Source organism: Xyrauchen texanus, chromosome 29 (assembly GCF_025860055.1).
Source record: "Xyrauchen texanus isolate HMW12.3.18 chromosome 29, RBS_HiC_50CHRs, whole genome shotgun sequence".
Taxonomy (NCBI): domain Eukaryota; kingdom Metazoa; phylum Chordata; class Actinopteri; order Cypriniformes; family Catostomidae; genus Xyrauchen; species Xyrauchen texanus.
Window position 1 is genome coordinate 1,934,677 of NC_068304.1, and position 258,619 is coordinate 2,193,295.

Genomic DNA, 258,619 nt, shown 5'->3' on the forward strand with positions numbered 1-258,619 from the left:
CACAAAATTGTTTAGGCATGGGCTGAGATGTCGAGTCAAGGACATAAGAGTCCAGAGTAGCAAAGCATCTAACCCATAAAGTACGATAAATGTGTGCGAAGAGAACCCTATCGCAACACAAACTTGTCATAAAAACTGATGAATGTGAGCGGAGAGGACCAGCCTGCCGCATCACAAACTTGTCCAGACATGAGCTTGAGATGTCGACTAAAGGGCATAAGAGCCCGGAGTGGCAAAACATCCAAACTATCAAAATCTAATGAATGTGTGCGGAGAGGACAACCTGCCACATCACAAACTTGCTGCAGAGGGAGACCTCTAGCCAAGGTTTTAGAGGAGGAGAGCCCTCTGGTAGAGTGCGCCCTAAAACCTACTGGCGAAGCTTGACCGCCACCTCGTGAGGCCCGAGCAATAATGAGGATGCCTCTTTGAGGGCACCCCGCCCGCCAAGCCGTGGCAAACCGCAGTGGCCACATAGAACCTGGCAGTGGCGAGGCAAGTGCCCGCTGACAGTTCTTTCTACAGAAAATCCAGAACTGAAGCAAACTGGCAGTTAGCTGGTTCTGTAATATGAACTTTAGTAGAAGGAAACGCATGCAGGTGCAGGGGGGGGACTGGGCGACTCGGGGAGGAGTAGAGGAGACATTGCGCTATCAACAGAGGCGAAGAGGTCCTCTTCTGCCCTGTAAAATCTACCCAGATCAGTTCCAAGTGGAGGGAGCCCTAGCACTTGAAATGGTCTCGATAACCTCAAGAGAAAACCCTGTGAACCTCATTTGGTACCCTTAGGGGCCAGACATGAAATGTTTCTACATCCGGGCCAAGGATGAGAAGGTCCTCCCTGTTCGGAATCGCCCAAGGCGAGCCGTCGAGGAGAGGTATTAACTCCGAGAAACATATCCTGTTCGGCCAGCGTAGCCATTAATAGGAGGCAAGACCCTTGCTGGTGAACATTGCCAAGACTCCCGGGAGCAGAGAAACTGGGGAAAGAAACGCATACAGACGCATTCTGGGTCATGTATGTGTCTTAACTTCCAGACCCAAGGGGGCTGGGTGATTTCAGGGAGAAGTAGAGGAGACATTGCGCTATTCATAGAGGCGAAGAGGTCCTCTTCTGCCCTAAGATCTCACTCAAACTTGTTCCAAGTGGAAAAAGCCCAGCATTTAAAAAGGTCTCGACAACCTCAGGAGAAAGCCCTGTGTCCCACAGTTGGTACCCTTAGGGGCCAAACATGAAAGATACCACAATTTGGGGCAGGGATGAAATATTGCCCTGTGCCTGAGATAGAAGATCCTTCCTGTTCGGAATTGCCCAAGGCGAGCCGTCGAGGGAAGAAATTATCTCTGAGAACCAAGCCCTGTTCGGCCAGCGCGGTGCTATCAGTAAGAGGCAAAAACCCTTGCTGGCGAACTCTGGGCAACTACTACCTTAGGGTGGAGTTCTTACCTCCCCCGTTGGTATTTTCTGTCTAGACAGTAAATCTGCTCCCACATACGGGCATCCAGGGATATAACTGATCTGAGTGACAGGAGCTTGCCCTGGGCCCTAAGGAGAATCCGACGCATCAGAAATACAGCTGACAAGAACGTGGGTCTCCTTGATGATTTATCTAAGGGTCTTCCACTGTATTGTCCACCCGCACCAAGACATGGCAGCCTCAGGAGGAGGTATTTCAGGGCCAGAAATACAGCCGTCAACCCGAGACAGTGACTGTGACAACCGAACTGACGACATTCCTCTCCCCTTAAGCTGGACGACCACTTAAGGCCACTACCCCGCCCGTCAGGGAGGCGTCTGTCGTTAGCAGCCTGCGACAACAAGACGCACGTAGAGTGGGACCCAAGGCAGAAAACCGGGGTCTGAACCACATAGAAAGGGAACGAAGCCTGAGGCGCGTAACCCTTATTAGCCTAGGGGTTTTGGCCCTTGGAAGAAATCCCCTGGCTTTGGGCCACAACAAAAACAGTCTCATGGGCAGAAGGTCCAGAGGGATCACCGTGGACACGGTAGCCCTGAGACCTGGAAATCGTTGATACTGATAACAGTGCAAACTTGACCTAGCCTGACTTTGCTCAGGGTGATCTGAATGGACTCAATCCTAGCGGGAGACAGTTGTGCCCGCATTGTGATTGAACTCCATATGATGCCCCGATAGACGGTGTTCTGAGTGGGAGAGAGGACGCTTTTCTTGGCATTGAGCCTCAACCCCAGAGAAACAGATGAGCTAAGACGATGTCCCTGTGCTGAACTGACAGTTCCTGGAACTGCGCTAGGATCAGCCAGTCGTCTACATAATTCAGAATGCAGATGCCCCGGAGTCGCAAGGAGCCAGCGCTACATCATGCATTGTGAATGTGCGGGTAAAAAGGGCTAGGCCGAGTGAAAGAACCTGACACTGGAAGACTTCGCCCCCGGAAGCAAACCTCAGGATCTTTCCATGTTGTGGCAGAACTTCTAAATGAACTATAGAAGTGCGTCATAAGATCGATGGTGACAAGCCAAACGAGTTGTAGGGCTTGAGACACGACCGTCTTGACAGGCATCATCTTGGACTTGAACACCCAAGGGCAGTTCAAGCTTTAAGATCTAAGCCAGATGCCACCCCTCACCCTCCATGGGAAACGGGAAGAATTTAGTGTAATAACCTAACTCTCTCTCTGGAAGGGGAACACATACCATGGCCCCTTTAACCAGGAGATTGAGTTTTTTTTTTTTTTACATAAAGAGTGACAACACGCCGTTGAAACATGGAAAAGCAGCGAGTTAATTAAATTCTGACGCCCTTATAAGACCCACAGAAAATAATATATCTGGCAGAAGTTTCCACGCTGCCAGGATCTCTCAGATGGGTATTAGATTTTAACACTTCCTGTTGAGGGGTTGTCGAGTGTTTTGCGTCCTGAATAAAATGCAGGAACAGCGAAAACACCCAATTTTGACGGAAGCCTCTGCAACCCGAAACACCAAGAGGTGGCGGGAATGGAGGGGCTTTGAGGGGGTACCGGGAGGGGTGAAGTGAAGCACGCGCTCCGTCCCGAGGGGAGCTACCTCCTAATCTAGGCACAAGAACGTCAGGGTTTTCTCTTACTAGAAATTATAGTCCTGAGGTCTTGCTTCGTGGCTGGCGAGGGCGTGAGACTGTCCCCAATCCCTGGGAGGAGGAGCACGACTCGCCACGCTTTGCTTTTGAGCCTCCCTTCAGACAGAACCGAGGCGGGTCTGAGGCTTGCTTGTCAAGCGCAGAACCCACACTCAGGTCATCCAGGAGGTCAGCCTGGTATGCCTGTAAAACAGCATAGTGTGCAGAGCAGCACCAGCCTGACCTGCTGCTTGATAAGCCCTTCCCACTAAAGTGGAGGTTGTCCTACAAGGCTTTGAGGGGAGAGAGGGCTTCTTAAGTGACGATGCCGAGCCCGGCGAGAGATAGCCCGCAAGCATCACTGAATACCCCCGTGCCTCAGCACCCATGATAGTTGAATATAATGACGTCGATGGTATGTGAACACAGGAAGAAAATATATTTTTTTTAGGGGTTCCTCCTTGAGCGAAAAAGCTCTTCATGGAGGTTATCAAAGAAGGGAAGGGACTCATGAGGCGTTCCCTTTCTTAGACTGGAAGATAAAATCTATCCCCTAATTTGGAGGGTTTGGGGGTCTCTTTTTCGCGTGGCCAGTCCAATCTGGCAACCACACGAGTAACAACATTGAGCAATTCCTCCGGAAAGATCGGAGGCGGGAAGAGAATCGCGATCCTCCTCATGATCCGAAGAAGCGTCAGAACGCGCTTCGAGATCATGTGACGGACCAGCTAGGTTTGGAGAGAGAGCTAGAGAAAGGGATCAACCCGTCTCTTGCTCCTCAGCCAAATCCATGCAAGAGCCCCACGAACGATCTTTTTTTAAGTCCAAGCCTATACAATCTAGAGGGGTCCAACAGAATCTATAGAAAATCTTGAATCGCATAAGGTGCACCCTTGCATCTCTAGATAAAGATGTGTCATTTTCAGAATCCTAGCCCACACTCCCTCCTCCAATATCAAGTTAAAATCTTTCTGCCATAATCTCTTGATAGAAGTTAAAGCTCCGTCCCCTAGACACTGAATTAGCAGGGAGTAATATGCTGATGCCTCGTGACCTTTTCCAAAAGTATTAATCACTACTCCCAGAGTGTCTGCCACTTTAGTGGGGTTTATGCTACTCCCAAATATATTACAAAACAGATGGCACAGCTGTAAATACCTAAAAAACTCAGATCTGGGAAACCCAAAATGTTGAACCAAATTTTCAAATGATCTCAACACTCCTCTCTCATATAGGTCACCGAGTGTAGTAACCCCCCTCACTATCCACTCTGACCAGCAGAAAGGGGACTTATTAATACATCATTTTGGGTTCAACCATATGCTCGAGGCAATGAAAGAAAATGAAAGAGTGAAAGAGTAAAACACATTGGGAAGAAGCAGACAAAAATTATTAGAAAATAAAAATATCACCCACATCTCCCAAACCACTGTCTCATTACAATTTTCAGATTTTTTTTCCCTTGTTGAAAAAACGAGTGCAATAACAGGCACAAGCCGTATTTCATGTTCTTTGTCGACATATAATCGTGAAATCAACACTCCCATTGATTTATTTTTGTGAATTCATTTCAAGATCGTAGTTTCATTAGGAGACGAATGGTGTGCGGTTGATACATGCAGTCTGCAATTAGTTTTGTAGGATACACTTGGCTTTAGGATATGCACATGATTCTAACTTTTGTCTCTGGCGTGTACTGCACTGCCGCATTCTAAGAATCAATTAATCGGAGAATAGATTTTTTCTCCCACCCCTACTTCAATCGTGCCACTTGGATCGGTGTCCCTAAATATTTTTTCCCTGTTGCACACAGTAATTTTCATTCGCACTGTAGAGTCCTGTGTACTCAAGTGTGGAGTGATAGATGATTTTGGTCTAGTTTTGTTGGACCAGATACCTGATGATCTGCAAGGCTGTACTCACTATGTTGCAGTGGTGGTTCAAGAACTGGTAAGATGTGTCTACTATTTTGTCTGTATTATTTGCCATCTGATTCCACAATGTAGGATCTTGGTCCTTTGCAAACATCTTTAACTGTTCCCACTTGGTTGCACCCTTGAGGTATTTGCAGTCTAATCACCTTTCCACAGGGGACAAAGAGGCTTACTGGATCTTTCATAGCAGCATTTCTGAATGCACCATTTCTGGGTAAGTTGATTTGCAATTTTAGTGTGAACATTTCCAGAAAGGGTCAGCTACTTTGTATTGATTGGTAGTGCTGTTTGTGTTTGTCTTAACATGGGCCTTTCTGCTGATGATCAAAAGATACCATCACAAGGCATATTTCAGGAGTTAAGCAAGTTAAAGAATATGTCGGCTCCATCCCTTTTTGATTTGTCAATAAATGATTTTGCACTGCGGACTGATCATTCCACTAGCCAATATTGTGGATATCCTGGGATGCTGTTCACAGAATCTTAGGCTTTTGCAAAGTTCTTGTATTGTTTATTGGAAAACTGAGTTCAATTGATTGAAATCACTTTATTTGGGTTTCCATGCACTGAGAAGTATCTTTTTAGCTTTTTGATCACAGTGGTTAATGTCAGGTTGCAAATAAGCTCTATATCAAACCAGCCTGTGTAGGAGTAAACTAAAAACAGAAAATGTTGACCATTTGTGAATTGTGTTTGTATGTATTGTTGACTGTCATGTTGTGTCATGTGACTATGTTACCATGTAACTTGTATGACCTAAGATGACAACCAATGTTTGGTATGGCAATCAAGCACTGAGGAAGGTCACCTGTGATCAAAACGTTTGCTTACTGAAGTCACATGATACACTCACTGAGCACTTTATTAGGAACACTATACAGATACTGGTATTCCTTTTGCTACTAAACAGTCTCAATTCTTCGTGGCATGGATTTCACAAGATGTTGGAAACATTCCTTTGAGATTCTGGTCTATGTTGACATAATTGCATCACACATTTGTCAGCTGCACATTCATCCTGTGAATCTACCATTCTACCACATCCCAAAGGTGTTCTATTGGATTCAGATCCGGTAACTGGGAAGGCCACTGAAGAATAGTGAACTCATTGTCATGTTAAAAAAAAATCAGCTTCAGACAACTGTTGCTTTGTGACATGGTGAATTATCATGCTAGAAGTAGCAATAAGAAGATGGGTAAATTGTGGCCATGAAGGGATGCACATGGCCAGCAACAATACTCAAATAAGCTGTGACATTCAAGCGATGATTGATTGATATTAACAGGCCCAAAGAGTGCCAATAAAACATAAAAATTACACCACCGCCACCAGCCTGGACTATTAACATAAGGCAGGTTAGGTCCATGGATTCATGCTTTTGGAACCAAATTCCAACTGTACAATCTGTGTTCCTCAAAAGAAATTGCATTTCATCAGACCAGGCTACGTTTTTCCAGTCTTCAACTGTCCAGGACTGTGTTTCCCAAAAGCATCGTAAGCCTAATTAGATTGTAGAAACCATTGACACCAATGGTCTTTAAAAGTTAACTTAAGCTTGCGATGCTTTTCATTCTTTTTGTTTTCTTCTTTTTTTTTTAATAAATATTGAGAAGAGCATGCCATGGATTAAAGTGTGTCAATCCTCATTCCCAAATGAGCATGTACAACATCAGTGAGGACAGCTAAATTTCCTCCAAGGTAAAGCTAAGAACTTAATGTCTAGGTTACGTATGTAACCTCCGTTCCCTGATGGAGGGAACGAGACGGTGTGTCAGAGAAGCAACACTAGGGATCTCTCTTGAGCACCAAATATGCCTCTAATCTATGAAAAAAGGCCAATGAGAAGTTGGCAGACAGTATTTGCATACCCCGCCCCTGGACATACGGGTATAAAGGCGAGGAAATACTATGAGTTCATTCAGGATTTTTCTGAGGAGCCGGAAATGGTCCGGCCACTACAGTGGCTCTGCTCAGCAACGTGGCTGGGAGGACACAACGTCTCGTTCCCTCCATCAGGGAACGGAGGTTACATACATAACCTAGACGTTCCCCAACTGTCGCTCTCTCAATGTTGTGTCGGAGAACTCACTAGGGGTCCAATTTAAATCACGCCATGCGCTGAGCCATGGCCGAGTCTGGCTGGGCCTCTTTTCTCTCTATGTTTCTCCGCATAGAGCAATAAATGGCCGGAGCACGGCCTGGGTGTGATAGGCCAATGAAATGGCATCCACACATCCCAGTGGGAAAGCCTTTCTGCTGTCCACCAAAGCAGACAAAGAGCTGCTCAGAGCATCTACAGCTCCGCGTGCGGTCCAAATAGGTGCGAAAAGCACATACCGGACACAGCAACGATGGGGCTAGGTCTGCCTCCTCCCAGGGCAGCACTTGCAGGTTCACTACCTGATCTCTAAAGGGTGTGGTAGGAACCTTGGGTACGTAGCCCGGTCGCGGTCTTAGGATCACATGTCTGCCGGACCGAACTCCAGGCAAGTTCTCTACAGAGAAAGCTTGCAGGTCCCCGACCCTCTTGATGGAGGCGAGCGAGCAGCAGGGCCGTATTTAGGGAGAGGGCCCTGAGTCCGGCTGATTCTAGCGGCTCAAAGGGGGGTCTCTGAAGACTGGTGAGGACCACCGAGAGATCCCAGGAGGGGAACAGGCTTGGCCGGGAGGGATTTAACCTCCAGGCGCCTCTTAGGAACCTGATGACTAAGTCGTGCTTACCCAGAGATTTGTCGTCTACAGGGTCGTGGTGAGCTGCAATAGTGGCAACATACACCTTCAAGGTGGAAGGGGATAGCCTCCCTTCCAACTTCTCCTGTAGGAATAAGAGCACTGACCTAACTGCGCACCTCTGTGGGTCTTCAGCCCGGGAAGAACACCAATTTGCGAACAGGCGCCACTTTAGGGCGTAAAGTTGCCTGGTAGAAGGGGCCCTGGCTTGGTTGATCATGTCTACGATGGTAGGTTTTAGACCAGCTAGATATTCCGCGTCCTGTCCAGGGGCCAGACGTGGAGGGGACAGAGATATGCCGAAGGGGAGAACTTTGTACTGATACGCCTGGCCGTGGAACGCGAACCCTAGAAAGGGTCAGTGTCGAGGCAGAATTGAGATGTGGAAGTATGCGTCCTTCAGGTCTACCGCTGCGAACCAATCTAGATGCCGGACGCAAGTTAAGATGTGTTTTTGCGTGAGCATTTTGAACGGGAGTTTGAGCAAAGCCCAGTTGAAAACTTGCAAGTCCAAGATCGGTCGTAAGCCGCCAACTTTCTTGGGTACAATGAAGTAAGGGCTGTAGAAACCCTTCTTCATTTCGGTTGGAGGGACAGGCTCTATTGCGTGTTTGAATAAAAGAGTAGCGTTTTCCGCATGCAGGGATTTGGCATGTTCGCCATGTTCTGCAGTAAAGCGGACACCCACGAAGGGGGGCGGGGGTCTGGCAAACTGAATTGTGTAACCGAGTCGGATGGTCCGGCCAGCCAGCGTGACAGGTTGGGAAGTGAAAGCCACGCATCCAGTCTCCGTGCTAGGGGCACCAAAGGGACGAGTATTTTTGAGTTACCCGGCGGGGCTTCGCAGCGGGGCGGAGCAGGTAGGATGGCGTCCGGAGGCAAGGGTGCGTCCTGAGGCTCTAGTGCTGAGAAAAGACTCAAAGCACTTTTCTTGCTCCGCACACCAGGCAGGGGGCGGGTTAGCGACTGAGGAGGAGGTCCGGTGTAGGCGTCCTCTGAACTCGTTGGAACCGGCCGGCTGGGGAACAGTCGTGGGGCTGAAGGCGGGGGGTCCGCATCCAGCATGCCGGGACTGTTGAGATCTCGTGGCAGAGTGCCGTGAGAATGGCATTTGCTGGCCAGGTGACCCAGAGACGAAGGAAATAGCTCTAGTATTGAGAATTTGGGTACCACAGCCCCGTCTGGGGGCGGCAAATGAAATTAATTCAACAAAAGATTCTCCTCCCACCCTCCACCGGGGGACAGAGTGGTCTTACCATCTCTGGAGCTAACATCTCGGGCTCTGGGTGGAACGTCTCAGGAGCACCTGGGAGCCTTCCGGGTCCTCGAGGGGGCGCTCGATGCGTGGAAAAGAGCAGGGGGACACCCTCGGCGAGCAGACGGGGTATGGCCCATGGTGGCAGACTTAAGGCGGGGCAGGATGTGAGAGATGGCCTCCGTCTGTTCCTTCACCGCGGAGAACTGCTGGGCGAAGTCATCGACGTGTCGCCGAAGAGGCCGAACTGGGAGACTGGGGCGTCGAGATAGCGAGTCTTGTCGGTCTCACGCATCTCGAACCATGTTCAGCCACAGATGACATTCCTGGACCACGAGCTTGGCCATCGCCTGCCGAGTGACTGTGATGTGACCTTTGTGGCTCTAAGGGCGAGGTCGGTCACTGAGCGCAGTTCCTGCAGCACATCGGGATCAGGGCTACCCACGTGCAGCTCTTTGAGCGCCTTGGCCTGGTGGACTTGCAGGAGGGCCATGGCATGCAGGGCGGAAGCGGCATGTCCGGCAGCACTGTAGGCCTTCGCGGTCAGCAAGGATGTTGTCCTACAGGCCTTGAAAGGGAGCACAGGGTGACCCCGCTAGGTGGTAGGGTTTCCGGGACACAGGTGGAGCGCAACAGCCCTATCCACCGGGGGAATCGCGTCTATCCATGGGCCGCTTCGCCATCGAGGGTAGCGAGAGCAGATGAGCGAGTGGCTTTGTGAGAGAGGGGTGCTCTCCACGATGATGTCAGCTCATCATGCACCACTGGGAAAAACAGGACGGGGGGGGGGCGTGGCTGTGAGCGGCGCCCAGACCCCAGGAACCAGTTATCCAACCGCGATGGCTGTGGGGAGGATGGAGGGTTCCAGTCCAAGCCCACGCTGGCGGCGGCCCAGGAAAGCATGTCGGTCATCTGAGCGTCAGCCTCAGTCTGGGCGTGCTGGCCCGAAGGCGGCAGCCCAAGGGAGTCATCCGCGTCAGATACCGCGCTCTCCGATGCATGTTGCCTCGAGCACGGACGGGAGTCAACGAGCATGCTGGGGGGCGGGTGGTCCGAGGGGGCGTACCCGGAGGAGATGCACCCGTTGCCATCCCCAGATCGCCTCCAGCGATCAATGTGGGGGGGGGCGGCTGGAGTGGCTTGCTTTCTATTGAAAGCGAGCCGCGACCGCAACGTTACCATGGTCATGCCCTCGCAGTGAGAGCATGAACCATCCACAAACGCAGCCTCGGTGTGATCGCAGCCCAGACACACGAGACAATGCCTGTGGCTATCTGAAGCAGAGAGCACTCTACCACATCCAGGAACTACACGGGGAAAGGCATCTTTAAAAAGACGCATCCTGAAAAGGACGTTCAATGCCACTGTGTATTGCTCTTTTAGTGAAATGTACACTTTTAGAGAAATCACTCTTTTAAATAACTCTTTAGAGTTTTTTTCTGCACTGCCGATGCGCCCAGGGGCAAATTGCACTGCCGTGCAAAGAAGGAGAAATTGCATGCTGTTGGATTGACGGTGCATTACAGCGGCTGAGCGTCAGAGGAATACAGGAACAGGTGTGACTCGTAGCAAACAGCATGCACAACCATCGGCTCTGAAGAAAATTTCTGAATGAACTCATAGTATTTTCTCGCCTTTATACCTGTATGTCCGGGGGCGGGGTATGCAAATACTGTCTGCCAACTTCTCATTGGCCTTTTTTCATAGATCAGAGGCATATTCAGCGCTCAAGAGAGACCCCTAGTGTCGCTTCTCCGACACAACGTTGAGAGAGCGACAGACGGGGAACATTAGTTAATATAAGTATTGATTCAGATCTTAGTTAAGGTGATAGTAAATGAAGAGTTCACAGCATCAAAATTAGTGTGTTTTGAGAATTATAAGCAGTTCATTTCACTTACAACAGTGCTATGAGGTTTGTTATCAAGTGAAGCTTTTCTCTTTTTTTAAGCAATGGTGATGATCGTTTGCATCAGTTCTGATTATCAGTCTGCAGAGTGTTCAATCAAATTACTGTGTAATTCAACAATTTATTTGACAAAAACATCAGATAAGTATGCTTTAAAATGTCACTCTTCATTCCAGCCAACATAAGAATATTGTACATTCCATTTATGAGAATATTTTGCCAAAAACCATGCCATTCATGGTAATCTCCCATTCATTCCTATGGGAGTTCTGCAGAGCTTGTCAGAGCGAGTGCCCATAACCAAGAGGGGTGGAGCTTAGCGAAGGGTCAATTGCACAGAGTGGTTATCTTACCGTAGTCTTTCTTTCCGTAGTCCATTTACCTCCCTCATCAACAAGTAATTTCCATTTGCAGAAATGCTGCACACTGGATGTTTTGGCTCCATTCTAAGTAAACTCTAGAGAATGTTGTACGTAAAAATCCCAGGAGGTCAGCAGATACAGAAATACTCAAACCAGCCAGTAACGATGGTTCGAGAGAGAGAGAGAATTACAGGCAGCTGCTCTGTGTGTTTATGTTTGTGTGGTTTTTGTTCAGTTTATTATTAAAACTATTATTTATATTGTCAAGCCGGTTCTCGCCTCATCCTTTCCCTTAACCGTTTACAATATCACATGAGAAATCTGCTGCGGTCAAATCACATGTAACTTGTTAATAAACAAGGAAATATACATAAGTACTGTATATCCTATGTAAGCCTACCATAAGTGTAAGGGTAGTTAGAAGACATGGGAGCTTCCCGGGTGGTATGAATAAAGCTGAGGAAAAGACTGTGATGTGTCCTGTGTGTGTTTGGAACACTCACTCGTGTGAATTCCAGGTGAAGAATTTCCACAACAATTTGGCAACAAGGATAGGATGCCAACTCAGGTTCGCCCTGACAACAGGTAAACCTGTATAACAACAGGTAAAGCTGTGCAGCCAGGGACTGGTCCCTGAGTCCGAGTCACACCCCAACGTAGTCGAAGGGGTTTGTGGAGGCGGACACCTGTAACGTGTATATCCTAGGGTTCCTGATACGGCATCCAGAGGACAAAATAATTCTGACAAGGGTGATGACACAGTCCAGCAATAGGGAAAACTCACGTGACCTGACGAGCTACCAATGATGGTCCAGGACACATTGGTCGAGTGACTGTCTGGGATAAGGTAAAAGTTTGGAACCGCAAAACTCGAGCTGCAGTCCGGGACAATATATATTGAAATAATAATTATATATAACATGTTGTGTGAGGTATATGATTACTGGTTGTTTAAACTGAAGTTAAAATTCCTGGCAAGGATGGGTAAAAACAATATGAAAAGTAAAAGAAATGAGTATGGAGGATGTGCTAAAATTATATTTGATAAGCGTGGAGATTAGACATGTACACAATTACAATTATCGGAAGAAAATGGGTTTCCAGAAAATGGTTCTTTTAGCCTGAACCAAATAGAAAAGCTTAAGAAACATTTACAGGATGGTCATCTGACTCGACAACAGACTGGCTGAAGGATAAAGCTGTGCACAGTCGGGGTTAGAGTCCCTGAGAAACCTGAACCTTTCCTACAAAAGAGGCAGCCAAAAGACTCAGACAAAGGTGACCTTCCTGTTAAGAAGATTCCACTGTGATTCTCAATAGATGATCATTTTATGATTGTTATTTTGTTGAGGAAAGACCAGGGTCGGAATAGACGGTCTGGGAATGCAACAGAAATTCAGCTGTGATTCTCAATTAGGGGAATTTAAATCTTTATTTGAGGAAAGACCAATGCTGGAATAAAAGGAATTCTAAATAATTTATAAAAGTATTTTAAACAACGGGTTAATAGGGCAGGTTTGGAACCACAAAATAATGCCTAACTGCAGTAAAAAGAAAAAATGGGTTCCAATTCTAGCAAAAATAATGGCAGCAATTGAGGTCTAGACATCTGTCCAAATATGAATGCTCCAAATTGTAAATACATGTTAACTAATTATGGCCCAAGCAGCTGCACTCAGTTAGAGATCTGGGTAGCTGAATATGGTTTTCCAAAGGTTAGAAGCTTTAGCACAAGACAAATTAAATGATTAAAAGAGAAACTGATAGAAAAAGAAACTAGTCAAATCAGGAAAAACAGCATCAATGTCTAAGAAAGAACAGAAAAAACATGAGTATGAAGTAGAGGTCGACTAGATTGTTTTTTTCAGGCCGATGCCGATGCCGATGCCGATCTTTTGAAATCCGGGTCGGCCGATGGCCGATTAATGCTGCCGATTTATTTTGGTCGATATTTGGCCGATATGTGCTTGTTTTTAACCTCTTATTTGAACCTTTTATTTGAAAGATAAAATGTAACACAAATAATTACTTAAGATAGACAACATTTCTCAACAAATACATTTATTGAACACTTGACCAATCTGCACTTGTACACTTAAAATTAAAAATGTATAATGTAAAAACATATTGTATAAATAATGTATAACAAATATATTAAATAAACAAAGCAGGTGTTACTGAACTGCTCCGAGACACGAAGGTTGAGATCCAAATGCAGCTTTAATTAAGGGGCAATCCAGACACGTAATCCAATATTCAGAGCATCCAAGAGAAGCACAGGCATAACTAGGGATGGGAATCGTTAAGGTTTTAATGGTATTACTATCTTACCGATACTGCTTATCGATCCGGTACTTTAACGGTATTCTTAACGGTTCTTTTTGTTATATATATATATATATATATATATATTGCACAAATATAAACGTTATATAGGCACAGTGATTTAATTTCAGGAAGGTCTACTAACAATACTGTTCAGGTGTGGTCTAAAAAGAAATCTAATAAAGTAATCAATTGTAAAATAACACTGCATAGTTTATCATAGATAGATTAATGCTTATTAATGCAGAAGTTATTCATTCAAGAGATGTAAGTGATTTTCTCTTTGTAACATAACAAAGTAACATATCAAAAGTTTTTAATTAAATCTAAAGAAGTTATACAAATTTAACCCTTACTGTTTTCTCCAAGGAACTTAGCTCCTTCCTTAGGCACTGGATGAGGTGTGCTCACTCTGCTGGAGGGGCAGCGTGCGTCAAACACGTGTTCCACAACAACACTAGGCTGCCCACAGATGCGCCTGCCTAATAATCGGCTTGATATGCGTGGATATTGGCCGATGCCGATTATGTAAAAAATGCAAACAAATCGGCCGGCCGATTAATCGGTCGACCTCTAGTATGAAGAGCCACAGCTGTACCCCTCCACCAACAGACACCACACAGCATACCTGACATTCGTGAACAGTTAAAAACCACGGTGTGAACTGTGACACTGGCCACCTGCAAGACATAGAAAATCATGCTATGCACACTGAGAAACGGTTGAACAAGAAAATACAGAAGAAAGAGTAAGTATGGCATTTATGTCATCTCAAAGCCCATGCACATAAAAAACAGGTGTATGCATGTGATACGAGCGCACAGAACAGTATCCGCAAGCGGAAAATCATCCTCGTGAGATAACATTTCTCCTCTACGTGCACAAATGTGGTCCCGTGAGCACAGGGCTGTGACGAGCGCTCGCTCGACCCTCTCAACTCTACACTCTCACAATCGCTCAATAACATTGAAAAATGTATAACAAAATAAATAAGAAATATTAAAGATTACACACAATTTTTAGTGGACTCAAACCTGGGGAACGCTTCCCTGCCCTTATTAGTAATAACATCTGAAAATAATGCATGTTAAATTTATCCTTAGATCAGGTAGAAGTGGATCATTCAATATAACACGTTACTAATTTTTCTAGTGTGAGCTGTAAAACATTCTGGTAAATGTAATTATTTAATTTCATGTGCTCTGTTGTTTTACTCCAATATTGGTTATTAAATCTGCAAAAATTCTGGACACTCTGCTGGAGGGGCAGCGTGCGTCAAACACGTGTTCCACAACAACACTAGGCTGCCCACAGATGCGCCTGCCTAATAATCGGCTTGATATGCGTGGATATTAATATACTGTATACAGTATATGTGCTATTCTTGGTCAGACATTTCTGGTAATATGCTGAACTCTGTCCCCCTCACTTCTGAAATGATTGCTACCCCCTGCTGAAAAATTGCACGTCTAGATGCTCGTTGACCCATCGTGAAACACCTTACTCTCACACCACTACAAAACCCTACAAATATTTCAGAGTTCCACTCCTGTATTTATACCAGAGACTATTTAGCCCAAGATGGAGCACTTGTATTAAAATGATTGGGAGAGATTGGTACACCCAATATGGTTGATGTAGAAAAGTAAGCCCCACCTTACAGGTAAAAGAGCCATTCACCTTTTAGATACAGACATCGTCAGTCAACTCGAGAACGTGCATTAGCTGGAGCAACCTGAAAAATAAAATTTTAGTGATCTGAGCTAAGTAAGCACAATTTATGAAACCATTGTTGTCAGATTTAACTGCTGATTTGAAATATGTTTTTTGATTGAAATCTTGAATGATCGTTTTGAAGATTTCTGTCTTTCACTATTCAAGTAGATAGGAGCTGTTTTTTTATTCCGCTTGTATCCATTGAAAATTACTGCCCGTGACATGATGCCATGCGAGAACCAGACATGTGAGCATGAGCTCTGCGCACTTTGCTAGTTTTGTTTAAAATGTTTTTATTAGGGAATCCAACAATTTGACAATCATTGTTACATCGCTTTTTATGATTCCTCATTATAAACATAAAAGCATAAAGGCAACATAGAATAAATAAATTAGTAAATACAAATAAATAAATAAAAAGAAAAGAAAAGGAAATAGAAAAAGAAAAAGAAAAAGAAAAAGAACAGTTCCCATTACCACCCACCCCACCCTAGGGACATAAGACATACCACACTAATGGGGCAATCAGTACTACACACTCAGCCTACCTAAGCACGGCAACTTAAACTGAGCTATCAAGGTAGCGGAGAAGGGAAGACCAAATCTTATCAAACTGATCCAGTTTGTTTGATAAAGAAAAACGAATTTTTTCCAGATGTAATAACCTAACCATTTCGTCCAACCACATTTTAACAGTAGGGACTTTGGCGTTCTTCCAAAACTTAAGTATTAGTATCTTTGCAATAAGAAGTCCATAAAACAACAACTGTTGTTGAGATTTTTGAAAAGTAATGCTATCTGAGAATCCGAATATCACCACAAGTGGATCAGGCTCTAATTCAACATGTAATATTTCTGATAGAATTTGAAAAATATTAGTCCAGAATGGAGTTAACTTAGAGCAAAGAGCATAACTATGCAAGAGTGTGGCTTCCTCTGTCTGACATTTATCACATATTGGGGAAACATCTAAAAGCTTCGTTTTAGAGTAATGAAGTCGATGAAAAATCTTAAATTGGATAAGGCAATGCCGAGAGTTAACAGAGCATTTATGGATATTCTCTAACACATTAACCCATAACTCATGACATATCTCCTCCCCCATTTCCTGCTCCCACTGTAATCTTATACCCTGTGTAGAAGGTGGAGTTGTGGATAGTAAAGAGTTATACAATAGAGAAATCAAGTGACTAACCCCACATCCAAGCCCTAAAAGTTCATCAAACTTAGCAGAAGAAGCCTCATCCAGACAAGGAAAATGCTTTCTTACATAGTCCCTGAGCTGCAAATATCGGACATTTTTTTTTATGCAAACCGTATTTTGCCTGCAGCTGACTAAAGGAGACAAAAGAACCATCAAAGAATAGGTCCCCAATATTCCGAATACCCACGACTCTCCACTTTGTGAAAGCAGAATCCATTGTAGAAGGAATAAATGATGGATTCCCTCCAATTGGTAAGTGAAAAGATAAGGACTTTATTACAAATTTTGATTGAATCTGCTTCCAAATGCGAATAGTACTATGGATTATACAATTATGATTGTAAGCCAATTTCTCTATCTTTGTAGGAGACAAGATCACTGCCCCAATATCATATGGGCAACATGCTTCTCTTTCCATTTGGATCCAAGTGGGGTGTGCAAAGTTGGGGTCTAGCCACATTATAATAGTATGAATAGCACTGGCATAGTAATAAAGAGAGAAATTTGGGAGTGCCAATCCGCCTTCAGCTTTAGGCTTACAAAGATGAGCTTTACTTATCCGATGGGCTTTATACTCCCATAAAAAAAAATAATGATTGAATCTAATTGCTTGAAAAAAATCTTAGGTAAAAATATTGGAATGTTCTGAAAAATATAGAGAATTTGAGGAAGAAAAATCATTTTAATAATATTAACACTACCTACCAAGAAAATAGGAAGTGATCTCCAAAACTGAATATTATTTTTCAATTTAGACACTAGAGGGGGAAAGTTAGCCTTAAATAATGACTGGAAATCTTTTGTAACCTCAATTCCTAAATACATACATTTTTGCTGTGTTATTTTAAAGGGGAAGCAGTAACAGAAAGATCTCGAACCTTTATAGGCATTAATTCGCTCTTAGACCAGTTTATCCGGTATCCTGAAAATGTACCTAAATGAGAGATAATTTCCAAGATTCTTGCTATAGTTGTCACGGTTTTTAAATCCTATGTCTATTCCTTGTCTCGTGCTTGGTTTATTACTTGTGTGTGTGTGTGCGTGGATGTGTGGGTGTGACGACTCGTTACCGTGATCAGCGCTCAGCCGCAATCACTCCTCTTCACCAGCTGTTACTCATTTCAATTCCCTTTAAATACTCACCACTTTCTCATCTCCTTGTCAGATCGTTTGTTTGTGATGTCCGGTTGTGTTGATCCCTCTGAGTTCCAGTCCAGTTCCCTCGTTGTCCCTGTTTCGTGTTCAGTTGGCTGTTACCTGGATTCGTCGTGTTTGTTCAGCACTCCTCATCACTCTTCTCACCCCATTCATCTGACCATTGGAGCCCCTGCGTTACTAAACCTTCACCCCGGACTTTTCCCCAATCTTCACATTTTGACTGTCAATAAACTTATTGTCACTTGCAACTTGCTTCCTAGCTTCATTCGTGACAGAACGATCTGACCACAAGATGGAAGCAGCGAGTAACAGTTCAGACAGTCTAGAAGAATTTGTGAACAACAGCAGACTTCGTATGGAGAACCAAGAGAAGAATCTCAATGACAAAGCCCGCACTGTTCAGGCATTAGTGGCGCAGGTGTCCGGACTCACCCAGCAAATCCAACTTCTGCGAGCTCCCACTGCGCTGCCTGCACCGCTGATTCCTCAACCACCATCAGCGGTCCCCTCCCAGTCGGAGCCCCGCCTACTGGTTCCAGAATTATATTCAGGTGAACCCAGTTTTTGTCGAGCTTTTCTAACACGATGCTCAATGCATTTTTCTCTACAGCCCAGAACATTCTGTGATGAAAGAACCAAGGTCGCCTTTGTCCTGACGCTACTTTCTGAGAGAGCGGCACTATGGGGAACAGCGGTGTGGGAGAACCAGGAAGAATGCTGCGCCTCGTTCCAAGCGCTCTCCGTGGAGATGAAGCGGGTTTTTGACCGTGCTGTTTCCGGTAGAGAAGCAGCCAGAGTGCTGGCTGACTTGCGTCAGGGAGAGAGATCCGTATCGGACTTTTCTATCGAGTTCCGGACCCTAGCGGCGGAGAGTCAATGGAACGAGGAGGCGCAGTGGGACATGTTCCTGCATGGGCTGGCTGACCGCGTCCAAAAGGAGATATACGCCATGGATCTCCCTACCAAGCTCAACGACTTGATCGCCTTGGCGTTAAGAGTGGACGCGAGGCTGTCCAGAGTGGAACGGCGAGTACAGACCAACCGTCCTTTAGACGTTGGCCAACGTTCTGGAGGCGGGGACGCGTTCAGCCCCATCTGTGATCCCGAGCCCATGCAGGTGGGTCGAGCCCAGCTTTCCCCGGGAGGAGAAGGAAAGGCGGAGATCCCAGGGCCTTTGCATGTACTGTGGAGGAGCTGGACATTTCGCCTACAACTGTCCTTTAAAAGGACCTGCCCGATAGTAAGTATGAGGCTACTGTCGGGTGGGATCTCCGCCGAGAAGACCTCATCCACATCTACTCTCCTTCCGGTAAGACTCCAATGGTCAACCAACCGTCACGACTGTCGGGCACTTCTGGATTCTGGGGCCGAAGGTAATTTCATGGACTACACTTTTGCACTCAACCACCAAGTTCCCCTCAGGTCTCTCACTCATCGGATTGCTGTACATGCCCTCAATGGCCAGGAACTTCCCACCATTTGCCTAGCCACTGAAGACATCACCCTCGTCACGTCAGGCAATCACACCGAGACCATCTCCTTCTACATACTGGACACTCCTCTTGCCCCCATCGTCCTTGGTCATCCCTGGCTCACCCGTCACAACCCTAAAGTGGACTGGCAGTCTAAGTCCGTGTCGGCGTGGAGCACTCAATGTCATAAGTCTTGTCTTGTGTCTGCCTGTCCGTCTGTTTCTGTCCCTGTGTTTCAGGAGGAGACTGTGGATTTATCTAACGTGCCCGTGAGTACCTGGACCTGAAGGAGGTGTTCAGTAAGTCTCGGGCGGCTTCTCTCCCTCCACATCATCCCTATGACTGTGCCATAGAGTTATTGCCAGGTACGTCTCCATCTAAGGGCAAGTTATATTCACTCTCGGTTCCAGAGAGGGAGGCTATGGAGAAATATATTTCTGATGCTCTAGCTACAGGATTCATCCGCCCTTCCTCTTCTCCAGCGGGGGCAGGATTCTTTTTTGTAGGGAAGAAAGATGGATCACTGCGACCTTGTGTTGATTACTGGGAGCTGAACAACATCACGGTAAAGAATACTTATCCTCTACCGTTGATGTCTTCGGCTTTCGAGAGGTTGCAGGGAGCATCTATCTTCACGAAATTGGATTTACGTAATGCATATCATTTGGTCCGCATCAGGGAGGGGGATGAATGGAAGACGGCTTTTAACACCCCCAGGGGGCACTTTGAATACTTGGTCATGCCGTTCGGCCTGTCCAACTCCCCAGCGGTCTTCCAGGCACTAGTTAATGACGTGCTGCAAGACATGGTCGATCAGTTCATATATGTTTACCTGGATGACATATTGACTTTTTCTTCTTCTCTCCAGGAACACGTGCCGCACGTCCGACTAGTGCTTCAGAGGTTGCTAGAGAATGGGCTTTTTGTGAAGGCAGAGAAATTTGTTTTTCATGCACAGTCTGTTCCTTTCTTAGGGTACATCGTGTCGGTTGAGGGAATGTGCATGGATCCTGAGAAGATCAAAGCTGTGGTAAATTGGCCAAGCCCAGAGTCCCGTAAGGCCCTACTGAGATTTCTGGGGTTCGCCAATTTCTACCGGCGTTTCATTCGCAATTTCAGTCAACTAGCCGTGCCTCTGACTGCCTTGACCTCTCCCAGAACAACGTTCAGGTGGTCAGACGCAGCTGAGGCTGCGTTTGCCAAACTGAAAGGCTGCTTCGTTTCAGCCCCCATCCTGATAACCCCTGATCCGTCACGTCAGTTCGTGGTGGAGGTCGATGCGTCAGAGGTGGGGGTAGGCGCAGTGCTATCCCAGCGTTCTCCTTCAGATGACAAGATAAATCCTTGCGCATTTTTTTTCTCATCACTTGTCCTCGGCCGAACGTAATTATGACATTGGTAACAGAGAGTTGTTGGCAGTCAAGTTAGCTTTAGAGGAATGGCGCCACTGGTTGGAGGGTTCGGGGGTACCTTTTATCGTCTGGACCGATCACAAGAACTTGGAATACATTCACACAGCTAAAAGATTAAACTCCAGGCAGGCTCGGTGGGCTCTTTTTTTCGGTTGTTTTGATTTTACTCTCTCGTACCGCCCGGGTTCCAAGAACATCAAACCCGATTCTTTATCAGGTATTTTTGATTGCTCCGAACGCCCGTCCACTCCCGAGTGCATTTTACCAGAGACGCTATTCATCTCTACACTCACATGGGAGATCGAATCGAAGGTCAAGACGGCCTTAGAAGGGGTAACACCCCCGGCTCGGTGCCCACCGAACCGTTTGTTTGTGCCGGAGGGGCTACGGTCCAGCGTTATTCAGTGGGGACATTATTCTAATGTGGTGTAAGGCAGGTGCCAGTGAGTCTGGGCTTCTCCTCAAGAAAACAAAAGGCTCTCATGAGAATTAACACCTGAACCCTTTCTCGCATATGTAATAGCAACATCCGAGATGCAGCAGACTGTGTAGCTAACACCTCCCTTCTAAAGACTCTTCATCTCACTCCTCCTCCTCACTTGAAGCTCACTAAAAACCTATGCAATATTAGTTATATTTACTGTTTTTACACACATGTTTGGTATCATTTAAAGTGTCTCAGTGTGCCTGGTAAGCTGGTCTCATTCTCCCAGCCATAATGAAATGTTAAAAGAAGTTATAAAATATGTGAAATGTGGTGTGCCCCTTAAAGGTGTGCCCTTCCCCAGATCCCCCATACAAACTACCCCCTGTATGTAAAGCTACAGGAAGCAAGAACCCATTCAATTACAAAATCTGATCCCACAGTTGTGAACCCCTCAACAGGGGACCAAAATCTAATTATAATGACAGACACCACCATTTGGTAGGTTTATTGAATTATCTGGGTTTATAAGGAGAAGGGACGAAAGGTTCTGGGAGTCGGTAGGTAGACTTCCCACACAGTCGCTGTGTGTAGTTCTTGTTGCCAGGTAAATGTGTCTATGAATTCCTCAATTTCTGAATTGCTGTTATTATACTTGATTGATGATTTCACTCTATGAATTGGATTTTGAATTATTGTTCTATTTACCTGGTCAATAAATTGTAAACATTTGATTTATTCTGACTCTGAAATTGCTTTTCCCAAACAGATTGAACGATTCGTATGTTACCACAAGTCTGCGTCAGATTAGTGACGACTAATAATTGGCATCGATTCAAGTGTACTTGGTTTGCAAAGACAAAAAGGGAATTTCCGTTTAGAAGAGCAAACGCTGCTTGACCAATCTAAATTCGGGTGTCTAACCTCTGTTTTAATTTGATATTTTTCCAGATAAGTGTACGTGGGAAACCACGGATGGCCAAGCCAAAGCTATTATAAGAGAAGTTATGTTGGTCGACTTACATCTGTAATAGTGGCCGTGACCTCTACTGAAGAGAACGTTAAGTTACATTCAAGTGTATGCAATTCCATGGGGCTATACTGAAGTATCTTTGATTGTGTTAACTTGAATGTGACCGATCTCAGGTATATAGCAATTACCTCTGTGTGATGATCCAATACTGGCCGCTTGTGATCGTGAGACCCGCGGTGTAGAGAAAACACGCGAGGACCTCAAAGCGACATAGTTTCTTAATCTAAACGGGTAAAATATAATTAAAGGAGTTAAAAGAATAATCAAACATTCGCTCACTTTTAATGATGCTCAGATATCATTAAAAACCTTTTTCATTTATGGAGTCAGATGAATAAACGAGGTAATACATAAGAGAAAATGTATTTCATTTAATCTTGTTGTGTTGCGTAACAAGAAAGACAGTAACGCGCAGAGACCTTCACCCGTATTATTGGAGACCGTCATTGGACCGATAAACGGGCTTACAGTGGCTTGTCATCCAGGAGTTAATCGAACTAAGTTTTTAGTCAAGCAACGATTCTGGTGGCCTCTGATGGCTCGTGATGTTCACAGTTTTGTTTTGGCTTGCTCAGTCTGTGCCACTGATAAGAGTTCCAATCGACCCCCAGACGGGTTACTTCAACCGCTGCCGGTGCCGTTGAGACCCTGGTCCCATATCGCTCTAGATTTTATTACCGCCCTCCCACCCTCCCAGGGGCACATGGTAGTTTTAACCGTGGTGGACCGGTTCTCAAAGGTGGCCCACTTCATTCCCTTGCCCAAATTACCCTCAGCCAAGGAGACAGCGGTGATTGTCATTGACCACATCTTTCGGCTACATGGCCTCCCGACAGATGTTGTCTCTAACAGAGGACCCCAATTTGTGTCCAAATTTTGGCGAGAATTTTGTAAATTACTGGGAGCGACTGTCAGTCTGTCCTCAGGGTTTCATCCCCAGAGCAATGGTCAATCTGAGCGAGCCAACCAGGACTTGGAGAGAACGTTACGATGTTTGGTATCCAAGAATCCTTCCTCGTGGAGTCAGCAACTGTCTTTGGATGAGTACGCCCACAACACGTTACCAGAATCATCCACGGGCCTATCTCCGTTTGAGTGTAGTGTAGGTTACCTTCCACCTATTTTTCCTAGTCTGGAATCCGAGGTCGCGTTCCCCTCCGCTCACGCCTTCATCCAGAGGTGTCACCGCACTTGGACTAGGGCCCGTGAGACTCTACTCCAAGTGGGGTCGCGCACCAAGGCCAAAGCTGATCGCCACCAGTCTAGGCCTCCCGTATACGTTGTTGGTCAAAAAGTGTGGCTTTCTACTAAGAACATTCCTCTCCGCTCCGTATCTAATAAACTTGCACCCAAATTCAATGGCCCGTTCACTGTCACCAAGATTGTTAGTCCGGTGGCAGTCCGCCTCAACCTTCCTCCAGCGTACAGGAGAATTCACCCCGTCTTTCATGTATCCAAAATAACACCCGTCTTTTATTCCTGCATTAATCCGCCGGTTCCGGTCCCCCCCCCCGCGGCCGCGACTCGTAGATGGGGAACCTACTTATTCGGTCAATGGTATTCTGGACTCAAGACGGAGGGGACGCGGATTTCAGTACCTGGTGGACTGGGAAGGTTACGGTCCGGAGGAGAGAAGTTGGGTACCGGCCAGAGACATTCTGGATCACTCCCTTATCGATAACTACAATCGGCAGGTAAGGGAGCCTGGGAACGCCAGGAGGCGTTCCTGGGGGGGGTACTGTAACGGTTTTTAAACCCTATGTCTCTTCCTTGTCTCGTGCTTGGTTTATTACTTGTGTGTGTGTGTGCGTGGATGTGTGGGCGTGACGACTCGTTACCGTGATTAGCGCTCAGCCACAATCACTCCTCTTCACCAGCTGTTACTCATTTCAATTCCCTTTAAATACTCACCACTTTCTCATCTCCTTGTCAGATCGTTTGTTTGTGATGTCCGGTTGTGTTGATCCCTCTGAGTTCCAGTCCAGTTCCCTCGTTGTCCCTGTTTCGTGTTCAGTTGGCTGTTACCTGGATTCGTCGTGTTTGTTCAGCACGCCTCATCACTCTTCTCACCCCATTCATCTGACCATTGGAGCCCCTGCGTTACTAAACCTTCACCCCGGACTTTTCCCCAATCTTCACATTTTGACTGTCAATAAACTTATTGTCACTTGCAACTTGCTTCCTAGCTTCATTCGTGACAATAGTAAAATTAGGCTTAGTAATATATAACAGGATGTCGTCAGCATACAATGAGACTTTACTTAGTGTATTCTCTGTGCTATATCCATGTATTTTGGGGTCGGAACGAATAGTGTATGCTAAGGGCTCGACTGACAAAGCAAAGAGTAAGGGAGATAAAGCGCAACCTTGTCTGGAACCTCTGTATTTGAAACAATGAAGAGAGCATCTTATTAGTCAGAATTCTTGCAGAGGGCCTACGGTAGAGAATCGCTATCCACTTTTCGAAACTATCACCAATATCAAACTTTCTTAAAACTTTAAACAGATAAGACCAATCCAATTGGTCAAAAGCTTTCTCTGCGTCAAGAGACACTATAACCAGGTCCTTTGCATGTGTGTTGTGGGAGTAAATTATATTAAAAAGACGTCTAAGATTTGAAAAGGACTGCCTATTTGGTATAAATCCTGTCTGATCGGGGTGAACAAGTTTATCAATTACAGACCGAAGCCTGTTGGACAAAGCTTTAGCCAGAATTTTTTGGTCACATGTTAAAAGTGAAATTGGCCTATAGCCTTCTGGATCTTTCCCCTTTTTAAGTAATACTGTTATGGTAGCCTCGTTTAACGTAGGAGGTAGCATGCTAATAGTATTTGCATGAGTATACATTTTAAATAAATAAGGTGAAAAGAGATCACTGAATTGTTTGTAAAATTCACAAGAGTACCCATCAGGGCCAGGGGCCTTTCCGCACTTGATTGACCTAATCGAGTCTTGTATTTCAGAAACTGAAAGTTCTGCATTGAGGAAGTCACGATCTTTCTGATCTAGAGTGGGGAGATCACAACTAAGAAATTTTCAGCAGCCAGGTCATTTATTGAGGCCCTGGAGGAGTATAATTCCTCATAGAACTGTTTGAATCTGCTATTAATGTCCGTGTGAGATGTTAATATTTTCTGACTTAACTTTACTTATAGTATGATCACTTTCCATTTTCCTAATTTGTCTAGCCAGTAATTTATGAGGTTTTTCACCAAATTCAAAAAAGGTTTCTTGCGTAAATAAAAATCCCCTAGCCAAGCGATCTGAAAGAATCTGATTGTATCTAAATCTTAATAAGAGGATCTTCTTATAAATCTCCATGGATGGATGTATTGCATATAATTTATCCAATCTATTAATTTGTTGTTCCAGATCTGCCAATTCAGCCCTTTTCCTTTTCTTTCTAGCAGCCTGAAAGGAAATAATACAGCCCCTGATATAAGATTTCATGGTCTCCCACAGTATTGAGGGGGACGTTTCAGGAAGATCATTCATCTCAAAGAAAAAAGAAATTTGTTCGCTTAAAAATTTACAAAATTTTGGTTCCTTTAAAAGCTGTGGGTCCAGTTTCCATATCTTATCACAATGAGGCAAGTTAGCTAGATTTAAAGAGAATGAAAGAGGAGCATGATCTGAAATCACTATGTCCTTATACGCAACCTTACTGGCCAATGGCACCAATTTAGCATCAGCCAGGAAATAATCAATTCTGGTATATACATTATGAACATTGGAATGGAAAGAGTACGCTCTGTCTCAAGGGTTAAAAATTCTCCAAATATCAAACAAATTTGAATTATTACAATATTCCTCCATGAAAATGCTGGAATAAGAAGGTGGTGCTCTACGGGATGATGATCTGTCCAAATAAGGATCTAAAACTAAATTTAGGTCACCTGCAATGAGTAAATTAGTTTGCGAGATGTCAGGGATCTGAGCGAAAACATGTTTAAAAAATGAAGTCGAGTCTGTATTAGGACCACAAATATTAACCAGTGTTATGGGTAATGTATATAAATCTCCAATAACAATTAGATATCTCCCCTCCTTATGTGCGATGGTTGTCTTATGGATGAATGGTGTGCCCTTTCTGAAGAGTATGGCCACCCCTCTTGATCTAACTGCACACGTAGCATGATAATTTTGACCAATCCATCTACATCTTAGTTTGATGTATTCACTTTTATTAAGGTGCGTTTCTTGAAGAAAAATTATGTCACTAGATAGCATCTTTAGGTGTGTCAAAACTTTGCCCCTTTTAACAGGATGATTTAATCCTTTAACATTCCAAGTGACCATAGTAAATTGTCTCCCCTTATCCCGCTGAGTTACGTTGTCCTGCTTGGTGTCGGCTCATACAATATGAATATAAACCCTATCAATGTGACATATATGGTCATATACTGAATATAGATTTCCCAGAACAACCCTCCCTTTAACATGCTCTTGCCTATACCAAGAGAAACCTTCAAAGTAAGGCGTGATCCCACTAAGGAAGTTACGAGAAAAAACAAAATAAAACAGCAATAACAAGATACCAAAAAATGAACATGTACCATACTAACTTCCCTCACTAAACCCTTCTAACAATAGAAGTTTAGGGCAGCCCAGCAAAAGGCATATATTTTGAAGTAAAAAGTATGCATATATAAAATAATAAAGATTTGAGAAACTAGACTTATTGACAAATTAAAAATATGAAAAGAGATAAATAAAAATCTGGAAGGACGATCCATCCTACCCTATTTATTTCAAAATAAACCAAAAGCCAACTTCAATAAAGATGTACATATACTTCAATTAAAGGCAATCCGTAAGTGTAAACACTTAAACGCTCTACAGCTATTCGTTACCCAGCACGACAATGCCATTATCAGCAGCCTCCGTCTTCAGCATCCTCACGGCCCGAACCAAAGTGAAGCTTGGCAAATTCTTCGGCTTTCTTCGCATCTGTGAACACTGTTTCTGTGCCATTAAAAGTCACTCTCAATTTCGCTGGAAATACTGTCCCATACCACACTCCTGGCTTGTCTCGAAGTATTGCTCTAGTTCTGTTAAACGCAGCTCTGCGCTTTGCCACCTCGAGCGTAAAATCAGGGAAAACACGGATCCTCTGACCGTTAAAAGTAAGATCCTTTCATTCAACAGCTTTCCTAAGGATCGTTGTCACTTCCCGAAAGTAATGCAGCCGCACTATAAGCGACCGTGGCGGCTCGGTGCCCTCCGGTCGCTTATGTAAAGCCCTGTGGGCATGGTCCACTAGCGGGCAATCCTCAAGTGACAACGCGTCTTTCAAGAGTTCTGAAACAAAAGTGTTCATATCTCTGCCCTTCTCAGACCCTTCTTTCAGCCCGGCTATTCACACATTTTGTCTTCTGGAACACCCCTCTAGATCCATGCACTTGTCTGCAAGAAGATTCACCTCAGTACACAGGCGTTTCACCTCCGATTGAAGTTTGGTTATGGCATCTGAAGAATGATTTGCTGAGCGTTCTAAGTCGGCCAGAGTAGAACCTTGTTGCGCGGACGTAGTCTGCAAGGCCAGAATGGCGACTTGAGTTTCAGATTTGAGAGCAGATATTTCCCCTCTGATAGTTGTGGCCATCTCTTCAATGCGCGTGTCAATCGTCTGACAAATCTCAACTTTGGTAGCTCGCAGATCTGAACGTAACAAGTTAATGGCTTCCAGGACTGTAGCATCTGCCGACCGTTGAGTAGGTTCGCCCGGCGGAACATCGTCATCAGGAGAGGTCGGTGCGATAGGGCCTGCCTCATTCTGCTTTTTGCTTTTTGAGGCTTGTGACTTCGAGCTCGCTTTAATCTTGTAGCCGATGAGTATCAACGAACCTTCAGCAAATCCAGCTTGTAAGAAAAATTCTTTTTATGTAGAAGTTATTGTTAAAAAGTCAATTTTATAATAATTTTGCGGGAGCTGCAAGGGAGTGTGACCTATCGACCCATAGCTCACTAGCGCCCTCCTCCACTTTGCTAGTTTTTGTTATAATCCGGTGAGATTCGATACACCCAGTTACATACTTGCTCTTTGAGGTAAACATGGCAAAGAAGTCAAAATCATCAGACTCTGCAGACATTAAAAGACACTTACGTGTTCAAGCTGAGGCCTCTGGCGGCACCGCGAGCCAGGGACTTCATTTGGAAAGCATAGCGGAAGAAGAAATTCAGTGTCAACTGTCCAACATTTGGTGAGGCTGATGAAGGTTGTTGCTGACTTAAAGGATCTCGCTGTAATACGTCGATCGATTACAGCGATGGAAACAAAATTCTCTGAGTTGGTCACAAGAGTAGCAGATGTTAAGAAACTGATCAATTATCTGGAGTCATCGGAAAGGGAATTATCTGCTAATCCGCCCACATCCAAAACAGAACTGGAACACATTTTGGAAAAACTGGAATATCTCGAAAATATCTCGAGTCCCGGTTAGCAGATCTGCTGAGGGAGACAGGCCTCGATCAATTGCAGATATCTGCCGACTTTTGAACCCATCTGGTAGGGATTATAATTTTTTTTTCATCAGTTCAGAAGATTTATTCTAGAATAGATTTTTTTATATATCTAAATCCCTAATTTCATCTGTTGTGGATTGCTCAATTGGAAACATCTTAGTCTCAGATCTTGGAGTTTCTTGGAGGACAACGTTGTCATGGAGTCTTCACCCTTCACGAAGTCATGAAGTCCCTTGCCAGCATCAGGCCCTCATGGAGTTACACAAGCAGAGAACCGTCAGGTATTCTGGAACCTGATGGACCAAGAAGGGGCTGCAGCTGTGACCCTGGAGCCCACATCGCCAGTGTCCCTCATCAAAATGAGGCCAGGCTGATCCTGAGTTCTTCCTCAACCTCTTTGATCCACTGATTTTGGGAACAAATTGGCCTGATTTTTAGAATGTATTCTTTTTTAGAATTTATTTGTTTATTTTTTTAGGATGCAAATTTAATAAAGTTATATCTTTTTAGTCTGTTTTGCAATTCAGTGTGCGATTAGCAACTTTTGATTTGAGAATTTATTAAGGAAAATATGTGTGGATGGGTCCAGTAAAATGTTATCTCGTTGTGTGACGTGCAATGCTATGGCTGGAGAGGCCTTCTATGTCTTGCATGCCAGGGCCGTCTACATCTGCTGCACATGAAGATGATGCACTAGAGGGAATTCCCATCCTCAGGGGGTTCCCTGGGGGGGGGGGTTCCCTGCAGAGCAGTCACGTGACGAGTCCCTCAAACATGCGTTTGACCAAGTAAGTGTCATCGATGGTCAACAGCTCCAGTCTGGCGTCACACTCACGTACCCATATTTTTTATTATTAAAGATTGGTTGTATCGAGTGATGCAGGACACTCAAACAAAATAAAATACAACCCAGTAATTAGTACCGAAGAGCCATCGGGAAACCCTCTTCCAGGCAGCTCACTTTAATCCAATGGCTGGCCATTTAGGTCAAGAGAAAACGCTGAACCGAATAATGGCTCAGGTTATTTGCTGTGCATTCACTGGGATGTATGCAAGTAGTGTGCGGCATGCCATGAATGTCAGTTGGTGAATCCACTGGCCACCCCACAAGTGCCATTGTGCCTTCTGCCGCTGATCGAGGTCCCCTTCGAGAGAATTGCCATGGACCTCATCAGGCCATTAGAAGGGACAGCACGCAGACATCGCTTTGTATTAGTTCTGGTGGACTATGCAACATGGCTGGTGTTTTTACGGACATTTTCAACCTGTCCCTCTCCTTGTCTGTAATCCCCACATTCTTCAAAATGTCAACCATTGTACTTGTACAAAAGCAATAAAAAAATCACTTGTTAAATGACTGGTGTCCTGTTGCTCTGACCCCCATCATCAGCAAATACTTTGAGTGGCTAATCAGAGATCACATCTGCTCTGTGCTGCCCACCTCACTGGACCCATTGCAGTTTGCCTACCGCAAAAACTGCTCCACTGATGATGCCATTGCATCTACAATACACACTGATCTCTCCCACCTGGAAAAATGGAACACATGCAAGAATGCTGTTTGTAGACAGCTCAGCATTCAACACCATAGTGCCCTCCAAGCTTGATGTGAAACTCCGGCTCTGGGCTTAAACAGCTCGCTGTGCAGCTGGATCCTGGACTTCCTGTCAGGCAGACGTCAAGTGGTTAGGATGGGCAGCAACATCTCCTCATCACTGACCCTCAACACTGGAGGCCCACATGGCTGTGATCTCAGCCCACTCCTGTATTCCTTATACACACATGACTGTGTGGCAACACATAGCTCCATTGCCATCATTAAGTTTGCTGATGATACGACAGTGGTAGGTCTGATCACTGACAATGATGAAACAGCCTACAGAGAGGAGGTGCGCTTCCCTCCCTCCAGGACATCTGTAACAGGCGGTGTGTGAAAAAAGCTCGAAAGAACATCAGAGACCAGCAACCCGAGCCATGGGCTGCTCTCACTGCTACCATCAGGCAGGCGGTATCGCAGCATCAGGACTCGCACCAGCCGACTACATGACAGCTTCTTCCCCCAAGAAATCAGAATTTTGAACACTTGATCTTTCACGATTAATATACATTTGCACTGCACTTTATTAATCTTATTATCTCACACTGGACTGTCATAATTATATTCTCCACAATACAACTACAGTATATATATATATATATATATATATATATATATATATATATATATATATATATATATATATATATACTTTTTATTTTTTATTTTTATTGTATGTGCATTCTATATTGTGTGTATTGTGTTTTGTAAATATGTGTACATTTGATATGTAAATTGTGTTGTGTAAATATCTTGTTTATTGTAAATTGGTATATGTCTCATCACTGTCATGACTGCTATGTTGCTCGGAACTGCACACAAAACTTTCACCCACTGTTACACTTGTGTATAAAATAAAGTGATTTGATTTGATTTAATTTGATTTGAGCTGTCCAGAGATCGCTGCGACAGGCAGGGCTGTGGGAACCCATTTTTACATGCTCCAAATTTCTCTCTCGCCTTTATGTTGCAGACAGATGCATCTGAAAGAGGGCTGGGGTCGTCCTGGTGTTGCTACTATTGATAAAGGGTATACCGGAAGATTCAATACCCAACAAATGCTCAACAGAGCAGACAGGAACTAGCCTGCAACCCTGCATGAAAAAGATCTATTAGACCGCTTTCACATATATTCTGTGAGTGAGACCTGAAATACTGCATTTTGTTTCAGCACCAGAGCATGTGAGCAGAGCATGAGCAGAGAATGAGCGAACCATTGAGCGGAGCAGTGATAAATCCACCTGAGCGAAGAATGCTTTTTCTTTTCACTCCACTTACTGAGACTGCGCAGCGCAGCTCGCTCAACTCAGAATGTGCTTTTTGATATGCTGGTTTGGGAACCTGCAAAATAAGCAATAGGACTGAGGGAGTTCAAACATTGTTTTAGTGAATTTGTGAACCTTATAGCCTAAATAAATGCAAAGAACATATCAAAGTTAAGAACGAGGAAATTGAAAGGGAGTGTGGAGAGACTGTTTGAGTTAGCAAAGATTCCTTAATCTTAAGCATCACACTGCCAGAAAGCACAAGGATGTACCATGTGAACATGCTGCACATGGTGCTGCAGCAAAAGGTGAGCCAGGAGGCTACACTACCAGTTTTTTGTTTTGCAATCATGTCAGTGCCACTGCCAGCTAGATGCTGCACTGGTTCTGCAGGGTTGCAGTCTTTAGAATACCCTCAATTGAATATGTAAGCTTAATAATATTGTATATTGGCAAAGCATGTTTCTTTGAATCCCGGCGAACACATACAAAAATTCCCTGCATCAAAACCAATAAACATGAAGGGTCTTGCAGTTCAGTGTGTCCTAATTTGCAGGCGCAGAATTCTGCTTTCATGCCTTCATTACAATTAAGCATTTGATTGGTAAAGATTTTCGCTCTCGCATAAAGAATTTCGTAGCGGAATTATCTCACCAATCAACCACCTGTTGCTTTTGATTTCTGCTTCAGGATAAAGTGGCACATAACTGCTTGTCAGTTCTCCAAAGCCATATCCACACCTTGACGATAAGTGTAACCATTCTAGATTAGTGGTTGCGGATAACATCTTCCAACATTGCTTGCTGCATTCATGCACAGAGGAAAAAAGCTATTAATAAAAAAAAATATATATATATATATATAGTTATTAAACCAAGTCAGTGTAATTTGTGAATGAAATAATTTGTATTTGTTTTTGGGATCATTACACATGATTTCATCTAATATACAGGACAAAATCTAATTTTATGCTGGAAGAATATTTTTTATTTGTTAAATCCATGGTTAAATCCTGCTGTAAATATACAGAGTGCATGCACAACACATGATCTTTTGACACTAAAGTCCATATTCACTTTATAATGCTTTAAAAATATCAAAGAAAAACAAAGGGGGCACATGGTATCTACTAATATAATAAATATTATAGAATTAACCACAGTTTTTTTAGATTGCATAACATTTTTACTTATAAAATTGTAGGGAATATTAATCAAGCTGCAATACTTAAAAAGAGGGGATAGCATATTACACCCTTTAAAACTGATCACAAAATTAGGATGAGAAATTGCTCATTTTAATTTACAGACCTAAAGTCTGATAGCACTAAATCAGTGACCTATTAATGTATCAAATCTACAGTAGCCTAATAATCATTCCATCGAGACATCTGAAGAACAATTATGAATTTCGCTTTTACATGTATTTCCTGGTACCAGTCCATGTTTTCATTATTGCTACAACATATCTGAGAGGTGAGCAGGTTGATAATCCATTTGCAGATGTTTATTGAAAGTAATCCAAGCAGACAGATTGATATGTAAGAAAATTATAAAAATCCGTACCATAATCACATAATCATGATATGCAAACAAGTCCAAACGTGTTGCAAGACACAGAGTTAGAATCCAGGCATTGGTCTAATAAAACATGAAGGCAGTCAAACAGGCAAACAAATCCAAAACACAAATCCAATAACATGGGTCGAAAGAAACAGACAAGGAAATCCAAAAAAAACAAACAAGACCAATCGTAAGATGAACGCTCGTTAATCCAGTGAAATAACTGGTAATACTTCGCAACATGATGTTACAAACACATGCCCTTTATACAGAAAAGACAGGAAGTAAGGCAAGTTCAATATTCTGGTGATGGCACCCTCTGGTGGTTGGATGAGTGATCCATAGACTGAGATGTGACAGAATCCCCCCTCTAGGAAAACCTCTAGGTGTTCCTCTTCTACGTAGACAATCAGAATGGTCATGGTGGTAGTCCCTGATCAGAGAGGGATTGAGAATATCTCTGGCTGCGACACAAGATAAATCATCTGATTGCATCATCTCCTTGAGCCTAGAATCTCATTGACCAGGTAGGCAGGGGATCCATCGATCTCTAGGGAGTGTGGGGAGTACTTGACTCAGCAGTCTCAGTCCCAGATGTAGTTCGGGACAGTTTTATAGGGAGATATGAAATGAGGGAGAGAAGTGTAACCATTAGAGATTGGAAAATCATTGATGAAGTCAACTGAGATATGTGACCATGGCCTCTGTGAAATTGGAAGAGCTTCAAGGAGTCCTGCAGGAAGCTGCCTGGGGCTTTTAGACTGAGCACAGACATGGCAAATATTTACATAGCTAGTTATGTCCTCTTGCAAAGTTGGCCACCAAAAAGAGTTTCTCACTAAAGCATTTGTTCTTTAAATTCCTGAATGTCCTGAACTTAATGATGTGTGTACCCAATGGAACATACTGTTTACCAGGTGGGCAATTAAGTGATGAAGGCTCATGTTTCTGGGCATGCTGAATACCAAAATACTGGGCCTATGATAATCGATGATGAAAGGATAAGTTCTCGCTTTGGGATACATAGTGAATTATCACATTCTAGAGAGTGTCAGACTTAGAATTATTTCTACCTGGACTGTAAGTGACGGTGAACTTGAATCTTGTGAAGAATAAGGCCCAATGTGCTTGTCTAGGGTTTAATCGCTTGGCCTCTCTGATGTACTCAAGGTTTTTATGGTCTGTGATTACTTGGAAAGGATGAAGTGCTCCCTCAAGCCAATGTCTTCTCTCCTCCAATGCTGCCTTCATGGATAGAGATTGCTTGTTGCCTACATGGTAATTTCTCTCGGCCGAAGTAAGTTTTCTTGAAAAGTAGGCACAAGGATGCAATTTAGCAGGTGACCCATAATGTTGGGAGAGTACAGCTCCAATTCCACAGTCTGAGGAATCAACTTCAACAATAAATTGAGTGTTAAGATCTGGGTGTTTAAGAATGGGTGCTGAAGTAAAGCTCACCTTGAGTTTCACAACTGCCTGTAGTATCAGCTTTGACTATGGCAATTTTTTGGGCTTGCCACTTAATAAGGAAGTGAGTGGGGCTGCAATGGTATGAAAGCCTATAAAGAAGTGCTGATAAAAGCTGGCAAAGCCCAAGAAATGCTGTAGTTCCTTGATGGAAGTAGGCACTGGCCAATCCTTGACTTCCTGGACCTTAGTTTTATCCATCTCCACACCCTGCTCACTAATTATATACCCTAGGAAAGAGGTGGTGTTTTGGTGACATTCAAAATGTTCTGCTTTGAAGTACAGCTTGTGCTTCAGTAGATGTAGAAAATTCCTTATGTGTTCAACATGTTCTTTCTCAGACTTGGAGTAGATCAAGATATCATCATTGTAGACTATGACATACTGATTGAACATCTCTTTGAAAACCTCATTAATAAAGGACTGGAAGACAGAGGGGGGCATTAGCTAATCTGTAGGGCATAACCAGATACTCATAGTGTACCTTAGTGGTGAGAAATGCAGTCTTCCACTCATCTCATTCTTTAATCCTGTCTAAATTGTATGCACTGTGTAGGTCTAATTTTGTGAAAATCTTGGCTTCCCGTAATTGCTCTAGAGCAGATGGTACCAATGGAAGTGGGTAATGATATTTCACAGTCACAGCATTAAGACCTCTATAGTCAATGCATGGGTCTTAAACCTCCATCTTTCTTTTCAACGAAAAAGAACCCTGCTGCTGGAGATATGTATGGTCTAATAAAGTCCAAAGATAGTGCTTCTACAATCTATTCTTCCATAGCCTTGGTTTCTGGAATTGAATACCGGAAAAAGTATTAGGCGGCAGATCGATCAAACATTCCCTAGATCTGTGAGGTGGCAATTGGGAAGCATTGATTTAGCTAAATACATCAGAAAGGTCTGAATGACTCAGGAATCATTACTTCAGACAAATTTGGTGGACTTTAAATTCTAGTTGCTCTACATGGATGTGGAGCGGAGGGGGGCGGGACCGGTCGGAATATTGCGCGCCCGGTCCCCAATCGGCCTGATGAGGCGCGCGAGGGATAAAGGCAGCCGGTGACGATGGTTCGAGAGAGAGAGAATTACGGGCATGTCCGTCATGTGTGTGTTTGTTTATGCTTTTGGTTTATGTTTTCATTAAATATCATTTATATTGACAAGCTGGTTCTCGCCTCCTCCTTGCCCATCCTTTAACTGTTTTACAATGGAAATTTAGGGGTAGATGAAAGGCATTGTCCATGACAGTAATTATACAAATGTGTAAACTCGCCTTCTTTTCATGAAATTTTAGGGTCATGTAGAACCAACCATGGGTAACCCAGAATTACTGGATTGCGTGGAGAGACGATATCATGCACAATGAGTGATCATCTGTATGGAAAAGACTCACTCTGATCTACATTGGCATAGTTTGCTCAGTAATGTGGCCATCACTAATGGGTTCATTGTCAACAGCAATGACTTGTAGCAGAGGAGAACAAGGAACAGTGGTAATTTGCAATTCATTGACAACATCACGGTGTATAAGGTTAGCAGTGGCTCCAGAATCAACTAGCACTGTAACATAAAATCTTGATTATAACAGATCAGATCCTTGTTGCTCCATAGAATTTGGCTTCTTGGGACATGTAATGCAGCGATATCCCCTTTTACCACAGTAGAAACATATACCTTCTCAAAGTCGACAACTTCTTTCTACACTTGAAAGTTTGGCGTGGCCAATTTGCACAGGTTCACCTTTGTCAATGTGAACAGTGAAATGTGAATTTACCGCATCATGATCAAGAGATGATGATTTTTAATGTGGGCTGTTGCAGAGAAGACTGTCATTAAAAATGACCAGAGTAATGAACTTAGACAAATCAAGTAAATCATCCTTGCAGGCTAATTCAGATTGTCCCTTGGGATTTAAACCCTTACAAAAAACAGGCTTTAAAGCAACGTCATTCCAGCCACTCTTGCAGAAACAACAACACTACAGCATGTCCCATCAACAACTTCCAAGACATCTTGCACAAACAACACTATATTAAACATAGGCAACACACAGTCACATTATCACATACCTAGACATTCCATTTGCACAACACATAAAAAAACACATAAATAGATAAATAAAGGACACAAAACTACCACCCCACCGAAGTGTTGCGCTGACAATGAACATAACACCACAGTGTTGCACAGCCATTTTACAGACAGATTATGTAAATGTATGACAACACATATGGTCAGAGGGCACATTTGAGCAGCAGGCAGTAAATATGTGTGTCTTAAGATACCTTGTGAGGGCATAGGCGGAGTGTGTGTAAGGCTAGGGGAGGCAACTGGCCACAGGTATGATGTGTAGGCTATCAATGATTACACATTTTTTTTATTACTATTGAGAATGGAAAAGATGACTTTAGATCAATGGCTGCAGCCGAAATCATCTTATATCTTGAGTGGCTACGGCTGAACGATGATACAGCATGTGCAAGGACAATGTCTTCCTTTCTGAAATAATTACAATTATAATTATATTTTTAAAGCATAGAGCTACAGTGTTGGGGAAGCTACTTTAAATTATGAGTAGCTTGTGCTTGTCAAACTACAGTTTCAAAGTAGTTAAGCTACAGTCAAGCTACCCTCTTTAAAAGTACTTAGCTACACTACTTTGAAGTTACTATCAAAAAGTAGCTACCCAGATAGCAAGGAGATGTCGATTCAACATCTTTTAGTTGTAAAAGGTCGGGATCAGTCATCGATCAATTTTCAATTTTCAATGTTGAAACAACATTCACAAATTTTCGGTACGTTATGTCGAAAATAGAAAATATATTCAACGTCCATACCTATTTGAATGTTGGACATAACGTTTATTCTATGTTGAAACTTGGTTGAGTTTTGTGCATGCACAATCTACAAGGGGCCAGTTGTCTGTGGATGCATTGATAGAAAAAGGTAAGAATACATTTATTTTTATTAATAATTTAACACAATGTTTTGTCAATCTATCATTGAATATCACTTTAGATTTTAATTGATTTATCTTTCAATGAAAAACATTCCCGCTTGGTAATTTTTTTATTAAATGCAATGTTTTCACACTGCCCAATCTTCCGTTGGGCAGCCGGTAACTGAGGTAAATTTAGATAATTCGCCATGTTGGACTAATTTCAGTTGTTGAAGATTGTCAACTTCAACATGATCAATTTCACTAATATTTTCTAAACTTTCTTTCAATAACATATCTGTCTTCCACTCGTGAATGTCCTTCTCGCACGCGCAAGCCTTCAGGGTGCAATGCGCGTCATTCTGAGTCATTAATCAAGGTGAATAGATGTTACTGTCGTTACTTTCTCTAAGAATGTGGTTACATTTTAGGGAAAGACCTTGTGGCATTTTCTGCACTAATGTTCACCACAGAAGTCCAAATGAGTATGGCAAAGGTTATCTTTATAATATTACGATTGTATGTCTCACAACAAAAATATAACATACAGTTAAATACATTGACATCTGGTGTACCTATAAATTGTGCTAGGAAGCAGTTGGTGTCTTTTGTGTCTTACCTAAAGGATTAAATATGATGAATTTATGATGATGATGTGTTAAAGGACTGTTTACATTACTGCTTAATAATGTCACTTGTACGTACATATTTCTCTATTTCATTGATTAATTTGCTTCATAACTGAGAAGGTAATAGTTTTTAGACAATAATATTTGTTGCATTGTTACTTTTCAGCTGCATTTTGTTTTTTTGAGGGATTGCCTTTGCAGTAAATCCACCCAAAGAGGCTCAAATACAGAAGACAGTGGTATTATTGAGTATTGTATTGTAGTGCCAAATATCACAAGATAATGTTTGATATATTGTAGGGTGGAGTTAAAATAGAATAACCTGTTCTTTTATATATATATAATTCTAGAATTTACATTCGTAAGACTTGATTTTATTATGGCACACTTTTGAATGGTGTTTCACTGTGATTGATGTCTTTTCTTTTACCTTTAGGGAGGAACTCCTCAGCAGAGCCACATCACAGCACATCACTGAATTTTAAAGGCTTTCACATCATTGATTACAATTTTCCACCTTTGCAAGCTTTAGTGTCTTACCAGAGGGGGGATTGCAAATGCGTGAAGCATATATGGTGCAGACCAAAAAACTAATTTCAATGGAAATACATATTGCCTGTACACTTACTGATGCACATGAATTATTCCAGAAAAAAAAAATTCTTATAAAATATTTTGTAAGCCTGCTGATCATAAACACCAAAAAGTGCAAGAACATAAATATACCTCATAAATTAATTTATGAAAAAAACAAAAATACATTTATTGCTGTTTTCTAACTAATAAATATTACATTTTCAAGTTTTTGCACCATGTAGCCTATTTTTCATGAAAACAGCATGTACAAGGTTGGAACATTTGCCATGAGGTCAGTGGACTTCTCACAATGCTGCCATGTTACTTTAAACTAAGACAGTGAATTGATGCTAGAGTTTTAATACAAAATCACACAATCTCAGTATTTGCAGGGATTCTATTTTCAAAAATATCACTGAAATTTTTCCAACTTACTCACTGCTCCACGCTTCAGCCTCTAAAATGCTGTATCACCCAGGATACAATTTTTATAGGGTTTTAAAGGCATCATAAGTTGTAGAATAAGGAGGGCGGGGCCAGGCTGGAACAACACACGCCGTTCCCCAATCAGCCTGATTGGGGCGTGCGAGGGATAAAGGCAGCCAGTGACGACGGTTAGAGAGAGAGAGAGAATGACATGCAGCTGCTCTGTGTGTTTATGTTTTTCGTTCAGTTTGTTATTAAAACTATTATTTATATTGTCAAGCCGGTTCTCGCCTCCTCCTTTCCATTGAACTGCTTTACGTACATTGGTGCCGAAACCCGGGAAGGAGGAGGCGAGAACCGGCTTGACAATAAAATCAAATCAAATCACTTTATTGTCACACTACCATGTACACAAGTGCAACAGTAGGTGAAATTCTTGTGTGCAGTTCCGAGCAACATAGCAGTCATGACAGTGACGAGACATATACCAATTACAATAAACAACATACTTACGCAACACAATTTACATATCAAATGTACACATACTTACACAACACAATAATTATATACAATGTTCAGTAGACAATACACACAATATAGAATACACAATAAGTAAGAGTATGTGAAATATATATAGTAGTTGTATTGAGGAGAATATGTTGACAGTCCAGTGTGAGATTATAGATGAATAAAGTGCAGTGCTAATTATTGATCCTGATAGATCAAGTGTTCAACAGTCTGATTGCTTGGGGGAAGAAGCTGTCATGTAGTCGTCTGGTGCGGGTCCTGATGCTGCGATACCACCTGCCTGATGGTAGCAGTGAGAACAGACCATGACTCGGGTGGCTGGAGTCTCTGATGATCCTCCGAGCTTTTTTCACACACCGTATATATGTCCTGGAGGGAGGGAAGCTCACCTCCGATGATGTTTCTGGCAGTTCGCACCACCCTTTGCAGGGCTTTGCAGTTGTGGGCTGTGCTATTGCCGTACCAGGCGGTGATGCATCCAGTCAGGATGCTCTCTACAGTACTAGTGTAGAACCGTGTGAGGATGTGTTGGTTCATTCCAAACTTCCTCAGCCGTCTCAGGAAGAAGAGGTGCTGGTGAGCCTTCTTCACAACGGCCTCAGTGTGGACGGACCATGTATAAATAATTATATAATTTTTATAGGGTTGGGAATACTCCTGTTACCAGATAAGATTTGATACTGAAGTGGGTCATATGGAAATATTTGAATTGCATTGTTTTTTTTTTTATTGCAGGTCTGCTGTTTTTCTGTGAGCCCCAGTTGAAGACAGAGAACTTACAGATGTTGGCCTCAACATTTGTCAAAATGGACAGAAGTCTATTCCAGTCCTACCTACACCAAACAAGAATTTTTGCTTTTATATGGATGGCTGTCTGCTATACAGGGGTGGACTGGCCATCGAGAGTAACTGGACTTTTCCTGAAGGGCCTGCCGCGAAACAGGGCCGAATGGGCCGCGATAAACTGTAAACGCGTTATTGCGAACGGGCCCACAAAATGGCGCCGCGATATGCCAAAGAGGGCAGCGATATGTAGAAAAGGACAGTGATTGTAAATTGTTTATAAATATAAATAATTATTAGGGCTGTCAATCGATTAAAAATTCATCGCATATACAAATATTTGCTGAGAAAGCCCCTCATATAACAATAATTCAATATATAATGATTATACATATTTATATCAATATATAATTATACATAGTTATCTTTAAATATTAAAAAAATTATATATATATATATATATAAAAATATTCAGATAATTCAAATGCATTACATTCTTGTAGCAGAAGAGTTAATCATTTATAAGACAATACAAAAAGTGGCTTTAGAAATCAATGTATTTTTTACTACCATATTATTGAACATAAGTCAATCATTGGCATGTTTACAGCAATCCATTTCACAAGTGAATTTGCCAATCAGTTGGAGATTTATTATGAGGGCTTGTTTAAGGACCCGTCAATGTACACCTGCGTCAGACATTTTATTTTTTTTTATTTTTTTTTTAAACAAGCCAGGGGTATACATAGTACACAATACTACAGATATATTTATTAATTACATAGTGCAATGGTTTTCAATGCTTTGGACTTGTTTGGAATATTTCAAGTCTTTACAAAAATGTGCAAATAGGGGCTTTATAGACATAAATTTACACTTATGTATAAAAAAAACTTTCCAAGAAAAATAAACCGATTAATCAGAAAATATTAACTTAAGTTATCAAAACTGTGAAAACCAAATAAAACGTCTTTATAAAGCAAAGAAAAACTAGTTAAAATAGAGGTACGTACAAACAAACAAAATTTTCTCCAAAATACTACAGCGTGGACACATTCCCAAAAAAGGTGAGGGGCAGATTCATCTACAGCATTACAGAAGGAGCAAAGTGGATCTATTTCAGGGAGCATGTTTCTTAAATAAAAATTGACAGGGTAAAAACGGTGTAACAGTTTAAAGGACACCTCCTTAACCTTGTTGGCAATTAAATATTTGTGAGGTAAAGACCATACGACCTTCATCAGACATGTTGTAGGATTAATGACTATGTCTTTGAAGTCCATCCTGGACTCAGCTCTGTAGGTTCTTAAAATGTAAGTGGATGATGGTCTGAATTTTGAAGCTCCAAAAATTACAAACAGTCAGCAAAAACATCATCCATAAGACAATTCTGACAAATATTCTGTTATGTTGTGTATTAAAAACAAAGTGTCTATAAGATTCTTTGTTTCATAAAATAAAATGGTGTGCTTTTATCAGTTTCACATTTACCCACCGTTGTACCTCTTGTAAAATTAAACTGTGGTTGGTCACTTTACATAACCATCAGACAGAGGCCGAGTTCAGAATGGCATACTACGTTTACTATTTCTGCCATAGACATATATGGTAGAAGTAGTAAGAGTAGTATGGGTACTACTCCAAACCATTCCAAACTTAGCTAAACTCTACGCTGCCAGTAGATGGTGTTAATGCACTATTTTAGTGTGTGATCTGCCATTACAAAAGAAGACGCTGCCTGATTCTGGATTGCCTTTGTACAAAGGTGCCTCAGTTTGTTCTTGGGAGCCAGAAGATGGCCCAAAGAATGTGCTAGCACTGAGATGAATTAACTGAAATAAAATCATCAGACACATTACTTGATTTTGTAAAGAAGACTCCCTGACTTCACCCCTAGATTTTTTTCAAAACTTCAAAAACATTTCAAGTCATTGCTTCATGATGAATTAATGTCAGTGTAGCACCGCTTATTATATACCTTATTCACACTAGTGCGATCTTTGGAATGACAGCAAGGCTTTGATGAGATGTACTGCAGATCAAAGGCTTTTTGGATCGTTCAGTGGACAAAACATTGATAAAATAGACAAAGAACTCCAGACAACATAAATTGTGGAAAATCAGATATGATCAAGGAGCTTTATACAGATTTATACCGTTTGTGTCATTGAAGAGATGGTGAGTCTATCCCTCACAGCCTTGTTGTCATTCCCATCAAAAATCAAAGATGGTGCTAGCCTGAATAAGGTTTTTTATGGCGTAGTGTTCAAGCTGTTCCATTTCAATTTCATTTTACTGTGGTAAGCAAGACAGAGAGTATTACTTTTTATCCAAGTTTGTAGTTTCATAGATTAAATAAACTAAATCAGGAATATAGGGTTGGGTTACCCTCCACCTATGTGTGAGGGTATTCCATGCATGCTATACTAGGTTGTGGTTAGACACATTGTCATTTTCAGTAGATTTGAAGTAGGCTAGGTTTTTTTTTTTTGTTGGCTTTTCCCCAATGAAATCACTGGGTCTTACCTGGCCACCCCAGGCTTTCTGGCTATTCCCCTGAGGTCAAGTATCCTGTCAAGACATGATATGTACAATCCGATGTAAGCATTCCAGCCATTCAACATATGTGGAAAAGATTTAGTAACCTGTTCTTTGGTGTGATGCAAACAATGAGGGACATGAATAGTGGGAAACCAGATAGAAACATTTTGTCTGGTAGGAAGGACCTGTAGACTGGCTATTACTGTGAATATGACAATGTCCTCATTGAGTGCAGTGTTTTTAAGAAATGAGAAACATGCCAGTTTTCCCTGAAGTTTAAGTCCATTCTGGTGTTGCTGTTGATGGTCTTGGTGTAAATCCGTGAGTTCTCCTGGGACCCTTGGCTGTCATCAGGTGACTGTGTCCATCACAGATGACTAGAACTAACCCTCACATTTTTGTGAGGGCAACAATGTCCTCAGAGACTCTCTCTCGCAGTCTTTGGTGAGCATGTTCTTAATAACACTCTCCTCTCTTGAGGCTTGCTGGACATCATCTGCAAAGACCAGTACGGGTTGGGGGATATCACATGGTGGGGGGCACTTTGGCACATCCACTTTAACCAGTGGTTGGTAGCGATTATAAGATTAACCGCACTCCGTGGGCAGCCTGTTTTAATGCCAATATGAAGAGGTGTTGGGTGAGTAAGCTGCTATCCACAGAGTACACACACACACACACACACACACACACACACACACACACACACACACACACACACACACACACAAAGAGCAATTATATGAAAGCTCCATTTCTGTGATATCCATGTGTGGTTTGCGTAGTGTGATCTGATCTGGATGCATAATGGATGCATAAAGACTTTTCTCTTTGATTAAATGTAATTAGTTTCAACAGGTATGAGAGTTATGTATCTACGTTTTTGTGTATGTAGCCCAGCTAGGGTTAATTATATTCTCCTAAATGCATGTTTCTTAGTATGTAAAGCTAAATATGTTTCTGAAATTCACGGGTGAAACTGTCATAAATGCTATGTGGTCATATAATTGTGTAGCATTTCACGTGTACAAATATTAGAGAGATTATAGTACATGTTTATGTGAGGCGTACTTGCTCAAAACGTGGTTTTGACCAGCATGTATGTTATTTTAATTTTGAGTGGTCATTGGTTGACTTGCTCCCACCCATGGGTAGGCACGGAGAGTTCTGATTGGGAAAAAGGAGGAGAGAGATGGAAGAGACAGATCGGAAAGTGATGTCGGATTTTAGTTTTTCTCTCAAGATTTAGAATGAAATAGATACATAACCACTACTTAAGTGGCCAAAGGTTCTATAATGAATGTAGAAAGAGTTAAGGAACGTTTGTTCCATGCGTTTAATTTGTTATACTCTGACTAAGAGTTTACAAAGACTTGCATAAGTTGCTGCTGCTAGACGTGCTGTAATCTCCCTGTCGTTTACGGAGAGTGAGAGACTTTTACTTTCGGCTGGACCAGAGAACTAATTGCGCAGAAAGGAAGACTACAGGATGGAGGAACCAGATAGCCTTCTAAATCTGCTCGTGATTTAGAATTCATCATCTTTCGGCTGACAGCTGGTGAGACTACAGACGCGCACTGAATTCCTAACATGATTGGTGGATAGCGTGTGTTGACACGAGATAACACAGGTACACTTGTTTTATTTTGCTCGTTCAAGTGAAGAGGCCACTTGTGGGTTTTAATGGCCACACCGCTCCCAAGCAACGACTCAAGCTGCAACAGGTTTGCTGTATTGAAACTAAGAGTGTGTGTGGGCCCACATTATTTATCAGTTGTCTAGTTTATTCATGTGATGTACATTGAGTGCATTTTACATTTTGATTTCTGTTGTTATAGTAACATATCTTAAATAGCATTTCATTACTGTGTTTAATCTGTACAAATTGAGTACTGATATTTCAGTATCAGGTGTTTTGGAATTTCTAATATGAGAAGATAAAACTGTGATTTTGGGTGAAAGAAAATACACAAAGGACATTTGGAGATTTTATTTACTCTTTACAGTATTTCATTTCTTTAATCTTATTTTCTGTTAAATAAAATTACTTGTTAATTGATAAGAATTCAGTTTTTTGGTGATTTACATACATTTTATTCAGAAAGACTATCGTATAACATTTTCAGTTAAGTAAAAATGATCAGAGAGGAAAGGGGAAGGAAGTAAATTATTTTAGTCAAGAGACACATTATTAGAACCCGGCGCTCCGCCCATTAAAGGATAGGTTAGGGGCGCTACACATTTATGGGGGCTCGTCCGGGATTTCTTCATTCCTGTCACCAGCTGACCTAGAAAACAAGAACTGAATTAAATCTTAAGCTTAGTTGAGTGAATTAACGATCCAAGTCTGCTTGCTGAATTGTCCAAATGGTGTAAGGAAATGGACATTGAGGAGAATCATGGCATACTGTTAATAGGAGTGCCTGCTAAAAGTCGGACCAAGTTCTAATATTAGTTTGGTGCTCTGTGAACGCCGAGAAGTCATGAATCCAATTCGAATTCCATCAGAATTACTGCCTGCTCAGGAAGAAGAAATTTGGAAGGTAGTAGTGGCTTCAGTTGAGGTGCCCGTTTCAGAATTCTCACAGAAACTGTCCAAGTTCTTAAGTGAAGAGGGAAAATCTATGTCTGACTTGCAAGCTCTATTAACTCAGTCTAGCTCTAACGCTAGTTCTCCTGAATCTACCATATGTGCTGTGGATGAACTATTTGAGAAAACTTCAAAATCAACGACTGATGCTAGTGCTTTTCGCCGATTACGTACCTTTTCGGGTACTGTTCCCACACCCACAGGAGAGGAAAGTTTGGAAAACTGGATGGAACAAGCTAGGGTGATGACTGTAGAGTGCGAATGTTCTGAAAAGTAAAAAAGAATAATAATGGAGTGTTTAAAAGGCCCAGCGTTGAGTATCTGCCAGCTGGTCTGCACATCCTCTGAGCACTCTGCCAGGAATATTGTCTGGTCCAGCAGCCTTCCGTGGGTTGACTCTACGTACACTCACCTAAAGGATTATTAGGAACACCTGTTCAATTTCTCATTAATGCAATTATCTAATCAACCAATCACATGGCAGTTGCTTCAATGCATTTAGGGGTGTGGTCCTGGTCAAGACAATCTCCTGAACTCCAAGCTGAATGTCAGAATGGGAAAGAAAGGTGATTTAAGCAATTTTGAGCGTGGCATGGTTGTTGGTGCCAGACGGGCCGGTCTGAGTATTTCACAATCTGCTCAGTTACTGGGATTTTCACGCACAACCATTTCTAGGGTTTACAAAGAATGGTGTGAAAAGGGAAAACCATCCAGTATGCGGCAGTCCTGTGGATGAAAATGCCTTGTTGATGCTAGAGGTCAGAGGAGAATGGGCCGACTGATTCAAGCTGATAGAAGAGCAAATTTGCCTGAAATAACCACTCGTTACAACCGAGGTATGCAGCAAAGCATTTGTGAAGCCACAACACGCACAACCTTGAGGCGGATGGGCTACAACAGCAGAAGACCCCACCGGGTACCACTCATCTCCACTACAAATAGGAAAAAGAGGCTACAATTTGCAAGAGCTCACCAAAATTGGACAGTTGAAGATTGGAAAAATGTTGCCTGGTCTGATGAGTCTCGATTTCTGTTGAGACATTCAGATGGTAGAGTCAGAATTTGGCATAAACAGAATGAGAACATGGATCCATCATGCCTTGTTACCACTGTGCAGGCTTGTGGTGGTGGTGTAATGGTGTGGGGGATGTTTTCTTGGCACACTTTAGGCCCCTTAGTGCCAATTGGGCATCGTTTATATGCCACGGCCTACCTGAGCATTGTTTCTGACCATGTCCATCCCTTTATGGCCACCATGTACCCATCCTCTGATGGCTACTTCCAGCAGGATAATGCACCATGTCACAAAGCTCGAATCATTTCAAATTGGTTTCTTGAACATGACAATGAGTTCACTGTACTAAAATGGCCCCCACAGTCACCAGATCTCAGCCCAATAGAGCATCTTTGGGTTGTGGTGGAACGGGAGCTTCGTGCCCTGGATGTGCATCCCACAAATCTCCATCAACTGCAAGATGCTATCCTATCAATATGGGCCAACATTTCTAAAGAATGCTTTCAGCACCTTGTTGAATCAATGCCACGTAGAATTAAGGCAGTTCTGAAGGCGAAAGGGGGTCAAACACAGTATTAGTATGGTGTTCCTAATAATCCTTTAGGTGAGTGTAGAGTTTTCCTCACATCAGCCGTGGTAAGACAGAGCACCTGGTCGTTGGGAGGAGGGGTGGTCTTCCTCGCCACCACGTCGTTCTGCACTTCAAACCGAGCGTATGTAGATAGTTTTGAACTGTTAGTGTGCAATGACACCTCCCGAGACATAACCATACCCTTAAGGATGGTGATAGCTAAAGTATTCTCCACTGACACTGTCACAGTAGCGCATGGAGTTCAGACTGCTTCCAAAAGGTTAGATCCAAAAATCTTTAAGTTTGGTGATTCGCCTGTTCCAGCCAATTGGAAAGCAAAGTTGAGAGAGAAGCTGTCTGAGAGAGGAAGCGTGTTTTCAGTGACTGAATGGGATGTGGGGAAAGCTAAAGACATAAAACATACCACAAGACTAAAGGATTGCAGACCTTTTCATAAATTATCTAGAAGAGTAGATATCGATGATGTGAGGCGACATTTGAAAGATCTGCTGGTGGCAGGTATCATAATTGAATCTAGAAGTCCATACGCTTCACCAATAGTCATTCCTAGGAAAAAGAATGGAACTATCTGAATGTGTATTGACTATCGGACTCTAAACGCCAGAACCATCCCAGATCAATATACCACCCCTAGGATAGAGGACTCCAGTCTGTCTGGGGAGTAAGTGGTTTTCTGTCTTGGATTTACGAAGTGGATATTATCAGATTTAAATGTCTGATGAGGACAAAGAAAAGACTGCGTTCATCTGCCCTCTGGGTTTCTACTAATTTGAACGTCTGCCACAGGGTGTGACTGGGGCTCCAGCCACCTTTCAACGATTTATGGAAAAGGCTATTGGAGACATGCATCTTCTCCAAGATATTGTGTATTTGGATGACATTATTGCCTTTGGACAGACGTTAGAAGAACATGAAGAGAGGCTGTTGAAAGTGCTGGATAGACTACAAGAGTATGGTCTAAATGTCCATTGACAAGTGCCAATTCTGTCAGACGAAAGTAAATTATGTGGGGCACATTGTATCTGCAGCAGGAGTATCACCAGATCCTGAAAAGGTGAAGGCTTTAATTAACTGGGAAATGCCTACTGATTTAAAATCTTTGAGATCTTTTCTTGGATTTTGCGGGTTTTACCGTAGATTTGTTAAGAACTACTCAGCGATTATAAGACTATTGACTGAGTTAACTAAAGGGTATCCTCCTGCAAAGGGTCAACGCAAAACTGTACCGAAGGGGAAATATTTCCAGGAATCTGAGCCATTTGGTGAAAGATGGGTTGAGGCATGCACAGATGCTTTCCATCATATCATCCATTGCCTTACACATGCTCCAGTGCTTGCTTATGCTGATCCAGCTAAGCCATGCATATTACATGTGGATGCTAGCTTAAGTGGACTGGGTGCTGTGCTGAACCAGGAATACCCAGAAGGGTTAAGGCCAGTTGCCAAAAAATGTTAAGACTGATAACAACCCCTTGACTTACGTGTTAACAAGTGCAAAACTGAATGCTACGGGTCATAGGTAGTTGGCTGCCCTAGCCACTTACGATTTTGATCTCCAGTACAAACCTGGTCGTCACAACATTTATGCTGACACGTTGTCAAGATATCCTATGTCCACAGTGGTGCCAGCTGAATGGATTGACATCCCTAGGTCAGGTGTGAAGGCTATCTGTAAGCTTGCAGATACTAACTCTTCTGAAGGATCTAGTGGTAGATTAGTAGATCAGGAAAGTATCCCCTCTGCATATGTTAGGTTAGGTTACTTTATTGGTACCCGTAGGTAAACTAGTTTTACAGTCTGAGAGTCAGGACATCCTTACAACTTTGTTGACCACAACATAGCATGCAACATACAAAACATTAAAACATAAAAACAGAGAGAAAAAAAGGAGGAACAGAAAACAGTACATGACCAGACTGTTTATGCGTTTTGTGCAAATAATTTTACCGTTTGTTTTAACAGAGTGATTGCCGCTGGTACAAAACTGTTTTTAAATCTTGTGGTTCTGTAACCAGGAACTTTTATCCTCCGTCCAGAGGGGAGATACTGGAATTCCCTATTCAGAGGATGTAGGCTATCTTTTTTGATAGCCATAGCTAGCCGCTGTAACTGTTTAGCATACAGGGATGCGGGGTGCAGCTGGGGCTCCCCAGTCAGCTTACTTGACCATTTTACAATTTGGTTTAGGCGATTCTTGTGCTTGACTGAGACACAACCAAACCATGCCACTAGGGAGAAAGATATGATGGTTTCAATAAAAGCATGATAAAATAATTTCATCATAGTCTTGTCTATATTAAAATGGTACAATTTTCTCAAACAGTATAGACGTTGTTGTCCTTTTTTACAGGCAGCCTCACAATTCTCCTGAAAATTTAATTTAGAGTCAATAATTGTCCCTAGGTATCTATAGGATTGTACTTGATCCACTAGTTGACCATTTATAGTTATAGCCTCATATCCTGGAGTTTTTCCAAAATCAATGTACATATCCTTCGTTTTGGATATGTTCAATTGAAGGTGCGACTCCTCACACCATTGGACAAAGTCTTCAATTATTGGACCATGGCCTCTATCATTTTTATGGAGCAGACTTACTATGACGGAGTCGTCCGCATATTTAATAATGGTCCTATTTACATATTTGCTCTGACACATGTTTGTATATAAAATGAACAGAAGGGGTGAAAGTACACACCCTTGTGGTGAACCTGTTGAAGAGCAAAGCTGACCAGACAGAGCTCCATTCACCTTTACTCTCTGTGTCCTGTTTGTTAAAAAAATCCAAAATCCAAAATCCAACCAACAAGATTAGGACAAAAATCTAATTGCTCAATAAGACGGTTGGCTAAAATATATGGTTGAACTGTATTAAAAGCAGATGAAAAATCGATAAAAAGAATTTGTGCATGGGACCCACTTCCCTCAAGATGTTTGAGGAGCAAATGAAGCAGAGTGAGAGTGGCATCTTCTACACCCCTGCGTGGCCTGTAGGCAAATTGCATGGGATCCAATGCATGTTCAGTTATCCTTAAAATATGTGACCTAATCAATTTTTCAAAATTTTTCATTAAAATTGAAGTGAGAGCGACAGGTATAAATTCATTTAGAGTTTTAGAACTACTGCATTTTGGAACTGGGACCACTACCGCATCCTTCCAAATTTTTGGTACATGTTGCGTCTGCAGGGATTTATTAAAAATATATTGGAATATGTGACTCAGCTCTCTTTTATGAATCTTTGTCCTACTAAAGACATTTTCAACATCTTTATATGTGATGTTGTAATGTTGATTATCCTTGAGTTTGTGCTGGAGTCCTTGGACCTCCTGGCTGAAATCATACTTATCAAAACGTGTATACAAAGAGTTGAAAGCATTGGCAAGCTCTGCATCAGATCCAAGACCCTCTGGAAAGACATGGCTACTATTACTGTGCTTCTGGGTACCTGCTATCTTTTTCATACAGGACCAGGCAGAGCTAAGGTTATTTTCAGCCAGACTTTTTTCAAGTTTAGACTTATATCTTTGTTTTGCATTATATATCTCACCTTTAAGTTCTTTGGTGGCTACATGTAGATCAGAGGCAGTTCCCTGCTTATGAGCATGTCTTTTTTTCTGTATACTATCTTTTATAGACCTATTCACCCATGGTTTATTATTAGGGTATATCTTTACTTGTTTGCAGGGTATAATCATATCTCTACAAAAGGCCACATATGAACAAACAGCATCAGTCATTTCATCCAAGTCCTTGCAGGATTCTTTAAAAATATCCCAGTCTGTGCAATCATAACACTCCTGGAGGCACATAACTGATTCCTCAGTCCATTCTTGTACTGCCTTGGTTTGCACTTTTTCCCTTCTCAGGACAGTATGATAAGTGGGGAGGAGATGTATACAATTATGGTCTGCGGAGCCCAATGTGGGGAGTGGCATCAATTTATAATCGTCCTTTATTGTACCATAACAGAGATCCAGTGTCTTTCCCCGCCTGGTAGGACAGGTGACATACTGGTAAAAATCTCTCAAAGTCTTTTTCAGGGTGAAGGTTAAAGTCGCCTAGGATAAAGTTTGGCGCATCTGGGGAGAGTGACTGTAGTTTCTGCACTAAGTCAGAAATCACAGTGCAAGCGGTGATGGCATTTGCTCTCAGGTGTATGTACACAACTGTTAAGAAAATTTGTGGAAACTCCCGTGGTAAATAAAATGGTCATAATGACACAGACAGGAGTTCGATATCGGGCAGGCATATTTTTTCCCTAACAGTCACAGAGGTACAATACCGTCTATTAAAGTACACACATACCCCGCCACCCAATGTCTTCCCCGTTGCACTGGCCTCCCGGTCCATCTGAACAGGTGTATGTTTCTCCCATACAATTAAAATTGTAACATAAGGCACAGTTGTCCAAATTAGACTTGAGATTAGCCCAAGAGCAGGACTCCATTATTGGACCTGTGAGACAAGAAGTCAAAAAAGGGAATGTTCTCAGGGCTACAAAAAACTCAACTCTTTCTGAATTTCTGTTGAGACAACAGGGAGACAAGTTAGTCATTCGCCACAATCTCTTGTACAGAGTTACTAAGAGAACCTGTGGAAAGGAGATTCAACATTTAGTTCTCCCTCAAAAATACAGATCTCAAGTATTATTTTCTCTTCATGATGAGTCTGGCCATCTTGGAATTGAGAAGACTACAGAACTATGTTGAAACCGGTTCTACTGGCCACGTATTGGTACAGAAGTGGAGCAGTATGTTAAAAAAGTGTGGACGATGCATTGCAAGGAAAACATTACCCCAAAGATCTGCTTACCTGAGTCATATCACAAGTAGTGGACCAATGGACCTGGTTTGCATAGACTTCCTTTCCATTGAACCAGACACTAAGGGTATTTGCAATGTTCTGGTGATCACAGATCATTTCACTCACTACGCTCAAGCGAATACAGCCAAAGACAAGAAATAGTTGACTGTAGCCAAAATCCTAGTTGAGAAATGTTTTATGCATGTTTTATGTCTGCCTGCCCGCATTCATTCCGACCAAGGTCGGGATTTTGAAAGCAAGCTCATCAAAGAGTTGCTGGGAATCTTGTGGATTCGTAAGTACAAAACATCCCCTTACCATACCCAGGGAGACCCACAGCCTGAGCGGTTTAACCGCACTCTTCTTTCCATGCTGGGAACACCAGAGCCAACCAAGAAAAACAAATGGAGTCAAAGTATCAGTCAATTGGTACACGTGTATAACTGTACTAAAAATGAAACGACTGGTTACTCGCCCTATTTTCTACTATTTGGAAGAGAGGCTCGGCTGGAACTCCTTCCCTTACATCGTCCAGGAGAAATTGCCAAACTTGCCGGTTTATAGACTAAAACCAGAAACTGGGACTGGAAGAATAAGAACATTACACAGGGATCATTTGCTGACAATAGGAGAAAGTGTGAGAGTAAACTTACCTGATCCAAGAAGTGAAGTTCTGCTAAAATGCAAAACAAGGTCCAAAGCTGTTTAAAAAGCACAAAAACAGCAGATGGAGGACAAAGACCAAAGAGGAAAAATTTGTGAATCTGAAGATATAGAGTCTGACAGTGAGAAAAGTAGTATTGATGAATATTATCCAGTTCAGCAAAAGACATCCTTTGACAGACTGCTCATTCCTTCATTGCCATCAGAGAGAGTCAGAGTACCTGAAAGAGCTACTCAAAGCCCTACTCATTTAGAAGTGATAGAAGACTTACAGAGCATGAAGTGGGGAGTACTTCATCCACTCCTAATTGTAGCAAAGGTCTAGAATGGGAAGGGGGAGATGATCAGTCCAGAAGTACCCCAAAAGTAGTGGAAAGTGAGAGAAAAGAACGTCGTACTAGGAGAGAAACAAAGTCTGTAAAGAAACTAAGCTACGATGAACTGGGGAAATCCACAGATATGCCTTTAAAACTAGTGTATAAGGGTATGGTGGTAAATGTTCAGAAGTCTACCAGACAGGAAAAGCTGTAACAACTTTATGGTGTCATCCTTTAGCCAAATGTGATTCATGTGCAAGTTGGAGTGCTGATTACAAACCCAAAGCCCTAATTCAAATATAGAGCAGGAAAAACTCATGGGGACATGACAATATTAGGAGGGGGAGAGTGTAGCCCAGCTAGGGTAATTATATTCTCCTAAATGCATGTTTCTTAGTATGTAAAGGTAAATATGTTTCTGACATTCATGGGTGAAACTGTCATAAATGCTATGTGGTCATATAATTGTTTAGCATTTCACTTGTACAAATATTAAAGAGATTATGGTACATGTTTATGTGAGGTGTACTTGCTCAAAACGTGGTTTTGACCAGCATGTATGTTATATTAATTTTGAGTGGTCATTGGTTGACTTGCTCCCACCCATGGGTAAGCACGGAGAGTTCTGATTGGGAAAAAGGAGGAGAGAGATGGAAGAGACCGATCGGAAAGTGATGTCAGATTTTAGTTTTTCTATTAAGATTTAGAATGAAATAGATACATAACCACTGCTTAAGTGGCCAAAGGTTCTATAACGAATGTAGAAAGAGTTAAGGAACGTTTGTTCCATGCATTTAATTTGTGATACTCTGACTAAGAGTTTACACAGACTTGCATAAGTTGCTGCCGCTAGTCGTGCTGTAATCTCCCTGTCGTTTACGGAGAGTGAGAGAATTTTATGTTCGGCTGGACCAGAGAACAAATTGCGCAGAAAGGAAGACTATAGGATGGAGGAACCAGATAGCATTCTAAATCCCCTCGTGGTTTAGAATTCCTCTGGCATCGTGGGATTCATCGTCTTTCGGCTGACAGCTGGTGAGACGGCAGACGCGCACTGAATTCCTTACGTGATTGGTGGATAGCGTGTGTTGACACGAGATAACAGAGGTACACTTGTTTTATTTTGCTCATTCGAGTGAAGAGGCCATTTGTGGGTTTTAACGGCCACACCGCTCCCAAGCATCGACTCAAGCTTGCAACAGGTTTGCTGTATTGAAACTAAGAGTGTGTGGGCCCACATTATTTATTCATTGTCTAGTTTATTCATGTGATGTAAATTGAGTGCATTTTACATTTTGATTTCTGTTGTTATAGTAACATATCTTAAAATAGCATTTCATTACTGTGTTTAAATCTGTACAAATTGAGTACTGATATTTCAGTATCAGGTGTTTTGGAATTTCCAAAGATAAAACTGATTTTGGGTTAAAGAAAATACACAAAGGACATTTGGAGATTTTATTTAATTCTTCCACTATTTACAATATTTAATCTTATTTTCTGTTAAATAAAAGTTCTTGTTAATTGATAAGAATTCAGTTTTTTGGTGATTTACATTAATTTTATTCAAGAAAGACTATCATATAACATTTTCAGTTAAGTAAAAATGATCAGAGACGAAAGGGGAAGGAAGTAAATTATTTTAGTCGAGACACGTAATTAGAACCCGGTGCTCCGCCCATTAAAGGATAGGGTAGGGGCGCTACATGTATAATAAAATACAGGGTATAAAATGCAATATGTCATTGACAAATGTGTTTGGAATCTTTACTTATAGATAATCTATTTATTTTTTCTCACAAAAATAGCTTCTAAAAATTCAGTGGTTGGAAAAAGTTGGGATTCAATGTCAACATAATATGAAAGTCGAATGGACTTTCCTGTCATCAATGGCTGCAGCAGTGCACGTGTTAAACTTTACCTGTGCTGAACTTTAGTTTGTACATCTAATATCTTGGAATGTTTGGTATTCTCACTTCGTGGTCATCCATTTTTGTTAATGAATATGATATAATGTATGAATGTTCTTGAAGGTAGGTTCATAATTAGACATAGCATTCAGCTCAGAAGAGACACACAGTTACAAAGTAAAAGAGAAATGGTTTTTATGGAACTTTAAAAATGAAGACAAGTGTTTTGCAGCAGTACAGAAAATGTTTTATTTTATATACTGATGGCCTTTTAAACAGAAAGGTTTACATGAGATTGGCAGGAAAAATAAATCCCCTTCATTCTGATGTATTTATTGTTCTGTAACTGTTGTTTGCTGGCTATGGGCACTTCAGAAGAACTTGGCACCTCAGTCAATATCAGTTGATATCCACCCGATCAGATCCGGGTGAGTTGGTGCCATAGACTCGAGGGCAGAATACTCTCAACCTTCTCCATGATGAAGTTCAGGGGTGCAAACAGTGTGCTCAAGAACTGCAGTGAAGACAAAACAAAGTGAGATTGTGTTGAGATTTCTTCAAATAACAGTTTAGTGAATGTGGAGGCCAGAATGCTTGGCAAATAAATGATGCAAAAATCCTTTGAATTAATGACAACAGAAGCTTGTTCATGCTTTCTCGTGCTTGACGCATGCACATTTGCATGTTTACGCAAGAACTTCTGATTGTTTTGCGCACACGTCAGTATTTGCATGAACATGCAAATGCATGCTAATCGCAAGAATGCATGAACAAGCATCTGTCATGATTGCTCATAGGATTGCTGGGTGGAAGTGTATAGTTTTAGTCGATAAGGAGTGAATTTTTGGTCTGTTTCACAGCAAAAGCTATCACCTCACTTCAGAAGACATTGATTAAACCACTTCATTTGTTTGGATTACCTTTATGATGCATTCATATCCTTTTTGGAGCTTGAAAGTTTTGTGATCCCACTGACTCATATTGTATGGACAAAAGCACCTCAGAAAATACTTTTAAAAAAAAATGGGGTAACTGGGGTAAATTATGTAAGCATTTTAACTTTTGGGGTTAACTACTCCTATAACATCACATTTGAGGATGCCTTGATTTGGCCATCAAGTATTTTGGATAATTTCCTATTTTTTTTTTTTTAGATTGGTGGCCTGTACATGGGTCATTCTTCAATATTTCAGTCCCCCATCATTTTTAAAGTGGTGGTTCACTAAATTAAATGTCAAAAACACACATTTTTACAAGATGTTATGTCCATTAAAATTAATTAAAAGAATGATTGCATTAAAATAATCTTTAAAATAAAATAATGTCTTCTTTCTATCTTACACAAATCATTTTGTCATGTCTCAGAGGCACTTTTATAACTAGTTAATATAACCTGCATGCTGTCCATAAATTGTCATTAATGTAAAGATTTATTTGTGTTCCTTTGCAAAGAAAAATATCTTACCACAAAAAAAGTATGCATATATAAAATCAAACTATAAAGTTTCTTCCCTCAGTCTGAACTCAACTCCATCCCACAAACCATTTTCAGCCCATAAAAACTGTGAACCTGTGACTGGGTTGTCTTATTCACAACATTTATAAATACAGTAAACAAAAATATGGAATAGTCAATATATTATAAATAACAAATTCTATATATTTATTTGAATGAAATACAAGGTGTTAAAAATGTGTGGATGCAATACAGTGGTGAGAGAGTTGGGATACCTCTTAAATTGATTACAATTTATTTGCATTTCAGGATTATACAGTATAAATAGTCTAAGAATCTGTGGAGAGAAGAATACAAAAAAAAAGATAGGATGATGGCCTGTACCCATCCATCATTCATGGCATAGAAGAAACAAGTCAAGTATATGCATCAAGGCAAGAGCAGAGAAATTGGTTTGGTCAAACACAAAAACAAATTTGATTCTCGCTCGCTATATTGTTATACTATAAACAGTTGAAAACAAAGTACGTTCAAATCAGAAAAAAAATTCTAAAAAAAGGACTTTGATGCCTGAGGAGGGAAATTATGATTTGCTCATGATTTGATACATTGAGCACAGCAGCAGTTTATAAAAAAAGCACTCTTCCTTGCAGAATGTTCATTTTAAGATTGCTTGTAAAAATAGAATTATAATTATATATACAGTAGGTACGGAAAATATTCAGACCCCCTTAAATTTTTCACTCTTTTTTTATATTGCAGCCATTTGCTAAAATCATTTAAGTTCATTTTTTTTCCTCATTATTGTACACACAGCACCCCATATTGACAGAAAAACACAGAATTGTTGACATTTTTGCATATTTATTAAAAAAGAAAAACTGAAATATCACATGGTCCTAAGTATTCAGACCCTTTGCTGTGACACTCATATATTTAACTCAGGTGCTGTCCATTTCTTCTGATCATCCTTGAGATTTTCTACACCTTCAATTAAGTCCAGCTGTGTTTGATTATACTGATTGGACTTGATTAGGAAAGCCACACACCTGTCTATATAAGACCTTACAGCTCACAGTGCATGTCAGAGCAAATGAGAATCATGAGGTCAAAGGAACTGCCTGAAGAGCTCAGAGACAGAATTGTGGCAAGGCACAGATCTGGCCAAGGTTACAAAAAAATTCTGCTGCCCTTAAGGTTCATAAGAGCACAGTGGCCTCCATAATCCTTAAATGGAAGACGTTTGGGACGACCAGAACCCTTACTAGTGCTGGCCGTCCGGCCAAACTGAGCTATCGGGGGAGAAGAGCCTTGGTGAGAGAGGTAAAGAAGAACCCAAAGATCACTGTGGCTGAGCTCCAGAGATGCAGTCGGGAGATGGGAGAAAGTTGTAGTAAGTCAACCATCACTGCAGCCATCCACCAGTCGGGGCTTTATGGCAGAGTGGCCCGACGGAAGCCTCTCCTCAGTGCAAGACACATGAAAGCCCGCATGGAGTTTGCTAAAAACACCTGAAGGACTCCAAGATGGTGATAAATAAGATTCTCTGGTCTGATGAGACCAAGATAGAACTTTTGGCCTTAATTCTAAGCGGTATGTGTGGAGAAAACCAGGCACTGCTCATCACCTGTCCAATACAGTCTCAACAGTGAAGCATGGTGGTGGCAGCATCATGCTGTGGGGGTGTTTTTCAGCTGCAGGGACAGGACGACTACGTTGCAATCGAGGGAAAGATGAATGCTGACCAAGTACAGGGATATCCTGGATGAAAACCTTCTCCAGAGTGCTCTGGACCTCAGACTGGGCGAAGGTTCACCTTCCAACAAGACAATGACCCTAAGCACACCCCTAAAATAACGAAGGAGTGGCTTCACAACAACTCCGTGACTGTTCTTGAATGGCCCAGCCAGAGCCCTGACTTAAACCCAATTGAGCATCTCTGGAGAGACCTGAAAATGGCTGTCCACCAACGTTTACCATCCAACCTGACAGAACTGGAGAGGATCTGCAAGGAGGAATGGCAGAGGATACCCAAATCCAGATGTGAAAAACTTGTTGCATCTTTCCCAAAAAGACTCATGGCTGTATTAGATCAAAAGGGTGCTTCTACTAAATACTGAACAAAGGGTCTGAATACTTAGGACCATGTGATATTTCAGTTTTTCTTTTTTAATAAATGTGCAAAAATGTCAACAATTCTGTGTTTTTCTGTCAATATGGGGTGCTGTGTGTACAATAATGAGGGAAAAAAATGAACTTAAATGATTTTAGCAAATGGCTGCAATATAACAAAGAGTGAAAAATTTAAGGGGGTCTGAATACTTTCCGTACCCACTGTATATATATTTATATATATTTTACATATTACCGGCAATATATTTTATCTGTGATCAGATTTTCAAAAGCTATGATCACCAAAAATGATACAGCAATCAGCAGAAGGACCAGCCTTTAGGGAAGACATTCGACTAAGTCACTGGCAGTGTGAACGAGTTTTAAGACCTCTATATATGTAAATTACATTTCTTATGATTGGTTGACCTGCTCAGGATCGGTCAATTTGTTGAATACTAATTAAGTGTTGATATGTGAATGAAAATGGTCATTTGTTAATGAGCTCAAGAATCTGAACCTAACTATTATTTCAAAAGAACAAAAAAGGAATAAAAAAAAGGTCTTTGTGTTCAAAAGTCTTAGTTTTTATGATACAAGCCCTTTAATTGTGTGGTGTTTGTCTGTACTATACTTGTGATGAATGAAACTCACAGCTTTAGCAAAAACCCCCATGAGCTCCGGGAACTGATGTGTGAGGAGTGCCAACATCGCAGTAAAGGAGCAGAGACCAGCAGTGAAGAGGATGAAGAATGGCAGCTCTTTCTTAGGATACACTGACACCTCGTGGAACACTGCTTACACACACACACACCACAGTGAGGGTTAACTACTTCTGCTAAGAGGGTGAGAACAGAGATGCTAAACCATAAAACAGTCAAACAGAACTCAATCTTTAAATGGCTTTTTTCTGGGAACAGGAGTCTGTTTTCAAAAACAGATTTAATATACATGTGGGCTTTTTGAAACCAGGAGAAAATCCAATTTGTTTTGATATTACCCCTCCAATCAGAGGTTTTCACTGTGTTGCCATGATGAATGAGTTGTAGTGGTCATGTGCTGATTCATTGGCCTTCCTGATTGGTTTGGCTTTCCACAAAAGATTGAATGTACCTACCATATTCATGTGCTGTACCAAGTGTCTATTACAAATGTATATTAAAAATAAGCATAATAAACTGACCAATGGTCAACAGTCATTTTTATTCATGATAAAGCACAGCTATGAACTCTTCACCGACCTTCTATTTGTATCACTGCGGAGCACCCCACAGCAGACATTTATTCTTGTTGCATAGCAACATTCTCTTTTCTGTTTACTGTCAGGCGGTGTGTACCAATCGACCGACAGTGTCCTGCGAAGCAGACCTCACACGGTATAGAGCGCAAGAGTCTGGTTCCAGAAGTACAAATTCCATTAATTGATCCCATAGTCTAATTGATTTTCAACGATAACTTATCAACATTTCAAGACAGACCTACGGTGAGCTACAATGTTTTTCACTGATGCTATATGCATCATATAGCACTGTTGAAGCCATCTGTCTGTGTTATTTTATGAAAAGTCTACTTTCGGAACAACAATCTGAAAGGGAGCGTATCAGTTGAAAGGGAACTCCAAATGCATTGAAATTTGGGTACATCAATATATCAGTTCACAGGGATTGGAGATTGCGAACAAACGGTACTTTGTTTTTTTTTTGTTTTTTTACAGGTAAACAGGGTAAATAAATGCTAAAACAAAATTAACAAAATGTGTTTGGGACTTGGGTGTTTTATTAAAGGGATAGTTTATACAAAAGTGATCTCATCATTTACTCATGCTGATCAGACCCTTGTAGCAAGAATCCTTGTAGAAACAGATCAATATATAAGAGCTTTTTTACTCTAAATCTCCACTTCCACTTCCACATCTGAAAGTGAATGTTAAAAGTAGAGATTTAGAGTAAAAAAAGTACTTCAATATTGTTCTGTTCCACCTATTATATTGCTTCTGAAGATCTGGAAGTCATATGGATTACTTTTATGATGACGTTGTAAATGAACTTATTTTGTCAAGTGAACTTCAACCTATCCCGTGCTTACTGCGTAGGGACCCTGCGAAACACAGCTAGGGACTTCTAGCAAAGGAAGACACTTTATGATCTTTGGAAAAATAAAATTTTTATGAACATTTGTGTCCTTAATATGACTGTGAATATGAGAACTTTCAGCCATAACTACATTCAAACTAAAGCACAGCCAATCATATCTTATTGCAGTAGCAGTTTGTTCCCTTCAGTATGGTGTATCTGTACTGTTTAACTAAAGCAGTGTCTACAGGTGACTAAAGAGGAAAATCTCTTACTTGGTAGAAGTTCTCTGTCGGCAGTCTCTGTACAGACGGGATATGGATAAAACAGGTGTCCTTTCTCCAGAGGATATGGAATCATTCTAAAGGCTGCAAGACCAAACCATGAATGTCCAAGGTGGGGAGCAACGAAATACATGTAATGGGATGCCATATTTAAAATACAAATTATTAGTATCTGTATTCCACTATAGTTACAATTTAAATCATTGGTAATTAGAATAGTTACAACGAAAAAGTATTTGGATTACTGAAGAGATTCCTTTGCATTTTATTGTCATGTTTTTTATTTACAATTTAGTCCTTTCAGATGGAAAATATTTATACTTCTAAATGATGAGATCCAAAGTGCATTTGAACAGCGGTGAAACACTTTCATACAAGCAGACAGAGAAGTAACACGTCATATGAATGTAAGTTTGGAGCAGAACAAATGGAAATAAACCTTGTGTAAATTGTCAGCTTTATGCTAAGCTACAATGCTATTTCTAGTCATTTTACTTGCACGTTATCAGACATGATCATATTTTTTATCAAGAAAATTCATATTAGATCGTAATTTCTTTCTTTCTAGAAGACCTTTGATATTAGTGCAAAAATCATATTCTTGATAACAATTTTTTATCGTTTTCCTGTAAAAATATCTTAAAATCCTTAAAACAAGATTGATTAAATTTATCTTGTTTTAGGAACAACACTGCGTAAGATATTTAGGTTTTTCAGAGCATGTATTTTTAATGTGTGTATTTTGTCTGACTGTACTGGTATTTTGTACTGAGTTTTTATAGTCAAAACAAGTGAAAAAATCTAGCAGTGCTGAAGTAGTAATCCAAAGTCTTTAGAATACGTTACTGACCTTGAGTAATCTAATGGAATACGTTACAAATTACAGAATGTATTCTGTAATCTGTAGTGGAATACATTACAAAAGTAACCCTCCCAACCCTGTGAATGTCAATTAACTATACAGGAAGTAGATGAATTACTGCTCATTCAGTATTTATTAGCCTGTTTCTACTGAAATACAGTGTAGATGATTGTCAGAGTGCATATTTTGTTTCACTTATCTGTTTGTTTGAGCACCTGGGAGCACATACATTTCACAAGAGTCCCCAGTGTATCTTGGCCTTGTTTATAGTTAAAGTACTGTGTTATGCACTAAATCTGAATTTTTTTCTGGTTATTATTGAGATTTTGGTTGCACCAAACTGCATCTGAAATGTTATTCATTTTGGACTAATGCTGCCTCTAAGTGTGTGCCTGTCACAGTCAGGAAAGGATTTTTTTTTTTATGTTCCATAAATCGATTTTAAAACACATTTTTATTTATTTATTTTTTTCACCATACATTCGGCGGAGTGTTACTCACTTCCCTCCCAAGTGCAGTGGAGCAAGTTGAGCGCGCCCTCCACCCTCTTCCAGTGCTGCAGGTGGAAGAATGCATATGCTATGGCTTCACTGTCTCCTCGCTTGAGAATGTGCTCTGGAGGCAATATCAAACTCTTCATCTCTAAGAGGTACTGCAAAAAAACACAATCAACACTTGAGGGAGCTGAGGGATATGTCAGATATCAACATATGATGGCATCTGGTTTTCGAGGGCATTCATGGCTCACTTTGGGTACGTGTGGGTTAAACTCCACTGCTCTGTGTATGGCTTCTACTGCATTCATTTCTGCTGTGCTCAAACCTCGCCGAGACGCCGCCTCTGGTGAAAACCTGCAGACGGAAGAAACTTATATCAGAATGTGTGCGATAGGATTGCATTTCTAAGTATGTACTAGAATAATTATAGCAATAAATTACATAATAAAATATTTAAGAAATTCAAGACTACAAATATCAGTATATAAACTGATTTCTTTCACATTCCGGACAAATGGAAAAGGAGGAAATGTTCCAAAGTTTAAAAGTTTTCTTTCTAGCTTTAATATTCTTTTCTTTATGCAATATTCAACCTTGTAAGAAAAGCCAAACAAATAGGGCTGGGTGGTAAAACGATATCGATATATATCACGATAAAGAAAATCTACGATAAGCTTTGAGGAATTTTCGATATTTACTGTAGATTTACAGTCTACAATATCAGGAAGATAAGACCTTTCCTCTCTGTACATGCCACACAACTGCTCGTTCAGTCACTTGTCATAACTAGACTGGACTACTGTAACGCTCTCATTGCAGGCCTTCCTGCATGTGGTATTAGACCTCTGCAAATGATCCAGAATGCAGCAGCAGGTCTGGTCTTTAATGAACCAAAGAGAGCACGTTACACCACTCTTTGTCTCTCTCCAATGGCTGCCGGTTCATGCACGTACTAAATTCAAGGCCCTGATGCTGGCATACAAGACAGTCACTGGGTCTGCTCCAGCATACCTAAAAACATTTATGCAGAGCTACGTTCCCACCAGAAGCCTGCAGTCGGCTAAGGAACGTTGCCTTGTCCTACCAAAACAAAGAGGCACCAAAACACTTTCCCGGACTTTCAGTTTCATCATACCACGTTGGTGGAATGACCTTCCCAACTCAATCCGTGAAGCTCACTCTCTCTCTTCAAAAAACAGCTAAAAACACATATTTTCCAAGAGCACTTAACCAATCACTAAAACAAAAGCCGCTGCCAATCCTACAATCCACCTTGCGAGCATGACACTTGGCTTTCATGGGAATGAATTGAAAACGCTCTCAGCTTCACTCACAACGCCCCAGTGGTAACGTAGGGTCAGACTGGATGAACTTGCTAATGCTAGCTGCCTTGCTAATGATTAGGCTACGTCGGACTTGATTCCATCCGCACCGCAAGACTTCATGGCAACGGTTGCACCCTCTCATCGTCTCTAGTGAAGAGCGCGACAGAACAACAGTGATGTGGAAAACAGCTCTGATCTTTCTACGCTGTAATCTAGAATATTGTTGTCAAACAACAAACATGCATAATGTCTGCCCTGTCCCGCTACGCATGCGTTGCCTCTTTTCCCTGCATGTGTGTAGACATGAATCACCACATGAGTTAATGTGGTTTCAAAGTACCTTTTAGACCATAATGTTTTTTCCTTCTAAATATATCTTTATTAATCAGCATGTTACGAGCCTTTAATAATAAACAAAATCGAATAAACAAATCGATCTCTGTTCTAATTTTGTGAAAATTAATTAGATGTCTGGAATGGATAAGGAAAGACTAAAATTACTAGTTGGAAGACTAGTTTCTCACTTGAAAATATAATTATTTTTTTACATTAAAAAAAAAAAAAAAATTCTAAATTTTCTCTCGGGACATCCCTGAACCCACATTCAGCATCATTCCACAGTTACAAAGGCTTCTATGCCCCATACTTGGGTATCTGAATCTAAAGAAATATAAAAAATATTTCACTTTAATGTAAAAATATTCCAACAAATACTGGACTGCTGTCACTATGCTTCAGAAAAAACAGATGATCTTTTAACATTCATTTTCAATTGATAAACTATAAAATATTTTAATATTTTGGTAAAAGATCCCACAGACCCCACAGCTTTGGCCATCTCTGGACCCCCTGTGCAGTTTTGTTGAGACTATTTTGACTGTTTAGAATAAATTATTTCTTCTTTTCTTCCATCAACTTTGAAATAAAAAAAGAAAGTGCAATGTGTAAATGTATATCGTGATAAATATCGATATCGAACAATATGAAAAAGATTATCGTGATAACAATTTTGGTTATATCGCCCAGCCCTACAAACAAATATACATTCACATGGTTAAAGTTACTCTATGAATTGCATCCTAATGCAGTCTGTTACACTTGTTTGTATTCACACCGTACTCCTGTTCTTATATTGCAAATTATACATGGATTTGTAATCCGTGACATGGAACTGGAAAGTACTGTTAGACATTCCTTTAATCAGACAGGAGAAAAAGATTTCAGTGAGACACCAACTAAAATCAAGTTGTATCGAGTTGACTTGTGGGTTGCTGGATTAGGCAAAATGGAGTGGTCACAACCTGAAATCACATGTCTTCAGAAGACTTGGAATATGATTCATGAGTTTCATGGACTAATTTTACAGGGTTTTTAAAATAAAAATTTTTACTTTTAAAGAGCTTTTTTAAGACCTGAACAAATGAAATGAATACCATATCCCCATACCAAAATAAACACACACAACCTCAAAATAAATCCTGTATCACAGACACTTACTTAAACAGGCAGGGGCACACATTCAACATGGCCTTAACAACGTTTATCAGTAAAACAGTGTAGATATAAACAATAATAAAATACTCAAGATACATTTTCCACATGCTGTATACAGTACATCACATTAAAATTGGTTATGTACTATTATATAAATAAATACAAATTAGAGTTTGACTGATATTGGATTGAGTTTATTCAATCATGTGTTGAAAGGCAATTTATCTGTTTTTAAATTGCAGCCTACATTAAATGTTCTTAGTCTTTCCTTCCTGTGATGGGAAGACAAATATTTGATTCATAGTGCGGAAATTTTAGCTTTAAAGGCTGAACTACACTGGGGACTCTTATTTTGAAATGTATGCGCTAGGGATGGGCTATACCACTTAGTCTCTTTTCTATCAGATACCAATAATTTCAAGTCCAATATCTTCGATACCAATACAGATACTTATTTTACATTGATTTTATTTATTTTGTTTGCAATTACTTGGGATAAATTGCGTAATATTAAATATTATATTTAGTCAAATTCATTTTTTTTTTTTACATTTTTGAGCCTAAACAGAAAATTATTAGACTTCTGTTTGGTTTACCCTTACAAAAATGTTTTCACTACAGTAACTAGTTACACCATGGAATTAAGTTAAACCATAGTAACCACACAATTAGCCACGTTTTTGTTATTATTGTTATATTATTGTAGTCAAACCATGTTTTCAGCCCAAAAAACAAAAACATGTTTACTACAATATTACTTTAGTAAAACCATGGTTAACTATTTTCTTTATTTATTAGAAACAATTCCATACAAACTGATTATAAGAAATGTCAACTTTAGATATGTTGTTATTTTAGTGTGAATTTACTACTGAAACTGTTTCTCTGATTTTCTATCATTACATCTATAAAATACATTTATGAATGTTAAGATGAGAGGAAGAAGAAATAGTTCTCATCCTGCACAAGTATTTGCTAATATAGCCTAATCCATTTTATTTCACTTTGAAGCTTATGATTATTGTTCATATTCATGGTAAACAAATAAGAATATCCCTAATATCAATATTTTTGAAACAACATCAGTATTGGAAGTATCGATAATTTAGGACTGATCTACCCATCCCTAGTATGTGCTTCACTGCTTCCAGCTGCTCATTCAAACAGGTGGCCTAATGATTGTGAACACTCAAAAACCCTGCGTGCAACGGTGCCGCGTTTTCACTCTGAAGGACGTAGCACATGCATTTAATGAAATCTTATTAAATGCAAAGTTTGATAATCACATTAAGTCATATCAGAATTCCTGTCTTTCCACCACCAAATTTAAAACCTGTATAAATGATAATTAAGACTTTTGTTGTATCATTTAACATATTTAAGACTATTTATGACCTTACATTTTAGAAAACTGAATATAGACATTTTAAGACTTTAAGGATCCACAGGATGCCTGTTTTATAAAATGTTTGGGTACTTTATTGAGGGTTAAAGTGAGTCAGTATGTACTGCCATTGCATATAAGTCAGCCAGTTAGACATTCAATCAATTTCCTTTTGTGTTCCGCAAAAATATAAAAATAAAACATACAGGTTTGGATTGACATGAGGGTAAGTAAATTATGACTATTTTCACACTAGCAAACAACTTGATTTTGGTCAAGGGTGTAAAACTTACAGACTGTTTTGCAAAGATCTCTCGTGCCACACTAGCTGATTTTTCCAGTGATTTTCAGGTGTGAGCTTCATTAACATGAAGGGAGATGAAGCATGGCGAGAGGTCAGTTATGACTTGACCGTCAGGACTGCCGGATAAGTTAATGGTTCCAGCAACAGAAAAGCACATTGAAACTGTTGAAAACAATTGTTCTGTCACTGAGGCAGTGACCACTGAGCTTCTTATTTAACTGAAGAATTGACGTGACGTCAAGCTGATCTGAACGTTTTCGTCGCATACAGCTGCTTATCACAAACGCTGATTGTAATCCATAGTCATTTTGTCACCAAGTGCTTTTCCTGACATATTCCTGCACTAAAATGACATCAGAAAGCAGATCCATAACATTTTGACCACTGTTTTTATTTAATCTAATCTCTTTATTCACTAAAAGCTGCATATGGACATACACATTCTACGGCAAGCCTTGAGGGGATAAAAGCATAATCATGCACTTTCACAGGGTATGTTACTCCATGAATCTCACACCTGCATCATTTAGAGCATTTGTTTCAGAATCTGGTACGTTTTCTCCCTTGGTTCGGTTTGTAGCGGCATAAATAAACACGACAATCGTACTCGGATCCGCACCAAAACAATCGGTCCGAGACCACCAATTGCAAATGAACTCTGCAGCTCTTTCTTGTGGTGAGAATGCAATCTGACCCAACAGACCAAAGAATCAAACAATATCCCTATAAAAACCATGGACATACATGATGGATCTGCGCAGAAGAAATCTTTCGGTCAGCTCATCACTGTAATTAATCATCAAAGTGAATATAGCGTTTTGGCAACTATATTAGATATGGATATTTTAGCACGATCGCTTATCTCTCATGGATAGAGGCAGAACAAACTTCAAAAAGAAGGATGGCTTTAGTCGGAGGTACAACACACTTCTCGATTCAGAATGATGGAGGGGTGACAGACATACCGACTCACCTCGACTCTCTCCCTCAGTGTCCCTGTCATGTGCAGCTCGTCGAAATAAAAACAGGGGTACCACATGAACATCAACAATTGTAATAGAGTGATTTAGGATGCAATTTATGGTGTAACTTTACCATGTGAATGTTTTTGATTGTGTATTTATCCCTCGAGGCTTGCCATAGAACGAGAAGTCCATATGCAGTGCAAGGATTTGTTCAACAAAAACACACAGATTTCTGATTTTAACAGTCATTTTAGTGTAGGAGAACCCCAGAAAAACACTTGGTGACAATATCACATTGATCACAATCAGCGTTTGTGATAATGTGCAGCTGGGAGTGTGATTTTTGAAGAAAACGTTCAGATCAGCATGACGTCTTGTCAGTTCTTCAGTAAAAAAATTGCCATTTTTTGAGACCACAATAGCCCGGACGAGCAACAGAATGAGTTTTTGACAAGTTTGATCAGTTCTCAGAGGGATTAACGACCTCCCGCTGGCAGATGCTAATCCACACTCTGTCTCACACCTAATGGCCAGCAATGATGTAACTAAATGTTACACCTTAAAATCGTTGGAAAAATCAGCTCATGTGACACCCGCTTAAGGCAAGAGGTGTAGCACTCCATTCATTCATGTATTATTATTATTATTATTAAAATACCTCTTAAATCACAACAATGTCACAAATCTGGACAAATACAACATTATTCAGTAACTCACTTATCAGACACTGCTCTGGCTTTGAGAAGTGCTGCGGTGTAGCAGATGGTTGCAGACTTTGGCAAACTGATGTCTGAGGAAGAGAACAAATACGGTTACCAAACAACATCAACATCAAAACTAAATAATGTCCCTGTTAAGGTAATCATATCTTGACATACAAACATACTCCACTGCTCAATTAGTCAATATTATCAGCTGATATAGCAACTTAAAATACATTTTTCAATTGACATTTAATCAAACAATATGCACAAGATTACAAATAAATACGTCATGCATAAGAGATAAAAAATACAAAGAATACAAAAAGTGTCGACAAAGGTAAAAATTATTTACGATGATCAAAAAGTTATTAGCTACTGGATATTGACAGCTCAATTAATATCAGGTTAACAGGGTTGGGAGGGTTACTTTTGAAATGTATTCCTCTACAGATTACAGAATACATGATGTAAAATTTAATTTGTAACATATTCTGTTAGATTACTCAAGGTCAGTAACGTATTCTAAATACTTTGGATTACTTCTTCAGCACTGGTTTTCACTTTTCACTCGTTTTGACTATAAAAACTCAGTACCAGTACAGTAAGACAAAATACACGTTAAAAATACATTCTCTGAAAAACCTAAATATCTTATGCAGTGTTTTTTCTAAAACAAGATCAATAAAATTGATCCATTTTTAAGGATTTTTTGATATTTTTACATGACAATACAAAAATAATTATCAAGAATAAAATGTTTGCCCTAATATCAAATGTCTTACTAGAAAAAGAAATTATGGTCCAACATTAATTTTCTTGATAAAAAATATGACCGTGTCTGGTAACATGTGCATGTAAAATGGCTAGAAAAAGCATTTTAGCTTAGCATAAAGCTGACAATTTACACAAGGTTTATTTCTATTTCCTCTGCTCCAAACGTACTTCTCTGTCTGCTCGTATGAATGTAACACATCATAAGAAAGTGTTTCACTGCTGTTCAAATGCACTTTGGATCGCATCATTTATATGTATAAATGTTTTCCATCTGAAAGGACTAAATATTAAATTAAACAAATGACAATAAAATGCAAAAAGGAATCTCTTCAGTAATCAAAATACTTTGAATGTAACTGTACTCTAATTACCAATGATTTAATTTGTAACTGTAGTGGAATACGGTTACTTATATTTTGTATTTTAAATACGTAATCCCATTACATGTATTCTGTTACTCCCCAACCCTGCAGGTTAACTAGCCTAATTCTCAGAGGTTCAAATTGGGATCGTCCACAATCCAAACACTTGCTGTCAAGGTGTTAATAAAGTACCGGTTTAATAATACCCATACTAATTGTGCTTCTTTTCATATCAGACGCCAAGAATGAATTATGTTTTGAAACATTACCTAGTTGTTAAATGTTCTTAAATTTGAGATGAACAGCTCAGATTATCAGTTATGTATATAATCAGATTTAGCAAAGATTATTATGTTTCATCAATGCTTCATCTCTAAAGGCAAAAAAATTTGAAAGGTAAAAATATTTATTTTTACTGTTGGAACAGTAGGACAGAAAGCGATCTGTCCCTTTACAAGTGCTCATGCATGTTAAAAAGCATGGAGAGAGATGCATGGACAGACAGACAGATTTACAGACAGAAACTTTTGATTTCTTGTGTTCCTATGGGTCTATTATTAATTTTCACCAATAACCAATATGTTAAGACGAAAGAATGTGGAAAATTCCTGCACGGTTACCATGGAATGTGCAGGGATACTTAAAGTGTTGGGTAAGACGTGCAGTCCCACTCCAAAATTCATGAAGTAAGTTTTTCCTGTAATTTTTTCAGTCAAACACATTGGTAATAGATTGAGGACAGTTCTACAAGAGTGAGCTTGGTGTATTTCTTTTGCATTCCCGCCACTGTGCCTAGGCGGATCCAGTAATTTGAGCTTGCTCATATCAGCAAGCTTGCTCATATCAGCATGCTCAATAATGTATGCACTCGCTTGTCTCCGAGAGCTCGGTTGGAAGACTGTGTTCAGCACTGGCCCTATCGGGCATGTGACAGTTCTAGCAACTGGTCCAAATCTCTTGCACACTAGCCCTGGGCCAATAGGCAGTCCTTATTGTTGAACCCTGTTATGTCTGAAAGTCTGAACTTATTTTTTTGTACAAAACTATACAGACTTTCAACACATTTCCCACCATTTGTTTTCCGTACCATTATTTAAATTAATATTTTCCACACTGGCCTATTATGGCACAATATATTTAGATATTGGAAAGACCAAAATCTCCAAAATGGTTGGTCAACGTTACAATAAAAGAACATTTCAAATAACCAGTAAAATGTTATTGGTCCAAGGTGCTTGTGGCACAGTCTTTACTCGAGGGGCCCGGCAGCAACACGTGCTCCAATTTCCAGCGTTGCATCTAACTCGCACCAGACCCTCACCGCTCCTTTCCTGGACCCACAAAGACACCAGCAGGTAAAGACCGGTCTTCCGAGGAGTGGTGCGCTAGAGGGTTACAGGCAGAGATGATGAGGCTTTATGTTTTTCGTTGATGTTGTCTGCCTTTGGGCATTCCCATTTCTTCCATTCATTTTAATTTATTAAAATATTTAATTTATTACAATTTTCCATCAAGAAAACACTAAAATAACATAATTCTTAAAAATTACTATTTATTTCCTCATTTTGGCTCCCACGTGGGTGGATTTCCAAAACGTAGGAAGGCAGAAGACAGAGATTCTTTTAATTACTAATATATATACATATACATATATAAAAAACACATATAACAACAACCTCCTCTATCATAAGTGAAGCGTAACAGTCAACTAGTGTTACAACAGTAATTCACTGTTTGTGGATGCCATACAAATGAATGGGGAGAGCAGTAAACCGACAACTACCTGTCGCAAAATTGTCCATGTCTTCTCTAATAAAACATAAATTTTATCATAGTTAACTCCACACAAAGTAAATTTCAAAAGGATTGTTTAGTGTAAAACATATTGAAGACTAGCGGAGAAGTGGTCAATTCATTAAATGATGAGCTGTTTGCTCACAAAGACCCTGTTTACACCTTGTATTAAGATGCATCTCGGGTGATCCAATCACATGTGGTCAGGCGAAACATCTCTTTGCTTTTAAAGCCACTACTAACTGGCAGTTTAAACTCTTATCACAGCGGTTGATTGACAGGTGAGGGGAGGCACTTCACTGCTGCCGGGACGCATACAGGACGGATTAGCGTTTACACCTCAAGTTACACCTCACATGCGTTTTTGACCACATTTGTTTGTTTTTTGTGATCGGTCACGAAACGTTTTAGACCCCGTTTAGACCTGTATTTAGCACTGACCACATGTGATCCAATCACCAAAAATGTATCTTTATATACCATGTGTAAATGGGGTCAAAGGCAGTTTATTAAACACACTGAAGCATCTCCTCCATAGATATCGCTTATTTGAATGACTATGGGATCGCCACATTATGCAGTTTTTATGCTAGCTAGTAGACTCCCCGTATAAGATGGATTCTGGAGAAGACTCATATTTATGAAGAAAGCTCTACCTGATTGGTTACGGTTACTATTAGGGGTAGGGCTATAGTTTCTCTGACCAATCAAGTATCGCTTTCCTCTTGAGAAATTAATGACTCTTCCTCTGCCCTGCTACCTTTTATGTGCCTGTGTGTGTGTTGTGAGAGCGTTTATGGTTATGTGGATGCATGGCTGTGTGATGGTCAGATACATTTAGAAATTGTCTTGAGGTACTGATAGAAAAAGTCAGATATGTCTGAAGTAAGCATAAACACAGGGATACCAAAATATCAGATCAGTGCATTAGGCCTTGAAGTGCAAATGCAACCTGATAGACCTGCCTCTGTGTATTTCATTAATATTAACAACAATAACAAGAAAACCACCCATTGCTCTTGGCTGGATAACTTTAGTAGCTCTCAAATAAAATATGAATGTATTATAATCATACAGTCATGACCTGTAATCCTTGAGAATGTAAGAATGTTTACATTCTTGATACTGCTGATAAATTTTTATTTGTCAAATAACAAATAAGTCAGTATTAGTTTTTAAAAGTTAAAGTAAGGAGTGCAACAGGCTTTTCTCCTTATACAAGCTTCCCCCTGTGAGATATTATCAGGAATCAAGGAAAACGTTCCCACTGTTATACCCAATTTGATATTTCTTCAAAACCCAACGAAAACAATTCTCCAAAATGAGTGTTTCAATGAAATCATAGATTGGATGGTCAGAAATTTTCATTCTACTCAATTCCAACAAAACAGAGGTATTAATTATTGGACCAAAAACCTTGAAAAAGCCACTAAAATATCATTTGAATCTCAAAGGACGTACCGTTATGTCATCTTCTACAGTTAAGAACTTAGATGTTATATTTGATACCAATCTGTCCTTGGAAAATCTAATTTCCAAGGTTTGTAGAACAGCATTCTTCCACATCAGAAATATTACTACGTTACGACACATGCTCTCTGTTTCTGATGCTGAAAAACTAATTTGTGTGTTCAAGACCTCAAGACTAGATTATTGTAAATGCATTTCTGGGATGATGTCCAGCAAGATCAATAAATAAACTTCAATTGGTTAAAAATGCGGTATCCAGAGTGCTGACTAGAACCAAGAAATACGATCATATTAGCACCGTTTATCGTCGTTACATTGGCTACCTGTTAAATTTCATATACATTTTTAAATTCTGTAAACTACATACATAGTTTTGAATGGTCTAGCTCCACAGTACTTAAGTGACTTTCTACCACACTATATTCCATCACGTTCATTACGATCACAAAATTCTGGCCTGTTAATAGCCCCTAGAATATTAAAATCCACAAAGAAGATAGATGCTTTTCATATTTGACTTCTCAACTATGGAATAGTCTCCCTAACGGTGTTAAGACACACTCACTCAGTTTAAGTCTAGACTAAAGACACATCTGTTTAGTCAGACATACACCTAATTTATCCATCAACTCACAATTAGGCTGCTTTAGTTAGGTCTGCCGGAACCAGAAACATTTATCATGATTTAGAACTCTGCAATAAATTTAATGGCATCTACGCTATTATTATTATATTTAAGATATTGGCTGCGTGCAGACATTGAGAGCACACTCTTAGAAATCGCCTCACTCTTTTCCAACTATCTTAGCAGCATCAATTACCAATGTATAAAAAATTGCAGGGTAAAAAAACCCATTTCAGGAATTTCAGAGTGGGACTGCATGCCTTACGCAACTGTTTAAGTATCCCCGCACATTCCACAGCTCACGGAGCATGAAATTCACCCCAAATTTTTTTAACATGTTGTTGAAAATTAGTAGTCCACACATTGGAACACATGAAATCAACAGTTAATTTCTATAAGACTGTAAATCCATCTCTGTCCCCATCTTCTCCATGCAGCGTTGACACTGTTTAATGTGCTTGCACACTCGTAAAGGGACAGTAACGTTCCCACAGTAAAATAAAATAAAAAGTGCAGTTTCTCGTTTGATAGTAGTAATAATTTCACGTTTACAGTTGAAGCGCTGAATGAAACCTAAAAAAATCTTTTTTCCCCAGCGATTATTCATGTGGCTGGAAATCTGAGCTGCTCAGGATCCAAAATGCAAGTAGGCCTATACATTTAAGTAATGTTTTTCAAAATGTAAATATTTATTTTACATGCTAATGGCGTTTCATATGAATGGAATCAAAATCAGTACGGTTATTATTTTCAGAGCTGTTCAGCTGCAAGGTGAAGATGACTATTTAAAATAGTCTACTACATATATTTCTCATAACACCTGTTACATTTCTCGTTTCTGGACAGTACAGATTTTTCTTGCCAGCCAACCTCAGGCACATTCTCACAGGGTGTAAAACAAGCCTCACCCAAGGACGCTACACTTGGCGTCACAACCAAGTCTTTAAAAACCTTGCGTCCGCCCTGGAGGACAAGCGAGCTGCCACCAACTCCCTATCACCCCCAGCAGCATCACACCCCTTACGGACGACCTTTGTCCGCGAAGGGGCTAAACCACCGAAGAGCGGCTCTACACCATTAGAGCGAGACCAGCTGCGCTTGGCCCGCGACTGGAAAATGCTAGCTGACATTGGCCGGCAACTTGTGTTTCCTCCGGAGATCGCAACCACCACCCTAAGACCTGACATGGTGCTCTGGTCCCGTTCGCTCAAGAAGGTCTTCATCATTGAGCTCACAGTACACTGGGAGGACTCAGTAGATGAGGCTTATGAGTGAAAACATCAGTGCTATGCCAATCTAGCTGCCGAAGCACGGCATCATGGCTGGAACACAGAAGTCCGACCAGTGGAGGTGGGCTGCAGAGGTTTTGTGGCAACATCTACAACCAGACTGCTTAGAGACCTGGGAATTAAGGGCCAGAGCCAGCGTTCGGCAATCAGAGCTGTGTCGGAGGCGGCAGAAGGCAGCAGTCAGTGGCTCTGGATGAAGAGGAGACCCCCCAGCTGGGCCCCGAAGTGAGAGGGCCAGGAGGTATGCGGTCAACAATGCTTGACTCAGGGAGGACGCCCCTGCCATGCATAGTCCCATGGGATGTTGGCTATTAACAACAAGGCAACTCCTATAACTATTTGGGAAATAACTATTTTCTATGTGATAGAAAACTCATACTTTGCTCCACAGAACTCTTAGTTTAAAAACATGTGTAAATGGCAGGACTGCTGAGGTTAATATAATTAATTTGTACATCTATATCTGATATGAGTTATATAAGGCCAAAATCATATCTTCAGCCCTTCGGGTTTGAACCCATAATACAACTCCAGACAAAAATAGTTTTTCTAGCCCTTTGGGTTGATGAAAGAACTGTTCGCATAAACTTCACATGCATTTATCTGATCCTCACTTTCTATTGTGGCTCTCTGTTCTGTTAAGATTTGTTTCCATGCGGTCACGTGTTGCTCCACAATATTTTTTTCATTTTAGTTCTCCATGTACCCTTGCGGCCCTACTTTATGCACCATTTATTTGTGTAAATTATACCTGTTTGGAGTGTTTTAGAAAGTTACTCCTTTAGAGCAGCACTTGGGAAAACCTTAATTTTTCAAATCCCTTTATAGCAAAAAATGAAGGTACAGGCAGTACCATTTCATAACTGGACCCAAATATCCAAGCGGTCTAGTTCTATTGTAGAACACTAAATCAGCAACACAACAATGGTGTGTCAGACATTACTGAAGTGCACGAGAGACAGACAGAGGCATGCAGAATGGATCTGTGCTCAGAGACTCAAGCACCTACCGTCATATTTGGCGAGCACTGCCTGCACATCAGCATAGTTCTGTAGCTCCAGAAGAGACTCCAGCAGATTCTCATGAATGTTGAACATGCTGAGCAGTGGAAACTCCTTCATTAACTGCAGGAAACACAACAACATCTCACAATTACCAAGTACACGAAACGGAATACAAATAAATACATTTATAAGGGAATTCTGAGGGCAAACTTGAGTCTACACTGAAAATGCCTAGAGAAATAACAATCTTTAATAATTAATATGAAGAATTGTATTTGACAGGTATTGTTTTGCTACTTTTTCATACCTTTATGAAGTGTGTATTTTATGAAAGTGTGTATTGAGGTTCAAATGTCACTCACGTCTCTCATCATCTTAACAGCTTCTCGTGTTCTGCCAAGTTTTCTAGAACACATGGCAAGTCTTCTTTTAATGTAAACTAATACATTTGTGTCCCTTCCTACAGAAAACACACACACACACACACACACGTTGATGGGTTTTATACAGTTTAACTTTCATTATTTTTGGTTTATTTTAACACTTTATTTACACCATAACTGGCATATGCCACAGAAATTCCACTTTATATGGAAAGTTAATCTGAGAATTAGGATTGGGAGAAGGTCTAAAAAAAATCATTCCTTTTCAAAAAGGTAACTTCGACACGCTATGGGAGCACCTCCCAGGGGAGGTTACCTCAAAGCCCTCTAGCATCACATCAATTTGATTGGCTGAACATTGGCCCTCTACCTATGCTGACATCATCGTGGACATATAAGGCAGAGTCCAGAGCCAAACCGTCAGAATTTTCCTATTTCAGGGAAGCGTAAATATCTCTTGTGCTCTGGAACCCTAAACCAAAGCTTCACTGTTCGTTTTGTTCTGGTCAGTGAGAATTAGTTCTGTTTTTCTCCCTTATTGCTCCAGCAAAGAAGAACAGTTTCGAAAGCACCTCCATGTTTCCAGTGTGTTTCCTCGCCTGTGTATCGTTACAAACTCCTGGATAGTAAGGAAGAGTTGACATTTTTCTCAGAAGAAGAGCGGGACACTGATGAATGTTTATATGTCCATAGATCTGCTGAAGGATTGGACAGTAGTCTTTTGTAACCCGGAGCACCAGATCAGTTTTGCAATGATGCTTTTGGAGAGACACAGGGACTGGACCATTCTCATTCAAGTCCTTTATCAAATCTGCCTAATGGGCATGTCATTTAACTTTTGTAAGACACTTTCAGTGTTAGAAATGTCATATGTGAGGAGGCGTGAACCATCACGAATATTGAGGTAATTCACACCCGAGGAGACAAACGACCCCTTGCCTGGGCCCATCAATGAGGAATGTGACAAAGAAAATGAATATGAGGAGACTTAATGATCAAAATCAAGTTTTAAGTTAAAAGAAGTAATCTGACTATACATTTTCTTTACATAAAGACTTTACTTAATTTTAGACCTACAATACCATTTAAAAGTTTTAGAAGAAGTCTCTTCTGCTCACCAAGAATGCATTTAAATACAGTAAAAACATTGTGTTAACTCTTTTTACAATTTAAAAGAACAGTTGTCTATTTTAATATATTGTAAAATGCATTTTGTGATCAAAGCTGAATTTTCAGCATCATTAATGCAGTCTTCAGTGTCACATTCAGAAATCATTATAAGATGGTGATTTTCTAATATGGGCATATTTAAAGTGCATTTTACTAATTTACACCTGAACAGATATTTGCAAGCACAAGTATTGATGATAATGAGGCAGCATAAACACTAGATAAAATATATTCTAAACATTCATATAATTTTATATCATATTACATATCGTATTTATATTATACAATTTAAATACCTGCTTTAGCCGAAACAGCATTTAAATGTAACTAAAACTTGCCTATTAAGACATATTTCAAATTTCAATACTCTGAATCCTGGCTGGCAAGTCTGGAAACAGTCCCACTAGTAAAATATGTACATGTTTATATAAAATAGCATGTCAACTAACGAAAACTAAATGACTCACTCGTCTGAAATTGTATCCTCGGCTGGATCAAGTCTCTCTTCAAAACATTCATCAAACATTCATCAGTCCCGCTCTTCTTCTGAGGAAAATGTCAACTCTTCCTTACTATCCAGGAGTTTCCTCACCTGTGTATCGTTACAAACGCGCAGTAAAGTGAATTAATTGTTTACATCAAACCTCACTGTTGGGGGAATTTACCATTTGATTTGATCGTCTCAGCACATTAGCGTATGAATCTGCTGGTGGGTGTGATCACATGAGCTGAGTCAGTAAAAAATATACATCGCTTTGTTACATACAGATTACATTGCAGGAGAATATTTGTTGTAAATTTGAATTGTTTTATTTAAAAGTAGAAATGTAAGCGTTCTTTAAACATACGTTTCATGCTTGTGTGATAAGTATTTGCGGAGTTTCAGTTCATTTTTGTGACGTGTTTCAGATATATGCTCGCAAACCCAGAGACTGCTTACAGCTCACCCTTTTTATTTTCTTTATTTTACAAAAGCACAAGGTTTTGTTGTTATTGTGAGTGTAGACAAATAAAAGTAGACGCTTTATAGCAGCGTTTCTCAACGGGGGCGGTACCGCCCCCTAGGGGGCGTTTGGACAGTGTTGGGGGGTGGTGTGAGCGAGGCAGCAGAGAGGGGGCTCAGGCACAAATGGGGGCGTTACTCAGAGGTACTCAACAGGCGGCCTGCGCAAAAATCTTTTCAGCTCTTCTCCTTAGCCTATGTCTTCGTCTTGCTCGGATTACTGCTGCCACTTCACCAGGAGGATATGCCAGGAGAGCCGCTTCCTAAGTTACACATGCTTTTAATAGGCGGAGAATTTTCAGCGTAAAATAGAGGCGCTTTCACCGGCTTTTTCTGTACATAACGCGGAATACATAATTAGGCGCAGTTTACGCTTCCCCTCCCATCTATTTATGTGACACTCCCACTTTCCCCTTGTCCATCCCATGAATGCATATGCATGACACGAAAAGCGCATTTTGCCATTTTCAATTTGCGACAGGCAATCTGCGCTTTCATCTCGGTGCGTCACGTTCGTACATACCTCGCCATGGTTTTATGCGCACTTTGCGAAACAAATACGCCTGAAGTGGGCGCAAAAGCGTTAGTACATCTGGCCCTGAGAATTTTAATTGTAATGTGATGATCGGGTGCGGATATCTAATCGGAGAAAATCATTGGTGATGGTGAGTTTGTTTTTAACAGCTGATTCGGGTGACGTTAGAGCTTCGGGTGACGCATCTCTACTCTGCAATGTGTAATTGTCCGATGGGAATAATAAAGTCATAATAATATAAATATTGATTTTATTTTATTTGTCTTTCTGCAGTTATTCACCTAGTATATTAATATTAACTTAAGTTCTCTCCCTCGTGTCCCGCAAAATCAGGTCTGCTGACCTGCAACAGAGCAATAGCCAGGTGGTCACCCTACGTTACTCACTGTTATTCATCACAACGTTTAAGCCTCTGACAACTCATACAATGTTCATTTGAATGTAAAATAAAATTATGTCTGTGCAAATTAATGAATTCATATTTAAATGTTGCTAATAACCCACTCGGCTAGTTACCGGCAAATGATCTCCATAGCAACGCCTAAAAACAAATGCCGCAGCTGTCAGAGTGGTAGAAATGACCGTTTGTAGGCTATTCAAATTTGAAGCCTAGTATATCGCCTAATTGAGTGCTTGCGAACGACCTCTGCTTTTTCATTGGCCATTTAGGTTAGTTACGTTATTGTTCACGTGATTGTTCATCTTAAAAAAAATTTGTGTGAGCCTGAATTTGTTTGAATTTCTAAATACATTTGAAATACCTTTCAAACAATCCATGTGTTTTTGCATTTTTTTCACAATATTACTCAACTTGAGGCTTTTACATGTAGTTTAAATACAATAAGAAACTTCTGTTTCAGTTTTTTTTTTTACCAAAAACTCAGGCTTCAGGTATCAGTGTTGCAATTGTTTGGCTGTAATTGTTTGGCTGTGTATTTTTTTTTTTTTTTTTTTTTTTTTTGGGGGCGTTAAGAGGATCATGAAGAGGTCAGGGGGGCGTTTGTTCAAAAAAGGTTGAGAACCACTGCTTTATAGTCTCTAATGATGTCTTACACTTAGCTGTATACCCAAAAATGACGGAAATTGTTCCCGCTGTAATGACGAAAATATCAAGCAGGACACGCCAGCGACCCCAGAGGGTTAACAAACATTTGTTATTTTGAAATCAGTGATGATAGAGTAAAGAAATGCAGTGCAGTAAGTCAGATTTTAATTTATTAACTGCTCTGGGCTGTGTTTACCAAGAGCATCTTTAGTGTAAGTACCATAGGCACCAATGGTTTTAAGAGCTACTTGGGCTAACAATGCTTTTGGTTAACACAGCCCTGAGTGATTATTCCATTAATTCAGTTGAACGATTTATCAGACTGAATCAACATGCAAGTTTGTGAGTAAGATTGAATTATGGAGATGCTATACAGGCAATGCTATGGAGTAATGTTTTTAATTCAAGAAATTTAGTGTAATGAGTGAAAATGACAACAAATGTTTTTTGAGTTTTTTTTTTTTTTTAGAAAAATATATTTCTTTGTATTATTTGGTGGTACATGTTTGTTTTTTAGTGTTGTTACATTCAGTTTAGACTGCAAGCACACAAAAACGTTTGATTAGCAAAATTATTTGAATAACTTTTTGTCCAGACTGTCTCCCGAAGAAGCACGTCAATTTCCTTGCAAATCGGACATACGGCCTAGGACGAGTTTGAAAAAGTACGTTTTTAAGAAAATAAAAAAATAACGGAAAATCTAGTTGGTTGGAAATTTAAACCATGGTATGCTTTCGAGCTCAGGAATCAGGGAAAAAACAGAGTTTGAGATAAAGACTCCAAATTTGCAAAAGTAGCACTTCAGACTGCACTCTACCTGTGTGCAAAATGTCATAACTTTTCAGAGAACGGTTCTATGGGCTGCCATAGAAACCATATACAGAAGAATAATAAAAAGAACACAAACAAACACAATAGGTGCCTAGGTAACTTCGGTGCTTGGCCCCTAATAAGAAGAAAATCCCACAAAAACAATAAGGTTCCAGCACTTCATGCTTGGACTACTAATAATAAGAAAAACAGAACAAATATGGTTCTAGCACTTCGTGCTTGGACCTCTAATATTAAGAAATATAGCTGCAAGTAGCGATTAACGGGGTTCAAGCCTTCAAGTCGATCAGACAAACCTTTCATATTTAGACACATTTTTTTATTTTCTACTATTATAATGCCACCAAGAGGTGAAGATGCACAATTTGTTTTGGGTGTCCTTAGAATGACTCCATTAATTTGCGTACCAAATGGGCCACACCCATTATGAACATTTTGGCATACCATTTGACAATAAATTACAATTTTAAAATTCCTTTGATAACTTTTCATTTTTTTAGACACCAGAGAATCTTTCTGCACTGGTTTGATTCCTATAGGGCCTAGGACTAGTTCGAAAAAGTAATATTTTAAAATAATCTCAAATATTTATTGAACATTTTGTTTCAAATCAATATGGAAAGGTTGCCATAAGGCAAAGTTGTTCAGAATGAGGAGGTTTACAATATGGTATGAATAACTTGTTACTTTTTTAAACACAGCGGTATATACAATGATTTAAATGCATTTCAATGTGATCGCGTCTCCTGGTGGCCAATTGTTTTCCATTTTTACACCGACCTCTTGGGCAAAGAGACAAATATGCCTACCAAGTTTAGTTCAGATCGGCCTTATTTAACCCTATATAAAAGCTGCTGAAAGCAGATTAGTCGATAGCGGCCATGTTTTTAAAGTTATGCAACTGTCCTCATAGAGCTTCATGTCACCTTGAACAAAGACAATGCATGCAAAATTTCAAGTCGATCGGACCAACGGTTCCATAGTTGGAGCCATTTTTATTTTTGTAATTATTATAGCGCCACCAAGATAATATTTTTTGCGTGTCCTCAGCATGAGCCCAAACATACATGTACCATATTTGGTGGTAACATCTCAATTGAGCTTTTATTCTTTAAAGGGTTCATGACATGGGTTTTTTTATTGTATTATTATGTTCCCTTAGGTGCAATTATAGTATTAATATATTTTTTTTTAAGAAAAACTTTTAAAATCTAATGATTTATGACCTTTTCCCACCCTGTTTCTCATCCTCTGATTCAAACAGTCTGTTTTGGGGCGTTTTCCATTTAAGACTTCAGTGTTAATGCCCACTGTTATGATTGGCTAACGTCAGTGCCTATGTATCAATTATTGACGCCTCCAGCCAGAACAATATGCAAGTAAACTAAGTAAAAACACTGTGATTATTCATAATGAATGAAATTGCGCTTTAAAAAGTAGTTTAAAGTTTAAAATAGATTACTTACAGTTTGCGTCGTCGTTGTTCCCAGAATAGTCGGCACGGACTTATCTTTGAGCAACAGTTTTCTGGCAAAGCCAGCATCATATTGAGATTTGTTCTCAAAACAGTCATCCTTAAAATGTACAGAACAAACGCTTAAGTTAACACTGCCGTGACTGGGACGTCCGCAAAAAATAAACTGCATCCATTTTTCCCTGACGTCTGGATCTTTCGGCAGCTTATTCAGAGGTTTTGTTTGACCACAGCCAGGAACAGCACATCTGTGTGGCATCGTAATTTTCCTGTGCACAAGTAGTCTCTGTCAGAGCTCGCTGTCCATCGACTGAACACTTGTGAGGCGACGGCGATACTGAAATGAGCGTAGTTGTCTTGCGCTTAAAGCGTAGTTATCTTGTGCTGGAGGCGGTCATATGCAAACGCTGGTACGTCACTTCTAACCGTCACGTCACTTCTAACCATGAATCCAGAACGAGCTGTATTTTGAGCTTGATTAAATAAATGATTCGTTTAGAATGGGGAGGACGTCTTAAAATATTAAACTTGCAGGACGTTTTAATGATACAAAGACCTCTTATATACCAAAAGATCAAGGCAAATTTGGTTTCTCATGTCATGACCCCTTTAATATCTGCCGTTTTTCAGCGCGTATGAGGTTTTCTCCCGCATTATCCTCTAATCGTGATTCAACTACGTCCATTTTTCCACATGCATTCTATTTTTATTGCGATTAAAGTTCATGCATTTTACAGCGTGCATGCATTTTACCATGCACACCCCTTTTCTCTTCAGTCTTAAACTTCTTTATTGCATCGATCTCAAAGCACCGCTTATCAAGAACAACCATGACAACAAACAATTGCGGTAAGTCATGACATCCGCTCATTGCTTCCTGCATTACATGCCACATGTTTACTATAGCTTCTTCCATCAACAGTGAGGTATTGACATGTGATAAATGTTAGGAAGACGAAGAAGGTTAATGTATTAGAGACCCGCATCTGAATGCTAGTGGAGGTCAGTGAGAAAGAGATGCTGGTAAATACGGTTTCGGATGTGGTTAGCACAGCGAACATTTCCGGCTCTAGAACCCCTGCAGCATGGCGTTTGTGTGACATATCAGCAGCATACTCGCTCAGCAATGCGACACCACTCTCCCGTTCCTGTTAGGGTTTCTGATCGATTATCTCCACTCAGTGATGCACCCACTGAGAACCATGTTGAAGGAGCCTTGGTCATAGGTGATTCTGTTTTTAACCCTCTGGGGTCGACGGACACGCCAGCCAGGATATTTTCGTCATTACAGCAGAAACAACTTAAAATACTCCGTCATTTTTGGGTATACAGATAGGTGTAAGACATCATTAGAGACTATAAAGGGTCTACATTTATTTGTGTACACTCACATTAACAACAAAATCTTGTGCTTCTGTAAAATAAAGAAAATAAAAAGGGTGAGCTTTCAGCTGTCTCTGTTCACGAGCATATTTCTGAAACACGTCAAAACAATTAACTGAAACTCTGTGAATACTTATCACACAAACATTAAACGTATGTCTAAAGAAAGCTTAACATGTCTACTTTTTAATAAAACAATTCAAATTTACAACAAATATTCTCCTGCAATGTAATCTGTATGAAACAAAGCAATGTACAGTTTCTCCTGGCTCAGCTAATTGTCCTTATTTTCCCTAATTATAGCGCTATTCATACGGTAATGTGCTGAGACGATCAAGGGCAATGGAACACACCCCAACAGTGTTCAGAGGTTTGTTGTAAACACATTTCATTCATTTTTCTGCACATTTGCAACGATACACAGGCGAGAAAGCTCCAGGATAGTATGGAAGAATTAACATTTTCCTCAGAAGAAGAGCGGGACTACGATGAATGTTTGTATTATCCAGCCGAGGATACAATTTCGGACAAGTAATTCATTTAGTTTTCATTAGCTGACATGCTATTTTATATAAACATGTACATATTTAACTAGTGGGACTGTTTCCAGACTTGCCAGACAGGATTCAGAGTATTGACATTTGAAATATGTCCTAATAAGCAAGTTTTAGTTACATTTAAATGCTGTTTCGGCTAAAGAAGGTATTTAAATGGTATGCTGTATAATATAAATATGATATGTAATATGATAAAAAAATTATAGGAATGTTTAGATTATATTTTATCTAGTGTTTATAATGCCTCATTATCATCAACAAAGCTTGTGCTTGCAAATGTGTTAGGGTTAAATTAGTAAAATGCACTTTAAATATGCCCATATTAGAAAATAAGCATATTATAATGATTTCATGTGACACTGAAGACTACAGTAATGATGCTGAAAATTCAGCTTTGATCACAAATTGCATTTTACAATATTTTTAAATAGAAAAGTGTTCTTTTAAATTGTAAAAAGAGTTCAGAAAATCAATGTTGTTTCTGTATTTTGGATCAAATAAATGGTTGAGCAGAAGAGACTTCTTTTAACGGTAGTGTAGGTCTAAAATTAAGTAAAGTCTTTATGTAAAGAAAATATAATCAGATTACTTTTAACTTAAAACTTGATTTGGATCATTAAGTCTCCTCACATTTATTCTCTATCCCTCATTGATAGGCCCAGGGGAGGGGTCTTTGTCTCATGTGTGAATTACAATACATATTCATGATCATTCACGCCTCCTCGCATATTACCTTTCAACACTAAAAGTGTCTTACAAAAGTTCAATTACTATATTGTTTTGTATGAATGAGTGATCAGGATGGTTTTCACATCATTATGTAGCAAAAACTCTAGGCTACAAGATCCAGTTCTCAAAAGTCTTGTGGACAAATGTTTAGTATGTGTTATATGACCTTATTTCAGGGACTTAAAATTTTTGTTTTTTAAAAAAAAAACCATGCATAAACGTTATTTTCTCAAAAATAAAAACCTGTACATACATGTTCCTCACATATTATTGTAGCCCAGATTGTGCTGAATACAGTGTAATCAGACTTTAGCCATTAGTATGTTTTTAAGCAACTGAAAAAAGCACATGTAGATTTTCTAAAATTGTTACTCATGTCAGCACTAATGATGCTTCACCAGATGGAGATCACTAGAGATAATGTTAAAGATGTGTATGAACTTTCAAAAACTATGTCAGACACTGTAATATGCTCTGGCCCCCTCCCTGCTCGTCGTGGTGACAAAGTTTATAGTATATTAATGTCACTGATTGGCCGGATGTCTGAGTGGTGTCTGGAAAATAGCATTGGATTTATAGACAATTGGAAGAGTTTGGGTAGACTACCTCCTTTTTCCTCTCTACTAATTTGGCTCATAGACTAAATGGGGCCCAGGTAAGGAAGCAGACAAACTGGCAAAAGTATATAGATAACCCGGGCCTTATTCTGATTTGCACTGAATAGACTCTCACTCTCTGTGCTGGTGCTTGGGCAGATAAATACCTGTGCGCAATCCGTCCAAGCAAAGGAAAGCGGTCTTTGTTTATGCGACCGTAGTCAAGGGGACTGTCGCTTCTGGCGTAGTTCAGCTAGATACGCCTCAAGTTGTGGTGTAGCTGCGCTAGTTGTGGCACTGCTGTGGATCGGGGCGCTTTCCTGTAGAATCTCTTGTTGTACTCTGTGTATATATATATCTCTTGAAAGTTCTACTGAACAAACACTGCAGATCGCAAATGAAACTTTGATGTTCGCAACAGAAACTTGGAAGAATTTCCACACCGCTGACATGATCGGCCTTTGTTTGGTAGCACCGTGATAAGGGCTAGATCGATCCAGAATGAAATCAGAGCACTGAGGGGCGGGGCGAGGAGGTATATATTTTCGGCTCATATTTTCAGCCTTTTTTCTCTTTCGGCTGAAAACCGAATGTGCCATTTTCGGCCGAAGATTTTCGGCGGCCGAAATTTCGGTGCATCCCTAATCCTCCCAATTATGTTCATTTCTACAGAGAAATAGTATATATGAACAAGTTCAGTCCGGATTTGTCACACCACAGTACAGAGACTGCACTTATTAGAGTTACTAATGACTTTTCTCATCTGATTGCGGCTGCATTTCTCTTCTAGTGCTTTTAGATCTTAGTGATGCCTTCGACATGATAGATCCCGATATTCTCTTGAATAGGCTGGAGAATAATTTTGGCATTAGTGGAGTTGCATTAGCATGGTTTAGGTCCTATTTAGCCGACCGTTACCACTTTGTCTATGTAACTGAAGAATTGTCAAATCAAACAATATATGGAGTAAAATATGGCCTCTGCTTTTTTCCTTATATATGCTTCCCTTGGGAGATATTATCAGGAAACATGGAATAAGTTTCCACTGTTATGTCGACAATATCCAACTTAATATTTCTTCGAAACCCTACAAAACTTCACATGTCTCAATGAAATCAAAGACTGTATCAATGAAATCAAAGATTGGATAGCCAGAAATGTCATTCTACTAAATTCCACCAAAACAGAGGCACTAGTTATTGATCCAAAAACCTCTCAAAATAAGCTGCTAAAATATAATTTGACTCTCGATGGATGTACTGTTACATCGTCATCAACAGTGAAGAACTTCTGTTATATTTGATACAAATATGTCATTACAAAATCTAATTTCCAATGTTTGTAGAACAGCATTCTTCCACCTAAGAAATATTGCTAAGTTACGACACATGCTCTCTGTTGCTGATGCTGAAAAAACGAATCAATGCGTTCATGACCTCAAGACTAGATTATTGTAATGCATTACTGGAAGGATTTACAGCAAGTTCAATAAATAAACAAATTGGTTCAAAATGCAGCAGCCAGAGTGCTGACAAAGAAATATGATCATATTAGCCCCATTTTATTGTCATTACATTACCTGTTAAATTTCGTATTAATTAAAAAATTCTGTTAACTACATACAAAGCTTTGAATGGTCTAGCTCCATAGTACTTAAGTGGCCTTCTGACACACTATATTCAGTCACGTTCATTACGTTCACAAAACTCTGGGCTGTTAATATTTCCAAGAACATAAAAATGCAATTGTCTCTCTAACACTGTTTAGGACACAGACACAATAAGTATAAGTCTAGACTAAAGACTCCTCCATTTAATTTATTCTTCACCACACAATTAGGCTGCTTTAGTTAGGTCTTCCTGAACCTCAATTAAGCTAAATTCCTGCTTGGTATCAGACTCCACTGCTACGTGTCTCTTAAATGCAGCCGGACATCACTTCAGTCTATTATGATGGACTTCAGCAGATGAATTGATGCCAACTCCAAACATAAGACATGGGATACTTCAAATGCCATTCCTTGAACTTAGGATAGACATCACCAACATGATCAGCCAGTTGAACTGTGAAGCACCTCACTGATCTCGGCCAGCATCACCTTGGCAACAAAATTGCCAACAAAAGCCTTTATCAGCCAACAAACAAAGGACAATCATCTATGCAAACTTCTGCAGTCAATACAGGATGAACTTCAAAAGACATAAGTCATTAAGCTTACATTTCTAACAAAATCTTTGTTTAAACACTGGCCAATAACACTTATTAGTTACACTTATCAGCCCTTTGGTTTTGAACCCCTAATAACCCGGACAAAAACAATAAGGTTTCCCCTTCAGACTGGAACCCTTAATAATCCTAACAAATTAAATTAAAAAGGTTTCAGCACTTCAGGATTGAACCCCCTAAAGAAGAAAATCAGTACAATTACAATAGGGTAGAGGTCGACCGATATTGGTTTTTTCAGGCCGATGCCGATCTTTTGAAATCCGGGTCGGCCGATGGCCGATTAATGCTGCCGATTTATTTTGGCCGATATTTGGCCGATATGTGCTTGTTTTTAACCTCTTATTTGAACCTTTTATTTGAAAGATAAAATGTAACACAAATAATTACATAAGATAGACAACATTTCTCAACAAATACATTTATTGAACACTTGACCAATCTGCACTTGTACACTTAAAATTCAAAATGTATAATGTAAAAACATATTGTATAAATAATGTATAACAAATATATTAAATAAACAAAGCAGGTGTTACGAACTGCTCCGAGACACGAAGGTTGAGATCCAAATGCAGCTTTAATTAAGGGGCAATCCAGAAACGTAATCCAATATTCAGAGCATCCAAGAGAAGCACAGGCATAACTAGGGATGGGTATCGTTAAGGTTTTAATGGTATTACTATCTTACCGATACTGCTTATCGATCCGGTACTTTAACGGTATTCTTAACGGTTCTTTTTGTTATATATATATATATATATATATATATATATATATATATATATAAAATTTTATTTCAGGAAAGTCTACTAACATTACTGTTCAGGTGTGGTCTAAAAAGAAATCTAATAAAGTAATCAATTGTAAAATAACACTGCATAGTTTATCATAGATAGATCAATGCTTATTAATGCAGAAGTTATTCATTCAAGAGCTGTAAGTGATTTTCTCTTTGCCTTTTGTTGTTTGATTCGCAGTAATGGCTCAATCGTCACATGTTTAATAGACAGCTTCCCCTTTAAGAACGAGTTCAGATCTAATAGGCTCCTGATGCAGCATATTTGCTCCCCAACTATTTCCATAACTACGTCCATTTAAGACATAAACTGTGTTTAAGTGAATCTCCAAGTGTATAGTTGATCATTTAGACACGCACATGAAACCCAAAGTACTCTATACTTTGCTTGTCTCTTTGCGGTGTGTTTCGGAGCGCGCGCCGCCTTGGGAACGGTATCTCTTGCGCTCTTTATTATTAAACGCGTCCCGCAATTTAGCAACAGTAGCATTTTACAACAATCACCGATCGTGCCGATTTCTGACGTTAAGTTTGAGTTTTAGGGAGAAATGTCAGTGCACCGCTGAGAAGGGAAGGAAGTTGTGCTAGACAGAATGCGGCTTATGTATAAATATTCTTTTTATAATCTTTGGAAGGCGAAATCTAAAATAAAATCAGACTAATAATCACAGATCTAAACCAGGCTATGTTTGAATGTTTAGTTCTGTCACTCATTAAGCAGGGCTCGTTTTGTGCTCGCTGTGGCACCGCGTGAGCGAGTTCTCTCTCTCTCTCTCTCTCTGACTGCGAATAGCTAAAATTGCACCACAGACAAATGGTTTCATACATAGAAATGGCTGGCGAGATAAAATAACTTTCTCTTTATAGCAATAAAGAATGTATTTTCTTAATTTGTACAGTACCGACAGCAGAACCGATAACGTCCGAGCTTACCAAAGCCAGTCCTTCAATAGCCTATACTGCGTTGGTATATTTGTATTACTTATTTATCTGCATTGAGTGACAACCCTCTCAAATATAAGACACACAAACAGAACAAATAAAAGTCTCAGATTCACTGTCTGTAATTGCAAAATTCTTGCCGATTATGTAAAAAATGCAAAAAATCGATTAATCGGTCGACCTCTACAATAGGGTTCCAGCAACTTCGCTGCTTGGCCCCCTAAAAGAACACCATCAAACACAATAGGTGCCTGCACACTAAAGGTGCTTGGACCCCTAAATATTTTAATGTATGTAATCAGTGACCGTGTGTAAGCAGCATATGTATCTAACATAATTCTGTATTTTCGGTAACAGAACTATTATTTAAAATTTCCATTTGGTGTCACCATTGCCCTGTTCTGGGCTGATTTTTAGTCCCACTTTACACAATTATGGGAGGAAAGACACGCTTCCCATCTCTTCAGTCAGAAAATCCTGACGGTGTGGTGCTGGGCTCCATCTTATATGCCCATGATGACGTCAGCATAGGCGGAGTGCCAAGTGTCACCAGCCAATCAAATTGGCATGATGGTATAAGGTTTTTAGGTTGCCACCCCTGGGAGGTGCTCCCATAGCTTCAGATTCTGAAACAACATCTTGTTTACTCCTTTCATGGGAGCCAAAGTTAGGAGTAAGGCTGCATGATTTGAACAAAAACAAATATTAAATGATTGCGAAAATATTGCGATTTGAACAGCGATTATGATCGACAAAACATTTTAATTGTTTTTTGAAACCCAGTCGACTTCAATATTAGGGAAGCTCAAAAAAAGATTTTACTGCCACCAATCTCAAATTTTGTCCTAAATATAGTCCTAAAGAACTAGGCTTAATGTCAAAATTAAGATGAACTGATAACTCATTGGTGTAATTAAACTTAGTGAAAGTTTTGGTTTGTTTGTTAAATTTAATAATTTTTATTTATTAATATATTTCATGTTCCAACCAACATTTGGGCAATTTTACCGCATATACATTACCTTAACTCTATACTATGTTTTTATTTTCATTTAAATATTACACTTTCTCAGCATCATTATTAATGTGTAAATTATTGTCTGACCTCTTCTGAAGCAGTGAATAAATGCATGAGGAGAGCAATATCACATGACAACTGTTCCTTTTCTCAGCACTTTTCAGGCTGCCCCAATCAGAGTCGTTTGTGATTACTGCATAAAGATGTTTTCAAACTAATTTCTGAAGGAAACACTGGCAGATTCCCATTTGTATGATGAACAATCCTGGAAATTAATAGATTCGAACTTTGAGAACAAATCTCTCCCGTGTAAGTAAAAAAAACGTCCTGAGTTTTGCATGCAGATTAGTTAATGAAGGATTCTGCTTTTGTATGTGCCCTCCTGAGGAAGACATCTTTGAATTTGAATAACTGTGGAAGGTAAGGGGTGCATGGTGGTGCAAGATGTTTAGATGCTTGTATAACTCTGCAGAGAACAGAATATTAGTGGTGGTCAGTAAGACTGTAAGGTATATAGCCTATATACATATTCACAATATATCGCAATTGAACATGCTACATTATTTTAATGCATCCTTTTATACAGTTTATAAAGATGCAGAGAGCAGAAAATACTCTGAACATTTCTGTGTGTTTTCCTATTAGATTGCCCTCCGGCTTATTGCCGATTTCTCATATTATGTGATTATCAAATATGTACTCTTGTAAAAGTTTTTCTATTGTGACATTCCACGTTATTTTTATGACACCTGTGTCTGGTAGAGACCGAGATGCTGCTACCAAAGATGATAATAAAAACCACTTCACGCAGGACGCGCCTGTTAAGTGTAAATAAAGTGCTTGGCGCACTAGAAAGCCACGCTCTCACTACGCGGCATTTGGTCAGATTTTGCTGTCGAAGACAGATTTCCAAGGTCTCTCAGATTTCAAATCAATTCTCACTATGTCAGGATGCTTGTGAAGTATGAGCAGTTCAGATATTTTTACGCCACGGTTGATATTAGTTCTAGATGATCTTGTTGTATGAGCGCTGCAAATGACAAGGGCAAACTGCTCCAGCCAATCACATCTTATCATGCATCTTCATGTACAAGAAAGGAAAGCCACAATTTGATCATAATTCTGTTTTATTGTAATAAACTAAAGTATACATTTTTTACAAATAAATACAGTATATGGTCTGCAATTTATGTTTTCTTTCCAAAACAGACACAGACAGCCCACCTGTGTTTTTCCAAACATTGTTGCTGCCATATTTTATTAGGGCCCAAGCCTTGAAAAGGCAAGCCCCTATTGTTTTCGTTAGGACTATTAGGGCCCAAGCCTTGAAAAGGCAAGGCCCTATTGTTTTCGTTAGAATTATTATTAGGGCCCAAGCCTTGAAAAGGCAAGGCCCTATTGTTTTCGTTAGGATTATTAGGGCCCAAGCCTTGAAAAGGCAAGGCCCTATTGTTTTCGTTAGAATTATTATTTTTCTTACGACTTTAGGGGCACTTTTTGGGCTCTTAACGTGCTCAAAAACTCTTGAAACTTTGCACACGGGTCAGAACCCGCGGCCATTAGGGCCGGGCTGAAGCTGGTACCCGGGCGTGGCAGGGAGGCTCAACAGCGCCCCCTTGAACAGGGTCCGAAAACTTGGTCTATAAATCAAACACGCTTGCATGTAATAATATGAAACTTGGTACACATATAGATCTCATCGTTTCATATATCCTTCATACTTTACTTTTTACCCCAGCCCAACAGGAAATCGTCTATTTAGGGTTTTTTGGAAAACGCATGCAATGGAATGTGAAATACTCCTGCTAGAGAATTCCACCAATCGCCACGAAACTCGGTCAGCATGAAGTCAAGACATTGAGGATGAAAAATAGTTAGCGGATTTTTGATATCTCGAACGGTTTGGCCGTGGCGAGGAAACGAAATGATGGCGCGAAAAGAGAAACAGGAAGTCTGTTATAACTTCTGCATACATTAATTGATCTCGATGAAACTTCAGCAGTGTGTTCGCTGTAAGAGGCCGATCGCATGGATGTGACTATTGTGAGTCAAAGTTATAGCGCCACCAACTGGCAGAATGAAGTGTGTCACTTTCAAAATGCTTTGAAATCACCCTCTTATTTTTACCCGATTTACTTAAAACTTTAGGTGTATAATGTAAACACACGGCAGATGTAGACATGTGAAAGGATTATTGATATCTTCGATACCGTTGCCGCGGCAACGCTTCAAATTCGAATATTCTTTTTTGATGCTTTTGAGACTCTTAGCATACTTGAAATTGCATGAAACTCGACAGACACATCACATTTATTAGCCAGTAGACATTAGGGCTGAAACGATTAGTCGACATTGTCGACAACGTCGACAAAAAAAAAATGTCGACAAATATCTTTGTTGTCGAGTAGTCGTTTGATCTCACATGACCTAATGTAAGGGCCTGCAATATCGTGATTTGACCGCTACGCCGCTGTAGCGCTAGAGTGTAATGCAGCCCTTAAAATACTATTGCGGTAGAAGAAAACAGCGCGAAATATGCATAGACAGTAAATAGGCCGATCGCATGGATGTGACTATTGTGAGTCAAAGTTATAGCGCCACCAACTGGCAGAATGAAGTGTGTCACTTTCAAAATGCTTTGAAATCACCCTCTTATTTTTACCCGATTTACTTAAAACTTTAGGTGTATAATGTAAACACACGGCAGATGTAGACATGTGAAAGGATTATTGATATCTTCGATACCGTTGCCGCGGCAACGCTTCAAACTCGAATATTCTTTTTTGATGCTTTTGAGACTCTTAGCATACTTGAAATTGCATGAAACTCGACAGACACATCACATTTGTTAGCCAGTAGACATTAGGGCTGAAACGATTAGTCGACATTGTCGACAACGTCGACAAAAAAAAAATGTCGACAAATATCTTTGTTGTCGAGTAGTCGTTTGATCTCACATGACCTAATGTAAGGGCCTGCAATATCGTGATTTGACCTGCACGCCGCTGTAGCGCTAGAGTGTAATGCAGCCCTTAAAATACTATTACGGTAGAAGAAAACAGCTGAAATATGCATAGACAGTAAATATGACGGAGTGCAAAAGAATCCGAAGTTAGCAAGGTTTGGGAAAGTTTCACAAAACTTACACCCAAAAATGCGGTTGTGTGCAATATATGCAAGGCAGAACTTGCCTTTCATGGGAGCACAACCTGCATGTTGGAGCATTTAAAGAGGAAACACCCGGCACAAGAGAAGCTGGTGAGAGGTGAGTGTTCTCCAGCTGGAGCTAACTAACGTTAACTAACTTAATTGTACATCTCTTTATTAGAGAATGCAATACTACTAGTAATAATATCAACAATAATAATATAATTACAATAATGTGATGATTTATTTAGCATAGAATAAAGCTTGATCGAGCTTAGGAGTCAGGGCTGTTTTTATTATTGTAACACTATTAACTGTCACTGGTAGGTATTATAGTCTTATCACTTGCCTGTATTTTGTTCTATATTCATGAAGACTTAGAAAAGGAGATGTTAGGCTTAGGAAGAATATCATGTCAGTTACTTTTTCATACTGTTAATTAAATGGTGAATGAAAATGTCTGTCAGCTCAAATGTCATGTAAAAAATAAAACTATTCTATAATCTATACTTATAATAATTGTTTGCAGATTCATATTTTACCATTCTTTGTGAATTGTGTCCTGAACTAAATGTCCCTTTTTCCCGTTTTAGTTCTAAGAAAAGCAGTGGGCCTATTGATGACTTTTTTCTGAGGAGGAATTCTTGTACTCCTCAGCAAGCCACTGCTCTTACAGAGTCAATTCTAAACATGATTGTTAAAGACATGAGACCTCTTTCCCTGGTGGATGGAGAAGGCTTTCGTGAAATGGTTTCTACATTCAATCCTGGATATATCATTCCATCAAGAACCTACTTTACAAGATTAATGGAGCAAAAATATGAAAAAACCTGTCAAAAAATTAAATATACACTTAAAGCAAAATTGCAAATTCATGTTTCAGGAACAATCTATGATAACACTTTACAATAAGGTTCAATAGTTAATGTTGGTTAATGAACATGAACTAATAATGAACTGTACTTCTACATCATTTAGGCATTTAATGTTAACTTCAACATTTACTAATACATTTATTAACATAAATACACTGAACATGAAAAAAATTAACCGCTGTATTTTCATTTACGTTAACAAAAATGAATAAATACAAATGTACTGTTCATATTAGTTAGTTATACATTAATGTTTACAGATGAAACCGTTACCTTAGTGTGAAGTGCTTCTAGATTTCAAACTAAACACCCAGTAAAGATGATGATGACTAAACAACAGTTAATGATGATGCGTTAAAATTAAAAAGTAAAATGTTCAACTAAAATAATCTGATTTTTTTTTTTAAAGGTTAAGGAAACTATTCAGGAAGGATGAAGCTTCATTGCACTGACCACTGACATCTGGACTAGCCTCGCAACAGAAGCATACCTAGGTGTCACATGCCACTTTATAACTGAAGACTGGAAAATGACAAGTCTCACTCTTGCAACCATGCCCCTTGTTGAACGACATACTGGTGTCAACATAGCCACATGGCTTGAAAAGGTTGTCACAAAATTCAACATTTCCGTAGACAACATTAAAGCAGTTGTTCATGACAATTGATCTCCGTCCGCTGTACTGGACACACACTTCAGCTTATTGTGAACAATTCCCTTAAAGAGACCAGCATCGGCAAAGCTTTGGGAGCTGCAAGATCCTTGGTTGAACATTTTAGGAGAAGTGAACTGGCCAATACTAAGCTGAAAGAAAAGCAGCAACAGATGAACACACCAGAGCATAAGCTGATACAAGATGTCACAACCCGGTGGAATAGCACCTACTTTATGGTGGAGCGACTGCTGGAGCAGCGCTGGCCCGTTACTGCCATGCTTTCGGATCCTGAAGTGACACCAAGGGGCAAACATTACTTTGATTTGAAGCCTGATCAGTGGTCATTGCTTGAGGAGCTGACCCAGGGCCTACAGCCTTTTCAATGTGCCACTGAATTTCTTAGTGGCCAAGAGTACACAACATTGTCATGCCTTCCTCAGCTTGCAAAAGGCCTACAGAGGTCTGTGCAACAATCCCTGATCTTTGAAACTACTCCTGGAAAAGTTTTTTAGCCAAAGCTTCTAAAGAGTTATCAGAGAGGTGGGGGGATATCAGCACTTTCTCCAAGGAGAAAGATAACACCATTCTTCTGTCAGCAGCCCTAGAGCCAAGATTTAGAAAACTCAAGTTTATGCCTGCTGAACAAAGGATAGAGGTTAAAAGCACTGTTGAAGTCCTTGCTATTAAAGCAGGAAAAGAGTTCTGGAAATCTACAGAAGAAGGGGAGCTTCAGTGTCACGGTGTCACTGTTCCTAGGAGAGATGAAGAGTCAGTGCTAGAAAACCTCCTCCAGTCTGACACCGACAGCCTCAGTGAAGAGGAGGAGTCGCATGAGGAACAAAAAATTCAGATGGTGAGAAAGGAAGTACAAATGTACTTCTCAGAATCGCAAATAGCCAAACAAGAAGATCCTTTAGGTTGGTGGAAGGAAAATGAGGGACGTTACCCTAAACTATCAAAGCTGGCAAGATCTTTTCTTTGCATTCCTGCCACATCCACTCCCTCAGAACGGATCTTCTCTGCTGCAGGAAACATTTGCTCACAAAAAAGAGCAAGTTTGTCACGTGAGCATGTTGATATGCTGACCTTTCTTCATTTTAATTCAGCACTTATTTGAAAATCCAAAAGGGCAGTGCAGAAAGGACATTGTTACTTACTGAATACTTGTTTTAGAAATGAAGCTCTTAATACTGCTGCCAAGAGATGTTTACATTCAAACATTTTTTTTTGTCTGTAATGCAGCTGGTTCATTTATGTTTCTTTGTTTTTCTATTGAAAGAGAACAGAATATTTTAAAAAATGCTTAGAAAGCATTTGTGTGTGGTTTGAGTTGGACAGAAATCTGAAAAATGTAAGAGAATGACCTGTTTAGATGGCTCAAAGTTCATTAAAACAAACATTTCAAAAGCTGAAGTGATTTTCTTTTTTAATATTATAGTTAGAATATGTATAACTCAGTTTTTTTAAGTAATTGAAAAAGCTGAATAATCGTTCCGAACTTACTGATTAGTCGGCGGAATAATCGGTGATTAGTCGATTAATCGCTCTAATAATCGTTAGATTAATCGATTATCAAAATAATCGTTTGTTGCAGCCCTAGTAGACATGTGCAAAGTTTCAGAAACGGGCGTGGTGCAGGGGCTCAGTAGCGCCACCTTTTGACAAAAGTGGGGGGGTTGCTATATACTTTGACCCACAGTCACAAAACTCAGTAATTATATTGTTCTCATCGAGCCGGACAACTTTCTAATTTACAGTCATTAGCTCAGACCAACAGAAAGTCAGCTATTTTGGTTTGAATGTGGATGTTTTGGAGAATTTTCTCTCCCTCTCTCACTGACCCTACGTCTCTCTCTGTGTCTGTGGGGAGGGTGCTGATTTGGCTGATGAGTGAGAATGCTTTTATTTTTGTTTTTCAAGGTTTTGGGGCCCTTAACGTGCTCGAAAACTCTTGAAACTTTGCACACGGGTCGGAACCCGCGGCCATCAGGGTCGGACCGAAGATGGTACCCGGGTGTGGCAGGGGGGCTCGACAGCGCCCCCTGGAACGGGATTCGAACACTTGTCCATATATCAAACATGCTTGCATGTAATAATATGAAACTCGGTACACTTGTAGATCTCATCGGGCCGAACAACTTTCGTGCTCAAAGTTTTACGCCAGCCCAACAGGAAGTCTGCTATTATGGGTTGTTTGGAAACACATGCTCTGGAATTATATATATATATATATATTCCTCCTAGAGAATTAATCCAATCGCCACCAAACTCGGTCAGCATGAAGTCAAGACATTGAGGATGCTACATTGCGGACGGATTTTTGATATCTCGAACGGTTGGGCCGTGGCGAGGAAATTAATTTAGGACTAAAAAAGGACACATAAAGTGTGTTATAACTTAGTTAGTTCTATCTACAGTTACAAAACTTGGCGTGTATATTGTTCTCGTCGAGCCGAACAACTTTCTAATTTACAGTCATTAGCTCCGACCAACAGAAAGTCGTATATTTTGGTTTGAATGTGGATTTCTTGGAATTTTGCTCTCTCTGTCTCTCTCTGACAGACAGAGTTTCCCCTGCCATTCTTTGTGTGTGTGTGTGTGTGTGTGTGTGTGTGTGTGTGTGGAGGGAGGGGGGGGAGGGAGACGGACAACTTTCCAATTTACAGTCATTAGCTCAGACCAACAGAAAGTCAGATATTTTGGTTTGAATGTGGAACACATTGCAAATGAATCTCTGAAGCTCCAAAAAGCACATATCGGGAGCATAAAAGCAAGGAAGTGTGTTATAACTTCTGCATACATTAACTGATCTCGATGAAACTTCAGCAGTGTGTTCGCTGGAACAGGCCGATCACATGGATGTGACTATTGTGAGTCAAAGTTATAGCGCCACCAACTGGCAGAAGGAAGTGTGTCACTTTCAAAATGCTTTGAAATCACCCTCTTATGTCTCATGTGAGCAAACAGACCAACGGAAAGTCAGATATTTTGGTTTGAATGTGGAACACATCGCAAATGAACTTCGAAGCTCCAAAAAGCACATAAAGGGTGCATAAAAGCAAGGAAGTGTGTTATAACTTCTGCGTACATTAACTGATATCGATGAAACTTCAGCAGTGCGTAAATTATAATTACATTAATAAACCTGTACAGAGACCTCCGGATAAATACTGGCCTTCTGGATTAACACGTTTAAGTGCTGCAAAAAATATTGACCTATGACATTAAAAATTATTCTACATTTGAATTACCTCATAGATGTGACTATTGTGGTTCACGGTCATAGGCCCTGTCCCAAATGGCACACTTCATATGAATTTTCAGTCTTGTGTACTTATTTCATGTCTCCATTAACTCCATGAGACCGTAGGGTGTGTCATTTGTGGTTGATAAGTGCCCTCGATGTGCACTTTTGCAGAGCCCACACTGATGCAAGCTCTACAGCACACATCTTCTCGACGGTCAAAGCGAGGTTACATTATTGCCCATCGTGCACAGCGACCCTAAATGCACAGGGTGGCGGTGCCACCAGCAACCCTAAAGGCACGGGGGTGGCGGTGCCACCGGCTTGGGCCCGCCATCGCTGCTTGCAGCTATATTTTTATTTGTAATCATTAATTTCTGGTAAAATCTCATATTTACTCTCATTTCTCATGTGATTTGTGTGAGAAAATGCTTTTCCCTCTGTTGGCCAGAGATGCATCTTGGCCAAAGAACTTGTAGTTTGTGCACATTGTCTGCATTATGTTGTGAGGTTTGAGCACTGCCAAGACAAGACGACGATAGATGACAAGAAGCCTTGTTGCGTAATGTGAGCAGTACAGCGTTTCGGATAGACTGACAGTCAAGTAGTGAGAGCGCGGCTTAAGCAAATGGAACCGAACTCGGAGCACTTCTGTTACTCTAAGCATGAGATGAATTTGTAGCAAAGAACCACTCTGAAAACACTGTAATAATATAGTTAATATATATATTATATAATATATATAGTATATTATATATTAATAGACTGGACAGAGCAGTGCAAATAAACTTTGAAACAAGCAGACTATTAATAATCGCATGAGGTCATATATCGGTTTCGATATATGATGTTACATTTGTATAAAAAAAAAAAACATTGTATCTACGAGATGATCTCACTAAAGCAACTATATTAGTGCGTATGTGTCTATGTGCATATACTCACTGTGTTGAGCTTCATACTGTGCTCCGTGGTGTTGAAGTTGTTGACTTCGTCGGTAGCCGCTCTCTCCAACTTTCAGTGCCTGTTTGAAGAGTTTTTCTGCCTCCACTATAGTTGTGGCTTCTTCTTCAGCTAGAAGAATATATGCAGTCGCACAACTACAACACACACAAATACATTAATTTAAAAATATTCCTGACCTAGGGGGCCAGGGTAGCTCAGCAAGTAAAGATGCTGACTACCACACCTGGAGTCACAAGTTCGAATCCAGGGTGTGCAACCAATTGGCCCGGTTGCTAGGGTGGGTAGAGTCACATGGGATAACCTCCTCGTGGTCACTATAATGTGGTTCTCACTCTCGGTGGGGCGCGTGGTGAGTTGGGCTGAGTGACATTTTGGGCAAAATTAAATAAAAAAAAAAAAAACAAGCCACGTGATAAGATGTGCGGACCGACAGTCTCAGACGCGGTGACAACTGAGATTCATCCTCTGCCACCCGGATTGAGGCAAGTCACTATGCCACCACCACGACTTGGAGCGCATTGGGAATTGGGCAAGACAAAATAAAAAAAAAAAATAATTAAAAAATTCCTGACCCAAGCATCTGGTCATTATTAAAATATGGTTTAAAACATGACCTTTTACTTTTCCTAAAAGGCATCATTCTATAATCAAATTCTCTATAAAATAATATGAAATGGTTTGACTAATTATAAAAAAGTTTTTTTAGTAAATATATTTGAATTTGTCAAATGCTTGAAAAAAACCTTATCCCCATCATCTGGCACACTACTTCTATGACATTTACAGTTTACTAGATGTTTATATTTGACTAATTTTGCTTTCTCAGGTCAAGCATTAGTGCAAGGCCTAACAAGTGAGAAAAACAAAACAAAAAAAATGCAAAAAGCAAAACAAAGTAATTAATAACGTAATTATACAATTTGAATTAATAAATATATAATTATAAATAAAATGTTTTCCCCTTGATTCCATGTCATTGGTGTTATCAAGGTTAAAAACGTTGATAAAAGATTTACAAAAAGTTGTCAAAACTCTTACAGTGAAAGTTCAGAGGAAGAGAAGGCTGCTCTAATGTGCATATAGCAGGGTTTCTGCAGGTTTTATGAAGCTAAATTTAAGAATTTTTAAAAGACCTTTTTAAGACCAACTAAAGAAAATTTAAGGAATCAATGTGTGTGTGTGGGGGGTATATTTGTATATTTAACATAACACATCCTCACATATATATAGTAAATAGTAACTAAAATAGTAACTGAATTTACACACGATCCTGTTCAGAAGTTGGTTTCTAATATGGTGTTGCCTTCTCGATGATCAATGACTGTGTGTGTAATAACGGTTCATGAATCCCTGCTTTGTCCTGAGCCGTGAAGATTTTTCTTAAGAAAAAAACCCAACTACAGTAAAATTATTTGGTTTCTCAGCATCTTCTGCACAATTGAGTTCTTCCCAACAGGGGCTATATATGAGGTCCAGATTTTGACAATTGAGGGACTTATATACAACTATTACAAAATGTGCAAACAATTATTGATGCTCAAGGCAACATAAAAAGTACTAAGGGGTGCAAACTTTTGAACAGTCTGATTTGTGTAAATAAGAGTACCTTTTGTGTTTTGTAGCTTTTGAAGAGCAGTACTACATAAAAAAATATAATCTCTTATAGGCCATTTGTATCCATTCTGAAAGGGGTGTGGAAACTTATAAAAACAAAAGGGTTATGCAAACCTCTGCACTTAAATTTATAGGCTATATAGTTTGTGGAAATTCATATTTTATTTTAGATTTAGTTTTTTCACGATTAACCACATTTTAGCTTTTTTAAATGTACAAATTCCATGTAGCCAATCCTATCCATATGTCATATTTTATGTGTAATTATGAAATGACTTCACAAAAATTCACAACATTGTAACCAAAAACTCTAAACACAACCCCCACATCTGAACATACAAGTACATGTACTATGTAAAAAGTGCAGTGTAGTTGTCTAAATGTGACATTGTCTGATTTACCTCCATGCTCATAGGAAATGAACATTACAGAAAAATACTTGCTTACATATTCACATGCTGCAAGAAGAAATAGATTGGGTTCTTTCAGCTCGTTGCTGAAAACAAATTTTTTTATAGGTGCATTTCTACTTGTGATGAATGACAGTATGACAAAGAGTGTGCACCAAGCGTATGACGTTATTGCCATGGCATCCAGATACATTTCAGCAGATGTGCAGAAAGACTAGAATGAAAGTCCTTCACAATTGAAAAAGTTATTAATTTACATAATAACTGTAATAGTTTTACTTAAGTAATTGGTGTTACATTGTTTAATATTCATGTGAAAGATTTTTCTAGAAAAAACATTTTATTGTACGATTTAAGTCTGATCAGTAGTGTCTGTTTTGTGATGCTATTGATTCCATCATACAACATCAATCTTTTAAAAGAATGTCACTAGTGTTTTCGTCTGGTGTTACTTGCTTTATTCGTGAAACTAAATTAAGTCGAGTTATCCTTTAATAATAAAAATTATTTCAATATGTTAAAACATGTTTCAGACTTTGAGCAACAAATGAACTGAACTGAAAATTTCAATATTTTGCAAGTCAACATTTTCTGAGAATGACCCATCAATCTATATGTCTGTGTGTGAATTTTAATTTTAGCTCATGTGTCTGCTGAAGTTCACAGTCTCCATCAGTCATGTGCAAGTGTCACTCACTCTTCCAGATCTAGAGCTTCATGGGCGGCTGTGATTCGAGCCTGTGGATTACGCTCTCTCCAGGCCTTCTGCATTACTGAAACATAGCAATAATACACGTTTAATGTTATGTTAATGATCACATCTTGTGTACTGAGTGCATATGGTAAGTGTACAGTCTGTGTGTGATGTCTTGTAATCTCTTACTGGCATCTGCGGGCCTCAGATGATCAGAATCACATGTGAAGAATGTCTGATGATCTTGTGCTGACAGATTCATGTCATAGTATGTGAGCGGCTCTCGACCTGTGACCCATGTGTACCTGAACGAACACATTCACATCAGTGATTTTTTTCATCACTTCATCTACACAACAGCGTTAGCACTGTTCACTGCCATACAACACAAAACAAAAACACACACAAACACACACTTTTTATTGGTCTATCAATACAACAACTGAAAGACTTCAACTTGAGCACGATAAACGAGAAGAACCGTTTGACACTCACCGATTATATTCAGCTCCTCTGAACAGATTGAGTGGATTTCTCCAAACCTTACACTCTACACAGACACAAGAGAAAGAAAGACACATCAAACGATGTCAAAACAATTATGTGCTACAAAATGTTAGATAATTAAGATAAACAGTTATGATAAACACTTAACTCTACAAATCACAAAGACAATCACTACTAATAACTGATTAATTAACAGATAATCATTGCTAGCTAATGGGGCTTTTCCAATGCACAATACAACTTGACTCAACTCGACTCTGCACACTTTTGGGGGTTTTCCACTGTGGATAGTACCTGATACTTTTTTTAGTACCACCTCGGTCGAGGTTCCAAGCGAGCCAAGCTGATGCTAAATTTGATATAAAAATCCGGCAGATCACTGACTGGTCAGGGAGAATAGTCACTACCAGCGTCACTGGATTTCCGACACGTGACATCAACCCGGTAGTTTTAAAGTTATCAACACTGATAACAGTATCATTTGTTCACGCGACTTTCGAATAGTGAAAAAAGAAATGGCTGTGCACAAAACCATTCCGTGGTTGATAAACGAGGTGCAGACGGTCCACTCATTAGCGATGAGCAAAACGAAAAAAGTCTCTCAGGAAGTGTATCAGCTGTTGGCTGCACACGGCACTTAAGTAACTACAGAACCATCAAGGAAAAGTGGAAGTAGTTCGAACAAATGGAGGCTATCTAAACCAGTGACCAATTTGAGGGAGAGTGCCCTAGACTGGCGCTGATCCACGATGGAGGATGTTATGTTTTATTATGTTAACTCTATACTCTGCTTAGAAGGTTCACTTTATTTAGTTGACCAGCTACTGGAAGCTTGCTTCTAAAACAACCAGGCCAATTTAATTGTTACACTTGTGTAAAATCACCATGCCATCACTATGCACTATGCAGCACAATGAGCAAGCAGCTAACAGCTAGTGGTCGTGTTATCATTTTGGTCGGTTTGTGTCGGGTTTAAGATGATGTCACAGCAGTAGAGGCGGCACAAATGACGATCGGCCTATAATCCCACCCACCTTGAGGTGGCACTAAACTGCAGTGGAAATGCAAGCTCAGAAAAGTAAAGATAGTAGAGTTGAGGCAAGTTCAACCGTAACATGCAGTGGAAAAGTGCCATAAGAGTTCTTCAAAAGCCTAGTGCAAACTATATGACTCAAGCTAATCTACTTTGATATTTTGAGTCGGTGACTGGTCTATGACTAAAAGTCTAAGACCACACCATCAACGGTTGTCTAGTGTGCACTGTGCGCACTCCTGCCACTCGCTCGACAAGTCGTAGACGCTACTGCACATCTCAAACTTGCCTGAAATCTGTCTGAGTCGTCAGATGTGCGCACTGTCCCGACAAGCGAGAAACCGGCAATGAGTTTCAGCCAATGAAATATCGAGAGAGCACAAACGGAGAGCATGGTATTGGAAGCAGGAGACAAAAAGTGAGGAAAAAATAAATAAATCAGCCACATGTCCCACTGTCTTTATTATTTTCAGCCATTTTTCTTTTTTATCTTTCTGAGCAATTAAACACAAAAAATGGGCACAGGCAATTCCTTTGTTTTTGTTGACATGTTATCGTGAATTAACTGTTGGTGTTTAATGAATTTTGTTAGCGTAATTTTAAAATGTGTTTTGGGCAATACATTTGAAATGGGACAACACTAAAAACGTTTAGAGATTTGTCCACCAAAACACATTTAGAGGTGGTCAAAACTGCTAGTGACCATATTGAGCTTGTAGGATCGCTGCTTAATAACATGAAACTTTAAACTTTGCCAGTTAACAGGCATGTAAACCGCCAGTTTCATGCAGACACAATCTTGTATTGATTCTCTTAGCCAGCGATCCGATGTTTGCTGATACCTCAAAGTCTGCCACGATACTATTTCGATTCGATTCAGGGGCCTGCGATCAATATTATGATATTATGTGCCAGTTTTACGCAATCAATTGCATTTCTTATCTCATAAATGGAACCAAAATTAAATGTTATATTTTATTGAGCTCTCTGAAATGTGCAAATCCAGTATCCACATTGGGACATCCACAGAAAATATAATACAGAAAAATAAAATGTGAAAAATAAAGTCACACACATGTGATGATCAGTCGCTTGATGACAACTCATTGCCTTGTGGAATGAGGGAAACACAACAGTGACAATTTGTCGTCTCTACAACAGACAAGCAAGTCTTTCAATCCAACATTTTTAAATACCCACGACAGCAGACTATGTGCCACATGTGTTTTTTCTTGGCTACAACTTCAACAGTAGAACTGAAAAATTCTGTTAGAGTTTACTGTGATAAATGTTAGTACGGTTGTTTTCTTTTTCCCTCATTAGCGCTGTTCAGAATATCTCAGCTGTTTAGCCATTTGACATGGTTGAATTGCTCCATAGCACTTTAAAATAGAAAATTCTCATGTAGAATTCAAATGCACCACGATATCGAGGGAAGCCCGATTTAATCACGCATGTGATCAGCTGTGCTAGAGCAGAGCACAACTCCAGACTTTAATCACCCCAGGCACATCCGTGTCCCACATGAGAAGCATTTTCAGTGCTTATAAATTAGATGAATATCATCAGGTTGGTGCTACGGTGCAACAGAAATGAATAAAGACGTTGCTGGCATGAGAATGTCAAAATAAAGATGCATCTTAAAACATAGACTTGAATCGATGACATTACATGATTGGTGATTTGATCAATACATTCATCCAGATCGATGGATCATCACACCCCTACCAGTTATGTGTAGATTTAATGGGAAATAACTGTCCGATCGGATAATTAAAAAAACTGAAAACATGAACATGCACAAGAACTTAAAATTCTTCAGTGTGTCCAATATCAACATGCAGGGACACAGATGTGGGAAGCACGCACATTAGAAGCTCAGTAAATCCATGCATTCCACTAAAATAACTCTTCGATTAATTAGAATCAATTTTAGTATAATTAAGAGAAACTGTGCACCAGATTTACCATTTTTTTCTTCCTTTGTTGCACCTTATTATCTTAACAAAACAGATGAAAATGTCAACTGGCGATTTATCTCACTTGTACACTTGTGATCAGATCACCCAAAATGCATCTTAATACCAGGTGTACACAGGACCTCATTCGGGGATGAATGGTCATGTTGTTTATACATCCAGGCTGTGATCCATCGTGTAGTGTGCTTTTCTAAGAAAGCTTTATTTCTTTATAGTTAATATAACGTGTAAGTAGAGAGCAGCATTCTGACCTGAAACACTCTGTCTGTTGGAGTCGGTGTCTCCATTACTGGTATTGGAGTTGTTTGGAGAGCTGTTATCAACTCCACCTAAGAGAGGACGGAGGTGACTGACAGACACCTGCTCGATGAACGACGTCCCATACTTCCTGAAATACCACCACTCAAAGATCTAGAACAACAAAAACAACACCACCTAAAGATTTACAACAACATAAAAAAAACATGTCTCAAAGATATACAAAAACCCCAAAACAACACTCAAAAGATCTACATCTAATACACACCAAAACTCTACAGAAAACAACACCACTTAAAGATATATAACAAAAAAACATTAAACATGTACAACAAAAAAGCAAAACCACTCAATGATGTATGACAACAACAACAGCAAAGATCTCCAATAAACAAAAACACTACATCTCAAATATCAACAAAAACACAAATATCTGTGTGATATAAGCTTATACAAGGTACATCTAGAGCTATGTTATGTAAGCGATAATCTACAGTACACTAAATAAATGAGCATATTACTCCTGCAACCCTTCGATTTAAATATAAATAAAAAAATGAACAGTCATTAGTCATTAAACTATTTCTTCAGTAAATTCTAACTTCATGAATACAACTTGGTAAAACACAAAAGACATGTTAATGAAGAATCAATGCTGTTATTCAATTCTAAGTAAACAATGTAAATATGTTAATAGTAGGACATTAGAAAAAATTATCTGACATTCTACTGAGTAACGCAACTGTTAAGAAAAACCTGCAGGCTCATACAAATATGTTATGTTAAATCCATTGATTACCCTTAATTCTAAAGTTATTTTATTCATTTAACTCACCAGTATGAGTCCTGAAATGAGGGATGAGGTGCCCGTCAATGCCACATAAAATTTGGGGGTCAAAGTGTTGAGGAACATGCTCACTGCAAACATAACACACAAAAATAATTAGATTAAAAATGAATCATGTCAAAAACTCAGGACAGACCCATTCTAACAGATCTTCATATAAGAGACACATAAAACATTAGAATATACACACTAAAGGCAACAGCACATTGGCCAAATAGCATGAAATGATCCATTAGAAATTAGATAGAAAACTATTAGACAATCAGCACACTAAGGGATTAGTATAAATGGAAGGAAGCACATGGATGCAGTGAAATATTGATTATTCCCTTCTAACACTTAAATGGTATACTGATACACCAACTATTAAAATCATTCATTCTCATGGTTTATCTGAATGCATTGAGTGTATCAGAGTTCATCCAACAGCATATAGAACACCGTGGTGTGATATTCAGATCTCCACAGCTCTAAGGCCAGAGAACAATACAGCCCCAAAAATAAACATGAAAATCATACTAATGATGAGTGAGTTTTGGTAAATGGCTACAACATTTTTACCTATTGATCTCTCGGTATTTGTGACTTAACTATTTCTGGACACAATAACAGCCATAAATTAAACTGATCTGCATGATGCATGGAGATTGTAATCAATAAAGAAATCCCAAAAGAAGCTGCTGACTTTAACAGGGTTTCCACATTTTTGGACCAATTAATTTCCATGATATTTACATGACTTTTCTGTGTTTATTTGTATTTTTTCAGTGGTTCAGATTACTGGATAAGGATTTTTACAAATGTATTTCACTTTAACACTTATGGTTGTCTCTGCACAGGTAGTTGAAAGTGTTAACAGAGAAAGTTACACACATATGACATTTTACGGCAGGACTACCTGTTCGTTTGACATTAAATACAGACACACCTGTGATTATTGATGATTCAGTTGTGATCACGTTTATAGTTTAATTTCACATAATTAGCAGTTGATCAGTCTAAATCGTCCCACTGTTCATCGTGGTGTGTGTAAGTGTCTGTAGCTGGTCAAGAATGGAACTTCTGTGTGTGTGTGTGTGTGTGTGTGTGTGGAGTGGATCTCTTGAGCTGGCTGAATGGACACAGCTGCTTTCAGGCGCTCACAGTGAGTTTCACTATGTTAATCAGACCTCCTGAACACAATCAACACACTATCAGACATCATCACTCTTAACATCGTTTAGATTTATGTTGTCATTTTACAGGTCAATTGGATCTATCTGCTACTCTTTCTAGTATAAATTCAAACATATCTCATAAGCATGAGTGTACAAAAAAGGTAAACTATCACAACTCATTCTAACATTACTCAGAGCGAACCATCTATAAAACAGAGGAAAGATAGTCTTTTCCTATTTGTGTCTTGAAAGTCTGCGTATCATAAGTGTTAGCTGTTTTTGAGGGCTTGTGATGTTGTAGTGAGTATGTAATGGGGCAGTGGAGATATTTTTGTAGTTTGTTATCTGCTTTAATATACAATATTTCATGGGCAGGAAACTGCTCAGTTTGGGTGGCCCTTCAGTTGATCAGCCGCGGTTGCAGCACTCTTTATTTCGGTTCGTTTATTCTGTTTTTTAGACTCAGAGACTCTAGTATGAGTTGGGGCAGGACTGTCTCTTTGTTCGATCAACAGCAGACAAGAGCCGTATTAGTACAGCTATTTGAAGCAATATTTATTTTTGCCATTTCATTCAATGGCACAGAAATTACACACTTCCAATCCACTTCAATTCCAGCCTTAAATTCAACAGAACGACTGATAAACTTCCCAATCTAACCACTCAAACGTGTTTCTTGACCAACATAAACAACAGGAAAGTCCAAGAAATGAATATCCTAACTCTAGCCATTAACCTAATTATAACTAAAATAAGCATTAATTTCCTCTGAAAACATGTCAATGATGATTGATATGAATGTTGTTGAAGACCTTAGCCCTAAACCCAACTCTTAAATCTGATTGGCCAGCAGAATGTTTATCATGGATTAATAATAATGTTGATGCAAAACCAAGTTCTATTTGTGTAAATTATGTTAAGCCATCAGATGTGTGTTAGCCTCAAAAGATGCAAATGTATATCAATTCCACAAATGTTAAGCAGATCAATAAAATACATTTCAGCCCTTTATTTATTTGTAAAGTATTACGTCGAATAATAATAATAATAATAATAATAATAATAATAATAGACTCTTATTGAACTCTAATCTCTGTCTTGACCAGTACTTTTCTGATGCAACTGAAACTTTGTAATGCAGCACTTTCCGTGTTACGGTCTCCTTAAGATTAATCGTTTTGTTGAAAATTTCACATCATTTCCTAAGTCGCTTTGGATAAAAGCATCTGCTAAATGAGTAAATGTAAATGATGAATAATACACAAACAAAATAAAACATGCATTCAAAGGAATTTCACATTTGCAATAAGTTCCAATACAAGTCTGAGATGCATTTAGCTTCTTTAAGTCAAAATGATTGACATATTATAGTTACAACCACAACATTTTAAAATGTTTAATAAAGTAGATTGAAAATGCAGCACAATATACTACAGACGTTATGAGACATTTCTAACACAGCCACACAGATACACACACACACACACACACGTCGTTGCTCTCTGTATTTATGCGTTTAGCCGATGGGTTGAGGTCTATACCATATTTCAGCATCACTGAGACAATATTTAACATAATATTTAAACCAATTTGGACAAATAAGATGAATGTTGCACACAAAATAGAAATATAAAACATAACTAAAATGTAAAGAAAAACCCACAAACGTAAGAAATGCCTCTGTGCACTGCTTGTTTGTTTTATGAGAGTGAATGGTATCTGCCAAAGTCTGGCCTTCAAATCTACAAGAACACATTGAGAAACACTGAGATAAAACAGAAATAAAGGATGGAATAAAAGAGGAGATTTTGCTGAAACATGCAACGCACAATGTACGTAGGATAAATAGGCAGACGTGCGGCTGCGACGGAGGATGGGCTACTTACATGAGGATTCGGTGCCAAACATGGCTGATGCAGGAGCTGTGATGGAGAGAGAGAAAGAGGAGAGGGGGGAGGGGGAGGCAGCTACACAGCGGGGGTCATCAACGCACAATGCAACCAACCCGCTGGTCGACGTGTCATGCCTGATGCTGCGCTGCTGTAGTCACTCGCAGTCCTGCTGCATTAGAGCTGCGGCCGTCAACATCCACTGACGTCTGTGTGATCCAGAGCGCTGCGCACACACACACACGAGAGCAGAGTGTGATTGTTCAAATAAAGACAAAAGCAAAAAACACCCGATGACGTTACACACGACTGACAGACTGACCAATCACAACACCTCATAAAACACACACGCACATCATGTGGAGCTCATGTGAGCAGACCATCAAAAACAGCAAGAGAGAAATAATAATCATAGAAATTAACATGAATGGTATTTCATCTGACGTTCAGCTGATGAAGCTGCTGTCCTACTAAAAACACTGATTTAAAAAAATAGTCCATACCAAGGCAAATAAAAATCACAATCATATTATTAGCAGTAGTCCAATGCAAATGCTGATAACTACAAAGCTGACTGCACAATGGCTGACATAATGTACTCGAAATATTTACATAACGCAATGAAATGACAGCAGAGGAGATGAGCTTATCTCAAACTGCTTAAAAACTCAACTAATATTTTACGCAGTATTCACTATACAAAAGTGAAACTGGAAAATACTTATCTATTGACAAGACCATCTGTAGATTTATTGTGACTATCTCAAAGTGGCCAAATACCAACTGATTAATTTGCCTATCCAATATAATGGGCCCTTTTCACAGACTGTGATGACTAGTATCAATGTTAAATAGAAGCATACATATAGCAAACTTTTCATTTATGAAAATGTAAAAATATACAGGGCTCTAAAACCACACTGTGCTACATCTTATGCAATTTTTGTTAGAACACTTATTCTAAGTGCAATTTTCGTACCAGGACAAAGAGTGTTTGCACTGAGTATGCGCGCAAACTGTGGGTGTATTGAATGTTAATGAAGTGCGCACAGTGCAATTTGCTATTTTCTGTTTTCAGCGCAAAGACGAAATTCAGTACCTGCATTTGCAGTTTGGAGATTCCACCATCAGGTGGCAATAAAGTTAATGTCCAAACTCTTAAAGTATATTTGAAAATCAAAGTATGTCCCTGACAATCACTTAACCGTTTTATGAAACTAAAATGGTTGAAAATATGAAAATTGATGAGAGGAGTTAAAATATACAATTGCATTCATCATCTAATTTCTATTAGTAATTTTCCAGCTGTTGCCATAGAGGGAAGTCAAAAGAAGCCTGTGAAATAAATTGGAGGGTAAAAATTTGGATTTGGTTGAATTGTTTTGACCACTTTGTTGTTTTGATTGCTTTCGTTTCATTTCAAGTGTAATTTGAATTTTGAAATATTTTGGTTTAAAATATTTGTTTCAATAAATGAACAAAAGTTTTCAAAAACTAAATCGAAGTGCATTGCTGATAAAATCACTGTTAATACTGGTTATGATGTGTGTGTCAGTAGATGAAAATTATCAACAATACTTGCACCCCATCTACACGTTGGAAAGAACGGATTGAGGCTGTCTACACTAGACGCGTCAACATTCTAAACTGTTTGTGTTGTAGCTCCAGAGTGTGCAGTACAAACTGGAACGGGAAACTCGTTTATTGTCAGCACGACAGACGTACCGAAATGGAAGCTTCCAGTGTAGACAGCTTCATTGATTATAATGGGTTCTACAGCTTCTGATGCGACAAGCCGCTTGCGTCCAGTGTAGACAGGGTTACACTCTCTTTAATTTAACCGAGCATACATTGACGAGAACCAATTTTTTTTTCATGTGTATAAAAGGAGCATGACACTGTCATAGAAATATGCCTGACATTCATCAATGTCAGAGTTGCACAAATGAATGTAAGTCCAAATGTATTTTCTTCTAATTCATTGCCTACAGTCCATTTACACTAGCAACTCTTATGAATGTGTAATCTTTGTTTATATCACCGGTGCTTGACAGGGAATGGACTATATAATAACCGGAGAAGAACCTCAGAATGAATTTGCACTTCACCCAGCACATCAGCGCTTTGTGCAAGAAATTTTGCCAAATCCACTAGCGCCTAGACTCAGCGCCTTGCTTGCACAAAAATACCAAAACTTCATGACCATTGATTTCACTTTTTAGTGATATAGGTGCTATATTGCACATTTTTATTTAACTTAAAACGTTAAAGTCCCCGTATACATAGGTTAGGCATATGAGGTATCATTTGAAAGCTTAGAAACTGACATTTTCAGAAAATACCATCACTTATGCATTTATGTTCCACAAAATAAGGCCAGAAAATATTTGCGGTCACAAATTAGTGCCCCCTTTAATTTTTATTTAAAGTCTTTCACATGGCACTTAAAGGGACAAGTCATATATCAAATGAAAGCTTTCATTCTCAGGAACGTGACTGTATAGTTTATTTTGTTGCCCTTATACCACAGTTTGAAAGATTTTCAGAAGAATCACAAAATGAAACATTATTTTTGTAAGTCATCAGGTCAAGACATTTATATTTGTATAGCGCTTTTCACAACACACATGGTTTCAAAAGTAGCTTTACAGAAAATTACGCTGTAACAGAAAATTAAAATAATTGCATCATCATTATGTAGTTTAATTAAATATGATTGTAAATTGTGTATAAAAATAAATAATTCAATAATAATTGTATTTATTATGGGAGAAATATTTAAACTTGGTATTGGAGGAGGGAGTGTGGGCTAGGATTCTAAAAAACATAAAGTCTACATCTAGAGATGCAAGTCTATTGGACCCCCTCTAGATTGTGTACACTTGGTCTTAAAGACACTCCCACATGCTGGCGATGCCAATCAGAAGATGAGACACAACCCATGTTTTTTTGGTGGTGTGTTAAGATCCAAGAATTTTGCTTGAGTGTTCAGAGTTTTATGTGTGATGTATTGGGCACTCAAATTATATTTTGCCCCAAAACTGTATTTTAGGAGATGGGGTGGTCATCAATATAGGGGATAAACATGTACAAAATTGGGTCCTAACCAGTGTTTTGATCATCAGTGAATTGTTTTAAGGGGATGGAAGTCGGCTGGAGCACCTAATTTAAATTAGATTTGGAGGGTGGCGGATTTCGAGGAAGTGTCATGCAGAAGGCTGGGGAATTGGGATTTGTTTGACAGGAAATGGGGCAGTTTAGTTTTAAATGTGTGTGAAATAGAGATATATATATATATATATATATATATATTTCACACATACACATTACAGTAAGACAGAATATAAAAAAGGTAAGAGTATATAAATAGACATACAAAAAATTGAATATATAACATAGAATGGTGTACCTACATGTGCAAGTGGTAATATTTGTGCAAGGTAGGGATATGTACAGTAACTGAATTAAATATGATTGAATTTACATAAGTACATGACAATTACAGGGCTCCAGACAAAAAAAAATTGACTAAGGAGCCATTGACCCTAAAATGAAACATTAAAGAGCCAAATGGCTATTTTTAGTTGCCAAATCACAGAATTGCTCGATTTAGATTGCTGTGTAGAAACAAGATAGAAAACCAAAGAAAAGGGAGGCTGATATCAGATTAATAGGAGGTTTAATAAACAGTACATTTTGTTGAGAAGATAAGTTTGCACTCCCTTTTGTCTCATAAATGTTCACACTCCTTTCATCTATAGAGATAATATATTTGTATTTAATACTGCTCTTCACAATCTACATTACAGATAATAACATATAGTATGCATATAGTATATTCTTGAGCATCAATGAATGTTTGCACATTGTGTAATAGTTGTGAACAAGTCCCTCAGTTGTCCCAAGTGTCAAAAGCTTGATCTTATATATATATATATACATATATACATATATATATATATATATATATATATATATATCTATCACACACACAGAGACAGACAGACAGACAGACAGACAGACAGACACACACACACACACACACACACACACACACACACACAGAGTATATCAATTGTTTTACTATATTGCCTTAGTCTTTTACTGTTACTAGATGGCCCAGACACAGAGACTACAAGAGTGCAAACTGAATTAAATCTCAGATGCAGTTGATTGTACTATTCCAATCCCCATCAAGAAAAAAAAAAAAAAAAATGGTACACAATACAGGACTTTTAATAAATATAAATAAGCCCGAAATATGCATTGTACTCTTATTTTGAAATCTCTGCACTCCCAGTTGTGAGTTCGCTGAGAAAGTGAATCTGATTCAAACTGCAAACCTAAGCTCCTGAGTTTAAACCCTCAGTTCTTTTCTGGTGATTCATTAAAAAGATCCGGTACAAATTAATAATTTGTTCACAACTGACTCATGCTAGGTTTGTTGCGTGCAGTGCACAAGCTCGTCAGAAACAGAACGGGTGAAAAGTGGTGCGAGACACACTGGTGTGCGCTCTAAAGATGTATTCAATAACTCAAAAGATGATATCTGACAAAACCGCATATTAAATGTACACAACCCAACTGTCACCAATGGCAACTAGATTTTAAATTAAAAAGTCGCAATAAATAAATTTTGGTCGCATTTGCAACCATTTTACGGCTGAATAGAACTGGGTCAGCAGCTCCAGCGGCAGGTTGAACTTCCTCAGCTGGTGAAGCCTTCTTCACAATGGAGTCTATGTGGATGTCCCACTTCAGATCCTGAGAGGTGGTAGAGCCCAGAAACCTGAATGACTCCACTGCTGCCACAGTGCTGTTCAGGATGGTGAGGGGGCAGTGCAGGGGGATTTTTCCTACAGTCCACTATTATGTCCATTGTTTTGAGCGTATTCAACTCATGGTTGTTGTGACTGCACCAGACAGCCAGTTGTTCAACCTCACACCTGTTTGCAGACTCGTCACCATCGTGGATGAGGCCAATGACCATGGAGTCATCTTCAAACTTCAAAGGCTTGAAAGAGGGGTCCTTTGCAGTACATTCATTTGTGTACTGGGAGAAGAGCAGTGGAGAGAAAACGCATCCCTGAGGAGCACCAGTGCTAATAGTGAGGGCCCTTGATGTGATTTTACAGCTGCCTATCTGTCAGAAAGCTGTTGATCCACCGACAGATTGTGGCTGGCACGGAGAGCTGGGTCAGTTTGGTTGAGAGAAGATCAGGCATGATGGTATTGAAGGCTGAACTGAAGTCCACAAATAGAATCCTTGCACAAGTCCCAGGTCTGTCGAGATGTTGCAGGATATAATGCAGTCCCGTGTTGACAGCATCATCCACAGACATGTTTGCGCATTAGGAAAACTGAAGATAGTCTAGCAAGGGTTCAATGATGTCCTTCAGGTAGGCCAAAACCAGTCTCTCAAATGGCTTCATGACCACAGACATGAGAGCGATAGATCTGTGGTCATTAAGTCCTGTGATTTTGGTTTTTTTTTAGGAACCAGAATTATGGTGGAACGTTTGAAGCAGCCGGGAACTTCACACTGTTCCAGTGATCTATTGAAGATCTGTGTGAAGATGGGGGCCTGAAGATTTTCTAGTCTTGTGTTTCCGGAGGACCCGGCACACATCCTCCTCATAGACCATAAGTGCAGGTTGAGAAGCAGGAGGGGGGATCCAACTGGTGTTGGTGTGAAGTGAAGATCAGCGCGAGGGAGGGGTGTGAGACTGGGCTTGTCAAACCTGCAGTAAAACACATTCAGTTCATCTGCCATTTGTTGATTCTGTAGCTTACTCCTCAGGAGGAGACGGTCCTGGTGCTTCCTGGACACTCTGGGACATCCTGAAGCCTTCTTCACAGCAGTTTAACCTCTCTCCTTGAACTTATTGATGATCCGGTAAATGGTTCTTTCAGGTGCAATATTCTTTGCAGAAATTTCCTTGCATACAAGGCCATTTTGATGCAAAGCGATAATGGCTGCATGACTTTTTTTAGAGGTAACATTGCGAAAAAGAACGCAATGATTGGAAGCACTTCTTCCCTCCTTTTATTGCAATCAGTCTGCTCTTATAAGCCAATCAGAATGATAGAGTGATTTCACCTGACTAGCACTCGTTCAAAGTTTCCCAGGTTCTGCTGATATGATTAGTGAAATGATGTTAGCTGGTCATTTTGTGCCTGGGCCAAAAAACAGAGAAATTTGGGTTTTTGTGATAGTTTTTTTGAAAAAGCTTTTTGCAATTATTTAAAATGCATCTGATCACTCTGCACAATAATCTAGAAACAATGTGAATCAAAACCACAACAACTAAAGCAGAAAACTTTGTGAAACACAAAATGTATGTCACTGCCAATACTTTTGGCCACGGCTCTACGTCGGGAGAAGATGACCCAGACAGTGATCAGAGTCCTAAAGCTGCACGTGGGACCGAGTATTATGCATCCTTTACAGTGGTGTGGCAGTGGTCCAGTATATTTCTTACTCTGGTGGGGCATACAATGGGTTTTTTGCATTTTGGCAGTTCACGGGTCAGGATATCTTTATTAAAATCTACCAGAATAATGATAAGACAGTCCAGGTGTTGTTGCAGAGCTGCGTTCACGCATGCTTGTGGCGGGATGCACACACTCACCAGAATAACGAGGAAAACTCCAGGGACAAGTATAAAGGCTTACAGCTGATGACGAACACTTCTAAATTAGGATAGCACATCTTCAATGCGGTTACATCTTCAATGAGGTTACATTTGTACCTTCGCTCGTTTTCCCCGATGATTCCGCAACGCAATCTACCCTGAACAGCCGGAAGCCCAGAAGATGTAGCGCGTTGACCGGTATGGCTTCATTCAGCCAAGTTTCTGTGAAACACAGAGCAGCGGAGTTAGAAAAGTCCTCATTTGTTTGAGTGAGCAGAAGCAGTTTGTCCGTTTTGTTGGCGAGGGAGCGGACACTCGTTAGATGAGTCTTAAAGCCGCGTTGAAGAAACTTCAAAGCGCGCTGGCACGTTTCCTAGCTTAAGTCTCTTGGAGCACTTGTAGATCACAGTTGCGCCTCCAAATAAGATGTCTAGTAAAACCTCCAAATAATCAAACACCGGCAAAAAAAAATCTGGTATGCTCTGCCGAATATTCAGCAGGTGAAACTGATCGGGAAAGAGTGACAAAAAACATGACAAACAAACAAAAATAACAAAAACGCTAGAGAGCTCCACACCGAAGCAGCCATTCACTGTGCCATCTTGTATCTCCAACTCCATCATTAAAGACGTACATCTTTTATACATCGATTATTGCTGCTGTAAGCCTCAAATAGCTAAAAACTTTATATCTACTTTTACCTTAGGCAGTTGTCTAAAAAGTGAGCCATTTTTTTACTTGTCTCTGAGCTTGCTTGGCTGAATAATCCAATGTTATATCTTAGATGTCAAGAACAAAATATGCCATCCAACAGGAAAAGCATGCTTAACAAATCATCATAAAAATGTTTTTGACTATTGATGATAAAATGTTATATGTCCTCGCAAAGATGGGGATCTCTAGCAGCTTTATAATGACACCTAAATTGAGCTTCTGGTCCACTAAGAGGCTGAGATATTCAATGAAACGATAAGGGTGGTGCATAAACTTAAAATTAGACTGAATGTCTATGGACAAGTAAATCTGTGAGGGCTAAAATGCATTAGAGCGCCACCTATATTTCAGATCTGTATATTGTGATGGAATGTGATAGAGAAAAAAAAATTCTAGTACTTGCTGCCATGGAGTGGAACAAAATAAGTTTTTTCAAAGTGAGATATTTCATTTCTGAAACTTTAGTCCAAATTGTGAATGGTGAGCTTTTAAATTTGAGTAAAATATTGCATGCACCTACAGTACAAACACTTCAGTGTGACGACGACTGACAACACATCATCATCATCATTATAGCTTCCTGTCACTCATCCCACATTTTATCTTTAAAACATCAATCATGCACCTATCACATGTGCACGCACACCCTCTGGAGTCACTACATATTCATCATTTCACACATCTCTATTGTCTGCCCTTACTGTAGTGGTACCATGGCAAGTTGTTAGTGACGTTAGTTTGATCAGAAGAATGCTATAATTTCTCCTCTGTATACTTTAAGATCATATTGAGTGATCTAAAAGACTGACTGTAAATAATCTCTTAATGGAAGGTTTACTCTCATTTTGCTGAAATATGGTTTCATGTCATGATTCAAATAATACATAATACAACAGCTCAAATAACTTTAATGTTTTAAATGTCAAGAGACTACTTATTTTTTGAACCTTGTAATCATGTCCAACTAAAATAATATGTTATTCTGTACCTTTAAAGACACGTGTCGTGTTTTGTGTTTGAGGAACTGAGGATAGGTTGATCAGTTACGATACATTTAACGAAGTTAACTAACTCTTTGTAATAACACAAAGAAAGAATAAATATGAACACAGTAATGCTGATAAAACTCTTCATTCATCAAAGATATTCATGTTAATGAGTTTATCATCACAGTTAGCATTGCTAACACACATAAACAAACAAAGTTCATGAAGTTCAAACGCGTGCATATAATCGGATGGAATATGAGACAGTGTTGATTTTTTTTAATTTTTTATAAAGATTTCTATTAACACGTTCATGATGTTTGAGTCTCACCTGCGGACTGATGATCGCGCGATCAACGTGGCACAAAGAAAAACAGCAGCAGAAGAAAGAAAGACAGCAGACATGACACACAATAACACCCCGCCTATTCAGAAATAAAATACGCCCCATCAACACTAGGTCACGCCCCACTCACGAAAGACTCCTCCCCAGCAGTGACGAATACGTCTCAGCACGCAGAAAAACGGTTTCTATATAACATTCTGTTAAATTTACATGTTAAAGAAAAAAGCATTACTTTTGTTTTGCATTGAGAAAGTAAGCAGATTTCTGATGTATTCAAGATTTTTGTTCGTTTGTTTGTTTTGACGAATTAGCTAATGGGGTTCTGACATTTTGGAAATCTTCTGGTGCTTCAAGAAAAACCGCAGGTATCGCTATTTTAAGGGATTCGTTATCTGGTCAAATATTAGGTAAAAAAAAAAAAACAAAACAAAAGAAAACCAGACATATTATGTTAAATTCATCCTCATAAATGCCACCAACAATAACAGACCCAATTGGCTAATATTTTAAGACATTGAGGATAATATCAATTAATTACATTCTAAATTTCCCTCTGCTAAATTAATTTGCGGCAGTGATTTGCGCACGGTTTTTAATGAAAAATGGGATCGATGGCCCTCTTAATTTGACAATGGTGTAAGTAAACTAAGCAATGTATGTTTAAGATTGGAAATCACATTTGGAGATATAAAAACCCACAATTATATATGTATACATGGACTAATGGGAACAAATCTTTGCAATCCCTTATTGATTTCTGGCTTAATTGGGAAGATATGAAACACAAAATGATTATTGAACCATCAGTTTCAACTGACCATAAAGACACAGTGATTAAGATTAAACATTCAAGTAGTCAATCGAGTAGGTTCAACAGAGGTTACTGGAAATGTAATTGCAGTTTATTGAATTATGAATTTACAAAAAAGTAAGAGCTTAAATAATAAATATTGGCAACAGGCATCTATTATGCAGACTTACAGGAATTACAAGGAAGTTGGCTATGCATTATGGAAAACTAATTAAAAAAAAAGAGAATGAAAACGAGATAATTAGGGAAATAATTTCCATCACATGCAAAAGTTTTCAAAATATTTCTAACGAATATTTCAATGATTTACTAAAGTTAACAATTTTATAAAACCAAAAACAAAAAATATTATGAAGAGAAAGCTAGAGGCACCTTTGTTGGGACAAGACAAAAAATGGTTGAAGCAGGTGAAAAAAAAAAAAAACTTTTTTCAACTTAAAAAAAAGAAATAGGGAAATAGCCTCTGTAAACAAATTAATAAAAAACATTGTCCCTAATAGAAATCCTAAAGATGTATCCAACTTTATAGCTTGATATTATCATCAGTACCGCCGCTCCCTACACACATATTATGCAGCCTGCGTAAAGCACCAACTTGGGGGCACCATATTACCCTAGTAGGGCACCAGAAAACCTACCGGTTGCCCTTCCTTGCACGTTTACGTTATTCAAGGACCCGAAAGCAGTTGCAGAATAGACGATCGCTTCACCCCCATCATTTTGAACAGCGGCGGCCCTGATTATCATTGTAAATTGTAGCTAAGTTAACTCCAAATACAGACAACTACTTATGAGTTGGTTTAAGGTCATTGTTTTTAGTTTTATTTTTATTTTTTATAGAAAGCTGTTAAAACACTATGATAGATGTAATAGTTTAGTAACTGTTACAGATTTGACATGGGCTGTGGGATAAGTCAAGGGTGCCTAATATCACCTTTTCTTTTTTTATTAGTTACATAAGTAATGGCAAATCATATTAAGCAAGCAATTTTTCAGGGAATCTCAGTGTTTGGCAAAGAAATTAAGCTAAGTCAATTAGAGTCATGTGACGCTGTGCGAAGCTTGGTCGCTTAGAGGCGAGCTCTACCTAAACTTTGCTACAATTATCCTTTTAAGCAATATTAACCAGTGAGAACTGTAATCATTTTAAAGTTTTCTAAATGTGCTGGGAGGGCGGGATATCAAAAAATTCTAAATTGTCAGCCTGTGGGGACATTAAAAAGCACTTATGTTCTCATCCATCAGACGCCTTGCAGGATTAAGATGGCGGAGGTCCAGTCGATGGTGGCAGCAAGCTTTGTGAAGTAGGTCGGGAGATCTCGAACATTTATGCAGGGCTGACAAAAAAACTCAACGATTTTGAGGGCCTCGCAGAAATACGTTGAGCGATCACATCTATGGAGGCTAAACTTTCCACCCTGATCACAAGAAGGGACGATGTTGAAAAATGGGTTGAGTTTCTGGAGTCGGCCAAAAGAGAGCTACAGGCTAACCCACCTGCTACCAAGGCTGATGTGGAATGCATGTGGGAAAAACTAGAGGATATGGAAAATTGGAGCAGGCGTAATAATGTTTGTTATGTTGGAATCCCATAGGGGAAGGAAGGTCAAGATATGGTGAAGTTTTTGGATGGGCTCATTCCAAATTTTATCAACACAGCTGACTGCTAGCTCAAAATAGAACGCACCTACAGAGTTTATGGGCAGCATCCCATGGCGGGTGACAGACCCCAATCTATCCTGGCAAGATACTTGCGGCCGGCTGACAGAGACTACTATGAGCGGCGAGAAATAAAGGCAAGTTGTGCTGTGAGGAACACGACATTTTCCAGACTTTCCACACAAGTGAAGCACAATGGATTCAAAGTGCAAACAAATTGTTTCACCAACAGATGGTGGGCTTTGCACTGCTTTTTCCTACTAAGCTGAGAATTGACACCAAGGGTGGTTGCAAGACTTTAACATGCCCACGACAAGCTATGGCCTTCATTAAATTAATGTTGTGAGTGGACAATTTTGCCTGCACACTGCAAACAATACAGACTACACATCGTGCATTTTACTGATGCAGTCTGAGAGGGTATGTTACTTTCCTTTAGAAGAAGACTTTCCTTCTACTCTTTTTTTTTTTTTTTTTCTCCCTTAATTGACTTATTGTTGAGTTCATTTGTACATTTTGTGAGTTTGACGTCTATATAATTTTGCCTTGGGTACACAATTTGACAAATGTCAATATGTCACACTTTAATATAGGTAAAATGTTTCTCTCCATATGGAATGTTAATGGGCTAGGGCTCCCTAAAAAAGAAGGAAAGTTGTATCTTTGCTTAAGCGTAAAAAATATTATATAGAGTTCATTCAAGAAATACACATTTCTTCACAGGAAGCTGAAAAACTTGGAAGGGTATGGGGTGGGCATTTGTTTTGCTGGTTCGAGAGCAGGGAAATCATCATATTGATAAGTAAGCATTTACAATTCAATTTTCTCAAACAGATCAAAGATAATTTAGGAAGAGTCATTATTGTTTTGGCTGAAATACAAGGGCAAAATCTTATTTTGGCTAATATTTATGCACAATATGCTGATGATCAGAACTTTTTTATAGTTCTTGAGAGAAATCTACAAGCAACTGGGATCCTTCATGATATGGTTTTGGGTGGAGACTTCAATCTTTTAATGGATTCAGTCCTTGATCATAGTGATGCAAAGCTGTTAAGACCCCTTAGAGCAGGGGTGTCAACCATTCATCTCTGGCCCGTGGGATAATTTGCGGAGAAAATAAACAAGTCATATTTGAAAACCTTCATGTTGATTTAGCCTGTAACTTGGGTAAGATGTATTCATACTATTATTTTATTAGCAACAGCAGAACGGATAAACATTTACATTTGTGGTGTTGTATGTAGCTATTTTATAGTTTGCATGATCAGAGGAATTTCCTTTAATTACACTGGACAATCAGCGCTTGCAGAGTTACGCATATCAGCAAATGGCACACATGTCTGAGGGTGATACAAGTTCCATAACCACACATTCCCACAGGGAAGTTTCTCTCATAATGACAACATGGTCAGGTCCAAGGATAAATATTAGATGTCCATCCCACCGAACTATTATTCATTTTAAGCAGCTTTCTGTCACATTTTGTCACCTTTCACTTCATATTTCTCTTTTCCTTGTAAACATTGTCAAGAATGGAGAGGCTCAGGACCCAAATTCAGAGTGAAAAAATAACAGGTATATTTTATACAACAAAAATGGTAAAAAACAAACCACAAACTCCCACAAGATGGAAAAACTAACATAAACTACACGTAGTGGAAAAGGTATCCAGGTTCGGGCAGAGAGTAACAGGTAATAAAAGGACCACCGGGACCACCACCACCAACACCACCACCACCACCACGACGACGACGACGACGACGACACCGAACGAACGAACGAACGAATGAACGAAAAACATATATGCATGCAAGATTGGAAACAAGACTAACTGACCCTAAACTGCAAACATGAGGAGACTAAAATAGGGAGAGAAATCAAACGGTTTAACAGGGGACATGTGAGGCAAATTAACTAATAATGAGCAAACAAGGAGGCGGGGTATGATGTAAGACAGAGAGACACGCGGTTATACAGAAACAAAACAAAGCCACGTGCTCTGACATGACCAAACAAGCAAATGGCATGAGCACACATCGCCATCATACCTGTCAACATTTTGGTACCAAAATCCTAGAGACCACTGAGCGGGGGGTAGGGGGGCTGTTGATGCTGGATGACAAGGGCAGGCTAAATATATACAAATTGTACCGATGTTATGATTTAATGTGCTGAGTTATTTTTCCCCACCGTGTCCGATATTAAAATCAGTGTGTGGCAGCGGGGGCGTGGTCAAGCGCCCGTCCGGGAGAGAAAAGCGGTAAGGGCGCTTACACCTGAGCTAAATTATGTCTAACACCTGTGTCTAATTTCAGTAAGCATGGGGAGAGCGGCATAAAAGAGCAGCAGCGACAGAGCCTGAAGGAGAGAGAGAATGACAAGGGAACCCAGTGTTCCCATGAAAGACAGCATTGTGTAGCCTACCCAATAAAAAGAATAAAAACCCTGTTACCTGAAGAAGTTTTCCAGTGTTTTCCCTCCCTCAGAGTGAGAGCGTTCCACACTGGTACCGAAACCCGGGACGAAATATATATATATTTTTTTTTTGTGTTGTTGTTGTTTTTTCCGCTCTGTTCGTTCCCGAGACGATGGAAGGTGATCGCCCCGTAGAGTCCTCCCAGTTGGCAGGGGTCCTCCAGTCCCTCGCTGCATTACATCAGAGCCACCAACAATCCCTGCTTGAGCTCCAGCAGGACCAGGATCGCCGATTCTTTGAGATTATGCGGGCTCAAGCAGAGGACCGACATGCGATCCGGAGTCTTCTGAGCCAGGAGGCCGCCCCGGCTGCAGCCACGACCCCGGACCCCAGTGCCTTATTGCCCCCGCCCGCGTTACAAAAGATGGGGGAGGCAGACGATCCGGAAGCGTTCCTGGATCTCTTCGAGCAGACAGCCGAGATCTGGGGCTGGCCGCACGATCAATGGGCAGCTCGCCTCATTCCTCTTCTGTCCGGGGAAGCCCAGCTCGCGGCGCAACAACTGCCGGCGGCGAACCTCCTGGCCTATGCGGATCTGAATGAAAACTACAATAGCAAAGCATCAGTCCACCACCAGTCAACGCCAGTCCAGAAACTGACCAAACCAAAGGTGGCAAAAACGGCACCTCTGACCAGAATGAGATCAGCACGAGACAAGAAAGTGTGGAGCAGAGAGCCATCCTGCAATGGGTTGGTCGGAGCCCGGAGGAGAATCGCCAGCTCTTCCGAAGCATGAGGGTAGAGACTTCCGACCGCCCGTTTGCCTTCGCTCAACGGCTCCGGGACGCCTGCTGAAGGTGGCTGCTAGTGGGGGACCGCGACGTCGAGGGAATCATCGACCAGGTGGTGCTGGAGCAGTTCGGCCAATGCTTGCCTAGGAGAACGGCGGAGTGGGTCCAGTGCCACCGCCCGGCGTCGCTGGAGGCAGCCGTCCGGCTTGCGGAGGACCACATGGCGGCGATCCCGAGGGCGGAGGAGCTCTCTCTCTCCCTCTCTTCCCCCTTCCCCTCTATGTTCCCCTGTTCCCTCCCCTTCCTTTCTGCCTCCCCGTTCTGTTTTCTCTCCAGGTCCCATTCCTGCCCCACGTAGTCGGGGAGGCCCCCCGAGACCAGCTTCCCGGCCGTGGGAAGCAACACACTCCCCTTCCCCAACCTTCAGCCGCTCTCCCCCTCAGGTGGGGGCGCCCGCCGCCGCAGGTACAGACGTAGCGCCTGGGCCGGCCTGCTGGAGATGCGGAGACCCGGGCCACTTCCGGGATCAGTGTCCGCTGATGGAGGTGGGGACGGTGGTGCGGGTCCCCGATATCCAGCAGACTGCCCCCGATCGGGCTGGAGCGTACCGGTTTCCGGTAAGGATCAAGGGGGGTACTTACCAAACATTGCTGGATACAGGGTGTAATCAGACCACCATCCACCAACGCTTGGTTCAACCCGGGGCTTTGGGCACAGCTAAGCTGGTGAGGATGAGGTGTGTGCATGGGGATGTTCACAAGTATCCTATGGTGACCTTGCTGATAAAATTCCGGGGGGAAAAACATAGCTTGGAGGCTGCGGTTAGTTCCGCCTCACTCATCCGCTGATTTTGGGGACTGATTGGCCGGGCTTTAAGAAAATATTAAGGGGAATTTGTGCGGATGGGTCCTGCACTAAAATAGGGAGGTGTGCGATGTGCGATGCGTTGGCAGGGGAGGCAGAGCCGGGGCCGTCCTCGACGGCTTCCAGTCAGAATGACGAGGGAAGGGGCGAGGTTATCGCCCCTCCTCTCAGGGAATTCCCGGAGGGGGACTTCCCTTTGGAGCAGTCGCGGGACGAAACCCTCAAGCACGCCTTTGACCAAGTGAGAGTAATTGATGGTCAAAAACTCCGGCCGGGCATCGCCATTTCATACCCTTATTTTTCCATTATAAATGACCGGTTATATAGAGTGATGCAGGACACTCAAACAAAAGAGAATGTGTCACAATTGTTAATTCCACGGAACCGCCGGGAAATGGTTTTCCAGGCAGCTCATTATAATCCCATGGCAGGTCACCTAGGGGAAAGGAAAACACTGCTCCGTCTAATAGCCCGTTTCTATTGGCCGGGCATTGGCGGCGACGTCCGCAGGTGGTGTGCGGCGTGCCACGAATGTCAGCTGGTAAATCCGCCGGCCACCCCAAAAGCGCCATTGCGCCCCCTTCCACTAATCGAGGTCCCCTTTGAGAGAATTGGAATGGACCTCATCGGGCCATTAGAACGGACAGCACGCGGACATCGCTTTGTATTAGTCCTGGTGGATTATGCAACGCGATATCCGGAAGCAGTGCCCCTGAGCAACATCTCAGCACGTAGTGTTGCAGGGGCACTCTTCAAAATAATCTCCCGGGTGGGGATTCCGAAAGAAATCCTCACCGATCAGGGCACGACGTTTATGTCACGTACACTTCGCGAGCTTTACGGACTGTTGGGCATTAAATCGATTCGCACTAGCGTTTACCATCCGCAGATGGATGGCCTAGTGGAACGATTTAATAAAACACTCAAAAATATGATTCGTAAGTTCGTGCACGAAGACGCTAGGCTCGACCCCCTGTTATTTGCAGTACGCGAGGTCCCGCAAGCCTCTACAGGATTTTCCCCATTTGAGCTGCTGTATGGGCGGCGCCCGCGCGGGGTGCTTGACGTCATCCGCGAAGCATGGGAGGAAGGACCTTCGACTAGTAAAAATGAAATTCAATACGTTCTTGATCTTCGAGCAAAACTCCACACACTGGGGCAATTAACACAGGAGAATCTGCTCCAAGCGCAAGAGCGCCAACGCAGGCTGTATGACAGGGGTACTCAGCTAAGGGAGTTTGCACCGGGAGATAAGGTACTTGTATTGCTCCCAACATCGATCTCTAAATTACTCGCCAAGTGGCAAGGACCCTTTGAGGTCACACGACGAGTAGGTGAACTCGATTATGAGGTTAAACGTACCGATAGAGGGGGCGCACGTCAAATTTACCACCTTAACCTCCTGAAATTGTGGAGGGAGGAGGTGGCCTCTGTGACATTGGCCACGGTAGTTCCGGAGAGGGCGGAGCTCGGGCCGGAGGTAAACAAAACCCCCAATCTTAACATCCCGGTTACTTGTGGTGATCACCTCTCACCGCGCCAACTCGCGGAGGTTTCAGAATTACAAAAAGAATTTGCAAATGTGTTTTCAGAATTACAAAAAGAATTTGCAAAGGTGCCGTACAGATCTCATACAGCACCACATCGATACCGAGCCGGGGGTGGTGGTTCGTAGCTGCCCCTATCGCTTACCGGAACATAAAAAAATAGTTCGGGAAGAATTGGATGCAATGCTTGAATTGGGAGTAATAGAAGAGTCCCACAGTGATTGGTCCAGCCCGGTGGTTCTTGTTCCCAAGAGCGATGGGTCTGTTCGATTCTGTGTGGATTACAGAAAAGTCAACGTGGTGTCTAAATTTGACGCGTACCCAATGCCCCGTGTTGATGAACTGCTCGATCGGTTAGGTACTGCTCGTTTTTATTCGACCTTGGATTTAACGAAGGGTTATTGGCAGATCCCCTTGACACCAATGTCCCGTGAGAAAAACACCTTCACCACGCTGTTTGGATTACACCAATTTGTGACGCTTCCTTTCGGTTTGTTTGGGGCACCAGCCACTTTTCAGCGTCTCATGGATAGGATCCTCAGACCTCACACCGCGTATGCCGCTGCCTATTTAGATGATATCATCATTTATAGTGAAGGGTGAGGGTCAAAATCCCTTGGCTCTTCAGATATATCAATACATATATATATCCTTTTATATCAATATCTATCTATATTCTGTTGCTTAACTTCTTTAATGAAGTGATGAATTAACTATATGCATGATCACATAATCAATTCTATTTTCTTATGCATAACTGAATTATACTTTGAATCATATGTGTGTTGGAATGTTAACTAGTGTCTTTTAAGGAACATTCCAGAGTCTCTCTCTCTGTCCTGCCGTAGTCTGAAGGTCCTTTGGGGATAAGTTTAGCTGTGATGAGAGGGGGCAGGGAGAATGTTAAACATATGTTCTGTGTTTGATCGTTACTTTTCTATGATTAAGTATATGGTTTAAAGTCCTATGCAATACTACCTGAATAGTAGAAGTGTGATTTTCTCTTATTATTTCTTTAGGGAAGAAAGGTATGTTATTTCTACCCCTCTCCTCTGCCTGAGGAGTGAAAATTTTATCTCTCTTGTTTTGGCTTAAATGACCTGATAATGTGTGCTCTGGCTCTCCTGTGCCCAGAGAAAAACTGTTATTCGTCAGTGTTTTGTGTGTGCGTTTGACCTTCTACCTAGGTTTTGCACCCAGGGAGGCACACCAGGCCGACTCGAAGACGCCCGCGATCATCTGCGAGGTCACTTCAGATGTAAATCTCGGGCTCTGACGACAAGTGCGCTGATTAATGTTGATAGGCTGCATAGCTCTCTATATGTTGTGACTTTATGTTCTTTTAGCCAATCAGGAGTAAAATAATGGAATGTACGTCCTTGCAAATGGTATAATTGATGTAAGATTTTGTGTAAGGTATGAGTTAGCTTTCGATCTCCTCGTGAGACTTTGCCTCTGGCTGTACCAATTTCACTGCAAACTATTCTTCAGTAAATTTTGGATTCTTTGATTGAACTTCTGACTCCTGGTGGTTTTCTTTCTCCATATCTGATCGGGTCATAACTGTTATACCCCTAACAGTTTGGTGGAGGATGCGGGCAATCACTCCGTGGTGGCATCTCTGGCAAATCAGCAAACAAGGTAGGAAGTTTTTTTTTAACTGTTAGGGCTGTCTGACTGGAAGAGATTTTGAAGGGGAGCGGGAGAGCTTCACTCCGACGAGGCGTGTGAAGAGTAATTTAATTATACTATTGAGAGTATAAGAAGTCGCTGAGAGTGCTGTTTAAGTGGCAACAGCAAACAGCGCAAGTGAAGTCGCTGAGAGTGCTGTTTAAGTGGCAACAGCAAACAGCGCAAGTGAAACGTGCTCTGTGAGGGGGCCCAGGTGGGCATGGGTGAAGCACCACCCCGGCAGAGTGCGTCCCTGGACGAGAGGTCCAGTGGCACCGTAAACCTGCTCAGTCTCTTCCAACTCAGATAGGGGTACCCCGAGCTTAGTGAATCAGGCAGTTAGGGATTCAGATATTAGTTATAAAATAAAATAAACTACAATAGGGATTGTTTTACCAGGGATGCATCAGGAGCGGTCCCAAGTAAGTAAATAAATTGTGACCCTAATTGGTATGGATCAGTATTTGTGACCAGGATGTTTGTGAAGAATACTTTGTGGTGAAATTGGTAGAAATCCAGTATTGTTGCTGCTATAGTTAATTTATCCACGTCAAATATTTGCTGCTAAAATCTTTTCGGTAGTGATTTTCAACTGTGACCAAGAAAAATGTCTGATAAAGGGAATTTTCTGAGTAGTTCTGACCAAAACGAGCAGGGCACACGCTGTAAACAGCTCTGCTCTGACGAGCTCAAATCGAAGAAATGTGCATGAAATCAAAAAGTTAACCCTTAGCGGACTGGACAAAGTTTATTCTTGGGCTGTTCTTTTCATGTCATGAATGAAGCCTGATGTAAGATTAACTCAAATGAGAGGGAGCAGCTGTTGAATGGACATGTGTCAGATCATAACTCCTTTTATATCAAAGTGATGAGTAAGAATATTTAGATTATAAAAGGAGTGATCACTTTAAAGCGATTGAATTGTATTTGGGAAATCACATTATCTGGACAAACAATAAAGCTTTGAGTGTATTGCGTTAAACTGAAGTGAAATAAGTTATTGAATTTTAAACCAAGGGTGTATTTAAGATAAGTGTTGTTATATTTAGGCTGCAGAACAAAAAAGACGCTGATAGGGCCAAATATTTATCCGTGTTTGCCTATTCATGGATTTGTAAACTGGGTGGTATACCGTTAAACCATGAAAAGGCAATTCCAAATATGATGGACGGATGGTCTAGTTTGATTGCCCAGCGTGATAGAGTGGCAAAAATTATTGGGCAGGAAGTCGGCTGTGATTTGTGTAGTTTGAGTAAGGGTTTTGAGGCTGTTTGTGAAAAAGCAGAAAGTGCTGTGAAAGATGAGACAGTTCTCCGTCCTCCCTTGGCCCCCACCTTCCCTTCTCAGACTGCTCAGGCAGCGGCTGCTTTCAGCGCTGTTGATCATACTGATAATCAGAACGATGGGCCATATGCTGAGGCACGCAGATTGTTGAATGTGGCTGTTTCGCGCCCCCCACCTTATGACATTTCAGAGATTCCTGCCGTGCAAGCAAAGCAGATTAAGCAAAAACCGGGGGCCAGAAATCTTAACTTGTCCCCCAGAGAAATGTCTAAACCCATTGAGACGGCATTCGCCGCCCCAATCCAACATCAGGATGGGGGAGGATTGAATGCTGAGATGGGTGCTGGCTGTGAGGATGGTCAATGGGTCAGACTCACAGCTGCTGAAAAAAACAGTTTGCTTGCAGGGTTGGAACCGTTTAAGTTGTATAACCCAAACAAAATTCTATGGGACAGGCTAGAGGCCGTTGCTAGGCAACAGAATCTGGGGATGGCAGATATACAGTCTTTGGTTGAGGGTTTGGTTCCCCCCAGCAAATTAAGGGCGGTTCAGATTGCTCCTTTCCACCCCAGAGTCCCCACAGATTGGCCTGAGTTTTGTGAAGCTTACTCAGATTACAAGATACGCGTGAAAGATATTTTGGGTCGGGGGTCTTTTCCCTGGACCAGTGTAACACAGATTAAACAGAGGGCTGGCGAAAACCCCTTAGAATACATTGAGCGCTTTCGCATAGCCTATGAAACGTACTGTGCTGCAAACTATTCTTCAGTAAATTTTGGATTCTTTGATTGAACTTCTGACTCCTGGTGGTTTTCTTTCTCCATATCTGATCGGGTCATAACTGTTATACCCCTAACAATAGCAATGACTGGCAGCGGCACATGCAACATCTGAGGGCCGTCCTGAGATCGCTGCGGCGGGCGGGGCTCACAGCAAATCCTAAGAAGTGCGCGATTGGGCGTGTGGAGGTACGGTATCTGGGGTTCCACTTGAGTCATGGCCAGGTGCGTCCCCAAATTGACAAAACCGCGGCGATTGCGACTTGCCCTAGACCTAAGACCAAAAAGGGGGTGAGGCAGTTCCTGGGGCTGCGCCCGTCCGGGAGAGAAAAGCGGTAAGGGCGCTTACACCTGAGCTAAATTATGTCTAACACCTGTGTCTAATTTCAGTAAGCATGGGGAGAGCGGCATAAAAGAGCAGCAGCGACAGAGCCTGAAGGAGAGAGAGAATGACAAGGGAACCCAGTGTTCCCATGAAAGACAGCATTGTGTAGCCTACCCAATAAAAAGAATAAAAACCCTGTTACCTGAAGAAGTTTTCCAGTGTTTTCCCTCCCTCAGAGCGAGAGCGTTCCACACAGTGTGACACACTTTGCAAAAGATGTGAGCATTGTTGATATGGCTTCGAGATATGAAATTAAATTCTTCCTTCCTGCTGTTGTTAAATTTACATGTATATTGTGTTTTTTTTCGCCACAGCACCACCTGAGTCTTCTCCTCCCATCTACCAGTGATGCTTGATTCTTAAATACTGATTCTTTAAATACTTACAGTCATTAGCTCGCCTGGATTTTCTGAAAATTGCAGGCTCAGAACTTTTAAATACTGCTCTTAGGGGATTCGTGTGACTGGCACCAAATTTGTGCAACAAATCTCCTTAGATACTTATATACTTTCAAGCGTTCTAATGGTTTACCATTTAATAATAGTTCAATACCATCAGAATTTAATTTATCAGAGTATATGCTATAACATATAACACAAGTTATTGGTTGACATTTTAAATCTCCAATCTATAGTCCATTTTTCCACCTTTTTAATGGCTGACTGCATACTTGAGGTGACTTGGGTCATATTTTGACCTCTCTTCCATATAGCACCATCATCAGTATATAATGCACACAAAGCCCGAGCTCCAGGACATGTCACAGCCATGCCAGAGTCAGCCTGATCCAGGCCATGTCACAGCCATGCCAGAGTCTGCCTGATCCAGGCCATGTCACAGCCACGCCAGAGTCAGCCTTATCCAAGCCATGTCACAGTCACGCCAGAGTCAGCCTGATCCAAGCCATGTCACAGCCACGCCAGAGTCAGCCTGATCCAGGCCATGTCACAGCCACGCCAGAGTCAGCCTGATCCAAGCCATGTCACAGCCATGCCAGAGTCAGCCTGATCCAGGCCATGTCACAGCCACGCCAGAGTCAGCCTGATCCAAGCCATGTCACAGCCACGCCAGAGTCAGCCTGATCCAGGCCATGTCACAGCCACGCCAGAGTCAGCTTGATCTCAACTTTCCTCTCTCCTCAAGTACGGAACCTGGGTGCCCAGTTTGATAGCCAGCTGAAATTTGACAAACATATTAGGTTCCAGTTTATTTCAGCTACATCTAATCTATAAAGTTAAACCCTTTTTGTCAGAGAAAACGTTGGAAATAGCAGTTCATGCTTTCATCACTTCACGTCAGGACTACTGTAATTCTATCTATTGTGGAATTTCGAAATCTCTTATTGCTCGACTTCATTTAGTTCAAAATGCAGCAGCAAAATTTATAAAGGAGGTTGGAAGTATGATAATGTTACCCCCATTTTAATATCACTTCACTGGCTGCTGGTTCGAGCTAGAAATGATTTTAAAATGTTATTGTTTGTTTACACAACCAATAATGTTTGTTATTGTAAAGTCATTACACAACCGAGCTCCCAGTTACTTATCAGACTTACTACATCCTTACAATCCACCTAGAAGTCTGAGATCCGGTGATCAATATCTCCTCGATGTCCCACACAAGGCTAAAGCATAGAGGAGGGAGAGCCTTTTCGGTTGTGGGTCCTATTTTATGGAATAGTCCATAAATCCAATAAAAGTATTCCCAAACCCATATATTTCCAAAATCTTAAAAAGATAATCCTAATCTACCATATCAAATGCCTTTTCGGCATCAAGTGAGATGGCAGCGACCGGAGTCTGATCATTCGCCAATATATATATATATAAATATATATATATATATATATATATATATATATATATATATATATATATATATATATATATATATATATATATATTCAGTCATATATTAGGGATTTAATACAGCCATACTTTCCAACTAGGTCTTTAAGATTTGAAGACAAAATGTTATTGCATATTCCTCGGTCACGTTGTATACGTAAGGGAGCATTTGCAGTTGCTGCCCCTAGGCTATGGAATCAGCTACCACTTGACATTAGACAAGCATCATCACTGTCTATTTTTAAACGTAGGCTTAAAACAGATTTTTATTCTCTAGCGTTTTGCAGTATTAAATGAGATTGTCTTTTTTATGACGTGTTTTGTTTTATTAATGTATTGTATATTCATCTGTACTTGCCGTGTTTGTTTTATTTTAATGTATTGTATATTCAACTGTACAGCACTTCGGTCAGCTTTGCTGTGTTTGAGTGTGCTTTAGAAATACATTTTACTTACTTACATTCCAGAAAATTTAATTCTAAAGATCCACTTCCCTCAACAATTTTTCTACTTGTATTTTCAGCTGATATTTCATTTGTTTATGGAAATGCAGATTGTTTATTCAGTGTTGAGGAATGTGAAAGAACACCCTTGATTATTTGTACTGTGATAGCTTATTTTGCTTTTGTATGCCAATACTTTTGAGATCAGTCAATAAATGCTTCTGGTATTGACTTAAATGCTGCCACCGTCTTTATGTTGTTGCAGGACATATATTTTTAAAAATGTGTCCTGTTTAGCAATTTTACACCACACAACACTGGATTAATGTAAGTAATGAATAAGTGGAATAATTAGTTACGGAGCCATGTCATTTTTGCTTATGAATGCTAAATTCTTACATAGCTTTCCACCTGTAACTTATGTAGCTAGACCCATTGAATGGGTCACCTTAATCATTATCAGAAAAATTGCCCCCCCTGAGAATTTTTTCTAGAGCCGCCACTGGTTTTGAGGAATATATAGAGTTGCAGTCTTTATTATCTTCTTTCACGTTATCTCTATTCATTTCACAATAAATTGTCTCTTCACAGCGACTTCACTTGATGTCACCAACGAACAGTCCTTGAAATGGTCTACAAGTGATAATTAGCAAACATGAAACAGGCCTACATGAATAAGATACCGTAGAATAATCACTAAAATCATACAACGTTTTGTTTATTTAGGGTTTATCATAAAATAATATGATAAATACGCAATTATGTAATGATAGATAAATAAATAAATACATTCATTACATGTTTTGTTTTCCAAGGCGTTTTCATGGAAGATATCTTTCCATCTCTGTTTCCATCTTTTGGGATTTGTGAATGGCGTCGTGACGTCAGTGCGTCCTGACCTCTCGCGAGCGCAGGAAACTGGAGCAACTCTCGCTTCATATTCTGTTTTAACCGTTTTTTTCTGTTTTAATGTGTGTTTGTTTGTTTGTTTCTTACTCAGACTGCCTGACGAAGGACTCGTTTTGCGGAAAGTGTCGTTTAATGCATGATTAGCGCCGTTGAAGTCCGTGATTTGTACTTTTATCCCGGTATTTTCCCCAGTGGATCTGATGGTGACGCGTCAGAATAACTCGCATTATTAAACGCTCTTTCACTCAGCGTTTATTATTTTTTACACTTTATTAAACATTCGTTTTAGTTTCCGATTTGTAACGCTTTAGTATTTTTTTTATTCCTGCGTTTGTATTAGGTTTATTTTGATTACTCCCCACTTTAGCTGCTAATGCTAACTAGCGCAGGCCGCTTCTGGAGATTATTTATATATTGACATTTTAATATTTATATTCTGTATGTGTATATTTGAGTATATGCTGTATATGGGAGTCTTATTGAAGTGCTTTATTGATCATTGATGTATTCTCCATCAGTGAGGTTCGTGTCTACAGTAATGAGTGATGTTTCTCTCTCATTATAAAGGCCTCTTTTATAGATTTGTGACTCAATCTTCGTCAAACCGCTTCAAAAGTGATTAATTTTAACTCGCCGTGAAGTTTGATGGCTTGACGGTTTACGACGTAGTTGATCTATTAATTGTGCTGGCTGTGATTAGACTGGATTCAAACGAGAAGAAGAGGAGAAACACCCTGCTGAGAGAGTCAAGGTAAATAAACTGCTCTACCATAAATTGCTGTCTGTTACTGTACTGTGGATGGGGGGTATGAGGACAAAAGCTAATAATAATAGTGCTAGTGTTGTGTTGCACAAGTACAATTACCAATAATATTGCCTATTTCGTCCTATTGAAATGCCTACTTCACAGATAAGAATTGGTTTTGTTTTGGGATGCAGATGTAAATTTATTGATATTAACAATAAACAAATTAACATATTAACATTAACAAAATGTATGTCGGGTAAGTTTCTTGTGGTTATGGTGTACAGTAGTGTTGTCAAAAATACCGGTACTCCGGTACCAAGTCGATACTCAAACAAAAAAGTATTTATAATACCAGAATTTCTGGAGGTACCGAGTACCCCATGCAGAGTCGGGAACTTTTGAATGCTCACAGTAAGCAAAAGATGACGACAAGCAAAGCTGCTGCGGAGTCTCAACTGAATCTTGTCGAAAAGAAAAGTGGAAAAAGCCAGGTTTGGAAATTCATAGGTTAGGGTAACATCATAGATCAGCAAAAACCTATTTGTAAACGCTGCTTTCGAAAGGAGGAAACGCATCAAACTTAATAAAGCACGTGAAAGACAAGACACACAGATTTATTCAAGCAACTAAAGCAGGTGAGTTTAAAAGCATATTATCATTTGCATTAGGGCTGAAACGTTTAGTTGACATTATCGACATCGTCGAAAATACAAAATTGACGATGTTGACGAAAATGTTCGTTGTTGATTAGTTGTTTGATCTCCGTTCACGCCTGATGGAGGAAGAATTACACAGATCAGTCCAGATGCACTCTAAACTTTCACAGTTTATTTTACGTAGATCCCAAAGTATTAGGGAATTATACAAAAAAGTACATTCAGAAGCATGTACCGTTGTGGAATAAGCGGAGGCGGAGTTCTTTAAAGGAAACATCTCGGCGTTACATCTTAAATGCAGTAAAATTGAATGCGTTATAACTTTATTAAAGTTCAAATAATACAGAAGCAGATCATGTTAATAACTATAAACTCAGAAACTGGCATTTCTCTGTGTGGTCGGTGCCTCTTCTATAAGTTGCGCAAATGTCCCAATCTAAGGGGGAGAGATTGAAACTGCACTTGGCTGAGAGAGACCGCTTCGGGGACGCACATCGATCGCGGCAGCTTAATGCAGCTAGATTAAAACTTATTTAATCATAATATCTATATATATCTATCTATATATATGTCCTTATGCATTTCTTATTATTTAGAAAAATGGCAAAATGCAGCTTTATTAAAAAGAGAGCACTTTGCACATTAGTTTGGAAATTGTTTTTTATTCAATGTATGCTTGTTTATTTAGGTTTTGTTTTTTAGTACTTGGTAAAAATTTTAATTAAAAGTTGAAGCAAATCTTATATAAGTGTTCAAAAATACTTTAAGCATACATTGTTACGTTTTGTTATAATTAAAAAATAATATATTTAAATTAAAGTGTTGCTCAATGGCATATTTTTGTTCATAGTTCTGCTGCTAATGTTTTGTTAACTTTGTTATTAAAAGAGTGTTGTTTAGTAACCTGTTTTTGTGTTTTGCTTTGGTACCGAAAATGGTATCGAGTACCGTGAAATTTCACTGGTATTGGTACCGACTACTGACATTTTGGTACCGTGACAACACTACTGTGCAGTACACCATTAAGAACAATGGTATGGTAACTTGATGTTAAATATGTATTTAAATTAATAGTTGTCATTAATCAGGGTTCGTGCTGGAAATCTTTGAAAATGCTTGATTTTTAATGTAGTGTTTTCAAGGTTTGAAAAGTGGTTGGATTTTGGATAAAGTGCATGAAATTGTAGTTGCATTGCTTTCATAATAATTTGCAATTTTACTGAATAGTTAACTATTTAGATAAAATAAGCCTAATTGCTTTTGCATAAAACGAAAACAACTCCACACAACACCACACAAGTCTGCGCGTGAGGCTGTAGTGTGATCTGCCAGTTTTTTTTTTTTATGTGCGCCCTCTGATGGAACAGAGTGCGAGATGACAACATGCTGGTTGCCGCTTCAATGAGTGTTGGCTTGAGAAAGAAAAATACAAATTATGGTTAAAACGAGGACCAAATCCTCGAGTAGCCTCCTGTAAAGTCTGCAAAAAGGATGTGCAGCTTTTCACCATGGGAGAGTCTGCACATTCAAGCCATGTGAAAGGTAAGATGTAGGGAATTTTCGATTAGGCCAATTAAGTTTATGTAAGCTAGCTGGCAAATTTGCATGCTTAATGATAGTCGATTTTGTTTTCGGGAGGTGAAAGGATGTAAAAAAGATTGTTCAGTGCGTGCGCTCACTGACTGAATTCTCTCATCATAAACAACAAAGTGCAGATACGATGTAAACAAGAGATTCATTTTTGCAGTTTCGACAGTTAGATTCAGTGATTATAACGGGAGTTTATGCGAGAGTGCATAGTGAGTTTGCGAAAGTCTTACGTTTCAGTGATGGGGACATTCGTTGCTCGATTTCTGTATATCAGTGCTTCCATTGACCATATGGCCTCTTTTTCAGACCTTAAATAAGCGTCCGGCTGGGGTTTCTAAATTTGTGAAAATATCTGGGATTCGGCTTTATTGCTTTATATATATTATGATGTGCTTCTGGTCTAATACTCCATTGTGTGTGTGCGCATATTTGCATTGCTTTAAACCCTCTTCGTAAGTCCCGCCTCGCACACCAATTAGTCGATTTTAAGAGGCTTTTAGCAACTATTGGCCAAATTCCTGCCTGTCAATCTCTCCGCAAACGCGCAAACCATTGTTGTGTTCAGCATCAAACAGTTGCTTGACAGTAGCAAATTAAAGCTGATTGGAAACAATGCCCAAATGAAAGTTAACGAAAATGTACAGAAGATTTGCAACAAAAATTCCCCATACTTTCGTCCTGGTCGCGATCCGTGGGAAGCAGAATGTATGACATGTAAAGCTGAACGTATGTGTCAGTTGCTAATAAAGGTGCAAGTGATTTAGAAGCACACATTAGCTCTGTGAAGCATAAAGGGTCAGCAATAGGTGAAAGTTCATCAGGTAAATTAACGGACTACTTTTTGCGACATTGCTACTCACCACATTGCTTCATTTTCAATGGCCATTCAAAATAATATTGAATGAAGGCACACTCATTGCATCAAATATTTTATTTAAGTACTTGGACATTCAAAAGAATGTTGGACATTTTTATTTATATATTTATATCTGAAGTGGTTATTCTGAATAAGTTTTATCTTAATTTTTTACTCAACTCTGCAAAACCGTAATGTTATGCTAATAGTGTCTTTTTCACTGTATTAAAGTTTGCATTTATAGTAACACTGTTTTGAATATGGTCACCCTACCGTTCTTTCAATTTCATCACAGTCTCAAATAACATTCAAACCCAGTTCATGTATTTCTCACTGGCAAAAATAATTGTGTGCCCTCAGTCTTTTGCGGTTAAAAAAATGCATCTATTCACGCGTCGTGTGTCACACAAGTATCTTTTTGTTTTTGCCAGCCAGGCACACTGCTAGGTGACATAGCTTAGAACAAGTAAAATAATTGACTGTTTAACCAGACTCGCACATCATCTACGAATTTAGTTTAGTTTTTTTCCGCAGTTTAAAACGTAATTTGTATTTAAGGTTAGATGCATAAGGAGTTTTGATTCTGATGGTGGAAGTTCATAAGCTTTGATGACAGGTGTCAAACATTTAGTGCCACCAAATAATTTTCCACATTCACACACAGTAATTTCTATTAACATTTGCTACACGCTAGAGACCTGTTTTCACATTGTTGCATTATATTTATTTTTTAATAGCACAATAACATCTCATTTAATGCGATGAAGTACGTATATGTATGTAAACATATAATTTTCCACACGGTGCTGTAAAAGCTTGAAAATGCTTCTTGAAAATGCTTGAAAAGGGCTTGAATTTGACTTTGGAAAAGGTGTAAGAATCAGGGGATTAATGTTCCTTTTATTAGAATACTACAAAAATTGTTAATACTTTATTATTACTCTAATTCATAACACGCAATAAACTGTTTAGCATTGTAGCTAATATGAGTGTAATGTTCAAACACATTATCTTGCATTACCACATAGCTTACATAAGAATGAATGGTTATGTTTTATTTGTGTACTATTATGTGATTTTCTATGTATAGTGAAATTGTTTTCCTACTTAGAAATATAATTAAAATTAGAGATGCACCGATTGCAATTTCTTGGCCGATTTCCGATTTTTTTGCTCGTGTGACCTGCCGATACCGATTTTTCCAATTTTCTTTCTAAGAACTATTATTGACCACATATACAAACAAAATCTACCTTTCTTCAATGCTAAATTTTCATAATAAAATAAATGATTAAACATTACAATTTCCCCCAAACTGCACTAAGTTACAGGATCTTCTCTCACTTAAACAACTCTCAAAATAAAGTGCTCTGTGACTGGAAAGAGGTAGAAATAACAATTAACTGCAAATGAGTTGCTTTATATAACATATGTCATTTTCCACTATTTTTATAAATGGATCTTTTTCTCTTTATTACTTATCTAACAAAACAATTCCAAAGATCTGTAAAACTGAAGTGTCCAATACGCTCCACTTATGTTAGATGTACAAATATCAGTTGTAAAACTGAGCACTGCTTCGGGAACGGCTTATAACCATATCTGTCAACACTCCCGTTTTTCCCGGGAGTCTCCCGTTTTGTTATTTCTCCCAAAAAAACTTCTGTAATTTGTATGGCCCAAACCACGTTATATGAATAATCACATCAATATAATATTCCAAGGTGGTCCAGTTGCCAGATCTTGAATGAAACGCATCCTACTCACACAATCGACACATCATACAAATTACAACTCATTTATGACCACAATCTGGCAACCTACAACCCAGTTGCGCTGTTGATATCTGCGCAGGCAGTAGACGCGGGATGTTAAATCAAGCATCACTGGTAGAGGGGAGGAGAAGACTCAGCTGGTGCTCTGGAGAAAAAAACTAAATATACATGTACATTTAACAACAGCTGGATGGAAGAATTGAATTTCATATCCCGAAGCCATATCGACAATGCCCACGCCTTTTGCAATGTGTGTCGCACTGATTTTACGGACACTGTGGGAAAAATTATGTTAAATCACAACGGCACAATTTGTATGTATTTAGCCTGCCTCTGCCATCCAGCACCCCCCTTCCCCTCTCCCGGATTTGTGTACCCAAATGTTGACAGATAACAGGCTGCGTGTGTTACATGACACGAGATTAAACAACTCGGGCAACGCGACGTCGGAAAGTACCTCCTACTCTGTATCGAGGAAATGTATCAGATTTCTGAAGCCTCTGTCCTCAATTATGGAGAACAGCTGGTCATCCAGGGCCATGAATTCCATAATTTTCCTCGTAATTGCTTTGGTATTTTCGTTGCTCATTCCAAGGAATGATAGGAAAGGCTGCTGGTTCTGAGCTCTGGCTAGCTTTAGCCGCTTTCACTTTTTAGCTTCTTTTTTAAAATGGCCATTTTCAGCTGGGTGATGGTGTTTTAAATGTCTAATTAGGTTTGTTGATCCGAAAGTTATTGTGGTGGTTCCCCCATGGTTTACTTCGGCCTTACAATTATTACACATTTCGAACTTTGTTTTTTTCACTCACAGTGAAGATCTTCCACACCAATGACATGTTTACGTGCGGCTGTGACGTTATTGCCTGCGCCGCTGGCAACAAAACGGACCAGCTTGGAATCGGAAAGACGTGAGGCTGACCGGCCGGTTACTGGTCCGGGCTTAGAATGCGGAAAATCGGCTAATTCCGGTCCCTGGCTGGTCGATCGGTGCATCTCTAATTAAAATATATTTAAATTATTTGATATCACGAGGAAAAGGCACCACAAACTGCAGTAAATGTCACAAAAAGAGAATCAAAAACTAGCAGGGGTGCAATAACATGCAGTTTTTTCACAAAGCTTGATTGCATAAGTTAAATTTAAGTGTATGTGTATATATGTATATATATATATATATATATATATATATATATATATATATATATATATATATATATATATATATATATATATATATATATATCAGTATATATATTTACGTTTTGCAGGGAAAGAAATTTACAGTGCAAATTATGGGTTGATCCAGGGAAGCTTGTGCTTCAGATGCTGGAAATGTCCCACCCCTTTCTGAAATGAAAATATTATTGGTTAGCAAATATCCATTTGTGTCTGAAAGGAGCAGTCTGATTGGTGGATCAGCTTAGTTGGACTGTCTGTCTTGCCAGTGCCATCAGTTGTGCTCCCGCAGCTCTGTGCGCATTTAGAGTGAATATCTGTTTGGGGAATATCTTTAAAAAAATATATATGTGTGTATATATATATATATATATACACTCACCTAAAGGATTATTAGGAACACCATACTAATACTGTGTTTGACCCTTTTTCGCCTTCAGAACTGCCTTAATTCTACGTGGCAAGAAATGTTGGCCCATATTGATAGGATAGCATCTTGCAGTTGATGGAGATTTGTGGGATGCACATCCAGGGCACGAAGCTCCCGTTCCACCACATCCCAAAGATGCTCTATTGGGTTGAGATCTGGTGACTGTGGGGGCCATTTTAGTACAGTGAACTCATTGTCATGTTCAAGATACCAATTTGAAATGATTCGAGCTTTGTGACATGGTGCATTATCCTGCTGGAAGTAGCCATCAGAGTATGGGTACATGGTGGCCATAAAGGGATGGACATGGTCAGAAACAATGCTCAGGTAGGCCGTGGCATTAAAACGATGCCCAATTGGCACTAAGGGGCCTAAAGTGTTCCAAGAAAACATCCCCCACACCATTACACCACCACCACCAGCCTGCACAGTGGTAACAAGGCATGATGGATCCATGTTCTCATTCTGTTTACTCTGACTCTACCATCTGAATGTCTCAACAGAAATCGAGACTCATCAGACCAGGCAACATTTTTCCAGTCTTCAACTGTCCAATTTTGGTGAGCTCTTGCAAATTGTAGCCTCTTTTTCCTATTTGTAGTGGAGATGAGTGGTACCCGGTGGGGTCTTCTGCTGTTGTAGCCCATCCGCCTCAAGGTTGTGAGTGTTGTGGCTTCACAAATGCTTTGCTGCATACCTCGGTTGTAACGAGTGGTTATTTCAGGCAAAGTTGCTCTTCTATCAGCTTGAATCAGTCGGCCCATTCTCCTCTGACCTCTAACATCAACATGGCATTTTCGCCCACAGGACTGCCGCATACTGGATGTTTTTCCCTTTTCACACCATTCTTTGTAAACACTAGAAATGTTTGTGCGTGAAAATCCCAGTAACTGAGCAGATTGTGAAATACTCAGCCCGTCTGGCACCAACAACCATGCCACACTCAAAATTGCTTAAATCACCTTTCTTTCCCATTCTGCCATTCAGTTTGGTGTTCAGGAGATTGTCTTGACCAGGACCACACCCCTAAATGCATTGAAGCAACTGCCATGTGATTGGTTGATTAGATAATTGCATTAATGAGAAATTGAACAGGTATTCCTAATAATCCTTTAGGTGAGTGTGTATAAAGATATATATATATATATATATATATATATATATATATATATATATATATATCACGTGGCTTGTTGATTGTATTACCGGAGACCTAGTGTGTGTGGAGGCTCACGCGGCATCCACACATAACTCGCCAAGCACCCCATCAAGAGTGATAGCCACAATATAGCTACCACGAGGAGGTTAACCCAACGTGACTCTACCCAACCTAGTAACCGGGCCAATTAGTTGCTTAGGAAAACTGACTGGAGTCACTCCGCATGCCCTGGATTCAAACTTGCAACTCCATGTGTGGTAGACAGTGTCCAAACTTTAAAGAAGGTTATTCTACATTCTACTTGCCAATACGTACTATAGTTCTTCCATTTTGGCATTTGTAATGTCATAAACACAGCAGGTAAGACCGTGGATGGCTCATTACTACGGAAATTAGTCAAATGTAATTTAAAAATAAACTTATGATACAAAGGGTCTTTTCCAAAACTTAGTGAGCTGCCTCCGGAGGCAGCACTTTAAGACATCATAGGCATGCTCCTGACGTGAAGGATGTTCCAAAAGGTAGGGATAATGCTGCACTACTTAACTTTGTGCTCTCTAGTGACATCTGTGGTTGAAATTTTAAATTGCAAGCAATTTGGTATACAATTTAATATTTAAATCTGAAATATTGCTTGCTTTGTTGAAGATAAAGAACACTCGTATTCACATATTTTGAATGAATGAATTTTGTAGTGCTTTTCTGATACTACATTCAAAGCACTTTACAAAAAGAACAGGGTACATATATACATACATACTGTGTAGTGTTGTCACGGTACCAAAATTTCAGTAGTCTGTACCAATACCATTGAAATATTCGATACCATTTTCGGTACCAAAGTAAAAACAGGTTACTAAACAACACTCTTTTATTAACAAAGTTAAGAAAAAATTAGCAGCAGAACTAAGGATAGAAATATGCTATTGAGCAACACTTTAATTTAAATAGGCTATATTGTTTTTGAATTATAACAAAACTGTACAATGTATGCTTAAAGTATTTTTTAACACTTATATAAGATTTGCTTCAACTTTTGCAACTTTTAATTTTAAGTTTTTACCAAGTACTAAAAAAAAACAAAATAAACAAGCATACAATAGAAAAAATAAAAACAATTTCCAAACTAATGTGCAAAGTGCTCTCGTATTAATAAAGCTGCATATTGCCATTTTTCTTCATGATAAGAAATGCACAGTGACATACACTCACCTAAAGGATTATTAGGAACACCTGTTCAATTTCTCATTAATGCAATTATCTAATCAACCAATCACATGGCAGTTGCTTCAATGCATTTAGGGGTGTGGTCCTGGTCAAGACAATCTCCTGAACTCCAAACTGAATGTCAGAATGGGAAAGAAAGGTGATTTAAGCAATTTTGAGCGTGGCATAGTTGTTGGTGCCAGACGGGCCGGTCTGAGTATTTCACAATCTGCTCAGTTACTGGGATTGTCACGCACAACCATTTCTAGGGTTTACAAAGAATGGTGTGAAAAGGGAAAAATATCCAGTATGCGGCAGTCCTGTGGGCGAAAATGCCTTGTTGATGCTAGAGGTCAGAGGAGAATGGGCCGACTGATTCAAGCTGATAGAAGAGCAACTTTGCCTGAAATAACCACTCGTTACAACCGAGGTATGCAGCAAACCATTTGTGAAGCCACAACATGCACAACCTTGAGGCGAATGGGCTACAACAGCAGAAGACCCCACCGGGTACCACTCATCTCCACTTCAAATAGGAAAAAGAGGCTACAATTTGCAAGAGCTCACCAAAATTGGACAGTTGAAGACTGGAAAAATGTTGCCTGGTCTGATGAGTCTCGATTTCTGTTGAGACATTCAGATGGTAGAGTCAGAATTTGGCGTAAACAGAATGAGAACATGGATCCATCATGCCTTGTTACCACTGTGCAGGCTGGTGGTGGTGGTGTAATGGTGTGGGGGATGTTTTCTTGGCACACTTTAAGCCCTTAGTACCAATTGGGCATCGTTTAAATGCCACGGCCTACCTGAGCATTGTTTCTGACCATGTCCATCCCTTTATGGCCACCATGTACCCATCCTCTGATGGCTACTTCCAGCAGGATAATGCACCATGTCACAAAGCTTGAATCATTTCAAATTGGTTTCTTGAACATGACAATGAGTTCACTGTACTAAAATGGCCCCCACAGTCACCAGATCTCAACCCAATAGAGCATCTTTGGGATGTGGTGGAACGGGAGCTTCGTGCCCTGGATGTGCATCCCACAAATCTCCATCAACTGCAAAATGCTATCCTATCAATATGGTCCAACATTTCTAAAGAATGCTTTCAGCACCTTGTTGAATCAATGCCACGTAGAAATAAGGCAGTTCTGAAGGCGAAAGGGGGTCAAACACAGTATTAGTATGGTGTTCCTAATAATCCTTTAGGTGAGTGTATATTATGATTAAATAAGTCACGAGCCATTGCGTTCTAATCTACCTGCATTAAGCGTCCGCACTCGAGGGATGAGCGTCCCCGAGGCAGAGTCTCTCTCAGCGGGGTGCAGTTTCAGTCTCTCCCCCTTAGATCAGGACATTCGCGCAGCTCATTGAAGAGGCACTTGCCACACAGAGAAATGCCAGTTTCTGAGTTTAAAGTTATTAACATGACCTGCTTCTATATTATTTGAACTTTTTAATAAAGCTATAACACATTAAATATAACTGCATTTGTAACGCCGGGATGTTTCCTTTAAAGAGCTCCGGCTCCGCTTATTCAAAACGAGACCGCTTCTGAATGTACTTTTTTTTTTTTTTATTTATTTTTTTTTTTTAATTTATTTAATTTTTTTTTTATAAATAATTCCCTTTTTTGGGATCTACAAAAGAAGCTGTGAAAGTTTAGAGTGCATCTGGACTGTGATCTTTGTAATTATTCCTCTCCTCTGTCAGGCGTGAACTGCAGTGCTGCTCTCGCGCGTCATTAGTTTAATATGATTTCATTTTATGTTAAATGAGATCAAACGACTATTCGACAATATTGTTTCAGTACCGACTTGGTACCTGTATTTTTAACAACATTAATACAGTGTAGTAACAAGTAAAAATTTAAACGTTTAAAAAAAATTTATAAAACCCACACCAAAAAAAAAAAAAAAACTTTGTAGACAATCACTGGCAACTAGTGGGAAAACCAAATAAAATGTTTCCCCCTTTTTTTATGTACTCTCTGTTTCTTTATTAGTTAGGGATGAGAGAGAGGACAAGAACAGCAAGGGTCAAACGCAGAGGGAGGTATACAAATATGATGACTTATAGGAAAATTAAAAGGATACCAAATCCTGTGAAATTGTTCAGTTCTGCCAAGCATTTGTAAATAAAAATATTTAAATTTGAATAAACTGCAACAGAGTGAAATTAACTGGGTGAGGAAGGATTTTTCCAGTTCATTAGTATAAGCCTTTTAGCAATTATTAGGTAAAATCTGGAGCATTTGACTGTAAAGCTGATATGGACACCTTTGCGGGATTTAGACCAAATAGCGCAACTAAGGGGGCACAGATCAACATCTAAAACAAAAATGTCAGAAATTGATTTGAAGTTTGATGTCCAGAACGAGGTCAATGCTGGACAAAGACAAAAAGATAGATAAAGAGTGGCCGGAGCTTGTCGACAGATTCGGGCTAATTTTAAACAGTTTAGCTTTTGTGCAGTACATTCTGTGTAACAACTTAACAAGTATTAGTGAGTGACGAGCACAAATAGAGGAGGTATTTACACGACAAAAAACCTGTGAACATTCCTCATCTGTAAAAGAGTGGTTGAGATCTGTTTCCCAACTCTGTTTTATTTTAGACAGGGGTGAAGAGTCTGACAATGCAGTAAATGAAAAAAATTGTTTGTAAATATTGGAGACAGTACATTTAGAGACATTTGTTCCCAAAATGGATCTATCTCTTGTTTAAGAGGTGCATGAGGGAAATGGGAAAATCTATTTCTTATGAATTCATGGGTCTGAAGATACCGAAAGAAGTGAGTTTTCGGAAGATTACATTTTTCTGATAGATATGAAAAATTTGCAAATGTATTCTCATGGAAAAGATCGTTAATATTTACAATCCCCCTTCTAAACCATAATGCAAAAGCTCCAACTGAAATGGAAGATAAAAAGAAGGCTTTTTTGTATATAGGAGACAGACCTGACATTGTCTGAAATCCTAAGTGTTTTCTAAATTGTTGCCAAATTTATAGGCTATGTAGTACTAAAGGGTTGGAAGAACAATGGGAAAATTTTATAGGTAACGAAGAACATAACAAAGCATGTGAAGAAGTTCGGGTACAAGAATCACATTCCATTTCAACCAATGCCGGAACCCATTGACATGTGACTGACTCCAAAATAAAATGCTGTGAATATTTGCTGCCCAATAATAAATAAGGAAATCCACCTAATCTTTTGGGTTGCACAAGAGATACTTTCTGGATTCTTACTGGGCCCCCGTTCCAAATAAATTCAGAAATCGCTCGATCAAATGATTTAAAGATTGCTTTTGGTATAAATACCGGAATATTTTGAAATAGAAAAAACCTCAAGAAAAGTCTTTTCAGAGATAAACTCCACAAAACGGCCATCCGATAAGAGTAACACATTCATTTTCCAAACACGAGAAATCGTACAACCACCAGGGAGGGCCAGTTCAATAATTACTGGGGCATGATCAGAGATGGCTATACTATCATATGAGGAAGATTTTACTAATGGAATAAGTTTGTTGTCAATTATAAAATAATCGATACGTGAGTAAGTATGGTGAACTGGAGAAAAGAAAGAAAATATTTTAGAAGTGGTGTTCAAATGGCGCCATATGTCAGTTATTCCATACCACTCCAAAAAGGAATTAATTGTTTTGGAGGACTGAGACAAAAGAGCTGGTTTGGGAGATGACGTGTCTAGAGCAGTATTCAAGCTTCCATGATCAACTGGTAAAAAATCAGGTCTGGGAATTTTGAATTTTTTTTTTATAAAGAAGTCTGGATTATCCCAGTTCATATCCGTCAAACCTTGCTCGTTGCAGTCTTAATGACAGAACTAGCAAAGTCCATCGCTGCCTGCAGAGTCTGGAATTTATGACGCTGTCCTTGGAAATCGATGCAGAGTCTGGCGGGATGCAACATTCCATAGGTGATGCCAGCGTTGCTAAGTGCAGTTTTCACGTCTTTGAACTCCAAGTCTCGCCACCTCAGCAGACATGTCCGGGAAAATATGAACAACCAAAGAACTCCATTGAACTCCAAAGAGCCCCTCTCATGACTTAGTGTCAGTATGAATTCTCTTGTTTGGTAATGGTGGAGCCGGACCACCGTGTGTCTAGGATATACATTTTGTTGAGATTTTTGACCAACACGATGGGACCGATCGATTTCCAGAGGTCTCTTAAAGACATTGTCTCCAAATAGTTCAGTAAAGAATGAGGCAGTAAAAGCAACCAGACTTTGGCCCCCTATCCCTCTGTTATTCCAATAATCCTTAAGTTTTGCCTCCGCGAACGGTTCTCACAAGTCGTCCAGCTTAAGCTTGATTCAAGTGTTTTCTGCTTTCAGTGTGTTACACATCTTCTCCACCTCTGTCAAACGGCCATCTGAATCTGTAATTGCGGTTTCAATGTCCCCGATCTTTTGGGCTTGAGATGACACGGTCGTTTGTAGTGTGGACACGGCAGAACAAAGTTCACACAAAAATTCAGACCGTAGTGATGATGGATGAAATTAAGTCCTTTAATGAAGCTGGCATAATCTCTTCCTCTGCTTGTACTAGAGCTGTACATTAGCTGTCTGCTCACTCCCCTTGTCAGTCAGCATTTCTACAATGTTTCGCCCTTGTTTTCCTGATTTTGGCATTCTTCTATGTGAATGTGTAATAAAGTCAATTGGTCAATTACCAAAAATAAATAATACTGCTGAAAAAACAAATAAATGTTCACGGAGCGACTTCTAGTCACCACAAGGCATACCGGAAGTCCCCCCGTTACTGGATCTTCTGTCTGTTACTGATCTGATCTTCTGTCTTTACGTAATTCACACAAACATTTATCTATTTTAACATGTAATTGAAAAATGGTCCAAACAGATGAACAATTAAAATCAGTAATGGAACTGATTACTGATAACTGTAATTCTAGAATCAGTGTAAATAATTTTCACCCATATAAAGCTGTTATGTTAATGACATCCAAATGGTGTTATACCACATCTTTGTACACTATCAACACAATAAAACCAACACAAATCAGTTAACATAATAAATAACTATTGTAATGCCTATTTTTGTAAAATCAGTTAATGAAATAAATGCATTCTTAAATGAAAACAACTACTTTGTATATAACACTTGGTTTTAAATCAACCTCACCGTAATACTCAATTTCACAATTTGCCATATTTCAGTCGGATATGTTGTTGACGAATATTATTATAAACTTTACTCCAGAAACTCAAGATCTTTTCAAAGGAAATATTACATACATTTAGAAAAAAAACCTACACAAAAATAACACGTCTTGCAGAAAATAATGAATTGAATAATGATGCAGTCAGCTTGAAATGGTTTTTCAAAATCTGGAGCTAAATAAAATGGTGGACATGCAAAAAAGGCCTTAATCTGAGCAAAGACTCCAATCCATACTGAAAACATTTTCTCAACAACCTTGTCAAAGGATCTATAACTGCAAAGTTTGGCACGAACAGTCCCAACCACCTGCATTAACTCTGAGTCCTTGGTCTAGGGTAGATCAAATATGTCTCACACCTTGGGATGGCTAGGTATTGCCTTTTCTCCTGGCCTACTGGCACCTACCAGTACCCCTTCAATAAACCTAACTTTGAAACAACCTGGGCGTTACCAATTCGATCAATGCAATCATCCAGGTGAGGTATGGGAAATGCATCTGTCTTTGTGACTTGATTGGTTTTTCTATAATGCAGAACATGTGAGTTCCATCTGAATCCAGGACAAGTAACACAAGAGAGCTCCAGTCACTTTGACCCTTCTCAATGGCTCAAATTCTCTCCATACAAGCAAGTTCCTTTTTCACCAAACGTTTGTGCTTGGACAACCGGTAAGGATGCTGCTTTATAGGAACCATGTCCCCTGTTTCCACATTGTGTAATGTATGTAATGTAATGATGAAGAGAGATTAATTATCTTTTTTGCCTTTGGCAAAGTGCCAACACATTCAATCAAGATGCGAGAAAAGGGTTCCTCACACACTGGGGAGGAATTCAAAAAGGGCAACTGGTTTAAACCGGGTAACAACTCAAACGGAAAGACTGGAAATAATTTATTCAGTGCTTCCACCGTAAGGAATTCACAAGAGGCTGCACTGATACAAAGACCTGATCTCCCTCTAGGTCATTCATTACCTAACAGTAGGCTAAACTCACAATGACATTACCTATGACTAGATGGGATTTCAAGTAGACCTTATTTATGGGCGCTGACCCATATTCAATACTCAATCAAAACTGAGGCTTTTTCAGCCATATGCGGACTCTCCTTGCAACAGTGACTGAGCCGCTCCAGTGTCCCTGAGAACAGTTATGGGGACTCCTGAATCAAAACTCTTATAAACAGAAGACCATGCCCCCATTTCCTATTCTACATGGGGATATACTGGACTCTGCATACCCTTCGATACAAGGGCAACAGCATGATTTCCAGTCATCTTGGAGTTTCTGTCAAAGCAACAGGTCTGTAAGATCAAACCTGTTTGGTTTATTTAACGTAAACACACGTTTAAAAGCAGATGTGATTCTTAAAGTCTGTCCCAGCTAAGACTTCTTACAAGAGCACACTTTTCAAGCAAAGGCAATAATAATTTAGAAAACTTAAATTGTTTATCATAAAATAAAACATTTCATATTGTAGAAAATAATAGGTAAAGCCTATTTTGCTCACTTCATCCTTTTTTTTTTTACTCTTAAATTTGTTACAGCTTTTCAATGGTTTAACTACAAGGCAGACAGTCTGCATTGACCTGTGTTCTTAGTGCCCTCTACAGCTCAACAAATTCCAATATCTTAATTAAATAGTAATTTCTGCTTTTGTGTCATTAAAAAAAAATAAAATCATACATAGCCCTCTTAGATAATAAAAAAATATTGTTTTCCAGCCATGTAAGAACACCGCCATTTAAAGCAAGCTTTATATTAATTTAAAAAACAGTTCCAAATCAAAACTCAGTGCAATTTAAATTAATGTTACAGTTACACATTACATTTATTTACAACTTGTCAGCCTTTTATCTGTTTTGGCTGCATTGGAGGTGTGTCCTTTTAGTCTTTGTTAAGGACCCAGTAAAATCTAATTTCAGGTTTTGCTGCATATACTCCATATCTATTATCTGCTAGTGTACTTTTAACATCGACAAATTCGTTTTCAGAAGATCTAAGCATCTCAGCATTAAAACATGCAGGAAAAAAATTATAAAAAAAAATCTGGCAAAACTAGATCCTGAGAAATTTCAAATATCCATTATTTTTAGAATGAAAACGCACAATCCCCCAACATCTGATCAGTGCACATGGCTGTGTTCTCACCTGCGCTGATGATGCCTGCAAAGGTCACTTCGCTGGGATTTTATTGTTGACAGCACTCTATAATTACATTTTATACATATCTATTAGGCTAATAATGTAAGTAATGTATAGGCCAGGGGTCGGCAACCTATGGCACTCAGAGGGGTAATCAATGGCATGCCAGCAACTGCTAGAATGGATTAGACTATTTTAATAATATAAATTCCTCACCTGCATTTCTATCTACATCTTGATGTAATCCTTCCTCAAGCTCGCAGCATGTTTTCATGAGCTGAATAGGATGCTAAACAAAAAGTTAAAATATGAAAAGACTGCAGGATACCAACAGACTTGTGCAAGCCATTCGTGCATCACGAGCAGGCGGCGCTTCAGTTTCGGTTAATCGCGTGCGTAAACACACCGCTTCTCTTCCGTCGGACTTCACAGATGGCATCCTACCTTTTCCATTAATCCATGAGATTTCACATACAGGTACACCATCCTTAAACCATGAACACACACTCAAAATTACATTAAACGATTAAAAGAGAAAACAAACCTATAGTTGAGGTACAAAAATCAAAATCTTTTCAAAATACACATTAAACTTGAAAATAGATGTTTAGGATTTTGCAGGTGCGATTCACAGAAAAGGTCTAAATAGGCTTGTGATGTACAAATGGCTTTTATGCTCAATGCAAGTCTTGTCACACTTTTATAGTTTCTGGTCTCCCATTCAGCTGATGAAAACACGCTGTGCAATCACGAGGAAGGATTATATCATGATGTAAATTATAATGCAGGTGCGGAAAATAATCTCAGCATTAATATCGAGTTGGTTGCCCTTTGCAGCTATAAAAGCTTCCACTCTTCTGGGAAGGCTTTCTACAAGATTTTGGAGTGTGTCTGTTGGAATTTTTGCCCATTTTTCCAGAAGAGCATTTGTGAGGTGAGACACGGATGAGAGGGCCTGGCTCACAATCTCAATTCTAGTTCATCCCAAAGGAGTTCAATAGGGTTGAGGTCAGGGCTCTGTGCAGGCCAGTCAAGTTCTTCCACACCAAACTCATCCAACCATGCCTTTATGGCTTTGTGCACTGGGGCACAGTCATGCTGGAACAGAAAGGGCCTTCCCCAGACTGTTTCCACAAAGTTGGAAGCATAGAATCTTCCAAAATGTCTTGGTAAGCTGAGGCATTAACATTTCAATTCGGTGGAACTAGGGCCTAGGCCAACCCCAGAAAAACAACCCCATAACATTATCCCTCCTCCACCATTCTTTACAGTTGGCACAATGCAGTCAGGCAAGAAACATTCTCCTGGCATTCGCTAAACCCAGACTCATCCAAATAGAGACTTCCAGATAGAGAAATGTGATTCATCACATTTCCACTGCTCCAGAGTCCAGTTGAACTGTGTGTGTACAGAACAAGATTAAGCACTATAAGGTGAACTTGCAACCAAATTTAGTTGCAGTTGTTAATGACGTGATTAATGCCGTGTGACACTTACCCGTCTTATGGTGTAAATCACACAAACGGAGGTATGCGTCTTCATCCAGTCATACATACTGTATATTCCAGTCTCTCTCTCCACTTTAGGTTCTCTTATCAGTCATGTGGTCCTGGGAAACCCGTACATTGCAGTACAGAGAGAGCGTTAAGTGACGCACCTGAATAAAACACGGCAATTCTGTCGACGGCATCTAACTATATATTGCCGGATAATAATTTTCTGGTGGATTATCTTTTTGTTAAAAAATGGCAAGTAAAAAAAGGGTTAAGCATTCGTGTTTCTTGTTCACAGGTGCAAGAAGATGCTGCAGCGTTGCTATGATTGTCCCTTGTCAATCATTTAGGGGAAATGTAGGATTCTCTCCCGCATTTAAATGCAGCTGTTTCTCCCGAAACGTTGTAGTGTGTATGTGGCCTTTTTTTACAAAAGTTTATGATGTTGTTACTTTGGTCTTCCTCAACCAATCGCTTTACTCCTGATCATAGTTTCGAGTATTGAGGACATCTCAAGTGTCCCCGTAATTTAAATAGTTAAAAAAACATACTAATTGATGTTTTTGAAAATGTAAGAATGGCAAATGTTTTCTGTTCAATAGTTTTGAAGGTTTTAGTTCAAAAGGATTGTATGGCTTTATTAGACTTTGAATATAATGCACGGGTCATATGGACTACCTTAGTGGTGCATTTATGCTAGGAGCTTGACCGTAACGGCCATTAAAAAAAGGGGGAAAGTAAAAGAACCTGACTCACGTTGTTTCTTGTGTGTATTGTCCAAAATGTTTTAATGTATAAAAGTGAATGAGATTGAGAATAGGGCAGTCTTTCGCTTTCCCCTTACAATTCCTCTGTGTAAATGTAGCACACCCCACACTTTAAGAACCACTGTCTTAACTAACCTAAGACAAAATTGACTGTGTCAAGAAAATAAATCTTCATTTGATAAAAATAATGCAATGGTACTGTATGTTGAAAAGTAATAATTCTCTATTTAATTAAATTTTATAAGGTAATTTGATTAGACACTCTTTTGATAATAAATGTAATTAAACTTCAAAACACAGAATTCATAGTTAAAAAAAAAAAAACTGAATTTGAGAAATAATAAAATGGAATTTGGAGAAAAAATGTATAGGGCTCTATCTGTCACATATCAAGAAGCCAATTCTAAAACTGGACACTTGTTGACTGCTTTCCCTTCACTATTCGCTCCAAACGTTGATATACCGCATATTAATTTCTAAGGGGTATTGACTCAGGATACGTTCTTGCATTCTGTCTCTATTACTTTTTAAATAGTTGCTCTATTTACATTTTTGACCTAGTGATGAGAGTTGCATAAAGAGGCTGCATAAAGAAACAGTCAGATTTATAAAAAAAGCTTCCTTGATGCCCTGTTCCACTCTGTTGTGCTTTGTCTAGCAAGAATGTGTTCTGTGTTAAAGGCTTTTTATTTTTTATTTGAATGTGTTACGATTGTAACAGTGTGGTGTTTGTGGTTGTAGATGATGTGCGAGGTGATGCCCACCATCAGCGAGGCGGAGGTCAGCAGTAACGGAGTGCTGGGCTCCGGCTCTCCTGTGCAGACAGACTCTGAGGGACACTTTGAGTCTCTAATGGTCTCCATGCTGGAGGAAAGAGACAGACTGCTTGACACACTGAGAGAGACACAGGAGAATCTGTGTTTGACGCAGAGTAAACTACACGAGGTCAGCCATGAGAGAGACTCACTGCAGAGACAGCTCAACAGCGCACTACCACAGGTAACAGCACGACAGCGTACACAAAACGCTTCAACTTCTGAGCTTATTCACGACCAGTCATTTATTTTTTTGTGTAGGACTCTACGTTTAGGAGCGGGTTTGGTTATTAGCAATAATTAATAATTATCATAGATAATTATCAATTATTAAAATCAATGTAACCTTGATTAGAATTAACTCTAGCTTATTGATCCTTCGAATTCAACAATCTTAACAAATAATTATCAAAATCAATAGAATATTAATATAGCCGGGGCACCATCCTGTAATCAGGGACTAATAACCAGACAGTATAGCAGTCTCAATATTGGATTGTTCTCTTAGGAAAATCGATGTCTGGAGAACATCAATATTCAAAAGGAAACAATGAGGGCTTGAATCCAAACACTGGCATCCCCTGCCAGCCTTTGACACATGTGTATGCAAAACAAACCAAAACACTTCTCTTTGAAATATAACAAAGTTTATTGATGCAGTAATATCAATTAATAATGAATACAATGCACTCAATAAACTTCTGACTTACAACTACAAACTAAACAGTGACTTGATTAGATATGGTAGCCAAAGTAAGCCTATAACACATCAGAGGAAGGTAAGGGTGTGTGTGAGGAGTGACGTGCAAACGAGAGTATGGCCGCGAATGTGGGCGGAGACGAGCCAGTTAATGGCGTCTGCCCATTTACCACGTGTCTCCACTTCTACAATAACTTGGGGACAAAGCTTAGCTATATCATCAAGTTATCTACTAGCCAAATGTTTGTGAGGGATCGTGTGTGTGTGCGATTTATTGCAACAGAGAGAGAATAAAGTGGCGTCGCCGAAGCCAGTTTCGAGATTGTGGGAGAGAAGACAACTGTTAGTTTATCACTCAGAGACGCAGTGAATGGCTAGTAATGGTCTTTGGTCCTTTAATGGATAAACACAGTGTGCCGGTCTCATCCGCTATAGCGTAAATACACAACAGGCCAACGTGGTTGGATTACAACACAGCAAAATCTAATTTGTGATAACCGTATGTTGCATTAATAACTTGAGAATTATTTGCAACAATAAGCAGACTCGGTGGTCCGTAAACCGTATAAGCAATAACCTTGATACACAAAAATAACACGCCTAAATATTCTATTTCTGCCCAGATGTTAACCTCTTACTTGGATCGCAGGAGGACACATGTAGAATGTGTGTTTTCATCTGTCCTTTAACTCGGTTCCTCGAGGCTGATGACGAGAGGCCGTTTCCTCGCTCTGTCGGCGGGCGGTATGGCTGCTGATTCTCGGCGGGCTGGCGGCTTCGACTTGAATGAAGAGGGAAGAGAATTCTTCTTTCTTCACTTCTGCAGGCAAACGGATGAATATGCAGATTTCTCGGCAGTCTCCTTCGGATCAGTTAGAGTCTTCGGTGGAACACAGAGTAATCTCAACTCGTCCAGCGAGATAGATATTTTATGGCCACAGTTTCAAGTCGTACGTTACTTCCTTGTGCAACAAGGCCACACCTGAGAGCAGCGATGAGTTGCGTCTATGCACAAAGTTACTAGAGTCACAGTAGAGTACTCGAGTCAACTCCAAAGTTGCTGGAAGCAATGCCAGAAGGATCTCCAAGGTATTTCTACTCCCGATGACATCGTGGTTAAGGGGCATTCTGTTGACGCCTCATCCAATAAGAGTTGCGAATTTGTTGCAAAAGTGAGCAAGGCTTCTTGGGCTTTGTAGTCCGTTTTGTACTCCCTTTGTTTGATTTTGGCATGGTTTTTATCAGTAAGATTTATGACTGTGTTTGTGGGCCTCAGTCAGGCTTTATGACTGTGTTAGGCCTGCCTTTGTCTTGTATCTGAATACATGAGTTCCAACATCTGTAATAGCTCAATAATAACACATTTGCACCAGCGCTAATAAATTCTGACATATGAGAATGATAGTAATTTATACCCATACACAATTTACATGGTCATATCATTATAGTATGCACTCTAGATGTTATCTGTTGCATTTAGTTGTGTCTGCTATATTCATACACTCACCGAGCACTTTATTAGGTAGTAGTAGTAGTAGTTCTTTATTGTCACATAGTAAACCAGTGAAATTGGCCAGTTATCAAGACCTGTTATCATGGTACCGAATAGGTAGATATCTTCAACGTCCTCCACGGAAAGAGCTGCCAGACACACGACCCGCCACCTCTCCCACGCGTCCATCGTGTAGCCAGCTGCGAACGTTCCGTCAGGGCAGTCAGGTTCCCCCGAACCCAAGCTTCTCATCGAGAAGATGGTGTCAATTGCGTTGAGAGACCAGTTGATCAAATCCATAGTTTGAAGAGCAGTGCTGAGAGAGTCCCTCAAAGTACAAGACAGTAGACTAGATGTGACAAGAGGAGCAAAGCAGGGAAGGTAAGGGGAGGGAGAGGGTGAGAAAATGCGACCGCCTTCGTTGAGAGCCAAGAGAAGATACACATGTACACCTCATTCATGTGATTATCTAATCAGCCAATCATGTGGCAGCAGTGCAGTGCATACAATCATGCAGATATGGGTCAGGAGCTTCAGTTAATGTTCACAACAACCATTAGAATGGTGAAAAATGTGATCTCTGTGATTTCGACCGTGGCATGATTTTTGGTGTCAAACGGGCTGGTTGGAGTATTTCTGTAAATGATTTCTCATCTCCTGGGATTTTTATGCACAACAGTCTCTAGAATGCAAAGAGAATGGTGCGAAAAACCAAAAATAACCAGTGAGTGGCAGTGGACGAAAATGGCTTGTTTATGACAGCGGTTAGAGGAGAATGGCCAGACTGTTTTAAACTGACAGGAATGTGGCAGTACCCCACATAACTACACATTACAACAGTGCTATGCAGAAAATAATTTTTGAACATATAATGCATCGAACATTGAGGCGAATGGGCTACAGCAGCAGAAGACCCCTCCGGGTACCACTACTGTTGTCTTGGAACCGGAAACTGAGGCTGGAATGTTCGATATTTGGTGCATTCCGAGATGTTATTCTGCTCACTACAATTGTACAGAGGGGTTATTTGAGTTACCATATCCTTTCAGTCAGCTCGAGCTAATCTGGCCATTCTCTGTTGAACTCTCATCAACGAGCTGTTTTCGTCCATTGAACTGGTGCTCACTTTTAGTTTTTTGTTTTCCGCAACATTCTCTTTAAACTCTAGAGACTGTTGAATCTCCTGACCCGTATCTGCGTGATTTTATACTTTACACTGCTGCCACATGATTGGCTGATAAGATAATCACATGAATAAGTAGATGCACAGGTGTACCCTAATAAGTGGCCTGTGAATGTGTATCAAGGTGTTGAGCATACCCAGAATAGGTGCAGAATCGTGTTGTCTGCATGGTTTCCATTTTTCCGGCGCTATCACTTACCATAGATGTGATTCTTCTGGTTTAATCCGGTGTTGTCGACGTCTGTTCCCCCTATGTTTGCCTGGTTAGTGTTCCCCATAGCGCCGTTAAATGGAGGCACCTGATTTTCATCATGTAAGACAGGTTTATTTTAATTCATCCCAGTGAGGACGCATGTAGAATGTGTGTTCATCCGTCCTTTAACTCCGACTCGGTTCCTCGAGGCTCAGCTGTTGACGGGAGGCCGTCCCAGTCATAGCGCCACTACATTCATCAGTATTTTGGAAGGAAGCTCTGTGGCAGAAGGACGCTAAGAGGATGACTGCACCGGCTTGGTCTTCTTGCACTCGAAGACGGAGCAGCTTTTTGCTCTTAAGTTTATTCCGTGCACTGTCAAGTGCTTCATCAGATTTGTCGTGTTGCCGGTCTTGGCAGCAATTAAATATTGCATCTGTTGGCATCGAGCCTGGTGAAATGTAGCCACACTTTTGATCTTTTCCATCTATGGGTGTTGGGACACATACACACGTGTGAGCCGCATCTCTGGGCGTAACTGGAATAAATTTGTGTTTTTCCTTGATGCTTAAACACAGCCAATCACCGGCACTTTTAGATTTGGACACATCACTGACGTTGATGAGATTTACCCCCTTAGGTATCGAAATTTGGTACCACGCGAGTGGCTCTTTAGTTAATACTGTATATATAAAAGGAATACAGTAACTACAGCTGGAGCGCTGTGGGAAGCAGGTAGAATTTCACTGAAGCGCCACATTGATCAACGATGAGCATCGGAAGCAAAGAACCTGTTCACTGAGAGCGTCTTCGACAGTGATGTGGAGAACACTTCACCGGAAAACGTGGGAGCGTAAAGCATCTTTGTGCAGGCGCTGAGCACAGGCTACGAGTCCTGTTTCATCTTGCTGAGAAGTTCCGTCTGCTGTAAGTGTATATTGACGGTGAAGGTATATTGATATTCCAAGGTAAAGACGAAGTTCTTAGTCATAATTTCTTCAGAATTTTCTGCCTTCAAGACTGAGCACCCGCTTATATAGGCCAACTGCTCACCTAAAGGGGTGGTGCTCAGACACAATTGCCAATCAGAAGATTGGAGTGATTAAATAAGGGTTTCAACAAGGTTGACTAGAAGGATTCCCATAGTGCTTTCGGCAGTGTCTGAATCGACAATGAACAGACAGAGTGCATTTTATAAAAAGCCAATTTTGCATTTTTATTTTATACCCCCATGAATTAAGGACAAAGCTGTGAGTTTTTCTCCTTTGTAAATATGTTCAGTTCTATTGAACTTTAATAAAAAGTTAATTCAGTAATTAAGAGCATGAGAAAAGCAATATCCATGATAGGGTCCTACTATCTGAATGTTTGATCATAGCCCTTAGTGACACCACTAGAGTGCATCATGTGTTTGGGAAATAATACTGAACAAAACTGAACAAAACATTGATTATGTTGAAGGAATTTGCTGCCATCACAAAGGAAGTGAGCATGTGCAGAGAGCAGCTGCTAGAGAGAGAGGAGGAGATCGCTGAGCTGAAAGCTGAGAGGAACAACACACGCGTGAGTTCACAGAGAGACGTGTCTTTCTGTTCGTTATTCACAATGTATTGATATGTGTTTACTCAATGTTTTTCTGTTGTTGAATCTTTTGAATCCTATTTTTGGTTCTTTTGAGAATGCACTTGATTTGATGTCTTGTTGAAAATCAGATAGTATATTTGGCCGTTTCTGTGTGACACACAGTTGTTGTTGGAGCATTTGGAGTGTCTGGTGTCTCGTCATGAGCGATCTTTGAGAATGACAGTGGTGAAGAGGCAGGCTCAGTCTCCCGCAGGTGTCTCCAGTGAGGTGGAAGTTCTTAAAGCTCTCAAATCTCTTTTCGAGCATCATAAAGCCCTGGATGAGAAGGTACCAGCTCCAGGAAACACTTATTTGTGTCATTTATCACATGTACAGTGCTATGAAAAAGTGTTTGCATCTGTCTGATTGAATAAATCAATCAGTCAATCAATCAAATTGTTTCTGTAGCACTTTTAAAAACAACACCTGTTGACCAAAGTGCTTAACACAAGACAATATAAACAACCCCAAATACAGCATAATATAAGTGCAGACCAGACCATAGGCAAGGGAGAAAATTTGAGTTTTCAGATTAGATTTAAAAGTACCAATTGTGGTACAGGTTCTAATATGAAAAGGCAAGCTATTCCACAGATGGTCCCCTTTAGATTTTAAACAGGACTTCTCAAAACTAGGCTCTTTGATGGCCTTAATGTCCTAGATGTTTGATATTGTTGTAAAAGATCATAATGTAATGTGGTACCAACCCATGCAGTCCTTTAAAAACAAATAATAAAATCTTAAACTGAACTCTACATTTTACTGGTAGCCAGTTGAGGGAGGCCATCACTGGAGAAATACTAGCATGCTTCCTGGTTTCAGTCAGGAGCATATCAGCTGCGTTTTGGACTAATTGAAGACATGACACTAACTTTCCAAGGATTTTTTTTTTTGCATAAAACGCTTTAGCGCATCAAAATAAAGCGTTTTGTGTGTGTCTACAGAATATTTTAGCACATGAACTCTGGTTTGGAAACACATTTTGTCAAGAAAATTGGCATTAACACAAAAATGTAGTGTCATGACAGAATTTACCTCAATCGTTAGCCTGTGTTATTCATGACGACGGCATCCTTGAAAGCCAATTTGTTGTACGCGATTATGGATTGATCATGCACATGGACATGTGCACGGAGAAAAAATGTATGGCCACTGTTTGATTCATTGCGGTACACATCCGTTTATTTATTAAAGTTACTTTTCCACCCCATTCAAAATAATAGTCATGCAATTAGCCCACAATTCAAAAACATAATTTCTATGCACAGATGTTTTAAATTAAAAATAAATACACAATACTAGGAGAAAAGCTTTAGTGTGCTTTTTTGGAACACTAACATAAAATTATTCTTTATTCATTTGAAAAAATTCCGGCAATATTCCCTGTATGAAATTAAATAAATTACCAAAGGAAATTTTTTTATTTTTAGACCTATATATTTACACAAACTTAAATTAGCCTTCACCTGTTCTGTAGATGAAAAAAGTAAGCTGAATGACTTTCTCAGAATGTTCTAGACTTTATTTCAAGATGTGTTAGGGTGATGGCTGGGTCGTGATGCACACCCGGACCCTTATCAGGGTAATCAAGCCTCTGAGAGGGATAAGGGCCAATCGGAGATGGTAGTGTGATGGAGAGAGAGATTTACGGGCAGCTGCCTGACATGTGTGTGTGTGTTTGTTTCTTTTGGTTCAGTTCTTCTTTAAACTATTATTTATATTGTCAAGCCGGTTCTCGTGTCCTCCTTTCCAATAATCCCTTTACGCTGGTGCCGAAACCCGGTAAGGAGGAGGGATGCACCGTAGTGGAGTTCTGTTTCATTCCTACTGACCGCCAGAGGCAGTATTAATCACTACTGGATTATCGCAGTGCCAGCCAGATTGGTCGAGTGAATATACCAACAAAGTCACATAGTGACGTATGCTGAGCCCTGGGGGTTATAAACCACAGCCGCTCAGCACTCTGCCTCTTTCGCTTTCTCGCCTGATTGAGGTAGGTTGTTTTAACTAAGTGATATATTGCGCTGTCAAGTGCAGCTTACAAGAGCAGCGAGATATCATCCTCACAAGCTGTGTCAGCGTGCATCTACGTCACTTCAACGGATTTTAAGTGTTTTTAGCCGCATTTTGGTGAGTTTCATTCCTTTTCGTCGGTAACACTCTGTGCTATCTGGTGGCTGGTGTGGAGGGGTCGAGTGGGGAGTCAGTTCAGTCATCTGGACAGGCCCAGCCCTCTCCTGACGATACTCTGGCTGTGCTTCGAATGACTCTTGCTCATCTAGGACTTGGGAGTCACCTGTCCAATCTGCCCAAACCAATGTCTTTTTCAGGCAGGCCACAGCTGCGACTTCTTTTGCCATGCCACCATGTAAAGATTTTGTGTCCGATTTTTCAAATGCTCTCACTGGTTCTGGTCTGCCTAAACGGCGCTCAAAGATTGCTCGGATGTTAGCATCTATTGCTGAAGCAGATTCCATCGGGGTGAGTCGTGCTCCAGAAATAGAGCAGCCTGTTGCAGCTTTGGTGGTATCTCCTGACGAGGCTCTACGAGGGAATGTGCGATGTCCCAGTGCGCAATGTGGTCGCACAGATTCATTACTGAAAAAGGCATATGAGTCTGTTGTTTACATAACTCGTGCAGAAAACACAATCTGTCAGTTACTACTTGCTGCTACCAGTACGCTAGAACCAGCAAATTTTGATCCCTCAATTTCACAGTTTCTGCAAACGGCTCTTTTGGCAACGGGCCACGTAACCCGCGAGCTGGGTAGTCTTGCAGCCATGCTTCTGGCAACCCGCCGTCAAGTGTGGCTTGCTCAAGCATGGCTACCTGAGGAGTGCAAGAAAACCTTGAGAGATCTTCCATTCGTTCCCGGGCATCTTTTTGGTCCTAATGTTCCGGAACTGTTGGAAAAGAGGGTAAAGCTGTCTGAGGCCACTTGTCAACTGACGCAGGTACGGCGCAACCCTACCTTTAGGATGCCAGCAGTTCAGACCCGACATCGCTATGCCACACCGGAGCCATATTTCCGCCAGCACGCTACACCTCAGTCACAGCCCTGACCAGGAGGACACAGCAGACCCTTGGGTTTTGATGACTCTGAGCAGGGGATATACTCTACAGTATTTTCAAGAATAGTTCCTACGGTTGTCAAAAATGCAGTTTGTTCAATGGCCCTCTCTCTGGAAATTCGTTCACTGTTACAGAAGGGAGCCATAGAAAAAGTTAATCCCCTAGTTCAGGAAGAGGGGTTCTATTCAGCATATTTTCTTGTTCCGTAGCAGCAGACGATTGGTTTGTAAGTGTCGACCTGAAAGATGCATGCTTTCACATCCCAATTGCTGTTCATCACAGAAAGTTTCTGCATTTCAGTTTCCTGAATCAAGCCTACCAGTTCAAGATTCTACCTTTCGGTCTTTCCCTTGCTCCTCGTGTCTTCACAAGGTGTGTGAGTGCAGCTCTGTCTCCTCTCTGGATGAGAGGTATGGGCATTATGCCTTATCTAGACGACTGGCTTCTTTGTGCCCCCACAAAACAGCAGACTGTGCAAGAATCCAGACTGCTTTTGAGACATGTGCAGAAGTTGGGGTTTTCTGTGAACAAGAAAAAGAGCTGTCTGAATCCAACACAGACCACTACGTTCATAGGAATAACCCTGAATTCCCGCCTAATGTCTGCCTCCCTGTCTCAAGAACGTGTGAGGAACATTCTACAACTCTTGGCTCGCTTTTGCCCGGGTGTCTCTTTACAGTACCAGGTAGTCCTATGACTAATAGGGATGTTAACTGCTGCTACAGTGGTGATTCCCCTAGGTTTACTCCACCTCAGATCACTTCAGTTGTGGAACAACAGTTTGCAACTAGATCCCACCAAACATCGCCATCGACTGATTGTAATTTCTCACCGTTGCTTATGGGCGTTGAGGTGGTGGAGGCAGGTGGAGTTGTTGAAGACAGGAGTGCCACTGGGTGTTGTTCCCTCTCGACGGGAGTTGGTCACGACCAATGCTTCCCTCACAGGGTGGGGGACAACATGGAACCAGAGGGGTATTTGCGGGCGCTGGACACCAATCCAGACCACAGAACATATCAACCTTCTGGAACTACGTGCAGTGTTCATGGCTTTAAAGGATTTCATGCCAGTCCTGGCAGGCCACCATGTTCTCGTTCGGTCCGACAATACCTCAACAGTGTTCCATCTAAACCGCTACAGCTTACGCACGAGATCCTGACATGGTGCCAACCGCGACTCGCTTCACTGAGGGCAGCTCATATTTCAGGAGCATGCAACCAGACAGCGGATGCTCTTTCCAGGGATCGGGTACATCCAGGAGAATGGAGACTTCATCCAGATGTTGTGCAGGAGATCTGGCTTCGATTTGGAAGAGCAGAGGTGGATCTTTTTGCTTCAGAGATGACCACTCACTGTCGTCTATGGTTCGCAATGACAGAAGTGTCCAGCCCCTTGGGCCAGGATGCACTGTCTCACGAATGGCCGAACTGCCTACTATATGCGTTCCCACCTATCCCTCTGTTATGGGAGGCGTTACACAGGATCTCCCTGTGCAAGCACAGAGTACTATTCTTGGCACCACGATGGCCAGCCAGACCATGGTTTCCTTTGTTGCTAAGAGTTCTGTCAGGCAATCCATGGAAGCTTCCCCCCAGGAAGGACCTCCTCTCCCAACTGGAGGCCAGCGTCTGGCACCCAGATCCAGCTCGCCTGCAGCTTTGGGTCTGGCCATTGGGTTAAATCCTTCTCTAGATGATTGTAATCCTGCAGTTATTCACACAATCTCCAATGCTAGGGCTTTTTCCACACGACAGATCTATGCTGGCCGTTGGAGGCTTTTTTCTGCATGGTGTGAGAAGCAAGGGCTCGATCCTGCAACATGTGACATTCCGAGCATCTTAAGTTTTCTAAAACATTTATTGGAGGAGGGCAAAGTGGCTTCCATGTTGAAAGTGTATGTCACTGCTATTTCTGCATATCATGTTCCAATTGGTGGATCTTCTCTTGGATCTCACAGTCTTGTCTGCAGTTTTCTGAAGGGTGCACGCCGTCTTAAGCCTGCTCGGAATCCTCACTTTCCCGTGTGGGATTTGCCACTCGTGCTTGCATTCCTTTGCTCATCCCAGTTTGAGCCCTTGCAAAGCATTGACGTGAAATGTTTAACCTTGAAGACTGCCTTTTTGTTGGCTATTGCTTCTGCGAAATGAGTCAGTGAGTTGCACGCACTGTCTGTTAGCGAATTGTGCTTATGCGTTGGTTGCCGGATGACTCGGGGTGGTCCTACTGACCCAATCCTTCTTTTCGTCCAAAAGTCCTTCTTCCTCAGTTCATTAACCAGCACATTGAACTGGCCTCTTTTCAGACTTCTTCAGGGTCTGATTCAAGTGCTCAACGTTTGTGTTCTGTTCGTGCCTTGAAGTGTTATGTGGACACTACTGCTCAATTTAGACAGTCAGACCAGTTATTTGTCTGCTATGGTGGTGTGAAGAAAGGTGCTCCAGTGTCGAAGCAGAGGTTATCAAACTGGATAGTGGAAACTAACTTGCCATTCCACTAGGGCCATCTCATCTTCATGGGCTGTTTTTAGAGGAGTTTCGTTGGCGGACATCTGCACTGCCGCTACCTGGGCTTTCCCATGCACGTTTGCCAGGTTTTATTAGGTCAACGTTGCTGCTCATCATGCCGTGAGTTCTGCAGTTCTTCAGGAGCGGCCTTAATTTTTCAACAGGTCAATTTTTCAGACTGGTGCTTTTCAACAGAACGTTAGTTACACATGTAACTGTGGTTCTGTGAATTCCGGATGACCGCCAGAGTTCTTGGTCACTCGGAATGCGTGAGAAAGGCGTACCGAGGCACAGTGCTGAGCGGCTGTGGTTTATAACCCCCAGGGCTCAGCATACGTCACTATGTGACTTTGTTGGTATATTCTCTCGACCTATCTGGCTGGCGCTGCGATAATCCAGTAGTGTTTAATACTGCCTCTGGCGGTCATCCGGAATTCACAGAAGCACAGTTACATGTGTAACTAACTTTCTCGCCGCTACCATCCACCCCAAAGGAGCAGCCATGGCCATCCACCGGAGGACAGAGGAGCCTGGCCTCCTGGAAGTGGAGGAACAGCCGCCGACCACGAGGGGAGGAGGGGCTCCCAACCAACCGCTTGGAGTGGTTACCACTGTCAGGGGCGGGGAGACCCCTATCATCCACCAAAACGCGGCGGGGCATTCCGTCCGCCAGGGGCAGAGGACTGCCTCTGATCCGCCTGGGGAGGCGTGGCTGTCGTCCATTAGAGTGTGGAGGAGTGGCCGAGGACACTTTTAAACCCAACAGTCTAGAACCCAACAGTCAATAGATGTAGAAATAAAGTCCTGCCTTGCAGGTAATAAAGCCAATCACCTTTTAGAGACAGACATTGCCTGTCAATAAACACTCTAACGTGCATGCGCATTTTGTGTTTTTAGCGTGATACGAGGTCAACAACATTCGGTTGAGTGAAACACAATTGATTCGTACTGATACTGATTGATACTGCATAAAAACAAATCAATAAACGTGTTTAGGCAGAGGGATTATAAGACTAGTCTTCTACTGGACAGGACAAGATACACTGGGTGAAATACTCGCTCAATTCACTGACGTATGCAGCCGAACTGCTCCGTGTTAGAGCTCCCTGTAACCAGGAAAATGGGATGAGAAAAGCTGAATCTGGATCAGTAAATTCAAGCAAAGCTCTACATCGATTGTGTATGCAGAGAAAATGTCTTAGTTTCTAAAAATATTTATATTTGTTTCTAAAAATATTGATTTTTTATTTTTTTTATAATAAACAAGTAGTTTGATTCAGGAGACCATTTTTATGACATTTTGGTAGCATTAAAAAAGTTGTATCAACATGCACCTTTGAAGTTGTGACGTCTGGACACACAGTAGATCAACTAAAAACAAGTGTGCACTGAGATGACATGAATGAAAATTTTTCATTTATCAGACTTATTCCTTGAACATGTTAGACTGGTATTCCCCACTGAATTTTATCCTGACATTTGAAAAACATCTCAATTTGACTCGCATTGTCGATGGGTACAGCACATGATGACATATGATGCAGGTTCAAGTGGTGGACTTTGCTGTTTAATGTAAGACATTTGGTTATTCTTCATTATTCATATTGGCTGCCATATTGATGGAAAACAAATCATGCATATTCATGTTATTGATTCTTTATTCTAAATATGACGTGAAGACCTACTTTCTAAATATCTGTTTGTTTACCATGTTGTTTTAACATGAGTGGTGTACAGCCGTGGCCAAATGTTTTGGCAGTGACATAAATGTTGTGTTTCACAAAGTTATCTGCTTCAGTTGTTGTGGTGTTGATTCACATTGTTTCTAGATTATTGTGCAGAGTGATCAGATGCATTTTAAATAATTGCAAAAAAGCTTCATTGGCCAAAAAATTGGACTTTTCTCACAAAAACCCATATTTCACTGTTTTTGGCCCAGGCACAAAATGACCAGCTAACATAATTTCACTATCAGCAGGACCTGGGAAAGTGCGAACTAGTACTGGTCAGGTGACATCACTCTGATTGGATTATAAGAGCAGACTGATTGCTTTAAAAGGAGAGAAGTAGTGTGTTCAATCATTGTGTTGTTGTTGTTAGCAATGATTACCTCTAAAGAAAGACGCACAGCCATCATCGCTTTGCATCAAAATGGCCTCACATGCAAGGAAATTGCTGCAAAGAATATTGCACCTGAAAGAACCATTTACCGGATCATCAAGAAGTTCAAGGAGAGAGGTTCAACTGCAGTGAAGAAAGCTTCAGGATGCCCCAGAGTGTCCAACAAGCACCAGGACCGTTTCCTCCTGAGGAGTCCGCTATGGAATTGTGTCACCACCAGTGCAAAGCTTGCTCAATATTGGCAGCGGATTGGTTTGAGTGCATCTGCATGCACAGTGAGGTGAAGACTTTTGGACAATGGCCTGGTGTCAAGAAGGGCAGCAAAGAAGCCACTTCTCAAGAACAGACCGAAATTCTACAGTGAATACAAGGATTGGACAGCAGAAGACTGGTGCTAAGTTATTTTCTCTGATGAAGCCCCTTCCGACTAGTAAATCTGGAAAATCGATATTCCAGAGAAGAAAAGGTGAATGTTACCGAGTCCTGTGTCGTGCCAACAGTGAAGCATCCTGAGAGGATACATTGCTTAAATGAATAAAGAATGGTACCAAAACGTCCTGCAAGAGCAACTTCTCCCAACGATCCAGGAGCAATTTGGTGATGATCTGTGTATTTTCCAGCATGATGGAGCACCATGTCACAAGGCAAGAGTGATAATGAAGTGGCTCGGTGATCATTACATTGAAATTTTGGATCTGTGGCCAGGCCGATCCCCGGATCTTAATCCCATAGAGTACCTGTTATCAATCCTCAAAAGGCGAGTGGACCAGCAGAAGCCCAAAAATTGTGATCAACTCTGAGCACTAATAAGTCAAGAATAGATCGCATTGGTCAGGATTTGGCGCAGAAGCTGATATCCAGTATGTCAGAGCGAATTGCAGAGGTTATGAAGAACAAGGGTCAACACTGTAAATATTGACTCTTTGCATATATTTAATGCTTTTGCCAATAAAAGCCTTTCAAACTTATGAAATGCTTATCATTGTTTTCCAGTATACCATTGAAACATGTTAAAAATTATCTACAAATACTGAAGCAGCAAACTTTGTAAAACACAAAATGTATGTCACTGCCAATACTTTTGGCCACGGCTGTACAGTAGCTTCCATGACCTGTAATATATCTTGTATGCAATGCATGGATTATTTGTATGGAATGCATAGCAGAAAAGAAAGTGGCTGTGAGAAAAAAGTAACATTAGTACTTTACTTTCCATAAAAAAAATATTTTTAATTATACTTTTAAGAAGTAACGCAATATTCTAACAAATTACTTTTAAAAATAACGTTACCCAACACTGGTCCTAAGTGTTTGGTTATATGTTTAGTTGAATCTAAAACACTACAACTTCAGATTTAGATTCATTAACCTGGAAAAGTTGTCAGCCATCTATCTTTTAATATAATTGAAACAGTCTAACAGAGTGTACAGCAGAAATTGAATTGGGCTTCAAAGACAAATAAAGCTGATTGTCATCAGAATAACAATGATATGCAATATTGTGTTTTTGACAAATTGAGCCCAATTGGAGCGTAAATAAATAAAATAAAACGGGACCCAGCATGGGCTTATTAATTCTGCTCTGTATCAGAAAATTTTCCAGAAGAATTTTAAGTCACCTGTCTGTCAACAGAAGCACTGCTGGGTCATGCACAATGATCAGACAAACATTAAGCAAGTCTACCTACAGAATGGTTGAAATCTTGCCAGGCCAAAAAAGGGGCTAACCACAATAAACTCTAATTTGGTTTTACCATTGTGTTTTGTGTACATTTTACCACCAGAGTCTTATCGACAGTATATACAACCACAATTGAGAATAAAATCTGACCACACACAATGTTAAATACAGTATGTGCACAAGATACAATTTAGACAGGTCACGAATACTATATGCACAGCACTATACATGTATGACATGAGATGTCCTGTGGTTTGTCTCAGGTGAGAGAGCGGTTGCGTGTAGCTCTGGAGAGATGCAGTGCTCTGGAAGAACAGCTCACAGTCACACATAAAGAGGTGAGCACACACACAGGTCATACATAGCAGTTTTAACTCTGGATTATGCTGCAGTACTTTTCCTGTAATGCTGGTAGAGAAAACATTGTTTTGAAATATCTAAAGTGATCATTGTATTAATGGACAGAGTGAAGGCCCCTTCACACTTCCTAAGAATTCGAAGAACAAATGGGTGTGACATCATTTAGAACTAAATGTAACCAAAACGAAGGTGTTTTTGAGTTTATTTCGGTGGTTCGTAACAACCAGGGCAAACATTTAGGAAAACTTACCAGCTGCTAAACACCTTACTACCATTGTCTACATAATTGGTGGGTGTGACCTGAAACCTACTTTGAGGCCGACAGCTAATTCCCGTTCTGTCAACTTGAGCATACCAGCGTGTACACTGCATTTATTAGAGTGTTGGTGCAAATTTTCCTACATCTATACTTTAGTTCATGTAGAGACTTTCCAAGTCATGTGATTTATAATTTTTTTTAAAGTCTAGAAATGGAATCAAATCTACTCAAATTCTCTTAAGTTCCCATTCACACTATTGTTTAATATTCTGCTCCACTCATGTACCATTTGCAGCCAGAAGCCATTTACACATCTGCCCAAAGTTAGAAACGCCAACCATTCTGTTGTCTGTATTCTGCCCATTGACACTGTTATATGTATTCATCTTTGCAGTAGTATCAGTTTTTACCATAAATTACAATAACAGAGTTTAATCAGTGTATTTTAAGGTTGCGTATAGCTTATGAGCTTATTAGCTCCCTGAATGCTGAATGTAAACATGACACATTATTGCTTTATCATCATCGAATGGTTAAAACAGATTCTTTTACTGATCTGGTGTAAAGTCATTGAAATTAATGTCATATTAGTTGATATTTTACATGAAGTCTTGAGTGTCCTCATATTTAAACCTCTAAACTCCTCTCACAGCGGTGTGGTCAGTGGTTGTTCACAAACAATGTCGTTGCTCAGCTGTTTCAAACTTCTTTTTACTCTTGAACCAACAATGAAGAAGAACATCTCCGTAAGTGTGCAGGGGCCTAAACCTTTGGCACAGGATGTGATGTAATGGCTGTGTTGTTGTTGGTCATTTGTGTGTTGTAGCTGGCATTTTTTAAGGATCAGAGCATTCAGAAGAAAATGAAAATTGATTTGTCAACAGAAGTGAACCACAGTGCAGACTGCACTAACGGCAAGGTACGACACATCACAAACATTCACTAAATTCTAGCTGCAGAAGTATTCTGTATGTTTGTACAGTAATCCTCCAAGCAAAACTATTAATTTTTAACCCTTACTGCTGTCTAATGGAATGGTTTTGCTATTGACTATCACAGGCACTCATTTATACACTGTTTTGACAGTGTATTAAAAAATGAAAGCATTAGGGCTGCACAATAAATCAACATAAATTTGAAATTGCGATATGACCTGGCCAGTGATTTACAGATGTGTATTTTACAAACGGATGAAATAGGGTAAATGATCCGGCTATTTCAAGTGGTATTGCAACTCATGCAGGAGATATGTTATCAGTAGGGGCAGTCGTGCCTCATTCTATGAACAAAGAATGATTTCTAGTGGTACAGTCACTAAAAGTCACTAAAGTCTAAATAATTGTAAATATAATTACTAATGACAATAACTTGTTAATAACCCATCACTCGAATCTCCCAATTTCGCAATTGCCCGACCTATATTGGAGTGGTGTCAAGTTAAATGGCCACTTGTTTGTAAATCATCTAGAGCAACAATAAAATTATAATTATTTGATTATTACAATAAAATAACTTTAATTATAACTTATCTGATAATTATTACATTTAAAGAGAACCAGTAAACAGAATTTATTTTTGCCGTTTTTACATTGCTGTTTTAAATAAATGTTCAATACAATATAGTTTACTGGTTTTATATATATATATAGATAGATAGATAGATAGATAGATATAAAAAACACATTTTGGATAGCTTTGGTTTATTTAGGGGCCAATCAGCAAAGCTGCTGGAACCCTTTTGTAATTGTACTAATTTTCTTCTTTTTCTGCCCTAAAAGTGTCTGGGCATCAGAGACCGTAAATCGTGGAGACACCAAATTGGCAGGATGGTCCCAAATCCCCCTCACTACTTATGTGCACAAACGCACACCCTTCTGACCCTATGTGACACTATAATAAACACGTTTATGTTTTGGCTCTGATCTCTATAATCGGGCAAGAATCGAATTTCTTTTTTCCTTTGATTCCTGAGTCAAGCCCTACAAAATGTATGTCTACAATTTAATTTCAATCGGTAAATTCTTTTCGCCATTTTGAATATTTTGAAAAACCTACTTTTTTTTTTTAACTCCTCCTAGACCGTTAGTCCAGTTGGCATACAATTTGGTATACATCATCTACAGACCCTCCTGACAAAATCTTATTAAAAGAATTTCGATACATGAAATCGTTCCGAAGATATTAATGATAGAATTCCTTTGGTTTAATGTGAGTTGAGTAATTAATATCTACTCATCGCAAACTCCAAATGTAACCAAACTCAGCACTACAATTAAAAAACTGTCAAAACTTTGCAGCCATTTGAGTAACAGTTCAAATTAAATGTGCATCTTCTTTGGTTCCAATGCTAATGCGACAAATTAACAAAAATGGCTGCCACTAGCCAATAAAATTTCAGCACCTTATAACTCGTTATTGGGAATGGACAAGGGTTATGGAAATTACTATACACAAGCAAGAAGAAGCCGCATATAAAATTTTGTGACAATCGGCCACACGGTGGTGGTATAATTAGCCAATTCATGTTTTTGCTCATAAATCTTGAACCGTATAGGCTACAATACAAATAGCTTCTTTGAATCCACCAGTGCCCCACATTGATATGGTCACGAGGATTTTCATTCACGCAAGAAAACTTTCTCAAATATTTTTTTTAACTAGTGCTAGACCGTTTTTACATGTAAGCACATACACTTGAAGGTCTTCATGCTGTTGTCCGCCAAAATAAAATAGTTTAGAACTCCTTGGATTGACTGGACAACATATCAATGCTCTGAGCAAATTATGATTTTATTAATAAATGTTTAACTACTGCATGATAATCTAATCAATATAATAAAAATTACAATAATATGATCCAGTTTTCTGGGTACCAAAAAGTAAAGATGAATCATGTGCTGAGACCCTATAACAAAGTGGACAGGTAATGTATGTGACTGTGTGAATACAAAGAAGACTTGTGTTGTTTTTTTTCTCTGTTTCACTGTTTTATTTGTTTGTTTGTTGGTTGGTTGCTTAAGTTGAAATAGGTCATTTTGGTTCTGGTTCTTTTTTAGAGGACTTGAGTGTGAACACTTAGAGTAGCCTAAATCTTTTTATTGCTTGTAGAATATGTGCCAAACATTACCACATTTTGGACAAAAGAAGTAATTCACTGTTCAAATCTCAATATTATTTCTAAATAATTGCAATATGACTTTTTTTCCCAAATAGTTCTATTAAACATTATATAGCACATGTTAACCTGTATTTTAGTTTTAAAAATGTCTCTAGCTTATACTTTTGTTTTGGTTTTCAATTTCAGTTCTATTTTAGTATAATTACAGTTTTATTTTAACACTACACAAATTTTGTATTTTGTTAACTGCATTTGTTAAAATTAATTTACAATAACACAGCTCTTAATTTAGGCTAATATTAATTTCTTCACATATTTGCATATTTTATGCAAATGGTATCTGTTAACATTATTGAATGCATTATTAACTAACATGAACTACAGTGAACAATTGTACATTTATAAATTAACATTGACCAGGATTAAACAATTCAATAAATATAATGTTATTTGTTATTCATGATATATATAATGCATTTAATAATGTTAGCATAAAGGGCCTAATTGTTAAACATTATCAGTATTAACTGCATGTAATGACACTTGATCAGAAACTACTCATGCTCAAAATAATGCCAAAAAAGTTACAATTTCAAGTTTCTTTTGTCATATTCACAACAACACGGCATACTGCAGCATTTGCTGACATTAATTAAATGTTCTATAAATGTTCCATTCCTGATGCATTCTGCATTTATCAGCAGTATGAACTGGAATCACACGGGTTTTGTCTCAGACAGCCTTTACTGAATATATTTCATTCCATGAACTTATGGCAAATATTAGGCAGTTTTGTTTGAGGTCAACTGAATGAGACTCTAATTTAATTTGTATTTTTGTAATGTTTTTCTGATGGCATCACCATTATTTATCGTCAGCGTTTTGTCGCATGCTGGTTTATTTTGGTGTGGCCCAGAGCCCCTCCCCCAGATTTACTTGCCTCTAAACATCACGTATAGAGGTGAACTATGGTTTGTGGTTTTTACATTGGCAATCAGAAGATGCTCACCCTTTTTTAATTTTTTTTAATTTTTTTTTTAGGAAAACCTAAATATAAGAAATCAGGCTTGAGAGATTATTTAAATGCGAGATCATCCTACAATTATTTAAAATACAAAAAGTAATTCTCTCCATGATTTCTATTTAGTTTTGTTCATATTGTAGAGCACATTTACAGTTTCCATTTTTTTAAAACTAGGGTTTTTATTTTAGTTAATTTTTACTTCTAGTTTTCATCTTGGTGATGGTTTTCAATTATAATAATAACCTTTATGTGAACATGAGACTAGCATGAAAAGTAGTCCCTTCTAAATCTACTTTTTTGTATTCGTAAATATATGTGTGTGTGTTTCCAGCAGCGGTTGTCAGATGTTTCTCTGGCTGTAGATGAGGAGTTTGTAAAGGACAGTGATCTGCAGGAGCTGGTGGACAGACAGAGTAAAGAGCTGTTGTTGATGAAGGAGCGTGTGGCATCTCTCACTGGACACATCTCTGAGCTGGAGATTGATCTGGACACAGCACGCAAAGACCTCATCAAATCAGAGGACGCCAACACACGCTTGCAGAGAGACATACGAGAGGTACACTATGACTTGCCCATAATGCAGCAGCGCTGTGGATTTCTGTGTCGACGTAGGGGTGGGGGAAAAAATAGTTTCAGCGACGCATCGTTAATCATAGTTAAACGATTCTCAAAAGAATCAGAATTGATTCTGAGTTCAGTTTATATCACGGTAGAGCAGTGGTGTGCTTTACGGAAACCATGGGGGAAAACACAGAAGAAAATAATGGCGAGGCAGCGGTTTCGAGTTGTTGGTTTTCATTTAAACTTTTTTTTATTTTTTGTGCTTTTAAGAGATTGTTTTTGTAAGCTCATACTGAATGTAAAAGGCCAGTTTATGTAATGTGACTCATTCTGATTTTTTAAAACATAGAGAGTAAAAAATGTATTTTGAAGAAACTGAAAAAATAAAGATATTGAGGGACAAGATGCATCGAGAATCGTTTTATAATCAAATTGTTACCCTTTGAATCGTCATCGAATCATGAGGCCAGTGAAGATTCACACCTCTAGTACACAGTAAATTATAGTACACAACCAGTCAAAGGTTTGGACACACCTGATTGTTCTTTATTAATTCTATTTGTATGCCTGATATCAACATGCATTTACACAGATGTGAAGCATCCATGTCTGATGCACAGTTTAGGGGATAGTTCACCCCAAAATGAAAATTCTTTTATCGTTTAAAGCAAATTTATACTTCTGCGTCGAACCTGCCATAGCTTGTCATCCACTTCTTCAAAAATGTAATGGTTTTGAGTTGACACAGACCACAACAACGGTGATTAGTCTGCTTTGTAGCCAGAGACCGTCCCTAATGATGAAAAAAAAGGTATCGGAGGTAGCGTCGTCAGGAGAATTGTTTTAACCATGAACATCTGCTCTGTTAAAGAGATAGTTCACCCAAAGATGAAAATACATCATTTACTCATTATCATGCTGTTCCAGATGTGTACGACTTTCTTCCTTCTACATAACACAAATGAAGATTTTTGAAAGAATATCTCAGCTTTGTAGGTCCATAAGATGCATGTGGATGGTGACCATAAAGGCATCATAAAAGTAATCCATTCGACTCCAGTGGTTTAATCAATGTCTTCTGAAGCAATCAAGTTGGATTTGGGTGAGAACAGACTAAAATATAACTCCTTTTTCACTATAAATCTTGACCGAAGTCTTTGTGGCGATCGTGATTTCAATCTCCATTATGTTTCCTATAGTGTCATCTAGTGTTATGCGCATGCATCAATGCACTAGGAAGTGTAATCAAGTTTAAAATCATGATGGTGCTCAGAGACTTCATTGGCAAGATGTACATTGAAAATGAATTATATTTTGGTTTGTTCTCACTCAGTTTCAGAATAGATTTCAGGATGACAACCAGAGCCAAACCAGTTTGTTCCCAAGTTCATGATTTACCCTGAAGCGCGTACTCATAACAGAGTGACATTTGTTGCAAAAAGCCAATTGTTTGAAACTAGGAGAGATTAAACGGCTCTTTTCTCTTGTGAAGGATGCATCAGTACGGATTAGCGTTTACACCTTATATGTGATGAGGTCACATGCATTTTTGATTACTATTTTAACATATTTTTTTGTTTTTTACTAACTTTATGAAAACAAAAGGTTTTGAGAACATGAAGAACAAATTCAAGTCAAGTGTGTCTAGGTGTTTGACTGGTAGTTTGTGTGAGTGCACATACTGTATAACATGATGATCACAACTTGTTATTTTCAGTCTATTGCTCAGAAGGAGGACATGGAGGAGCGCATCACCACACTGGAGAAGCGTTATCTGGCCGCTCAGAGAGAAGCCACATCTGTGCACGACCTGAACGACAAACTGGAGAATGAGATTGCCAACAAAGACTCCCTGTTCTGTCAGGTCTGCATAAGTGTTTGTTGCATTTACATCATGCTATAGGTATGTCACATTATTAGATTCATACCTGCAGTTACATTTATGCATTTATTAAGTAAGTTTAGGCAAAGTAATTTACAAATTAAGAAAAATACAAAACCAAAAACAAATGTAGACTTATGAAATGTAATGAAAATTGTAATCATTTTTGTAATCTTTTACATTGCACTTTTTTGGTAGGAACATGGCTACAAGGGGATCTTACAGAGGTTTTCCCTGCATTTGAAATGTGCCTAAGCAAATTTCATGATATTCTTCTTGTGTTTGGCAATTGAGATGCTAAATATGCTTCTCATCTGTAATACACATTCTTGCGGTACTTTGAAGCCTGGTTTACACCCAGTTTTAGCGTGAGCAATCACAGAACCCTTGGCAAGTGATCTCCTCTGCTCTATCCTGCTATATCTCTGGAGCTGGTGAATCAACTGGGCTTCCATCGATATTCAGCCTCCAGAGATAGGATAGTGCCGAGCACTTGCGCATGTGAACCATGATATTGCAGCACAGACCACAAACCTAATGTCAGTGTTTTACAATTGGTGGGTCGCAGGTCTGTTCAGACTGTGTCGTGGTTAGCAGGGAAAGAACAATGGCAAGGTTTTCCCTTTCAAAACTTTTTGGTGGTTGCCTAATTGAAACTTTGGGCTGGCGAGGCAATTTTAATTATAATCTCGCATTCTGCGCTTTATACACACTAAAATGTTCTCATCTGCAGTGCAATATTTTCACAACTTGCATGTATCAATTATGATACAGATGATACAACTTTTGAGACATATCTCTCTATCACCATTACATTACATTCATGCCACCACAAACAAAAAAAACAAAACACACAGCTTTGAAAATTCTGACATACACTTTCATAAGATGTATTTAAAGAGTGAACTAATATTTCTGTGTATTTTCATGTATGCATTCTGCTATATTATTATAAAGATCTCATTATTTTACATTACAAGCTATGATGATGTCATCTTAACATAAGTTCCTGAGACCCAGTGAATAAAGTTTTACAGTTTCCCTTTTTTACATGTCAGTATAGTATTTGGTGCATAAAATACATATAAGAATTGTTTATTGAAAAATAATATTTTATTTATATTGTATTTGATGTGCTGAAACAAACTGTGATGCGTTTCATTCCATATTTATAGACCAAGGAGAGGAAGTTGTCATGGCCAAACTCTCAAAAATGTGGTATCTCTGAAAAGCCCAGGGATTCCTCTAATAATACCCCAAGATTTACCAGTGTAGAAAAACTGAAGTAACAAATGTCCTGCACAAAAATTAATTGCTGGCTTCAGGAGGATAATGACCTTTAAAGCTGAAAATATCAAATATGATACATATAAATTATTTATTTTTATAGTTTGCCTAATCAGGGACTGATTACCAATGGGGCCAGTGCCCAGGGGCCCTTGACTACCATTGTGTGCCTTGTGCTTTAAGGCTGCACAATCTAGTTTGGTGATAAATCTGATTACATCAAGTCTGTTAATACCCAACAATGTGTAGCAGTCACTGCACATAAATTCTATACAATTTAAGCTACAGTTTAAAATTAGCATTAGTCAGTATTGGATCTGCCCATATTGGATATTTTGGATGCTTGTTAAAGATAATTTCGTTTTTACTGTATTTTATTAAAATTTGTTTGTTCCTTAGGAGCCCATGCCTGATATACCCATAGCAATGCCTGAATTCACTTGTAGCATTTTGCTAAAAATCTTGATTTTATGTACCGTATTATTTTCTTTCAAACAGACATATTATCAGTTTATAATATATGCCATCATATAATTTATTTACTATTATTTTATATTTTAGATCTGTCCAATGGGAGCTGTGGCTGTTGAATAAAACATAATGATGTTGATTAATGACAGGTGTATGTGGTGTTTGTTTGTTCAGATGGAGGAGAAGGGCAGACAGCTTCAGGAGCGGTTGGAGCTTGCTGAGCAGAAGCTGCAGCAGACTATGAGGAAGGCCGAGACTCTACCTGAGGTGGAGGCGGAGCTTGCACAGAGAGTTGTGGCCCTCACCAAGGTACATCAGTTGATCTTGATGTATAATGAGAACCTCAGAAACGTTGGTCTCTTGAGAGACAGACAGTAGTGCTACTGGGGCAATGGTCTCATTTTCACAGCAGTAGATTTAAGGCTGGATTACACGATTTTCACGATTAGCCCCGATATTCAGGCAGGCTAGTCTGCTTCAGTCTGCAGATTTTGGACTAGTCGATTTTGGCAGATTTCACACAAATCTTTGTGTGCCTAACTTGCATCAAGACAACACAGATGTCGTTTTTCATCCAATCAGTGTGTAGTTCATTCCCATTCATTTACGTTGCTTTGCAAAAGCCTATACTGCAAAAGTTTGTGTTGCTAAATCATTTCATAGTATATTTTCAATGGCAAAAAGAGGCTTTTCAAATCTCTCCTCTCACTGTCGCTTGCGTCTTCTGGTTCCCAGTGTGAATGCTGTAACCTGATAATATGGGCGCCAAAATAAACACAGCGCACAACATTCTTGAAAAGCCAATGGTCTGCGCTGTGATGGCTCCTATTTTCGTTTGCCTGTTATCTCTTTCTTTTCTCACTGCACACAGACCACAAACTGCACGCATTTTAAATGAGGGATGGTTAAATATGAGCTCAGGTTCAGCATGTGCTGTTGTCGATAACCACAAAAATAAAAAATATCAACCAGATATTTGTATAGAAGACAAACAAATTTGAGAAAAATGTGCAGCCTTTATGGATACATACCGATATCGCTGCACTTTTAAAGCGGTTTTTTTTGTCTAGACTGAAAATTGTCTTATATCTGGACTATCTGCAAGGGCTTATTAGTATACATACAAATGGATTGACGTACTGGTAATGAGAACGCTATGAGAAGTTAAATTTCACATTTACACTGCAAATGTCTTGTCTGTAAAGCTGGAATGCTTCGACATGACCGGTGACCTCAGACAGACAAATGAAGGCTGTAGTTTGAGTAAAAAGTTGATATATGACTGAACTAAAGATCCTGTCTCTTTTGTGTGTGTAGAGTGAGTCTTGTGTGTGCAGTGTTTCTCAGGACAGTAACACACAGGTGAATGTTGCTCATGATGTCATTTCTCCTGATGTTCATCTCATTCAGATTTCATTCATACTGCAACCTGATAATGTGTTGTTTTATTTGAACTATCATCAAGGTTTAATCATATTACTTTGTGTTTAAAAGTGAAGTGTGTCATTTCTGTACTACTTGCAACACCAAACAGATTAGCAAAATAATGACTTCTGCCTTTTGAAAGAGCCACAGAATCACAGTGTGTTTGCACTCTTCAGGAAGTCGAACTACAATGACTTACAGTTGAATCTGAACATTAAACTAGGATATGGGAAAGTATTTTTACATCCGAACATTACACACTTCAGCTTTAATGTCATCAGTTTGACATGAATGTGGGAACGGCACACAGACACTTCGTCTACATGAGCAGCAGATATCTGGATTGACATCATTTTCACAAATTCATGGATCTATGCACTCTACTTTGATTTATATTCTGCCGTCCGTTTGTGAGTTTTTCTCGTTTCCTTGTCATGTTGTGGCCTGTCAGTTTTGTTCGTTATGCAGCATGATTTAATATTTGTTTATTCTGTTATTTATTCAGTTAAGCTGTTTTGTTTTATTTGTTTTTAGATCTTGTTTTATGATTGTTGTTTAGTTTTGTTGTTTTCTGTCTCACTTGCAGGCAGAGGAACGTCATGGTAATGTCGAGGAGCGTCTGAGACAGATGGAAGCTCAGTTGGAGGAGAAGAATCAGGAGCTGCTTAGGGTATGACATTTCAGATCAGTGGGTTTTATCATATAAGTGTATGCACAAAAGTTTTCAGATTTTTCAAACTGCACTTATGCCGTCGCAACCTACAGTGCATCCGGAAAGTATTCACAGCGCATTTTCTGTACAAAAATCCAGATTTTGTTATGTTACAGCCTTATTCCAAAATTGATTAAATTCATTATTTTCCTCAAAATTCTACAAACAATACCCCATAATGACAACGTGAAAGAAGTTTGTTTGAAATCTTTGCAAATTTATTAAAAATAAAAAAAAAATGTAAACATTTTCATGTGCATAAGTATTCACAGCCTTTGCCATGACACTCAAAATTGAGCTCAGGTGCATCCTGTTTCCACTGATCATCCTTGAGATGTTTCTACAACTTGATCCACCTGCGATACATTTAGTTGATTGGAAATGATTTGGAAAGGCACACACCTGTCTATATAAGGTTCCACAGTTAACAGTGCATGTCAGAGCACAAACCAAGCCATGAAGTCCATGGAATTGTCTGTAGACCTCCGAGACAGGATTGTATCGAGGCACAGATCTGGGGAAGGGTACAGAAACATTTCTGGAGCATTGAAGGTCCCAATGATCACAGTGGCCTCCATCCGTAAATAGAAGAAGTTTGGAACCACCAGGACTCTTCCTAGAGCTGGCCGCTCGGCCAAAATGAGCGATCGGGGGAGAAGGGCCTTAGTCAGGGAGGTGACCAAGAACCCGATGGTCACTCTGACAGAGCTCCAGCGTTTCTCTGTGGAGAGAGGAGAACGTTCCAGAAGAACAGCCATCTCTGCAGCACTCCACCAATCAGACCTGTATGGTAGAGTGGCCAGATGGAACCAATCCTCAATAAAAGGCACATGACAGCCTGCCTGGAGTTTGCCAAAGGGCACCTGAAGGACTCTCAGACACTATATAACCCGAAAACGCTTACTGTCAGTTACCATTGTCTCTGATTGTATTCACGGAGACTATATATATATATATATATATATATATATATATATATATATATATATATATATATTTTTTCAGGGCTGGACTGGTAATGTGGCATACTGGGCATTTTCCCGGTGGGCCGACGCACTTTGGGGCCAATCAGGGGCGGACTGGCCATCGGGAGAACAGAGCGGGCTGGTGGGTTGGCCGCAAAATGGGCCGAATGGGCCGCGATAAATCTGCAGAAAAGGACCGCGAACACCCCCAGCAATGTACAGAGACATCCTTGATGAAAACCTGCTCCAGAGCACTCTGGACCTCAGACTGGGGCGAAGGTTCATCTTCCAACAGGACAACGACCTTAAGCACACAGCCAAGATACAATGGAGTGGCTACGGGACAACTCTGTAAATGTCCTTGATTGGCCCAGCCAGAGCCCAGACTTGAACCCGATTGAACATCTCTGGAGAGATCTGAAAATGCTGAGAAATCTGAGAAACTGCCCAAAAATAGGTGTTCCAAGCTTGTAGCATCATACACATAAATACTTGAGGCTGTAATTTGTGCCAAAGGTGCTTCAACAAAATATTGAGCAAAGGCTGTGAATACTAATGTACATGTTATTTATTTTTTTCAAACAAACTTCTTTCATGTTGTCATTATGGGGTTTTGTTAGTAGAATTGTGAGGAAAATAATGAATTTAATCCATTTTGGAATAAGTCTGTAACATAACAAAATGTGGAAAAAGTGAAGCACTATGAATATTTTCTGGATGCACTGTATGTGAAGTTCAATTTATAAATTGACAGTACTGTGTCATCAGACCTAGTCAGACAGCAAACAAGAGGTGTTTCCACAAATCAAAAGACCATCTGTGGCCTTTTGCTGTTATGACAGACTAATTCGGAGCACATCACAGATCCATTTTTGTTTAAGTGAACATCATTTATTTGATCTCCACATTTTCTAAAGGATGGCCACTGAGAATCAAAACGGACATGAGCAGAGAATTACTCACTAAAATACGTTTTTTATAGATTATACTGTAATGACTTCTCAATAGAGCACAACAGTTCCTGTTCACTTTTTTTGCCGTCTCTGTTCTGGAAATGTTTTATAAAATCCTTCTTAAAAGAGTTGTAAGCCATGAACTGTTGAATCACAACATTACAAGCTTTAATTTGAAGCAAATAATATTTACAAATCTGTTCTAAACATCTTGGTAACACTTTATAATATCTTTTAATTAATAAATCATTAACAAACATTATGCAATGCTTAACAGATCACTAGTTTATGTGTATTCAAATAGTTAGACATATTACATATGCGCTTGTTAATTTTAATGAATTAGTTTAACATTGCATAATTCTTAACAGATCATTATTTAACGAATTATTCAAATACTTGCAAATGTTCAGCTTTGGCTTTGCACCTTTTTTTTCTTAAAAGTTTTATAATGATAAACAGATCATTTGTTAAGGTTTAATTGAATGCTGACCAATGTCATTTAAACTTTTTCATTAATGATTTAAATATTAGCTTGTGCTTTTAAAATTTCAATTGTTTTCAGAAATGATTGTTATTTTTCACCTCTTCCCACACTTCATGTTTACAAATTTTTCATGAATGTTCAGCTAATTAGAAACATGGATCTGTAAAAGCCCCACATTTGTTTTTTTTTGTTGTTGTGGTACGTATGCATGCTTTTACTATTTACACATATTTACAACTCATGTATGAATTATTTCCAATCTAAAGTGGAAACTATTAATTTACTGTTAATGTTTATAAAGGTTTACAAATAATTATTTAGTAACTTAATGAGCATTGGAGCTACTTTGAGCTGAGTTTGTGTAAGGGGTGGTTTGTAAATTTAGTTGAATGCTTGATGCAGCCAATAATAACACACAACAATACTTTGTGTTTATTGCTTTAATAAATATTGTATAATAATAGTATACTGTATCTGTATAAATATTTATTAATTGTATTATTACTTAAATATTTTTCAAGAGAGAGAAACAAATGCATGTTCATTTATCAAAGCAATTCTAAACAAAGAACCATGTTAGCTTAGTAATCAAATAAAAATATATATGTCTCTTCCTTGTGTAAATTACAAAGCCATTTACTCTTGTGGAAGTTACCAAAATATACGTTTCAACACTCGCCAACCCTTCCCCCGGTCGACCGTGAAATGTTGATGGACCACCGGTCGTACAATGAGGGAGAGTACAGCCACAGGTTTCTTCCCACTGCTCACGACACTTGTCAGTGAGCTAGCCTCCTCTAGATGTTTCCTCTTCCTCCTGCACTGTGGCGACAGATCATTTACTCTTGATCCTTAAAGCAATGCTTTCAAAATCAGGTGTGGTTTTTCAGATTGATTACTACAAGCGATTACTCCCAAATCGAGAGATTTGGTCACAAAAAAATGCAACTCTGAACTCCCGGTGAAGAATTACACTACCCTCAGTCCTGAAGTGAGGTGCTTCATGGATCCACCAATCAGACTTCACAGAATCTCTGCAATGGAAAAAAACACACTCCCAAGTGCAAAATTCAACCGCTGAAGTTTCTGTCAATAGCTGTTCATTCAATAAAACTATTAGTTTAATGCCGATTTATTGCAAGACCTGCGGAACCTGCTCAAAAATGGAAGATCCAGAAAACGTTTGTTTCTTGGTCAGAATCTGTATTGGTAAATATTTTTCAGGCCAAAACATTGAAAGATTAATATTTTGTATTTCCATTTTTATATATTTTTTGTATTATATAGAGGCAATAAACAGTTTTGCCTCAATAGAACTTATTCTGTCTATTAAGCGCCATCTTTGATTTCAGATGGGAATAGCAAAGAGGCTATGAGGGATACGCTTATAGTCTCTTCAATGGGCTGTACTGCAGTTTAAAGGCTTTTTGGATTGTTCTGTGGACAAAACATTGATAAAATATCTGTCCAAGAACATTCAGTAGACAAAGAACTCCAGACAGCATGAGTTGTGGAAAATCAGATATGATCAAGGAGCTTTATACAGATTTATACCATTTGTGTCATTGAAGAGATGGTGAGTCTATCCCTCACAGACTTGTTGTCATTCCCATTAAAAAAAATCAAACATGGCGTTAGCCTGAATAAGGTCTATTTAAGCTGTTCTTGTTATTATGTGTTGTTGATGTTTTTAGCAAGAATACAACAACATTTTACAAACCACCCCTTACACAAACTTTTTTATAATAGGTCAATGTCCAATACCTATAAAGGTACTTAATAATTTGATTGAATACTGCAAAAATATTAACAAATAATTGATACAAAATATGTGTAAATAGTAAAAGCATGTATACATTAACAAACAAACAGCAAATATGAGGGCCTTTACAGAACTTGGTTACTAATTTGTCTGTCTTTATCTTGAAAAAAGCGAGGCACTTACAATGGAAGTCAATGGGGCCAATTTTTGAAGGGTTTAAAGGCAGAAATGTGAAGCTTATACTTTTATAAAAGCACTTACATTAATTCTTCTGTTAAAACTCATTTATTATTTGAGCTGTAAAGTTAAATTGTCATTTTTGTCATCAGTGTTCGCTGTCCTTTTCTGCAGATTGTGGCGCTGTTTTGTGGTCCGTTCTGCATAACGTTTTGGCTCCTTTTTAGTTTAACGCGGCCCATTCGGCCCCTTTTGCGGCCAACCCACCAGCCCGCTCTGTTCTCCCGATGGCCAGTCCGCCCCTGATTGGCCCCAAAGTGCGTGGCCCACTGGGAAAATGCCCAGTATGCCAGATTACCAGTCCAGCCCTGAGTTCAGCCATATATGTATGAATATATATATATGTATATCTGGTCTCCGTGAATACAATCAGAGACAATGGTAACTGACATTAAGTGTTTTCAGGTTATATATTAAATAACGACATAACTCTGGTCTCTGTGAATGCAATCTGAGACTATGGAAACTTTAGCTGCATTATCCGTAGAATCAGCTAACAAGCACATTCGGAAAGGCGATTTGCATTCAGAAAATATAAAGTGCGATACATACATCTTCAGGATATAATGCTGGAACACGAACAGTTGGTAATGATCCATGCTTTAGAATAAACTTTTTTGAAAATCCTGCTTTATATTGACACTCACAAAGCAGTCCGGTGTAAAATGATTTCCATAAACATACACAATTTTTTTTATGTTTTGGGGCACATTTTTCCTCTGCGTCTTCAGCGGCTCTGATGCTGGGAGTACATGAAGACTCTTATGTTCACTTTTGGTGATCAACTCCACCTTACTCTTAAGCACCATGGTCCTGGAGGAACGTTGTTTCTTTTCGCTGTGTACTGTACTAACTGTATATGGATGAACGACAATAAAAACCACTTGAATTGGAGTTTTCCTTACTAAAACTTGCTCTTAGCAGTTTTGTGAATGGCTTTTACGCAAAAACTCTTTGGTAGGAACTCTTTGGAGAACTCCTAGTGGTAAAATAAAAATCTTTCTAAGTACAGGCCTAGATCATTAGTAAACATTAGCAAACACATCTCATATTTCTGACTATTTGAATCTACATTAAGTAATAATTTGTTTAGCATTATATAATTTTTATTAATGGTATAAAATTTCTAATAATTATAAAGTGTTTTAGTAATTTTAGTGACACGATTAAATTCTTTTTTTTAAATGAGTTCACAGAGTCTTTAAAAAGTTAATATAAGATTGACTGTTAGTTTCATCAAAAGCATGACCCATTGATTAACATCCTTTTAACAAATTCAGATTTTTATGCCATTTTTATTCCAGATATGGGGTTTTCAATGAAAAGTGTACTTTTAAAACAATAGGTGTCACTCTTCTAAAAAGTGGTGGTAAGATATAAAGTAGCAAAACTCGTGAATATTAGTTAGGTTATACAAAAATCATATCTAATAGTCTTTTTCTGTTTTGATCCTAGATGACCAAATCAAGCACTAAAATAAATATTTCAAATAATTTATTTGATAACCTTTATCATCCACCGTTGGCCCTTAGGTTTTGTTAGTCAGTGGATTGTCTCAGTATCTTTGAACAGTATGTATTGACAAAACCGATTTTTACAGTCTAAGATGGCGGTTCATGGCTAAATTAAACAGACTAAAATGGCAAAGGTCTAGTTGTTTATATAACATATAGCTAAGGCCTGACAACGTGAGACTTGTCAGTGGACAAATACGTAGAAGTTACAAAACATGACTGTTTGGTCTATTGGTAATTTTGTCTACTCTAGTTCTGGGTTCTAATTCACCCTAACAGAACTTTTTTATTTTAATTAATGTACCAGATTGTACGTCAGTGGATATATACCATGAGCGGGGACACATTTGTTTGCATTTTGCTTTGCAGCTTGCATTCCTTTCCAGAGAAATCGCAGAGCTAGTAGAGCATGTGTCTGTGTGGATGAGAGAACGTTTCCAATGTCACAAAACACCACTGATAAATAGCCTCAATGGGAACTCATCATAACATTCAAGATAACACATTCCAGTGCCGAATCATTGCCCGTTACAACACACATGTACACTGCATCTATGTGCACTTTTGTTGTCGGGATGGACTTAAAAGACACTCAATCATTTGTCTTACAGGTCAATCAAAATCATTTAGGTTTAAACATTGCCCACCAACATTTACTCTGTTAACTCAAATAATACATGATTTTTATAACACATAGATAACTAATATTGACATTGTATTCATGCCCCCAGTTTGTTACTTGGCCACTGCAGTCACTGGCATCAGTAAAAGTGTCCACACACTGACCCTGTGCACATATGGTCTATATTTATCATCAATATTTATTTATACAAATATGTGCAAGAGAAATTGTGTATTCACATTACATTGTTCAATATACATAAAGTGGGCATTTATACATTAGACCCTGATCACATTTGATGACATCAACTATTGCATTCACTCAAATTTGTGTATGGCAATATGAGATCTATTGCTATATAATTTGCCTTTTTTTTTTTTTAGGCCCGTCAGCGAGAGAAGATGAATGAAGAGCACAACAAACGTCTATCAGAAACCGTAGACAAACTGCTATCTGAGTCCAACGAGAGACTGCAACTGCACCTGAAAGAGCGCATGACTGCTCTGGAGGATAAGGTACAGCATTAACACATCACGCGTTGCCGAGATGCTCATATTTTTGCTTGTGTTTGTGCAGAAGGATAAGATATCATTATCCCTAGGGGTGGGAGGAAAATTGATTCACTGATTTCTTTCTCAAACATCACTGTATCGATCTGCAGACATTAGAAATCAGAATGTTAAATTCATTGTTTTTATTGAAAATTCATGTGCAGGGCCAAACATTATAAAGAATAATGCCATGCTGTGTGTGTGACACTACAAAAACAGCATAAAGGGGTGCATCTGCTGCTGCAATTATACCACAAAGGAGTTGGTAACAGTATACAAACAACCATGTACAGCAGCCTTCAAAGTAATAGCCATAACAGACAAAGTTTTTTCTTAATTGGATGCACATGGTATATATTCCCTATTTTATAATGAATGAATTAATAGTTAGGTTTTGAGGTTTTTGTTTCTTTACACATAAAATACTCCTCTCAGTCAGTTCACTCTCCTCACAGTGAATTATAACTATTCTAAACTCATTTAGAAAAAGCAACACTAATATTGGATCTGTATCGTCCAATACCAAGAGTTCAGGTATCGGAATTGAATATGGAGAGAAAAAATTGTATTGGTGCTTCCCTACTCTGAAATGGCATAATAGAACTTTTTTCTTTTTATTAGAGGAGCCATCGTATCATTCAAACAGCCATTGTAGCAAAGTACACTGGCAGCCAAAAATTTGGAATAATGTACAGATTTTGCTCATATGGAAAGTAATGGGTACTTTTATTCACCAAAGTGGCATTCAACTGATCACAATGTAAAATTTACTATTAAAATTTGAAAAGAATGTTCAGAACATCCAAAAATCCTCCACGTGCAGCAATGACAGCTTTGTAGATCTTTGCCATTCGAGCTCTCAGTTTGTCCAGATACTCAGGTGACATTTCACCCCACACTTCCTGTAGCATTTGCCATAGATGTGGCTGTCTTGTCGGGCACTTCTCACACACCTTACAGTCTAGCTGATCCCACAAAAGCTCAATGGGGTTCAGATCCATAACACTCTTTTCCAATTATCTGCTGTCCAATGTCTGTGTTTCTTTGCCCACTCTAACGCTTCCTTTATATTTTTCTGTTTCAAAAGTGTCTTTTTCTTTGCAATTCTTCCCATAAGGCCTGTACCCCTGAGTCTTCTCTTTATTGTTGTACATGAAACTGGTGTTGAGCGGGTTGAATTCAATGAAGCCGTCTACTAAGGACATGTGAGGTGTCTATTTCTCAAACTAGAGACTCTGATGTACTTATCCTGTTGTTTAGTTGTACATCTGGCCTTCCACATCTCTTTCTGTCCTTGTTAGGACCAGTTGTCCTTTGTCTTAGTAGACTGTAGTGTAAAACTTGAAATTAAATCTTCAGATTTTTGTCAATTTCAAGCATTGTATAGCCTTCATTCCTCAAAACCATGATTGACTGAGTTTCTACACTTTCTTATTTGCAATTTTTTTTTTTTACCTAATGTTGACCTGTGTTTGATATAATTGCAAGTGATTTTCTAGTATCAAATGATCAATGATCACGATTACTCAAGGATAAGGTGTTGGAGTGATGGCTGCTGTCTAGATTTGATAAAAAATGACTTTTTTAAAAATAGTGATCAATTGAATGCCACTTTGGTGAATTAAAGTACCAATTTCCTTCCGAAACCGCAAAATCTGTACATTATACCAAACTTTTGGCCACAAGTGTAGATTCAGAATAAAACAAAAATCTAGTTAAAATAATTAAGACTTGTTTTCCCACAGTTGCTCACTAAATCAGAGGTGCCTAAACTTTTTCCCCATGAAGGGCCAAAAAAAAATCAAACTTGATTTGGGGCCTTGGGCAGAAAGTAAACTTTCATTATATTAAACTGTATTATATTAAAATATAAAAGTTGCCCTGGTTCCCGTCCTTTATGATTTCATAATGTTAATTGTGTATTTAACGTTATTTGTGTATAATTTTGCAATTTTTTTTATTAATATTTTACATAATATAACAGCAATTTCAAAAACAAATTAAGATGAAATCAATTATCTTGCTCCAACAGAGCTCCCCATCCCCACTGCACCATTACATATTATCATACAGGCTTATCTGTAACATTATCACAAGGTCAGATAAAAGAAAATAAGGAGGGAAATAAATAAAATAGGAAATAAATAAAATAAAAATCACACAGGAAAAATTCTATTTGGATCCATTTGCTGTATGTAAGTCAGCACTGGCTGCCAAATAATGAAAAAAGTTTGACTACAGCCTTCAGTGGAGTATCGAATCTTCTCTAGTGCAAGATGATGCATAAGATCCCTGATCCAATGACTAAAAGTAGGTGGAGATCTGTCCTTCCACTTAACTCTTTCCCCTCCAGCTTTTTAAAAAAAAGTTGCCAGCCACCGCCAGGGTTTTTGACGATTTTCGCTAAATTTTAATGGCCCGCAGAATATTTTCTTCCATGAATATATGAAGATGCTATATATCAAAATAAAGATCTGAGCCTCTGCTTTTAGGCAAAAAAAAACGATTTTATTTTATCTTCATTTGTTCTTTTTTTATTGCCACTTGAACAGAGGAAGGTTTTGTCAAAAACAACATTTCGGACAAAAAGCTGAGAAAAAGGCATTTTTATCAAACAAGTGCTTTAGTATTAGTATGGTGTTCCACTTCACGTTTGAGACGATCGCAGTCTGTTTCTTTGATCAAAGAGTTGCGTACTCTTTCAAAACATGCGCGCAGGTCTTCCTTACCGTATACCACCTAAAACACGGATACCCGGAAAATTCCGTGTTTGGCGGGGAAGCGTTTTTTCATAAAACACGGAAAATTCCGTGTTTGGCGGGGAAAGAGTTAAGCAATATAAGACGTCTAGCTAAAAAAGTTGAAAAAGCAATCATATTTTTAGCATTATTATCTAAACAGAGGTATGTAGTTAAACCGAATATTACAAGAATGGGGGAAGGATTAATAGATAAATGCAGAACTCCTGAAAAAAAAATTTATATTAATTGCCAATAATTAACAAGCTTAGGACATGACCAAAACATGTGTGTATGATTAGCTATCTCAACTCTACACCTATCACACAAGGAGTCTATATTAGGTGAAAATTTTGCTAATTTAGCTTTTGTCCAGTGTAGGCGGTGGACTATTTTGAATTGAATAATTGTATGTCGTGAACAGATTGAGGTTGAATGAATCTTATTTATAATATCTTGCCATGCTTCTTCTGAAAGTTGCATATCAAGTTCACTTTCCCATTGTTGCTTTGATTTTGTCAAAGAAGTTAAATTCTGTGAGGAAATCAAAGAGTATATCTGACCTATGTTAGTCTTGGAGAGTGGGCTGATTTTCAAAATGATATCAAGTAAAGATTCAGTAGGTAGAACTGGAAAGTCAGTAGTGTTAGATGTCATAAAACTACGAATCTGTAAATATCTGAAGAAATGTGTATTTGGAATATTATATTTTGCCCTTATTTGTTGAAACAAGATAAAGCTATTATCAATATATAGATCTTTCAATGTGACAAGTCCTTTCTCTGCCCAACAATTAAAAGCAATGTCTGTAATAGAGGGAGTAAACATATGATTTCTCATAATAGGGGCATGCATTGAGAGATCAGTAAGCAAAAAAGCTCGTCTAAACTGGTTCAATATTTTAAAAGATGCTCTAACAATTGGGTTTAAAGAATGTCTAGATAATGACTCCGCAAGAGGTATCTTTGTACATATTAGAGCAGGTAATGATGTGTGTCTACAAGAAGCCTTTTCTAACAACAGCCATGCCAGGTTATTTGATGAACAGGTGAGAAAAAATAATAACTTCTTGACCCAGGATTGCGAAAACGCCAGACATCAGATACCCCATATGTGTCAAGGAATAATTTAATGGTATCAGCTGATTTGGATGGAATGGTAGCTTTGATAGAACTACGATCTAACAATGAAGACATTACGCAATTCATATCTCCTCCTAGTATCAAATGGTGTGTGTCCAGTTTCGGTAATCTAGAAAAAATGTTTGTGAAAAAAAGACTATCATCATAATTTGGTGCATATACATTAGCTAGGACAACTGGCAAGTTGTAAAGTTTACCAACTACTATGACAAAGCGACCTGTAGAGTCAGCTACAACCTTTGAAACCTCAAATGGGATGTTTTTTCCAATAAGAATTGCTGTGCCTCTAGATTTAGAATTAAAATTAGAGTGATATAACTGACCAACCCACTCACACTTCAATCTAAAATGGTCTTTTTTACATAAAAGAGTTTCCTGAAGAAAGGCTATCTCCACTTTAAGTTGTTTTAAATGCTGAAGTACTTTTCTACGCTTGACAGGGTGATTTAAGGACTTAACATTCCAGCTAACAAAATTTATATTGCAGCCTGCTGATCTACTGGCTATATTAACCATTTTTTATTTAAAAAACAAAAACAGAATCCTGCCGTGACAGTATAGGATCTGAGCAAGTGTAACAGTAGTCCCTCCACTAAATTAACAGAAAAAATACAAATTGAATAGAGTGCAAAATAGGAATCTGGTGCAGTAAAAACCCAGCCCCGTTCACCCAAAAGAACAGAGTGAACCCCAAACCCATTGAAAAGACATCCACACATTTAAGTGCTTATTAGGGTGAAAACACAGTGTAGCAGGCGCTCCTAGTCAAAATACAAATAAAGAGCGTGTAACCTATTATCCATATTAGTCTTAAAGGCAACGTGGTCCTTTTTCAAATATAAAATAAATAATAATAAAAAAAAAATACAAATACATATTAATAAATGTTAACATGTCCAAGAAATAAAAGTCTTAGTGCAAAATGTAGTGCCTTGCCATACATCTTTAAATATTAAACAACATATTCACAGCAAAGTCATCTACTCACCAACTGGAGATAGAGAGAGAGAGAGAGAGGGAGACGTTAAGTGTGTAAATATGTATGCTGTATCTGTCCTCGACAAGTTTACTGTCTACTATACAACATTATCCAACATGATGTTTCTCTTCACATACGCCATGGCCTCGACTGGGTCGCAGAACTCCTTCTGATTGCCATTGAGTGATTCGAAGCTTCGCTGGGTGAAAGATGCCGTAGCGTACTCCATCACGGCCTCGAAGCAACTTTTTAATATCATTAAATGCAGATCTTGCACGAGCCACGCTGGGAGGGTAGTCTGGGAATATGAAAATTGTGGATCCTTTGAAATGCAGGGGTCCAGCCTCTCTGGCCTTGTGTAGAATTTCGACACAATCCTGGAAATAATGCAATTTGGCCACAATTACCCGAGGTTTATCACCAGTCTGCCTCGATTGGAGACCGCGATGTGATCTGTCCACAAGCACTTCCCTGTTCATTTCAAGAACGTCTTTTAGCAGCTTTGAGACTGAGGCTGGAGAGCACGAACCCGGCCCCTCTGCCACGTTCAGTATACGAATGTTTGACCTCCTCATCCTCCCCTCCATATCGATGCATTTCTCCTGTAGACCCGCAACTGCTGTTTCAAGTTTACTTACAGTTGTTTGTAATGAGGTCACATCATCTGAACATGCAGATAACCCATGTTCTATATCTGTTACCGTCTTTTTCATAGATTCTAAATCTGAGCGCAACAGCGTGATGTTACCGACAACCTCCATCTTCACGGCGTGTAATTCTGACCTCATATTGTTGAATTCGTCTACAAGAACAGTCTTCAATTCAGCCCTGAGCAGCGTAGGGATATCATTTCTCAACAGCGACAGAATTTCTGCCTTCATATCCGCCATTTCTGTTTGTTTCTCCGGCGATTTCTGGTCACTGCTCGAGGTGCCAGGCCTACTCGCAATACTTTTCCCCATGTATGTGTACTGTCGCAGACTTTTTGCCATTTATGTGCCGCAGTAATTAAAAAAAAAAGTTGTTCAAAAACAAGAGGCGCTACTACAGAATGTATTCGTGCCAATTTAAAACAATAAAACGCCCAAAAATATAATTAATTTAACACAATTTAGCGGAGCTCACCAAAAACACAACTTACTCCATGCCTGCTCACCAGCGCCCCCTAATTTTGCAGTTTTTAATAAAAAATAAATAGTTCTATAAGTTGAATAAAGCTTAGGCAAATTTTTCAGTTTGTGAAATTGCACTTTTTTTCATTTTTAAGTTTTTCAATTTTGATTTTAACTGGTTTGGACTGCCACCTCACAGACAAGTTCGATGTGATACATGTGCTTTGTCATGCTTGTCTGGTACCTCCTTAAGCTTATTTTATAACATCTTACAGTAAGCGACCAATCAATGTTCTGCATCATGAGCTGTGTATATGCAAAGGGGAAAAAATATTCTCACAATCACAGGATATTATGTATCAAAGTTAATTCTCATGCAGTCGTGGAAAAACACAGACTGACGCCGACAAAGTTCAAGGTGGCTCTAATAACACTGGGTTAATATTCCTACTTTTTGTAGAAAGAAAGCTTTCTGCAGAATTTTTTACTTTATCTTACCAAAGATCTGTTCTCCTGCACTGTTGCTGCCAAACACAATGAAAGTCATTTTGGAATCGTATCGTGACTCCTGAATTGAAAATCATCAGTAAACCCCCATTTTTACTAACAGTGTTTGATATGATTCTGACTCATGTGTCTGATGCAGAACGCTCTGATTCGTGATCTGGAACACACTAAAAAACTGATAGAGGAAGCTCATCACGAGAAGGTGAGTGACAGACGGCAGGTCGCTCACGTCATCTGAAAATGTGATTAATGTGTGCCGTAACAAGTGTTTTTGTGTGATTATGACATCATCAGGAGCAGCTACTCATTGAGATCGAGACCATAAGGTCAGGCAGCGAGAGGGGGCGCAGTAGGAGCAACTCCATGCTGCATCATGGGTAACTCACGCAGCACTTGTCTGTGCTGTTGTTGTCTGTGCAATATAAATTGGTTTTATATGCTTTACACATCAGTGCTGCTGTTATTTGTGATCGGCTGCTGTTTCTATCATGCAGGCGTTCTCACGTGAGTGGCACACCAGATTTCAGGTACCCGGTGTCTGTGTCGACAGTTATGGACAGCCACCACAGTGGTGCGCTGGTGCTCAGACGACCACAGAAAGGTCGAGTGTCTGCGCTCAGAGATGAGCCCTCCAAGGTGAACAATCCTGTCTCATTACCTGATCATATGAAGATGGAGCACATGTGATGAATGAAATGCATTTATCTGAAGTGCTTGATGTCAGTAAGTCACAGCAGTATTGGGGAAGCCTTGAAACTGTAGCTTCCCTATCTGCAAGGTACTCATTGCAGTTAAGCCATAGTACAGCTACAGATGACACCTTGAACTGCCAATATTCCATTCACTGACTGTTTGATGCATATTGCAAGCAAGACTGGAAAACTTTCTCACTCTAGTAAATTTTAATCCAATTGAATGTTTTTACAACTTCCGATAATTAAGTGCACACCATATTTTTATCATTGTTAGGTTATGTATTTAACCCAGGTTTTCTGAAAGCAGGAGTGAGGTATCCCACAATGGAAAATGCTTCAGGCGTGACCGATAATGGAAGCAATTAAAGTCGCAGTGACCGCATCTGACTTGCGTTTTATTCAGAAGCAATTACCTTTGAACACAACTTCGTTGTGAACCCTATTCTTTTAAAATTAAAAAATTCAAGCCAGCGGGCCTATAAACAAGGTAGTTCGAGGTAGTGCACCAGGATTTTGGAGGAAAGTTACAGGCTGTTGAAGGGGCAGGGTTAAAGCAAAAAAATTATAATTTGGACTATTGGTTTAACTGCCAAGTGGTCTCGCATACGTCAGCAGAGAAGAATCAGTCTTATCAGCAGAAGAGCAAGCTATTACATTTTGATTAAAGATTACAAGGTCAATAAACCAATGGAATGAAATCTGATAAACTTTAAATGAATAGTTCCATCAAAAATTAACATTTTTCTTTTTTTCTCACCAAAATTACCTGCCATAAGCTTCCAGGTGGACTGTGATGCTCCTCACTGAATGATAATTATATCAACTTGGTCAAAAGAGGGACAACAGTCTCCTTAAAAAAATAAATTAACTATATAGAAAACCACTAAGAAAAGCCTTCATCGGCCAAAAACAAAGGACAATGCATCTACATGTATTTCCTCAGTTTATTCAGAATAACTTCAAGGACTTTAACACTAAAACTTTTAGTTCATACAAAATCATTGTTTAATCATTGACCCACAACATTTATTTTACTAATTTTAACCACTAATAGTTCTAAACATAAATAATTAATATTGGCATTATATTCATTCATTTTCTGTTATAGCATATGTGCATGTATATGTTGTGAAAAGCGCTATACAAAAAAATTTGACTTAAGTCATCATTTACTTAATCTCATACCATTCCAGATGTGTATGACTTTCTTTTTTCTGCAAAACACAAATTAAGAGTTTTAGAAGAATATCTCAGCTCTGTAGTTCAATAAAATGCAAGTGAATGGTGACCAACATTTTGAAGCTCCAAAAAGCACATCAAAGTAATCCAGTGTTTTGATCCATGTCTTAAGCGATTCAATCGGTTTTGGGTGAGAACAGACCAAAATGTAACACTTTTATTTCCACTGTACATCTTGCCATTACAGTCTCTAGCCACCATCATGACTTCAAGCTATGATTTCACTATTACACTTCCAAGTGCTTGACGCGTACACAGACAAGTCCATTGATAGGCCATTAAACACAAACTCATTAACCTAGCGTTTGTCTTAACTCTTTCCCCGCCAGCGTTTTTAAAAAAAAGTTGCCAGCCACCGCCAGGGTTTTTGACGATTTTTGCTAAACTTTAATGGCCCTTAGAATATTTTCTTCCATGAATATATGAAGATGCTATATATCACAATAAAGATCTGAGCCTCTGCTTTTAGGCAAAAAAAAAACGATTTTATTTTATGTTCATTTGTTCTTTTTTTATTGCGACTTGAACAGAGGTCGGTTTTGTCAAAAAACAACATTTCAGACAAAAAGCTGATAAAAAGGCATGTTTATGTCTGATATTTTGAGCTTCTCAATACTCCACTTCTTCATGTTTGAGACGATCGCAGTCTGTTTCTTTGATCAAAGAGTTGCATACTCTTTCAAAACGTGCGGAGGGGTCTTCCTTACCGTATAACACCTAAAACACGGAAACCCGGAAAATTCCGTGTTTGGCGGGGAAGCGTTTTTTCATAAAACACGGAAAATTACGTGTTTGGCGGGGAAAGAATTAAGGAGCACTCCTGGAAACCCTGGAGCGAAACGCATACAAGATTGATAAACTGACAAAGCATGTAGTTCACTCACATCACAGTAGACGGTGCAAACAATCAAGCAGTATTTAACAAAAGATGCTTTATACTAATGCTCTTTACAGGTTAAAATGTGTTTAGAACCACGAACCGGCCCCACAGCGGAATCGGTGCTTTTAAACTAGATATAACCTTTAAGAACCCTTCATGAATTTACATGCAAGTGGTTGTTGGCCCATTGTTCTGAGTCAAGCCCCACATGACGTGCTCTAAGATTAACAGACTACCTTAACAGCAGAGAATGCTCTGCCCTTATCCAAAAGGTTTTTCATAAACAGAGCATGTCCGCCACAGAACATAAGACGAAAATATGTCTCCGCGCACACCACTCTTCAAACACCCCACTTCGAATCATATAGTGCGAGCGTTGCGGCGGCTCATGTGCTCTAAATCATTTCAGTCACATCTCTGGAAATCAAGTTCCCCTCTGGCTAAACGGCATGAATGTAATGCCAATATTAGTTATCCATGTATAATACAAATTAATAAACTGAGTAGATGTTGGTGGCCAATGTTTAAATGAAAGGATTTTGTATGAACTGTAGGAGTAATGACAATGTCTTTGAAGTCCATCCTGAATTGAATACAAATATTTCTGGATCTTGATTAGAATAGGAAAGTGAATTATCAGTAAAGGAAGGCATGTGGATGTGATATTGTTTGTGCAGGTTCAAACTTTGGATGAGCAGGACTGGGATCGACTGCAGCAGGCGAATGTTCTTGCTAATGTTGCTCATGCATTTGAGAGTGATCTGGACATGTCTGACATGGAGGACGACAGGGAGACAGTCTTCAGCTCGATGGACCTGCTGTCTCCCGCAGGACAGACTGATGCTCAGACTCTCGCGCTGATGCTACAGGAACAACTTGATGCCATTAACAATGAGATACGGTACTACGCTTCATATACTGCTTTCAATGACTGTTTGTTTTGAGTAGCATTGTTCAGGAGGATTGTGAAGGAGAGCAGAGCCCCAGAGCTGTGTATGTGCGTGCACATCTTGTTTTTGAGGGTTTGTGTGTGTTGTGGTGTTTGATAGGTAGCATTTTTTGTAATTTTTTTTTTTTTTAAAGAACCTCACTTTTAAAAGAATGAAGTTATAGATCTATATAATGCACTTTGTTTTTGTTAATGACATGTTTAATAGTCTACTCGCCACATTAATTAAAAAAGTTATTGAATATAACAATTTTAAAAAAGTGTATCCGTTGATGCTAAAAAGATCCTACTTTATGGCCCCTGGGCTTTCCAAAGTTGAGTACCCCTGCTTTATTGACCATTTCAAGGGCTATTCGTTGGCTTAACCCTCTGGGGTCTGAGGGTGTTTTGGGCCCTGTAGAAGTTTTGACATGCCTTGACATTTGTGCTTTTTCAGTTGCTTAAAAACATATTAATGGCTAATGTCTGATAACACTGTATTCAGCACAAACTGGGCTACAATAATATGTGATCAACATGTAGGTACATGTTTGTATTTTTGAGAAAATAACGTTTATGCATGGTTTTTGAAATAGTAATTGAAATAAGGCCATATAACACACATTAAACATTTGTCCACAAGACTTTTGAGAACTTGATCTTGTAGCCTAGGGTTTTAGCTACAAAATGATGTGAAAACCATCCTGATCACTCATTCATACAAAACAATATAGTAATTTTTGTGTGAATATCACGAATATTGATGTGATTCACGCCCGAGGAGACAAAGACCCCTCCCCTGGGTCTATCAATGAGGAATGTGACAGAAAGAGAATGAATATGAGGAGACTTAATGATTAAAATCAAGTTTTAAGTTAAAAGAAGTAATCTGACTATACATTTTCTTTACATAAAGACTTTAGACCTACACTATCGTTTTAGTTTTAGAAGTCTCTTCTGTTCACCAAGACTGCATTTATTTGATCCAAAATACAGTATAAAATAGTGATATTATGAACTATTTACAATTTAAAAGAACAGTTTTCTATTTGAATATATTGTAAAATGTAATTTGTGATCAAAGCTGAATTTTCTTTCATTACTGCAGTCTTCAGTGTCACATGATCCTCCAGAAATCATTATAATATGCTGATTTTCTAATATGGGCATATTTACATCACATTTGACACATTTACACCCAAACACATATTTGCAAGCACAAGTTTCGTCGATGATGAGGCAGCATAAACACTAGTTAAAATATAATCTAAACATTCATATTATACTTATATCATATTTATATCATACAGCATACAATTGAAATACCTGCTTTAGCTGAAACAACATTTAATGCAACTAAAACTTACCTATTAGGACATATTTCAATACTCTGAATCCTGGTTGGCAAGTCTGGAAACAGTCCCACTAGTAAAATATGTACATGTTTATATAAAATAGCATGTCAACTAATGTAAGTAAAAACTAAATGACTTTCTCATCCGAAATAGTTTCCTCAGCTGGATCAAGTCTCTCTTTAAAATATAAATGTTCATCGGAGTCTCGCTCTTCTTCTGAGGAAAATGTTAAATCTTCGTCACTATCCAGGAGTTTCCTCACCTGTGTATCATGCCATCTTCCAAATGCGCAGAAAAGTGAACGAACTAGATGTTTTTAAGTCACAGTCGGGGGCGTTTACCATTTACATTGATCGCCTCGGCACATTACCGTATGAATAGCGCTATAATTAGGGATAATAGGGACAATTAGCTGAGCCAGGAGAAACTGTACATTGCTTTGTTTCATACAGATTACATTGCAGGAGAATATTTGTTTTAAACTTGAATTGTTTTATTTAAAAAGAAACATTTTAAGCTTCCTTTAGACATATGTTTCATGTATTCATGGAGTTTCAGTTCATTTTTGTGACATGTTTCAGAAATATGCTCGTACACAGAGACAACTGAAAGCCTTTTTATTTTCTGTATTTTACATTTACATTTACATTTATGCATTTGGCAGACGCTTTTATCCAAAGCGACTTACAGTGCAATTATTACAGGGACAATCCCCCCGGAGCAACCTGGAGTTAAGTGCCTTGCTCAAGGACACACTGGTGGTGGCCGTGAGGTTAGAACCTGTGACCTTCTGATTAACAGGCCTGTGCTTTAGCCACTACGCCACCACCACTCCATTCTATTTTACAAATGATGATTTGTATGTATTTTGAATCTGTTTCATCATGATGAAAATTTTTTAAATCTGTATCATCATGATGATACAGATTTAAGACTGTAACCTGCAAACTTAATCTGTGTAAAACAACCCACACAAAAGCGTAGCTCCAATCCTGCTGCCCTCCATCGATGGTGTTTTTTTTTTTTCCATTGTATTGTGCGTGCAAACAACATCAGGAGAAAAATGGGCAACACTAGATTACTTCACCACACGGCTTCCCATTGTAGGTGCGAATACAAAATAGAAAAGTCTTTTCATTTATGTAGTTCCTCTCAAAATGATCCTTCCAGAAAGTCCCTCTTGCAAAATACTGGAATTATGTATGTTCAGTATGATGAGGAGCAGAAGAGCACAGCACTGAGAGCTGTGTGTGTGCGTGTGTGTGCGTGTGTGTGCGTGTGTGTGCGTGTGTGTGCGTGCGTGCGTGTGCGTGCGTGTGCGTGCGTGTGTGTGCGTGTGTGTGCGTGTGCGAGCGTGTGCGTGCGTGCGTGTGTGTGCGTGTGTGTGCGTGTGTGTGTGTGTGAGTTTTTTAGTGCTTTGATGATGATGATGATGTGTGTGTGTGTGTTTAGAATGATTCAGGAGGAGAAGGAGAGCACAGCGCTCAGAGCTGAAGAGATTGAGTCTCATGTGAGCAGCGGAGATGATCTGGTTGGACGTTTTTGCTCAATGGCGTCTCTCCCGCCGTCATATCTCGGTTCCTCTCATGTAGACTCCTCTCCTCCCGGATCAGGTCACTCAACACCTCGGCGGCCTTCCCGAAGCCCCAGCCGAGAGATCAACCGCATGGGCGTCATGACCCTGGTGAGCTTGCTGCCCTTCAGCACATCAAACCAAACAATCCCTTGTGTCATTCATCAGTGTTGTGTAGTAATACACTCGTCCGTGTGTGTCCACTTTTATCAGTGTTGTGTAGTTACACACACACGTGTGGTGTGTGTGTGTGTGTGTGTGTGTCCAGCTGTGTGTGATCCAGAGTGTAGCATACAGCAGTCCTCTGCTGACCTGTACTCCTGTGTTTGTGCATGTATCGCCCACAACATCCCTCAACAAACTCTGTCTTCCACAAACTCACCACTTAACTTACTGTGTCCTCAACAAACGTTACTTCACTAAAATGTTTACATATCAACATTAATTTAACATAGACTATGACTGTTTCCTGTCCTAAGTAGTGTTAATTATTTTTTTTATATCTGAGCTTTAGAGGAACTTTACTAAAGCACTTCCTGCTCTGTTCCCCTGATGGACAAATAGGGAAATGAGCAATTAGACTTAAAGACAACCCTGTTACTCCAAATGACTATTTACTCTGAACATGTTGGTGAACAAATAACATCCAGGTTGGAGTGATACCAACATATCAACATTGTAATTTCAGTAGTTGATACCAGTACCAGTGAAATTTCAAGATTCTCCATACCAGTTTACATACCATATCCTTTCATCGTCATTTGGGTTTTCACCCTTCAACAGCGATTGGATTATTTTCTTCTTCCTGTGTGTGCTCCGATGAACGGAGTATCCTTTTGAACACTTCCCTGTCTATTTTATTGCATTCTATAACATGAAAGTGCATTTTACTTAATTTCTTAATAAAGATACTGTTTTGCAAATGTTTCCACAAGCACATGAAAACAAGCAATGTACTGTATCTCTCTGTCTGACAGGCACGAGCGCTGTTTCATAAGTGATGCTTGTTAAAGCTGATTACGTTTACTGTGAGTGCATGAAACTCAAGACTCTTTACTCTCAGTTTGCATTTGTTCTGAAAGCCAAAGCCATTGGATAATGAGTAATACCCAAAACAATTTAAATATTAATATAATATAAAAGTATATGATTCATTTATTATGTTTTCATGGGTGGAGTTTGTTCAAAGCTCTGGCTGCTTGCGGTGACCAAAATAACGTTAAGTAGCATTAAAAGGATAGGCCCCCCCTCCTTCTGCAGAACACACCTATTTTGAAGATTTTTTAAAGAATATTTCTGCTCTGTTGGTCCATACAATGCAAGTGAATAGTGACCAGAACTCAGAATGTCTAAAAAGAACATAAAGGCAGCATCGACTCCAGTGGTTAAATCAATGTCTTCAGAAGCGATATGATAGGTGTGGGTGAGAAAAAGATAAATATTTAAGTTCCTTTTTACTGTAAATATACAATTTTCAAAGTGATATAATTTTCAAAAATATACAAAGTGACTTTCACTTTCACATTCAGCCACCTACTGGTTGGGGCTGTTCAAATGTGTTGATTTATAGTAAAAAATTACTTTTATATTGATCTGTTTTTCACCCTCAATTATCATTGCTTCTGAATACATGGATTAAACCACTGGAGTTGTATGGATTACTTTTATGCTCCGTTCTGGTCACCATTCATTATGAAGACCAACAGAGCTGAGAAATGCTTCAAAAAAATCTTGGTTTGACTTCTGTAGCAAAGACATTCTTATCTGATGACATGAGGGTGAATAAATGGTGAGAGAATTTTCATTTTTGGGTGAACTACAGTACCCTTTAAGTTACCCGTGAACACCGCTGTTTCCTATTTAACCCACAGTAGTGGCATTTTTGGCACTATTGTTTATATTCGCACTGCATTTATTGGTATACTCTAAATGTAAAAAAAAACAAAAAAAAAACAAAGCAGAAATGTACTGTGTAAATAGTTGATGTCTAAACTCAAACATTTTCAGCCATGCCTTTTTTAGTCTGCCATCACCTTTAACATTTACATTTATGCATTTGGCAGATGCTTTTATCCAAAGTGACTTACAGTACACTTATTAAAGGGACAATCCCCCGGAGCAACCTGGAATTAAGTGACTTGCTCAAGGACACAATGGTGGTGGCCGTGGGGCTCGAACCAGCGACCTTCTGATTAACAGATATGTGCTTTAGCCCACTACACCACCACCACCATTTTGTTGATGCAGCCTTATGCTAAAATGCTATCTATCTACACTGCATACCCCATAATGACAAAGCAAAAAACTTTGTTAACTTTCAAAGTTATCAAAAAAAGTTTTTGATAACTTTGAAAATGTATAAAAAAGAAAAAACTAAAATATCACATTTACAGAAGTATTTAAACCCTTTGCTATGACACTTGACATTTAGCCCAGGGAATACTTTCTGATTGCACTGTATGTGACAGTTGATAAGCCAATGACGGTCCTTGTCCAAACTCTTTTGTTACATGCTGCCAATAAACAATGCGTGTAATGGCAAGTTTAAAACTGGCTGGTCAACTCAATGAAAAGACAATCAGGAAGCACTGGTGATTGATCTCTATTTGGCACTAACCAGTACTGTTGACATTTTTATTTATTTTAATATGGTTGGAACTGAAGTACTGGTGCTTTTGACAACTTTGGTCCAGAGTAAACAGTCTTGTGTGTGTGTGTGTGTGTGTGTGTGTGTGTGTGTGTGTGTGTGTTTTGTGATTTACGAGGACAATTATGTAAGTTACAAATTAGTAATTACAAGGGTATTATGCTATAAATGTGATTTATGAGGACATTTCTAGTGTCCCCATAATTCAAATCGCTTAAAAATCATACTAAACAATGTTTTATTGAAAAAGTAAAAATGCAGAAGGTTTTCTGTGAGAGTTAGGTTTAGGGGTTGTTAGGTTTAGAGGATAGAATCTATAGTTTGTACAGTATAAAAGTCATTATGTCTATGGAAAGTCCTCATAATGATAGGTAGACCAACGTGTGTGTGTGTGTGTGTGTGTGTGTGTGTGTGTGTGTTCAGGGTAAACACATGTCATCTGTGTTCACATGTCTTTGCTCAGCATTAAGCTGTCTGTCATGTGAAGTGTGTTTGATGTGTGTGTTTGATGTGTTTGGTGTGTGTGTGTGTGTGTGTGATAGATAACTCTCTTCGACACATGACACGAGCTTTACTGCTTTTCTGATGCTGTTCTGAGGGTTACTAAATCTATTTGCCTGTGTTCTGTGCTTTTATTTTGAAATGCTACTAACTTGCTTTCTCTTCTCTTTCTCCACTGCTTGTGCTTCTAACAGCCTAGTGACTTACGGAAGCATCGTAGGAAGGTAATTTAGAGAAATCATAACATGTGTAACCCTTCTGTACCATCACTGACAGCACCAAGTGCATTAGAGTTGTCATGATACCAACATTTTTGTAGTTCAACACCAGTAAAATGTCAAATTTTTTATAAAAAAGTCTATACCACAGCAAAAATGGATTATGTTTTTGAACAAAATTGTCTATTTAAAATATAAAAATCAATGTAATTAATTAATGAAAACAAGTGCATGGTCCTTTTTAGTGTTTTTCATTTATGTAAACATTGCTTAAATTTTTTTTCACAAGTAGTGCCCTATGAAACATTTTAGATTTTCACGAATCTTGTTTTCCATTTAATTTTTCTGAAGTTTAATTTAACTCCATCATCAAAATTATATCTTTTAAACTTCAGTAAAATTTTAATAGAACAATTATTTTCAACATACCATTGTATATGTTTTTAGCACATAAAGTGCTTCTTTAAAAATCTTCATAGCATAATCTAAATTTTAGAGTTATTTTTGCTTAAAGGAATGTTCTGGGTTCAATAAAGTTAAGCATTTCAATCGAAAGCATTTGTGACATAAGGTTGATTACCATAAAAATTAATTTCAACTCGTTCCTCCTTGTCTTTAAACAAAGCACACATTTAGATTCCAGTGAGGCACTTACAATGGAAGTCAATGGAGCCAATTTTTAACAAATTTCAATACTATAGCCACAAGACATAAAGGATATGCATGTAAACATTATTTTAGTGTGATAAAATCACTTACAAACCATTTCTGTGTAAAGTTGTAGCCAGTTTTACAACTTTGTTACCATGACAATGTAATGTCAAAAACCCTTAACTACTTTACAGCTCAAATAATACATAATAAATAATAAAAAGTTTTAACTGAAGAATTAATGCCAGTGCTTTTATAAAATTATAAAATTCTGCCTTTTTAAACCCTCCAAAAATTGGCCCCCCATTCACTTCCATTTTAAGTCCCTCACTTTAACCTAAATTTATGCTTTTTTAAAGAAAATGAGGAACGAGTCGAAAATAACTTTTGGGTTAATCAACATAATGCCACAAATGCTATCGATTGAGCTTAACTTGTACTGAGCCCAGAACATTCCTTTTTAAGTCTTTTTATCAAAAAGTGTACTTTTCTCATGGTCACGAGCAATGTGTGCCCTCTCGATCTCCCACACACAGTGGGGGTACAGACAGACATTGGGACTCGAGTGCAAATTTAAGGTCTTGTGTCTTGCTTGATTATGTAGAAAATAACTTGACTTGGACCAATGACTCGAGACTCGACTTTGACTTGAAGTGGATGACTGCAGTGACATTAATTTTTTTCATGTTAAATGCTTTTATGATTGGTAATAAAAAGCTATTTAAAAATATTATTGTGAAAACAATAAATTGATACAGAATATTTAACCATCCAGTAGTTGTGTTAATGACGCTGTCATTTACCATTTTTTTTATTTAAAAAAACCAGTGGATTTGAACCATTTGAACAATGGATTTGAAATGCTGTCCATCATTTTGATGTACAAAAGGATTAACAATGATAGAGCAATTAAACATAGTTATTCTTTTTTTTCCATTTTACCCATCTTTACCTGGCCTTACTCTCTCTGTCACTCCTGTGCATGATAATAAAGCACAAAAAAAAGTGTCACGAATGATCAGACTCCGGTCGCTGCCATATCACTTGATGCCAAAAATGCATTTGATGTGGTAGAATGGGATTATCTTTTTAAGATTTTGGAAATGTCAATACCGTGAAGTGTGTGTTGTGTTCCCTGACAGTGATGTATGTTTTGTTTAGTGTGCACAAGATGATAAAGCCATGATTAGATGTGAGACGTCTCCCCCCTCTACCCCCTCCTCAATGAGACTTCATAAAGGAGCGCTGCACACCGCCAGTCACGAGGACATACGAGACATCAGGGGGTCAGTGATCACACACACGCACGCACGCACGCACGCACGCGCACACCTCATGCAGAGGCTTTGAGGTATGTGTGTCTGTGATGCATGTATGTATGTATCTGTGATTTGGGAATATGTAAGCAGCAGTAACAGCAGTCAGGACTCACGTGTGTGTGTGTGTGTTTGTGTGTGTATAGAGCTGGTGTTCAGGATGGCATGGGCAGTAACCCCAGCAGCAGTAACAGCAGTCAGGATTCACTCAATAAAGGTGTGAAGAAGAAAAGCATCAAGTCCTCAATTGGCCGACTGTTTGCTAAGAAAGAGAAGAGCAGAGCCAGTCCAGTGGGGAAAGAATCTGCCAGCACAGGTGCCAATAAACATTTCTACACACATGATCCAGAAATTACTACATTTCAATAATACAGCTATATCTATGAACAAACCTGCCAAGAACATGTCCAAAATCTAAATAAAAATAAGACATTGTTTTGCATAAAGTTTTTTTTTTTTTTTTATTGTGAAATTTTCATCCCATTAAAGCACATTTACCCCATCTCTATTGATCAACCTAAACTCACGTTTGAATGTAAGAGAGAGCTTTTTAAGGCAGACTTGGTTATTAACTTTTGATGATTATTATTATTATGTAATACTGGTAATTCGTCAATAAATATCCTCAGTACGTGACAAAAGAAACAACATTTTTCAAATGCACAAAATCCAGTGGAGTTGTATTTGATGCTCTTTCACAGCTTTGCAAAAGTAATTGTTGGCAAAAGTAAAGTAAAACCAGTTTGTAAGTTTAGAAGCTGAAGTGTTTGTGTTGGTTTGATCGGTAAAAGGTGGTACACCCGATGGAGGAAGTGCTCAGGACTCCATGACACTTGCTAAACTGGGTGGCCCTGCTGACAAGAACAGAAAACTGCAGAAAAAGTGAGTTAACATTTCAATAACATGGTCTTTCACTCTACTCTCTTCACTTACCTGACGAAAACAACAAACTCCACACGAAGACACTCAGACAGCAGCATATTGTACAGTAGAGTACTTTATAAATGTGACGAACTGATTCCGCTTCAACTGTAGCGTTGTAGATTCCGTAGTTTCATTAATCTATGAAGAGGATATGTATTTAATAGTTACTTTATTCAAAAATGTAAAAAATAGACAAACGGCTCCAGATACCCTCAAACATCGACTAGATTGTAGTACCACCTGTTTACTCCAGATGGCAGTAATTTAAATTTAAGATGTGTGCCAAAGCTCAGTTTATACAGTGAAGAAAACAACCAGACAGCACAAAACAGACATTCATTACGTTCTTGCATTCAAAACATTTGATGGAGCGCAAATTCGAACTAAGGGATCTCAAGATGTGTTCGAAGTATTAGACTATATTTAACTTGACACTGTGACCTAAAAATTTTGTTTATGGCGCAACGCACCCGAGATGCTATATATATATATTTTTATTTTTATTTTTATATTTAAAGATAATATAATTATTTGATCATCATATATTGTAGTATTGCTATATGAGGGGCTTTCTCAGCTAATATTTGTTTATGTGATTAATTGCGATTAATTAATCGGGACATCATGTAATTAATTCGATTAAAAATGTTAATCAATTGACAGCCCTAATTAAAATATAATGAATTATCCATTCTCGCCATCATTTCCACATTCATTTCCACCCATTTCTGGCTCACATTAATATGTCAATGTGAAAATGTATATTGTTAAATGTTTAGCTGTAGATGCAGTGCAGTTTGTGTTTGACCGAGTCAGTCCTCTTTTCCACTGTGTGAACTATTTGTACCATGAAACATATACCAAGGAAAACTCTAACTGTACCAACAAAACTGGCACAGTTGAGATCTGTCTGATTGTACGTGTCACCATCACATCAGTCTTCCATTCATTGATTCTGGTTATTTTCTGCTCTCTTCTCACTACACTCCTCATGTCATTTGTAGCCCAAAATCAGGGTAAGTGGCCGCAGTGTGTCTGTATTTTGGTTGGACTAATGTTGGCATGAAAAAACTTCCTGCATGTCTCATGAATGTTTTTCATACACTGATCAGCCACAACATTAAAATCACCTGCCAAATATCGTGTAGGTGCCCCTCGTGCTGCCAAAACAGCTATGACCCATTGAGGCATGGAATCCACATGACCTCTGAAGGTGTTCTGTTGTATCTGGCACCAAGACGTTAGCAGCAGATCCTTTAAGTCCTTTGAATTGTGAGGTGAGGCCTCCATGGATTGGACTTGTTGGTCCAACACATCCCATTGATGCTCAATTGGATTGAGAACTGGGGAATTTGAAGGCCAAGTCAACACCTTGAATACTTTGCCATGTTTCTCAAACCATTCCTGAACAATTTTTGCAGAGTGGCAGGGCACATTATCCTGTTGAAAGAGGCCACTGCCATCAGGCAATTCTGGTACCATGAAGGGGTGTATGTGGTCTGAAACAAACTTTAGGTAGGTGGTACATGTCAAAATAACATCCACATGAATGACAGGACCCAAAGTTTCACAGCAGAACATTGCCTAGAACATCACACTGCAACCGCCGTCCTGCCTTCTTCCCATTGTGCATCCTGCTGGCATCTCTTCCCCAGGTAAACGATACACACGCACCTGGCCTAAAAGATATCATGATTCATCAGACCAGGCCACCTTCTTCTATTGCTCCATGACCAGTTCTGACTCAAGTACCCGTTGTAGGCACTTTCGGCAGTGGACATGGGTCAGCATGGACACATTGACAGTTCTGCAGCTACACAGCAAGCTGCGATGCACTGTGTGTCCTTACACCTTTCTATCTTGGCCAGCATTACGTTTTTCAGCAACTTGTGCTACAATAGCTCTTCTGTGGGATCAGACCAGACAGGCTTGCCTTCGCAACGAGCCTTGCACACCCGGTTCACCGGTTGGCCTTCCTTGCACCACAATTTGTAGGTACTAACCACTACATACTGGGAACAGCCCACAAGACCTGCAGTTTTGGAGATGCTCTGACAAAGTCATCTAGCCATCACAATTTGGCCCTTGTCAAAGTCGATCAGATCTTTACGCTTGCCCATTTTTCCTGCTTCTAACACATGAAATTAAACAACTGACTGTTCACTGCCTAATATATCCCACTCCTTGACAGGTGCCATTGTAATGAGACACTTCAACTCTCAGTGGTTTTAATGTTGTGGCTGATCAGTGTATGCTGGCTAATGCACTATGCACTACTAACCATTTCTGCCCTCATCTTATCTCAAGCATACCCTCTCAGTGTCAGAGCCTTAAATTTGATACAGGCAGCTACAGGTAGCAAAACAGTGCTGTAACCTTAGAACCCAGGTGCTGTAACCTGCAAATTTTTTTTATTATTTGTATTGTTTTGTTGCATCAGACATTAGGTGTGAACGGGTGCTAAATCTTTGGCAGTGCTGACACAGGCAGCTACATGCTGAAGAAGGGTGTGGTTGACTGTGCAGTTGACCATTGCTCAGGGATAAAGCGGATACAATGGATACAAAACCTTTATAATGACCCGCAGTAATGTTTATTATTGGGATTAGGGCTGTCATGATTATGAAATTTGGCTGACAATTAATTGCCAAACAAATCATTTTGATGATGATAATTAATTGTCTTTTTTAAAGCTTTCACAATTATGACAAATCATTGTGTACAACTTATACGCCTTAAGAATTAATTTATTTGTATTTTAACTTTTAGATGATTTATTTTTAGGCTTTAAAAATGAGTAATGAGTTATGAGTAACATGAAAAATAAAATTTTAAATATTAAAATACTTTCAAATATTTAAAATATCCGTTCTTTTTGTTGCCAACTTCAGTCTTGGTCCATTTTACATTTACACGGTTGTTTTTGGAACCAAGCCAATCTGAAGAATTGTTGAAGAAATGCCTGCATTTGGATGAACAGCCTGCAAACTGGATTCGGCCTAGTCACATTTTGTGGGTGGCCAGGTGCTAGTTTCATAACCTGGGCTACTGTTTAATGTATTTTCTGACTTCCCAGTTCCTGATATTGTTAATTATCGTCTGTCAACTGAATGTCACAATCGGCATCTGGATCTTTGTAAGATATCGTCAATATTTGATAACATCATCCTATTGCCCAGCCCTAGTTTGCAAGTAAAAAAAAAACAACTTACAAAGCAGATTCTGTGTCATTGATTTTGGTGGTATTAAAAGTTGTAATTTGAAAGTTTGACCTTTTCAAACAGTGCTGAATTTGCTTTAGATGACTGTACCTGTAATACGTTTACTGAAAGTCATTTAACAATTTAGAATGCATACTTCACACACGTCTTGGTGTACTGTAAGTTTGTCGATTGATGGCCTAAACGTGTCCATTCTGAAACATCTCAATGTGTGTAAAAAGTGTGGGCTGGATACTTCTCTATAAACTATGCTCTAAAAAGTTTTTATCTTTGACAATTATTTGTTTTAAACATGTTTTCACTCTGTCTCTACCTCATAGCTGACTACTCTTTAATATATTTGCATACTACTGTATGTGTATGTGATGTGGCTTGAACTGTGCCTGCAAATGTCAGATGATACAGTATCTGTGATATCTGCTTCAAGTACATGTTGTTGCTCCCATGAAACATCTGCTTTTCACATACATGTTAGTAATGTTCTTTTCGTGTTTCTTTTAATGTTCAGACATGAATTGCTTGAGGAGGCCTGTCGGCAGGGTTTGCCCTTCGCTCAGTGGGATGGACCCACTGTGGTGGTTTGGCTTGAGGTAGGTCAAAGTATGGTATAGCTCAGTATACCTATAAATTGTAAAGTTGTGTTACCCCTGTTTGTGCTGTCTAACAATGGGGTCAAGATTTCTATGTGTGTATTAAAATGTATTTATTTATTTTGCTAATTGCTAAACAAAAAGTAATAGTTGAATATTATTTTTAAATGTTTAAAATGATGTGCACTCACATGAGATAAAGACTCTAGTCAAATTAGTCATCAGAAAAAGCTGCTTAATCCCAGATATTGTGATTTAATTTAGTATTATGACTCATGTAGCGCAATATGTATTGTATTCGACGTCACTTTCATGTAAACACACCAGTAAGTCTCACCCACAGGTGATGTGGTATTGGCTTGCAATTAAAAACAGGATTGCTGTTTTATTTGAGTTTGGCACAGGAGGAGCATAACGATAAGTGAAATCACAAATGTATGTAGTGCCACTTAATGGCAGAATCATGTAGAGTTTAGGGCATTGCAAATAAATATTAAATGTGGACTTTGCTTTTCCAGTTGAAATCTCATACACAAAAATTAAAACACAAATACACAACTTGCAATAATTTTTTAGTTGGTTTGCAAATTAGAAATCCACCAATAGGAGTTTTGTCCAGAATCTGCCTTTGTAGTTTCTCTATTGATAACTCAAAATCTTTCATTGTCATTGACCAATCATCTTTGTTTTTTTCTGAACAGCTATGGGTGGGTATGCCTGCATGGTATGTTGCAGCCTGCCGTGCTAATGTGAAGAGTGGTGCCATCATGTCGGCACTGTCAGACACAGAAATCCAGCGTGAGATTGGCATCAGTAACCCTCTTCATCGCCTCAAGCTGCGTCTTGCTATTCAGGAGATAATGTCACTTACCAGCCCTTCGGCGCCACCAACCTCGAGAACGGTACGGTAGGACACATCTTACAAGCACATACATTCACACCTGCCCACTTGATTGTGTGATCAGAAACCTGACCCCATCTGGTCACTCTGAAGTATTGAGGAACTAGGATAGATATTTTAACCGTTTGTTTGGCACATTTGAGAGCAGATTATGTTGTTGCTCATTAATCATAACAAATGTTCTTTACATGTAGAGGTCTTAAATGCTCAGTCTAATTGTAAGTTTCAGAGAGAGGGTGGAAAATTATCACAAAAACTTAGTGTACTAGTGTTTTTGGTGCAAGAAAACTTAAATAACATAAGTAGACTTTCAGAGAAAATTTACATTTATTATGTGACTCCTGTAAACATGGTTGGGATCATTAGGACTGCTGATTTGTCTGCAGTATAATGTCATAAAACAGAAGCAGATTTCATGAACACTTTCCTGATCAGCATACATGAACATCACTGGACCTTTGAATTTTTGATGCACAACAACTGAAGTTAATGCAAAAACTTTTTTAGTTCTGCAAATCATTTTTGGTGCAATATCCCATCAAGCACCACTCAGGACTAGGGCTGGTTATTGATAAAGATTTCTCAAATTGATTTGTTTCACAAGCGCTCTCTTCGACTCGATTGCAATTCGACTCTGGTTCCATTTGTTATATATTAGTTATAATGTTCATTTTGCATATTCTCTCCCAGCGAATACTGTTTATTATACAGTGGACCTTCTAACTTAATACGTTATGAAAATATAAATTTTACAAAGAAAATTTCATAATTTTTTCATTATTTTAGCTTTTTTTAATGTACAAATAGAAAATTGGAACAGATATGAGGGTCTATCTGGTGATATCGCATTATAGCGGAGAATTTTTGTTTACATTTTAGATGCATAATTCTACTCTTTACCAGTATTTGCCTATATACAATGCTAAATGGTAACCAGTGCTTAAATGAGAGGGGGTCTGGGTATCTCAGCAAGTATTGACGCTGACTACCAACCCTGGAGTCACGAGTTTGAGTCCAGGGTGTGCTGAGTGAATCCAGCCAGGCCTCCTAAGCAACCAAATTGGCCCGGTTGCTAGGGAGGGTAGAGTCACATGGGATAATCTCCTTGTGGTCATGATTTGTGGTTCTCGCTCTCAATGGGTTGCGTGGTAAGTTGTGTGTGGATCGTGGAGTGTAACATGAGTTATAGTTGACTCCACAGTCTCCGCTGTGTTATACACAACGAGCCACGTGATAAGATGCGTGGATTGATGGCCTCAGAAGTGGAGGCAGCTGAAACTTGTCCTCCACCAACTTTCACTCTCAACACAGTGAAAAGATCTCTGTTGAACCTATTCACCACTAAACTACTTAATCACTGGTGAGTGAAATCTGAACATTAACCAACTAGTGGCTTATCATAGACATTTGAAATTTGGTCAGTTATGTGAATGTTTTACTCGCGTTGTTAAGGTTTGCGTGTAGAGTGAAAGATCATCTTAGGAGTTTAAGAATCAATAATTTGATCAAATGAAGGTCTTAATTAATAGGAAAATCTATATTTTTACCCAGCCCTGCTCAAGATGTACAACATTCCAAGAGGGATTGAATTTTGGAAGCAAAGTATGACCCTGCTCCGAATTTCATCACTGATATAAATTTTTTGAGTTACTCTGTTACTCTGTTCGTACTTCGGTTACTCTGCCCATCCCAAATTTACTCTTGAAATTATTTGCTTTCCTGGTTGCGGAAATGTGATTTAGACTCCCATCAATGCTTATGGTGTGTTCATGTCATGTCAGAATTACCGTAATTACCTCTTCGTAGAGCTTGTAATTACAATTTGTAAACTCAACCTTCGTGATGTCATGTGAAAAGATTAAATATTAATTGATTTAATATGCTATTTTATAATGCCATTAATGCCTGGAGCATTACTTTTTGCTGTTAAACTTTTTTTAAATGCATATAGAGGGGAATTAATGAAGTGATAAACATTTTACTGTTAACCTCAAAGCTGTTATGGCATTATAAGTGTTGCAATAGAAACGAATAAATTAGGAAGCCTGAAGATGTGAACAATTCCGAGTAGAACCTCCAAATTTCCATCTCGTAATTACAGTAAATTAAGTACATTAATATTAAATCATTTTTACAACATGCTCAAGTTTTATTGCCATATTGAACTAATGGTTTAAAACATTGGGGTGGTTGACGTAAAGACTGTGAACTGTGTTTTTTGTGGAATGTCCTTAATCGGCTAAACTCAACCCAACACTTTCTGTTGGTGTAAACCACACATGCTGCTGTGTTTTTACCATGGTATACACCTATCCAGTCTTGTCTCTTCTCTCACACACTAACAGCTGATGGAATATATTATAACAGGTTTTACTAATGCTCTTTCTGTTAATAACACATTTTCCTCTTGCCCTAATGTTTCTTCACTCCGTCTTTCCCTCAACTCTCACTCTCACTCACACGGGTCATGTGATTTGTAGTCTTCTGGAAATATCTGGGTCACTCATGAGGAGATGGAGAGTTTGGCCAGCACACCGCTCACGGTCAGTCACTGCACGAGTCAGCTTCACAGTCTGCTTAAATACTTTTGTCCTTGTGCGTCATTAGATGTATGCTTGATTTTGGTCATCTGCATGCAGCGGTCTGCTTGTGATGTGCAATGGATGAATCTCACAAAAACTTGTCCAGCTCATATGTTACATTATATTCACACTATATATTGGTCAGTGATGAATTAGGATATTTTGAAGGGCTGTTTTAAAAATATATAATTTAATCAGATTACTTTTATGACTATTTTAATAAGATATAGTATAATCGATCAAATATTTTAAGTGTTTTGTTCTCAAAATGTTAATTAAAACTTGAAATTAAATTAGTTTGTGTTTTTAACAGGTTCATTAGTTTTTTCCCCTTAAAGTTGATATGGGACAGTAATATTTACTTAAAATGCTATATTACCCTACCATGCACAATATTTTAAAATATTATTAGTAGTACAGTGAAGTTTTAATGCGAAATTGTGTGAAAATTTGTTTGCACCTTGTTCTCTTAGTAATATTTTCATATTTATCTTTTTATTTATTTGGCAGCATATTTAGCAGTTTCTCTGGTGTTTGTGAAATTTGCAGATCTCTTTTTACTTTAAAATCCATAAAATGTATAAAAAAAAAAGGCTCTACTTTAGCGTATTGTATCAGTGATTCATATTTCAGACAGAAATTTTACTGGAGTAATTGGTCGCATCACATGATGTGTGGTTGCACCAAATTATGACAAAACTGTGTGAGATTTAAAAAAAACAACACCATCAATTCCATGAAAGAAACAGAATGTAGTATTTTTAATACTTATTGAAAGCCCTATAAACAAACATTAAAAAAAAAAAAAAAACTTTTATTCACTTAAAACTTATTTGAAACTTTATAACAGTTCATTGGAGGTCATGCATTTCATTAATGTATGTCATTCAGTTGTAATTAATTGTTTGGTTCACTATACTGAGCTCATGGTTCGGTTCAATTTACAATTTTTAAACTGCCTGAATTAAGAAAAAAAATATTTTTAAGTCCTCACTTATCACAACACACATAATTTCAAAGCAGCTTTACAGAAAATCATGCATTAACAGAAAATGAATCTCTAATATATATATAAAGTATTATCCTCCATACAGTGTGTAGTTTGAGTAAATATGATTGTAAATTGTAGTAATTAAATAATAATTGTATTTAGAACCCCAGTGAGCAAGCCGAAGGTGACTGTGGCAAGGAAAACAAAACTCCATTAGATGTTGGTTAATGGAGAAAATAACCAAATAGGAAAAGGATCTACCTCCTTTTTTGGATTTTGATATTCTAGGAACTATTAACAGGCTAGAATTTTGCAATCATAATGAATGTGATGGAATATAGCATGGTAGAAGGTCACTTAAGTTCTGCAGAGCTAGACCATTCAAAGCTTTACACATTAAGAAAATTGTAACATTAATATGAAATTTAACAGGTTGCCAGTTTAGCGATGATAAAATGGGGCTAAAATGATTGTATTTCTTGGTTCTTATCAGTACTGTGGCTGCTGCATTTAGAACAAATTGAAGTTAATTTATTGAACTTGCAGGACATCCTCACAGTAATGCATTACAATAATCCTAGTCTTGAGGTCATGAATGCATAAATTAGTTTTTCGGCATCAGCAGCAGAGAGCATGGGTCATAATTTAGCAATATTTCTAAGGATAAAGAATGCTGTTCTAGAAACAATAGAAATCTAAATTTCAAAGGACAGGTTGGTATCAAATAGAACACCTAATTTCTTTGCTGTAGAAGATGTAATGTTGCATCCAGAGAGTAAATTCTTTTTATTTTTATATGTTTTTGCTTCAATAAATAGTACCTCTGTTTTGTCGGAAAAGAGTAGAAGGAAATTTCTGGCCATCCAATCTTTGATTTCAGTGATGCACTCTGCTAATTTGAAGAATTGTGAAATTTCATCGGGTTTCAAAGAAATATAAAGTTGGGTATCTTCAGCATAACGGTGGAAACTTATTCCACGATCCCTGATAATATTTCCCAAAAAGCAGAGGTCCTAAAACTGATGCCTGTGGCACTCCATACTTTACTTTTGTTTGATTTGACAATCCCTCATTTACACAGACAAAGTGGTAGCGGTCTGCTAAATAGGACCTAAACCAAGCTAATGCAAGTCCACAACATAATTCTCAAGCCTATTTAAGAGAATGACATGCTCTATGGTGTCAAAGGCAGCACTAAGATGTAAAAGATCTCAAATAATTTTCTTGGGTTTTCGACATAAACAGGAGATTTGAAATCGTCTATAATTAGCCAATTCTAAGGAAACAAGCTGTGGCTTCTTAATAAGCAGTTTGATAAGTTAATAATATTAGGAAGAGGTTCTGAGATTATATAGGAAATATCTCTTTTAAGAGCTTAGTTGGTAATGGATCTAACATACATGTTGTGGCTTTTGATGTTTTGATAATTTTTTAGCTCTTCATGACCTATGACAGTGAAGGATTGAAGTTGCACATGAGGAAAATTGAGACACTAATTGCATAATTCCACTTATTTCAGATGATTTTAATTTTATCAGTAAAGAAATAAAAAAGCAATTACTATTGTTCTGCAACAGAATATCTGATTCAGTCGATGCTTTATACCAAACCAATTAAGCCGCAGTACTGAGTAAACACCAAGGATTGTTGTGGTTATTTTCTATGAGTTTGCTAAAATATGCTGACCTGGCAGCTTTTTGTTCCTGTCTGTAGCTGCAGACACGGTCCTTCCATGCATCACAAAATACCTCTAATTTTGTATTCTTCCACTTTCACTCCCATTTTCAGAGCTGCTCCCTTGAGAGCATGAGTGTAATCATTGTACCATGGAGCAGGGCTTTTTTCTTTCACTTGTCAGCAATGGTTGCACCACGTGACATTTTCTTAATTCAGTCAAATTTACAGGCAAAAGAAATGGCCGCCACAGAAAAGCAGGCATTATTTCCACACAATGCCATTATGACATTTATAGTCAAATTATAGATTTTTTTGATAAAACACAATTTGCAATATCTTTTTGAGGTCACACCAAATGATTTTGGTTAAATTAGCAGTTTAAAAAGTGATTATTTTCCCTAAAAAATAAAGAGTGGCGATGACCTTTAAGATGTTTCCAGGTGACATTTACATGTCACTTGAGGTCCTTAAACACTTTTCAAAAGTCTCAAAATGTCCTTTTTGTGTCAATCGCATTACATTATATTTCATAAAACAATCCTACTGAGACAACAGTTATTTACAGTATGTATTATGATGGGAATTATAATGGAATGCATCAGGGCAAATTACGGAATTATGCCAAATATAAAAACATTAAATTACAAACATATTTGAATGCTTTTATAAAGAATTTCAAAAGAGAAGTGATGAGGGAGGGTCGCACCAAAAGATCTTTTAACACTTGTGGACATTTTTTTTACTTATACATAGAAAACATTGGAAAGTTAAAATTGGTTTAATATATTTTAGAGATACTACATATACTGTTCAAAACATTAAAAAAATTTTTTCACAAAATGAAAAAATAAAGGACAGAATAAGGCGTCATGTCATTGATCCATATATGAAAATGAAAATAAAAAGCCCATTTCTGAAAGATTTTGTGAGTTCAACCAGTATGCACATCAGTGTTTGAAAGCATGCTGTAGTGTTTTGCTGCATTTAGTCGTAGCAACAATGTGTTTGTATTTTCTACTACTGATTCACCACTAAAGCTATCTCACTCCACATGCTAACCCGATAACACCAGGAGGATGAGGAGAGCAACTGGGCGCAGGTCTGAATCTCTCAAATACATACAATCTCTCTTTCTGTTTCCAGGGTTCATACAGGGTCTTGAAAGTTGTTGGAAAATGTTTGATTTTTACAATTAGTTTTTCAAGATTTAAAAGTATGCTTGAATTTTTAATATGTTCCTTGAAAATGTTTTTTTTTTGGGTTGACTTATAAAATGCCCAAAATTATTCTGAATTTTAAATAAATATTATAAAGTCATTATGTTTGAGGTTGTGTCATGAGTGCATGCATGCCGCTCTACATCTTGCTTTGATGTTGTGTGCACATGCAGGTTCACTGGTAGTGAGTGAAACAATAGAAATGGTACCTGCATCATCAACTTTTTAAGGCTATAAGAGATGACATAATATATGTCTTTGCTGCATTCATATGTCTGCAAAAAAAAAAAAAGATAAATGCATGTTTGCACTTATCAGCCCTCATTGGCCATTCTGAATGTATAAGAGACAAAGATTTCATTAAAATTTGAATTTAATTCAGTATTTACATTCAATAAGTAAAATCCAGGCTTAACTTGGCTGCAACCCAGGGCCTTTGGTTGTAGTGTAGCCTCAAATAACGTATGTGCAGTGGAAGTGGGGCTCCTCCTGAATGGAGGAGTGCTTTTTCTGGAAGTCAGAGCATCAGATTTTGATTTCTTTCAATGAGTACTCCAGTATCGCTCCATCATGTTATGCTTATGTCATCTAATTGAATGGTCAGAAAGAAAGATGGAGATCAAATATTATAAGAAAGAGACCAATTACAAATGCACACTGACAATTACAGATGGTCAGGATGTGCACGAATGTGGGGAGGTAACTACCACAAGCAAATACTCATTGTGGAATTTACAAATACTCATGGCCAAAAGCATGACAAAGTGCTCCATTCACATCAGCATCACTGTATGTTTCTCTCAGCCTATTAAACATTCCGAAATATTACCATACTCATAGATTGTCCTTGCAAATAATAGAACAACCTAAAGGATCACTAAGGTAATAAGATTGTATCATTGTTTAGAAACAAACAGTTCAAGTAATTAATACCAAAAATGAATGAATATTTTTGCAGAACATAATAGAAGTTTTTTTTTTTTTTTTACTGAAACCAAAGGCTTAAGAAGTTCCAGGATTACCTCTAGCTGTTGCCAGAATTCTGTCAGCACCCATGCGCTCTTATGAAGGAAATTAGTTCACCAGTCGTTTCCAGTCTCATCAGCTGATTAAAAAAAAAAATGACATGCTTACCATTTTACATAAATATTGTATTGCATTTGCACTACATATAAATATTATCCGTTACTCAGATGTAATGACTTGTAAACTTTCCATCATGGGCTGAGTTTCTCAATAACATTGCAACTAAAACATTTTAGGTCATACTGTCATAGACTACTTTGGTTGCTTGTTTCCTAAACAAATAAGTTCTTTGTTAAGGGAGCTGTCCAGTCCAAAGGTGCTGAACTAACAGGCCGAAACTTTTGCCAATATGTTCAGTTTGCTTTCTCAAGTAATCTTATCAAGGTGCTGGATGTTATTAAACATGAATCAATTTCATAAAATAAATAATGATGGTTTCGTTTCAGAGGTTAAGCTTATCTGCCTATACAGCCATGTATTTTTGGGCCACACTGCTGTCAGTCATGCTAGTACTCTGAGAATAGGAAGGGAAGTTGTATTTATGTTGAAAAAGGAGGAGCTTTCAGTAATCTCAGCCCACTCCTGTATTCCCTGTACACACATGACTGTGTGGCAACACATAACTCCAATGCCATCATTAAGTTTGCTGATGATACGACGGTGGTAGGTCTGATCACTGACAATGATGAAACAGCCTACAGAGAGGAGGTGCACGCAATTGACATGCTGCTGTCAGGAGCACAACCTCTCCCTCAGCGTCAGTAAGACCAAGGAGCTTGTAGTGGACTTCAGGAGGAAAGACAGAGTACACAGCCCATCACCATTAATGGAGCACCGGTGGAGAGAGTCAGCAGCTTCAAGTTCCTCGGTGTCCACATCACTGAGGAACTCACATAGTCCGTCCACACTGAGGCCGTTGTGAAGAAGGCTCACCAGCGCCTCTTCTTCCTGAGATGGCCGAGGAAGTTTGGAATGAACCACCACATCCTCGTACGGTTCTACACCAGCACTGTAGAGAGCATCCTGACTGGCTGCGTCACTGCCTGTACGGCATTAGCAGCACCCATAACTTCAAAGCCCTGCAAAGGGTGGTATGAACTGCCAGACACATCATAGGAGGTGAGCTTCCCTCCCTCCAGGACACATATATATATATACCAGGCGGTGTGTGAAAAAAGGGTGGAGGATCATCAAAGACTCCAGCCACCTGAACCATGGGCTGCTCTCACTGCTACCATCAGGCAGGCGGTATCGCAGCATCAGGACCCAGCCGACTACATCAGCCGACTACATGACAGCTTCTTCCCCCAAGCAATCAGACTTTTGAACACTTGATCTCTCACGATCGATATACATCAGCACTGCATTTTATTAATCTTATATCTCACACTGGACTGTCATAAATTATATTCTCTTTACAATACAACCTACTGTAAAAAAAAATTTGGTTTATATATATACACTTTACTTATTTTTTATTGTTTGTGTATTTTATATATTATGTGTATGTGTATTCTTCATTGTGTGTATTGTTTACTGTACATTGTATATTATTATTGCGTTGTGTAATTTTGCGTACATTTGATATGTAAATTGTGTTGTGTAAATATGTTGTTTATTGTAAATTGGTATATGTCCCATCACTGTCATGACTGCTATGTTGCTCGGAACTGCACACAAGACTTTCACCCACTGTTGCACTTGTGCATATGGTCGTGTGACATTAAAGTGATTTGATTTGATTTCATCTAATGCTGTATCAATGATCAATAAAAATAATTAATTGCTACATCCAAGCAAATTCTGCTCATTCGATGCTTGAATTATTTTCTTTACACATATTTCCACAAATTTTGTTTTGATATCCTGTAACGTTATGAAGGGCTGTTTATATTTTGTATTTTTATGACTTTGGCCTAAATTTGATGTTTTATATTTTTTTGCCATTTGAGATTAATGAATATGTATTATATTGTGTTTCATATTTTTTCTAGACTCTGGCATATGGTGACATGAATCATGAGTGGATTGGTAATGAATGGCTGCCTAGTCTCGGGTTACCTCAGTACCGCAGTTACTTCATGGAGTCTCTGGTAGACGCTCGTATGCTGGATCATCTGACCAAGAAAGACCTACGCAGTCAGCTCAAAATGGTGGACAGTTTCCATAGGTCAGTCACGTTTGACACGATACTTATCGTGTCTATCCGTGTTTGTCCAAATAGAGCTCAACAGTGCCTGCCCATTTTTTTTTAGCTGTCCTGAATTTGGAAGGATTTCATTAAATCCTGAAAAAGTGCCAAGTCATAAACCAAACCAACAAGCTCTCAAATCCTACCATTACAAATTTTTAATCAAAGTTTTTGAAAATTGGACAAAGAAAAATATACAACATGTATTCATTTAGCAGATGATTTTATAAAAAAGCGACTTACAAATAATTAGAACAATAGAAGCGATTTATCCAACAAAAGGAGCAACAGTAAAATAAGTGCTGTAATACAAGTTTTACATAGCTTAGAGCAGTACACAAAGAAAGGAGAATGTATTTATTTATTTTTAAAGAACATGAAGGAAATGCGTTTGTATTTGTATGAAAGTTTGGAGACTTCGCTTCCAAGAGGGGAGTTAAAGAAGGAAGAGTGAGTGTGTGTGGTGTGGAGAATTGACCATAGATGGTTGTTATTTTCCATCCATCCATCTTCAACCGCTTATCCGAATTCGGGTCGTGGGGGCAGCTGCTCCAGCAGGGGGCCCCAAACTTCCCTATCCTTAGCCACATTAACCAGCTCTGACTGGGGGACCCCGAGGCGTTCCCAGGCCAGTGTGGAGATGTAATCTCTCCACCTAATCCTGGGTCTTCCCCGAGGCCTCCTCCCAGCTGGACGTGCCTGAAACACCTTCCTAGGGAGGCGGCCAGGGGGCATCCTTACGAGATGCCCAAACCACCTCAACTGACTCCTTTCGACGCAAAGGAGCAGCGGCTCTATTCCGAGCTTCTCACGGATGACTTAGCTCCTCACCCTATCTCTAAGGGAGAAGCCCGCCACCCTTCTGAGGAAGCCCATTTTGGCCACTTGTACTCACGACCTAGTTCTTTCGGTCATGACAAAGCCTTCATGACCATAGGTGAGGGTAGGCACAAAAATTGACCGGTAGATCGAGAGCTTTGCCTTCCGGCTCAGCTCTCTTTTCGTGACAATGGTGCGATAGAGCGCGTGCAATACCGCCCCCGCTGCCCCGATTCTCCGGCCAACCTCCCGCTCCATTGTCCCCTCACTTGTGAACAAGACTCCGAGGTACTTGAATTCCTTCACTTGGGGCAATACCTCCTTCCCTACCTGGAGTACGCACTCCATCGGTTTCCTGCTGAGGTTGTTATTTTATCTATGAAAAATGTGGCGAAGTCATCTGCTGTTAGAGATAATGCGGGAGGTGGAGCAGGTGGGCAAAGGAGAGAGGAAAATGTTTTGAAAAGTGTGCAAGTATCAGAAGAATTGTTAATTTTGTTGTGATAGTATGATATTTTTGCAGTGGAGACGTTAGCAGAGAAAGAAGAGAGGATTGACTGATACATACTTAGGTCAGCAAGATATTTCGATTTGCACAATTTCTTCTCCGCTGCTCTTGGTTAAGAGTGATGTTCACGGTGAACACTGGATAGCCAGGTGGTGGAGAGTGTAGCGCGCGGGCTGGACTGGATGATTGGGGATAATTGTTGTCTAAACAAGATGTTAAAGTGGAGAATAGGGAGTTAGTAGTATTTTTTGCATCAAGTGAGGAGAACTGGTTAGAGGAAGGAAGTGAGGATGACACCATAGAGGAGAGACGGGAGGGTGAGAGTGACCATAGGTTACGCCGAAAAGAGACCAAAGGAGCAGTGTGTGTTGTGACAGGAGGTAAGTTGGATGAACTACAATCCAATGAAGCATTGCAAATAGTGTAATCAAATTATAAATATGAAAAATATTGATTTAAAGTTTTTAAGTAAATAAACAATATATTTTTATTGTATTGCCAAATATTTATATATACGCAAATATATAACACTTTGAGAGTGAAGGAAGACCAGTAAAGTGTGTCATGGGTGTGGGCTGTCGCTGCAGAGCTTGTTTGGTGGGCATTGTTTGCTGCGATTCTCTGTTTGATAGAGCTTTTCTCTTCAGGCTTATGGGTTGTGTTGTTCTTCACCAGGATTTCAGATATGAAACACACTTATACAAGTCATTGTTGTTGTGTCTTATGAGACGGGTCACTCAAAGCAAACAGGAATTTTAATAGTGCCACAGAGACAGTGTTTACAGTTTTCAAAGAAATTAGCCTATGAATGGCTTACCATATTTCCCAGAAATAAAGTCGCACCTTGTCAGAAGCGCATTGAGAGAGAAAAACGGTTGCATCTGTGTATAAGTCGCACGGACAGAGGTTGTATGTGGCTAGTGCTCGGACCTGAGAGCAGCCGTCTGACTTCCCTTCAGCCACTCTGTAGCATGTCAACATTCGCTGTGAAGATTACCTTAGGATCTACATATCGTATCACGCAATATTAGGCCTTGTTTTAATCGAGAGATTTGCTTTAAGTACCGTATTTCCCAGAATATATGTCACGTTTTTTTTCATCATATGAAAGGTCCTGCAACTTATAGTGCTAAGTGACTTATATTCATAATTTATACATAATTGATGTTGGCTGGCCAAACACATACACACAAAAACAAATGAAAACACAAGTCTTAGAAACTGTAGAAGCGTTTTAAAGTTGCCAATTAAGAATACTTTGCCTTTACAAAGTACTTTATGCAACCAGTTTAAATATTTTGTCCATCATAACAAACTCTAGTCCGCTGTCAAACGCAACTCCTTACATGCCCACATAATGACATTTCATCACACTCATAGTAAAAACATTCAGTCAGTGAAACAGATTATTAATACGTTGCTACGGCGGTGGCCGAGTGATAAGGGATGGCTGGGGGAAAACGATTGCAATCAGCCGGGAGAAGGATAAGGTGGAACCGGAGCTGCAGTTCAAGAGAGAGATGCACGAAGCATGTGTGCGTGCGTCTTTATGTTTATACATAGCTGACTTAAAAGCAGTGTGTGTTTTTGTTTTGTTATAAACTGAAAAGTGTTTATTAAATGTCTTATGTGGATTGTTCACCACGTTGGGAACCTGATTTGCCACTGTTGCAAAGAGGGTTGCAATATCACAAATATCCACAGTTGCTGGTGTTAATAAACAAATAGAATACAACATGCATATTGTTTTACTCAGACTAAAAGGTGTTTATTTTTTCACAGCATTGAGTTACAGATGTTATAAACAGATGTGGTTTACTTGTTGCATTTCTTTCATGAAAATTTTAATGTTGACTTTTGAATAACTTTTCATGAAAATGAGAAACTGTTACACACGATTACTTAAAGCAAATTCTCCCTTTTAAAACAAGCCCAAAAACATGTGATACGATGTGTAGATTCTGAGGTAATGTAATGTTAACGGAGCACATTTGACATCTGATCCGGTGAAGGGAAGTCGGGCAGCTGCTCCCTGGTCCTAGTGCCTGCCGCAAGCAACCTCTGTCATTGTAACTAATACAGAGATTCGACTTATCTGTGTTTTTTTTTCCTCTCAACAACGTGATTTTGATAGGGATGGCACTGATCCGATATCTGGATCGCTATCGGGTCCGAAACTGACTTTTACCCGGATCAGGTATTGGTCTGAAGAGCCTGATACAAATCCAATACTGCATGTTGGTCATTGACGTTACTGTCAAGCTCAAATAATGACATAAATAACCTTCAAATCAACATAAAAGTAGTCCATATAACTAGTGCATTCCATCTCTTACAGTCATCCAAAAACTTTGTGAATTGCAAAAGGCTGTGTTTAATAATAAATATACAGTCAGCATGCACAGCCAAGTAGTCTCTGGTACCATGCTTCACTGAACGAGTGCTGCTCTGCTGACACACGCGCACACACACACACACGTTGTGTTTCCATGTTTTATGGGGACTTTCCATAGACATAATGGTTTTTATACTGTACAAACTTTATATTCTATCCCCTAAACCTAACCCTCACAGAAAACTTTCTGCATTTTTACATTTTCAAAAAACATAATTTAGTATGATTTCTAAGATATTTTCCTCATGGGGACCGACAAAATGTCCCCACAAGGTCAAAAATTTCGGGTTTTACTATCCTTATGGGGACATTTGGTCCCCACAAAGTGATAAATACACGCTCACACACACAGACAGACAGACAGACAGAGAGAGAGAGAGATCTGAAACTATTTACAAGTCCATATACAAGTTGAAATGTGTAAAGAGAACTGGCTTCTTTTCAAATGAAGTCTTTCTCTGGAATTACTGTTATTTTTGCTGCTGCATCATGCAGACTAGTTAACAAAGTTTTGCACATGCTCTTATGTAATTGTATTTTTGTTCCTATTTTATTATGTATTGTTCGAGGTTTTTGTTTCTTTAAACAAAGAGTACTCCCAATCAGTTCCACACAGTGAATCATGGATGTTCTAACCTCATTAAGATAAAAACAACAACACTGGTATTTAACTGATAGTTCTGGTATCAGGATCAGAAGAGAAAAATGGTATCATTCCATCCCTAGATTTTGACCCAGTGTGGCTTATAGTTGGGTGCGATTATATTTCCGGAAAATAGGGTAATCATGTGTAACAGCACCCCCATCCCCCCACTCCCCACAAGTTATCTTTTTGTTTCATAAAAAAAGAAAAAGAGACACATTTGCCACATCTTTTTAAATGCATGCAACTATTTGCTGGATACAAATCAGTCTGAGTAAAAAAATATGCCTGTTGTGTACTATTCATTTATTAACATTTATAAGTATTTAATCTGTTGTATAAAGTACTTTGTGAAGGCCAAGTTCTCTGAATGGGCATTTTTAAAATGCTGTAACCATCTCTATGACTAATGTTTTCATATGTTTGTAAGCATACTGTATGTGTTTTGCCATGCGTGGGATTAACCGGCTATCAATTATATATAAATTATGTATATAAATCGCAGGACATTTCAGACTATTTCAGTATTTTGGAAATAAATTTACTTTTACAGTATAGTAGTCTTGGCTTATTAAACTGGGATAAGAGAAAGTATTTAAAAACCGAAACAAGTTATTTTTGTTAAAATTCCTGTTTTCGTGGTAACAGCGAGTTTTCAGATCTCTTTTCAGTTCTTCAGGAATTCGGCTATTAAACAGTTTTTATAAATGAAGTTGCATTCACACTGACTTGTGGCTTCTACAGAAGCATATAACATCACTTGACCTCAGAGCTTATGAAAGGTTTTTATACATAATTTTATTTTTATTCAAGTTTATTTTTTCGCTTAATCATTTTCTCTGTGGAGAACAGGTATATGTGATGGGATGATCCATGTAAACGGCACTAACTGTATGTTTGTCTATCTCTCTTGTGTCTTGTAGGAACAGTTTTCAGTGTGGTGTCATGTGTTTAAGACGGCTGAACTACGATAGGAAAGACCTTGAGTGCAGACGAGAGGAGTCACAGCTTGAAGTCAGAGGTGATTGTTATATCTTTTTTCTTTGTTTAGATGTGACTGTGGTCATGGCAGTGTCATTTAAATGCTTCTCACATAGCAGATGTGCTGGTGTGGACTAATGAGCGTGTAGTATGCTGGGTTCAGTCCATCGGGCTGAAAGAGTATGCTGGAAACCTTCATGAGAGTGGTGTCCATGGAGCCCTCATCGCCTTGGATGAATCCTTTGACCACAATGCCTTTGCTCTGTTACTGCAGATTCCTACACAGTGCACACAGGTAACACACACATCAATGAGTACATAACAGACAGTTTCTTTGACATTGGACCATACATGATTTTGTTTTTGTGCAGGGGTTGAGGGTGATGCATCGACAACCCCACCCTATATTTTTTTATGTTGGAAATATTTATTTTTTTAAAGGTACAAAATATTTTTTATAACAACAAACCTCTTGCAGATGTATACACTATTGCAATCAGTCATTATTAGACTTAAGTATGTATCCATAACTTTTAAAATGTGTATCTTAACATTGCTTACAAAAAGAATGCGAAACATAGCAATGGAGCTTCAGTTTGCAAGTGAATCATCTGAGGAAATTCAGTTTATGATTTAGACAGCTGACTTACTGTGTTTGTGTTTGATTCAGGCTTATTGTCCAATAATTTTGACTGATTTGTAAAAAAAAAAGAACCACACCAAATGAGGTGTTCTTTCAGGAGTTGGATTGCACATTGCGCTGTATATTCACTATTGCATTGCACATTTGAGTAAGTGAGGACAACTCAATGGAAAGTTGTGTTGAATGTTAAGAATGGATTACGAAGGTCTACTAGTTGGACAACAATGGAATTGATTTGTGAGGCTTAATTTAATTAAATTTTTTCTTGACATGCTTACAATGTGCTGCTGTTAGACAGTTTGCACGACATGGCTTTTAGCCATTGCGCTGCACAATCGTTTTTTTTTTAAAGTGGTCCGGAGCGAGTGTTGTTTTTTTATGGTCAAATGGCGTGTGAAGAGAAAAGTATGCCCACAATTAAAAACAATGCATTCTGTTGCACTCCAAGCTGTTTGGAATGCAAGAACAAGTCTTATGTTAATGCCCTCCAAACAAATGTGTCTGATCAGGGTCAGGTGAACCCAAAAGCAGCCTAATTATACAAGTTTATATGACATTTAGTTGACTAGTCATTCAGGCGATCTGCCAACAACTCGATTTTAAAAGGGTGTAGATTTGCACATGCCGATTGACTATTTATCATCATTATATTTTTTGTCTCTTCAATTAACAAGTTTTGATAACTTAATATATATATATTGATAATATATTATGAATAAAATGTATTGGCTTATATATTATTATTGCAGAGGTGTAGGAAACATTCATATCTGTGTTCATTTTGTAGGCCAGAGCATTACTGGAGCAAGAGTACAATAACCTACTATCTGCTGGCACAGAGAGGAGATTAGAGGAGGTGAGTGAGATTCATCTGCCATATAAATACACACCTGAATACTTCACATCAGAGTGATTTTACTCTTCACCGTAGGATGATGACAAGAACTTCCGACGTGCTCCGTCCTGGAGGAAGAAATTCCGGCCCAAAGATGTGCGTGGATTGAGTGTGGGCTCTGCTGACACGCTTCCTGCAAGTTTTAGGGTGACCAGCAGTGGCCCGTCGTCTGCTGCCCTGATGGCTAAGAAACCACAGCTGGATGGTCCAGGTGCCATCAACATTTGATTATGCTCATCTGCTTCCATTTCTGCAGCTCTGTATGCTAATTTATAGCAGGGCAGTTTGACTGTAGAAATTCAGCTATACTGACAACACTGAAAATTAAAGGCCCTGCTTCCACCTGGTATTAAAATGCGTTTTCAGTTATCCGATCACAAGTGGTCACAGGATGATTTCAAAAGGATGAGTCTCTAATTTCACGACGACATATCCCTATGTCAGTGTGTTACTGCATGATAACAAACCACAAAAAATGTATAAAAGAAAAAAACGCACCGTTTCTACCTGATGCAATTGGAATTCAATCGAAGTACAAATGCAACATTTCAAACAGAATTCTGTTATTTTAGTAGAGTACCTGTATTAACCTAAGCAACAGATGTGTGTCTTTCTCATCTGTGTCCCCACTAGTTGATATCAGACACACTGAAGGAGATCTGTGATGTTCTCGTGCTTGTACAGTTGAAGTCAGATATTTACACAGACCTTAGCCAAATACATTTAAACGCCGTTTTTCACAATTCCAGACATTTAAACGCAGGAAACAGTTAACTTTATTTTAAGAATGTGAAAATGTCACAATAATAGTTTTTATTTCTTTCATCACATTCCCAGTGGGTCAGAAGTTTACATACACTTTGTTTATATTTGGTAGCATTCCCTTTAAATAGTTTAACTTGGGTCAAACGTTTGGTAGCCTTCCACAAGCTTCTCACAATAAGATTCGGCCCATTCGTCCAGACAGAACTGGTGTAACTGAGACAGGTTTGTAGGCCACCTTGCTCGCACGCGCTTTTTCAGTTCTGCCCACATATTTTCTGTCGGATTGAGGTCAGGGCTTTATGATGGCCACTCCAATATCTTGACTTTGTTGTCCTTAAGCCATTTTGCCACAATTTTGGAGGTATGCTTTGGGGTCATTGTCCATTTGGAAGACCCATTTGCGACCTAGCTAACTTCCTGGCTGATGTCTTGAGATGTTGCTTCAATATAACATAATTTTCCTTCCTCGTGATGCCATCTATTTTGTGAAGTGCTGCAGTGCCTCCTGCAGCAAAGCATCCCAACAACATGATGCTGCCACAAACTAATGTTTGTACAGATGAACGTGGTGCCTTCAGGCATTTTGAAATTGCTCCCAATGATGAACCGGACTTAGTGGACTTAATTTTTTTTCTGAGGTGATTTTCCCATGATGTCAAGCAAAGAGGCACTGAGTTTGAAGGTAGGCCTTAAAATACATCCGCAGGTACACCTCCTATCAGAAGCTAATTTGCTATTTGTCTAAAGGCTTGACATCATTTTCTGGAATTTTCCAAGCTGCCAAGTAGAGATTCACCGATCGACCGGCCAGGGACCGGAATTAGCCGATTTTCCGCACGCTCGGCCGGACCGGTGACCGGCCGGTCAGCCTCACGTTTTTCCGATTCCAAGCCGGTCCGTTTTGTTGCCAGCGGCGCAGGTAATAATGTCACAGCCGCACGTAAATATGTCATTGGCGTGGAAGATCTTCACTGTGAGTGAAGAATACATAAAGTTGGAAATGTGTAATAATTGTAAGGCCAAAGTAAACCATGGGGGAACCACCACAATAACTTTCGGAACAACAAACCTAATTAGACATTTAAAACACCATCACCCAGCTGAAAATGCCCATTTTAAAAAAAGAAGCTAAAAAGGGAAAGCGGCTAAAGCTAGCCAGATCTCAGAGCCAGCCACAAGTCAGCAGCCTCTCCTATCATCCCTTGGAATGAGCAGCAAAAAGACCAAAGCAATTACGAGGAAAATGATGGAATTCATGGCCCTGGATGACCAGCTGTTCACCATAGTTCAAAAATCTGATACATTTCCTCGATACACAGTAGGAGGTACTTTCCGACCATAGGCGGAAATCGCGGGGGGGTCAGGACCCCCCCTTTCTGAGGGTTGTCCCCCCCTAAAATATCATTAAAATGTGTTTTGTAAACAATATAATGATATATTCTTAAAATAATTGTTTAAGAAATAAAATAATACAAATGCAAACAGGGCAACTACAAAAAAACCCTTGGAGTCCCCTTCAAAAATTGCTCTTGAGAATTGTTATGTTTATTGTCCCCCCCCCCCCAACATTTTTATGAAATTTTCGCCCGTTTCCGACATTGCGTTATCCGAGTTGTTTAATCTCGTGTCATGTCACACACGCAGCCTGTTATCTGTCAACATTTGGGTACACAAATCCGGCTGAGGGGAAGTGGGGTGCTGGATGGCAGAAACAGGCTAAATACATAGAATTTGTGCCGTTGTGATTTAATGTGCTGAGTAACATAATTTATCCCACCGTGTCCGATATTAAAATCAGTGAGACACACATTGTAAAAGGCGTGGGCATTGTCGATATGGCTTCGGGATATGAAATAAAATTCTTCCATCCAGCTGTTGTTAAATGTACATTTTGTTTTTTTCACCGGAGCACCAGCTGTCTTCTCCTCCCATCTACCAGTGATGCTTGATTTAACGTCCCGCGTCTACTGCCTGCGCAGATATCAACAGCGCAACTGGGTTGTAGGTTGCCAGGTTGAGGTCATAAATGATTTGTAATGTGTATGATGTGTCGATTGTGTGAGTAGGATGTGTTTCATTCAAGATCTGGCAACTGGACAATCTTGGAATAATATATTGATGTGATTATTCATATAACGTGGTTTGGGCCATACAAATTACGGGAGTTTTTTTGGGAGAAATAACAAAACGGGAGACTCCCTAGAAAAACGGGAGTGTTGACAGGTATGGTTACAAGCCGTTCTCGAAGCAGTGCTCAGTTTTACAACTGATATTTGGACACATAACATAAGTTGAGCGTATTGGACACTTCAGTTTTACAGATCTTTGGAATTGTTTTGTTAGACGAGTAATAAAGAGAAAAAGGTCTATTTATAAAAATAGTGGAAAATGACATTTGCTATATAAAGCAACTCATTTGCAGTTAAATGTTATTTCTACCTCTTTCCAGTCACAGAGCACTTTATTTTGAGAGTTGTTTAAGTGAGAGATTTATTTTATTATGAAAATAAAATGTTGCATTGAAGAAAGGTAGATTTTGTTTGTATATGCGGTCAATAGTTCTTAGAAAGAAAATCGGAAAAAATCAGTATCGGCAGGTCACACTTGCAAAAAATTGGAAGAAAATTGCAATCGGTGCATCTCTACTGCCAAGGCATAGTTAACTGGAAACATTGCATGTCCAAAATGACTTGCCAAAACTATAGTTTGCTAATATTAATCTGTGGAGTGGTTAAAAAAAAAAAAAAGAGTCAAAACTATGGAATAACAGAAATGGAATTATAGGAAATATGTTGTGACCTAAAAAAATCTAAAATAAAAAACAAAAATGTTATATTTTAGCTTCTTCAAAGTAGCCACTCTGCTTAGAATGTTTTCTCAACCGACTTCTTGAGGTATCACCCTGGGATGCTTTTATGCTTTTAAAACAGTATTAACCCTCTGGGGTCTGAGGGTATTTTGGGCCCTGGAGAAGTTTTGACATGCTTTCTTTCAAATCTGACATTTGTGCTTTTTTCAGTTGCTTAAAAACATATTAATGGCTAAAGTCTGATAACACTGTATTCAGCACAAACTGGGCAACAATAATATGTGAGCAACATGCATGTACAGGTATGTATTTTTGAGAAAATAACATTTATGCGTGTTTTTTTTTTAAAAAAAACAAAATTTTAAGGAACTGAAATAAGGTCATATAACACATACTAAATATTTGTCCACAAGACTTTTGAGAAATGGAACTTGTAGCCTAGGGTTTTTGCTACAAAATGATGTGAAAACCGTCCTGATCACTCATTAATACTAAACAATATAGTAATTTAACTTTTGTAAGACACTTTTAGTGTTGATAGGAAATATGCGAGGAGGCGTGAACTATCATGAATATGGAGGTCATTTACACCTGAGAGGCAAAGACCCTCCCCTGGGCCTATCAATCAGGGATAGAGAATGAATGTGAGGAGACTTAATGATCAAAATCAAGTTTTAAGTTAAAGAAGTAATCTGACTATATATTTTCTTTCCATAAAGAATTTTAGACCTACACTACCGTTAAAAGAATTCCCTTCTGCTCACCAAGACTGGATTTATTTGATCCAAAATATAGAAACAACATTGATATTCTGAACTCTTTTTACAATTTAAAAGAACAGTTTTCTATTTAAATATATTGTAAAGTGCAATTTTTGATCAAAGCTGAATTTTCAGTATCATTACTGCAGTCTTCAGTGTCACATGATCCTTCAGAAATCATAAGATGGTGATTTTCTAATATGGGCATATTTAAAGTGTATTTTACTCATTTAACCGAAACACATATTTGCAAGCACAAGCTTTGTTGATGATAATGAGGCCTTTTAAACACTAGATAAAATATAATCTAAACATTCATATTATTTTTATATCATAATACATATCATATTTATATCATACAGCATACAATTTACATGTACATGTATATATAAAATAGTAAGTCAACTAATGAAATCTAATTGACTTACTCGCCTGAAATTGTAGCCTCAGCTGGATCAAATCTCTCTTCATAATATCCTGGAGCTTTCTTGCCTGTGTGTCGCTGCAAACGCGCAGAAAAATGAATGAAATGTGTTTAAATCAAACCTCACAGTCGCCTGTGTATCGTTGCAAACGCACAGAAAAATGAATGAAAAGTTTTTACAACCTCACAGCGTGTACATTTGCGTTGATCGTCTCAGCACATTAGCGTATGAATGGCGCGCTCTGCTGGTGGGTGGGATCACATTACAGATAATGAGATGGACCGGTAAAAACTGTACATCGCTTTGTTTCAAACAGATTGCATTGCAGGAGAATATTTGTTTTAAATTGGAATAGTTTGACATTTTAAGCTTTGTTTAGACATTTACATTTATGCATTTGGCAGACGCTTTTATCCAAAGCGACTTACAGTGCACTTATTACTGGGACAATCCCCCCGGAGCAACCTGGAGTTAAGTGCCTTGCTCAAGGGCCCAACAGTGACATCTTGGTGGTGCTGGGGCTTGAATCCCCAACCTTCTGGTCAGTAACCCTGAGCCTCAACCACTGAGCCACCACTCCCCCCAGAGACATAGGTTTCATGTGTGTGTGATAAGAATTTGCGGAGTTTCAGTTCATATTTGTGACGTGTTTCTGAAATATGCTCGTGGAGACAGACAGCTGAAAGCGCACCCTTTTTATATTCTTTATTTTACAAAATGTTATTGTGAGTACAAAAATAAAAGTAGACCCTTTATAGTCTCTAATGATGTCTTACACTTATCTGTATACCCAAAAATGGAGTATTTTAAGTTGTTTCTGCTGTAATGACAAAAATATCCAGCAGGAAGCTCCGGCGCATCTGTCGACCCCAGAGGGTTAAAGGAGTTCAAATCTATGTTGGACACGTATTGGCTGCTTTTCTTTATTATTCAGTCCAAGTCATCCATTTTAAAAAAACTTTTTTTTTTTTTTTTAAATAACATTTTTGTTTTGTAATGAAATAAATTAAAGTTGGCACAAATATATTTTTGTCTACAAAACTAATTTCAACCATTTAAGCATACGCCTTCATGTCAAATGATTTTTAAGATCATGAGAAACATTTCAGTTAATTGTCCCCAAAATTTTGAACGGCAGTGTAAGTGAATCTAAACTTATGACTTCAACTGTATATATACTTGCTTTTTAAAAATTTCAGATTGTATGGTTATTCCCTTTTAAAGCTGCACATTAGCGGCAAAGTTTAAACTCTTGTCTTAGCACAGCAGTTGACTGACAGATGAGGGGTGCTGCTTCGCTTCTGTCTGCATTTATGTACGAAAAAGTGATTCACACCACCAATGTTATGTGAACACATGTTTTTTTTTTTTTTTTACTACCTCTGTATGTGGTTTTAGTGATTTGATCACAAAAATGTTTTGGACCCCTGTCCCTCCTTTTCTTTAAAAAAAAAAAAAAAAACAGAAATGTTACAGAGAAACACTTACAATGGAAGTGAATAGTGGCTAATGATTGGAGGGTTTAAAGGCAGAATTGTAAAGCTTATAATTAAGCTTAGGCTTCACTAATTCTTCTGTTAAAACTTGTGTAGTATTTGAGCTGTAAAGTTGCTTAAATCTACATTTACTGATATTACATTGTTTATGGCATTATGTCTTCATGGCAACGAAGTTGTACAATTTTATATAAATTCACACAAAAAAAGGTTATAAAGCGATTTTGTCACACTAAAATCATGTTAATATGCATATTGTTTATGTATGTTGTGTGGCTATACTTTTGAAACGGTGAGTAATTTAACATTTACGTGTTGGCCCCAATCACTTTGATTGCAACTGCCTCATTGTAACCCAGATTTTTGAAGACGAGTTGAAGTTTTTGTGGTAGTCAACATTATTCCACTAATGCAGTCGATTGAGCTTAACTTGTATTTAATCTGGAATATAAATAAAATGTTAATAAAAAATAGGCATTACGTCATTATTATTTAAATAATAAATAAAAAAAAGCAAATATATTTATATCATAATACCATACCATTTCTGTGATGAAATATGACTCGTATTGTGATTTTGGTCATCCTGCCCAGCCCTAACTGATGTGTGTTTGTGCAGCATTCAATCTCAGAATGTGTTACTAATGTGTGTCTAATGTGTGATTGTAGGGAGTGTGAGTGGTGTTCAGAGGTTGGATTCCACTACGGTCAGAACCTACTCCTGTTGATGTCACTCGGGTGAGTAATTATTCACATACGTTTACCTCAGTGTTTCTCAACTTGTTTGCCGTGAAAGATTGTCAGGTGTGCCATGGAAAATTATCAAATTCCACAAACTATATAAATGCATGAAGCTCCTCACCTTTTGGAGAAATTCGCTGTATGCAAACCATAATCGGTCACTTTTTTGATTGTGAAGAGCAATGATTAATGTGCAAATGTGACTGATATTTATCAGTCTAATATGCCCATATTAGAAAATCAGCATATTATAATGATTTCTGAAGGATCATGTAACACTGAAGACTGCAGTAATGATGCTGAAAAATCAGCTTTGATCACAAATTGCATTTTACAATATATTAAAATACAAAACTGTTCTTTTAAATTGTAAAAAGAGTTCACAATATCACTGTTTACTGAATTTTGGATCAAATACATGCAGTCTTGGTGAGCAGAAGAGACTTCTTTTAAACGGTAGTGTAGGTCTAAAATTAAGTAAAGTCGTTATGTAAAGAAAATGTATAGTCAGATTACTTCTTTTAACTTAAAACTTGATTTTGATCATTAAGTCTCCTCCCATTCATTCTTTTTCTGTCACATTCCTCATTGATAGGCCCAGGGGAGAGGGGTCTTTTGTCTCCTCAGGTGTGAATTACAATCAATATTCATGATAGTTCACGCCTCCTTGCATATGACCTTTCTAACACTAAAAGTGTCTTACAAAAGTTAAATGACTAAATTGTTTTGTATGAATGAGTGATCAGGATGGTTTTCACATCATTTTGTAGCAAAAACTCTAGGCTACAAGATCCAGTTCTCAAAAATCTTGTGGACAAATATTTGGTATGTGTTATATGGCCTTATTTCAATGACTTAAAAATTTTAGTTTTTTCAAAAAACCATGCATAAACTTTATTTTCTCAAAAATACAAACATGTACACACGTTACTCGCATGTTATTGTAGCCCAGTTTGTGCTGAATGCAGTGTTATCAGACGTTAGCCATTAATGTGTTTTTGATTAACTGAAAAAAGCACAAATGTCAAGGCATGTCAACTTCTCCAGTGCCCAAAACACCCTCAGACCCCAGAGGGTTAAGGAAGAATATAGATCTGCTTTGTTCTTTTAATGCTTAAACACTGTAAATTCTCTTGGTAGATTTAGGTCATGAATGACTCAAAATGATTCACTAACTCACTCATTTCGACGCTTATTTGTCGCCACCTAGTGACATTTCCAGAAGGGGTATCCAAGATTTTTTGATTATTTGAGATCTTCATTAAACGATCACTGAACTAATCCGTTAATAAAATTGAACAAATATGTGAAACAGAAACAAGCCTCACCAAATTACTCTTTATTTTGCAAGATTTTAATAAACTTGAATCAGTAAAATAGCTGGAATTGGTGCTTTTAGCTTATTCTTTAAAAAAAATATCCCCAGGAAAAATATTCGTGGACCAGTGATTGTCCTACCTTTTTAGCCCCTCATGAGTTTGCATCCCTGTCATTTGTTGTGGCAATTGCAAGAACAAATTACAAAATAAATTGGAAAAGAAGCAAATTGTTTGTTTTTTCATTACCCATTTAGTATTTTCATTACCCTTGCCACCATGTTGCCACATTGTAGCCTACCTATGTGAATTTTTTTTTTGTATAGCTGAATTTCAAACCCTTTGTGGGATAGTGTGGGATAGCCTTGCCGTGGGCTCTTAGCAGAAGCCTATTCTGCAGACACCACATCAAGCTCCGATTAGTTTGATAGAAAGGCTTTGCAATGGCGAAATAGGGGCAAGAAATTCCTGTTCAATACAAAACAAGGGAAGGGCTCTCTCAGGTGGAAGCAACCAATGGGCCAAATGTCTGAGACTGAATCCTTAATTATAAAACAAAATCTTGGGCATCACGTAACTCCGATACTGTGAGTATATTAACGTGTACAGATTGGCCCCATTCACTTCCATTGTAAGTGTCTCACTGTAACCCAGATTTGTGTGTTTTTTTTTTTTTTAAGAAAAGGAGGGAAGAGTTTAACTAAAATGTAAAAATATTGCAGTAATCAAAATTATGCCACAAATGCTGTTGATTAAGATTAACTTCCTTAAAATTCCATTAAAATGCAATACATCATATTTAATAGGGGTCACTGCTCAATTTCATTATTCCCCAAGGGGTCCTTGGCCTATAAATCGTTGAGGACCTCATTTCAAATAGTTTTTTGATTCACTCGTGTGTGTTCGCTAGAGCTGGGTAAAAACATAGATTTTCAGATTATTTGATATCTTCATTAAACTATCCCGTTATTGATTCTACCCTATGCTCATTCCTACAATGCAAGTAAATCACTTGCACATGCTACCCAATTTTGCATGTCTAAAATGTATGGGATTAGCTACTGGTTGGTAAATGTTCAGATTTCACTCAGTTATGATTGAGTATAGTATATTGGTGAAGAAGCTGAGCACGAAGATCATTTCACTGTGTGTTGAGAGGATTGGTGTATTTTGTGTCCAAAGACGAGATCCACACAATCTATGTGCCATTGAATAATGCCTCTTTTAATATCCTTTCTGTTCTTTTCATTCAAAACAACAAAAAAAGAAAACATTTAGTTGTAATCAGTCATTCTGAAGCATAGATTCGACTCCATTAAGATTAACTCGCTAACCCTCTGGGGTCTGAGGGTGTTTTGGGCACTGGAGAAGTTTTGACATGCCTTGACATTTGTGCTTTTTTCAGTTGATTTAAAAACACATTAATGGCTAATGTCTGATAGCACTGTATTCAGCACAAACTGGGCTACAATAATATGTGAGCAATATGTGTTTACATGTTTGTAGTTTTGAGAAAATAACATTTATGCATGGTTTTTTGAAAAAACTAAAAATGTAAGTCTCTGAAATGAGGCTATATAACACATACAAAACATTTGTCCACAAGCCTTTTGAGAACTGGATCTTGTAGTCTAGAGTTTTTGCTACAGAATGATGTGAAAACCATCCTGATCACATATTTACAAGCACAAGCTTTGTTGATGATAATGAGGCAGCATAAACACTAGTTAAAATATAATCTAAACATACATTTCTATATCATATTTATATCATACAGCATACAATTGAAATACTTGCTTATCAGGACATATTTCAATACTCTGAATCCTAGCTGGCAAGTCTGGAAACAGTCCCACTAGTAAAATATGTACATGTTTATATAAAATAGCATGCCAACTAATGAAAACTAAATGACTTACTCGTCCGAAATTTTGTCCTCGGCTGGATCAAGTCTCTCTTTAAAATACAAATGTTCATCGGAGTCTCGCTTTTCTTCTAAGGAAAATTGTAACTCTTCGTTACTATCCAGGAGTTTTCTCACTTGTGTATCGTGCTGTCTTTCAAATGCTCAGAAAAGTGAATGAACGTTGTTTTTAAGGCACAGTCAGGGGCGTTTACCATTTCATTTGATCGTCTCAGTACATTAGCATATGAATAGCGCGTTCTGCTGGTGGGTGTGATCACATTAGATATAATTAGCTGAGCCAGTAGAAACTGTACATCGCTTTGTTTCATTCAGAATACATTGCAGGAGAAAATTTGTTTCAAATTTGAATTGTTTTATTTAAAAGTAGATATTTTAAGCTTTCTTTAGACATATGTTTCATGTTTGTGTGATAAGTATTCGCTGAATTTCAGTTCATTTTTGGTGACGTGTTTCAGAAATATGCTCGCAAACCCAGAGACTGCTTACACCTCACTCTTTTTATTTTCTTTATTTTACAAAAGCACAAGGTTTTGTTATTGGGAGTGTACACAAATAAAAGTAGACCCTTTATAGTCTCTAATGATGTCTTACACTTATCTGTTTGCCCCAAAATGACGGAGAAATTTATGTTGTTTCCGCTGTAATGACGGATGCGCCTGCTAAATAATGAGCATTAGCTGAGAGAGAATTTATTAATACATGTTAGCAAAATAGACATTACAACTGAAATATACCCAAATGAATCGGAATCGAATTTGAGTTGCATTGATAGCTTGGTAATGCACGTTTTAATGCCATAAAAAGTCTTAAATAAAATTCAAGACATCTTAAAAATCTTTTGCTGAGGTCTTAAATTTTGGGGCATAAATGCAGGAGATGCTTAAAACAGCAAACATGTTTTTGATTGGTTGGTGATAACAATGGTAAATTATTTGCATTCTAACAGTGGTGGTTATTTTGATTCTTTTTTCAGGGTCTCGAGTCTTTTGAATCCATTCACCAAAAAGATTTGTTTATTGTCTTTCTGCAAATTACTCCTTTGGGGTCAAATGACCATCGAGTAATTGAAGTTAACCAAATGCACGGATTCATTCACGACCAGAACAAGCGTAATTATCCTTTATTCAATTTTGCATGTTGACAATCCTACTAAGAGAATTATGCACTGCAGAGTGTTGAAGAGTTTCCCCATAAAATGTCAACAAAGCATATGTATCACATTGTGTACTGCTAAGCAGAATTTTATATCAAGCCATACAAAAAAGACAACAATAAAAGCTGAAAAATTTGTTTCAATTACATCTGTATGACATTGTAATGTTTGGTTATCTGTCACTTTTATTTATAATTAATCCAGCCCCTTTTCTTGTTGAATGGCTTGACTCATCTCATTCAGTCAAACAGTAGATCCTTGTTCACGAGGTGACTGATTCAATAATTTTGTTTGCGAACAAGTGTACAGTACATTCAGTTTATTCATGAACAAGTTTTCATCTTGTTCAGACTCAAATGACCGACTCGACTGGTTCAGTGAAGGAGTGTATCCACCATTCAGTGAGTCCCAGCAATGATATGCTATGCAGTATCATAAAAGCTGGACACAGCAACAGAAATTGATTTTGCACACTTTAAAAATAGAGTTTAAGCACCATAACTGTTTTCACCACAAATGGTAGGTCTTATTTTTCCTATAATTTTTCAAAAACTGGGCTTAATTGTTACTAAGACATAGAAAAAGTTCTAGATAAGCCTAAATGTCTTACACTGCGCGCCAAAAGCACAACATTTCCATCCATCACGTTGAATTGAACAAACTACATGCCGCCTCCTCATTCAATCAATCAGACGATCTTAATTCACAAACTTAATGACTGAGTGATTAATTTATTTAGTTTTCAATCTAATGTATTAGTACATTCAGTTGGTTCATGAAATGAGATGGACCGGCTGGTTCAGTGAAGGGCCGTGTTTGTTCAGTGGGAAAAAAAACAATGATATGCTTGCACTCGAATGCCATTGGCTCATGCTATAGTCAGTCTTTACAGGCAAGAAAAGCCACCAAAGCAGTCTGTTCTTTCAAAATAGATCGCACTGGCTTGGAAAGGAAGAGACCGAATGAGAAATATGGCATAAGTGTATGGAGTTGAATGAGAATGCTTTGTTCACTAAAAAGATCCTTTCGAAGAGACTGATTTGTTCACTGTTTAAACTTCACTATTAACAGTGCTGCTAGAGGTGGTATGGGATGCATTGAGGTGGATTATGAGGTGTAGTCATCAAATACCAAACAATGGGGAAATATAAGTTTACCAACAAGTGGCTATGAGTTCTCTGACTCGACAACAGTTAACATTAGGTAATCAGAGCCTGAAATTTGGTGCAGTATTGCTGGTATTGCACACAATTTGAATCATTCCCTTAAGTTCGACGTGCATATTGTGGGAAATTACCACACTTTTATTCAACAGAGAAGCTGTTGCTTGAGTAGTGGGAGTGCACACAGCAAGGAAGCAAACATTTTTACAGAACTTGAGATGTTACAGATGTATAAACCTTTTTAAATTGTAAATCTGACATGCAAATTAAGTTAAACCACGTCTCTGCAAGTGATTGATGTGATCAAACTATCGCTCCTGTTTATAATCAACAAGGCTGTCAACGTTGCAACTTGCAAGCATGCAAGGTTGAAGCAGTCTAGTTTTGCTGCCTTTTTATGTTGTGGTGCTTCCTCATATTAAAGCACCTTTGACCGCAAAGGCAGAAAGGTCACAAATGCTAGTTTAAGGTGTTTAAGCATTTTCTCTTCACCCTGCAGATGTTACATCTCTCATCTCCATCTCTATTTTCCAAAAACAACAATATAAATGTAATTTAGCACATAATGGCATCACGTCTTGCAGGGAAACAAGTCCCTAACAAGAAGTAATGTAGGCTATATACTTGAAAAAAATTATTCTGCTTGAATTAAACTAGAGGCAAGAATTGAGAAAAGTAGCCCCCATGAGATTTAGGTGAGATTGATGTTTGAGTATTACACATTTTATGCAAACAAAAATTAGCCATGTAAGTGTCATAAAGGTATAAAGGTCTGTCATGCAGGCAGAACTTTGGGTTAAGATTCAGAAGAGCATGCTGCTTGATCAACATCAATAAGCTCATTCCCCACAAGCACTTGGTCTGGCTTATTCTTCTTTATGTATTAAAATAACTCAATACATTGGTGAGCCACCCAACATCTGGTTAGCCAAAGACAAGAAGTCACTGATGCATTAGTGTTGCTTAAAAATCAGCAGCTTGATGAAATATTAGTTGAATAGGTTTAGTTTTTGGATTAAATATTGAGGTGCAGATGTGAAGAATCAAAATGCTGTGGAATACGCTATAAATAATTTTCCTATGTGCAAATGTTTTGCACATGTATCACTCTCATTCCAACAATTTTTCTGCTCTGTATGTGTGGTGTGTAATGCTGTTTTGCTTGTCTCTGTGTATATGTATAGGCGAAGCTTCAGAGGACGAGCCCCCATCAAGCTGGAACTTCAATGGATGACGATTCGTTCACTGAAGATCCGAAGCCCATCAACACAAAAGACCAGAGTATATATTTTACATCTAATGCTTCTATTTATGACCTGAGGGACATTTCATTCCTTTAGCAATGTCTTGTATTGACTTTTGCTTGTTTTATTTGTCACCTTTTAATTCTCGCGTCCTAATCCCGTTCAACTCATTTAGATGTAACTTGTGGAATGCAAGTTCAAACATTTTCATTTACATCTGTAGGCATAATCCAAAAAAAAATTTTTTATTTTCATGGAGTGTTTTATCTTATCTAGTTGTTTAATCTATCCAGCAGAAAGTACTTCATGTGTGATTAATCTTCACTGTGCTCTCTTGATTTTCCCGTCGATTGCAAGAAAGTGTCCAGAGTCAGTGGTATTATGTGAATATCAGGTTGGTTTCGTATTTTCCAAGTTGTTTCTAGTCTGTATAACGCTGTTTTTGACGTGTAGTATGACTCAATGTTATTAGTACATAAATCTTTTCATGATTTCATGTGATACCAAAATCAAACCCTTGGAGAAGCCATAATTTGTACCGATTATGAGGGCTATTTTGAATTCATCTTTCTACAGATGTGATATCATTGATGCCAGATTTTTATTGCATCTTTTTTAATGAAAATCACTGTATCCATTCCCTTATGCTGCAGTCAGAGGTGTGTGTGTGTGTGTGTGTGTGTGTGTGTGTGTGTGTGTGTGTGTGTGTGTGTGTATGGAAAAGAATATTCCTGTGTGATTACTTCTCAGATGGACCAATTCCTCCTGTGGCCTCAAACACCTGCTGCCCCAAAACCTTCAGCTCTATATTATTGCTGTAATGAAGCCTTATTTGTATCCCACTCCTTTGTTTTAATGAACTTTTTGAAATGGTATGCATCATAAAGGTGTAGGCTAGAGTCATATCCCAGTATTGCCTTTTTTGTAATGTTTCATTTAGTCACATATGTACAATTAAAATAATGTTACTATCTTTTTATTGTCTTTTATTTAAATAAATCTCCTGGTCCTGTAATTGAAATAATGTACAGTCTAAGTACTCATAAACTATTTTGATCACAGTATTATTTATTGCTATCATTTCAATAAAATACTGAAACTTATTTTCCACTGCCAATAAAAAGAATAAGTCTTTACAAAAAGAGAATTCCTCTGAATCTTTCACTTGATTTTCTTTTTCCTAAAAAAAATAATAAGAAAAAAATTATAAATTCAGGGACAGCGAAATACAAACGAAAATTACAAAAGATGAGGAAGTGCCTTTGTTAATGGGATAATGTCTGCTTATAGTTCGCAACTGCAAATCGGCCTGAATGGGCCAAACTGATGGAAATGGACTGAATGATTACAGTCAGCTCACCCACTTGGACAAAGCCAATTTTGGTGTGCTGATTCAGGTGAGCAATTAAAAAAAAATTATTATGAAGAAATAAATGATGAATTGATTAATTTGAAAATAAAAACATGGATTAATAAAACAGTTTATAAATGGACAAATAAAAAGGCATATTTAAATTTGTTTATTTAATGTTTAAAAATTTTATTATATTTAACAATGAAATTGTTCATTAATAAACCATGTATTCATGTTTCAAATGCAATTATTTTTAAATGCACCTTTTAAATTGCTCTGTGTACAACCTCCTCTCCCTTCCAGGAGTGTCCTGTTCGGACCTGGGCTTGACAAGCCCTCACTGACTTGTCTGTTGATTCCCTCAGTTCTAAGTCTGGTCTTCTGCTTGTAACCCAGGGTGATGGACTTTATCAGCAGTTGTAAGGCATTTCGTCCAAACAATGCTACGTCTGAAAGACAACGCGGCAAGCCCAGCCAGTTCCTGATGTAACTGTTGGCCTTGATGTCCATCCTTGCCACAGCCACTGCAGTGATCTCACATCTTTAGCGGCCACATCAGGCGATGATACAATGTAAATTAGGAACACCAGACATTGTATGTGCCTGGGAGAATTGTCTGTCATATCAAAGCCCTTTTTCAGCTGCTTCAGAACCAACCCTGTCATGTGTTTATCTGACACATCTGCAGTGTGTTCGCTCACTAAACTAAGAATGGGCTGCTCTGCCAGCACCAGGATTCTTTCACCATCCGCCTTAAATGATATCTGGTGGCTTCTAATCCTCTTACAAATAGAAAGGCTACGTGACTTTGCTGGCTTGATCCTCATCCTGGCCCATGCCAAAAGCTCTTTCAGCCTTTTTAAGAGTATGTTTGTATGTGCAGCAGTCTGGAGGATGCTTGTGACATTATCCATATAGTTGCACAGTTCTGGCAATCTCACCCCAGATTGTGTACGGATTCCTCAGGCCATCTGTCTGACACCAATTAGGATGATCTTGAATGCAGCTGTGAACAGGATGGGAGAGATTGAACACCCCAACGCAATCCCTTTTTCCAGTTGCTGCCATCCAGTTATGTACTCCTGTGTTGCATGACATATTTTCAGGTCCCCATAGTAACTATCTACCAAGCTCTTAATACATTCAGTTACCTGGAAAAACTCCAGTGCATAGTTGACAAGCTTGTGTGGAACTGATCCATAGGCATTTGCCAGGTCCAGCCAGACTACATGGAGGTCTTTTTATTGTCTCTTTTGGCACACTGGATCTGCTCCCATATTACTGACACTCCACACATCCAGGAAAACCTGGTGTACCTGCCCTCTGGCAGCTTGAGTCTATGTCATGTCAAGTCAATTTTATTTGTATAGTGCCTTTCACAACACGTATCGTTTCAAAGCAGCTTTACAGAAGATCACTAATTAACAGATGATAAAACTGTAATGTCGATGATATGTGAAAATACGATCATTAATTATGTTTATAAATAAGTAATTAAATAATAATTGTATTAATAACCCCTGTGATCAAGCTGAAGGCGACTGTGGCAAGGCACACAAAACTCCATAAGATGTTGATTCATGGAGAAAAATAACCTTCTCAACCAGACTCGCTGTGGGGGCCAGTTCCCCTCTAACTTATACATAAGTAATATTTACATTATATTCATGATGTTAGCAAAAGTCATGGTTTAAATTTATTAAACTAAGTAAGAGTTAAGGGTCAGTGTTTAAACATCGATTTTGTTTGAACTGTAAGATTAATGACCAATGACTTTGAAGTCCATCCTGGATTAAATTCAGAAGTTCACATAGATGCAACTGTCCTTGTTAATTAGCTGATGAAGGCTTTTGTTGGCAATTGTTAGTCTATGCGTTTGATTTCAAGATCGTAGTCCATCAACGAGGTGATGCAGGCAGAGATCAGGGATGTGAAACGCAGTTCAACCTAGCCAGTAATTTCGGTGAGATTCGGTGTGGTCCATCCTAAATCCAAGGTTCAGACAATGACATGAAGTATCCCGTGTCTTATGGTTGGAGTTGGCATCAGTTCATCCTCTGAAGTCCATCATAATAGACTGAAGTGATGTTTGGCTGGCACTGGCTGCATTTAGTCATCATCATTCAGTGACGCGTAGCATTGGAGTCCAACATGAAGCAGCAATGGTGCTGGATCCAGCCGGTTCTGGTGACCTCAGGATAGGAGTCCCCAGGTTGAGACAGGGAAACAAATAAAATAATATAAGCATAGACGCCATTCAATTTATTGCAGAGTTATTAATCATGATCAATGTTTCTGGTTCCGGCAGACTAAACTAAAGCAGCCTAATAGTGGGTTGGAGGATAAATTAGGTGTATGCCTGGATGAATAGATGAGTCTTTAGTCTAGACTTAAACTGAGGGAGTGTTTCTGCATCTCGAACAGTGTTAGGGAGACTATTCCATAGTTTAGGAGCCAAATATGAAAATTATCTACCTCCTTTTGTGGATTTTGATATTCTAGGAGCTATTAACAAGCCTGAATTTTGTGATCGTAATGAACGTGATGGAATATAGCATGGTAGAATGTCACTTAAGTACTGTGGAGCTAGACCATTCAAATCTTTTATGTAGTTAACAGAATTTTAAAATGAATAGGGAATTTAACAGGTAGCCAATGTAACGATGATAATGGGGCTAATATGATCATATTTCTTGGTTCTCGTTAGCACTCTTTCTGCTGCATTTTGAACCAATTGACGTTTATTTATTGATCTTGCTGGACATCCTCCCAGTAATGCATTATAATAATCTAGTCTTGAGGTCATGAACACATTAATTTGTTTTTCGGCATCAGCAATAGAGCATGTGCTGTAATTTAGCAATATTTCTTAGGTGGAAGAATGCTGTTCTACAAACATTGGTAATTTGATTTTCAAAGGACAGATTGGTATTAAATATAACATCTAAGTTCTTCGCTGTTGAAGATGATGTAACATTCACCTTAAATGGAAGAAGTCCATCGAGAGTCAAATTATATTGTAGTGGCTTATTTTTATTGTTTTTTGGTCCAATAATTAGTTCCTGTTTTGTCAGAATTGAGTATAAGGAAATGTATGGCCATCAAATCAGCATTCTGAGATGCTGTTCTTCTCTCCACCTTTACAAAGCGGTTATCTGAGTTACCGTAGACTTTGTCAGTTCTAACCAGTCTGGCCATTCTCCATTGACCTCTCTAGTGCTGCACAATTAATCATATCGCAATCGCGATGTCAGCCTGTGCGATTATATGACGACAAATGCTGAGAATTTTAATTGAAATAAACACAAACTCCAAAACTGTCATTCTCGGTGCGGTCAGAGCCGCTTCAACCAGTCGCGGAAGAGACACAATCTGAGCGGGAGTCGAGACGGGAAGAGGCTGATGCTCGTCTCTCACCCCCGCTGTCTGCAACTTGCAACGTGTTGCATCATTGATGAGATCATCATAAGATCAATCTCAAAAAATAACATTACATTTACAACAAAAATAAAATGTGTGTGTGTAATATACACTCACCTAAAGGATTATTAGGAACACCATACTAATACTGTGTTTGACCCTTCTTTCGCCTTCAGAACTGCCTTAATTCTATGTGGCATTGATTCAACAAGGTGCTGAAAGCATTCTTTAGAAATGTTGGCCCATATTGATAGGATAGCATCTTGCAGTTGATGGAGATTTGTGGGATGCACATCCAGGGCACGAAGCTCCCGTTCCACCACATCCCAAAGATGCTCTATTGGGTTGAGATCTGGTGACTGTGGGGGCCATTTTAGTACAGTGAACTCATTGTCATGTTCAAGAAACCAATTTGAAATGATTCGAGCTTTGTGACATGGTGCATTATCCTGCTGGAAGTAGCCATCAGAGGATGGGTACATGGTGACCATAAAGGGATGGACATGGTCAGAAACAATGCTCAGGTAGGCCGTGGCATTTAAACGATGCCCAATTGGCACTAAGAGGCCTAAAGTGTGCCAAGAAAACATCCCCCACACCATTACACCACCACCAGCAGCCTGCACAGTGGTAACAAGGCATGATGGATCCATGTTCTCATTGTGTTTACGCCAAATTCTGACTCTACCATCTGAATGTCTCAACGGAAATCGAGACTCATCAGACCAGGCAACATTTTTCCAGTCTTCTACTGTCCAATTTTGGTGAGCTCTTGCAAATTGTAGACTCTTTTTCCTATTTGTAGTGGAGATGAGTGGTACCCGGTGGGGTCTTCTGCTGTTGTAGCCCATCCGCCTCAAGGTTGTGCGTGTTGTGGCTTCACAAATGCTTTGCTGCATACCTCGGTTGTAATGAGTGGTTATTTCAGGCAAAGTTGCTCTTCTATCAGCTTGAATCAGTCGGCCCATTCTCCTCTGACCTCTAGCATCAACAAGGCATTTTCGCCCACAGGACTGCCACATACTGGATGTTTTTCCTTTTCACACCATTCTTTGTAAACCCTAGAAATGGTTGTAGCGTGAAAATCCCAGTAACTGAGCAGATTGTGAAATACTCAGACCGGCCCGTCTGGCACCAACAACCATGCCACGCTCAAAATTGCTTAAATCACCTTTCTTTCCCATTCTGACATTCAGTTTGGAGTTCAGGAGATTGTCTTGACCAGGACCACACCCCTAAATGCATTGAAGCAACTGCCATGTGATTGGTTGATTAGATAATTGCATTAATGAGAAATTGAACAGGTGTTCCTAATAATCCTTTAGGTGAGTGTATATCTATATATATAATATATATGTATATATTTACACAACAACAGTTTTAGTAGTTTGAGTGAACTGCACTTTTATATCCAGTTTCCTTTTCAAAAGATTTTCTACAAAGGACATGTTACATTCTGCTTAAATGTTTGGACAATCTTATTTTCATGAAAATGTGTATGTTCTTATTTATTGTTCTATTTTATTTAGGTGTAATATTTAGAAAATAACAAGTTTGCAGTAATGCAAGGATATTATTTAATTTTGTAAAAATATTTTAATTTGAAAACAATGTGCATTTATAGTTGTTGCTAGTTTGTATGGTTGAGTTGAAAAATACACATTTCAGCATTATCAGTAATCTATTTGTGCATTTTTTCAAGTCAAGTAGTTTTTATTGTCGTTTCAACCATATACAGTTAGTACAGTACACAGCGAAACGAGACAACGTTCCTCCAGGACCATGGTGCTACATAAAAACAACATAGGACAAACACAGAACCACATGAGACTACACAACAAAATAAAATGCATTATATATATATATATAAAAAGTGCACGTGCAAAAAGTACGGGACAGTACAAGAAATTTCTGACACTGAACAGGACAATAGGCACAGTGAGAGAGTGCAGCGCCGACCAGTACACAGTAGTGCAAAAAGATGACCGTTTCTAAAAACGTAAACATAAAGTACTATGAGATATTGTTCTATGCACATAGCAGTTATTGAGGTAGCAGACAGTTATAAAGTGACAGTAATTAAAGTGCAACTCAGGACACGTGTGTGTGTGTCAAACCAGTCTCTGAGTATTGAGGAGTCTGATGGCTTGGGGGAAGAAGCTGTTACACAGTCTTGCCAGACGGCAGGAGGGTAAAGAGTTTCAATCTTCAGCTGGCTGGCAGGAGCCGCCACTGGCAGGTCACGTGACCTGTCAGTGGATGGCTGGTAGCTGCCAGTCTGAGCCTGGCATGTCACGTAACCTGTCAGTGGCTGGCTAGTTGTCTGGCAGTCTGCCTTTGGCAAGTTTCAGAAACCATTGATTTTTGACAGTGTTTGTGTTTTGTGTTCCTCCCTTTCTAGCTCATTTATTATGCATCTGTTGATATGATTATGTTCTTTAGTATGATTGATGTTTTGGGGACTGTTATCCCAATATAACCAGTCAAATGGCCGTGATCAGACTGGCAGCTTACAGACGCTTGCTGGACGCTCATCCAGTCAGTCGCGGCTGATCAGCTTAGTATAACGCGTTGCCTGACACTGTCACTGCAAGGAAATAAATTGTTTTCTTATTATGAATATAATGTCATGCATCTATTCTTTAGTATAATTGATGTTTTGGGGACTGTTATACCAATTAAACCAGTCAAATGGCCGTGATCAGACTGGCAGTTTACAGACGCTTGCTGGACGCTCATCCAGTCAGTCGCGGCTGATCAGCGAGTATAACGCGTTGCCTGACACTCTCACTGCAAGGAAATAAATTGTTTTCTTATTATGAACATAATATGCATTTATTTATTTGTATGATTGATGTTTTAGAGAATTTTATCCCAATTAAAGCAATCAAATTGCCCTGATCATGACTGGTTGCTTACTGTTACTGTTGCCTGCCTCTCATTCTAAGGATATAAACCTAATTTGCGGATACTGCCATTAGTTGTGACGTTGTGTTTAATCCTTGTGAAAAAGTTGTGTAATAATGTAGATGCAGAGTAGCCTATAAAAACGTGAATTAATCCCATTAACATGACTATTTGTCGTTGCTTTGACCATTTTCTGACACCAGGACAAAATACAGCGATGCTTTAAAATAATTCGATAAAAGAAAGCTTTTTAATAATTCAATAAAAGAATGCCAACTTTAACGGTAAAATCACTTAGCACAGTATCACTATTTTCAAATTTACAAAGACTATTTACAAATAAAACCCAAGAAACAAAATGTATTTACAAATAAAAAACAAGAATCAATATAGGCCACTGCTTGTCGTACTAAAACTATTATTCCACACACACACAGTGTGCAGCTGCAAAGGCCATTTCCGCTTGGAATCTGTGGAACCCCTCTGTCTTTCTTAGAATCAGAATGGTTATCTATAATCAAGGAAAAAAACACAGTCATTAAAATCTTATCACACATTAGAATCTGTGCTTTAAATGTACAATTGGTAACTGCATAATTCACACACTATATTTCAAATATCTATCATTAGCTCTTTAATTATTATTGTGTTCTTCACAAAACGTGATTTACCTCAGGTGTCATGACTTCATAGCATACGAAGGGCTACATAAATCTGTATTTGATCAATTTAAAGTGTAAATAAAGTGCTTATTATAGCACAGACCATCTCTTTTAAAACATAATGTCCAGGGGTGTCATGAAAAGTAAATGTCTTTATGATAATGTTGCAATACATCTGTGTGACAAACCCAAAATGCACCCTTTACCTTATATGTTTACCTTTTATTTTAGATTGGTGTTTGCGTTCATTCAGAAACGAAACGAGAATGAGAATGTTAAGGTCACAACAAATAATACATTTTTAACTGCCACCATCATTTAGTTACATTATAATGTAATGTTTTGTCTTAAGGTTAATATGTAAACATTACATTGTGCAGATGTTTTAAAGCACCTAACCCGACCCCTGAAACGCAGAGGTTAGGTCATAGGGCAAAAGAATGGGTTGCAGTCAGGAGAAAAAATATGTAAATGTAAATGTACTTTACTTTACTTGCCTGCCATGATTGTGGATTATCATGTGTAAATTCAGAGACCTACTGAACAAAAGTAAATAAGGATACAAAAAATACATTCCATATACTTATAACAATCTGAAACAAGAGACATCATTAATATGAATACATAATCTTAAGTCATCATAATTGTTATCATTTATAATTAAGGTTTCCGGTAAAGTTCTGGAAGTCTGCGATACATTATTTTTGAAGTGGCAACATACAAGGCTACAATTAAGACGAAACTTAGCCTACCTCCCACTTCGTAAGATCCCATTTTTATTGCCCTGGGTAGTTTATTCGAAACTGTCAAATTCTGATATAGTTTACAATTGTTTACGTAGCATACGTCAGTTATAGGCTAAATTCTTTTAATCCCATTTACTGAAGTGGCAACATGCCATACACCTCACAATTCTTTCTTTCGTCATAAGATACCACCGTTTAGTGGGGTCGGGTGGGTAGGCGATTCAAACGGTCAGATCCCGGCACACACGTGACGTTACAAACAAGTTTATCTAAATATTTAGTTAAATTCATTATTAAAATATATATATGTATGTAGTTCACAATATAGTTATTGAATATAATTGTATAATTAGTGAAAGTGTTTAACCATTAGGGAACAATAGAGAAAGATTCACTCACTGTTAGGCCTACTCTGTGAATAGATGGATACAGCGTCCAGCAAGCGTCTGTAAGCTGCCAGTCTGATCACGGCCATTTGACTGGTTATACTGGTATTACAGTCCCCAAAACATCAATTATACAAAAGAATAGATGCATGACATTATATTCATAATAAGAAAACAATTTATTTCCTTGCAGTGAGAGTGTCAGGCAACGCGTTGTACTCGCTGATCAGCCGCGACTGACTGGATGAGCGTCCAGCAAGCGTCTGTAAGCTGCCAGTCTGATCATGGCCATTTGACTGGTTATATTGGGATAACAGTCCCCAAAACATCAATTATACTAAAGAACATAATCATATCAACAGATGCATAATAAATGAGCTAGAAAGGGAGGAAAACAAAACACAAATACTGTCAAAAATCAATGGTTTCTGAAACTTGCCAAAGGCAGACTGCCAGACAACTAGCCAGCCGCTGACAAGTCACGTGACATGCCAGGCTCAGACTGGCAGCTGCCAGCCAGCCACTGACAGGTCACGTGACATGCCAGGCTCAGACTGGCAGCTGCCAGCCAGCCACTGGCAGGTCACGTGACCTGCCAGTGGCGGCTCCTGCCAGCCAGCAGAAGATTGAACCCCTGCTGAGAGTTTGTGTGAGGGGTGTGTGGGGTCGTCCACAATGCTGCTTGCTTTCTGGATACAGTGTTTTTAGTAAATGTCTTTGATGGAGGGAAGAGAGACCCCGATGAACTTCTCAGCTGTCCTCACTATCCTCTGCAGGGCTTTGCGGTCCGAAACGGTGCAAGTCCCAAACCAGGCAGTGATGCCGCTGCTCAGGATGCTCTCAATAGTCCCTCTATAGCAGGGGTACCCAATACGTCGATCGCAAAGGCAATGCTGGTAGATCGCAAAAAATGTAAATGTACTTTAGTTAAATTTTTATAAAAATAAATAAAATTTCTTCTTTTAGTTTCTGTCTGACTTGCACTTGACGAGTAAATATTGACCAGGCGAGGTTTTGTTTATTCAGTTGCCATGACAACTAGGTTTGCGCATACGCGCCTTCCAAGGACTTCTGAGAACAGAGCGCGAAATTGCGATGCTACTGTCCGGATTAGGCAAAACTGTCTGATTCCATTCAGTGCAAGTCATCAGAATAAGGTAAATGCCCTGGGTGGCTATTGTAATCTATTGTGCTGTAGGTGTTTTGGGTTTAGTTTTAAAACTGAATGATATCAACACTGAACATTATTATATATTTTTTTTATTAATTAGAAGATTAATTCCATGTAGGAATACATGCAGTAGTCCCAACAAGCATTTTCTTATATTAAATGAAACTGTGTTTTTTTTAGTTGGTAGATCTTATTGAGTTGGTCATTTAAAAGTAGATCATCACACAAAAAAGTGTGGGCACCCCTGCTCTATAGAATGTAGTGAGGATGGGGGGTGGGAGATGTGCTTTCCTCAGCCTTCGAAGAAAGTAGAGACGCTGCTGGGCTTTCTTGGTGATAGAGCTGGTGTTGAAGGAACATGTGAACACCAAGGAATTTCGTGCTCTTGACGATCTCCACAGAGACAAAACAAAAGAGATGGTTGTTGAGAGCACAAGGTGAACACTCTCTGCTGAACATCAACGGCTCATTGATGTTCAGCGGGGAGTGTTCACCTTGTGCTCTCAACAACCACCTCATTTGTTTTGTCGACATTCAGGGACAGGTTGTTGGCTCTACACCAGTCCGTAAGCCGCTGCACCTCCTCTCTGTATGCTGACTCGTCGTTCTTGCTGATGAGATCCCACCACGGTCGTGTCATCGGCGAACTTGATGATGTGGTTCGAGCTATGCATTGCTGCACAGTCGTGAGTCAGCAGAGTGAACAGCAGTGGACTGAGCACGCAGCCCTGGGGGGCCCCAGTGCTCAGTGTGGTGGTGGTGGAGATGCTGTTCCCGATCCGGACTGACTGAGGTCTCCCAGTCAGGAAGTCCAGGATCCAGTTGCAGAGGGAGGTGTCCAGGCCCAGCAGGTTCAGCTTTCCAATCAGGTGCTGAGGAATTATCGTGTTGAATGCTGAGCTGAAATCTATGAACAGCATTCGAACTTATGAGTCCTTTTTGTCTAGGAGGGTGAGGGCCAGATGGAGGGTTGTGGCGATGGCGTCGTCCGTTGAACGGTTTGGACGATATGCAAACTGCAGTGGGTCTAGTGAGGGGGGCAGCTGGGTCTTAATGTGCCTCATGACGAGCCTCTCGAAGCACTTCATGATGATTGGAGTGAGTGCGATGGGACGGTAGTCGTTGAGGCAGGACACTGAAGACTTCTTTGGCATGGGGATGATGGTGGTGGCCTTGAAGCACGTTGGAACGGCGGCGCTGCTCAGAGAGATGTTGAAGATGTCGGTAAGAACATCTGCTAGCTGGTCTGCACATCCCCTCTGAGCACTCTGCCAGGAATGTTGTCTGGTCCAGCAGCCTTCCATGGGTTGACTCTACGTAGAGTTTTCTTCATATCCGCCGTGGTAAGACAGAGCACCTGGTCGTTGGGAGGAGGGGTGGTCTTCCTCGCCACCACATCGTTCTGCACTTCAAACCGAGCGTAGAAGTCGTTCAGCGCATCTGGAAGGGAGGCATCTTTGTCACAGCCAGCTGATGTTGTCCTGTAGTTGGTGATGGCCTGGATGCCCTGCCACATGCGCCGCGTGTCACCGCTGTCCTGGAAGTGAATCTGGGCGTGTGCGCGCTTTGCCTCTCTGATTGCCCGGGATAGTTTGGCCCTAGCTGTTCTTAGGGCTGCCTTATCGCCTGCTCTGAAGGTGGATTCTCGGGTCCTCAGCAGCGTGCGCACCTCCGCAGTCATCCACGGCTTCTGGTTGGAGCATGTGGTGATGATCTTGGAGAAAGTGACATCATCAATGCACTTGCTGATGTAGCTGGTCACGGATGCTGTGTATTCCTCCAAGTTGGTAGAATCGCCATATGTTGCAACCTCCCTGAATATGTGCCAGTCAGTACACTCAAAACAGTCCTGAAGAGCAGAGATGGCTCCTGCTGGCCAGGTTTTCACCTGCTTCTGAAGCGGTTTTGCGCACCTGACGAGCAGTCTATATGCTGGGATTAACATAACAGAGATGTGGTCTGAATAGCCGAGGTGGGGGCGGGGCTCCGCCCAGTACGCGCCTGGGATGTTTGTGTAAACAAGATCAAGCGTGTTCGCCCCACTCGTTGCAAAGTCCACATACTGATGGAATTTAGGGAGCACTGTCTTGAGATTCACATGGTTGAAATCTCCGGCGACAATAAACAGTCCGTCGTGGTGAGCGTTCTGCAGTTCACTCATACCCCCATACAGTTCACAGAGCGCTAACTTAGCGTTAGCGCTGGGGGAATGTAAACTCCTGTTATGCAAACAGTGGTGAATTCCCGTGGTAAATAAAAAGGTCTGCATCAACAGTCACAAGCTCCAACAGTGAAGAACAGTAACTAGAGACTAGCATAGAGTTCTTGCACCATTCCGTGTTGATGTAAACACACAAGCCACCACCGCGAGTCTTACCGCAGAGAGCTGTATTTCTGTCGGCACGAAACGAGGCGAGCCCGTCTAGCTGAATGGCGGCATCCGGAACTCTGTCGCTGAGCCACATCTCCGTGAAAACAAAGACGCAGCAGTCTCTAAACTCACGTTGCGTAGCCTGCTGGAGTCAGATATAGTCCAGTTTATTGTCCAGGGAGAAAACATTTGAGAGCAGGATAGACGGGCTAGGGTTTGTTTTTCACCTAGCATGGACCCCATGCTTCGTAAGCGGTGTGCGAGAAAGCGGAAGCGCGGCAAGAGGGCGCTCTTGCCGCGCTTCCGCTTTCTTGCACACCGCTTACGACGTCCTCTCCCCAGGCCACCGGCATCATGCGACTGGAGGCCAGTTCTCTGCAGCAAGCGGAGTATGCGTAGCGCCTCCTGCAGGTCATCATGCAGCTTGAATTTTGCATGAGTCTTATATTTCAGTAGTGTCTGGCGATGGTAGACACATCGGTTGCTCCGATGTCCATGTGCCGCAAAAGTCTGGCTGTTTTTAAACAAAAATAGCACCATTTTGGATCCGGAGTGGCCGCTGCGTGCTACCGCGCCGCCATCTTGGATCGTATATTCCTTGATAACCAAGCAAGTTGACTCATGATACCATTTGTTTATTATATCGCAATTGCATATCGCAATATTAACCTCAATAGTCGCAATATGACATTTTCCCCAAATTGTGCAGCCCTAGACATCTCACATCAACAACTGTTTTCATCCACAGAACTGCGGTCACAGGATGTTTTTTTGTTTTTGGCACCATTCTGAATAAATTCCAGAGACTGTTGTGTGTGAAAATCCCAGGAGATCAACAGTTTAGTAAATAATTACTAAAAGGGATTGTTGACCCAAAAATTTAAATTCTCTCATCATTTACTCACCCCAAGATGTGTATGACTTTCTTCTGCAGAAAACAAATGAATTTTTTTTTTTTGCGCCATTTCAGCATTTTTCTTTGTAAAATACTCGTTTATGTAGACTCCGGTACCATTTAATTTTCTGGTCTGTCACAGTAACTCAATCTTGTGCTTTTGTGAAACTAACTGTACCACTATGGATGGCTTCTCTTTACGATTCTTGTTTGGGATTGCATGGCAGCTAGAGATGTTACTATCATCCAGATCGATATGTTTACTGCTTAGGTACAGCAAAACCTGTTGTTCCAATGTCTGCAATTCTTCTAGAGGAGCGTCCTCACCTTCATTTGCTGCTGCTCTGGCATAACTGCGATGCTTTGTCTCTAGTTCGTAATGATGACATCTTTACTCCAAGTTTGTTGTTCCAGTGCGTCAATCCTTTGTTCAAGTTCATCAATCTTTTTATCTCTCAAATTTACTGTTTCTCTTAGGTTATGTATCTCCTCCATAAGGGCCAAGATGCTTTGTTGTTGAGTAGCAACTTTGCTGATCTCATCTGCCATAAACTTTAAATATGCCTTTATTCCATCTCGGCTGCTTTTCTTGTTGCCATTGACTTTTGTGCACTGATTTGTTCTCAAAGATCCAAATATCAGAGTAGATTTGTTATACTGCTGAGAACACAGTCACAATGAGCTTAAAAGGCCCATAAGCCTACGGGCCTTCGCTTCACTTACAACATAGCTCCCAATATCCAACTGTTTTTCAAAAATAGTCCACAATACTGATCAACGTGTGTTACCTCATTAACTCTGATGCAATATTTCCAGTGGATTATGTCAAATCCTTGTGATTTAAGATGGATTTGAGTTGGATTTTGGAGAGCCTTTCCTTTCCCTTCTTCCCACTAGGCGGCCATCTTGTCTTGCCGTGTGATGCAAGTGAATGGTGGCCAGAATATCAGTGGTTAAATCTGTGACTTCATAAGCGTGTGTGTGAAAACCAGATGAATATTTAAGTCCTTTTTTACTATAAATATTCTTTCACATTTGTAAGTCACATGTGAAATCTGTTTTGTTTCACTTTCACACTTTGCTAGTTTTTAATACTTCTGTTTCATAAACCGGTGAGATTCGATACATGGAAGCCAGTTTGTGCTGTCGTGCACTGGGCTAATACGCACTTTTTCTTTTTAGGGAAGTTCAGGGTTTGTTTGTGGCTCTAATGTTGGAATGTGGTCTTTTATCATTTTGTTTTTGGCACACAATCAATTTTTTTAGTATTTCAAAATGTCAAATGTTCAAAATGAGTGGATTATCTCTCTGCACATGGAATGTGAATGGTTTGGGGCACCCTATAAAAAGAAGGAAGGTTCTTAAACATGAAATATGATATAGTGTTTCTTCAAGAAATGCATATTTCTCTGCAGGAAGCTGAAATATTTGGGAAGATATGGGCTGGACATATTTTCTTTTGTGCTGGCTCAAGTAAGAGCAGGGCAGTCATTACTAATAAGTAAACATCTACAATTCAAATTTCTCAAACAGATTAATGATAAATTAGGAAGAGTCATCATTGTTTTAGTAGAAATTCAGGGGCAAAGGTATTGGCAAATATTTATGCACCTAACGCTGATGATCAGGGCTTTTTTATTATAAATCTTGAAGGGATGTTGCAAGCCGTTGGCATCCTTCATGATGTGATATTGGGAGGTCTTTAATCTTTTGATGGACATAGTCCTTGATCATAGTGAAGCAAAAGTGGGTATACCCCCTAAAGCCACATTGATGCTTCACAAGATGTGTAAAAATCTTGGTCTTACAGATATTTGGAGACTTTTGAATCCATCTGGTAGGGACTATGAATTCTTTTCATCAGTCCATAAGATTTATTCTAGAATAGATTTTTTTATATCCTAAAATCCTAAAAATGTCAAGTCTGCATCTAGAGATGTAAGTGCACCTTATGCAATTTAAGATTTTACATAGATTCTGTTGGACATTGTATAGACTTGGTCTGAAAGACAGACCCACCTGCTGGCGATTCCAGTCAGAGATGGAGACACAACCCATGTTTTTTGAGGGTGTGTTAAGATTTGTGGTTGAAGGTACAGAGGTTTTGGGTGTGACGTTTTCACATTTTATAATAATAGTGATGTCATCAAAATTATGGAATAACATAAATGGAACATTAAAAATCCAAAATAAATAAAAACCGTTATATTTTAGCATCTTCAATGTAGTCACCCTTTGCATAGAATTTCAAGACATGTACTCTTGACATTTTCTTAACCAACTTCTTGAGGTATCACCCTTGGATGCACTTTAAAAAGTATTGAAGGCGTTCCCATCTATGTTGGGCACTTATGGGACTTTTCCACTGCACAGTACAGCTCGACTCTGCATTTGGGGGGTTTTCCACTGTGGATAGTACCTGGAACCTGGTACTTTTTTAAGTACCACTTCGGTCAAGGTTCCAAGCGAGCCGAGCCAATACTAAATGTGACGTCAAAATCCTGCAGATCATTCAAAGATTTAAAATTAAGATTTTATTTATTATTTGGTCATCAATTTCAAAAACCTTTTTTTTTTAATTACATTTTAGTTTTATAATGAAATAAATGAATATGGTGGCACAATTATATTTTTGTCTACAAAACTAATTTCAAACTTTTAAGCTAAAACTTCAGATCAAAAGATTTTTAAGATCATGAGAAACATTTCAGTCAAGTGTTTCAAAACTTTTGACAAGGTAGCGTATATAGCGACGGGCGAAAGCTTGTCGTCGATTTCATGAGGGTTGGTCCAGTGTGCCAAAATTTCTTTGACAGTCAGTGGGATGCCATCTGGCAGGGTTGAGCGAAGCTGTTGTACCAGACTTTGTCAGCAACGCTTTCTTCATAAAATGTCTTTCGATCATAGTAGGCCTTCTGACACAAAAGCAAATGTTGTCCTCAAGTGGTGGTGTAGTTCTGTGAGGTATTGGTGAGTGGTGTAGGCCATGATTAGGTTTGTGTCGCCGGGCTGGTTTAGCAGGTGTAGTGGAAGTATCATCTACCGCCCAGTCATCAGTACGGTTGGGGAAACACTGGTAGATTTCTTTGGGGTTGCTCTGATGGCCATGAGTACCAGATAAAGTTTGATGTCCCAGTCTCTTTGGTTTGCAGACACATACTTTTTTAGCATGTTAGCCACCTAGTTGGTGGCTCTAGTTGGTTCCTTCCACCTGTCCGGATGAAACAGAAATGTTGCTCTGGTCATCCAGAAATAACAGTGTCTAGAAAATCTAATGCCTCCAAAAGAGTTTGCAGAGCAAATAATTGGAATACAAACTTGAGCTGTATATATTGTAGATCTGCATGGCAAAGACATCAGGAAGGAGGGACGCACAGAACTGTGTGATGTGCTGTCACTCTCAGACATGAGACTAAATTCTTAACAGTGTTTTGTCTGTGTACACTAAACCGCAAGTATTTTATTAATAAAAGAGTCACCATGGCTAAAATTTTGATGTTTTTGTACTTTTGGATGGAAATACGGCTTGTTTTTGTGATATTAGTTTTTTTTATACATTAATTTAATAACTTGGGATACAAACATAGCTATGTTTCATATTGGTCTCTGTCCTGCATATAGCTGTATTCCCCTACAACAGAAAACAATACATGTACTGAATGTCACACAGCAAAGCACCTCTGATGCAGTGTAAATACACAGGACCAAAGACTAAAACCTAAATTTAAATAAAATATTATTGTTTTGCTGCTTTGCAAGCACCGCTGTTTCCTTCAGATAATGTATTTCTTTAAAAACTCTGAACATTTGCATTTTTTATTTTTTATTTTTTTTTAAGGTTTTAGTGAAATTAGATTCCACCCACTTTGAACACTTTGTGTTTGGTCACAGTCACTGTGTGTGCGTGTGTGTTACGTGACC

General features: G+C 39.2%; 2 protein-coding genes across 13 annotated transcripts; one reads left to right on the top strand and one right to left on the bottom strand.

Annotated features, from left to right (window-relative positions):
* Window positions 1-54,919: 54,919 nt before the first annotated feature.
* LOC127623369 (suppressor of tumorigenicity 7 protein homolog) lies at window positions 54,920-118,187 on the bottom strand. Of its 4 annotated transcripts, none has more exons than XM_052097810.1 (17): window positions 118,094-118,182; window positions 116,180-116,284; window positions 109,425-109,653; window positions 106,370-106,452; window positions 105,528-105,687; window positions 102,253-102,307; window positions 101,947-102,062; window positions 101,761-101,836; window positions 99,019-99,173; window positions 75,827-75,924; window positions 75,470-75,584; window positions 68,160-68,232; window positions 62,222-62,324; window positions 61,975-62,125; window positions 60,603-60,695; window positions 58,910-59,049; window positions 54,920-55,201 (listed from the first exon to the last, which is right to left on the bottom strand). In XM_052097810.1, the coding sequence occupies exons 3-17, from the start codon at window positions 109,444-109,446 to the stop codon at window positions 55,106-55,108; spliced, it is 1,536 nt and encodes a 511-aa protein (XP_051953770.1). In that variant the 5' UTR covers window positions 109,447-109,653; window positions 116,180-116,284; window positions 118,094-118,182; the 3' UTR covers window positions 54,920-55,105. The 4 variants fall into 4 exon arrangements, with proteins under 4 accessions (XP_051953770.1, XP_051953768.1, XP_051953769.1 ...); XM_052097808.1 differs by having other exon boundaries at window positions 58,910-59,052; XM_052097809.1 differs by lacking the exon at window positions 116,180-116,284 and having other exon boundaries at window positions 58,910-59,052; window positions 118,094-118,187.
* A 15,322-nt stretch (window positions 118,188-133,509) lies between these two features.
* On the top strand, window positions 133,510-241,910 carry ppfia1 (PTPRF interacting protein alpha 1). 9 transcript variants are annotated; one of them, XM_052097797.1, is made up of 31 exons: window positions 133,510-134,268; window positions 153,468-153,725; window positions 158,571-158,672; window positions 158,856-159,020; window positions 168,375-168,449; window positions 169,557-169,649; window positions 173,204-173,428; window positions 175,151-175,297; window positions 177,248-177,382; window positions 179,085-179,168; window positions 186,134-186,265; window positions 192,919-192,981; window positions 193,074-193,156; window positions 193,274-193,415; window positions 196,271-196,494; window positions 199,329-199,560; window positions 202,792-202,821; window positions 204,628-204,752; window positions 204,929-205,098; window positions 205,574-205,664; window positions 209,436-209,517; window positions 210,219-210,419; window positions 212,899-212,961; window positions 216,741-216,767; window positions 219,906-220,081; window positions 225,391-225,488; window positions 225,565-225,743; window positions 226,879-226,947; window positions 227,023-227,197; window positions 233,912-233,980; window positions 240,727-241,910. In XM_052097797.1, exons 2-30 carry the CDS (start codon window positions 153,468-153,470, stop codon window positions 233,968-233,970), a joined length of 3,705 nt encoding a protein of 1,234 aa, XP_051953757.1. In that variant the 5' UTR covers window positions 133,510-134,268; the 3' UTR covers window positions 233,971-233,980; window positions 240,727-241,910. The 9 variants fall into 9 exon arrangements, with proteins under 9 accessions (XP_051953757.1, XP_051953759.1, XP_051953758.1 ...); XM_052097799.1 differs by having other exon boundaries at window positions 225,568-225,743; XM_052097798.1 differs by having other exon boundaries at window positions 173,207-173,428.
* The last annotated feature ends 16,709 nt before the right edge of the window (window positions 241,911-258,619 follow it).

Excerpts from the sequence above, each read along its gene's own strand:
- LOC127623369 (XM_052097809.1), bottom strand. The coding sequence starts at position 109,446 with ATGTTTGGCACCGAATCCTCAT. Across the intron at positions 106,453-109,424 it reads GTTTGGCACCGAATCCTCAT|TGAGCATGTTCCTCAACACT; the intron begins GTAAGTAGCCCA and ends TTATGTTTGCAG. Across the intron at positions 55,202-58,909 it reads TGGGGGTTTTTGCTAAAGCT|TTCTTGAGCACACTGTTTGC; the intron begins GTGAGTTTCATT and ends TCTTCACTGCAG.
- ppfia1 (XM_052097797.1), top strand. The coding sequence starts at position 153,468 with ATGATGTGCGAGGTGATGCCCACCATCAGCGAGGCGGAGGTCAGCAGT. Across the intron at positions 173,429-175,150 it reads TGCAGAGAGACATACGAGAG|TCTATTGCTCAGAAGGAGGA; the intron begins GTACACTATGAC and ends TGTTATTTTCAG. Across the intron at positions 205,665-209,435 it reads AACAGAAAACTGCAGAAAAA|ACATGAATTGCTTGAGGAGG; the intron begins GTGAGTTAACAT and ends TTTAATGTTCAG.